The 237,419-nt window shown below is 40.0% G+C and overlaps 26 protein-coding genes and 2 long non-coding RNA genes across 52 annotated transcripts in view; 17 read left to right on the top strand and 11 right to left on the bottom strand.

Annotated features, from left to right (window-relative positions):
• Positions 1-3,640: 3,640 nt before the first annotated feature.
• Positions 3,641-18,415, bottom strand: mmp14a (matrix metallopeptidase 14a (membrane-inserted)). Its single transcript, XM_031289924.2, has 10 exons — positions 17,968-18,415; positions 9,707-9,855; positions 9,373-9,495; positions 8,362-8,669; positions 8,089-8,250; positions 7,177-7,316; positions 6,831-6,969; positions 6,500-6,650; positions 5,694-5,809; positions 3,641-5,183 (listed from the first exon to the last, which is right to left on the bottom strand). Exons 1-10 carry the CDS (start codon positions 18,049-18,051, stop codon positions 4,891-4,893), a joined length of 1,665 nt encoding a protein of 554 aa, XP_031145784.1. The 5' UTR covers positions 18,052-18,415; the 3' UTR covers positions 3,641-4,890.
• A 1,614-nt stretch (positions 18,416-20,029) lies between these two features.
• On the top strand, positions 20,030-30,238 carry lrp10 (low density lipoprotein receptor-related protein 10). 3 transcript variants are annotated; one of them, XM_031289892.2, is made up of 10 exons: positions 20,030-20,095; positions 21,334-21,500; positions 21,679-21,711; positions 22,074-22,218; positions 22,748-22,941; positions 24,613-25,187; positions 25,321-25,757; positions 26,784-26,978; positions 27,539-27,668; positions 28,303-30,238. In XM_031289892.2, the coding sequence occupies exons 2-10, from the start codon at positions 21,452-21,454 to the stop codon at positions 28,942-28,944; spliced, it is 2,400 nt and encodes a 799-aa protein (XP_031145752.1). In that variant the 5' UTR covers positions 20,030-20,095; positions 21,334-21,451; the 3' UTR covers positions 28,945-30,238. The 3 variants fall into 3 exon arrangements, with proteins under 3 accessions (XP_031145752.1, XP_031145751.1, XP_031145753.1); XM_031289891.2 differs by having other exon boundaries at positions 22,748-22,942; positions 24,608-25,187; XM_031289893.2 differs by lacking the exon at positions 21,679-21,711 and having other exon boundaries at positions 22,748-22,942; positions 24,608-25,187.
• Positions 30,239-30,353: 115 nt separating this feature from the next.
• Positions 30,354-37,002, top strand: LOC116043280 (leishmanolysin-like peptidase 2). 3 transcript variants are annotated; one of them, XM_035993482.1, is made up of 15 exons: positions 30,354-30,509; positions 31,799-32,192; positions 32,283-32,376; positions 32,783-32,834; positions 32,966-33,115; positions 33,250-33,375; positions 33,597-33,681; positions 34,382-34,527; positions 34,607-34,790; positions 34,961-35,030; positions 35,151-35,247; positions 35,507-35,605; positions 35,701-35,829; positions 36,213-36,322; positions 36,405-37,002. In XM_035993482.1, the coding sequence occupies exons 1-15, from the start codon at positions 30,486-30,488 to the stop codon at positions 36,601-36,603; spliced, it is 1,959 nt and encodes a 652-aa protein (XP_035849375.1). In that variant the 5' UTR covers positions 30,354-30,485; the 3' UTR covers positions 36,604-37,002. The 3 variants fall into 3 exon arrangements, with proteins under 3 accessions (XP_035849375.1, XP_035849374.1, XP_031145713.2); XM_035993481.1 differs by having other exon boundaries at positions 30,408-30,509; positions 31,763-32,192; positions 35,704-35,829; XM_031289853.2 differs by having other exon boundaries at positions 30,408-30,509; positions 31,763-32,192.
• On the bottom strand, positions 36,734-40,032 carry LOC116043277 (E3 ubiquitin-protein ligase RNF19B-like). Its single transcript, XM_031289846.2, has 4 exons — positions 39,788-40,032; positions 38,389-38,593; positions 37,948-38,118; positions 36,734-37,806 (listed from the first exon to the last, which is right to left on the bottom strand). The coding sequence occupies exons 2-4, from the start codon at positions 38,581-38,583 to the stop codon at positions 37,351-37,353; spliced, it is 822 nt and encodes a 273-aa protein (XP_031145706.1). The 5' UTR covers positions 38,584-38,593; positions 39,788-40,032; the 3' UTR covers positions 36,734-37,350.
• Positions 39,889-45,490, top strand: LOC116043279 (ubiquitin carboxyl-terminal hydrolase 47-like). 3 transcript variants are annotated; one of them, XM_031289850.2, is made up of 11 exons: positions 39,889-40,045; positions 41,229-41,361; positions 41,457-41,553; positions 41,944-42,059; positions 42,176-42,246; positions 43,271-43,396; positions 43,496-43,591; positions 43,867-43,995; positions 44,085-44,211; positions 44,317-44,392; positions 44,544-45,490. In XM_031289850.2, the coding sequence occupies exons 2-9, from the start codon at positions 41,304-41,306 to the stop codon at positions 44,193-44,195; spliced, it is 804 nt and encodes a 267-aa protein (XP_031145710.1). In that variant the 5' UTR covers positions 39,889-40,045; positions 41,229-41,303; the 3' UTR covers positions 44,196-44,211; positions 44,317-44,392; positions 44,544-45,490. The 3 variants fall into 3 exon arrangements, with proteins under 3 accessions (XP_031145710.1, XP_031145709.1, XP_031145712.1); XM_031289849.2 differs by lacking the exon at positions 39,889-40,045 and adding an exon at positions 40,060-40,152; XM_031289852.2 differs by lacking the exon at positions 39,889-40,045 and adding an exon at positions 40,060-40,152 and having other exon boundaries at positions 41,434-41,553.
• Positions 45,491-47,314: 1,824 nt separating this feature from the next.
• Positions 47,315-50,284, bottom strand: LOC116043276 (uncharacterized protein DDB_G0292642-like). The gene is made up of 4 exons (XM_031289845.1): positions 50,195-50,284; positions 48,368-48,572; positions 47,940-48,110; positions 47,315-47,802 (listed from the first exon to the last, which is right to left on the bottom strand). Exons 2-4 carry the CDS (start codon positions 48,560-48,562, stop codon positions 47,347-47,349), a joined length of 822 nt encoding a protein of 273 aa, XP_031145705.1. The 5' UTR covers positions 48,563-48,572; positions 50,195-50,284; the 3' UTR covers positions 47,315-47,346.
• A 117-nt stretch (positions 50,285-50,401) lies between these two features.
• LOC118493504 (ubiquitin carboxyl-terminal hydrolase 47-like) lies at positions 50,402-56,103 on the top strand. 4 transcript variants are annotated; one of them, XM_035993486.1, is made up of 12 exons: positions 50,504-50,608; positions 51,862-51,994; positions 52,090-52,186; positions 52,572-52,687; positions 52,804-52,874; positions 53,884-54,009; positions 54,108-54,203; positions 54,479-54,607; positions 54,697-54,825; positions 54,931-55,006; positions 55,157-55,617; positions 55,978-56,103. In XM_035993486.1, the coding sequence occupies exons 2-12, from the start codon at positions 51,937-51,939 to the stop codon at positions 56,008-56,010; spliced, it is 1,392 nt and encodes a 463-aa protein (XP_035849379.1). In that variant the 5' UTR covers positions 50,504-50,608; positions 51,862-51,936; the 3' UTR covers positions 56,011-56,103. The 4 variants fall into 4 exon arrangements, with proteins under 4 accessions (XP_035849377.1, XP_035849376.1, XP_035849379.1 ...); XM_035993484.1 differs by lacking the exon at positions 50,504-50,608 and adding an exon at positions 50,402-50,501 and having other exon boundaries at positions 55,157-56,103; XM_035993483.1 differs by having other exon boundaries at positions 50,502-50,608; positions 55,157-56,103.
• Positions 56,104-56,779: 676 nt separating this feature from the next.
• Positions 56,780-58,669, bottom strand: si:ch211-212k18.15 (putative E3 ubiquitin-protein ligase ARI6). The gene is made up of 4 exons (XM_031289847.2): positions 58,413-58,669; positions 58,113-58,213; positions 57,687-57,860; positions 56,780-57,495 (listed from the first exon to the last, which is right to left on the bottom strand). The coding sequence occupies exons 1-4, from the start codon at positions 58,492-58,494 to the stop codon at positions 57,040-57,042; spliced, it is 813 nt and encodes a 270-aa protein (XP_031145707.1). The 5' UTR covers positions 58,495-58,669; the 3' UTR covers positions 56,780-57,039.
• A 1,606-nt stretch (positions 58,670-60,275) lies between these two features.
• Positions 60,276-61,429, top strand: zgc:194655 (uncharacterized protein LOC794380 homolog). Its single transcript, XM_035993487.1, has 2 exons — positions 60,276-60,510; positions 61,152-61,429. The coding sequence occupies exons 1-2, from the start codon at positions 60,366-60,368 to the stop codon at positions 61,283-61,285; spliced, it is 279 nt and encodes a 92-aa protein (XP_035849380.1). The 5' UTR covers positions 60,276-60,365; the 3' UTR covers positions 61,286-61,429.
• A 620-nt stretch (positions 61,430-62,049) lies between these two features.
• Positions 62,050-67,069, top strand: LOC116043275 (ubiquitin carboxyl-terminal hydrolase 47-like). Of its 4 annotated transcripts, XM_035993478.1 has the most exons (14): positions 62,072-62,218; positions 62,307-62,375; positions 62,460-62,565; positions 62,667-62,788; positions 63,082-63,152; positions 63,240-63,362; positions 63,626-63,721; positions 63,858-63,989; positions 64,076-64,204; positions 64,301-64,338; positions 64,822-64,862; positions 64,956-65,227; positions 65,264-65,603; positions 65,745-67,069. In XM_035993478.1, exons 2-14 carry the CDS (start codon positions 62,321-62,323, stop codon positions 66,461-66,463), a joined length of 2,244 nt encoding a protein of 747 aa, XP_035849371.1. In that variant the 5' UTR covers positions 62,072-62,218; positions 62,307-62,320; the 3' UTR covers positions 66,464-67,069. The 4 variants fall into 4 exon arrangements, with proteins under 4 accessions (XP_035849372.1, XP_035849373.1, XP_035849371.1 ...); XM_035993480.1 differs by having other exon boundaries at positions 62,071-62,218; positions 64,956-65,560; positions 65,712-66,051; XM_035993477.1 differs by having other exon boundaries at positions 62,073-62,218; positions 64,956-65,603.
• A 1,964-nt stretch (positions 67,070-69,033) lies between these two features.
• oxa1l (OXA1L mitochondrial inner membrane protein) lies at positions 69,034-76,150 on the top strand. 3 transcript variants are annotated; one of them, XM_035994070.1, is made up of 11 exons: positions 69,034-69,220; positions 70,370-70,516; positions 70,882-71,010; positions 71,109-71,409; positions 71,579-71,722; positions 71,832-71,917; positions 73,494-73,658; positions 73,907-74,011; positions 74,154-74,316; positions 74,484-74,564; positions 75,895-76,150. In XM_035994070.1, the coding sequence occupies exons 1-11, from the start codon at positions 69,110-69,112 to the stop codon at positions 76,014-76,016; spliced, it is 1,554 nt and encodes a 517-aa protein (XP_035849963.1). In that variant the 5' UTR covers positions 69,034-69,109; the 3' UTR covers positions 76,017-76,150. The 3 variants fall into 3 exon arrangements, with proteins under 3 accessions (XP_035849963.1, XP_031145756.1, XP_031145754.1); XM_031289896.2 differs by having other exon boundaries at positions 69,062-69,220; positions 70,382-70,516; XM_031289894.2 differs by having other exon boundaries at positions 69,062-69,220; positions 70,382-70,516; positions 70,882-71,028.
• A 94-nt stretch (positions 76,151-76,244) lies between these two features.
• slc7a7 (solute carrier family 7 member 7) lies at positions 76,245-85,800 on the bottom strand. 2 transcript variants are annotated; one of them, XM_031289897.2, is made up of 11 exons: positions 85,545-85,800; positions 84,923-84,969; positions 83,092-83,730; positions 80,870-80,995; positions 80,546-80,690; positions 79,434-79,557; positions 79,245-79,348; positions 79,037-79,133; positions 78,742-78,891; positions 78,435-78,618; positions 76,245-77,037 (listed from the first exon to the last, which is right to left on the bottom strand). In XM_031289897.2, the coding sequence occupies exons 3-11, from the start codon at positions 83,579-83,581 to the stop codon at positions 76,970-76,972; spliced, it is 1,488 nt and encodes a 495-aa protein (XP_031145757.1). In that variant the 5' UTR covers positions 83,582-83,730; positions 84,923-84,969; positions 85,545-85,800; the 3' UTR covers positions 76,245-76,969. The 2 variants fall into 2 exon arrangements, with proteins under 2 accessions (XP_031145757.1, XP_031145758.1); XM_031289898.2 differs by lacking the exon at positions 84,923-84,969 and having other exon boundaries at positions 85,545-85,797.
• Positions 85,801-88,720: 2,920 nt separating this feature from the next.
• si:ch211-212k18.5 (sal-like protein 4) lies at positions 88,721-95,454 on the bottom strand. The gene is made up of 3 exons (XM_031289951.2): positions 95,066-95,454; positions 90,006-93,346; positions 88,721-89,890 (listed from the first exon to the last, which is right to left on the bottom strand). The coding sequence occupies exons 1-3, from the start codon at positions 95,139-95,141 to the stop codon at positions 89,660-89,662; spliced, it is 3,648 nt and encodes a 1,215-aa protein (XP_031145811.1). The 5' UTR covers positions 95,142-95,454; the 3' UTR covers positions 88,721-89,659.
• A 1,470-nt stretch (positions 95,455-96,924) lies between these two features.
• On the top strand, positions 96,925-101,128 carry LOC116043309 (E3 ubiquitin-protein ligase CCNB1IP1). 2 transcript variants are annotated; one of them, XM_031289904.2, is made up of 5 exons: positions 96,925-97,006; positions 97,885-98,189; positions 98,327-98,473; positions 98,845-99,019; positions 99,754-101,128. In XM_031289904.2, the coding sequence occupies exons 2-5, from the start codon at positions 97,893-97,895 to the stop codon at positions 99,918-99,920; spliced, it is 786 nt and encodes a 261-aa protein (XP_031145764.1). In that variant the 5' UTR covers positions 96,925-97,006; positions 97,885-97,892; the 3' UTR covers positions 99,921-101,128. The 2 variants fall into 2 exon arrangements, with proteins under 2 accessions (XP_031145764.1, XP_035849554.1); XM_035993661.1 differs by having other exon boundaries at positions 96,981-97,050; positions 99,742-101,128.
• ttc5 (tetratricopeptide repeat domain 5) lies at positions 100,417-105,652 on the bottom strand. The gene is made up of 10 exons (XM_031289903.2): positions 105,546-105,652; positions 105,299-105,405; positions 103,986-104,118; positions 103,686-103,897; positions 103,153-103,306; positions 102,948-103,039; positions 102,659-102,862; positions 101,791-102,005; positions 101,525-101,669; positions 100,417-101,439 (listed from the first exon to the last, which is right to left on the bottom strand). Exons 2-10 carry the CDS (start codon positions 105,359-105,361, stop codon positions 101,320-101,322), a joined length of 1,338 nt encoding a protein of 445 aa, XP_031145763.1. The 5' UTR covers positions 105,362-105,405; positions 105,546-105,652; the 3' UTR covers positions 100,417-101,319.
• Positions 105,653-105,717: 65 nt separating this feature from the next.
• mettl3 (methyltransferase like 3) lies at positions 105,718-111,110 on the top strand. Of its 2 annotated transcripts, XM_035993660.1 has the most exons (12): positions 105,718-106,015; positions 106,736-106,923; positions 107,093-107,548; positions 107,703-107,878; positions 108,846-109,059; positions 109,179-109,366; positions 109,793-109,831; positions 109,941-110,049; positions 110,314-110,379; positions 110,498-110,610; positions 110,694-110,857; positions 110,893-111,110. In XM_035993660.1, exons 1-11 carry the CDS (start codon positions 105,913-105,915, stop codon positions 110,806-110,808), a joined length of 1,767 nt encoding a protein of 588 aa, XP_035849553.1. In that variant the 5' UTR covers positions 105,718-105,912; the 3' UTR covers positions 110,809-110,857; positions 110,893-111,110. The 2 variants fall into 2 exon arrangements, with proteins under 2 accessions (XP_035849553.1, XP_031145761.1); XM_031289901.2 differs by lacking the exon at positions 110,893-111,110 and having other exon boundaries at positions 110,694-110,886.
• Positions 111,111-117,569: 6,459 nt separating this feature from the next.
• LOC118493527 lies at positions 117,570-128,077 on the top strand. The gene is made up of 3 exons (XR_004895483.1): positions 117,570-117,846; positions 121,609-121,717; positions 127,898-128,077. It is a non-coding gene; the product is annotated as an uncharacterized LOC118493527 (long non-coding RNA).
• On the bottom strand, positions 126,143-134,824 carry tm4sf5 (transmembrane 4 L six family member 5). Its single transcript, XM_031289923.2, has 5 exons — positions 134,366-134,824; positions 132,633-132,713; positions 131,258-131,400; positions 127,927-128,119; positions 126,143-126,562 (listed from the first exon to the last, which is right to left on the bottom strand). Exons 1-5 carry the CDS (start codon positions 134,537-134,539, stop codon positions 126,545-126,547), a joined length of 609 nt encoding a protein of 202 aa, XP_031145783.1. The 5' UTR covers positions 134,540-134,824; the 3' UTR covers positions 126,143-126,544.
• Positions 134,825-136,019: 1,195 nt separating this feature from the next.
• LOC116043324 (transmembrane protein 272-like) lies at positions 136,020-138,632 on the top strand. Of its 2 annotated transcripts, none has more exons than XM_031289931.1 (5): positions 136,020-136,140; positions 136,794-136,886; positions 137,329-137,379; positions 137,531-137,677; positions 137,772-138,632. In XM_031289931.1, the coding sequence occupies exons 1-5, from the start codon at positions 136,134-136,136 to the stop codon at positions 137,987-137,989; spliced, it is 516 nt and encodes a 171-aa protein (XP_031145791.1). In that variant the 5' UTR covers positions 136,020-136,133; the 3' UTR covers positions 137,990-138,632. The 2 variants fall into 2 exon arrangements, with proteins under 2 accessions (XP_031145791.1, XP_031145790.1); XM_031289930.1 differs by having other exon boundaries at positions 137,474-137,677.
• Positions 138,633-138,729: 97 nt separating this feature from the next.
• On the top strand, positions 138,730-141,123 carry zgc:103586. Its single transcript, XM_031289934.2, has 6 exons — positions 138,730-138,862; positions 138,982-139,038; positions 139,136-139,252; positions 139,901-140,012; positions 140,107-140,164; positions 140,902-141,123. Exons 2-6 carry the CDS (start codon positions 139,032-139,034, stop codon positions 141,013-141,015), a joined length of 408 nt encoding a protein of 135 aa, XP_031145794.1. The 5' UTR covers positions 138,730-138,862; positions 138,982-139,031; the 3' UTR covers positions 141,016-141,123.
• A 56-nt stretch (positions 141,124-141,179) lies between these two features.
• Positions 141,180-143,638, top strand: fis1 (fission, mitochondrial 1). Its single transcript, XM_031289933.2, has 5 exons — positions 141,180-141,326; positions 141,911-142,043; positions 142,390-142,466; positions 142,564-142,669; positions 142,780-143,638. The coding sequence occupies exons 1-5, from the start codon at positions 141,282-141,284 to the stop codon at positions 142,881-142,883; spliced, it is 465 nt and encodes a 154-aa protein (XP_031145793.1). The 5' UTR covers positions 141,180-141,281; the 3' UTR covers positions 142,884-143,638.
• Positions 143,639-148,104: 4,466 nt separating this feature from the next.
• Positions 148,105-152,384, top strand: cldn15a (claudin 15a). Its single transcript, XM_031289825.2, has 5 exons — positions 148,105-148,493; positions 148,817-148,981; positions 149,244-149,325; positions 149,424-149,531; positions 151,672-152,384. Exons 1-5 carry the CDS (start codon positions 148,277-148,279, stop codon positions 151,769-151,771), a joined length of 672 nt encoding a protein of 223 aa, XP_031145685.1. The 5' UTR covers positions 148,105-148,276; the 3' UTR covers positions 151,772-152,384.
• A 664-nt stretch (positions 152,385-153,048) lies between these two features.
• Positions 153,049-162,198, top strand: dnajc3b (DnaJ (Hsp40) homolog, subfamily C, member 3b). The gene is made up of 12 exons (XM_031289820.2): positions 153,049-153,538; positions 154,876-154,986; positions 155,178-155,302; positions 155,456-155,530; positions 155,635-155,778; positions 156,267-156,448; positions 156,598-156,717; positions 156,838-156,943; positions 157,202-157,322; positions 159,626-159,764; positions 159,897-160,045; positions 160,502-162,198. The coding sequence occupies exons 1-12, from the start codon at positions 153,454-153,456 to the stop codon at positions 160,645-160,647; spliced, it is 1,503 nt and encodes a 500-aa protein (XP_031145680.1). The 5' UTR covers positions 153,049-153,453; the 3' UTR covers positions 160,648-162,198.
• Positions 162,199-162,953: 755 nt separating this feature from the next.
• naa38 (N-alpha-acetyltransferase 38, NatC auxiliary subunit) lies at positions 162,954-172,084 on the bottom strand. Of its 2 annotated transcripts, none has more exons than XM_031289827.2 (3): positions 171,843-172,084; positions 163,632-163,806; positions 162,954-163,212 (listed from the first exon to the last, which is right to left on the bottom strand). In XM_031289827.2, exons 1-3 carry the CDS (start codon positions 171,987-171,989, stop codon positions 163,088-163,090), a joined length of 447 nt encoding a protein of 148 aa, XP_031145687.1. In that variant the 5' UTR covers positions 171,990-172,084; the 3' UTR covers positions 162,954-163,087. The 2 variants fall into 2 exon arrangements, with proteins under 2 accessions (XP_031145687.1, XP_031145688.1); XM_031289828.2 differs by lacking the exon at positions 171,843-172,084 and adding an exon at positions 164,323-164,437.
• Positions 166,548-169,136, top strand: LOC116043265. Its single transcript, XR_004103433.2, has 3 exons — positions 166,548-166,720; positions 167,625-167,759; positions 168,154-169,136. It is a non-coding gene; the product is annotated as an uncharacterized LOC116043265 (long non-coding RNA).
• On the top strand, positions 171,073-219,970 carry chd3 (chromodomain helicase DNA binding protein 3). 6 transcript variants are annotated; one of them, XM_031289814.2, is made up of 40 exons: positions 171,074-171,780; positions 174,233-174,360; positions 175,881-176,069; positions 176,145-176,272; positions 177,497-177,744; positions 178,119-178,252; positions 178,341-178,476; positions 180,238-180,413; positions 181,909-182,178; positions 183,534-183,737; positions 185,309-185,532; positions 185,820-185,951; positions 186,219-186,315; positions 187,302-187,493; positions 187,580-187,780; positions 188,048-188,185; positions 188,701-188,822; positions 189,018-189,191; positions 192,666-192,807; positions 193,137-193,268; positions 193,506-193,623; positions 194,485-194,609; positions 194,695-194,926; positions 195,225-195,409; positions 196,665-196,842; positions 197,195-197,260; positions 197,609-197,694; positions 198,137-198,270; positions 198,389-198,533; positions 199,773-199,935; positions 200,043-200,200; positions 200,948-201,146; positions 201,283-201,366; positions 201,469-201,600; positions 202,544-202,652; positions 203,598-203,730; positions 206,246-206,441; positions 208,647-208,810; positions 209,127-209,253; positions 212,184-213,471. In XM_031289814.2, the coding sequence occupies exons 1-40, from the start codon at positions 171,621-171,623 to the stop codon at positions 212,444-212,446; spliced, it is 6,324 nt and encodes a 2,107-aa protein (XP_031145674.1). In that variant the 5' UTR covers positions 171,074-171,620; the 3' UTR covers positions 212,447-213,471. The 6 variants fall into 6 exon arrangements, with proteins under 6 accessions (XP_031145676.1, XP_031145674.1, XP_031145678.1 ...); XM_031289818.2 differs by having other exon boundaries at positions 171,075-171,780; positions 176,148-176,272; XM_031289812.2 differs by having other exon boundaries at positions 171,076-171,780; positions 176,148-176,272; positions 197,174-197,260.
• A 6,159-nt stretch (positions 219,971-226,129) lies between these two features.
• On the bottom strand, positions 226,130-232,917 carry tnfsf12 (TNF superfamily member 12). Its single transcript, XM_031289824.2, has 6 exons — positions 232,166-232,917; positions 230,687-230,768; positions 228,930-228,986; positions 228,761-228,784; positions 228,483-228,610; positions 226,130-227,666 (listed from the first exon to the last, which is right to left on the bottom strand). Exons 1-6 carry the CDS (start codon positions 232,337-232,339, stop codon positions 227,391-227,393), a joined length of 741 nt encoding a protein of 246 aa, XP_031145684.1. The 5' UTR covers positions 232,340-232,917; the 3' UTR covers positions 226,130-227,390.
• A 2,451-nt stretch (positions 232,918-235,368) lies between these two features.
• The window catches only part of si:dkey-19b23.15 (diamine acetyltransferase 2), a 6,288-nt gene continuing 4,237 nt past the window's right edge, over positions 235,369-237,419 (bottom strand). Inside the window, exon 6 of the mRNA XM_031289826.2 lies at positions 235,369-237,419. This exon is cut by the window's right edge and continues 67 nt beyond it. Coding sequence (XP_031145686.1) covers positions 237,319-237,419 — 101 coding nt within the window. The 3' untranslated portion in view covers positions 235,369-237,318.

The following is a 237,419-nucleotide window of genomic DNA, read 5'->3' as shown; positions in this document are numbered from 1 at the left end:
ATTTATGTTGGTAGTTGTATGCCTTGATCTTGTGGTTCACCCAGGTTGTTGTTGTTTAACGTTACACTAATCTCGCATTGCCAGACCTTCCTTCACAGTGCTGCGGAGGAGGGTCTGGCTACACAGCATTATGGGATGGGAGAAAAACTGGCTTATTGGCATTTCTTTAAACCAATCACAATCCTCTTGGGCGGCGCTAAGCACTGGACGGAGCTGCGGTGCCGCTGCAAAATAGCCTCTGGAAGGAACTTGTTTTGGTGGACCATGTGTACGTTCAAAAGTTTAGTCGTACAACAGAAAACTCAGATTGGACAGATAGTCTAGCTAGCTGTCTGGATTTACCCTGCAGATATCTGAGGAGCAGTTAACCATAGTCCTCATAAAAGACCGGAGTTTAAAATTCCAACACAAAGAAAGCGGAAGGTAACGGACATCCGGCCGAAAAAAGGGATATCTGGCCGAATTTCCAGCGGCACCGGAGCAATCCCAGAAGTGGAACGTCGTGGATATAGACTAGTGTTACACTGATACATGTACAGTATGTGAAGAGTTAAAACAGAGAGCAAGAGGAAAAAGGTTTTGAAGGGGGGAGGAAAGGGCAGAGAAAGAAAGAGCAAAAACAGACTAGAGATACTTGTGGTGAGGAGTGGTTTGTGACTGAAGCCTCATAAAAAGAACAATTTTGCAGTGGGTGAGGAAATAAGAAAGAGGGAGGAAGGCTGCTCGCAAAAAGGATTTTTTTTGGATAGAAATGTGCAGAGGGAAAAAATATCCCCAACCCTATGAAATATTTCTGTTTCACTGCCCTTTTTACTTCTCTCTGCCTTTTCTTTCACACGTTTTTACAATTAATTTTAAGATAGCCAAGGCATAAACGTTTTTTTTGTATAAACTTGAACACACACATTAACATACAGTACACACCAGGCTTGGCTGAGAGGTTCAGATGTTTCAAGAATACCAGATGCTTAGTTGGAAAGCACTTCTTCTGAAAAATGTGACCGTTTGCATCACTTTTTCCAACTCGTTCCTTGACACATGACTGCTGGCTCCATGTACAAAAGACCAGCGGTGGTGTAACTATCCAGACTGCTCCATCCGTGTCCCCTCAGCTGCTCATGAGCATTGCAACAAATCACTTCTCTTTGTTTCCTTCTTTTTGTTTTTGTACAACACTGCAGCGCTCGTTAATTACTGATTAATATCTAGTAGGTTTGAATTGTTAGCTTGTGGATTATGTTGTGCATAGTGCAGGTAATGGCCAGTGTTGACAAAAAATGCTGTAATTCTTCTCTATCTTATACATTAATATATTTTCTTTCTATGAATGGAACTACTTAATATGAATTAGATGACAACAACAATCAGTTCTGTCACTGATGGGCATTATTGTCTCACAGAGCAGTACATAATAGAAATGGAAGAGGTCTCCCAAATGAAAAAAATGGCAAAATAACAGATGTTGATCTGGCAACAGCTCAGACTGAAACTGAATGCATTGGAATGATCTAATCATCCCAAAGAAACTGTGTCCAAACACTTTTTGGTAAAAAAAAAAAAAAAAATGGTAGTGACACATTACACATTTCCTTCTAAGCACAAAATGGTATACATTTGTGTCTGGATACTTAATGCCAAAGTAAAAGTACATTATGAAGATTACAACATAGTATGTACTTAATGGTTTTAACATGTAGCATGGAGTTGGAAATTTTGATTAAAGCCTCTCAAGCTGAATGTTTGCCTAAATGGAGGCCTGAATCCTGGAATTAATGATGTACACTGCTGAAATAAAAAACCCTTCTGTCTCCAAAACTTAAGCTCTATCTTTTTGTTTCATAAATTACATCACAAAAATGATTAAATCAAACACAATTTCCTCTCAAATGGTTTTAACTAAGAATGTAATAAGAAAGAATTGGTTAGTGGCGTGTTAGTGACATTTCCCTTTGTTATCTGGTAAATATTTCATAAGAAAGATTTAAAGTTTTTAAATTAATAAATTTGTGGTTAGGTCAAATTTAATATAAAAAATGTGGTTGGCTTGAAGTTGTAGCAGGCACTGTACTTTTGGCGTTGTTGGGCAAAAAGTCAAGTGGCCTGACAGAAAACTAGACTTCTGCACCTCCTCTTGGCCCTGTTTGCAGGCTTTAGTAAATCTAACTGTGACAGGAGACTTTGGCCAATCACAGGTCAGATCAGAGAGAGAGAGAGAGAGCGTTCCTATTGGCTATTCTGCGCATGCATTGCCCCGTGCGACAGAGTGGGGAGAGGGAGAGCTGTAGGAAGAGGTCTTTAGGGCCTCTTTACAGTCGCCGCACCGCGCACCCGACCTGTCGCGCGCCAATGTGACGTCAAAATGATGTACATCTCGCTGGCGCGCCAGGATTTTAAGTGCGTGACCAGAGGTTGTGCACCACTCTATTTTTTTCAGCGGCACACGACAAAGTGGAAACAGGAAGCATGGACGAGTTTGAGGGGAACCGGATGCCAGGACTCTCAGAGTGACTGCAAGTCTCTCTGGTAAACTTACTGGGTTAAGATGAGTTCTTTTATGGTGAATGAAAGGCTTGATCCGACCAAGTAGGTCATCGAATCTTTGTGCAGACATTCTGAAGTATTCAAAGTGCTTCTCTTCTTCTCTTCGCCATTGTTTACCTTTTTCTTCTTCTAGTCCGTAGAAATAGCAAAGTCGGTAGCCTTTCCTCAGTTGCGCTACCTCTGTTCAGGAGAAGACAACAACTAGTGTCATGACCACCACGCGCAAGTATAAATAGTTCCGCCGCTCCTATGATGTCACACTGGCCCGAGACAGGTCAGAAACGGCGAGTATACCGCACGTTTTACTCTACTTCATATTCTGGCGTTTTTTGCTTTCTACCCATTGCAGCTTTAAAGTTGCATTTCATATTGTGCTTTTCTGTCTGTGTTGAAGTGTGTGTGTGTGTGTGTGTGTGTGTGTGTGTGTGTGTGTGTGTGTGTGTGTGTGTGTGTGTTCAGCCACACTGGAGAATATGAAAGCAAAAGAAATGTATTACAAGATTGTAGAAAATAGTTTAATTTCACTTTATCTAATGAAATACAAAAGTGAAAACAGGCAGGAAAAAAAATCTCGTTCCATTTTATTGATATGATCATCATTATAAATATCATTACCATTATCATTGTTATTCACTAAATCAATTCACCTCTAATTTTGATTTGTGTAAAAAAAAAAAAAGAAGCATAATCAAAGTTCATAAATAGCATCGCTTGTTATTCTGTGCCAACATTTCAGACTCCCTGAAGTCACATTTACCCCCCTGATCTGATCTAATTCATCACATGCTGAGTGTAAACTGGGATTCATTTCCATCATTGTCACGTTATGCCTCTGTCCAGCAGGACTCCAAATGACAATGTACAAAAGCAAAAAAAAAAGTCACTTTAACTTTACCAGGAGAACAATAATAACAATAACCATACTTATAATAATAACAATTCCCCATAACAATGATAATAATTAAAAATTGCACCATACTGTTGGAAACTGTACCGCTTACTGACACATCTGGATAAGCAGCTCTGCTCCTATTCCACAACAAATGTACTGGAATGTTTGAAAACTGTCATTCGTGAGTTAAAACATCATGTTTTTAAAAAAAAAATATTTTTTCCCGTCTGACTGCTTACACTGAAGGTGTTTTGGAGTTTTGCCTGTGAATGCAGCTAGACCGTCAAGGGGAGCAGCCTCGTGTTAAGTCTGACTTTTGTGAACATAATCCCGGTTAAACAAATACTAATTATGAATCATATCTGTGCATTTTCAAAAGTCTGCATCAATCAATACTAACACTGTGCATAAGTGACATGCTGTTATACTCCGCCCCATTAGACATAAGGCAGGTGATAATAACTAAAACTGAACATGGTGATGGGTGATAATCGTCTAGATAGCAGGCTAGGTATCATTTGAAAATTCCCCATGCTAGTGCGGATACGATACCTGAGTAACGATATCAAAATAATATTTTTTTCAGTACCTTTCCGAAATATTAGCATTTTTTTCCATTAACAAGAAGCCAGAGTTTTCAATAAAATAGTAAAATTAGCAGAACTTTGCTTTAAATCTGGAACTGTTTTATCACAAAATAAGGAAACAAGGTTACACATCTGCAAAAATGTCACGTTGAAATGAATGAATTTCAGAATAAAAACTCCCCAAAAAAACCTAACAGCAAATGTGTTTCAGAGCAAAAACTCTTAACAGAGATGATGAATTTCTGAGTAAATTAATCAGACAGCAGTTCAGCTGGAGTCGTCCAGTTAAAGGAGAGGAAGGAAGGAGGGATGTTTTTTTTTTCTATACCAGGGATGTGAGAGAGGAGAGGCAGGAGGAAGTCGTTGATGAGTCTCTTTGTATATTTCCCTTCTCTATTATCTCTTTCACACCAATGACCTGGGTTTGGCCCGGGTTGTCTGATCAGGGTTCAACCCTCCTTTTGAAAATTCAAACCCAGCCAGTCAACATGGGTATATCCCTGCTCATGACAATTCAGTGAAGACCTGGGTCACAACCCGGGAGCAATGCATGACAATTATGTGAGATTGTGGGTATGTTGTTAATCTCTGAACACAGAACAGTACATGTAAATACTTAACATACAAATACACATTTTCCTGATTTCAGTTTCTAGGGCCTTTTTTCTCTCTGTTGTGGCACATACAAACCACTCAAAACTTAACACATCGTCCCTACCCTCCATTTCTCCTGTGTTTTCTCCAGTTGCTCTCTCCTCCTCTTCCGTTTCTTCCTCCTCTCAGTTTCCATCTTCAGCCGGCCCTCGTTCTCTCCTCCTCTCTTTCTGTCCCTCTGTGGCAGTCTGTCTGTCAATCACCCCGTCGCTCTGCCTACACCTTGTCCAGGAGGGATCTCTGGCAGTAGAGGAGGCGTCGAGGCGTGCCGTACTTCCTGAAGAACAAAAGCGCTCCCAGAGTGATCACAACCAGCACCAGTAAGAGGAGAGGGATCACCACGGCCGCCGGCCCGATGATGATCTCCTCCTCCTTCCGACCTATCTTGGGCTCCTCGCCCTCGCAGCCCATCCAGTCAGTGAGCACAGACTTGGGGTAACCGGACTCCACCTTCATGTACTGGTTGTTGAACTTCCAGTACTTGTTGGCTTTGTAGAAATAAGTGTAAGCTGAGGAAAGTGGAGAGAAAGAGTTTTGCTTTAAATCAACAACACAACAACACAGCTGTTGTTTGGGTTAGAACTGCTCTATACGTATATGAGTGTGTGTCAACAATAGAACTGCAAATGAGGATTTGTTATTGTCAATTAATCTGCCATTCATTTTCTCAATTAAATAATTGATTGGTTAATTTGAAAAATGCAAATTGTTAAGAAATTGTAAAAAAATAAAATAAAATAAAAGCCCACCACAATCTTGTTCTGTTTGGCCAGCAGTAAAAAGAAATGTAATCAATTCACTTTACTCAACAAATCAACAAATAAAAACATAAAAACCTCACATTTACGAAGCTGGAACAGAGAAATGTTGGCATTTTTCTTTGTTTGTGATTAATCGGTTGTCAAAATAGTTGCCGATTAATTATCTGTCTGACTGTTTAATAATCGGCTTATTGTTTCAGCTTTCGGTCTTGAAATATCGACATCCACATGATCAGTTTAATGGGGAGAAAAACTTACATCCATCTTCACTCATGATGACAGCTTTGATGTTTTCCGGTGCACCGCTCCACATGCTGATGGGCTTTGGATAACCGCTGTCCACTGTGCGAGTCTGCTCGTTGAAACGGTAGTACCTGCGAATGACACCAAGACACAAAACAATCAAAGATCTAACTGCTTCAGGTGATTCATTCATACAACTAAGACTGTAGGGAAACAACAAGGTGCATGTCCTCATTTATATTCTACAATTACACGGAAATGACATGGTAGTTTTTAGGGTGATTCTGACATATTTTAGACTCCATCTCTTTAAATTTAGAGAGACAGATTATTATTATTATTATTAAGGACTTTACTATTTTTCTTCTTTTGTTTACATACGCAATAAATCTCGGCAAATAAATCAAAGACCGGGAGTGTGAGTCAGAGAACTGAAATGTGGGATGCTACCTTCATAACTAGTTCACTGATAATCACGATAAAAGTACAAGTTAGGACAGGTAACTACAACTGTACAAAAAAGTATGAGCAGTATTTGTTTGGGCAAAAGGTAAATCTATGCATGAGTGCTGCAGGAATGCTCCCATAATGTTTCATAGAAGAAAAGTGCAAGAGGACGACGAAGAAGTACTGTCAGTCATTGGGCCTTTGAAATGAGGACTAAACTGGGGGAATAACTTGTTTTAACTTCTCTTCAGAAAGAAAAGAAACATTGTTTTCACAAATGCAAAAGAGGCTTAACAGATCAGATTCCACATAGAAAAAGTTCACCATACTTTAAGTGTATGTGTGAACCCTAAATAGATAGTGGACGGACTCACTTAGTGCCTCTGAAAAAGTACGTCTGTCCTGTCGGTGTGTAGAAGAGAGCAGCATCGATCTTGTCTTTAGGTAGACTGGTGCCCAGGTCTTTCAGGCTCTTGGGGGAATCCTTTTCCATGCTGTTCTCATTAAAAACCCAGTACCTATCAGCTGGAGATGTAAGAAAGAAAAACAGGAAGATGATCAGAAATGAGACAGAAAACAGAAAAAACTGAAGAAAAAGAGATGAAAGAAGTCATAACAATTAACACATGAAGTTCATCACTTGAGCAGCTGCAGTGACTCAATTATCCCAAATCTGGTTCCAACCGAATCTCAGATGGAACCTACCTTTAAAGAAGATAAACTTCCCATCATCCCTCTCGTAGGCTGCGTTGATGTTTGATGGCAGGCCCTTCCAGAAGTGACTGATGGCCATCGGGTAACCTGGCAACACCTTGTTGTTACGCACACGCCAAAACCACTTGTCCTGCAAACACACACATACACATAGATTAGAAGATCTTTAGTTAATTTGTTTATTAGTGGGATACTTGCATCAAACAGAACCATTGTTATTATTTGTAACACCTGTGTGTATCCTATTATGACAAGTCAAAAACGTCTGCGGTGAGAAAAGTCTATTATTTGGTTTCTGAGAACATTTAAATGTTTGAGAAAAAATGTTCTCCTGTACCTTAAATACAAACTTTTCCCCTCTGAGGATAGCAATGGTGTCGAAGTGTCCCTCACAGATGTCTGGGCCATTGTCAGGGGTGGACGGCTTTGTGGGTCGAGGGGGAGGTGGGGGAGGTGGGGGAGCCCCAGACTTGGATCCTGTGGGAAAGATGTTGTGAGAGAGAAGAGAGAAATGGTTAATAACATATAATTCAACGTATGTATGTACGAACACGATGTCGACTCCACCACTTTGGTCCGGACTGAAATATCTTAACAACTACTAAATGTGTGGCCATGAAATTCTGTACACACATTCATTGTTCCCAGGTGATGAATCCTTTTAACTCTGTTGCATAATTCAGATGATGAAGACTACTGACTTTGTTGATCCTTTGTCTTTTCTTCTAGCGCCACCGTCAGGTTCACATTTTGGGTTTTGAGTGAAAGGTCTCAACATCTATTGGATGGCACCATCATCAGGTTAACATCTTAATGTGTTCAATACTTTGTTTTATGACTAAATACCTGCAAAGATAATGGCATTCCCATCAGCCTCTGTTGTATTTTGTGTTTAGTGCTAATTAGCAAATGTAAGCATGCCAACATGCTAAATTAAGATGGGAAAAATGTTAAAGATTATTCCTGAGAAACATCAGCATGTTAGCATTTTGCTCAGCGCATCGCTGTGACTAAGTAAAGCCTCAGAGAGGCTGCAGACTCTCTTGTTAGGGTCTAGTCTAGTCTATCAATACAGTATGTTACATGTAGATAACATTTTATAGTACTACTGACAGTATGTCAATGTTCTACTTAGTACTAACGTCCCCTGAGAGGAACAGTGGTGGCTAAAAGGTGGTGGATGTTATAAAAGGAACATCACTGCAAATATATACCATACATTCCCACTTCCTTTAGGAGAACAACCCACCATAGATTGCTTGGATGCCTCTGCGGTCGTCGTCTGGGAGCTGGAAGTTTTCCGTTTCAAACCACTGGTAGAAGGGGGCCATGATGGCAGAGGGGTCGTTGGAGTGCTCCAGACCCAGAGCATGACCAAGCTCATGGACAGCCACCAGGAAAACATCATTACCTTCAGAGAGAGAGAGAGAGAGAGAGAGAGAGTGAGAGAAAGATAACATTCAGTTTATTTTTCTCTTCCTTCTAGGATCTACATGTCACCGTCTGCTCTTCTCTCTCTTACCGCCCTGGTCTGTGTTCCCGGTGGTCCAGGGCTCAGCAAGGTCAAAGTGCGTGTCTCCCCCGATGCCGTGTCCGGGGAAGTAAGCGTGAGCCAGGAAGCCGCCCTCGCCGTCAAACGGTGTGCTGTCGCCATGGAAACCCGATGAGAACGAGAGCATGATGTCTGCGAACTTGTCGACCTTGTCCCTGATGTGGCTGTATGGGATCTCCCTGAAGGTGAGCGGGATCACGTTCTCCCACACCTTGAAGGCTTTTCGGATAGCTTCATATGTGGCTCGCTCTCCGATCTTAGGGGTGTAGTTCTGTATGCTGTTAGGAAGTACGAAAAGACGGGGATTTATGCCGACTCTATAGTCTAATTAAGTTAAGTCTAATATATCAAACATGACTGTAGATCAGTCCGCAGTCTTTAGTCTTGTATTCATTGTAAAATGGTCTAAAAACAAGTGTCTGTATCATTAATACATGTAGAATAAAGCAGATTACTCCACTATTATTAAGCAATTACACTTAAGTCAAAAAGGCAGTTAAATTCCAGACATTAATTAAGTTTTTTCCAATTGTTTTATTAGTAGTAGTAATATTTAGAGTTTGGTTTTTGAGTTTAAAAAGTGTTTAATTTCATTAGAGCTTAAAAGATTATTCAATTAATTGACTGACAGAAAAAAAAAATGATTGGCAACAAGTTCTGAGAATACGTTTTCAGTGGTTCCCACTTCAAAATGTGAATACTTGTTTTCTTAGTCTTCTTTTATTATAGAAAACTGAATATCTTTTGGTTTTGGACTGTTGTTCGGACAAAACAAGCAATATGAATATTTCAACTTCTCTAGGAAACTGTAATGAGCATTTTTCACATTTATAGATCAAATGATCAATCCAAGAAAATAATTTAAAGATGACTTTATAATAAAAAAAACAATAGTGTGTATCTTCACCTGCATAATAAATCATGTTTACATGTGAAACTTTGGTCGTGAAAGCCAAAAATATTAAACAGCTAGGTGTGTACCTGAAGGTCACCTCAGACTTTTCCCACTTCAGACCCTGCACGGCGTATCTCTTCCTCCTCAGGTTGGTTTTCAGCTCCGGGCCAAACTTGTCTGGGACGCCACACCGCGGCCGGCTCATCGCCCTGGCAACAGCAAAATAAAATTCCCAGTTCTTAACTTCAAATATTTGGACTCAACTGAAGGACACATTATTTGTAAATAGCAATATTGCTTTCATAGACTCTCTTAACTCCTTTTTTAATCCCAAGTCATCGAATGATCTGACGGCTTGAACATTTGAAAGCAGTTATGCAGTTATGTGCTATAAAAATGTTGCTGTCGTTCAGGACTCACTCTAACGTGTTGGAGTCTATGGAGCCAGTGACAGTCAAACCGTAAAACCTCTGCATGTTTGATATCGCTATTTCAATGGACTTTGGTGAGCGGATAGCCTGGGCTCTGACATCACCTGGAGGCAGGTAGCCATACTGCTGCAGCCAACCCTGCAAGAGAGAGGGAGAGAGAACATAATGAAGGTCTATTTGTTAACATATTAATTGACACTTTGATTGTGTGGACAACTATTTCATTTCCTGTTGGCCTTAGCTTAACAGATAGCACCATAAGACTTATATAGTTATTATTACTAAAAATGAAATGTCACGAAGATAATCATATGTGATCTTCACAGGTGGGCTAGGTTAGCGTGTCAAGAAGATATAAGGCTGAAAAAAGTTCATCTATTGAGTGTTTTATTGTGATGCAGTCTACATGCTTAAATGTTCACTCTGGGAATCTGCTGCATATTTAAGATCTTATATATGAATACTGTTTTCCAAAAATGTGATACACTTCTAAAATATGCATTTTTAATACATAACTTCATCATTTGTAATTCTTTCTTTTTTGTCATTTTATAGACCCGACAATAAATAGCTTAGTTGAGAAAAATATAGATAATAAAATGGCTAATCAAGCAGATAAGAGACTTTATTTATGCAGACAAGGAGGTGAGATTGCTGCCCTGAAAACACCACTGCATAGGGTTGCATGTAGCCTTTCTCATGTCAAGATCCAAGCAGCAAAATCTAAATCTTGGGACACCTAAACCCCTAAAACCTAGTTTATTTTGGCTGCTCCATTCAGTACATAGTGTTTTGGTAAAGGTAAAGGAATACATGGAAAATGTAAATTATCTGCTAAAATACAATGATATTGTTACTACAAGAGGCTTTTATTTTTTCTAAGCAGTAATTAGGAGTGTTGCAACACATAATAAATATCTCTCTCTGTGATTTTCTCAGTCTGCTCGTAGTCAGACACGCCAGAAACAACAGAAAACCCACCTGAAAACATCTTAGTCAACAGAAAAGAAGGGATTGGCCACTTGTGTGAACCTGTGGGTGTTTTTCTACTTCCAGTCAACTTTCAGAGCTTGTTTGGACCTGCGTCTCTGAGCTCAGATACATTACCCAGATTGCATGGTAAATAAAGGGAGACAAAATGTGTGTGTGTGTGGTTTTGTGTGACTTGTTAAGCTACATACTGACTCCTACAGCAGCCAACACACACTGTAACGGTAACTCAGCATTTTAAATTTATTGCCGTTTTTTTATGTGACTGTGACATTATCCCATGTGTAAACTCCTAAAACCCAACACCAAATCCTTGCATGCCCCCTTAATTTATGCTGAACTAGTTAGGGGGAACTTTGTTGTAGGGTCATAAGCAGGGGCGAGAGAGCCAAATAAAACACAATCTGAAAACACTGATGTCATTTTAGTCACGATGACCCAGAAGTCTGTCTAGACGATTGCAGCCAAAGACAACTGGCGGTCATAATGCTGGAAAAAGTAAAATTTTCAGCAACATTTGGGTTCCTCAAAGCTTGAGTTTAAGATCTCCCTGCCACTGAAAATGTCTGTCCGCCACCTACTCCTCTCTCTCTGTCTGCCTTCATGTCAACCAAAACCACCACTATTTATCTTTACACAGGAAAGGCCAGCCTATTCTTTCCACTGCCTGCTGCTGGTGGTCTAAGACTTAAAGGAATAGTTCAACATTTCCAGAAGTATTTGCGAGAATATTTATGAGAAGATTTATAGCATTGATACCGTAAGAAAGAGCCAGTCGAGCAGTTTTCCCCTGTTTTCACTCTTTGTGCTAAACTAAGCTGACCGGCCTTGAGCTTTAGCTCCATATTTAATACACAAACATAAGAGTGGTATCGATCTTCTCATCTCCTGGCCCTTTTTTGTTGGAATGTAGAATCTTTAGTGCATCTTAAACCGTGTGTTTCCACTCATGTATCTGCACACAGAGTCAAACACACATCTTCATCTCCACCACAGATTTAGTTGGTGGAATTACCCTGAATTCCTTCGTTAGCGTCATCTTAACCTCAGATATCTCTCTTATTCCACCATTAGTGCTGTTTTTCTCGTCAAGCCTTCCTCTGACAAGTAAAAGGAAAAGCAGGGGGGAGGGATGAAAATGTAGCAACTGCATGGCCAGACTACCTGGCCGTATACTGCCTGGGCACACACAGCTACTGTTAGTAAAGTGCTGGTCAGAAAGGCCAGAGAACAAGGTTCACTTATGACGACCTGCAGAAAGGCAACTTATCCCCCTTCTCTCCATCTCTGCATTTCCCTTCTCACAAGTTCTTCAAGATTTCTCTGAATTTTTTAAGCATCTAGTTAATCTAATTTATCCCCTGACTCTCTCTGTAACACCAACCAAATTTACTTTCTCTGCCTCCCCTCTGACTGCTGCTAGTGTGTCCAGTGGCTCCAGTGTGGTGACGCGTCTGCTTCTATAAAAACACTCCCCTGAAAAGTCTCCCCCAACACCATCAAGACCTCCATTTCTCTCCCTCTAGTCCCAAACTACTGCACACACCACCACCACCACCTCCGGTTGAGACGCCAGGTATCCCAGCATGCACCCCTCCTCCCTGGAACTCCCAGCAGCCACCATCAAAGCTTCTATTTATTGAGACTTGTACATGGCTGGTATTGTTGGCCTCAGCATAGCTAGGTAGCTTGCTACACGGCCATGTGTGGTCAAAGGGCTGGCTGCGGGTTTGGTAAACACACCGCTGAGTGTGTGCAGTGTGTGTGTGCAGTGACGTGAAGTCTGAATGTATAATGCACAGACACTGAAACACAACCAGCGTGATGTAAAGGTGGTGGAAGAGGTTGTTTCGGTGGAGCTGTGGGATGTCAAACATGGATTCTGTGACCCTACTGTGACCTTACTGTCTTATGTAGAGCTGGAACAATTAATTATTTGGACAGATTTTCATAATAATTTGATCATTTAAGTCATTGTTTAGCAAAAAAAAAGACACACTCAAATGTTCCTGCATCTTAAATGTGAGGATATGCTGCTTTTGTGTTTTCTTAAATTCTACTAGACTGAATATTCTGGGGTTTTGGACTGTTGGTTGGACAACATTAACATTTTGAATATGTTGCTTTGGGCTTTGGGGAAATTGTGTCTGACATTCTATGAATCAAATGATCAAATGATTAACTAAGAAAACAATCTACAGATTACTACATAATGAAAATAATCAGTGGAAACTCTAAATTCCATAAAGGTGAATCATCACTTGTGCACTTAATTAGATTTATATGTGAAAACTATTGAACAGTAAAGGTATATTGAGTGTTTCTTTCTGACTTTTTGTGGAGCAAGTGGTTCAATTATTTGAGAAAATAATCAGCGGATTCATCAAAAATGTAATCTTAGTTAGTTTATTGATAACTGATTAAAGAAACTTTAAATATCTAAAAACTGAGGTAGGTGTAGTTTGCTCCCTCCAAAGCACCACTGCAGATAGCTGCCTGCAATCATTGTATTCTCAAGATCAGAACATAATAATCTAAATATTGTACTTCACCTGGCTGTATTAACTTGCAAATGTCCCTGGGGCAACCATAAGTTGCTGGGCCCCCATTGACCCTCCATTCCTTTCACACTCAATGTGTGCAATCTGTGAAACGTTTCTAAACTAGAACAGCACCCCATGGTTTTAGGTTTGCTGTGGGGTAATTTCATTACAGGCACTCAGTGTTATATTGTCTATATTCAGTGTATGTTCAGAGTACCAGCTGTAATAAATCTGTCTCTACTACATCCGCCCTGATGAAGACCCTGTGTGGTCGTTACCGGTTAACAAACTTGAACTAATAATGGTTTTAAAAGTAGATAGTAGTAGTAGAACACAGATGAGATATCCTCCTCAAGCTATGTCCTCATACAGCAGGGCCTACTTCTTTAAGGCTTCTAACCATGTCAGTTGATTTAGTGCTGGATACAAATGTTTAAATAAATTAGCACAAGCCAGTTGATACAGTCAATCTGGAGCTTTCCAGGCCCTTGTAAAGTTCTCTGTTGCTACTTCACAACACAAAATCCACTTATTACAGAGAGTATCAACACTTCAAAAATGTGAGCATGATGCCGAGCAGCATGTATGTGACATCTCAATGTCCCGTCACGCATCATAGGACATGTGGGAGCCATCTATTGTCACACACTCTGACTCACATTCACATGAGACTGCGATGAAATTTGTTTTTCCGGATGCATTATAAAAAGGAAACCACAAGTTCCTACAAGAGTTATAAACAAAATGGTAAAAAATCCCCTGTGCATTTATAACTGCTGCGGTAAAATAAATTGGAGAATGATGACATTTCTTAGAAGGTTTAACTCTCCTTTCGTCTGAACATCTAACGTGGGTGTCTTTCTATATTTATGCAATAAAATAAACTATGTATTAAATAGGGATAAGGATGTGAGTTTGTGTATATTTAAGCATGTATACACTTAGTATTGCAGTAACGTGTCTATTAAACATTTCCAAAGGTCATCTTTTTGTGTATACCAATGCTACCAAGTGTCAAAACAATATTTGTTTCAAGCTGCCTCTATAAACCACTGATTTTTATTGTGAATCTGTTTTTTTTTCGACCCTGAGAAATGAGTTGGATACATAAATCTCACCAGGGACGAAAATTGACAGACAAGAGGGTAAAGGACAGAAGAAGATGATTTAAAGTGCAGAGTTACATTAGCGAAGGAGAGGTAATGACATTAGAAGGAAGAACAGTAAAAGAAAATTGAGAGGGGAGAGAGAGAGGGGTTAGGAGTACAGCTGAATTTAAATTTGAGGGACTGAGTCAGTTGTTCCTCTTGCTCGGTGCCAACGGAAAAAACTGAGAATTCTGCTCATGAGGGGCTCAATCTCACATTGCCTTCATTTCTTGGCGTCTCTGACCCAGTTAGCACTCACAGCAGCACCGTGCAAACATTTCTATTTCTGCTGGGTCAAACAGGTCAAATAAAATCCCTTATTCTGCTTTAGTGAAATATACAAGCCAACAGTAACTGGATAACGTTACATGAATACGTTTTCTATGGTGGCAGTGATGCAACTAGATAAATAATAATAAATAGATAAATAGTGTGTTAATATATATATACTTAATAAAGACAGACATTGTACTTGTTACTGCACCACATTTGACAAACCAAATATAAAAGGAGCTTATAAAATATGATGAATTGTGATAGAATAAACAGTATTGAAGAAATTAACTCCACTTAGACCACTTACAACACAAGATGTATTTAGATTCTTTTTAAGTAAGTATAGTAGCTAACAATGTTAGCAGCAAAATATAGCAAAATACATGCAGAATGGCCTATTTATAAAACACATTATTAGATCATAAATGGTGCATTAACATGGATATGCATTGGTTGGTTTTAATGTTATAGTTGGGGCAACACCTACGTAGCTACTGTTGCTCCATGACGAGAAAAACTCAGTCGGCTGATGGAGGTAAAGGGTCCAAAACAAAGCTAGTAAGAAAACCTTGAGTTGAGATTGTTTTTGTCACCTATTTGAATTTTGTAATAAAGGTGATCATGTCAATTTACTAATAGGCTACATGGTCCAACCACAATTATTGTGTGTATAACAAGCTATAACTACTGTATATACTGTTGGGTAGATTATGATAATGCATCATATTTTACAGTAATCATTCATGTCTTGGAGTAAAAAGTAGAATATTTCCCTCTGAAATGTAGTGGAGTGGAAGTATAAAGTAGCAGAAAATAAAAACACTGTAAAAATAAGTACAGTACTTGAGTAAATGTACTTAGTTACTTTCCACCACTGCCTGGAGTCTTTTCAAAGAGAGCTCTCTACCTCTACCAGATGGCTGGTTCAGAACATCTGGCCTACATCTTTAGTCAAATCCAACCAGCTGAGCACTCCAGACTAAAACCTATAAGAAATGCATGCATCTATCTTCAAAACCTGCATTTTCTAACATCACAGAGGAAACTTTCCCTCTTTGATGTCCTCTGTGTTACCTAACAAGGTGCACCATTTTCTGTGGTGCAGCAGGGCAGCGATAAGCTCCCTTTCTTCCTTGAAGTCCATCAGTTTCTCATTAAGACCGATCCAGCTGATTACTTTAACATTTCTTAAGTGTCAATCGCTGCCTGTCAAAGCAGCGTGCACCAGATGTGGAGCAAGGCTTTTTCTTTTGATGCTACATCAACACTCATTCTAGCCGAGATAAAGAGACCTGAACCCAGATGTGTTTTGACCAAGTCTGTAACCCTCTGCTGGAATCACAAGACATGTGTCTCCAGATGGCAACGGGAAATCTCCAGATTCTTTTAGCCAGATATGGAGAGATCCTGTTTTAGACCCTGTTTTTTTTTTTTATTGCTGCCCACTTCCTTTACTCACAAGGTCCCGCTAAGCTTTTTATTTAAATAAAGAAAGGTTAGACAAGGCAAAAGCAGTAAATGAAATCAGATGCCGGAGGCCGCAAAGGTACTCGTCATTTTCACAGAAAAGTGGAAGTCTTATTTCTCTATTGGTGGAGCTTCTCTTTTCACTCAGCATGGATTAAGTATATTTAGTTTGTTAGTTTGAGTGAAGTCAGAGAGGGATATTTGGATGTTGAGCAACACTGATAAACCACAAAATTCCTCTAAACTCAGTTACTCTGTCAGAGTTCTGCTTTCTCAACCCCCCCCCCCAGAGGAGCTTTGTCGACTTTAAATAAACATTTATGTCACTCAGTTGTTGCTTTTTTTTTGTTTCGCCTATATTTGCTGTCCGTCTGCTTTCTCCACACACAGACAAGTCTATCTTTTGATCACAGGGTTCATATCCAGCTCTCAGGTGATGTAATCCTGAACCCATAATTAATTCTTATCCTCTTTCTGCATCAGGACTGAGTGCCATGTCTGACAGCATCACAACACTGTGTACACAACATGAGACACTCTTCATCTGATGTCTCACATTAAGTCCTGCACTGTTTAGCACTGAAGTGATATATATTAGAGGTATTATACACAGCTGTAAACAGTCATGTTTTCTCACTTTGTTTACAGACATCCATCACTGTCGGTGTGTTCTGCCTGTGGCGTCTTATAAACTGTCTGACTCTCTGAGTTATCCACCATGTCTGGCTTGACTCACATGCCAGCAACTTGTGGTCAGTGACTAAGGTCCTCCTTCGCTCCTTCGTGCATCCTGTCCACCTAGAACTACAGCACAGACTCAACTTAAACTCAGTTGTAGCTAATATACTTTTTGCTCTGTGAATCAATTTCCTGTGACAGCTACCTTTTAGTGGTGCATTCTTTCACAGAGAAACCCCTTGTATATGTGCAGTTCTTGGCAGTATGACTTATTGTGACTAAACACTGAGGATGTGGTGTTTAAATGTTCACATCAAAACTCCTTATGACATCCAGAACTACCAACAGACCAAATGTAAAATGGGCTCAGAGCCAGAGGTGCTCAGACTGCTCGTACCCAATCATTTACAAAGCTGCATGGGACCTAATGACAAAATCTGTTGTTTAGTTGAAGGCTAAACTGCACTTTAGTGTCTCTATGCCTCAGGTGTCACAGCCTGAGGCCTACAGCCTACAATCTACAGATGGAGCAACTTATGTCTGGCTTGTTGTGACCAGCTTCCCGGCCTATGTGCAGTCTACACAGGCAGATGAAAACCATTAACCCCCTCCCCCGTACCACCACTACACCCTTTTCTCTCAGAACAAAGCAGCTCAGCTGAGGTTTCTGCCCCTGCATGGCTGGACCCCCCCCCCTCCACAAAAGTTTTAGACTCATGACATTTTTTTCCCTGGAAGAAGTTGCATCTCTTGTTACAGTTTCTACTCAGATGGAGTGTTTTAAACAGCTCTTGTAACAGTGTTTCAGGGAGGCAGCATAAACATGGGAACAAAAACAGTTCCTCCCTTGCTATTGCAAGATTAGAGAAAACCTAGTAAACATTAGAAAGACACTAGTGTTACAATAAGGGGTTAAAAATACAATCAAATAATGATCAATGTATAACTTAGGCGTTCCATCTATACCTTTCAGGGATATTGTAGAAACTGTAATTGGTAAACAATTAACAACATTAGAAAATAAAGAACATTTCAAATTCAAGTTGTTTAAACATAACAGCTAGACACACTTTAAATCTGCTCAAATTCCGGTATGTATCACTTTGCATTGTTTCAAGTGAATGAATTATGATTTCTATTATACATACCTCTGCTTTTAGTACATTTGCAGTGACGGAGATAAAACCAAAGCAGCAGAGACCACAGGCCAGGGTGAGGAGCTGGGGCAGCATTCTTCTATCTGCAAACTGCCCCAAACAAGTTCAGGAATCTTTGTACAGAAGTCCCGCCGTCCTGACAGCAAACTAAAAAACAAATCGATCGATGCTACTCCGTTATGCTTTTAAAACGTGGCACAAAACTCTTTGTGGTATCCACATGGACACTGTGAGCGCACCGGACAGCTTTTCTGGACAAAAGCGACTCCTTCAAAGTCAGAGCTGAGTTGAAAACATTGAACAAAATGTTAAAATCATCAGTGAGCTGTGACAAATGCTCAGCTGGTGTTTCCTAAAGCTTCATAGTTTGGTTTCCTGTCCTCTGCTAGGATTGTCTGCAGCCAGCGTGTGTGGACGTGGTCACGAGAGAGAGAGAGAGAGAGAGAGAGAGAGAGAGAGAGAGAGAGAGAGAGAGAGAGAGAGAGATATGGATTTTCCTCTGGGTCCTCCTCCAGATGTGCAGACGTCATTTTTTTCATGGCTGACCAGGTTACAGAGAAAGATATTATTTTACCAACCGGAATTCGAAAACATTATAGGCAAATTTGAAAAGATGCTTATCTCTTTTGTTTGAAATGATTTATGAAAGACAACTTAACTTAGTTTGACTCTTTTTTTAGTTTCAAAGAAACTCTGACATTTTACTTTAAGTAAAAAATATCACCATTTAAAAATACACCATTGCAAGTAAAAGTCCTGTAATAAGAATTCTTAACTTCAAAACTTTATTTAATTAAAAGTCATAGCCTTCTAGTTATGAGTGACTTTAAGGAACAAACATTTTATCAAAACCATATCATCAATTTATAAAGGTTGAAGCATTTCTCTAGATCAAACTACAGTTGTATGACAATTAATTCAATTACCTTGACCAACATTAGAATGCTACACATGCATGCATCAGTAGATCCAATATGATAACATAACACTGACTACAACCATTCTGTTATTTTACTTTTGATTTTGTAAGTACATCTGTCCAAAAACACTTCTGTAGGCCTACTTTTAGTATAGGCCCCAAAGTAAAAATGCAAATGCATGACCTTTGCAGTATTTTTAAAATGCATTATTGTTACTTTGTTACTTCCCCTACACTCAAACACATATTTTGCAAATGTAGACATACAAGAGGATTTTGTAACAACACAACTGGTTTAGAAGCCAGTCGTGGTCAAATATGCTGTTTATACAAGTGTAATATGGAAACTTAAAACCTCCAGCACACAAACACTGAGAATGGACTTAACAGTGAAGTAGGAGACATCTTGCATCCCGCAGTTAACCATTTGAAATGGAAAATATTTAAACAACCATATCTGGATTTTTCATTGAGGGAGGAAGAGTATGTCATTTTAAGAATTGATGAGGTAATTTCACTTTGTGAGTAGAAAAACCAGATCAGACCCACATTAATATTCAAAGCAAGACAGCATTGGAAGAAGTATTGAAATCCTTTGTAAATGAACATAAGTTAAATAGCCTTTACATACATACATACATACATAGTCTACATATAGTGGTTTTGTGTGTCCTAAAACATGTCTTAAAGGATCAGGATATTTTTTCTTCCAATGCTGAAATGTGGTAGGGTAGAAGTGTAATGTAACTTTATTAATCCCACAAGGGGAAATGACAATGTTTTCACTCTGTTGTTATTACACACATTAGACACAGGCCTGAATTACACACACATGCTCAGTACCTATACATGCACAAATGGAGAGATATCAGAGTGAGGGAGCTGCCCATGGAAAGAGCTCTGGAGGTCCCTACCACATTTTATTTCATATTTGTACAAACCGACACTGACACCTTGTGTTAGAAAGAAACATTTCACACTAACTCCTTTTACACATATAGCCGCCCTATAGGAATACATATATAGGACATATTAATGTACATTATTGTGATAAGATTCAGTGTAAAACGTTTATGTGAACAAAAATGTAAAGTTTTATGAATGGAACAAACTAAACAATTAAGCCCCGCCCCTCCTGTCATGAGCTAACATGTACGGAAGTAGATCAGAACTTATCAACAAGAAAGGCCGACAGACATGGTAACGTACTCGGTTCCAGCCCTTTTTTTAATCATTTTATTAGGTTGTTACCTTTTCTGACCTACATGTTGTGATTTATTTAGGTACTTAAAGCATCCGTGGTCTGCTTGGAAACATGTTCTTGTGGTGTCGTCTCCTAGAAAAAGCGTCTAAACGAAGACAGAAGTCAGTTAGCAGTTAGCTCGCCAGGAAGCTAACGTTAGCTATTAAAGCTGGCGAGCAGCTGCCCCCTCCTTCTCCTTCAAACCGAAACTATCCCGTAACGTTATCTCAGGACATTATCTTAACTTGTAGGGGACTAAATTATGTATTTATTGACAAGTACTCGATATCCTAATAGTTTTACTTTAATGGGAATAATAGAAATACTTTGAAACTATTTGTGTGGCGAGGATTTCGTCTCTGAAATGCTAGCGTTCAGGCGTCATTGTTGAGAAGATTATAGGAAGGAAGTGTGTGTGGGTGTGTGAGTAAACGGTGTTCAAGATCAAAATAACGTCAAGAGGCATGTATTGTTTTCCTGCCCGGATATATAACAGTTATTAATATTACTGTATATATATCAATGCTCACTCACTTTTTGTGGCCAGATCTATTGCCCTGTAAAATAGTTTCGACTCAATCAATCAGATAAATATATCTTTAAAATGTTTAAAGTAGGAGCACTTAGGCTGAAACCAAGTGCCACAAAAATAGGAAGATTACAAAATCAATAAACAGTCAAGGTAATTGTATTTAAATAGGATAAGAACACTTACACTGAGGTCTTTATAATTGACAGCAACTGCAAAGTAAGTTATTTCCATTATCGGTACATTTTCTGCTTATTCTCTAATAGTTTGGTCCACAAAAATAGTAGAAATTGTCTTGCAAGACATGCAGGAAATCATCACAGGTCGGACTCGAACCCTGGACCTCTGCGTCGAGGCATAAACCTCTAAATATATGTGCACCTGCTCTACCCACTGAGCCAACCCGCCCACTGATAAGCATTTTGTTGTTGTTGAAATGACTACTTAAATTATTAAATTATCATAATGTTGACAATTTATTTTCTACCAATCAGTGAGTCAACTTAACGCTTACGCCCTAATCATGACTATCAAATGAACTGTTCTGATGTGTTAGCTGGCTTATTTGTTGCCACAGCAGTAGAGTAATAACATTATGAGGCTGTTTTATGGTTGACAACCAAATTAACACGCTTCTCGTTCATCTTCTCTTCTTTCACTTTACAGATGAAGTCTTCCTGAACAAGCCTCCAAAAATGGCGCTTCTCTGACATTTTTTTTTACCCTTTTAAAGTCTTCAGTTTTTATATAGTTTCCAACATTTTAGCGGAGAAGCATTACCACAATGACCGTCACTTACAACCTCTGTGCCCTCCTAGTTTTCACCATAACAGGTGAGTGAATACACACTGTTCAGTGTATTTGACTGTGTATCTATCTCAGGTGCCTACTTTAAATGTCTATCAAGCAAAGGCCATGTTTGCACTTCGTTCACACAACATTTATGATTGGACAGCCATGGTGATTAAACACCTGCTTGACTCATTCTGTTTTCGCTCAATTTATCTGCAGCATGCAGCCGTTTTAAGCCTGCCCTCTGCGCTGGTAAGGAGACAAACTCGTCAGCACTTTATCTCATGTTGTGACCAAGAAGAGGTTTTCAATGTCACATTCTGGTTAAATATTTCTCTCTAACCTAGCATGGGCAGATCATATTGAACAGTACTTCTTTATTGTTATTGTTCCACACATCTTCTCCAAGCACTTACTTTAAACTGTAGTGTTATAACATTAAGCTGAATTGGTGTAGTGAAATTAAGGTTTAAGCAAAAATAATCATGTTGCTGACATTTTCTTCAACACCTCATAGGTTTAACGCCATACGCCAACACTTTAAGCTTCAAAAAGAAGAACTGTGAAAAAATGTGGCTTCTTAACCTTTGCTCTTCTGTCTTGCTGTCCCTCAGCCCGCTGTGGGCATTCCCTCCAAGTCTTGGACAGTAAAGTGGGAGAGATCACGAGTTCTGCTTACCACAGCTGGTCCTACCGCTTCGGCTCTACCTATGACTGCTGGATCATCGAGGGTTCGGAAGGAGAACCTATTGTTCTCAGGTAAAGGCACTGAGGAAATTTAAAATACCAGATACAATTATTTGCTGTAAATCGGATGTCATCCGTGATAATGATACACTCAATTGAACTAAATTCAATGTAAATATGACAATGATATGTGCTGTGCAAAGTATTGAATGTCTTTACTACATAGAAAATATTAGGGACCGTGATCTTGCCTGATCATGTTCTGTGGTCGGGATGTAATTTTATGAATGGCCTAGGAGTGGGCAGTATTAATAAAAACCAATTGAGAAGATGTTTGTGGCTAATCCAGCAAAATAAATATCTGACAGATGAAGAAAGTTGATTACATTTAATACCAAAATCATGTAAACATCCAATATTGCCATTCGATGATTTGCAGCATGTGCTAATACACCTAGCGATTAAAGGAATAACTAGCGTTGTGTGGCAAATGCCGATCGTATTTTGTCTTATTTGTTTTGTTGCAGAAATGCTGCCTCTTCACTGGTATTTTTATGTAAGAAAGGTTGTTCACTAATTCTACTCTAAATCCTTTTCTTAGCTTTTCCCAGTTTTCAGTACGGTGTAGGAAGGAATGGGTGTCTATAAAATCATCAGCTGGCGGCGAGCCGCTTGTCCTTTGTGGCTCCAAGTTGCCGCAACCAATGGAGTTCCCAGGGGGAAATATTACAGTGATGCACCACTTCCTTCCACATCTGTTCCCTGTGTCGTCTTTTCTGTTGAACTACGCCAGAGGTATGATAGCATGGTGTTTTTTTCTTTCTTAACATCTTTTGTTTAAACATTTGTGCTGTCTCAGGGCTCCAGACTAACTTTTTGCCTTGGTCGCACTGGTGCGCCTAACTTTTTTTATTTAGGTGCACCAGCACAAAATTTAGGTGCACCCAAATTTTTCCTTGCGTCGCCATTAATGCCACAATTTCAAGGTCACCTTTTTATCACGCTCCATATACATTCATATATATATATTATGTCAATTATTTTAAACAAGAATAAGTAGTTGGTACATTTTTTTTTTATTTGAAGCACAATTATACTGTACTCAAAGTCTTATAGCGGGTCCCCCCTTGCTGTCAAATGCCCCTCAGATGGCCAACACCTGTAATCTGGCCTTCTTCCCCTTTGGCCTTGGCTAAACTAGTTTGCCACACTTCCTAGCATCAAAATTCTCCAAACTGGGCCCAGCACACTGATTCTTATCATTTTATCATATTATCTCTGTATTTTTCGGCTGAATGGCGATACACAATATATATCTCTATCTCTAATATATATATTTTTACAAAGTGGGCTAAGTGTTCAGTTTTAAGTCAAAGCCACTTTTCACAAGCTCTTTTATTAAAACAGATGTGATTTAAAATAAAATGCAAAGACAGGGTTTCCTGCTCAATTTGAAAATTCTGCAACACATGTAAATTATCTGAAATAAATAGCCTATAGCCATATTAAAAAATATATATCTCTGAGAAAGCTCCTTCACTTGTTTTCAACAACAATAACAGACCCGGATAGCCCAGTAGCTCATATAGGGAGAGGGGGAGTGCGATGGACTGAAGCGTATGCTACTCGCAGAGTGACGGCTGACTCATTATGAATGGGTCCAGCACGGGTCGAATGCGCTTTGCCGGGTCAGCGGCGTTGCACACGTTTTGTGTATGAAATGTCTGTATCGTCCCTGGCTGCGCTGCATTTTTATGAACTATGATAATGTGGCCATGGGTCACATCTCTCGCCCAGGTCCAGCAGGCTCCGTCTCACATGCTATTACTCAACGAACTGAAGTTAGTTACATTCAATAACTTCTTCTGTGTTTTTCGCCGTGGCAGCCGCAATAAGAGAGTTACCAGTGGAAACACTGGTACCAATACAGGTTTCCCTCTCATACTTAATATACAGCTGTGTTAATAACAATTACAACTGTAGACAAATGTCAGCAGTTTGGACCGGCGGCGCTGTGTCGCTCCATGTTGCAGGTGAGCCGTGTGTGAGAGATTGGGGGCGGGGCTGCGCGGAGGAGAGATCCAAACACAGGCACGGCTTTACAGAAGAAATGGGTCACGTAACGCAACATTAAACCATATCGATATAAACGACATCGCTTCGTTAGTGGAGAGGCAGCGGATGCAAGGACGTTAGGTGCACCGGTGCGACCTAGGAAAAATCTTAGTCGCACCCTTAGAAATTTTGGTCGCATATGCGACCAAATTGGTAGCACTCTAGAGCCCTGTGTCTTCATCTACCTTGTCAAGGAAAGAATCAAGGTGTATCACATAGAAATATTGTAGTTTAGGAAATAAGTACAACAGTATTACATATGGCTTTGCATTTTTGTTACAAGTTCCAGTTCTTGTCAAAATCTAATTCCTCTCTTCATATCTTTTATCCCTTGTGTTTCTACACCTCCAGACTCTGGTGAATGCCCAGTAACATCCTTTGAGTGTCTGGGGGGTCGCTGCCTTCCTCTCTCTTGGCGCTGTAATGGCCAGGTGGAGTGTCTCGGGGAAGGTGCTGGCCTCGGCACAGATGAACAGGGCTGTGATGCAGAAGTGGAGACCACAGAACCCCCAAAGTACGGCAGCACGCAGGCAGGGGAGGAGGCCAAAGCAGAGACCTATACAGAGAAGAACCCATATTGGGACCCAGATAGACATTATGTTGCAGATTCTGAGTCTGATGTGTGGGCGCTGCTGGAGGAGAGGGAGATGGTGGAGGCCCAGGTGGATCGAGAGCAGCCTCAGACTCGCAGGGAGCTCGTTGTGACGCCCACTCCCATTGAGTGGCCCTGCGGAGGGCTCCTCCAGACCTTCTATGGGACCTTCTCCCCTCCAGCCATTCGGGGCCCCGCACTGTTCTGTGTCTGGACTCTGGACCCTCAGGACTCGAGGCCACTGAGGTTAGACCTGCAGCAGCTGGTGCTGGGACCCGGGGATAGACTCACTGTGTACAACAGAGAGCAAGGCAAAGGAGAAGTTATTAAAATTGTGAGTTTCTTTAACTAAGATAATGTATCCAAACATTTATTTTATTTGTTTAGTCTACATAATAACTCTTTTTAAAAACATTATGTTAAAAGAGCTTTTGGTAACATGATGTGCCCTTTCTGCATCTTGACAGATCACCAGCGTCTCTAATTACAAATCAGTCCAAGTTGAATCCCATACTGGCCTGCTGTCAATGACATACAAGACTCTTCCTGGTTCGGAGGGGAGCGGCTTTAACGCAACGTTCCATGTCGGGACCTACTGCCCCCCTTGGGAGGGCCGGTGTGGAGGAGCAGCGGGAGGCTGCTTTACCCAGGAGCAACGCTGCGATGGGAAATGGGATTGTCCCGAAACAGGGAAGGACGAGGAGGGTTGCAGGGGCTGCAGTCTGAACCAGTTTGCCTGCGGAGTGGCAGGGCAGAAAGCGGTGGCATCCAGTCACTTTGCTGGCAGACCGGTGTGCTACCCAGTGACAGAGAGATGCAACTACCAGCTGTACTGTGCCGATGGCAGCGACGAGAGGGACTGCACCGTGTGTCAGCCAGGGACCTTTCATTGTGACAGCGACAGGTTAGTGTGTGTGAGAGACTGAAAACCTTTTATATCTCTCTGGGTCAGACAGGACAGCTGTCTCATTTATGTTCTTTTCTTGACCTTGGGAACAGCAGTTGACAAAACAATCTCACCTCAAGGTCCATTAGAAGCTGTTCTAGAGCTTTGGATCGTGTCACACAGTCTTCATCAGCAGATCGAGTTTTCTCACTTGTTTTTGAACTTTCAAACCACTAAGACTTCTCATCCAATTCAGCTTAAAAGTTAATGATTGAGGCTTAATGTTGGAAGCAGCAGCTGACGAAGCAAAGCTGTCTCTCGTCAAGGTCTATTTAGTGGCTGTTCAGCTGCTATCGTTTTGTTTTTATATAGATTGTTTTGCCAAATGAGCTTAAATGATTTGTGTCTGGTGGTCAGGTTAGTTAAGTATAAGTGCTGGGTGTGTCTTGGTTATAACGCAAGTGTGTGAGTCAGAGGGTGCGGGCAGAAATGTGACCATACGAGTGTCGGATGGCTTAAATTCTGTGTATTTTGTGGGTTAAGGTTTGTGTACGAATTTAGTAAAATGAACATTATCTTGGGGTGTTATGATTTAAAAAAACACCTGTGCACTTCACCGCATATTCAGCTTGTTGAAGTGTTGCAATTCTTCCAAAAATAAGCACTGACAATATACCTTATCATTCAATTTTCAGTGTATTGTTGGATTCAGCATAATAAATGTATATCTATAAACTTAGGAACTCTTATATAACCCATTTAAAGCAAATATAACACAAAAAGCAGAACTTTACTATATAATAAAAACTATTAGAGACACCATCTTCCTTCAAGAGCCACAACACTGCAATGATAAACAATATTTGAATAAAATCCAACGTTTGATTTACTCCGTCATGTGCGTTTAGGCTGGTTTACAATGATGTGGTTTATTATAATGCTTCATAACGCACGCCTAAGAATGCACCTTCATGTGAAACTGAATCTCTCACTTGAGTTATTCCTGGACACTAACACACAAGCGGCCCATTGTCCCATCTGCAGGTGTGTGTTTGAGAGCTGGCGCTGTGACGGCCAGGTGGACTGTAAGGACGGAACAGACGAGCTCAACTGCACGGTCATCCTGCCCCGCAAGGTCATCACCGCGGCAACAGTGGGCAGCCTCGTCTGTGGGCTTCTGCTAGTTATTGCCATGGGCTGCACCTGTAAACTGTACTCGCTCAGGACCAGGGAGTACAGGTAACTGTTTTGTCGTCCAGTTATGCTGTAACGTATTTGTTGATTTTAGCAATTATCAAACTTTTTGCTTTCCAGGCTTTTGGAATATCATTTTGCTCCTTTGGAGCAGCATAGTAGGGATTTCTTGTGACGTACATGTACCAGAATATCTCACAACAACACAGCCAGTACAGTCCATACTCTTTATTTGTAAACGGTCAGCTTCCCACCTGCAATTTGTTCCAGCCAAAGTAGGTTATGTTGTGTGTTCTCTTCTGAAAACTAAACATTTTAACTAAGTACAGCAACTTTATGAAGTGAAAACTATCCTATAACAAAAACAATGTATGGTGTGAGATGTTGGTGTAATGTAAAAGGTAGATATAAAAGATAAATAAATGTATCATGTGACTGTATTCTGTATATACATCTTTCAAGGGCTTCTCAACAAAAACCAACATGTGCTGACAGTTGAAAGCACAGTGTGTGTGTGTGTGTGTGTGTGTGTGTGTGTGTGTGTGTGTGTGTGTGTGTGTGTGTGTGTGTGAATGCATCTTAATTTGTCTGTTTGTGTCTGGCAGCTTGTTTGCGCCAATCAGCCGCCAGGAAGCGCAGCTGATCCAGCAGCAGGCTCCTCCCTCCTACGGTCAGCTGATTGCACAGGGTATCATCCCCCCAGTGGAGGACTTCCCCACAGAAAACCCCAATGAGGTGAGAGGAAAGAGCACCACACAAACGCACATGCACAGTGTTGAAGTGTTGTTGTTTTCTTACTGGTCAGCTGATACTTTTAGAGCTCCTGGTGTGGTCTACACTAGAGCAACCTGTCAAGTGCTACAGCTTGCAACATTTTGGGCATATTCTTTTCACATTGGCTCCTAGTTTTTACATATTTCTAAGAAATTATTTCCTGATACGAATACAATTTGTCTGTCATCTTTAACCTCAGTGTCCCGTTTTTAACCCTTTAAGACATGCCGTCCACTTTAGCATCCATATTAATCCCCAGCAGGCTGTGGGCTGAAGTTGGAAGAGTGTTAAGATAGAGCTAATGTGCTGTTACCATTCAGGTTCACACTGAGGTGCTTTATTATTAGTTGGTGAGGACAGCTGAGGTAGTGGAGGCGGAGGAATTAAGTGCATAAAACAAAGCCAGCTCTGATGGGATTTGGCCAAGCTATCTACTTGTTTTCTAAACTTGGATAAAAGACTTGTGAATACCATGTTTGGTATTTCAAATGATCGTATGACCATTTTAAGGATATAGAGCAAGAGTTGTAGAAGTTTTTTTTTTAACTGATTTGCTCTTTTCCAATCCATTTCTTCACACCTTCCTCCTTGTCAGACCTCGTCACTTTCTCTGAGGGGAATCCTCCAGCTCCTCCGTCAGGACGCTGCCACCTCCCCACACCGCAGACGCAGGCCCCGATTCATCCGCCGGGCTGTTCGCCGCATGAGGAGGTGGGGTCTAATCCCCAGACCTCCGTCCAGGCCGAGTCAGGCGTCCAGCTCCAGCCAACAGCAGTCAGACGCCGCTCCGTCTGGCCAGGAACCAGCTCACTCCACTCCCACCAGCTCCTCGTCGGCTGTGGAGGCGGTCAACCAGCCAGTGCGTCAGAAACTTGGCTTGTTGGCGCAGTCAGAGCAGCAGCAGCAGCAGCAGGAAGCACCGCCTCCTCTACTGCCGGTGCCACTGCTGCCTGCCGCTTCCCCACCACCTCCGTACGCTCCCCCAGCTCCAAGCCCCGTCTCTCCCCACACTCCTCCTGTCCCTGTCCCCCCGAGCAGCCCCTCTCTGGCCTCCATCTTCCACACGCTGGGCCTGAGTATCTCCCTCTTCAGAGCCTCGCCCTCTTCCTCCTCCACCAACTCCATGCCCCTCTCCGCCTCTCCTTCTTTCTCATCCTCCTCTTCAGATGACGAGGTACTGCTTATCCCCCTGTCTGAAGATACCACTTCAGAGGATGATGTGCCCATGCTCACCTGAATGGCTTCCTCACCAACACAGTATCCCACACCCCTCCTTTATCTCCTTTACTCACAACTGAAACCCAGTCTTTCCACATTTGTTTGAACTTAAGCACAGGAGTGGCCCACGGCGAGACTCACCCGCACTGTGCAAGTCTGGTGCCTTTGGAAATTGCTTTGAGTGGGATATGTTGACATATGGAATTAAATGTTTGACCTTTTTTTTTTTTTTTTAAAAGACCTCCTTAAGAAAGTTTAAATTTTAGACGAAAAACATGGCTGTTGTATGTTTGACACTAGGTGTAGGTGAGTATTGGATGTACACTTATGCTAATAATGCTAGGCTGCACATCGAAAGTAAACTTTTGCACAGAAGAATCTTCCCTATCCAGAAACTGAGGCTAAATAATTAGTTTTTAGATAACTTGATGGAAAATATTGTGTTTGAATGACTGCAACTGTGTGTATGCATTTTAGTCTTATATTGACAGTGGAGTTTGTTTGCAGTTGTGGATTATCTCCACATACTTCTGCCACTTGCATCCAGTCTCGAGCCAGTTATATTATCCGTGATAATTATATCACAGATAATTTTAAAAAGAAACATATTTTCCCCTATTTAAGTGCCTTTTGAGGAGTTTCCCGTAGATGGTTCCTGAAATACACACTGCACACCAAAACACACAGAGGCACATGTTTTCTCACATCATAGCACGCATCGACACATCAGTAGCTTTATTAAAAGGTGAAAAAAAACGCATGTACTCTGCAAGCTGGCAATAACTTATTGGGACCCCTATTTTAGTGCACACTGGTTGCAACATCACTGTGTGTTTTGAGTACACACTTGTGTACATTTCCCAAGTGAATGTATGTAATCTACAAAAGCAAATGTGTCAAAAGACAATCTCTTTGGTGCCTGATTTTAGGATGTGTGTCTGTGTAGTGTGCACGGGAAGATGAGGCGCCCTAGTGATGAAAGGGGCCCTAAATTCACAAAATAACCTCAACTTGAATCTTCAACCCTTGAGGGGAATCAATCGTATTCTGCTACGTTTTGACACAACAGACTTGTGGTGTGCCATTTGTATTATTGTACATTTGATGGTGTTTTTATTTCTTTTTCTTTTCTTTTCTCTTCAGTTCTTCAGTTTTGCTTTGTTGAATGTATTAGGGTCAATGTGGAGTAGACAGAAGTTTGAAATTTGCAATGTAATGAGGTAAATAAGAGAGAAAGTGATTTTATGGTTTATTAGGGTCAACTTCACTGTATATAAGTAAACGTGGCTGAGATTAAACAATTTGCACTTTTAGGTGTCGAGTATTCTGTTTTATGTGTGTGTTAGGGGTGAGGTGAGTAAAACCACCTGACACCTCAGTAACAGAGATGACCGATTCGTTGCATTGTGCTTTGTATTCAAAAGTATTATGGAGATTCACAGAGTCCTGAGAGAGCTCTTCAGTGGTTGTTCTCAAAGAAAGGCAGAAGTTCAGATCATCACTCCGGTGTGCAGAATAAAAGGCGAATGCAGAGAAAATGAAGCTGTTTGCCATTGAGCAATGAGACTACGTGGTCATGGCAAGGTAATTATAATGAATACTTCTGACTTATTGATTAATGTTTCAGGAAAGAGATTGTTGGAGCTGACATCCGGTTTATATTTAACAGCTGCTCTAGCAGATGCATGGGCCTATTCCTCAGAAAGCCATTTAAAGTTTTAGCTCACATGCCAAAATCTGCACATTATAACTTTTGGATTGGACAACAATGGAAAACTTTTTTTTTTTATATTTCCATATGTGTAGAATTCAGGCATCCTACTTTGAGGTATGTATGTAATTAGACATAACTGTACCATTTTGACTAGTGCTTAAAAATGTGATATACAATAGGCCTAGGCCAGGGGTCTTCAATGTTTTTTAAGCCAAGTACCCCTTAACTGAGAGAGAGGTGGAGCAGGGACCCCCTACTACATATATTGTATAAAATGAAGTTGGAAGCCTTTATACATACCTTTTTAGTGCATAGAATACTAAGCTATCAAAATAATAATTTTTGGCATGATTTTATAAATATTTTAATTCTCAACATAAATGTGGTACAGTGAATCTTTGGGATTCACTGTACCTGTGGATGGCTACCTTAGTGACAGTGTTACCTATAGGCAAGTAAGCCCGTCATCAGTGGGGATTTATATTTGCTGATAATATGTTGGATTCATGTAAAGACTTTTAACAATAATTTGGAGGCCCCACTGCAGTGACTCTGAGGACCCCCTAGGCGTCCCGGACCCCCTGTTGAAGATCTCTGGCCTAGGCTGTTAAATCAGTTAGCTAAACAGACCGATGTTCTGTGCCTTTGGTGTTGGCACTTACCTCTTGATTTATGTTTAGGGACAAATAAAAGTAGCATTTCACATGTTCTGCATTTAGTTTGATATTTTCTGTTGAGTTAGGAAAAGTCATCTTTGCATTAATGGTTTAACATTACTCACAAGCCATAAGCAGAGTTTTGGCCCAAATTATAGAAATACTGAGATACTTTGAGTTCAGGTTCCCCCAAACTCATATTTATATTATGAGTTTTATTTGTCAACTTGAAGGTCTAAATGCTTTCTCCACACACATATATGGTGGTATACAGTTCTTCCAGGTCACCTCATTGTCCTCAGCATTTCTACTATCTATCCAAATAGGCTACTTTATAAAATAAAATGCATTTATTTATGACCACAAAGTATGAACTTGCTTTGATTGAATATATTATGCAGCTTAGCAAAGCTCCTCATCCAAAATGTCAAACAACAACTAATCATCCTTGTGTGACCCTGAAATAGGTCTCTGCTATAATTATGGTTTTACCTCCATCCCAGAGACTCTGGGTGGGGATGTTGGTGTTAATGGTGGTGGTTGAGCTCCCTGGAGCCCTGCAGAAGTGCATCTTTGACGAGGTTCAGGCTCAGGCCAGGGTGGTCCGAGCTGCACCCATCCACCCAGACAGCCCACCCAACGAGCCCAGACTTAGAGCCCAGGCTGGAACCTCTGGCCAACAAACCAATCATCCAGAACAGAGGGCATCACCTCTGCGTGGCCAGACACAGAGGAGAAGCCTGAGAAAGATGGCCCTGCCCACTACTGCCTCTCCACAGCCAATTAGGATCCGGACCTGGATTCCGACAGAGAGCAACGACCTATCAGAGGCTGAGAAAGAGAGGCTGGAAGCAGCGGTGGAGGAGGCTGTGAGGATGGTGTCTTCTTTACTATCAGGTCTCACACACACACACACACACACACACACACACACACACACACACACACACACAGGCTAACCTGTACTATTATAAACTGTTCCCATAGTGAACAGAGTATCGGGTCCGTTGCTGCTCAGCAGAGACATCAATAAATACTGCAAGTTTATCTGGAGGAATTCAAGTTCTGCTAACTACAACAGGTGTGTACACAGTTTGTATGTTTGGCCAGATGTGAATCTGCTCTATCTTTAAGATTATCTTCTTTACAATGATCACTTATAACAGGTTTGTGAGATTTAGTTTCATGATGATACAGTTTCTCCAAATTAACTGAAATTCTTTTTTTACAAATCAGTTGTACAACTTTCTTAGATTATAGAAAATCTTGTAAACATCACTTTGTGCTACAACTTGAAAATCACCAGAATCAAGGGAAACGAGGTAAAGTGAATATCAGCACTAAATGTTTTGCTAAAAGACATTGAGAATGTATAGTAGGTTTGTATTTGAACACCCATATTTTCCCCTTTCACTAGGCACTTTTAAATCAAGGAGACATGAATGAATAAAACATGAATTTAAAAAGCTACAGTTTTCTTCTTTCAGGTGTGGTCGAGCCAATAACAACTACAGAACTGAGACCTGTCTGGATGTGACGGCAAGTATCAGTCTAAATAATTGTTTTATTATTGTATTCCTGTGGTAAACGTATACAGCATGTACCTGTACTTAAAATCCAGTAGGCCTACCAAATATATCAAGCATTGTTTGCTGTCCGGTTCTCAACAGATCCCAGATGATCATTTGGCTGGATGTGATATTTACGAAGAGGCTGATTCACCTCGCAGGACTGAGCTCTGTCCTGAAGGGGCTGGACTCCCCGACACTGACTTCCTGCTGTACCTCCACACGCAGGCCACTGACAAGTGCAGAGCAGAGGTGACGAAGACCTCAGAAGCCTCTGAAAACATTCACAACTTTTATATTCAAACACATCTAAGAAGTGTTGTATGTTAAATTGTTTCACTGCTGTTACTTTCCTCATAGTACCCTCTATGTCCTCTTTACCCCAGCCTAATGTGTTGGCCTACGCTGTCCACTGTCAGACGGACACTCATGGACGACCTGTGGCCGGGGTGGTCGTCATCTGCAGGGACAGTCTGACAGGAGCCACATACAGCCACCAGGCTATTGTACAGGTACGATTAATAATATTTGTGGCTTATTTTTTTTTACAGGCAGTTTTATAAAATGTTGTCTGTTTTAAAATGTGTTTTAAAAATGACAGATGACCCCAAATAAAACAAATAATGTCACTGTAGGAATATAGGAAGTGTTGTTTCTGACAAGCAGCCGCAGGATGAAAAAGATTTTTTTTTAAAAAGGTCATAATGAGGCTGTGTGGTCTTCTGTTTTCCAGACTATCATCCATGAGCTGTTTCATGCACTTGGTTTCTCTAAAGAGCTCTTCCACACCTGGAGAGACTGTTCATCCAATTCTCAAGGTTTTTAAACACATTTTGATATTTCTATGTCACTGTTTCAAACTTTTAATACTGTATGTGGTATTACATTACTATATGGTAGCGTGTAATTGGCTCATTTGTCATGTTGTTGTAAAAAAAATGTAAAATGATTCTGGGACAGCTGAACCTACTTGTGGCTTGTGTGTTTATTATGGTTAAAAAACAATGACATTGATAACCTAAAAAACCCATTTACTACTACTCAAATCACTTTTATTTATATAGCCCAATATCACACATCACAAGTTTGGCTTAAGAGGCTTTACATTTTGCACAGCATATGACCATGGCATTCAATTTTAACTTACTTTTATTGTACTTTTATACTTTGAGATCAAGAATCTCTTTTGCAACAGTGGAAGGCCTGGATAAGAAAACAAAAGTAAGACAGACAAAAACGTTGCAAATAGAAAACAAGTTACATTATACAGATGTAATTTAAGCTTAAATTACAGCCCAACAATTAAATACAATCTGGTAAATAAAAGTAGAAAAAAAGAAATACACAACAATAAAAAAGAGAGAAATAAACACAAAAAACAGATGATGCATCTTAGCCAAATCCTATGTAATGTCTTGACTAAAGTAATGATGCATTGAGTCTACTACACATTAAAGATCATATGCACTGGTTAGAAAATGGTTCTTCTAATGTGTTTTTCTGTGAGTTGTTCTGCAGTGGGTGATGGCTGTTCTCCTCGAGGCAAAGTGAGTCACTCTGATGGATCGGGCCAGATGAGGATTTACACCCCATCCCTCATTTCCGCCTTGCAGAAGCACCTGGCCTCCACTGACCCTGAGCTAGGGGGGCCGCTAGAGAACCTGGTACTGAGCAGCTCCAACGTAACTCTTTTTAAGATTCATCATGCGCTCTGTTTAAATGTTTTACACTTTCTTTCTTCAGGATGTTGCTCCAGGCAGAGTGTCCTCTCACTGGGAGTCCCGGGTCCTGCAGGGCTCCATCATGGCACCGGTGCTGGGGGACTCCACCACAGTCCGGATCGACCCGGTCACCTTGGCTGCATTACAGGATACGGGCTGGTACACTGTTGATCTGAACCAGGCACAGAGTCTAGTCTGGGGAGACGGTGAGGAAAGATGGAGATATTAAGTCTAAACATATAAATACATGTCAAATCTGCATGATCATTATCATAAAAGAACAAAGCAATTACAAGAATGTAGACACACACCAGCTACAGTTGCAATTTAATTAAATCAGCTTGATAAGATAAGTTGAATATGTTTTTTTTAATAGGTGAAGGAGCTACGTTTGGTTCCCTGTCAACCTGTCGGAACAAGTCTTCATCTTTTTTCTGCACCGGCAGGTAGATTTATAACAACATATTCTACACAACAACTTATGTCTTTTAAGATGGAATGTGGGTCACTTTTCGTCTTCATCCTACATTTCCAGCACTAATGTTTGCAGTATTCTCTCTTCTCAGTGGATTTGGGTGTCATTATCTTCACCTCCACAAGGGGGGGTGCCAGACTGATCAACACTTGGAGGGATGTCGAGTGTATAAACCCTTCAAGAATGGAGTACGTTTTATTACCTCTCATGTGATTTCCCTTCAAATCCTGTTCACCAAACAATATATATAACAATAATGGCAAAAATTATATACATTCTTCACATCCTTGCTCTACACTGGACTTTTCAATTTTCCAGTTCTGTAAAGCAGGAATATGGAGTAAATTCTATTTCTTCTGCCTTCCATTGTAATATGTGGCACCTTGTTGCCATTGCACATTACACCACATTTTCACCTTTTTACTTTTTTCTTCTCTCGTTCTTCAGAGTGAATGTTGGATAGAGAAAAATGGCAGAGACGAAGACTGGAGCGGGGAGATCTTTAGTGTTCACAGCCGTTGCTTCTTCTCCAGCCTGACCAGACAGGTGAGTTTGTGTGTGCATGTATGTGAATAATGCCACCTGTGTTTTTCCTTTTGTTTAACATTAAGTTCTTCATTCTCCACTTGTCTTTCTTTAAGAAGCAGACGGAACTCAGCAGCTCTGTGGAGGGACGTTGTTACAGACACAGGTGTACTGGCCTGAACCGGTACCAAATCCAGGTGTCTGGCTCTGAATGGATGGACTGTCCAGCAGGGGACAATATTCAGGTAACATGACACAACAACTTATGTAACTGCAGTATAAATCAGTAAAGTTTTTGAGAGGTACTTTTCATACATACCACTGAGTGTGAGGTATTTGAAAGTATACCTTCCTTTTAAACAAATTACTGGAAGAAAACACTGAATACTCACATAGGGAAAGTAAAGTACCGACTACTATAATGTGACTTGATGACTGAAATAATACCTTTTAGATAGAGGAGATTCAGTGTGATTTAAAAACAAGCTCTTTAATAATTTATAACAACTGATGTGACAATGATATACTGATGTTTGAAAATGCTACATGCAGCATCAAACAGATACCCAGTTCTCATTTGAATTTGAATCATATTATCTATTCTGTCTTTGTCATTTTTAACCGTCAGATAAAAGGATACCAGGGTTTAGTTCACTGCCCTGACAGGAGGTTATGTGTGTACGCTGACATTACCCCCCCTTCAGACGTTCTCAATACATTTCCTGCTTCTATCTCAAGGCAAGTACCACTTTAAACACGCAACCCTCTTGATTTATAACCTGTAACTCATACTGACCTTACTTTATTGCCTTTTGGTCAGTGATCCATATGAGACTTTAACTTCATCCCAGACCTGGAGCTGGTCCCCCCTCAGACTCCCTGCAGAGCTCCCTGCTGCCCCGGTGCTCGGAGTTACTGCTGCTGTGTGTCTTCTGGCTGCAGCCCTGCTGTCTCTCAGGAAATGTTGCTCCTGCAAGGTCCAGATCCACACTGCCCCAGAGGATCACACTGATCTGTAGCAAACACTACCTTTTAAAACTTCAATACAAACTTTCACTTTTAAAGAATCTTTGATTTTGATGGCTTGTTTTTTTGTTTTTTTTCAGGCTAAACGGTAATTTTAATGTGAAAGAGAAATAAATCATACAAAAAAATGGTAGATTTTATTTAGAATTTAGCAAAGTCATGCACATTATTTGCAGTGGACAATCAATAATCAAATGTAAACTAAGTATAAACCAACTATAATCTAATGTAATCTAAATATAAACCAATATTTATTATTTGAATAATAGCTGTATTTTTCATGTTTCATATTTTCTTTTTCAACTACATGTAGCTACAATTAGCTGAAAGGAAAACTGTAATTGCAAATACTTTGTTGGAGTAGAATAGTAACAACTTTGTAAATGTCAATACAAAGAAAATATTTTAAGAGTAATAATAAGGTTTCTAAATAATGTCTGAAATCTAAATGAACTTTTTCAAAAAGCTTTTTCACTTTGTAGATATAGCACTTATTATTAGTAACAGTATCAGTAGCCCAATACATGTGCTTGATTGATTAATTGGCATTAACACTTCACAGTCCAAAACATCAGACCTTCTTTTCATGTACAATTTTAAAGTCAGCCAGAAGGTGGCAGAGTAGGCCCACAATTAAAAAATATGTTCCTGGTCTATTGGAGTCGTAGCATAATATAATAGTAATACCTTTAAACATATATTGCTGAATTATTTATTTGGTACAGACAAATCCATTCATTTCACTTCCTCTGCCACACAGGGATAGAGGTCTGTCTAGGAGCCACACCACTAGGACAGATTTTATATGGCGAACTGGTCTTACAACATTCACGCTTTAGTTTCAGGCAGACAAAACAGAACTCCATGTGGCAGCGAGGACAGTTGATATTTTTGCAGTATTGTCGGCTATGTTCCACCTTCATGCCGCATGTAGGACAGACTCGGATAGAGGGGCAGTCGGTGACCCCCTCCACCGCGGGCAGACTGATGGTCTTACATGTCTGCAGAAGCTGCAGGTCCCCGTTGATGCAGCCGTCATTGTCACAGCGGTCAGACCGAGGGCCTGGACCTTTCCACTGCCTCTGACACTGCCAGCAGAACTGGTAGGTCTTCTTCTGATCAGCTGTGCATATGGGACACCGCACACACAGGTTGGACAGATTCTTCCTCTCCACACTTGTTTTGCACTTGGGGCACTTATTTGGAAAACAGCACAGGGAAATATTGGACCGGAAAGTACACACAATATTTGAAAATCAGTGCATTTAATGTAGTTTGAAATATCTGAATAAAAAATACTCCGCATTCAGAGCGACTAAAAAACACTGTCCACTTACTGGCTGAATTTCACAGTATTGTGCAGCAGCCAGGCGAGCCATGGTCTCTTCAAAATGCTGCATTTCCTCGACAGACAAGTCGGCCAGTCTGCGCACCTCTTGGTACGACCACAGTTTATTACACTGTGTGGTCCCCTCCACCACTGCAGGGCATCTGAATTTGTAATTACCCTTAAAGCAACAAAGAGGAGAGGATGTTTAGGTTACAGAAAACAGAGATTCACTGTTGGGTTTCTGCAAAACTTATTTTTTCTCAGTTCTGTGGAGAGAGAGAGAGAGAGAAAAAAAAGAAGGGAGGACAAGAATACCAACAATAAAGAAAATGAAGAAATTTGAGCAAAACCACAGGGCTCCCATACTGGTTTGCTTTAAGCTTTATATACTGTATATTGCATTATATATAGGCCTACAAAGAAATTGTGTTTTAATGACACGAGATACCTCATCCAGCTGGCTGCGACACCATAGTGTGAGAGAGTCCGGAGTGACAGCGTGGCCGCAGGACATCTCTGCTCTGAGACAGTCATCATCATCATCACACATGGGATCCAAGTCGTCCTTCCTCTTGACAATCTTCAGGGTGCTATCTAGAGGGTTGTACTTCTTCTCCACCTGTTCCTGTCCCCGAATGCTCATTTTGATTCTCCTATGTAGAAAAAAGTTTGGCACTATGATTTCTGACAAATGTGATATAAATGTACACTTTATCCCAGTTAACAGACTTAATATCATGAGTATCATTACAATCTGAGACATGGGGTTTCATCAGTTTTAATATAAGAACCAGGTCAATGGGACCATAGATATAATTTATATCTATGGATGGGACATTCTGAACCTTAACATTGACAAAAATATAGTGCAACATGAAAGGATTATATTAATGGATTTTGTAATAATATTGTTCTTTGTATTCAATTTGAGGCATAATCATGCTTTACATTTTGGAACTACAGTTCCCATAATTTGGGGACATTGAGAGATGTAAACATGAAGTATGATGTTGCCATTTAGTCAGTAGCTGGGGGCTACAACCTGATTACATTTAGGAAAATTGGCGACATTTAAAGTATGCCGAATTAGCTAATAGCAGTTTCTGTTTGTAATGTAGGCTACTCGTGAGTGTAGGCTACAGACAGCCATCACTGGAATAGGCCTACTATAAAACAGAAGGAAAACACTGGAGTTATACGGATTTACGGAGCATTAGGATAGGATTTCTAAGCGGATTTTAGACATTTATTGGCGATGTACAGTACATCTACGATAAAGACATGCACAAGAAGTGTAGGTAATCTATGTGTAAGGCTATGTGTATCATGACTGTTCAGATTTGACTGAGTTATTAAAACCTATGTTATTAATAGGTTGAAAACCTTTAAACTAAAGGTAGGCTTGGACAAATAGCATAGGCCTACTGACAAGACAAACATTTCGGTTAAGAACATAATCCATCAGCGTGACTGAACTGATATAAAGACATAATCCGAGTCACTGAGCGGGCACTCTCACTCTCACTACTAAATGTAGGCTATTTGTAGTAAAACACTGTTCTAAAAACACCTTGTTAAACGAGTTAACAATTTAATTTAGGCTACTTCTATTTACCTAAGTAAATGCTACTCAAAACACGTTTATTTTGCACACCGCCTATTTCTACCCTATTAAAGACATAATGAAGAGATTGACATAGACTCTTAACCAAGAAAAAGACACAATCAAATATATAATTTTGATTTAGGAGAAGAAACCAATTATACCAATAATGAAACCATAAGTCTTTAAACTGGCTCATATTACCAGTTGATTTGTAAGTTTATAAGAGGAAGTTATGTCTTACCTTGGAGTCACAATTTGTCTCTAGGTAATCTTTAGGACTTTCCTTTTATTCTTGTGCTCAACCGGAAACAACAACCACAGCTGAAATTAGGCAACTCTGGAGGATGTTTCTGATCAAATTCAACACTCGGGGTCTGTATGTAATTTCAGCTGTGAGTGTCGGGCTTTATGTGTTCCTCTCTCTATCTTCCTCCTCCAACCTCTCGCTGGTATCGAAAGTGAAAGAAGACTGCAGGAGTGCGTCGGATAATCAGACAGGGTGAGTAGGCTATTCTCGTGTTTTACCCTCCCATATACTAAACAAAAAGTCACCGTGTGTAACCGGACCTGATCAGTTAGCTAGAGTGTAGGTGTGGCTACAACTTAGTGAGTTTATTTTTTTCTTCTTATCTTATTGTAGCTTACTTTTTTTTGTTTTAAGCAGTGGTGAAAGAAGTAGGCTATTGAGATATTTACCTGAAGTGAAAGTAGCAATGCCACAGTTTAAAAATACTCCATGACAAGTAAAAGTCCTGCATTTCTAATTTAAAGTAGAAGTACAAACTGAACTCAACTATAGTTATACAACACTTTACACAAAACACAGATGATCAAAAGTGCTTTACAACACACACAGATCATCTTATAACAGAGATACTTAAAGTATGAAAAGCAAAAGTACTTGTTATGCAGCAAATTGGCCCCTGCTTGATGTATTATTGAGTTATTATCATCACACATTTTTGTGTAAGAAGCTTGTTTATTGTTATATCTAGTTGATGTGGAGCTAATGTAACATTTATATGCTACTGCACATTTAAAATCTGAATCTGACAAGTAACCAGTAACTACAGCTGTCAGATAAATATAGGCCTACTGGAGTAAAAGTGCAATATTTCCCTCTAAAATGTAATAGAGTAGTGGCAAAAATTGAAAATATTCCAGTGTAAGTACCTCAAATGATGTACTTACTCAAGTAAATGTAGGCTACTTATTAATTTCCACCACTGTGTCAAGGTAGGTGATATTTCATTAGACTTTAAGACCGTGTTGCTGTTTCTATTTAACAGTCAAATTAACCACCTGCAGATGGGGGGGAATGTTATCTTAATCAAAATTAAGTGGTGCTATCACAATATTCCTAGTATTTTTAAATTGATTAACTATTTCTACATGAGAAGTATATTTTTCTTAGCCATCCAGCCTTATAGAGTTTAATTAAATAAAATGCCCCTCTACCATCATAATTAGCTACATTAGCTAACAAAAAAGTATCAAAGTATGTGTAAGTCCTGTCCTCTGGCTGTTTTTAACATTGTTCTTTTGTTGTTTATGATTGCATGTTCTACCTGTCTAGTTTATAAGCAGTGTGTGTTCACATAAAAATACCAAATTGCAGCCTTACAGTTTGTCCCTGCTTGCTGTCTCTTAACTTCTGCTGTACTATCTATCTGCTCCAACAGGCTGAATCCATACATCTGAAAAAAAAACCTTCAAACATCTAAAAATGTCAACACTCTCACTGAAAAGATATCAGTATGAATTATGACCTAGTGGAAATGTTCAGAGAGAAACTAGACAGCTTCACTATCTCAGGTAAGTGACATGAACTGAGACTACTGAAGAATGCTGCTTCATATGTTTCTGACTTTTATGATAATGTGGCAGTTATGTGTCCGTTATGTCTTTAGATTACTATGGCCTGAACAGTCCAGGTCTGACATGCTATTTGAACAGCGTGCTTCAGGTGCTTTTCATGACCGAGGACTTCCGGGAGGCTGTGAAACGGTTGGTAACTTCATCTTTATTATGGTTGTCTTTATAGTTTTAGACAGGTCAGCTCAAATGAAAACGGACAAAATGGTTTCTTAAGCTCTTTTCAGTATATTAAAGGAATAGTTTGACATTTTGGAATGCTTTCTCGCTGAGAGTTACGTGAAGAGATCGATATCACTCTAATGTTTGTACGATAAATATGAAGCCAGCAGCTTCTTAGCTTAGCATAAAGACAATTTAGTTAATATGCTACAATTTAGTGTAGCATATCTTCCAAGCACATTTCAAGCTATTCCTTTAAGACAGGTTCATTGGAAAAAAAAACTCTTAAGATAGGATATGAAATGTGCTTTATTGGTTCCAAGTTTAGTAAAGTCAGATATTCTTCTCACTGTGCCACAGATGCTGCAGTAAAGATTCAACAACCATCGACCCACAGCTGGAAAGACTTTTTGGTGATCTGCAGAGAAGTATGGCCAAAACGCATGACGTCATAAACAAACTGGGGATCACGAACGGTAAGTTTAGATTTGAGACATCACACTGCTGCTGTAGTTGTAGGTTGTGTGTTGATATCTTGCAGAGAGGCTGAATATATGTTATAATGACATTTTGTCCTCACTCCTTCTTTCAGTATATGAGCAACGTGATGCTGCTGAGTATTTTGAGAGGATCCTGTGTTGGACCAGTCCGGAGGCAGCCAAGGTAGGGATAATTTATAATAATTTATTTATACTGCTTATTGATCCCCAGTGGGGAAATTACAATTTACACTCTGTTTGTTAGAAATCACTACATTTAGATAGGATAGTGTAGCATGGGATTTGTATATCTAATGATAAATACTATATATAGTGTATCATTAGAACATTAATACTCTTCTATTAATGTTATAGCAGCATTTTACTCTTTTAGTTTGTTCAGTGCAGCTAATTGTTTTTTTTAACAATTTCATATAGGGCTGCAACTAATTATTATTTTCATTATGGATTAATCTGCTTGTTATCTTAATGATCAATTCATTAATTGTAGGGCTGCACAAGACATCATATTTTTTATCGTCATCGTGATATCGATTGGTGCAATAAACACATCACGAAAGGCTGCGACATATCGCAAAAGACACCTAGAGATTTTTTGTGTTAGTTGAAAGAGAATATCAGTAGATAACTGCACTTTAAAATATAACTTTCATATTCAATTCATTGTTGTATTTTCAATAAGAGAATGTTGAACATGATTTCTATTCATTTGTTTTAAATTCAACAAGCAATTTGTTGTATTTTAGCAGAATACTGAAAGCAGCAGAAATGCAGAACTGAGTACACTTTATTAATATCTGTTTATTTTTCAAAAGTAATATCGTGATATTCAACAATGTTATCACATATCGCATATTTTCCTCATATCGTGCAGCCCTAATTAATTGTTTGGCTTGTAAACTGTAAGAAAAAAGTGAAAAATTACCAAAAATTGTGGAGTTCAGATACCTTATAATATAAAATAAAACATAATTTGTACACAAGTACAGTACTGGAGTAAATGTAGTTACATTCCACCTCTAATAAGGATCAAAAGATTAGAGATGTGGATTATGCTACAGGACTGGTTTGAGTGTTAAAGTCTACAGGAGGAGAGTATTTGATACTAAAAAAACACAGTCCTTTATCAGACTCTAACTACCAGTCTGAACAGACGTATTGAACCTCTGATGTATCTTTATGTCTAGATATTCAAGGGAGAGCTGAATCACAAGACCGAATGCCTCAAGTGCAAAGACAGGAACGATTCCAGGAGCTCTTTTTGGTTTCTGCCACTTGTGGTGGAAGATTTGCTCTGTCAAACCTACAGCGTGGTACTATGCTTTCCTTTAACAGGAATAAGAGTTGTGTGTTTTTAAAAAAATACATAAGAAAAGATACATGCAGGGTAATTAAATATACTATGTTTACAGGAGGATGGGTTAAAAGCATTCTTCAAAGGAAAAAAAGTCTGCGGTGACAACAAGATGTTCTGCAACCGGTGCAATAAAAAGCGAAATGCAGACTTTGTGAGTGTTCATATGAATTAAGTTTACCTTTTTATAGTCTTGCATTAAAACTTGTATATCACTTCTCATAAGTCTACTGTAGATGATAATGTATATACAAAGATGATCTAAATCCCAATAAATATATAACCCTGTAACGTCTAATACATTTTCATTCATTTCCACTGCGCCTGTAAAGCTATGAACAGTGTTACAGCTAACCTTGATTTAGTCTTAAGTATGATGGGTGACTTTGTGTCTTTAGTCGATGCGGTTGTTTTCACGATGTGTTCTAGGGATGTGAGATAACACACAATCCAGAGATTCTGACCCTCCTGCTGAAGAGATTCAGCTTTGACTACAAGTGCAGGTGTTACGTCAAGCTTCACTGCAATGTGGACGTCCCCCAAACTTTACACATAAAGGTGTGTTTCTACAGTATATACTTATTTTTGCACCCAATTGTTTGAACATTTTTAAATGTGGTGACTTTGTTTTATTTCCCTCTCTTCAGAATTGCAAATACGACCTCTACGCTATAGTTAACCACTTTGGTAATCTAACTGGAGGCCATTATACTGCACATATCAAATCTTTTGAAACTCACGTGGTATCACTTCAATGACGACATTGTTAACAGGGTAAGGAGGCAAATTTTTCTATAAGCAGTCCAGTTTCACAAATCCTCCCGCAGTTTAACAACATGAAGTTTAACATTCACTGTGATATTATTTTCTATTCTGCAGGTCAAACAACCACTGTTTGGGGCTGGAGACAAGTATATAAGGTCTTATACAGCTTACCTCCTCATGTACAAGAAGGGTAAGTTTAAAATGTTCAGCATTCACTTGTTGATTTGTTGGCTTTGGCCTTAAGGCTAAGATGATGAAACGTGTAAGTCTCAACATTTCCGCTGGTTTTTCTTCTTCTTTTTTTTTTTTTATATCGTTAACCTCCCTTTTTCTCTTCAAAGTGAGCAAAGATCCTGAAAAAACTGATGAAGGTGACCAGGAGGCTCTCTGTCTACATTCAGATGTTGAGGATGAAGTAAGACATGATGAGGCAGAGAGAGGAGATGCTCTCGTTCCTCATCATCAAATGAAAGATGAAAGCTGCAACGGAGGCGGAAAGATTAAGCACTTGAATGACAATATATTGAAGAACTGCACTGATACGGTTTGGAAGAAACCTACCAACCTTTCTGGGGAACTGGAAAAACATAAAGAGAGTTTTCTTTATACAGACACTGGAGCAGATGGAATCAGTTTGCAAAGAAAAAGGTCAGATTTTGCAAAGCTAAAAAAAGATGGAGGACCAAAAAGTCATGAGCCAATCAGACAGCAGCTTGATACAAACTCAGAGGAGCACATGCAGAATCTGAACACCAGAGGGAATCTCACAACACACCAGTTAGGCTGCATGTTAGAGCAAAACCATTCATCCCCAAATAAAAGACTGAAAGGGAATGAGACTATCCAGGAAAGAGGCGTTGGTGTGTATGCAAAAATGTGTGATTCTGATGTGAATTCATTTCATGTTTCCTCCAATGGCTACTCTTCTTCTTTAGTTCCATACTTGACAGGACACTTGCAAGGCCAGTTTAAAATTAAAGCACCAACAGGGTATAACTATCTACCAAACCTATGCAGAAAACCAAACAGTTCAAAGAGAGACGAGGAGAGAATGCACCATGCTGTAACTGCAGACAGCAGCTGCAAACCGGAGACCAAACTAACTGTGAAAAAGTTAGGACAAACTACAAGTCCTAGAGAGAGAAAAAAGACTGTAAAGAGCAGGGACAACACAAAAAGAGAGCCATGGAAGTAATGAATATCAGACTCAGCAATACCTAAAGAAAAGTTAAAAATGTGTCATCATGTATGTAAGTTACTTTGTTAGATATTAAACCACTTATCCAGTATTAATATGTCATCATCAGTGTAATTGTTCAGTGTTATTTTGGGATCAGCTGGACTCCTCCTGGGCCTCTGCAAATGTTGTTCTGCATGAAAGGTCAGAGAGGTGTACATATTTTCACTTTTCTATACCTACATGGGCAAAAGCTGACCAATTTTAAGCTATGCTACATGACAATTTGTAAAATATCTATTTGATATTTGGAATTTTATTCTGGGTAAATGTTAATATTTAGCTGCTTTTCCAAAATACTGTAAATAAATTCACACACATGCAGCTGTTAGACATCCAATATACAGTAAGTGAGTATGTAAGTAAGTAAGTAAAGTTTATTAATACATCCTGCATTATTTAAAGGGAAACTTTATTAATTATTTATTTACCATTTTTTCAAGTAAATGTACAGTAAATTACTGGCTACTGAGTTACATTACATGTAGTTTATACAGTAATTATACAACAGCATACTATACATCACAACGCTTGATGTTAAATCACAGTTAAATAGAGTCATTTTAGAGCAAAAGTTGACAAATGAAATGTTGGTGTATGTTTCTTTAATTTTTAAGGGATGAATTTGTGCACGGGCCAAGGGGGGAGTTCAAGATGATCGACCTGTAAAAAGACTGTCTTTAGATAGATCTTACAGGTATCCTCATACAGGTATCAAACTTCTAAACCTAGGACATCAGCAAAAAACTCAAATTAATTTTCAGCTACGCTACATATTTTTCTATGTAAAATATTTATTTTATGTTTTGAATATTATATTGCATGTAAATAATACATGTTACTATTTTGCTGTTGTTTAACCCTGTCCATACAGTAAATGTATTCACATACATGCGCTTGTTAGACATTAAATTGACATTCTGCATTAATGTAAAGAGACACTTAATTAAGAGTCCTATGACATGGTGCTCTTTGGATGCTTTTATATAGACCTTAGTGGTCCCCTAATACTGTATCTGAAGTCTCTTTTATATAGACCTTAGTGGTCCCCTAATACTGTATCTGAAGTCTCTTTTATATAGACCTTAGTGGTCCCCTTATACTGTATCTGAAGTCTCTTTTATATAGACCTTAGTGGTCCCCTAATACTGTATCTGAAGTCTCTTTTATATAGACCTTAGTGGTCCCCTAATACTGTATCTGAAGTCTCTTTCCTGAAATTCAGCCTTGGTGCAGAATTACAGCCACTAGAGCCAGTCCCACAATGAGCTTTACTTAGTATGTGCCATTTCTGTGTCTGTAACTATTGAGGAGGAGAGATGGGGGGGGGCAAGGTGGAGGGTGGGGGTGTGACCTTGACCAACTACCACTTAGCTCGTTTGAAAGCCATGATGTCTCTCTCTCTCTCATGGGTGGGCCACATTCTCTGGGTGGGCAAAGCAGAGAAAGGGGAGGTAACCTTGCTCCTTATGACCTCATAAGGAGCAAGATTCCAGATTGGCCCATCTGAGCTTTCATTTTCTCAAAGACAGAGCATGCCACCCAGGGCTCGGTTTACACCTATCACCATTTCTAGCCACTGGGGAAATTTTCATGCCATGGGACCTTTAAGTGATGCAGTTATTAATGATGTACTATGAACAGTCAACACATTCAGTGGCAACATTACAAGCAATGCATTCTACAACATTATGAGAATATGCAGCAGATATTTTAATGCTCACTATGGAATGAACGGTAACACTTTACAATAAGGTACACAAAAAAATAGGTAGTTACTGTTTTTGAAAGGGTAGTTACCCTTTTTCAGAAGGGTAACGAATGATTAGTTACCCTTTTTCAGAAGGGTAACGAATTTAACTAACTAATCATTAGCTACATCATGAGTAGTGAATGTGTGCAAACTCTTAGTTTCTGCGCCACACAGGTATGGAGGTTTGTCTGGGAGCCACACCATCACTGCAGGGGATGAAGTAAGAGCTCGTCTTCAGGCACTCTGGAGTGAGTTTCAGGCACACGAAGCAGAACTCGACCTGACAGCGAGGACAGATTATGTTCTTACAGCCCGTTTTGTCATGCTCCACTCTCTGACCACAGGTGGGACAGGCCCGGATGGAGGGACATGCGTCGACCCCCTCCACCTGAGGGAGGGCGGTGGTCTTGCAGTTCTTGAGGAGCTCGAGGTCGTGGTTGATGCAGCCATCGTTGTCGCAGCGGTCAGACCGAGGGCCTGGACCTTTCCACTGCCTCTGACACTGCCAGCAGAACTGGTAGGTCTTCTTCTGATCAGCTGTGCATATGGGGCACCGCACACACAGGTTGGACAGATTCTTCCTCTCCACACTCGTTTTGCACTTTGGGCACTTAAGTGGAAAACAGCACAGGGAAATATTGGAAAGTCCACACGATATTTGAAAATCAGTGCACTTGATTTAGTTTGAAATATCTGAATAAAAAATATTTAGCATTCGAAATGACTACAAAACCACTGTCCACTTACTGGCTGAATTTCACAGTATTGTGCAGCAGCCAGGCGAGCCATGGTCTCTTCAAAATGCTGCATTTCCTCGACAGACAAGTCGGCCAGTCTGCGCACCTCTTGGTACGACCACAGTTTATTACACTGTGTGGTCCCCTCCACCACTGCAGGGCATCTGAATTTGTAATTACCCTTAAAGTAACAAAGAGGAGAGGATGTTTAGGTTACAGAAAACAGAGAGATTCACTGTTGGGTTTCTGCAAAACTACTTTTCTCTCAGTTCTGTGGAGAGAGGAAAAAAAGAGGGGAGGAAAGGAATACCAGCAATAAAAAAAATTAAGCATTATGAGCAACACCGCGGGGCTCCCAATACTGGTCTACTTTAGGCTAATAAATATATATTGCATTATAGACCTACAAAGAAATTGTGTTTTAATGACACGAGATACCTCATCCAGCTGGCTGCGACACCATAGTGTGAGAGAGTCCGGAGTGACAGCGTGGCCGCAGGACATCTCTGCTCTGAGACAGTCATCATCATCATCACACATGGGATCCAAGTCGTCCTTCCTCTTGACAATCTTCAGGGTGCTATCTAGAGGGTTGTACTTCTTCTCCACCTGTTCCTGTCCCCGAATGCTCATTTTGATTCTCCTATGTAGAAAAAAGTTTGGCACTATGATTTCAGACAAATGTGATATAAATGTACACTGTATCCCAGTTAACAGACTTAATGTTATGACTATCATTACAATCTGAGACATGGGGTTTCATCAGTTTTAATATAAGAACCAGGTCAATGGGACCATAGATATAATATATATCTATGGATGGGACATTCTGAACCTTAACATTGCCAAAAATATAGTGTAACATGAAATGTTTCTATTAATGGATTTTGTAATAATATTGTTCTTTGTATTCAATTTGAGGCATAATCATGCTTTACATTTTGGAACTACAGTTTCGGTAATTTGGGGACTTTGACAGATGTAAACAATAAGTATGAAATTGCCATATAGTCAGTAGCTGCACATGGGCTACAACCTGATCCCCGTTTTAAGCTTATATTTACTTACATTTAGGAAAATTGGCGACATTTAAAGTATGCCGAATTAGCTATTAGCAGTTCCTGTTTGTAATGTAGGCTACTCGTGAGTGACAGCCATCACTGGAATACTTTAAAATCGAAAATAAAACTCGTAATTGTTCTGGAGGTATTCGGATTTCAGTGTTGGGCATGTTAGGCTACTTCCAAAATGTAATAGGCTACATTATAGATTACTAGTTACTGTCATTTGAGCGTCATTAGTTGTATTACAACATTACTGTCTCTGAATTGTAATGCTTTACGCCACTTTTGAATTTTTTAGTTACTTTCACCAAAATAACACCGGAAGTTTGTCTTGGCACTTGGCAGGTAGCTTGTGAATTTCACCACCGGATCAATAAAGTCTCCTCTTTATCCATACATCATAGATTATTCGTAATAGTTTGTATAATTAATATGAATATGCAAAGTAGGCTAACTGAAGTTATAAACATAGAGAAGTAAAACGTACAATATGCCAGTAGGAGAAAATTAAAATAGCCTACTCAAATAAAAGTAGGCCTACCTTAGTTGTATTGAAGTGCCATATAGTTACTTTCCACGGCTGATAAAATGCAATGGTATTTACGTGTAGCAAGCCTAAACATTTATTCCCGACATGTTTCTATCTGTCAGCAGCTCGGACACACTGCTGTCCGCGCTGACTGTCAACGCAGCGTAACTCCTGACTGAGTTATCCTAATATAGCCTGTTATTAATAGGTTGAAAACCTTTAAACTAAAGGTAGGTTCCGAGAAATATCCTACTGTTGACAAGACAAACATTTCGGTTAAGAACATAATCCATCAGCGTGACTGAGCTGATATAAAAACATAAATCCAAGTCACTGAGCGGGCACTCAGGGAATTTCCAGCGGCTTAATGTTTACTAGATAGGCTTGCAGAAAAAAAACACTGTTCTAAAAACACCTTGTTAAACGAGTTAACAATTTAATTTAGGCTACTTCTATTTACCTAAGTAAATGCTACTCAAAACACGTTTATTTTGCACACCGCCTATTTCTACCCTATTAAAGACATAATGAAGAGATTGACAAAGACTCTTAACCAAGAAAAAGACACAATCAAATATCTAATTTTGATTTAGGAGAAGAAACCAATTAAACTGGCTCATATTAACAGTATATTTAAGTAAGTTTATAAGAGGAAGTTAGGCTATGTCTTACCTTGGAGTCACAATTCAACCCAGTCTCACTCAAAAGCGTACAAATAACACGGGTTTACACAATTTGTCTCTAGGTAATCTTTAGGACTTTCCTTTTATTCTTGTGCTCAACCGGAAACAACAACCACAGCTGAAATTAGGCAACTCTGGAGGATGTTTCTGATCAAATTCAACACTCGGGGTCTGTATGTAATTTCAGCTGTGAGTGTCGGGCTTTATGTGTTCCTCTCTCTATCTTCCTCCTCCAACCTCTCGCTGGTATCGAAAGTGAAAGAAGACTGCAGGAGTGCGTCGGATAATCAGACAGGGTGAGTAGGCTATTCTCGTGTTTTACCCTCCCATATACTAAACAAAAAGTCACCGTGTGTAACCGGACCTGATCAGTTAGCTAGAGTGTAGGTGTGGCTACAACTTAGTGAGTTTATTTTTTTCTTCTTATCTTATTGTAGCTTACTTTTGTCATTTTTAAAATGTATTTTGCAGGCGCGGGGTAATGGAGGATTGAGAGGCTGCATGGGTTTCCATAACACCCAAACACAACAGCTGCATTCACTGGCTCCCTGTGTTTAATGAACTGAGCTCGATCTGCTGTCATGTTGTGATTTTTGTATGTTGTGCTAATATATATTAGAATTATTAAGTTTTAAGCAGTGGTGAAAGAAGTAGGCTATTGAGATATTTACCTGAAGTGAAAGTAGCAATGCCACAGTTTAAAAATACTCCATGACAAGTAAAAGTCCTGCATTTCTAATTTAAAGTAGAAGTACAAACTGAACTCAACTATAGTTATACAACACTTTACACAAAACACAGATGATCAAAAGTGCTTTACAACACACACAGATCATCTTATAACAGAGATACTTAAAGTATGAAAAGCAAAAGTACTTGTTATGCAGCAAATTGGCCCCTGCTTGATGTATTATTGAGTTATTATCATCACACATTTTTGTGTAAGAAGCTTGTTTATTGTTATATCTAGTTGATGTGGAGCTAATGTAACATTTATATGCTACTGCACATTTAAAATCTGAATCTGACAAGTAACCAGTAACTACAGCTGTCAGATAAATATAGGCCTACTGGAGTAAAAGTGCAATATTTCCCTCTAAAATGTAATAGAGTAGTGGCAAAAATTGATAATATTCCAGTGTAAGTACCTCAAATGATGTACTTACTCAAGTAAATGTAGGCTACTTATTAATTTCCACCACTGTGTCAAGGTAGGTGATATTTCATTAGACTTTAAGACCGTGTTGCTGTTTCTATTTAACAGTCAAATTAACCACCTGCAGATGGGGGGAATGTTATCTTAATCAAAATTAAGTGGTGCTATCACAATATTCCTAGTATTTTTAAATTGATTAACTATTTCTACATGAGAAGTATATTTTTCTTAGCCATCCAGCCTTATAGAGTTTAATTAAATAAAATGCCCCTCTACCATCATTATTAGCTACATTAGCTAACAAAACAGTATCAAAGTATGTGTAAGTCCTGTCCTCTGGCTGTTTTTAACATTGTTCTTTTGTTGTTTATGATTGCATGTTCTACCTGTCTAGTTTATAAGCAGTGTGTGTTCACATAAAAATACCAAATTGCAGCCTTACAGTTTGTCCCTGCTTGCTGTCTCTTAACTTCTGCTGTACTATCTATCTGCTCCAACAGGCTGAATCCATACATCTGAAAAAAAAACCTTCAAACATCTAAAAATGTCAAAACTCTCACTGAAAAGATATCAGTATGAATTATGACCTAGTGGAAATGTTCAGAGAGAAACTAGACAGCTTCACTATCTCAGGTAAGTGACATGAACTGAGACTACTGAAGAATGCTGCTTCATATGTTTCTGACTTTTATGATAATGTGGCAGTTATGTGTCCGTTATGTCTTTAGATTACTATGGCCTGAACAGTCCAGGTCTGACATGCTATTTGAACAGCGTGCTTCAGGTGCTTTTCATGACCGAGGACTTCCGGGAGGCTGTGAAACGGTTGGTAACTTCATCTTTATTATGGTTGTCTTTATATTTTTAGACAGGTCAGCTCAAATGAAAACGGACAAAATGGTTTCTTAAGCTCTTTTCAGTATATTAAAGGAATAGTTTGACATTTTGGAATGCTTTCTCGCTGAGAGTTACGTGAAGAGATCGATATCACTCTAATGTTTGTATGGTAAATATGAAGCCAGCAGCTTCTTAGCATAAAGACAATTTAGTTAATATGCTACAATTTAGTGTAGCATATTTTCCAAGCACATTTCAAGCTATTCCTTTAAGACTGGTTCATTGGAAAAAAAAACTCTTAAGATAGGATATGAAATGTGCTTTATTGGTTCCAAGTTTAGTAAAGTCAGATATTCTTCTCACTGTGCCACAGATGCTGCAGTAAAGATTCAACAACCATCGACCCACAGCTGGAAAGACTTTTTGCTGATCTGCAGAGAAGTATGGCCAAAACGCATGACGTCATAAACAAACTGGGGATCACGAACGGTAAGTTTAGATTTGAGACATCACACTGCTGCTGTAGTTGTAGGTTGTGTGTTGATATCCTGCAGAGAGGCTGAATATATGTTATAATGACATTTTGTCCTCACTCCTTCTTTCAGTATATGAGCAACGTGATGCTGCTGAGTATTTTGAGAGGATCCTGTGTTGGACCAGTCCGGAGGCAGCCAAGGTAGGGATAATTTATAATAATTTATTTATACTGCTTATTGATCCCCAGTGGGGAAATTACAATTTACACTCTGTTTGTTAGAAATCACTACATTTAGATAGGATAGTGTAGCATGGGATTTGTATATCTAATGATAAATACTATATATAGTGTATCATTAGAACATTAATACTCTTCTATTAATGTTATAGCAGCATTTTACTCTTTTAGTTTGTTCAGTGCAGCTAATTGTTTTTTTAACAATTTCATATAGGGCTGCAACTAATTATTATTTTCATTATGGATTAATCTGCTTGTTATCTTAATGATCAATTCATTAATTGTAGGGCTGCACAATATATTGTATTTTTTATCGTCATCGTGATATCGATTGGTGCAATAAACACATCACGAAAGGCTGCAACATATCGCAAAAGACACCTAGAGATTTTTTGTGTTAGTTGAAAGAGAATATCAGTAGATAACTGCACTTTAAAATGTAACTTTCATATTCAATTCATTGTTGTATTTTCAATAAGAAAATGTTGAACATGATTTCTATTCATTTGTTTTAAATTCAACAAGCAATTTGTTGTATTTTAGCAGAATATTGAAAGCAGCAGAACTGAGTACACTTTATTAATATCTGTTTATTATAATATAAGTATTATCGTAATATTCAACAATATTATCGCATATCGCATATTTTCCTCATATCGTGCAGCCCTAATTAATTGTTTGGCTTGTAAACTGTAAGAAAAAAGTGAAAAATTACCAAACATTGTGGAGTTCAGATACCTTATAAAATAAAACATAATTTGTACACAAGTACAGTACTGGAGTAAATGTAGTTACATTCCACCTCTAATAAGGATCAAAAGATTAGAGATGTGGATTATGCTACAGGACTGGTTTGAGTGTTAAAGTCTAAGAGGAGAGTATTTGATACTAAAAAAACACAGTCCTTTATCAGACTCTAACTACCAGTCTGAACAGACGTATTGAACCTCTGATGTATCTTTATGTCTAGATATTCAAGGGAGAGCTGAATCACAAGACCGAATGCCTCAAGTGCAAAGAGAGGAACGATTCCAGGAGCTCTTTTTGGTTTCTGCCACTTGTGGTGGAAGATTTGCTCTGTCAAACCTACAGCGTGGTACTATGCTTTCCTTTAACAGGAATAAGAGTTGTGTGTTTTTAAAAAATACATAAGAAAAGATACATGCAGGGTAATGAAATATACTATGTTTACAGGAGGATGGGTTAAAAGCATTCTTCAAAGGAGAAAAAGTCTGCGGTGACAACAAGATGTTCTGCAACCGGTGCAATAAAAAGCGAAATGCAGACTTTGTGAGTGTTCATATGAATTAAGTTTACCTTTTTATAGTCTTGCATTAAAACTTGTATATCACTTCTCATAAGTCTACTGTAGATGATAATGTATATACAAAGATGATCTAAATCCCAATAAATATATAACCCTGTAACGTCTAATACATTTTCATTCATTTCCACTGCGCCTGTAAAGCTATGAACAGTGTTACAGCTAACCTTGATTTAGTCTTAAGTATGATGGGTGACTTTGTGTCTTTAGTCGATGCGGTTGTTTTCACGATGTGTTCTAGGGATGTGAGATAACACACAATCCAGAGATTCTGACCCTCCTGCTGAAGAGATTCAGCTTTGACTACAAGTGCAGGTGTTACGTCAAGCTTCACTGCAATGTGGACGTCCCCCAAACTTTACACATAAAGGTGTGTTTCTACAGTATATACCTATTTTTGCACCAAATTGTTTGAACATTTTTAAATGTGGTGACTTTGTTTTATTTCCCTCTCTTCAGAATTGCAAATACGACCTCTACGCTATAGTTAACCACTTTGGTAATCTAACTGGAGGCCATTATACTGCACATATCAAATCTTTTGAAACTCACATGTGGTATCACTTCAATGACGACATTGTTAACAGGGTAAGGAGGCACATTTTTCTATAAGCAGTCCAGTTTCACAAATCCTCCCGCAGTTTAACAACATGAAGTTTAACATTCACTGTGATATTATTTTCTATTCTACAGGTCAAACAACCACTGTTTGGGGCTGGAGACAAGTATATAAGGTCTTATACAGCTTACCTCCTCATGTACAAGAAGGGTAAGTTTAAAATGTACAGCATTCACTTGTTGATTTGTTGGCTTTGGCCTTAAGGCTAAGATGATGAAACGTGTAAGTCTCAACATTTCCGCTGGTTTTTCTTCTTCTTTTTTTTTTTTATATCGTTAACCTCCCTTTTTCTCTTCAAAGTGAGCAAAGATCCTGAAAAAACTGATGAAGGTGACCAGGAGGCTCTCTGTCTACATTCAGATGTTGAGGCTGAAGTAAGACATGATGAGGCAGAGAGAGGAGATGCTCTCGTTCCTCATCATCAAATGAAAGATGAAAGCTGCAACGGAGGCGGAAAGATTAAGCACTTGAATGACAATATATTGAAGAACTGCACTGATACGGTTTGGAAGAAACCTACCAACCTTTCTGGGGAACTGGAAAAACATAAAGAGAGTTTTCTTTATACAGACACTGGAGCAGATGGAATCAGTTTGCAAAGAAAAAGGTCAGATTTTGCAAAGCTAAAAAAAGATGGAGGACCAAAAAGTCATGAGCCAATCAGACAGCAGCTTGATACAAACTCAGAGGAGCACATGCAGAATCTGAACACCAGAGGGAATCCCACAACACACCAGTTAGGCCGCATGTTAGAGCAAAACCATTCATCCCCAAATAAAAGACTGAAAGGGAATGAGACTATCCAGGAAAGAGGCGTTGGTGTGTATGCAAAAATGTGTGATTCTGATGTGAATTCATTTCATGTTTCCTCCAATGGCTACTCTTCTTCTTTAGTTCCATACTTGACAGGACACTTGCAAGGCCAGTTTAAAATTAAAGCACCAACAGGGTATAACTATCTACCAAACCTATGCAGAAAACCAAACAGTTCAAAGAGAGACGAGGAGAGAATGCACCATGCTGTAACTGCAGACAGCAGCTGCAAACCGGAGACCAAACTAACTGTGAAAAAGTTAGGACAAACTGCAAGTCCTAGAGAGAGAAAAAAGACTGTAAAGAGCAGGGACAACACAAAAAGAGAGCCATGGAAGTAATGAATATCAGACTCAGCAATACCTAAAGAAAAGTTAAAAATGTGTCATCATGTATGTAAGTTACTTTGTTAGATATTAAACCACTTATCCAGTATTAATATGTCATCATCAGTGTAATTGTTCAGTGTTATTTTGGGATCAGCTGGACTCCTCCTGGGCCTCTGCAAATGTTGTTCCGCATGAAAGGTCAGAGAGGTGTACATATTTTCACTTTTCTATACCTACATGGGCAAAAACTGACCAATTTTAAGCTATGGAATTTTATTCTGCATGTGGGTAAATGTTAATATTTAGCTGCTTTTCCAAAATATTGTAAATATATTTACACACATGCAGCTGTTAGACATCAAATAGACATAGTAAGTATGTAAGTAAGTAAAGTTTATACATCCTGCATTATTTAAAGGGAAACTTTATTAATTATTTATTTATCATTTCAAGTAAATGTCCAGTAAATTACTGGTTACTGAGTTACATTACATGTAGTTTATACAGTAATTATACAACAGCATACTATACATCACAATGCTTTGATGTAAAGTCACAGTTCAATAGTCATTTTAGAGCAAAAGTTGACAAATGAAAGGTTGGTGTATGTTTCTTTTATTTTTAAAGGATGAAAGTGAAAGTACTTTTGGTCTTTGTGCACGGGCCAAGGGGGAGTTCAAGATGATCGACCTGTAAAAAGACTGTCTTTAGGTCAATACAGGTAATATGCAGTAAATGTATTAACAAATGTGCTTGTTAGACATTAAATAGACATTCTGCATTAATGTGAAGAGAAACTTTATTAAGTGATGCAGTTATTAATGATGTACTATGAACAGTCAACACCTTCAGTGGCAACGTTACAAGCAATGCATTATACAACATTATGATAATATGCAGCAGATATTTTAATGCTCACTATGGAATGAACAAATGGCTTCAGTTGCAAAGACAATCTTAAAATAGAACATTAAAACAACAGAACAGTGTGACAGAAGAAGGCAGTAAGCTACATCAAGAGTAGTGAATGTGTGCAAACTCTTAGTTTCTGCGCCACACAGGTATGGAGGTTTGTCTGGGAGCCACACCATCACTGCAGGGGATGAAGTAAGAGCTCGTCTTCAGGCACTCTGGAGTGAGTTTCAGGCACACGAAGCAGAACTCGACCTGACAGCGAGGACAGATTATGTTCTTACAGCCCGTTTTGTCATGCTCCACTCTCTGACCACAGGTGGGACAGGCCCGGATGGAGGGACATGCGTCGACCCCCTCCACCTGAGGGAGGGCGGTGGTCTTACAGTTCTTGAGCAGCTCGAGGTCGTGGTTGATGCAGCCGTCGTTGTCGCAGCGGTCAGAGCGTGGAGCTGCACCTTTCCACACCTTGAAACATTGCCAGCAGAACTGGTAAACTTTCCCCTTGTCTGCTGTGCAGACTGTGCACTGCACGCTGAGGTTACTCTGGTCTTCTCTTTCCACACAGGTTTTGCAACCAGGACACTGTTGGAAAGGGATGAGAGACACATTAAAGGAAATAGTTCAACAATGTTACAAACTATTCCTTTAGTCCTTTAAGTATGTTATCTACATGATTGTTGTGATGTAGTAGGCCTACATACAAAAAAATGTGCTGAACTCATGATTGAACCAGTCTGTACTTTCTGGAAGGTGGGGATAACAGGGACACTCACTGTTTTGAAGTCACAGTATTCTGTGGCAGCAAGGCGGGCGATGTTCTCTTCAAAGTACTGCATCTCTTCAGCTGTCAGCACTGCCAGCCTGCGCACCTCTTGGTAAGACCACTCTGTATCACACTTCTGCAGGGTGCCGTCCTTTAAAGCAGGGCACTTAAATTTGTACTGGCCCTGAAATTATAAGGATAGCTTATGTTATATTGCCAGTTGAAGATACAGCCGAGAGATTAACACTTACACACTAAGAACTTAAACACTGTCTCTTAATTGGCAAGAATGAAACAAAAAAGCTTTTACATGAAAATGATGTAGGCAGTGTGCCATTGCTAATTTGAAGGTAAAATGTTTCCAAAATAAAACATGGTAGTTGAATAAGTTGTCAAAATGGACTATATTTTAATTGGCGGTGGAAAGTAGGCCTACCTGATCCAGCAGGCTGCGACACCACCCAGTGAGAGACTCTGGGGTGACAGCATGACCGCAGGACATCTCTGCTCGGAGATTCTTGTCTCCCTCCTCTGGGGCTGAGGCGCACAACAACAAGAGCAGACATTTTTAACTCAGCATCACAGTCACTGCACATCCGACATAGACACAACTGTTGTTACCAACAAAGTGTGATTTAATGCATGCAATTCCTTAATATAGACTTAATTAGGGTAACCAATGCACGCACCTCAGTACGGTAATTATAAAAAACAAACATGATTATTTTGTGCTTACGTAGTGGATCCAGATCATCTGGTCTGTTGACAAACTTCAGAGTCGTGTCTTTGGGGTCGTATCTTTTCTCCTCTGTAGTCATTTTGTTTTAGATCAGCTCCTCTGTGCTCCGTCGACAAATGTCTTCTCCGTCTACACTCTGGCAAATGAACTGGCTGCCGTGTCACCTTCACTGACACCACCAAGATTTTTTTTAATTTTAACTTTCGGTTTTCCCCAGCACTAACAAGAAGTCACGTGAATCCAGGGTGGCTGCTGGATTCCCCGTCTATATTGATGTTAATATTTTTTCTTTTACTTTTAAGCATAATCAATACCCTACAGCAGTGGTGTAGTGGTCCCTGGAGAAGTGGGTATACTCTCAGTTTTCACTTTTTTTTTTTTTTTTTTTTTTTTTTTATAAAGTAGTCCAGAAAAAAGCCCTGTTTTAGAAACAGTGACATGTAAGACTATGATTTAGTTTACCCAAAAATCTGTCATTTCTACTTGCTCACTATTATAAAATGATCATGACTTGATTAGGAGCAGTTTGTAGTTACTACTGGTCACACAAGCAGCCTGGATGAATGTAAAATGTAGTTATCTCTTCTCCTCTAAATGTGCAGTCATATTGCCACTGGCAATTTGCCAGTAGTTTAAAATAATGATTCATTTGGAAACCACCTTAAAACTTACCTCAGAATTATGTCTTCCATCAACTGGGGTGGCACACCGCCGCTTGTGTTATTTCTTCAGCTGTTGTTTGGTCTGCTGACGTTATCGTAGTCAAGTGGCACCGGCACCTGAGGTTTTTTTTTGTTTTTTTTCACTGGCACCTGAGGTATTAGCGATATTTTCCTCGGCATGACCCGCCCTACTCTGCCTCTGATTGGCTCATCAGTCCTCATGCCTAAAGTTAACCAATCTAATCAGTGAAAGCAGCGAGTACCAGCCAATTAGAGGCAGAGGAGGGTGGGTCATGGCTTCACTATCCTTGAGGAAAAAATGGGCAATCTGGCTCACAGATATTACTGAATGGTGCGCATCAGGGGGGATTTAGAAGTGGGTATACGCAATGCTGACTGAAAAATAAGTAGGTATACGCCGTATACCAGCGTATACCCTGGACTACACCACTGCCCTACAGCCTTGATTTATGGCCTTATTTGTGAGAAATAGGCCTACCTTTATTTCTGTTATTGTATTGTTTTGAAGTTGCATATACAACCCCAACGATTTCGCAATGATAGTTCTATATTAATAATAATAATAATAATAATAATAATAATAATAATAATAATAATAATAAAAATGTGATTACTATGTTAATATACATGTTTAGACCTCAAATTGTGTCCAATTAATTAATAAGCAGCTTCTGCTACAGTAAGACAACCAGAATGTGGAACAGCTGGTAAACAGTTAAACAGTAGGCCTACTTTTTGGTCAGATGCCAAACACTGCTGGAATGTCAGGGGATTTCCAGCTAGCATTCAGCCCATTCACACTTTGATTGTTGTTTTAGGCTAGGCTAGGCTGGTCAGTGTACTATGTTACATTATGATGCAGACTAGTGAACAATCACTTCAGCTGTCCAAAATGTGTAAGGGGTGAGGTTTTTTAATTCATGGCAGGAATGGATGCGGTCAGGAAGACTAGTCTCGCTTTGCCAGACCTAAGATATGTCCACAGAACTGTGGACTAACCTACTAATGATGGGTTGAAAAGGCATGTAAACAACCTACCAACACACCTGCATGTGTGTTCCAAAAAACACCTGGCACAGAGTAAATAATAATAATAATAATAATAATAATAATAATAATAACTTAATAATAACTTTAAGACGAAAGTGAAAGTATCCTCAGTCCCACTCTTACGTCAGATAATTGGCAGTAAACAACGCCCTATCTGAATTCTCAGCGGCACAGCCGAAAGCAGCAGCATTAGCAACTCGCACCCAACAGCACAAACATGGGGAAGATCTACCAGGTCGTGGTGCACGGACTGAGGGGGGAGAAGATGATGATCGACCTGTGCAACACAGATGAGCAGTTTAAGAGCATGACAGTGCTGCAGCTGAAGGAGAAGATAGCAGAGAGGCTCCCCGAGACCGCAGGTAAGACAGCCATTACTAAACTTGCAGCTACCTGACATGCTTAAAAGCTAGCCAGTCAAGTTATTTTTAGCCGACGAAGGAGCTGACTATTAGAGCCTTTGGATTTTTGTTTTCGTGTTGTGTACCGGGTTGGTATTTGTCAGCTGAATAGTCCCTGTATTATTTTGAACTTTATCCTTTAAAGCAGATTTGATAGTTTGCAGTGGGGGAAGGTCCCTGATTGTTAGGGGAGGCAATAACAGATCTATTACAAGTAGCCTACAAGTCCTGAATTTAACATTTTACTTAGGCTAAGTTAAAGATTAAATAAGATTGACAGTAAAATGTAGTGTAAAAGTAAAACTTATCATTATTAATTACTGGATGCTGCATAATTGATTGATCAAGCATAATTTGACTGTCAAATGTTTTATGTCGGCCTAATGTAATATTCCTTTTTTTTAAGATAATTTTTTTGGGGCTTTTCCCTTTATTGGACAGTGGATAGATATAAAAGGGGGAGAGAGATGGGGGATGACACGCAGCAAAGGGCAGCAGGTCGGATTCGAACCCAGCGAAGTAACCCAGGACTGTGTGTGTGTGTGTGTGTGTGTGTGTGTGTGTGTGTGTGTGTGTGTGTGTGTGTGTGTGTGTGTGTGTAGGAGAGGAGGCTCTGCGGCTGATCTTCACAGACAAGATGCTGGATGGAAACTCCGAGCTGCTGACTGGATTTGGAATCCAGCACCTGTCTGTCATCCAAATGGTGATGAAGGTTCCTGGAGGGTTGACAGCTTGACAGAGACGACTATCTCCTCCTGCTGCTTTTTACACATTTTAAAGCTTTAGGCTACTGTATATGCTGTTTTATGCAATACTCATTTGATATTCCCATGTTTTAAGCTGTTGCTGTTGTACAAATAAAGTTCTGCCTAATGCCTTGTATTTGCTTCATTATTTAGTGTGAAGATATTACCTATACATTAAAGCCTACACTGGACTGAAGCCACACCAACAGGGCATCAAATACAGACAGAGAGCCTCATGTGATTAACAGGGTCCACCATGGTCCCTGTAAGGGCTCTATCAGTCTACAGCCAAATAAGAAACAGAAATTACCCCTTGTGTAAAATCTTTTCTTTAAACTGTCTAATCAGTTTAATTTTAAATCACATTAAGTTGAATAATATTACATTAGCCAATGCTCCAAATCTTTCCTTATGGATACATTAATTACACATTAAAATACACTCTAGATGTAGTGTGCTTATAGGGGTTTAGTAATATGCAAATAGCTCTTAAGCTTTGGATATGAAACTGAATACGGTATATGCTTACATCACATAAATCATCCACAAAGAGGACATTTCACACCCTATAAGATACATTTGCATCTGCATATGCTGCATTTATGTCCTGTTAAGCAGCGAGAGAAGAAAGAGAAGAAGTTTTTTGGAAGCTTGTGATTTATTTTACAACCAGATCAGTACAGAGCAGTCCATGGTACAGAGCCATTTGCGCAATTTAATTTCCTTGCAGTCATCTAGCCACCTTAGTTATATGTCCGACACACCCTGAATGCAGCAACCCTGTAGTTTTGTGACAAGTGAAAGAGAAAGTAGAGAGGGTTGTATTTTACAGGAGCTAGAGACACTGTTCGCGTGCGTCGACAATAAACAGCGAGAAAAACTTCTCCAGGAATGTCTTGAAAGTGAGATTCTTACAACTGAAGGTAGGCTCATATGTTTTCTGCATTTATTCGTTTCCAAAACAAGTGCGATTGATTTGTTGTCAACAACTGATTGTCAACTCATTTGCAGCTGAAAGTCAAAAGATGAATTGGTTGGAAAATAGTGTTCAGTTAATCTACAAAATGATGCCCTCTCCAGGTAAGGTATACGTGCTGTTAGGCTGGTTTATAATCCACAGTAATGGTATATAATTTACATGCCTTATTAACAATCTCCTCCCAGCAGCCAATAGGTACCATGGCTTGGTAAACCAAGGAGCAACATGTTACATAAACAGTGTGCTGCAGGTGCTTTTCATGACCAAAGACTTCATAGAGGCTGTGGAAAGGTTCGTTACAGGTCTAACTTCATGACATATAATGCATTTAAAATATATTGATATATTGCACTTTTGTATTTCTCATGTCCACTATGTCTTAACTTATGTAGGCACACCTGTGAACATCCTGGCACTGAATGTATCGATCCTCATCTCACATCCTTGTTTAATGACTTAAAAGAACATACGGCATATACCTATACAATCACAAAGAAGCTGGGCATCAACAAAGGTAGGCTACAGTATGTGTTAATACAAAACAAACATAAACAAACTATTTTGAAAATGTTACCTGTTTACGTTAACTTAAGCATGGTGTAGTATCTGAAAATAATATATGCATCCTGTGCACTAAAAGTATTAACATACAGTCATTTAGGCCTCACTCATAGAGAATATATATTTAATAATTCTGAGTTATTATCTTCATAAATGTGAGTTGACCAAAAGTCAGTATGATAAGTGTATCCCTTACTTTGTTGAAGAAATACACATTGATTTCTGCTCCCAACACCCCCCCCCCAGTGTATGAACAGCGTGATGCTGCTGAGTACTATGAGAAGATTTTAGGTCTGACCAGTCCTGACGCATCGCAGGTAAAGAAGACATTATCAACATCCAAGGAATTGGGTTTCTTAAAAAAAAAAACTTGCTTACCAGTCTCTGTATTTCTGTGCTTTCAGATCTTTCACGGACTGTTGACACACAAGACCATATGTTCCGCATGTCGTACTGAGACTGACACAGATGGGGCATTTTGGCATCTTTCTCTTGCATTGGTGGATTACAGTGAACACTGTAGTGTAGTAAGAAACCGTTTTTCTGTTGCCAGGAGATACCTAGTAAACTAAATATATTTATGCACTAGTATTTTGGTCAGAGATCTCATCAGTTGAGTGAAACACCATTATTAGGAATACTTGTGATGTATCAAAACTCCTTGAGAAGAAATTTATGAACACTTTACTTTTTTGTTTGATCACATTTTTATTTTATTTTATTTAATAATTTATATTTATATATTTTACACTTTACTGTAGACGAAAATAACATGAGTGCTTTTTATCAGGTGAATGGCATTGAGGAGTATTTCAGAGCATCAGATTTCAGCGGAGAAAACCAGATGTACTGTGACAAGTGTGATGCCAAATCTGATGCAACTATTGTGAGTAATAAGAAAACATGTTGCTGATTTGTATGCTCTGTAATTGTGTAGTGACAATATAAGGAGTTCACAATGTTATAAGGGCATTGTACCAACATGATAATACATGTGAGGGACCTCTGTGTGTTTCATTCAGAAATGTGTAATAAAGCATCATCCAGAGGTTTTGATGCTGCTGCTGAAGAGGTTTGAGTTTGACTACCGTTACATGACATACGTCAAAATCAACCGCACTGTGGATGTACCCCACACCCTACAGATACCAGAGGTACAGTAGATTTTATTTGTCTTTCATGACACATTTTATTTTCATTCCTGATCACAATGTCTGTCATGTTTTCCTTTGGTGATCAGAATCAGGCATATGAACTTTATGCAGTCGTGGAGCATTTTGGAGATCTCAGAAGTGGACATTACACTGCAACAATCAAGTCCCAGGAGGATAATAGATGGTATAACTTCAACGATGCTACGGTAACATTGGTAAGACTGATCGCTTTAACTTCAGTGTTGTACATATTACAGTGCAAACAACTGATGCATCATGTCATTTGGTTTGGTTGTTCTTTTCACCAACAGCTTGATAACCAGCCATTCCAGCAGGATGCCTTTAAGAAGTAAGTTTAAGTCCTTCCTTTCATCCCCACCATACATGTTTTGAGATTACTTTTAAATTGAGTTTTCAGTTTGCTTGAATATAACACATAGGCATGTTTAAAATACTATATTACATCATGCTGTTATCACAACTGCAGATTGTTTCTATTACCTATTCCCCAACCCAATCTCCTACCCCACCACCTTCACTGATAGGTGAGAAAACAATAAAATACATATACTATATGTGTATCTCACAGTCCCAATATCTATGGATGTATCCACATAGACTCATACATGCATACAGACGTGCATGCATCAAAGCACCCTTCTTTGTATTTATGTTGTCTGCTGAAAATAACACCTTAAAATAATCATTATACCTACATATGCATGCATGTCAGTATGCACAACAGAAAGCCCCTGTATAAAACACAAGATAAATCTTTTTCTGTTTTTGAAAATGACTAAGCCTTCTTTCTTTTGCACATTTCTCTCACCAGATCCAGCAGCGCTTATCTTCTTTTTTATAGGAAAAAGAAAGGTAAGATGGCAGACATGTTCATTATTCATACTGATGCGCAGTGTTCAAATTGTTTGGTACTTTGCCTGAATTTATTTTATTCCTATTTCCCAGTGGATCCTGATGATAACTGTTCTCAAGAAATCAGAGAGGTGCCTACTACTCCTGGAGGCTTCTTGCCATCTACCTGTGATATCTATGATCATGGTCAAGATGCTGCAAAGAGAGAGGAATATGAGAAGGCAGCAGAGGCGGGTAATAACACAACAGTAGCTGTTTCCATCGACAGAAATGAAGAAACAGGAATTAAAGACTTAGTCAGTGTTCTAGAGGGGTCTAGAGAATTGGAGGTATCATCTGACCTCTGTGTAGAGGATCCGGACGTTAATGCCAGGCCCAGTATACCATACAATCATCAGGAGTGTAATGAGGAAAGGAATGACTTGAGTTATTGTCCTCAAGGTGCTCATGCAGAAAGACCAAGAGATGAGGGGGAAACAGTGATGGATGATGAGGACATGAGAGGAAATGCAGAGGCTAATGACCAGGCAGTAAAGGGAGAAACTCAACTTGAAGAGACTGTTGCTGATCAGGATTCTAACCTTAAACCTGTTAGTTTTGACAAACAGGGAGATAATGACAAGATGGAAATAGATGTTAGGGTCGACAAGGAAAGACAAACTGGAGCTGATGAAACCGGGATGGAATCAGGAAGCGCAAGGCTTTTGACAAAATATGACCTCTGCTATGATGAGATTCAAGGTAATAGAAGAGTGGGTGATAGTAGACAGAACATGGCTCACAATGATCACATGTCCAGACGAGAAATTAGTAGTAGGTTTTATCATAAGCAACCAAAAGAGGAGAAGAGGGATGTTAAGGGAAAGGAACAAAAGAGAAGAGATCATAAACATGCAGAAAGGAAAGGAACATCAGAGAGACTACAGCACTCTGGTATAGAGGATCAGAACAATGATGTTAGACAGAACAGATCAGAGTGGGTTACACGTACAACCCAAAACGATGATGGCGCAGCGAAAAAGCAGGAAAAGAAAGGAGATAATGGACATTTCCAAAGAAGAGAGGACTCTTCTCTTAGACAACCAGAATTGGTAGCAAGCAGCAGACAGGGGGACACTCAACCAAAAGCTAGAACTGGATATAATGAAGGAGCAATTAAAGGAAGATGTGGTTCAAAGCAATCAAAAACATATGATGGGATGATAATTGAGGAAGAATTTAAGGATGGTGTACAAAGAAGCTGTGAGATTAAGAACATAAGAATAGAAACTTTAGCTGGGACCTCACAAGATGGCATGAAGAGTTGGGTAGAATATAATGATGGAAATGGCAAAAGAAAATCTGATACAAAAACAGATGCAAAGGTCACTTTGTCAGAGAGTGTTCACAATTTAAAACTAAATGACTCACCTGCACTAAAGCAACCAACACGCAGAAACAAAGGAATAAAACATGCAACGAAAAAAAGAAAATGGAAGCATCGCTTTTCACCTTACGAGCAAAGCACAAAGGAAAAAAAGAAAGGCACAAAAACTACTGGTTGTCTTCCTTTTTTTTTCAAAAGCCGGAGAATTGGAGACCAGACTTCAGAGTCAGATTAAGACAAAATGCATACTTTGTCCAGGATAACACAAGTTGTTATTTTACCAGACTGCTTGTTATTGTGGTGATCAACAAGTAACATGTTTGTTTTAGTTTTTTGTTGATGCATATTGATACTTAGCAATTGGCATTCAGGCAATATGGACAGTACTGTAATAATTTTGTTTTTGAGTTCAGTGTGGCTCAGTCTGTTTAAAAGATCTCCTTTGCTGGTTTTGGATCATGTAAAATGCATCACTTCCTGTTTGCCACAGGATTGTCTCTGTGTAAAGAGCAGCTAAACTAAAAGGTTTAATAATGAGAGAGGGGGTTGTTTTAGATTAAAGTGCTAATTACATCAGTCTGTAATAAAAAGTAACGCAATGGAAATTGACATGTAAAGGAAAAACAAGATCATATTTATGTTAAGTTGATTTGAAATCACTTTACAGACTGAATGATCCGACATTTTTTTTGTCTATTGTTGCTCTTCTCAATTGAAGAAATGTATTGACCTATTACATTTATCCTTTATTTATTTTTGTTAATTTGTTAAGAAATATGTAAATAGATTGCACTGAATATATAATATGATTTTAGACAAATAAAATTCAAATGTAAATCTTTGTTTGACTTTATGTCTTACTGTGTTCTCTTATTCTACTGTTAAGTAGCCTAAATTATTTTAGTATAATTAGGGCTATTGCACACTACACTTGTAAACTATTGCTGCAATGCCCACTGACTAATATCATGGATGCTTTACATTTTATGTTTATCACTTTGAACCAACCAATTGTGGTCATTTCTTTTATTCGTAGGACTAAAAAATATAAATAAATAAATATATGTAAAATAAAAAAGAGTAAATGAAAAACATGCTTGGACACGCTCTGTTTTTGTTGAAAGTCACAGGGTATGATTGCAGTGGAGATTACCCTTTCAATGATCCATTGCTTGTTATAATGTAAAAGAGTCAGAGAAATCAAGGTTCAAGTTTCAGAAATCACAAAAGACAAAATATTTTGGAAAATAGGGAATAAACTTTATAGAGGACAACAGCAGAGGGATCTCTTATGGACAGACATGCAGTAAATGTGTGTGCAGCACAGACAAAAATAATTATAGTAACTTTACAAGAAAGAAGTACGATAAATATGCATTTAGTTGCATTGGATAATATGTCAATATTGTCTCATTTTATGAACAGTTGAATGTTAGTTGTCTCAACAACATTGTTGCTTTAGGGGGCACAGTCTTGTTTTGACCATGCCAATCTCTGAGACATCAGTCATACTTCCTCTCACTAATAACTTGTTATTCTTGTTTTACCTGACCTGAGTTGGTATCATGCATATTTTGAAAGAACACGTAGTACCAGGAAATATATCTTTGAGATATAAATCCTTCTTACTCAGACACCTGTGAGTCAGAGAACATCTGAAAGGTTGACGCCCTGCCATAAATGAATCAACACTTATAGACTGTGTTATGTAACTGTCAACGTGCACTGAGATTTGATTTTCACTTTCTGTCTGTTGCCCATTTACAGGAATTCATGTGACATCTGGAAACAAAGTTTTGATTTTCCCTCTAGTTGCATCTCATTTAAAATACACTGAAACTCTGTATAATGCATGCTTTTTAACTGGGGGGGTTCATATGTAACTTATTTTTTTTAATTAATTTGCAATTTTGTATTATTGTTTTTAAATAATAAATAAAAGACGATAGAAACTAAAATCGTTAAAGTTTAAACTTGAACTGTGGAAACAATTAAAACCCTCTTATACACATCAATGTATTCATTTGTTCACTAATTGACCTCGAATATGCATCTTAATAAAAAATGTAGGCCATTTAAGATACACATTAAGGTGTAGTTACCAGTATGTGTTATTTTGTACATTTAAAAATTACTTTAATTTAATTATAAGTAAGGTGAAAGTTGTAAGGTTTAACATTTTAAGGGATTGTTATCTATTAAAATGAACTCATTTTAACTGAAAGCATGCAAATGATCCATTACAATTGTGATAACCAAAGCTAGCTAGCCCCAAATGGGCTCATACTGTTCTCTGTCCATTTCTTCTTGTAGTGTTCTGTTGTTGTTTTATAGTTCAGAGATTCTGGGCTCAAATCCCACCTGGAATATATTGTGTTTTCTTTCTGTTAACTCTAAGAAGAAGGAATAATAAAAATATAAGAATGAATTAATCAGTCCGATCTGGAGTTAAGAAGTTATCACAGTGACAAGCTTGATTGATTGATTTATTGGTTAATTAATTAATTGATTAATTGTGATGGTTGGAGAGATAAACAGATACATGCATATTGTTTTCTATATTTCAGCATAATTTCTTAAACTTCACTCAAAAGGGCAGGACAAAGAACATGTGGTACCTAGAAATGACAAATATTTTAAATCTAAGAATTTGGTAGTTCTAGACAAATACATTTCTGATATATTAGTAGAGTAGACTAGAGTACCCCAAACTTTTCTCAAGTACTCTCGTAAATGTATTTATTTTACTACTAATGAAATGCGTCGTGAAGACAAATAGAAATGTTATTATATTTGACCCGAATGACACAGGGCGAAGCTTGTAACGAACAGCCAGGAAAATAGACTCTTCACGCTTTCCGTAGCATGTCTTTCCCCCAGCATGGCTGCCATCAGGAGCGGGGTGACTCCAGGTTGCCTAGCAAGATGTTTCCTGAGACAGACTGGAAAACCGAGCCGAGGCAGCCATCCCCTTCAAGACATTTTGAACCATGTAAGTCTTCTTTACAGTTAACATCTGGTACTTTATCCCTGCTTCTGAAACATAGACACGAATAGCGACTCTCAATGGCTAACTCGCTAGCCGGCTAGCATCATCACTGTGACTTTGACAGTGGCAGCCTATCAAGTGACAGCTCCGATATTTAATAATGTTAAAGGTGTTAAATCACCAGGTTTATAAACAAGAACAACATGGGCAGTGTAGCTCGAATCACGGAAATACGAGCTTAAGACCACCAGGAGTTTAGACATGATTGGAATGTAGGCTACCTAACTGTGTTAATCCACAGGCTAGCTGGGCTGTGTTAGCAACTGCTAGTTTTGTCAACAACTACTAACGTTACTTCTATCCTGAAGTAAAGATACTGGTGCTGTTGCTCTACTATTAGCTTATCTGTATAACGTTAAACCTAAACTAGCTAACCTGTTGTTTAGTCCAAACCCAGCTGCTGTGTCCTGTAGGAATCATCTAAATTCTACCAGAGGTCACTGTAACTTAAACCTGCAGCACACCTGGTTTTTCTGATGTTTAGCTAGGTCATGAAGTTCATTTAAATGGTAGATTTCTCCAGCATTGATAATTTCATTAATTTCTAAATGTTCACATCCTTCATTATGTTAAGTTCCTGTGAATGCAACGTTAGCATACGTGTCAACCAATGCAATATTGTGTAATGACATTTAAAAGAGTCACATCTGCCTCAGTTCGTTTTGGACACGAGAAAGGATTATCTGACAAACCTAAAAGCTTAATTTAAAGATACAGTATTGAAATGAATACACCATTTCATGCTCAGTGTGCGAATAGAAGAAAGTCCTGTTATTTGAGAAACTGTAACCAAATAATGTAGCCTTTTTGCTTAATAAATGACATCCGTGATTCATTATCAAATATTTGATTATTAATTTCCTGTCACATAATAGCTTAATTATCTGACTTTTTTGGTTTCTGGTATGTTTCTGCTCTAATCGGGTTCAATTTAGAAAGCAGCTGCAAAATTTGTAATCCCTAAAGTATCTGTGTGGCTGAACTCGTTCTGTATCACTGCTAAGCGATGCTATGTGACACAGCAGTATTTCCCCTATATGTCATCAGGTTGTAGTTTATTATGTAAAGTGTGTATCTGACTCTGTCCCTCTGGTTCACAAACAGCGGGTGCTCCAGAAGTCCCATCTGCACACAGTGTTTGAGTGTCGCAGTCCTGCTACTAGGACTCTGCTGGGCCGCAGACAGCATGGGAAGTTCCTCTGGGTGAACGCCGTGGCAGTCAGGCACAACAGCTCACAGGTGAGTTAGCATACAGGTGACCTGATTAATAGCAACGTTGCTGTTGAGCAGCATCAGTGAACAGCACCTCTGTAAGATCAAACTCAGGTCATCCTCATAAGAAATCAAAAGGGAAGAGTTTTTTTTTTTTTTTTTTTAACCATACGAGTTAAAGATATATTCAGTTATATAATTTAATAGTTTAACTTGTGGATTTCTTAAATGACCAGTGCCCTTTTCTGTGTTTCTATATTGGAAGTATTGACATCTATCAAAGTAAATTGATTCACGCTGTGGCCAGAATGTGAGATTTTATGCACTGAATCTTTGAACAGCTGTTTGAATACATTGTTACATCCATAACTCGTTGTTACTGATATTGGCAGATCCCTGATGATGGAAGCATGGTACCTCCAGTGTTGGAAGCTTCTGGCGGCCTTCCAGTCCTGGAGTCCTCCCCCGTCTATCTGCCCGCTGACCCTACCCCCATCATCGCACAACCAATCACTGAACAGGTGGAGACTACATCGGAAGTTACATCATCTATCTTAGGCATTTAGTTACCTTCTAACTTATATGTGATATGTGATTCCATTTTCATTGATATTTTCAGAACCCAGTTGAAACTGTTTCCATGGCAGCACCATTACTGGACATCGCTCCTTCTTCTCCAGTCTTGGATTCCTCCCCTGAGCTGTTGTCAGCGGACCCAGGTTCTGTTTTGTCGCAGCCAGTCATCGAGCAGTTGGCTGATGCTGCACCGACTGCAGTGGAGGTCCTGCAGGCTGCGGCTACAGAAACCAGTTTAGCAGAGCTGGGATTGGCCGGCCGCACCCCAGTGGGGCTGATCCAGAACTTGTTAGAGTTCATGCACGTGGATCTTGGTTTGCCCTGGTGGGGGGCCATTGTTGTAGGTAAGCAACACTTAACTATAAATCAATATGTCAACATTCAGGCATCCCTCAGTATCTGAGGTTGATGTTTTCCTTGAGTCTCATTTTAAGAGATTAAAAAAGTGTCCTGTATTTCCTGTGTTCTTTCTTATCCTCTTCTTGTTTCTATGAATCCCTCACTCTCGTATAGGAACCGTGTTGGCTCGTTTGGCTGTGTTTCCTGTCATAGTGAAGGGCCAGAGGGAGGCAGCCAAGCTGAACAACGTTCTGCCCGAGATGACCAAACTCACTGCCAGGATGAATGAAGCCAAGCAGAGTGGAAACAAATTTGAATGTAGAATTTTACTCTTCATTCATTGCAATTGTCTTTTTTTATGTGTGTGTGCTCGTTAAAATAATCCAGCCTCGTCAATTTGTCATGAGCTTTTGTCTGCATGTTATAGTTGCCAAAGCCTACTCTGACCTGAACTTGTTCCAGAAGAAGCATGATGTAAATCCTCTCCGCGGCTTCCTAGTTCCTTTGGTGCAGGTCAGTTTTATCTCTTTTACACTTTACTCTGTGTTTTTGGTTTCTTAAACCTAAGCATCAATCTCAACTTTCCAATAAGATAAAAAGGAAATATGTATCTAATTTATCAAAGCAGGATTCATTTTCATGTCCGTGTTTCTATACATTTGCATTTTGTTGAGACAAAATTGAATGAAATAAAATCAACTTAACAATACAGTAAATACATTTTTTGTTATGCATTTGTTAGAAAATGAAAAACATCAGGAGGTGATAAAAGAAATTTCATTTCAACTCTGTATGCCTTTGTAGTTCTTCTGTGGAATACGGTTTACCTCGGAAACATTTCCTCCATTTCCATGTTTTTCCTGCATTTTTTATTTAGCTGAACAATTTGGACTGTAAAGTCTATAAACAGCACAAACTGCATTCAGTCCCTCCAGGAATTTGCGATGTTGCGATCGCAACAATTCATGCATATTCAATCAATCATTGAATTGAATTCAGTGTGACTCGCAATTTTGACCGATCTCCACAACTGTACCGCAAATTTGACTAATAACCGGAGTTTCCTGCGACTTCATCCAATCACAGCAGTCCCACGAGCCAGACTGTGAATCACTATGTGACGCTGAGAGCCACTGACCAAGCGGGAGTGAGAACGGGTTGACGTAACACACACAGGCCAAATTCATTTCCTTGTTTCTGATATGAAGACGAGACGTGTGTGACTCTAACATCTCATATTTACCAACAAAACGTACAGCGAAAGACCGTGCATAACATTTCAGAACGTTCTGCCAACCTGTATACATTTTAACATCGCTGTACGCTGTAAGAAGTTTTTTACTCTAAAGTCGCTGAAAGCTGCTGCTGTTTCCTGTCGGCTCTCTGCAGCGGGCGGGACTGCTGCTCAGTTCCACCCCGCAACTGACGCGCGCACACAGAAACACACGGTGGATGCAGAAAAAACCGGAGATGAGACGTACACGATATCCTAAATTGAGGACAGCTACACTTGTTATTGAAATGCAATGATAAGTTAAAGTCCAATAAGTACTTCATCAAACCGTATGTTTGTGTGTCCCATGCCAGGCCAAGTTATGAAATTAACTATCAATGTAAGATCAACAAGCCACTGACACATATGTTCAATTTTGATTCATTCAATAAATTATTATTTTTTTGTCTTAAATCCACCAGCCATTTTCATATTATACCAACATTTGCAGCATCCTGAGCCTTGTTGGTAAGGTTACTAGGAAAACTCAGCCCAGAGTAGTTTTATTCTTCCCGAAACAAGTTTCCAAGTATACCAAAAAGAAATCGCAATTTTTTTGCAATTTTCACTGTCTCTCGCAACTTCATTGCAAAAAAAAATACAAAAGAACGCAACTTTTATTGAAATTCTTTGCAAAAGCTGCCGCAAATTCAGGCATTTTGTTCTGCAACAATCTCAAAAAAAGGCAGCAAAATCCTGGAGGGACTGTGCATTATACCCTGTTGAGGAGTACATTTAAAAAAAAAAAAAAAAAAAAAAAAAAAAACTATTGTAGAATTATGTTTTTTCAAGTCAGTTATCTGTCTGTTTCCGCAGGCACCAGTCTTCGTCTCTTTCTTCATCGCTCTGAGGAAGATGGCCTACCTGCCGGTGCCCAGCTTGCAGACAGGAGGCCTGCTCTGGTTTACAGACCTGACGGCAGCAGATCCTTTTTATATCCTGCCTTTTGCCGTCACTGGAACCATGTTCTTCATCCTGGAGGTCAGCCAGCTTTTACCCAACTAGTCAGAAAGAAAAAAGAAAGGTCATAGAAACTAAATGATACAACCCTGTTAATCTGTATTTTTTTCATTGCTCTTTTGATGCCCGGCCAGAATAAAAGAACAGCACGGTTATAAGAATAACAGGACTACCTTTGGACTGACAGTTTGTTATAGGTGGTGTTATGATCTTGTTATAAACTGTTTTATGTACTCATGCTCACCACATTGTTCCATTGTCTCTTTTAGTTGGGTGCAGAGTCTGGTATCGACAACCCCAACCTGCGAGCCATGAAGACAGTGTTCAGGATCATGCCCTTTGTCATCCTCCCCCTCACTATCAACTTCCCCACGGTCAGTCTGTCATTCACCCACATCAGTTTTTGTTGTAGTGGTTTAAACTCACATCACATCACACTAAAAAGGTACTAAGTACCAGGAAATATTTTTTACATTCAGTGTCTGAAATACTTTTTTTTTCTCAAACAACCCCCAGGCAGTGTTTACCTACTGGCTGACTTCTAACTGCTTCTCGTTGGGTCAAGTCGCCCTGCTCAGACACCCCTTGGTCAGAGACAGGTTGAGGATCCCGGAGAGAATCAAACATCCGGCCTCCGCCCTGCCCCAAAGTGACGGCTTAATCGATAGCATGAAGAAGGGTTGGTGTCTAAACATACAGTACATCCAATAAATTTGGTCTTAAGGACATTTGATGGATTGTTTTTTAGTAGTAATGTTAAACTATTGATATTTGATCATGCTATGATTACTGCAACACTGATTATGTCTATTTCTGTCTGTGGTGTAACTGTGGTTTGGTCTCCAGGCTGGAAAAATGCTCAGCTGGCCCAGCAGCTGGAAGAAAGGGAAAGAAGGATCAAAAATCATCTGGACCTCGCTGCTAAAGGTCAGTCCCCCCATTAGTCAATGTCTGCCCAGAAGAGATTCTCATGGCCTCTACATCAAGCTGCCGAAACTTGACTTCTTTTTCAGCTTCACATAGACAGACTTTTAATTCCCTGTTTGGCTTTATTTCAGCCAATGAAGAACAGCTAGCTGGAGTTGTATCTAAAATGAGAATAAAGGATGAAAAAAGTGGAGGTTGGACAGGTGGAAAAATATGTTGGAATGTGGCATTATAAATTTTATGGTTGGCTTCAATATATGATATTATTTATAATAATAATAATACATTTTATTTAAAGGCGCCTTTCTTGGCACTCAAGGACACTGTACAGTTTTGGATTAGTTGCTCTAATAGATTAATGTACTGCTTACATAAAGGGACATTATTGACTAATGTTTTTAACAGTTGTGTAATGTATAGTTTACTTTGTGATATCTTGATACAGAAATGGAGGATCTGCTCCCCCTTGTGGCCAAAGCCAATCATTCGAATAATAAGATTAGAAAAATAGTAATGTAAAAATCAGGGTTTTAATTGGGAGACTAATAGCCAGCAAAGAGTGTGGAAAAAGTAACAATCCATTACCTGAAACATACATAATAGTTTCTTGCTGGATATTCAGTTTGTACTTATAGGTTAGGTATGAACACTGATTGCAGCTCAATCAGCTTAAAATCTGCTCCAGCTCCAGATTGTACTGCTGTGGAGTCCTCAAGGCCTTATAACTGTGATAAAAGACTCTGATATGAGTGTTTGGAGCTTTGCATGTATTATTAAGGCTAAAATTTGGAAGACTTTCCACAATGAATTTTTCACAGCATCTGCAGTCAGTAAGTACCTCACTAGTGTTGTGTTTTGTTGCTCTTAATTTTGTTTTTGTTTTTAGAACTGATAATAGTTACTCAGTAAGTATTTTTACAGATGAATTATTACAGCATTTTTTTTCTCAAGTCAATATAGCGAAAGTCCACACTGGTTCCTGCTCCCAAATGTCAACTTTATCGGTTTCTCTTTATCTTTTATGATAGTAAACTTAATAATTTTGGACTGTTGGTCAGACGAAATAAGACATTTGAAAACATCACTATTTGCTGATATTTTGTAAACCACACAATTAATTATCTGAGAGAATAATTGGTAGATGAATTGATAAGAAAAGTAAACACTAGTTGCAGTCCCACGTCAAACATGTTTTGTGTACCATTTTTTGTATGTTTATGGTAATCAGGAGAAAAAGCTGTTGGCATGATTGTCTCTTTGCTGTCCAACACTGTGTGTGCACTAAAACTGGGAATGTGTTCATATGTCTTCTCTTCATTTCCCTCTGCAGGTCCACTGAGGCAGACTTTTACCCACAATCCTCTCCAGCAGACCCAGCCCATGGCTGCAGCATCAGCTAAAGACAAGGCAGCTGGTGATAAGGCGAGGCCATGGAAGGACACTATTGGATGATCAGACTGAAAGCTTGACAGTACCATGATTTACTGTATGTACATATTTATGAATGGAAGAAAGGACCGAGTGGAAAAGGATTGTCATTATGTATTATTCTAAATAAAATATAAAATCCGCCTCAAAACAACCAATTTGGTGTGTCTAATGTTGTGATCCTTGAGTACACAATACATTAATCCTCTACTCCAAAAACATCCTTGGAGCAGAAAGAAAGAAACAAGTAGATTTATGTTGTCAACAAGTAATTTTATTATAAATATGTACAGTATTAGCAGCTCAACTGTCTCAAACTCTTCCATTAAACAGCCTGTAATTCAGTCAGACGCTGCAGATAAAATTAGTTTATTTGTGTAAAGATAGCCCTTCACTAGACCTCGGGCTGACTTGTATATATAAAACTTTACTTCCACATTCATGAATGTGGAAACATTCTCATCTCTTTTACTACTTAATTTTCTTTGTGCAAACAATAGCAAGGCTGTTTCTATAGTCAACAATGCTTTTAGTTCCAAAGATGGTCTCCTGTTCACTTAAACAATGTAATCATAATAATAATTTGCCACCTTCCAGTAAAATCAAAAAGCTATTGCATGTATGTCATTTCACAAAAAAAAAAAAACTTGTCTTGACATATGAATTCAATAATTTCCTACTAATGTGTACAGTTCTGAAATAGAAAGAGGTGATGATTTCTTCAGGAGTGCATTAAAATGTTCTCTCTGAAATCTCAGTCAGCTAGAGTGAAATCTTGCCAACTAGCACCCGCGTGCCATTATTAATACATTCATCAATGAGATCGCCAGGTGATGATTGACAGGTCAGAGAGCTGGGTCCAGCTCAAGCCCCAATGCTTCGTCTTACCGAGGCCTTGTGGCGGCGGCTGGCCAGTATGAGTTCAGGTTCTACATTTGTGCGTGGTCAGTCTCCGGCAGGTTGGTAAAAGCAAACATCTACTCTACTTTGTCCATTTCAGTCAGAACAGAGTAGCACACCTTCTGAATCAGCAAGCCGGATTTAGCTGAAAGAGATGGAGACAGAATCTATTATTAGACTAAATATTGACACCAAATTGAGTTTAAGTTGACATCATTAGTGTTGAGTCCAAGCAAAGTACTCTGTAGCTGTGATATCTGGTCAAAGAAGTAGCTATACTCGATTCAACCTGATTGAGCCATCTCTAGCAGTAAGGCCTGGAAGAAATTCCCAGGGTGCACTGTGGTTTTCAGAAGCAGACCTTTTTCGGTGGCTTCCTCGCAAAGAGTTAGATGAATCACCTTTGGCATGTGTCCTGTTTGTAGTTAAGTTTTCATAAATAAGATATTTATTAATTTAGTTCTTGAGGGCTGACTGAACAAAAATGTAATGTCTAAAGACATTTTAATAATTTGAAGAAAGAAAATCTATTTTTTTTCCATGTGGGATCATTAAAGTCAAATACGACTTCCAATTCCTTGCACATGATTTAATGCACTAAAGGATATTAATGGATCCCTTTAAAACAATAGTGTTACATCTGACCTGCAAATTATAATGATTTTGTTTCCTGATTAGTTTTACTGTAATTACTAAGTTATATTTATTTTTATGGAGTTTAATGTGACTGCCCCTTCAAGCTATTGTTAAATACCACACAGTCTCAAGCAGCATTGCACTGTAGCAAAAATGGTTGGAGGAAAAAGTACAGAATAGCCCTTTTCAACCTTGACAGGAAAGGAAGGTGGGGGAAATCAGGAGATAAATGAGAGACACATGTGAGCTGGGGAAAACTAACAAAGACAGCATGGAGGAGAACAGAAAGAGGAGTGAGAGTAGCTAAAGGAGGCAATAACTGAAAGTTTAATCCAGTATTTGGATGCCTTTGCTCAAAAAAAGAAAAACAGCGACATATATAAAAGTAAACAGAGTGGCAGTTTTTCCAAGAACCGGCTGGATTTCCTGGAAATCCCTGAGCAACAAAGTGCTGCTGGGAGTGTGCTGATCCCCGGAGAGGGTTTGGATGAAACCTGTTCGGCTGTCTCTGTGACCTGCTCGGATGTGACTGTGGACTTCCTCGTCTTTGTTGGACCTACACAAGTTAAGATAAGTCTCCTCTCCTGCAACTCTGCAGGTTTCTACTGTTCTCCTGCCTCAGGTTAATGTGCATTAGGCTTCTTCATCTTCTACCCTCAGCCAGATTACATCTATTTTTGCACTGCCCCTTATACTGCTCATTGGCTCCTTGTACATTAGAGCTCCCCCGAAGACATGCACCTTATTCTTCTCTCTGGCGCCAAACACTTACTTTAAATATTTAGGATAAACCTACACTACAACACTACTAAACAACTTGACTGAGTTTAAGACCTCTGCTTTTTAAAATCAACAAAGTTGGTTTTGATTTACGAAAACAGAGAGCGAATCCTGCGGCTCTCTTACCAATGAGGCTCCGTAGCCTCAGTGGCCTCTTATGGGCCGGAGTGTAGCAGCAGAGGTAGTAAACGGGCACTCCTGACAGGGCGATGCCGATGCCGATCAGAGAGTTGATGGTGTCACTGTAGAGCGGCACCACCACCAGGAAGACCGTGAGCAGACAGAAAATGATGGGGTAGATGAGACTGAGCTGAGGAAAGAAGAGATGAGATGATGGTCAGATATGTAAGAAATAAAAAGTTGTATGTAAGTGGGTCAACTTTTTTTCTAAAGCACCTTTTAAAAGGCAATATCTCTGGTTCTGCGTCCTTACCTTTAGTGGTCTCTTTCTGTCCGGTTGCTTCCAGCGCAGATACAGTTGCCCCAAAATGGACAGACCAACAAAGAACCAGTAGCTGAAGCTGTAGTAGTTGATCAACCTGAAAACGTCTTCTACACACAGGTATATCAGAGCCATGATGCCCTGCAGAGACGTACAAGAAACATTGTAAGTCAGACTGTGAAATGTAGGGAAGTTTTTTTTTTCCAAAGATGCAAAAGTGGGATTAAAGAAATGTAAACTAAACCATTAAACAACAGAAAATAAAAGATGGTGATAGCTGACTGACGTTGAAGAGCAGGGCAGGGACAGGAGTGTAGCGGTGGACGTGGATCATGCACAGGTAGTCGGGCAGGTGGCCCTCTCTGGAGCCCACGAAGAACAGCCTTTAGACACAGAAATGTGCAACAGAGCGGTGATGAGTGATGGACATAAGTGACGATGAGTGGGATGCTAATGACACAGGGATGAAGTGATGGCAAAAAATATTCACTCACCTGGAGGAAGCCAGGATGGAGGCGTTGAGTCCTCCGAAGCAGGAAAGAGCCACAGCGAAGGGAATAGTCCAGCTCATGACACCAAATACCTGGTCTGCAAACGTCTGGAAAGACAAGATAAAATGATGTAAAGCTGCACTATATGATTATATAAAGTAAAGTGATTTATTGACAATTATATGCACTTACCACTGCCACAGCATCGCTGTCTAAGATTACATTCATGGGGAGGATGGTGTAGTAAGCCACGTTGGTCAGAATGTAGATCACGGTGACTATAGGCATGGAAATAGCAATGGCCAATGGCAGGTTCCTGTAGTTCACACAAACAAACAGCAGAGGGAAGCAATGGAGATGAGATACAGAGACTTTAAACGTGAAGTGTGTGAGATTCAGGATTCCTCAGGAGTCTCTGGGTCAAGTGTAGAGCTACCCCATGGGTGAGGGGAGGATGGGGATTGGGGTAAGTGGGGGGTCACTTAATTAGCCTGGAATCTCATGGAGAGGCTTGTGAGCCGATCACATGAGTAGTCTTGCTACATTTGATTAGTGTTTGGCTGTGTGAATAACACCAAAAGGCTCAAACACACACATACTTTCAGTGTGATCTTGGTTGTTTTCTTATTGATTTACATTTCAGGAAGTCAATGCCACAGGTGTTGATCAAATCACAGCAGAACTGGCATCCTGTATCCTGCAGCTTTTTTTATGATGCACTGGAGAGAAAGCATTTCCTTTGGCTTTATAGGAATACTCTCATGAGAGAGAACTGTGGCAAGTGTGTAGGATGGATTAAATATTTAACTTTGAGTATAAAGACAATATATTCACAAATATAAAGAAAAATGTAAGAGCTAGTGTGTGTGATCTACCAGCACGAGGTAATACTCATTTAAAATCATCACGTTTGACTCATCTATGTGTAGGGGGAAGTACACGATGGGAGGAGATCTGATTTAAGATACTGCATTTCTTGTAAGAACAATTTCCAGAGCTCAGAATACTTATATGCACAAATGTCAGTGCTATCAGTTTTTGCTTGTTATCATTACTACTGTTCAAACTGTCCATTAAGAGATCCCTTTCTAACATACTTCCAATGTAAGTGATGGGGGACAAATTCCAGGAAATTTCATACAGATAAGAATTTAATTTTGACAATTTTAATCTTCAGCTATAAGACTAAAGATTAATTGATTTGCTTGCATTATGTGCTGGTCAAACACTCTTAAACACTCATAGTGGCACAGCTGGAGCAGTAAGAAATAGCTAAGTGTACAATCAAAGTAAATTATCCTCACCTCTCTGGGTTCTTGATCTCCTCCGTGACAAAGTTGAGGGTGTCCCATCCTGAGTAGGAGAACAGAGCTGAGTACAGAGCCAGAGCAATGTGTCCTGGATCCTGAGATGAGCCTTCAAAAAGGCCCTCGAAGTTCTGTGTGTGACCTGGAAAACACCAACCAAATGATTTCATTTTAGGCAGTAATTATGACCTTGAACTCATCATTTAAACCCGCATATGTTGTGTATAAAAGTCTTGTGTTTTTTAGCATCTAAGCATTTGGTTTTCTTAAAGTTAAGCTATTGTGGAGGGTTTCGGATCAAGAGAGAGAAGAGTTAGTGACCTTGTCCGATTTTCACCAGGCCAGTGATGATGACGGCGATGAGAGCGATGACTTTGGCGTACGTGAAGAAGTCCTGGACCCTGGTGCCCCACTTTACATAGGCACAGTTCACAAAGGTCAGCAAACCTAAGGTAAGTGGAAGCAACCAAAACAGAAACAAATAATTTAACAATCTCAGTGGGTGACATTTGCTCTGTAAACTGAGTGTGTGCCAGCATTTTTCCGTGTACGATTTAAGGAAACGCTGCTGCTGACTCAAGCAGACTGGTCTGTTGTTTTTCAGACGAGGAAACAGCTGAGTGCAGCACATACAAAACACACACACACACACACACACACACACACACACACACACACACACACACACACACGCACACAAGTTGTGAATGATTGAGGAAAAATGGTCTTAACTGATACTTTTTCCCTTATCGCCCTCCTTCACTTTGAGCAGCATGTTCTTTGGAAACATGTTTTGTGCTTCTCTCTGTGTCTTATCTCTCTCTGGCCTCTTATCAACACGTGATCCATTGAAGTTCATAAACGTGCATCAGGCACAGGATGTATTCAAGGTTTGAATCAAATACCTGGAGATAAAAGCATTTCTTGTTGTGTAAATCGTCCTCCTGGTAAGCACTGAATTAACAAACTCACCTGCAAGCCAGCTGAGTGGACGTATTTTATCTAAGTTCACCACGTCAAAGCGCTCCCACTTACGCGCCACACAGACCTCCACATCACCCAGTCATTTTAAGAAGAGACTAAAAAAGGATTACTTCACTGCCCCCTCCTCCAGGTTGACCACCTTCATGCGCAGTGAGGGGACGAATCATAACACTATCACCTTCCACCACTTTGACAGGGCGAGGATCATAACAAGTCCCTTCCCAACAGGAGGCCCGGTCAAACACAACAAAACATACAGCTCCAGATGGAGGCAACCGGCGATGAGCGATGGAGAGGGAGACTTTGCCACACAGAAGTAGAGGCGTGGTGTGTTGACAGTGAAAGGTTAGAAGGGTGGGAGGTGTGAGATCGGGTTTAGGAGGACAGCTGACTGGTAGTGGAGGTCAAATATGGTCGAGATGTGAAATGAAATACAGATGTTTGAAAACTAATTCAGTTGCTCACTTACTGTGAACTCACGTACGGGGAGGCTCTGACATCCAGGACAACACAGGTGAATTACCTGAAAGCACAATAGTCCTCCCCAGTACCTTTTGTTACATGATGAGCAAGAGGGTCATGTCTGAGATTTGTTTAAGCTTACTAAAAGTAGATCAAGTATGCAATTTGAAGCGTGGCTTCAGTTCCCAACTCAAATGTTTTAGCTAACAGGAAGTGTGTTTAGTTTGGTTTTAAGGTCTACTCCTGTGCTGAGCTGTAAATAGCCTGTTAGCCGCTCAGGTCAGAGTCTCTCCGCAGGACTTTACCTCACAGCTATCAGTCTTCTCCTCCTCTGAGCACTGCTTATCAGTGCAGAACGCAAGTGTGTATGTGCGTGTATTTAAGTGTGTGTTCATGGGTAGGTGGAGGAATGTGTAATACTTATTGCAAACTAGCACAATATGTTTTGTTTTAATCTTGATTATCAGGGCTTGTCTGTAAGATATTACCTTAACAAGCTCTCTGTTTGAGTTCGTGGCTTCTTGTTGTCCTGTCTGGTTGCCTGAGTGTTGGTATTTCGTTGGGCTTGGTTGCCTCGGGGAGCAGTTTTGTGAATTTCTTGTTAGTTTGATTAATTCAGTTTGTCAGCTTTGCTCTTTCTCAGTGCCATTGTGTTCTTGTTACCTTGGCAAGCTTACACAAAGGTTCACCTCTACATTTATGAACAGTTTCTTATTGTTCCAACATCAAAAAGAAAAGAAGCTGTGACTCAAGTCCCCTCGTGCGAGACATGCTAGTATTTCTAAATCTGAGATTGAGTAAAAGGGCGTTTGAGTAAATTGGTACTCAAGTTTTAGGATTCGCTCAGTTCCTCTTTTGTATGTCAGTGAGTCTTTCTGCTGCAGAGCTGCTGACTACACCAATGGTGTCACCATTTTTCACTTCTCTAGTCTACAAAGCTCACATGCTCTCTTTCAGATGTGAAACTAACTGTGGCAGACATCATCTTTGTCTCTTTATATCACTCAAACATTGACACATCTTGGATTTTTCTCTCTCATTCTCTTAATGTCACACACACATTGACACACACACACACACTTGATATGTGTACTTACATATACAAGCAGCAGCCAGCATCCTGTTGGCCAAGTATGGAGCTATGCAGGTGGGGAATATGGGCTGCACCATGTAGTTGGAGAACGTGATGGCTATGACGGCCTGGCTGGTCGGCTCGATGATCAACAGCGACGTCCACAAGCGAATGAAGGCCAGGAAAGGCCCAAAGGCCTCTAGGATGTAGGCGTAGGAGGCCCCCGACTTGGTGATGGTGGTCCCCAGCTCGGCGTAGCACAGGGCCCCGAACACAGAGAAGATCCCTCCGATGGTCCACACCACCAAAGAGAGGCCGTATGAAGCGCTGTGGATGAGGACGCCCTTTGGTGAGACGAAGATCCCTGAGCCGATCATGTTCCCCACGATCAGGCAGACCCCGTTCAGGAGGGAGATCTCCTGTTTCAGCTTCATGGACTCTGGGCCTTCAGACTTCGTAGATGGTTTGCCACCATTGTTCGCCTCATGTGTTGGGGCAGGGCTGTAGGACGCCATTGTTCGTGGTTTGGTGGTTTATTGATTAGTAAAGTGAGAAACTGTTTTTCAAACAAGATAACAGTCACAATTGGAGAGTTTTTCGCCTTGATGTGAGACTTAAGACTTAAACTTTACCCCCGCAGTTATCTATGATCCTTTCCTGCCATCTGTGGAGGAAATGCAGGTCATATTAGTGATGCTGTTACCATGGAGACTGATTTGTCACAGCATACATACAGCAAATACTTAGGTTGTTTCAATCCTATCCAAATTTAGTCAAACAAAAACATATTTAAATGCCAAGGGCACTATGTGGGAACATTAAAAAAAATCACATAATACCACACTAGTATGGACACTGTTGGATTTGAGAGCAGTTTTGTGGATTGGAGAGCCATTAGACCGCACAGCAAATGGCCTTTTAAGGTTGAGTGTATTGACAGAGAGAAGAGGGAGAGGAGCAAACATGCCACATGCCTGAAAACACCAGCTCTTCATTAGCAACCATACTAGCTGAGGAAGAATTACCGACTGAGACACACAAACATTTTGACTCATAGCTGTCCATTGATCCCCCCTACACACACACATGCAGAGTTTGAGTGTCAGCAGCACAGTGGCTGGTCACATGTTTTCCAAAGTTCACCATCCTCAGCATGTATGGAGTTTGATGATGAGACAGACACATTGAGGGCAGCCTGCTCACTGACATTTCTGCATGACCAGCTTCAATAAGTTAATGTCGCTCTACGTTAATAGGCTCCACAATCTAACGTACACACACACAAACTTACAAATTAACTGCCCTAAAATTAATGATCTATTAATGGAGTTTTGAATGAGATAGGGCGAAGATTGCTGTGATATTACATTAAGATGTTCAAGACAAATTGGCGATCTGCTGAGTTGAAACATTTGGGTGATTTAAGGGTGAAAAGATGTCCAAGCAGCCATAAGTTTGGTTGAAAAGGGAAAGTTTAGATCTAACAGATGTTTTCAATGTGATTTCCTGAAAATCTGTATGTTTTCCTACTTTCTAAAAACTTTCACTTTTCAACCAAATATATCCAAGTTTAAACCCAGGAGACTTTTTACCTTCAATCCCCAAAACTGTCATCGGGGCTTGTTAAAGCATTTCTTTATGAGCAGAGCCAGACAGAGATGAATCAAAAAACCAAGAACAGTCACTTAGACTCAGAATGAACAACGAGGTGTGTTGATGTAAAAATTGATGCCAAGATAGTAGGCAGAAGACACCAAATAAGTAATTCAGTGGGAGAGCTGTAATGTTGATTTAAAGCAGAAATTAAGAATTAAAGACAAATATGACAGGTAAGAGTGACTGAAAAGTCCAGATACCTTGAGGCGGCGGCAGCAGATCAGCAACACGTGGGTTCAGAGAGTGACTGCAAAGGAGGAGGACAGTAGATTGAGTCTTCCTGCATGTGATCAAACGCATGCCACAGACACTGAAAGGTGAGGTTCTTACAGAAAAGAGAGTGCAAGGTCCAAAAGCTGCTGATAAGTAGTCCTTCATGAGTTACTCAAGGTTACATCCTGGCTCAGGAAAACCCTTTCGACTCAAGTGTATAGGGAAATGATTCAACTCCTATTTTTTAGGCATTCTTAGAGCATTTATCACTGAAACTAACTTTATTATCCTGAGGAGTTTGAATTATATAGATGAAAGATGTCATTAAAACTCAGGGGACCTGGTTGGCAGGATGCCAGCTCCTACCTAACTTTATTTTGACATCTTCCTGTTGAAATAATAATTATAGGCTACATCTAAAAGCCTCTTCTAGTGAAAAAAATGATTTTAATTACTCACTTTTACATATAGTGCTAAGAGACAACAAGGCACACGTGCACTGACATTACAGGTTATCACATAATAAAAGGGCTGCGTTGTAATTTGAATATGTCTATCTTGTATCAACAGCCTTGGTGAATATATAGTCAAGTTTTTGGGGAGACTCACCTTCTCCAGCTCCGTGTGTGTGTCCTCCTGGGTGTCCAACTTAATCCCAAATAATGTAATGTCTACTGTAATTCACCTCTTTTAGCCAGATCGCCCTCTCATTGTTCTTTCTCTCTACTACAGTCAATAATAGGCCTCTTCGTGCGTCTTCCTCCTCGTCTTCACGCAGCTGTTTCCTCTGGTTTTGACTTTGCTTTGCAGTGTTCCTCCGAACTCCTCAGCTGATCCACTTGGCTTTTATGTACTTGAGGTTTCTAGCTTTACTACCAAGGAAACGAGTCACACGAGGGGAGGGGAGAGGGGAACTTGATTGCCCCGCATTGTGTCTCCTGAGTGAGTTATTACAGAATTGTAGGGTTTTAATGAAATTATCGCGCACTTCAAACAAGTGTTAGAATCGGTAAAGGAACTAAACTATTAGCCTACGGCTAGCCTTGATAAATGGTCCAGTGAAAACAACAGCAAGACAATATGTTTAGAGATATCAATTCATAATGAGCCTATATTATAGTAGCCTAATACAACGCGTCGAGTTGTAAATTCACTATTAGGTACAATTTCTATACTAATCAAATATTAATACGACTAATAGTAGGCATGAACGTGGGAAGTAATTGTACTTGTTTATGAGTAGCCTAGTTTCATTTTATGTTATTTTATAGGCTCAACTAGCCTACATTTCAGTGGGAACTATATACTGTTTACTCCATTACATTTATTTGATAAACTTAGTTACAGGTGACTTTACAGATTATTATTATTACAAAATATTATCAGCAAATAAAATATGATATATTATTAAAGATGAGCTACACAGCAGTACTATAAAGTACTTCATTTCTGAAATGGGCCATTCTGTAATTAGTGGGATTATATGTATTTTGTACTTTTAAGTAAAATTTTTAATGCAGGATTTTTACTTCTAGAGTATTTCTACATGGTATTGCTACGTTTACTTAGGCTAAGTAAATTATCTTAGTACTTCCACCACTGAGTATATATTAAATAAACACACACGGGGAAAGAAAAGATCAGCTGATGTTTATTATTTATCTGCAAGATACAAATAATAATGTCAGTGTAAAATAATGTGTAAAATATCACACGTTTGATGATGACCAAAATATGGACCATAGCTCCCTCTTGTGGATTTAGAAAATACTAAAACTAAACAATATAATAATATATACTTTATTAATTCCGCAAGGGAAATTACTTCATTAATCCCGCAAGGGAATTTACAATGTTTTCACTCTGTTAGAATACACATTACCCACAGGCCTCATGCTCAGTACCTATACATGCACTAATGGAGAGATGTCAGAGTGAGGGGGCTGTAGCTGACAATGGACAGGCGCCCGAGCAGTTGGGGGTTTGGTGCCTTGCTCAAGAGCACCTTGGCAGTACCATCCACCACCATACTTTGGTCCTTATGGGGACTTGAACCAGTGACCCTCTGGTTCTTAATCCAATTCCCTACAGACTGAGCTACTGCCACCAAAGGGCATAGAATTACAGTTTCTCATCATGAGAGAGAGAGAGAGAGAGAGAGAGAATTTTTTTTTTAGTTTATTCTGACTTTATGTGTCCTTTAAAAAAATTACTTAATTACTAACTACTTTTAAGCTCAACACAATTTTATGACTCCTTAAAAAAGCAGAAGCCCTCCAGAAACAAAATGTTGAATGTCTGTAACACTTTATTTTAAGTCCACTATTTAGCATTTCTAAGCAGTATATACATTTAATCAATACATTCATTAACACATATCTGCTTACATCTACAGTACATTTGTGTATATGCTAAATAGGGTACTTAGGTTTCCTAAAAGTATATTTAACACCATTCCTGTGTTTTACTGATTTTGCTTTATAAACAAATATAAAAACTCTCTAATAAGCACATCATTAAAAAAACTGACTGTGATTCTATCACATTTTAGTTGAATGGCAGCTGTAATTATCAAAATCACCTTAATCAATGGCCAATGTAGGAAAAAACAACTTCTTTGTCTTCCAACTGGGTGTTGATTTTTCATTAATTGTAGGCTAAATATGCAAATTACATGACCTTTAACACCTCAAAAAACTTTTGTCCTTATTGCTGAAAATGATTGCTCTACAGAGAGTTGATTAATGCATATTGATGATGATAAATGGGTAATCTATTATGGGTAATCTTGCATGTGATCAGAGTCAGCAACCATCTCCATCACACCTGTGGACTTTTGTATTCACCTCCACCTCCCTGCTCCTTTCTCAAACTGAAAACTATTTAAATGACTTTTTTTTCTTCTTTCTTTTTTTGATTGAGACACGTCCCTTGTTGCCCACAAACGCATGTGGACAAACTTCTCACACATGGCTCCTTTCACTCCTTTTGTCCCGCTCCCTGCCCTGAGCATTCTTTTCCTTGGTTACCGGTTGTCATGGTTTCAGGAGCCCCTGTAGGCTAAAAACAGGAGGGATTAAAGGCAGCCATTTTGGGGACAGCTGGGCCAGGTTGGTCCCTATTGCCCCCTGTCCCGTTCCCAGTCACTCTGGGGGGAAGAGGGGTGGCATTGTGTGAGGATTAGAGCTTCCTGTGTGTCAGCTCATTACATGGGGTGGGAGGAGGGGGGGAGTACAGGGGTGAGGGGGTGAGCAGAAAGAGTGAGGGAGAGAAATGAAAGAGAAAATGAGAGTGCGTATGAAAGAGCGTATGACACAGAGAGGGGAGGGAAAGGCAAGGGGGGGCGGGGGGGTGGCAGCCTCTACAGCTGCACCCTCAATCACACTCATACAGGCTCTGATTATCCTTTTCACACACACACACACACACACACACACACACACACACACACACACACACACACACACACACACACACACCCACTAGTGGAGAACTGAAACATATCAAAAGACATTGAGGGCAAAAAAAAGGCAGAATTAGTAGACAGCTAGCCCAGCGTCCCAGACAAAGGATCCCAGATCCAGACACACAGAGCTGGAACAAACAAGCCAAAACTGACCAACAGCATACATGCAGGCGCACCGAATAGGAGTCATGCAAACAGAATACATAAACAGATAAATTACTTCACAAAGACACAGGCCTAAACTGAATCCAGACAAAAAAAAACACCAGACTAGCAACAAACAGGTCTCTTCTTCACATCGTTTTATTTATCTTCTTTACATCACATGGGAGGCATGGGAACGTATTTTGTCATTGCTACAAAGAAGAGTTTACAAAGCATACAAATACTAAACTGGGCAAAGCAGGAATGCAGTGAGTGCAGACAGTTTCTGCAGGAGCATAAAACTCTCAAGTGCTTTGAGAGAGGAGAGCAGGGGGAAGAGGGTGGAAAGGAAAGATAAAGGAGGGAGAATTATAACGAACAGGGCTCATCCTTTTTGGTTTGACCCTGCAGATAGCATCAACAACAAGAAAAAAACTTACAATCATCAGTATGAATAATGTAATGTTACAGCTATAAGTACAGGGAGTGTTCACAGAAGTACTGATAATCTAACACAATCATTGCCATCATTATCATCGTGGTTATCATTACTAACAGGTTTGTTTAAGATGTTTCGGCAGCACAGGACACAGTGCAACTCACAGTGCAACTCAGCACATCAGAAACATGCATTCAGCAGCATGGCATTAAAAAAAGGAAAGATAATGTAACAATAAAAAGGCATAAAATGTAACCGCAGCTTATATTTACAAACATCGGCCATTACTAATTTGGCCTGTTTTGGTATGGAGTTCATCTTGTAAAATGCTGGATCGTCCCTCTTATTCAAATCAGCTTATACAGTATGTGCTGAAATAGGTGTCAGCAAAGAAAGCGCAAACAATTAATTCTCATTGTGACAATTCTGTGAAGTGTGTAAGATAAGGCCTCACTGTGGTCTTTGAAATACAAAAATACATAGCTAAAGTACTACATTCACAAATCTCTTGCAATTTTACTACAATACAAACTAGATCTATCTGCCTAATACCAAAGGTAAACATGAATTTGAATTAATAACTCTAGAAAACAAATCTCTTTCTATTAAAAAAATACATTCCCTTGTCAGGACCCTTTTTTAAAGACTGACTGCAGCCACTTAACGATACTAACTCTACACAGTAGTGTCCATAGACTCGCCCGCCACACTAGGGACAACACTGATTGGTAGAGGATCTGTGCTGTCATCTTTCTCAGAGGATTTAGCCAATCCTTGCTTTTCCTCCTGCTGTCCCGGTTTCTTATTGGCCGAATGTGAGCTGTGATCCTCCACAACGTCAGTGTCATTGGTTTGAGCCTTGGAGGGGGTATTGGTCAACGCTCCAGGGTGAGTTTTCATATGGCCCTGTTGATGGGACACACAACACAATAGTAATTCACTCACAAGCCCAGAAGGACGAAAATGTACTTTAATATCTTCAGATTACAACATAAAAATCCACAATATCTTCAACCCTTACCTTAAGTCCGCTACGGCTGGCGTATGCCTTTCCACACTGGGAGCAGCTGTAGGGTTTGTCAGGGCGAGGAGGCTGGGTGTTCAGTGCTGGTGCTGGGACAGAGGGCTCTGGGTCCTCTGAAGGCTTTTCTTGCACACTGTAACCTTCCTCCATTGGAGCATCCTTCTCTGGCTCTGGGTCCAACACTGGCAAATGCTCTATGGGTGTGGTGGTCTCACTCTTGCCTTTGCTTTGAGCAGCATCTCTCTCTTGTGTCACCTGTGGTACACTGCCACAGGCCTCTTGTGCTTCAGCGATAGCTTTGGGGCTGGCAGGTGGTGTGAGTGCAGGTGAGGGATTTGCATCTGGGGGTTTGGGGTTAGAATCAGGACTTGTGGTGGGTCTATCTGTGGAGCAGGCTTCGTCATTATTAACCCCTGTATGCAGCGTATCATTTTCTACTCCAGGCTTTGAAACACAGAGGGATAGAGGGGTGTCATCTGCCTCTGCGTCTCCATTCACTACAGCTGAATGAGAACTAGCTAAGGGTGCTTTGAAAGGGCTGGTGCTGCCCAAGTCAGCATGTGTCTCCTCTTCAGAGTATATGGAGCCGTTCATGGGACTACCATCAGCTAGGGTGTTGTCTCCCAGGCGCAGGGGGTCCTCGGCTCCCACTGAGGGAGGATTACAAGTCAGGGGTGGGCTAACACTGGGTGTTGAGCCCTCTGATTCCTCTGTCTTCACAGAAGTGGTCTCAGCAGTTGTGGATTTCTTAATAGTGGACCCTGAGTTGAGAGCATCAATTGGAGACTTGGAGCTTTTTGTTAAGGCCAGAGGAAGAAGTTGTTGGGCTATAGATGGGGAGTTATTCTCACGCTCATACATGATAGCATTCTCCATTTCTGTGGCATCTTCAGAAGGCATATCTTCGTCAGGTGGTATTTGCCCTCCTAGGTGCAAGCGGATATGGTGCTGAAGAACCAAGGCATTGGTGAACTTGCGTGGGCACAATGGGCAGGAGTTCAAGGCACGGGAGTTGGCCGGTCTTGCACGGTGAGTGGCCAGGTGGGCTCTGAGGCTGCCCTTAGTGGAGAAGGAACGACCACACAGCTTACAAGGGAATGGCCGCTCTCCCAGATGTGTGGCCTGGTGCAAACGCAGAGCTCTGGGGCAGCTGAGGACACGCAGACACACTCCACATTGATTAGCAGCCTGGGCGGTAGGCAGAGAATGGGTAGTCATGGTAGTTGTAGTGCCAGAACCTGAGACTCCCTGGCTGGTCATCAGTCCAACAGCATTGGCACTTGGGCTCAGGCCAAGAGCAGCCAACATTTCCCTGCGATAGGCACTGGAGGGGGTTGACAAGTCATGGCCGTGTGTGTCCCCATTTGCTTCAGCAGGTGATTGTGAGGAAGCAGAGGAAGAAGAGGCACCTCCCTGTGGCCGCCTTTCAAGCTTCTGTACCAGGCGCTGCAACTTGGAGGTGTCTGAGGTCTGGGTAGAGGTGGTGGGCGAGGATGAAGAGGGGGAGGAGGTTGATGGTTTGGGAAAAGGTGGAAAGGGGAAGGGTAGCTGATGATGCGAAGTAAGGTGGGAGGTGGATGGGTGGCCTGGGGGCCGGAGAAGTGCAAGGTGATGAGGGGATGTACCTCCAGGGAAGAGAATCTTAGGCAGGTGGGCCAGTTGGGAGTATGGGGAGGTTGTATGGAGAGAGGAGTGTGGAGGTGTGTTTTCATCAAATCGCTGCTGCTTTGCTCCTTTGAACTGGCTGCCCATGGAAGAGGAGGAAGACGAGGACGAAGCGGAAGGCAGCCCGGTGCTAGATGCGCTGGCAGCAGCTGCAGCCGAGGCTCTGTTCAGCTGAAGCAATGAATGGGCTGTGGACAGCAGCGCCATGTCCACCGAGGGGGGCAGAGGTAGAGAGGAAGGTGAGGGCCGAGTGGACGCACCAGACAAGAATCCTAATGCCATGTTCTCTGTCATCCCGGGAATACTTCCTTTCACTCCATTAAATTGCTCGTCATCATCAGCCCGCCGTTTTCTCCTTCTCTGGATGGGACCAGGAGCACTCTGTGTTTGCTCTGACAGTGCTGGGGGCAGCAGGGAGAGGGACAGCTCTGGGTTCTGCTCTCTGTGTCGTAGGAAATGGGCTTTGAGGTTCCCTCTGGTTGTAAAACGGCTCAAGCAGACTGGACACTGGTAGGGCCTTTCACCTGTATGCGACCTCAGATGGATCTGGAGTGATGAATCGCTGCTTAACACCTTGCCACAAAAACGGCATGCATGTTGAGGGCGTCCTGATGAGGAGGCAGAGCCCAGGGAGGAACTGGGCTGTAGTTCCTGGGAATGGCTGGTGGTAGGAAGGGGAGGGGTGGGGAAACTGATACCATTGCTATGACCAAATGAAGAGGTGTTGGATGATTTCTCATGGAGGTAGCGCGGCGGTAGGCCCAATGACAAGGACAGAGGGTGTAGGGATGCAACAGAGGAGCTGATAGTGGATGAAATAGATGAGGAAGAGGTAGAGGAGCATGGAGCTCTACTGCCCTTGACATGTGAAGCACCTGATTTGGAGACAGATGGCTGGGGGAAGAGGGAAGACGGAAGACCAGTCAAAAGAGATGAGGCTGTGGTTACTGGTGTGGCAGTGGAGGGGTGTGTTGGTGACGAAGATGCTGCTCCTGTGGTCTTCTGGTTGCTGTCTGCACCATTGGCCTGTGTGTTATTATCTTGGCCAAAGACCGTGCCTCCAAGCCTGAGAACGTGCCTACAGATCTCCTCTGTTATCTGCATCTGGTGGATTTGCCTCTGCTGTAAAACCCTCAGCTCCTCTAAGAGTACTGCCAGGGTTGGTGACACCTGGATCTGTCCATGCTGCCCTGGAGAGCTGGAGGCCTGCTGATGACCTGGACTGGAGCTGTCACGGTGAGGTGGCACACACTGAGAAGAGGAAGAGGAGGAAGAAGAGAAGGAGGTAGTAGTGGTGGCTGAGCTTCCTATCGGTGGGGAGGTCATGGTGGAGTGAGAATTTCCTTGGTGGGACAGGCTGTGGGAACCTGAGGTTTGACCCAGGGGAGGAGGTGAGTGAGTCTGGGATGACAGCGAGGGGTGAGGAAAGTCTGGGGAGAGCGAAGAGTGGGTGTTTGGGAGGGAGATGGTAAAGGGGGCGATGTAGCTGGGCCAGTGGGGAGGAGGCGAGCTCTCGCTGGGCAAGGAGGGCGCGTGTAGCCCACCAGGGGATGGGCGAGGGGCCAGAGGTGGCTGGCAGTCTTGGAGAGAGTTGGGGGATGATGAGGAGGACCCTGATGATGTCACTTCTGAGCCAAGAGATGTGGATGGTGACTTCATACCCAGGTGATCATCTGAGGATTGATAGAAAAAAAGAGATTTTTTTTTAAACTTAAAATTTACATTCTGTTTGTTTCTTTACAGGGGCATTATTGTGCAATACCCAGTGTCCAATTTCAGACCAGGTATGTAAATTAATTAAAACGTTCTACTTTAGTTACAGTCTATTTATTTCATTGGTTCCACTTATTGTTTACAAGTTAAGTTTGCAAATTTGTGTGCATACCAAAAGATTTTGTTCCAACTTCAAAAGAAATGCCTGCTAGGAAATGGCCTTGAACAAGAAAATAAACAAGTGCAAGAAACTCTGCAGTCCATGAATCTTTGTAATGTCTTGTCTCAATCTGTGCTCTCCGGAGCAAAACTCCTCAAACATCTTGCACACACAAAAAAGCTTACAGACCACCTTGCTGCTATGGCAACACATTTTAGAGGACAATGGGCATCACCAAGACAACCCATAACCCCTCTTAACCCACCCCCTCCCTACAGCAGTTACGTCTTTCATCTCCCTATTCACCCTTCCCCCCTTACGTCACATTGGAGGTCAAGGGTCAGGCCAAGCTAAGGGTTCTGGGCACTGTCCAGACACTCTGATTGGTCAACTAATCTGACCTCTCCTACTCAGGGGTCAAATTCTTTCAGAATCTTGAGCACAGAGTGAGAAAGAGTAAAAAGAAAAAAGAAGGGGGGATGGTAACAACAATGGAGAGACAAACTAACTATTCCCTCCTGGAGTGATATAGTGATGGAATGAAAGACTGTACCTCAGTGAAATCCCTTCCCTGTGACTTATAAACAAACCTGAACCTGCAGGAAACACAAAATATCTCCCAGGCTAAACGTCTGTTCTGCAAGTTTACCTGCAGAGAGTCTTTAGTGTGTGCACTTGGAAGATATAACCCATTGCAACACAGAACAAGTGCAATTGCAATCTCTGTCCTCTGAATCTTTTTTTTTTCATCTATCTGAGTCCCCCCCTCCCCAACTGTGTAGGAGTATACAGTCAATAGGGCTGGGGGAAGAAAAAGAGGGAGAAAGAAAGGGGAGGGAAGTATTGAGAAGGTGGAAAATGGGGGGTGCATAAAAGAGAAAGGCATGGAAAAAGAGCAAAAGAAGAAGAGAAGAGTGGAAGATTAATCTGTACCAAAAACACTGCCTTCCCTTCCCCCCACCCATCTTATTGTTAACAAATAAGAGAGTGCTCTATTATAATCAAAGACCTCCAGCAGTCAGCGCTGAGCAGCCTGTTGGTTTCCTAGAGGACAAACAGCACATGGAAATGGCCACAGATGTATGTTAGTTAATCCTACTCTATTCATTTCACAGGGACACGTTTATTGGCCCCGACCAAAGTGCCTAGGGCCTCCATTTAGTGGGGCCCATTACAGTGAATGACTGAGCAGGAGGGCTTTCTTTAGTTGACAAACTTAGATCTTAAACTTTTTAGTCTGTTAATTTAAGTGCGTTTGTTCAAATGTGACCATGCATGAATAAACGTATGACAATTACCGCTATCAACAAGAAACTACACAATAAATATCGTAGGCTACACAATTCATGTGAGCCTGCGTCTAAACCCAAACTTTTGCTTTTGTTAAGTTCTCTAAGGATTTTAAGAGTTGAGTGAATTCCGCATGCAGTGATGAGCACCATTAAGGTGCAGGATGGTTGCACTCTTTCAAAAAACTAAAGACAAAAACGCATGCACAATCGTAAAGATGTTTACTCACCCTGAGATAGCAGCCTTGGGCCCCCCGGATCCGCGTTAACTAAATGTTGGGGTCGCTTCTGCTTCCGGCGTGACATGATTCACTGCGACTCAGACAGAGAGGGGGGCATCAGTCGGTTGAATGGCAGTAGGCACGTTTTTGCGCACTTGGAAGCGCTCCTGAAACCATCCAAGCATCTAAAGTTCAAAAGTTGCCCACATCCCGCAAGTCCCGGGATAAAAAGAACATTTAAAAATGGGTTAAATCATTTCTAAATGTAGAAAGAGTTTCTTTTTATGTAAGAAAGTGAAAAAATGACACATAGGTGTTTGGAAATCCGCAGGTCTGCACCGTGTCATATGAAGCTGCCGTGAGTGCGTGTGTGTGGCTGTTTTCTAAAGTCTCTTCTCCCCCAAAAACTTGTCCAATTTGCGCCCCTCCTCTGCTGCCCCGCTGCATGCACATACAGGGAACACACACACACACACACACACACACACACACACACACACACACACACACACACACACACACACACACACACACAGAACCACTCCTTGTTCTTCAATGATATTTGCATTTCAATGGCGTGTAACACACAGCCTCCCTGGTTCTCTTTTTCTTTCTCCCCAGCTTTATTTTTCTTTACACACTCACGCAGCAGCTATAAACTTTAAATAAAACATGACAATTAGGAGCCAAAGCCGTTGGATGGCTTAAAAACAAATATAAATGGGAGTTAGAATCGGCTATTTTGCTTAACATAAATGTTCATTCAATGTTCAATCATCCCTAGAAGAGAATACAATCAGCATGGTCAAATTAGGATGCAATAACATGTCTAAAAGAAATTTAACAGGTGACTCATCCATCAGGTGACATCTGTTTAGGACCTCCAAGTGTAGGCTACTGTAGCTAGCCTACTCTCTAATTATCTAATTATCAGCACGGATAGGCCTACATATTGAAATCTAGACACATTTATTGACTTGCAGGTGGTTTTCATCAGTCATAAATCCGTCTTCCGAGTGATGTTATTGTACCGGATGAGGAGTAAACAGGCGATATTTCTACCCTTTGATATCCATAGGGCCAATTATCAGCAACAATGCACTGGAGTTGTGTGCAAGTGGGGCCACACAGCCATTCCACATGCATCTATTTCGTGTGTTATCACCAAGCGTATAATACCACCCCTCCCACCCCCCCAAAAAAGCATCTTACACTGGAGCTCTATTTAAAAGGCAGAGAATAGATGGGAATCTTTGACAATGGCGTGCTGGACACAGTTGAGTGAGCATCTCCCCTCTCTCACTATGAACCCCCGGATCCGCTGCTGCACAGCACAATGCCCCTCTTTCACCCCCCGCCTTTACTCCTGTACCACGTGGAGAAATGGATAAAAGAGAGAGAGAAAAAATAGTGGGAGGAGGAGGGGGGGGCCATATTTAAGTAGGTGTCTCACATTATACATATAGCCTAGGCCTATCCTCCACTCAGAGGCAGTGTATAAAACAGGGCATTATTTGATTTTGAGGGATTATAACTGCCTTGATTATCTACATTTGGACTGCTCATTAAAGTGTCTCACTTCATCCAGTAGATTCATCACCTGGAAAATGAACAGAAAATGTATGGAGCAAGAAGTAAAAGTCAGGTTGCTTTAGGTCATTTAGTGGAAGAAGTTCCCAGATTATTTAAGTAGAGATACCACATTATAAAATGAATTCAGCATAAAACTAAAATAAACAAACAAACGATATATGTTCTATATTTGTCCTAAATGTGTGTCAAATGTAGTATTTTATTTTTGTAGATTCGTTTTTAAATAGGCTATCTAAAGTAGGCTATGTTTTGAGATGTTACTCTTGAGACCTCGAGTTGCAATCAACCAATCAGATTACAGTATTAATTTAGCGTCACCTGACGATCCGAGTGAAGAGCTGACGTTGCCGTTAACTGGTAGGTTGGTGTCTCCCGAAATTAACCTTAAATATCACGTTAAGGTATCCGTTTAAGTTTAACAAAAAATATAACTCTAGTCAGTCAGCAAGTCAATTTTTATTTTTAATAGAAGCCGTTGAACAGAAAGCGGACATAACAATTTAGCCTGGGAGCTCATCACTTTAACATTACCCGCTAACCTGCTAATGCTAACATCGAATGGCAGTTGTGGTGTAACATTAAGATAGCTAGCTAGCTAGCTAGCTAGCTACGTGACCTAAACGTTGCTAAACTAACGTTACATACTTCTTCATACAGCCATGTTATTATATTTTGGGTATTTAATATTTACATATCGAGTATTTTTGTAATTAATAATTTGATATAGATAGGAAGTCAAAATTAAAACTGAGCAGAAAGAAATTAGATAAACTCGACTGAAATGCAGAGTTTGCTCAGTAGCTATGTTATTCTTTATTTGTTGCTTTGATAAGATTAGGAGCTAAAATATTGCCTTACTCCAAGTAAAATTATAGAAAAGGAAAATTCTACCAGTTCATAAAACAGCAAAAGTTATTAGAAATTGTTACCTCACACCTGGTGATTTTTAAGTTCCCAAATTTCACCACATAGGACCTTGGACTCTTGAAACTTCCTAGAATTTGATGTTCAAGAGACTGTGATGTGTGGTAATCCCACACACAGGCTTGGCACTGCTAAGAAAATAAATGAAATAATTAAATAATAATTTTTCCCAAATGGATTTTTTATTTGCTTTACCTTGATATGCGTATGGTCTTTTAAACTCAAAACATATGTAATTGCTTTATAGAACCTTCAGTTAATGACTTGACTAGCTGATCTCCATTACTAAAATGTTACTGTACTTTCCACAGTCGTGGCCATGGCTCTCTGCGACGACATACTACTATGTAACTTCCCAAAGTGCCGGACTAAGCTGAGCGGCTTCGCCTGGGTCACAGCTTGCTCACATGTTTTCTGTGATCAACATGGGTCCGGTGAGTTTAGCCGCTCCCCCGCCATCTGCCCGGCCTGCTCTTCTGCGTTGTCTGGGAAGCTGGACATTGTGAGGACGGAGCTGTCGCCCTCTGAGGAGTACAAAGCCATGGTGCTGGCAGGCCTGCGACCAGACGTTGTTCTTGACATCAGTGCCCGTGCTCTGGCCTTCTGGAGCTATCAGGTCAAATATCTTTCTGTTTGTATGCATATAACAATAATGTAGCTCTGTATCTGCAAGTCTTGAAATGTCTGCCTGTGTCAGTCTGGTTGTTTTCTTTTTTCCTGTAAAACACCCAGCTTGTTGGTCTTTGTAAACAGGTCCATCAGGAGCATATGTATCAAGAGTACAGTCTGTCACGTGCCGAGGCACAGCTGAAGCAGATGGACAAGGTGTTGACCCAGCAGAACCAGAGCAGAGAACTGGAGCTCAACGGCATAAGGGGGGAAATCACCTCCCTGAAGAAAGTAAACCACAATTTTTAAGTGCAGATCCATAATGTCACATTTGAAATTGACCCCTAAATTAAAAATAGCCAAAGCATATCCTCTGACCCTCTAAGAAATGCTGTGCTTACTGTAATGTGTTACACCCAAGAAATGATTATACAAAGGGCCTTAGAAGGAAAGTGACAGAGGAGTAGCTCGATGGTGATTTTTTTTTTCCATCTTTCTTGACTGTAGATGATAAAGAAATAAGCATAGAACCCATAACTCTCATATACCTAATTTTTATTATCTGTACACATAATGATTTTAGTTGCCATTTGATTTAGAAAGTTTGAAACCTCTAAGTTCAGAAGACTATATAGAAATATATAAAATCTTGTTTTCTTCAGGTGATGGAGGACTATAAAAGGAAGTACAGCGAGGTGTCAGAGAGGCTGATGGAGAGAAACAGGCAGTACCAGAAACTACAGGGGCTGTACGACTCACTGAGGCTACGCAACATGGTGGTGGGTGTTGGAGACAGAGACATGCTGCCACAACCAGTACATCACGATTTCAACACCGGTAAGAATAGACAATTTGAACTAAGATTAATGTTAACGTTAAAAGGTACACTCTTTAAATAACAAATGCTTGGTCTTTTTGTGCAGGTGATTAATTGATATTTCACAATGAGAGGGGGATGTAGATTGTAGGAGTTTATCAATGATTATCAATGGCATGTTTGAAGGTCAGATGTCATGAAAAAGTATTTATTAAATAGTTAAAATATGAATCTAAATAATTATTTGCCAACACTTTTTATAATCAGTTAATTGTTTAAGTAATTCATTAAGCAGAAATGTCAAACATTTGCTTGTTAGTTTGAATTCTGGACTGTTGCAATATGAGGACTTCCCCTTGGTCTTTACGTCCAGGAATCTTGAGGGCATTTGTACATTTCATAGACTGAATAAGAAATCAAACAAATGCATATAATATTTAGGCTACAGATTAAAAATCAGTAATAAAAACTCAGTTGATTACAAAAACAATGTTTGGCAGGTAAAGAAATAAACATTAATGCTTTTATTAAATCAGTTGTCACACTGTGCCCACACTGATTAATGAGAAGAGGAAGGAAGCAGAGAGAGAATTATTTTAAATGGCACAAAGGGAGACATAGCTGTAGGGGGTTTGTCAAGAAGTGATCATTAACAATTAAGGACAGTAGGAGTAATGAGCTGATTGTCTATGTGAGGGAATTTTACTCAGTATAACAATAAGAGACATCCGTCAACCCCCTGCATGTCACACAGGGGTGGCTCGGCAGGGAACTCCCCAGAGAAGCCCCCAGTTCCTCTCTGTGGGCCACGAGGGGGACAGCAGATTCTTCTCCTGCCTGGAGGCTGACGGAGCCAAGACCTTCTTCCAGTTCAGCTCCCCTGCCAAGGAGAGAGGCCGGCCCTTCATGAAGAAGCACTGAGACAGTAACAGGTTTCATAATCTGACTGTAGCACATTAACTTAAATATATTTATTTATATATGTTAACAAAGCATTCTAATGTTTGTGTTAATTTAGTTAGCAGGGTTTGCCTTGAGTTCATCTTTGTAGTATTTATTGTAATTTTAAACTAAACTAGGCATGAAAACCAGCTTTTAGTCCTGGTCTCTACCTAAGCATTTGTGTTAAGAAGTACTTGTAATGTAAATACACATAAAATCAGTTTACAAAGAGCACTGCCTTACAGTTTTCTGTTAGTGTGTAGATTGTTTCCATTTTACAGAAAATAGGATAGTTAAAGCTTTGCCTGTTTCTAGTCAAAAACAGACGCATCGAAGGACTTAATGTAATCAGGAAGACTCCACTATGTTCCTTTCATCATTTTTGTGTGATTTAATATTTGAAAACTAAGAAGTTTAGGCAGTTGGGATAAGGGGGTCTAACTCTAACCTAAGCAAAGACAATGGATTATTTTGGTCCAAAAATGCTTGACTTTTATAGTGAACAAAAATCAATTATACATTTTCCTTTACAGATACAGTACACGTTAACTGAATGAATAACAGTAGGTGGTCTGTCATGCGAACTGTGTGAGGAATTTGGGCAATCTGGGTTAAACCTGAGCAATTGGCTGGTTGTTGATTGGAAGTAGAAGACCCCTTGAGGTCTAGACCTGGATAACAAACAACCGAAGCAGCTAGTAAAGTGGTCAACCCAGACCGCAAGAATGGCTTTCGTACAGAGTTTTTAACTATTTTATGAGTAATGAAACCTCTGATCGATAGGCCCCTTTCACAGAAGACATTTCACAGTAGGAAAAACACAGGTGTAAATACTAATAATCACATTAAGCTGCTTCAGTTTCAGGGTCCTGGTGTTGTGTATGCTGGCTTACTGGGACAGTTGAATAGAACAGAGCCATCATTAATGTTATTAGTAATACCTGTGCTTTTCCTTCTATAAGTCCAAATGTCTGGTGTGAAAAAGGAATTACACAAACATTTCAAATGACATTTAATGAGAACCTCTGGTGGCCCTTTGCTGTTTTAAGACACCACGCAAACAAAATGTTTAACATAAAATTATTTTTTTCAGGGTAAACTTAAGTCACAATTAAATCTGACATCACATTGCCATCATCACAGGTTCATTAATTTACAAAAAAAGAACTGTGTTGTCTGCACAACAACAAAACAGAAATATTTATAAATATAAACAAAATTGTCTATCTAATGACAAAGTAACAGGGTAACCTCTATTTACAAACACAAAACAGGCACAAACTTTGGAAACTTCAAACTTCCATAATTATCCAAATTCTTCTTAAAAATCCAGAAAAAAGATTGGTCCCCTTAATGTGTTTCCTCTTGCTTGTTCAGCTCATTCGCTCTGCGGCTTGTAGCTGACCGAAGCAGCAATCTGACTTTGGACGTTTTGTTTCTTGCCGTTGACAATGAGGAGCAGAGGAGAGTCCACTCGTATACTTCTGAAATCAAACACCTGCCAGACAGAGGAAATGTGAAGGTCAGAAAATTTAGAGAAACATAATTCTTTATATTTTGAACTGCACACATTAAACACTGACCTTATCTTTATGTGTTATACTGTGTCGTTTGACCTGAGGTTCAGGAATGACTACAGTGTCTCCTATCAGGACGCCCCAGCTATCCGCTGTGTTGTATACCATCACCACTATACATGACTCCTCGCTGTCCACCATGCCAAACGTACTGGAGGGAAAAAAGTGCAAGATTTTACACCACCACACCAAAAATTAAGTTTTTTTTCTGCTCTGAACCAAAAAGCATGTGGATAATGTGAGCCATTAGTGATAAAATAAGCTGCACTCACAAAGCCATGCGACCCTCAGAGGCCAGACTGAACACCACCTTGCCCAGGGCGGCAACCCCAGCGTTGTGACCATGCGTGAGGGAGGAAAGAGTTCGAGGCTCCAGGCTGCCGACACGGCCTGTTGGGGAACGGAACTGAGGGGAGGAGCAGGGACCCAACGCTGACGTGTTGAGGTTAGAGAGCATCGTCCTTAACCGACGCGCCTTCACCTTCCCCTGAAGAGATGGAAAGACTGAAGGTTAGGAGCAAAACAAAAGCTATGGCTGTGCTTTGCTGCCACCTTGTTGTGAACAATGAAATTTTTGTCATCTTGATGACAATATTTATGTCAATGAAAGCCAAAAATAAAAGGAAGTGATGCCAAAAGTGCAAAACACACGCCTCATAGGACATATTTATCTCTATTAAACAAGTTCAGGCGTTATATTTGTTTTCCTAAAAACATTTCCTTCAGCTTCTTTCATTTAATTGGACATTCCTTTTTCAGCTTAATGCAATTTGATCCATTATTTGAATTCTTATTATTTTCTTAGGATTTTATTTCATGTTTCAAAGTGGGAATCTTTGAAATTTTCACAATATATGCCATTCTTAAACTGAGGTTTTGTTGTTAAAAATGAAAGCAACTCTATGCTAAAGCTAAAATGATGATAAACTGAATAGCCTAATTAATTGGCAAGCACCCAAGTACATTTTAAGCAAAAAATGGAAACATTCACTGGTTCCAGCTTCTGAAATGTGAATATTTTTTGTATTCTGCTATGACAATCATCTAAATGTCTTTGGGTTTTGGACTGTTGATCTGACGAAACAAGACATTTGAAGAAGTCACCTCATGCTCTAAGAACTTGTGCTTTGCACTGCATACCTTGTTCTGTATGAGTTCTGTGACTTTCCCCAAATACTCCAGCAGCTGCTTCTCTCTCTCTGGAGGCTCCTCCCAGCCCGGGTCGAGTGCCGCGGCTCGGCTGTAGCCACCGAGAGCAGACCCGTACATCTCCTCATACTGGAACAGAGTGGCTCGGTTGAAATGCAGCTCCGGGTAACAAGAGGCAGCTCTGTCCACTTTTTCCTACATATGAGAAAGAAAGGAGTAAAATATTAGTGCAATTAGTGCTGATAGATTTTAACCAACATGTTCAATGCTCAGTACTCACAGATTGTGCATAGGCAGTTAGAGCTTGTTGAGACAACTGTGGATTCTGTCCACAGGTGAAAAACAAGGACACATAAGCATTTCCCAGGATGTCTGTAAAAACATGAAATACAATTTTAGGACAGCACATCATTTGTACAATCCCTGTTATAACTTTCCTTTAACACTTCTCCTCTGCTTACTAAGTACACAGACGCTCTACTCACACCAAGACGTCCCGTCGGTGACGTCCAGCTGGACAGCTTGTCGGGCCATGTCCACACTCTCCATCACCTGCTTGCCATGATGTGTGTTGCTGTCCGCCGGCGGCAGCTGTCTCAGCACCATAGACAGGTTGCGTAGAGACACTTTGTTCTTGCTCTACAGATGTAAAAGATAAAGCACAAGACAGTCAACCTGAGTTGAAAAGTGAAACCTAGCATGGAGATATAAAAGAAATTCCCACAGGAGTGTTCAGCGATTAATTCAGAAACAACCTGTAAATCACACTAGTTATGTGACAGTTTCTCTTAACATAAAGTGCCAGACATAGTATAGGTTGCATTTTTAATCCTTCAAAACAAATAATGCCAAACTTTCTAACTGAAGCACACTATCACAATACCTTATGTGTTACAGCATATCGAAGGATGTGGTACTTTAATTATGGCTCTTATGTGGAAAGCCAAGAGGACAGGATAGAAAATAATGTTTCACTGAGTTTGAAATATATCCCTCTCTCTTTCTGTCCTTAATGTACCTGTTGCAAGGCTCCAGTGAAGCAGTTCTTGGCACCAGTCAGGTCTCCTTTTTTCCAGTACTGCTCCCCCAATGTGTTCCAGCCCTCGACCAAGCCAGGCTCCAGCTTTACAGCGCGTGAAAGGCACTCTTCTGCTACGGTGCTGAAGTCTGGAGCCACGTTTAGACACCTACCCTTCTGCAGCAGAAACTCTGCTTTGTGTTTAAAATTATCTGTGGTACATTGTAAACACAGATACAGTTAGTATATATTCTGCAAATGAAAGACAGAAGTGCTGTTGTGTAATTGTAGCACTCTCACCTTCTTTCTCCTCTAGCCTCTTCAGTGTCTTTTCGCTCTCCTGTGCGACATCGCTTTGTTTCCTCCCAGCTTCCTCCACACTGTGAGTCTCAAAATAGCAATCTCTGAAATTATACAGTTCATCCACAAGCTCCTGTAATGGGAGGGTAGAGAAAGGGGGGGGGGGGTTAAAGAAAAACAATATTGTGAATTCTTAACAAAAGTTAAAAATAGACCAAAGGCATAGTTCTCACAGCAAAATCTGCATGTCGTGCAATACTGACTTGGTGAAAAAACTGGGACGAGCATTGCCCATTAGAGATGTACATATAACAGAATACTGTTACTGTATGATACCCACTTTGTGATCTAGTAGCAAGTAGAGTAATAAAACTGTCAAATCTGAAACAGTAAAATTATTGTGGTTGTTTTTGGTTTGGTTTGTTGACAACTTTCGTATATATTATACCTTCAATTTAATAGCCAATTCAATAAGAGTGCAAAAATCAATACATTCAAAATGTTTATATACATTATTATTATTTTTTACAGAAAACCTGCATTACAAATTGGGAGCATGATGAGAAGTGGTCTCATGAAAGAAAAATTGAGTTGCATTGTGGGAATTGTAGGATCCAGTGTTTTAGGTGCTTGACCCATGTTTGGGTCTAAAAGTCATATCAAAGCCTCTGTCCAGCTTTATTTTGTGCAATACTAAAATGCTGGAGTACTCTATCAAAAACTATCAAATCAGTAAGAGAATAAAACTACCAATTATAAAACACAAATGTATTTTAATGATAGGTATTTCTAAAAAAATAAAAATAAAGTAGCAATCTGTGCACCTGCATTTGTGCTACTGATGTTTAAAAATAATAATGTAAGATTATTGATTAAGGATGATTTATCTATGAAACATTGTACTAAATTAAGAGAATATATCAGTGCATCTCTAGTGTCCATCCTTGGTGCATTAAGCCAGGAACACTGAGAATATGGTGACTCAGCAAGAAGTGGATGCAAGCTAACCATGCATTTAAAAAGTCATAAATCTGACGGGTTAATGGGGTAATTGTAAAGCTATTCTACCCACAGAATGGGGAATATGGCACTCACACACCTAACAGTATCAGAAATGAAGGCTCAATACTAAATAGGGTTTGTTAGCATGAGAGTTGCAGCCAGTTGTTATAGTAACGAGTCGTTAAGAAGATGTCCAGCGAGCAAATGTAGAGACAACACAAGACGCTGACCTCATGAGAAGTCGACAAAACACTAAGGATCGGACATTTGGTATATTTAAATATTCGTGTGATACAATTAAGAACAAGTACCTTCATAATTTGCAGTTCGTTTTTCTCTTTCGCAGGCTCACCACTCTTCTCGTCTTCCGCCATCTTTGCGTTAGCTCACAGCTGCCTAGTACCGGAAGGAGCAGCCACTGCAGTGGAGCAACCGGAGCAACATGCACAAAGTTACGAGACGAGTATTACATCTACGTTTATGTTACTATGGTGACAGAAAACATGTCTTTACAACAATAGCACGAATGCAATGAATTTTAGCACAAAGGAAACGGACTTTTAATTTCAGAGACGCCGGAAGTTGGAGTGGTCCGTACCCAAAATGAATCCGACAAAGAACCTTTTTTAGAAGTGAACAGATATTTTTCATTGACTCATTTTTCGTTGCTAAAATACAGCTTTCAGTACAGGCCGATTAATGTGTGGCTATTTATTTATTTCAGATGATGTAACCACCAGGATTGTTCGTCATCAGCAGTCAGCCGGAACGTTTCTCACGCAAGTTGCTGGTCCAACACTTTTTCGCCTCGGACCATACATTTTTCGCTCCCAACAAGGCTGACAGTGTTCAGCTTTTGTCAAAGTACTGTTCAGTGTAACCGGTGTCGGTGTTGGTAACTTATTGCGGTTGATTCCAGTTCGTCATGTCGGACACGTGGAGCAACATTCAGGCGCACAAGAAGCAGCTGGACTCTCTGCGGGAGAGGCTGCAGCGGCGGCGGAAAGACCCAGCACAACAGTCCTCTGGTAGGCCTAACGTTACAGTCAGACCAGAGAGCAGCTACCCGCAGGGCAGCAAATAACGATTGTTTTGTTAAATAACCAACTGAATATTTACGATAACGACAATTGCACATGCATTGTTACCCAAGGCCACAGTGATGTCTTGAAAATGCCTAGTTTTACTAGCAAATATTGGGAATGTTTACTCCACACATACAGCTGTACTTTTAACTTACGTAACTTTTTGCCAATTAGCTAAACGATTAATTGACACAATTATACAAATCTTGTTAGTTTTGTTTTCCAGGGAACTTCCAACAAGTAAATTATTTTCTTACGGTTAATAGTTATAATTTGTAGGGCCAGGGCTATAACTAATTATTGTCATTATCAGTTAAACTGATGATTGTGTTCTTGATTTATCGAGTAGTTGCTTGGTCTGTAAAACGTCAATAAATGGTCCCATGCCCATCATAATCTCCCACAGCCCCAGATGGCATCTTCAAATAACTTATTTTGTTTTAACGAACAGTCCGAAACACAAAGATAGTCAATTTACTATCATAGAAGACTAAGAAAAACAGTGACTATTCATTTGGTAAAACATTTGAGGAGTTATTTTCTGGCATTTTTGGGTAAGAAATTAAAAACAATCAGTTGTCAAAAAAGCTTAAAAAGCTTTTTTCATGAAAGCTTTTTAAGCTTTCATGATGGCGTTAACCTCTGTTGTGTCCTCTCGGTCAGATGGCGGAAGCAGTACAGAGGGTTCCACAGCCAGGAGTGACAGCCCGGCTCCGTCAGCTCCGCTCCCCCCTCAGGAGGAGACAGAAAAACCACCAGACCCTGAACTAGAGAAGAGGCTGCTGGGGTATCTCTCTGATCTGAGTCTTTCAATGCCAACGGACTCCCTTGCCATCACAAGTGAACTCAGTGTGAGTCTTTGTCTCTAAGCACAGAAATGCTTTTGGCAAACAGTACACAAGTTTTATAGAGGAAAGTAAAAATATGTTGAGTTCGGCTGTAGCGTAATTACATAAAAAAAATAAATACACATATTTCTATTTTTAGTTTATTTTTCTTCCATTTGATTCTCGCTCACAGTCTGAGACAGCTGTCAGTCATGGATGCATCCAGAGCCTGCTGCTAAAATTCTCTGCTCAGGAACTCATCGAGGTCCGGCAGCCCACATCAGCCTCTTCTTCTTCTACTACTTCTTCCCCCTCAATCGTGGTAGCAGTGGACCACACAAAACTATGGGCCATGATCGGTTCTGTGGCTGGAGCCCAACGGGCTGGAGTCAAGAGAAAAGCAGAAGATCAAACCCACCACAAAAGAGCTCCAGGCTTCTCACCCTCACTTCAGAGCCCTGCTTCACCTCCACACTCTTCCTTCACCTCTGTGACGCCGGCTTCCTCCTCACAGCTGGCAGGGCCGTCAGCATCGGGGAGCGGGGCTGAGAAGAAAGGAAAGAGCAGTAAAAGCCAGTCGTCCCATTTGGACATGGAGATAGAGAGCCTCCTGAACCAACAGTCCACTAAAGAGCAACAGAGCAAGAAGGTAGGAAGGATGAGGAGACCGACCAATATCTCCTCTTGTCTCTTACTGCACTCAGAATTATTGGAACCAGTTACATTTTCAGCTACACGAAAGCGAAGCAGGATAGTTTGGAGGTGTGATTACTGATATGGTATATCATGTTATTTATGTCCAGGTGAGCAGAGAGATTCTGGAGCTGCTTAATGCCAGCACAGCTAAGGAGCAGTCCATTGTAGAAAAGTTCCGGTCTCGCGGCCGAGCTCAGGTCCAAGAGTTCTGCGACCACGGGACCAAAGAGGAGTGTGTGCGCTCTGGGGACACGCCGCTGCCGTGCACCAAGTTACACTTCCGGTCAGTGCTCCTCAGCATACTGTTTTTTGTGTTTATGTCACCCCACATGATGAAAAAAAATCTTTCAGTCACTTCACAGCTTCAACAGATTTTTAATTAATTCAGATAAATTATAATTTCCATTGCAGTTCAGTGTTTATAAATCCACTGGGCTGGGGTCACCCTAGTGGCTGAGGGCCCCGACTATGAACTGCAGTGCCACCGGTTCATGTTCACCTCATCTGTCTTTCCTCTCTCTTCCTGTCATCTCTTAATTGTCAACCAACCAAAGGCAAACATGTCCTAAAAACAAATATTTCAAAAAGAGAAATACTGCCATGGGTCTGAAGAGGTCACTATAATCAAGGTTAAAATACCACTACTATCAAAAACACCACATTATGACAATGTTCTGGTAAAACACTGACTTGCCCATCATTTTAATCTAATGGAAAAGGAAAATAGCATCTTTTTAGTTTTCATTTTTAAGTAAATCATTTTCATTATAAATGAAGGTTCGGGAACCACCAAAGAAATCTCAAAATAAATAAGATAAGATGAATAATGAGTTAAAAAACAGATTCTGCTACAAACACTAGACACTTTTCTATAATAACTGATGTTTCCTTGTGAAATGTTGTATAGGTATATCCCGTCAGGCACATTTTTGAAATGAACCACTGGAAAGTAATGAAACTATATTTAAGGGGTCACAAGTAGACTTGGTTTTAAGGGGGCACAATTCAAAAACGTGGACACTGGTCTAAGGATACAGGGTGCAAATTTCTGATTTAATAAACTTGACTGACAGGGTAAATATATTTGTATTTGCCTTCCTATATTTTAACTTTTGTGCTCAAGTAGAAGATGTTTTGTGGTTTAATTTGTGGGGTTTTGTTAAAACCTGAAGTTGTTAAAATAAAATGACATTGCACAAAAATGTTTATGCAGGCGGTTTACTTTTGGAATTTTTTTCCCTCTCATTTAGTCGCATCATTAACAAGCACACGGACGAGAGCCTCGGTGACTGCTCCTTCCTTAACACGTGTTTCCACATGGACACCTGCAAATACGTCCACTACGAGATCGACAGCCCTCCAGAGGCCGAGGGGGGCCTGCTGGGGCCCCAGGCTGGGACCACAGAGCTCGGCCTCTGTGCGGGGGACGCCGACAGCAACGTGGGCAAACTGTTCCCCTCACAGGTGAGGCTGAGAGAGGAGTGGTGAGGAAAGAAGATGGCGTCCTACCAGCGATAGACCGACGTATGCTGTACATTTTTGGTAGGTTATGAAATTTACAGAGGTTGTGTTTTTCTTTGCAGTGGATCTGCTGCGATATCCGCTACTTGGACGTGTCCATCCTCGGTAAGTTTGCTGTGGTGATGGCCGACCCTCCGTGGGACATACACATGGAGCTACCCTATGGTACACTGACTGACGACGAGATGAGAAAACTCAACATCCCCATCCTTCAAGATGACGGCTTCCTCTTCCTCTGGGTCACCGGAAGGTAACTTACCTGGGCGCTCGAGTTTCCTTGTCTCTGATTGTTTTTTTTTTTGGTTTTTTTTTGTTTCTGCGACAAACCTTAAAAAAAAAACGTTTCTTCAGCTGGGGCTTTTACCCCTGCAACCAAAGATATACATTTGAATAAATTCTGTGTATACTAGACTTTGTTTTCCATTTTCTGTACAGTATTCTTCTCTTTGTTTTGAAGTGATAGCCTGACAGTTTCCCCCCTCAAAAAGCTCAATCTTTCTCAGTTAAATTAAGTAGCAGTAGTGGGATTTATCATATTTAACAATACCTAGACAACACACATTTTTATACAGGTTGAACCTGCATGGTTTAGTATGAGAAGGCAGGGTCCTAGTTCTGTACATCCAGATATACAGTAGTTGTGTCTGCTCAAACTTATCAACTTCTCTTCTTACAGGGCTATGGAGTTGGGCAGAGAGTGTCTCAGTCTTTGGGGGTAAGTCTTTTCTTCTGTGCATGCCCTAAGTCATCCCTTTGGTAGGACACCATTCAATTTTTTATATATGTGCTGCTTTTTTATGTGTGTATTTATTATCATCTGCTAGCTATGATCGAGTTGATGAAATCATTTGGGTGAAAACAAACCAGCTTCAAAGAATCATCCGCACAGGAAGGACAGGCCATTGGCTGAACCACGGGAAGGAGCACTGTCTGGTATGTTTGTCCTCTTGTGCGTCTTCTTACTGTGTAATATATACCGTACCTGTCTCTGTCATATACAGCATGAGCCTGCATGTATGCTTGAGGAATTTTGCCTCCAGGAGTTTTTTTAATGTTCATTCTTGGTAGTTAGAGGCCACCCCATAGCTAGTAGGTGTTTTCAAGCAAGATGCTGAGCTGCTACAGGCTCATTTTTTGTAAATGTGCCTCCAAAGGTGTGTCAGATAAATGTCAAATATTTCTCTTGTTTTTCTTCAGGTGGGTGTAAAGGGAAACCCTCAGGGATTCAACCGAGGTTTGGACTGCGACGTCATTGTGGCCGAGGTAAATGATTATATCTTCTGTCCTACTTATTGTATTTATGATTTCTACAGCCTGAAAAAAGTTGCTTCAGATATGATACAGATTCAATCTTCATTGCATTCCAAACGCTCTCTTCCAGGTCCGCTCCACCAGTCACAAACCAGATGAGATCTACGGCATGATAGAGAGACTCTCGCCTGGCACCAGGAAAATTGAGCTTTTCGGTCGACCCCACAACGTCCAGCCCAACTGGTAAGACACAGTCACGCTTTAATTTAAAGGCCAAGTTACTGCTTTACATGTACTGATTGACCTTTTTTCTCCTCCACTTCTAGGGTAACTCTTGGAAACCAGCTTGATGGCATTCATCTCTTGGATCCTGATGTCGTGGCTCGATTTAAGAATCGTTATCCAGACGGCGTCATCTCTAAACCCAAAAACATGCAGTGATGACAGTGGTCGCAGGTTTGGAAGAAGTTTATCAATAGACTGTTTTTTTATATCCGTGAACAACGGCCTCTAATAAATGTTGTCTTTTTTATATCCGTGAACAACTGTCTCTAATAAATGTTGTCAACAAGATACATTGTCTGTGTCTTGGTTAAGAAATTATACATACCGTGTGAAGAAATAATGTTAATCATTCATCATAATCATATTTAATTCTGCAAAATTTCATTCACCATCAACAAAAACACAGGAGACATTTTGAATGTACCTTTTTTTTAGTTGTTAGTAAAGAATAAAGATACTTTTGACGTACTGTAGATTTGAATAACTGATTTTCGCATCAAAGGACAAATTTTGAAATTTCAGCAGGTTTTCACAGTTATATAGGATCAGCGATTACATTCATATCTGCTCATTGTAGGCAAATACAGAATCCTGTTCATCCTTAAAGCTATACTGCGTAGTTTCTGTCTCCCCCATGAGGAATTCTAAGTAATGACAACAAAACCGTCGGCATGTCCACATGATACAAGCCTTCTGTGATCGCACACACGCCCCCACCCCTCCTCCACGCATTTGCTAGTAGCCAAGGAGGACACGGAGGATTAAAAAAACATGGACTCTTCAGAAGAGGTCATTATCTTCACTCGATTTTCTGCCGGCGAAAGTCGCCGGACGACACAATCTTCTGAATACAGCCATACTGAGAAATAGAGTTTTGTGGAGCTTAAATTCTTAATTAGCTTTGTATCAACTCATTTGGCAATGGCTTGAATGTAACAGACGTTTATTAATATCAAAAGGTTACGCACTAAAGCTTTAAAGTCTTTAGCTAAGGTTTGTTAAACAAAAAGTAAAAACAATTTATTATCAAATGCAGCAAAGAGGGTTTTTTTTAATTGATAAAAAATAAAGAAATCAGCCAGAAGAAGCTGAAGCCAAACATGACTGACAAAATACTTAATAGAAATACGTTTTGCTGAGCAGCTCAGTTTGCTTAATGCTTTCTCAAGAGTAACTAGAGGCAAAAAACCCAGCTGCTGAGCGAGCCCCCCCCCCCCCCCCTGTTTTGTAGTGTTTCATTGTTTTGTCACAGAGCAGATTAGAAAGTAAACCTTATAAGAACTGTCAACAGTAAGTTTAGAAATAGGATCCATCACTCATGATGGGTGACTGCTAACGATGAGGTTAAGATAGAGATATTCATCATCATGCTCCCTTATCTCAACAGTGAATTAAAAAAAATCTGCAGGTTTTTTTTACAAAGGGAATCATTTAAAAAAAAAAAAAAAAAAAAGTGTAAAAAGGTAATGCACTTTCGGTTGTGGATGCTGTAAACATGTCTCTTATGTTGTCTTCTCTCATCAGTATCGTGTCCGGTTGGGCATTGGGTCCACTCAGTTTAGAGTTTAGTCTTATGAAATATTAATGCACAGAGATTGAAAACCAAGTCTGTCTCAGTGTTATTTCCCCCGCCTCTTGTTGAATCTGATTAATCATCGAGAGTTCTTTGTGGGCAGCGAGTGAGCAAGGAGGGGTTGTTTTGCAAACTGTGGCAGTGCACAACTACTGTTGATCAAATCTAAAAGGTGACGATAGATGCACTTGCTTAGCTATCAGGCTCCCACATCCGCACCACAGGGTCCAAGCATGAATGGGCCAGGGAAAACCTAGATACAGGAGTCCATTTATCTTTTCTGCAGCACTCCGTCCTCCTCAGTAAGTGGTGTCCACTGCGTTGATGTTGCTGTCCAGCTGGTGTCTAAAAGACAGCCTGGCCTTGGTGGAGAAATATATCTGTGAGCCCCGACTCAGGCTTCCTGCTGCTTCGCTGTCGCTACCACAGGATGTCGTGGAGCACAGACGGGGCTTCATCTCCTCAATGGGAACTGAGGGGTGGAAGGTACAAATAGGGTAGATCAGGCTTTATCAGGGCCCACTATCATGAAATGGCTGTTTATTTGGTCTTAAGTTTGACTTTCTTACTGTGTAGCTGCTCTCCACTTGCCGCTGGGGGGCACTGCCTGCTCTTGCAGCGCTCTTTACAGCGTCTGTAGAAGGGAAAACACTGCAGCATCTTCACACCCATGGCAGAGGTGTCTGTAGAGAGAGGGGAGTGAACAGACATAAATATAAGAGAGGTGATAGAAAAATCTAAAATATTGACAAATAAAAACAATGCACAAAGCCACACCAAACTGCAACAGTGGGAATCTTTCTGAAATATAATGTAAAAAGTATGCTAAACATACTTAAAAAATTAAACCGTAAATATTTAAATAAATAAATTAAAAAGGTATATCCTATAGCTTCCATTTAAGCTACCTGATCACAAGAACAGTATGTCTGAGTGCCTGCTGACAGCTCAACACCAGTTCACAGTTTAATGGAATTATAATCCTGCACTTCAACGCCATGATATCCTAACGTAAGATGACAATATTGTTGAATCCCAGCCAATCAGTCAGTATTTACAGTGCCAGCATCATCCTCAATGCTGCCTAATCCTGGAAAGGGGCGTTAATGGGCTATGGCAGCAAGGGAAGTTATTAAGCCCTGTCCTGACAACCAAACAGACTGCATAGAGGTCGTCTGATGTATGCAAGTTATGACTAACGGGCAGACAGGTGCACGTCTCAACTGAAGCGGAAGCTGTTGTTTTCATTTGAAGCACTCTAAAAGATTTTGTTTCTGAACTTTTCTCTCAGTCAGCAATTGTGCTTTCCATTGAGGGGGTTCTGGACCTAGATCAGATCTGATTCACTCAGCAACAAGTCAGTCAAATTCATAATTTCCTCGAGAATTGTCCCTCTCTCTGTGAATGATAAGATAAAGCCAGGGCCACACGCCAGGACTGAGCTGTATTTACTTAGACTGAGCGAAAAAAAGGGTATTTATTTTAGTCTAATCGGGTTAAGAAATAGGTCAGGTGAAATGGAGCAGAGAGAGGTGATGGATCGCGACAGTTTCTATTGTAATTGTGCGTTGGGGTAAAAGAAGAGTCAGCTTAATAATAGCCTTCATATTTCTGCTACAAATGACATAAACTTTTATGTATAAAGTTTACATAATCAGCTGACAGAGTTGCAAGGTGACCACAAACAGTTACAAAATGATTACAAAAATACTTGAATCATCCAATAAGAAACAATAAAAATGACCAAAAAGAGACACAAAACAATTACAAAGATGCAAAATGACTAAAAATGACCACAAAGAGAGACAGCGTCTGAAACTAACTGCCTACTTCAGTCTGATGAGAAAACCCATTAGTGTGATAAAGCACTAAGCCCCATATCTGATGACAAACAGTAAACTGTGATTGCAACATAAAGGAGAACTGTGTTCGGCTGACATCTTTTTCCTTTTTTTTCACTGTTTACTGCTGATTCCTCATGCTGCTTGACTCAGTGTGGCAGATTCATGGAGACGTGACAGCTCACACATACGCACAGATTCAAAGAGCTGCTGTAGCACATTACAGACGGGGAGGCGTGTGTCAACCAAGGGAAAAACTCTATATCTTCAGTCTCTCTTTTTTGGATAAATTCACGCAGAAAAAGCTATTTTTTTCTCCTCTATTTCTTAACCATCTAATGCACCCCCCTTCTCATTTTCACGCAGATGTGGCTGTGAAATCCTATCTCATTTACAGACTCAGTGAATCCATTTGGATTGGTCAGTTTAGAGGTTCTGCCTGTGAAATGAGAATGCACAGTATAGCACACATTGTCAAGGAAAGTGAACGGGCAGTATTGACTGTTTTTCCCCACCTAGTTTCATTCTACAATAAATTCTTTGTGTATTAATAATTTCGCAAGCATACACATTTTTCCATAAAAACGTTATAAAGGCCCTGGTCAGTAGTGAGGAGTTTTGGCTATGATTGGCAGTGGGGGTTTGGCAGCACACAGCAGCCTGGGAGCCTTGAGGAGAAAAACAACCTCAGATGGCAAACGCGCACACACACACACACACACACACACACACACACACACACACACACACACACACACACACACACACACACACACACACACACACACACACACACTCTCATACACACACACATACTCTGAAAGCACAGAGACAGTACCCATATTGACCACAGAGAAGAGGGGGAGATAAGGAAAGGCAGAGGAAGTAGAAGAAATAGATATGAGGTATGTAAAGAATGAAGATATAATAAGTGAGAAAATAAGTGGAAGTAGTGACCTCTGTTTTTCTCTCAGCAGTTAGCTGCTACCTGAATAATGCTGTTTGACTTGCTCAACCAGTGACGCCTCATTGATGGAGCTGAGAATTGCGCAATCCTTCCAGGAAAACATTAGCAAGTGGCTTTTGGCATGACGTTTTCATAATTCTGAGTGCATGTTTGTGCATGTGTGCATATACAAGAAAATCTGTGGGAGAGTTAAGCGTCTTAAACAGGTTTGCTGAGTGTGATCCCTACATATTCTCTATTTCTAAACATCAGTCAAACTTATCTCTGCAAACTACCTTACACCAGTCCACACTCAGCCCCTTATCTGCTTTGTAAACAATGTTAAAGCAAGCAGCAGAGCACATATGCATGTAGTAATGTGATCACAATCTTCCCACAGCTCCACATTTCCACTGAGCTCCCCCTCCTCTGGTCGGTCCCCAAGGTTTTATGAAAAAAAAAAAAAAAGGTGCAGTCTTGTGTCACTGCCCGCAACACAAAGCCTCACACAGGCCTGCCAGGCTGGATGACGCATACACTACTCTGTGCATGGATACCTGCACAAATGTGTGTGTGTGTGTGTGTGTGTGTGTATATATGTGTGTGTGTGTGTGTGTCCATTAATAGCAGCATACAATCCTCTTTCCTTCATATTGGTCACAGCCAGTGGATAAAGAAGCTCTTAAGGTGTTTCTATAGCGCTCTCATACAGCAGACAGATCCAATAATGTCAGTACATTACTCAACTACTGTAAATACACTTGTATGGCAGCCTACTTGTAATTCCATTTTATACCTCTACACTGCAGTTCAGAGGCAAATATTGTTTGTTTACAAACAAAGTAGTTAAAATTAGCTTCACCTTGACCAGTTACTGTACATAATTAAAATGCAGTTTAAATGTTTGTTTATGCATCAATTATATATATATATATATATATATATATATATATATATATATATATATATATATATATATATATATATATATATATATATATATATATATATCATAACAACACTATATAACGAGACATTTTGGTGCTAAAAGTACAATTACTGATAATACTTCGGACTGTATCAAAATTGGGATGCTTAGGGAGGCTGAACCATATTTTTTACTTTGTACACTCCTCTTGAAGCTCTAATGCTGCAACACTGTCCCTTACAGCATGTAAAAAAATAACATAAGTGTTTAATTGGTATAACTTATTTAATTGTGTACCTCAATTTAAACTATAATGTTTTAATAAAATATCTGTGTAAATGTGTGCCACCATCGTACACATTAATAAAATCCTAAAGCAGATACAGAACTGTTGTCCTCCGTAAGTTGTCTTTTTCATGTAATTATTAACTACATTGCAAAGGAAGGCTGAAATAACATGACAAATATAAAAGACTCTCCTCTACTCCTCCCTAAAAAGCCAGACTATCCTATTTTTAGTAAAAAGAAAAATAATATCCTCCCCCTTATCTGACCCACTCTAATAATTTACAGTCCCTAACCTGCAGTTTTATACACTGGGGTTTATAAGAAACTACTTTTTTCACCACTAGTTTTGTCATGTTTGGCTAACCAATGCACTTTCAGTTTACAATTTCACATTCTACTATTAGATGCGCGTGCAGGATGTGGAAGCCTCTGTGCGCGTGCGGGGGGGGAGGTTGAATGAGAAGCTGCATCAGACAGGCTAATCTGAGCTTTCATCTAGAGCAGCTGTACATCAATTATCTGTTCTCTTTCTCCGCGATTAAACTAATGAAGTGGAAACAGTATTTATCTGCTCATTAAAGTTTAAAGCAAAGCCTGAAGATGATCATTTTTTCATGTTTTTAGTTGCTCATAAATGGCGTTATTCTGCCCAATCAGTGATGCCACTTAAACTGGCAGACTGGACAGTTAAAGAGAATAATAATAGGCGTACGTGCGTGCGTGCGGAAAAGGCGTGACGTGAAGTGGGCTTCACAAACAGTAGCCCACAAAATGCTCTCAGCGTATCATGAACAGGAACTCCTCCAATGACACACCTGCTTCAAAACCAAAACAGCAACCCTAAAGCTCTTTTGATAACACAGGCTTACACTTACCTACATGTCAAAGTATTAGTTAGCAGCAGTCTTATAAATACCTTTTCAAGTGATGTTTAAATAAGTTTAATGGCCTTTTAAATTACTTACCTGGTGCTATAAACTTGTAGACTTGAAGACAAACAGTGGAAAATGGATAATCTTGATAATTTCCCAGCTGCACAGCGAGTATCCCCGATCACTTCATCTGCGTTTTCTTGTCGCTTCCCTCATTAAAAAGCCTTCCTGGGAGCGCTGCTCAGACTCAACTGTGCATCGCTATTGGCAGTATGGAAAGGTTTCTGTGGCGCGGAGCGACTGGACTTTAAATAGCTAATCCCCGGAGCATGGTGAGTGAGTGGACACGCCTGCTTTCTCTCACCCTCCCTCCTTCTCTTCTCCTGTCTGCTCTCCCTCCCTCTGAGCTCCCGACTCTCCCTTTCTCTTTGGTGCCTCTCACCCGTCCCACATACACACACATGCTGTTCCTCCTGCATGTTTGTTTTTCCTCTACCTCGTTCACATATTTGTTGATACAGATAACACAAAATGTCATCAAAGTTAATTACGGAGATGATGAATTAGGGCGATTTGACCTCTAAACTTTGATCATCAAGTTGTAATCCCATTTTAACAACAGACTTTACTCCTTGTTGTCTGTTGAGGTGCATGAATCACTGATGGTTAGGACTTTTGTCTTTTCTCTTGGTCCATCAGAGAGGTCAGAGGTCACCATCGCCTGTAGGACGTCATCACTGGTGCTGGTAGGACTGTTTATTATTTTTACTTTCCTCCTCTTTTAAAATGTATTTTCATATTGTGGTATCTGACTATTTACCATTGTGATCTAAGTTTTTGGTATAAGGAGGATGCATGAACCTTACTCTACATGTACTGAGAACATCTGGAAATTGTTAACATGAGTAGAGGTCCCCCCAAGACAGAAGAGACCTTTTTTGGAGTTGTGCCAGATAACAGGCATCGATTGGTCAGTTATCCATCCAATGGTATACTCACACATATTACGCCCTATATTGATACAATGCATAGGATATATACGTTGTTCACACAAAGAAAAGTTAGAGCGACAAAATTTGAAGATTGGGTCGGTCGTCTCTCCAGATATCCATGGGTCTGTAAATTGATGCTGAAAACTCTGATATAATAAATCTTTTTATACCAAGAGCAGTGTCTACGAAGTTCCTTCTCCATACAGCGACAACACAGTGCTGCAACTGAAATATACCACAATATTTTTGCTTTTTGCTCATACTGCTTTTGTTTGTTTTGTAAAGCACTTTTAGCTGCATTTTATGTATGAAAGATACAGAAGCTAAATACAGGTTATCGTTATTATGGTAATATGCAATTATTGCAATGAGCAGGTGCAAGGTGCAGACCTATGCACAAAAAATGACAGAAACACTTTCTTCAATGAAAATGTTATGTGAAGGACATGATTTGATACTTAAATAATGTAGGAAGTAGATTGTGATGGATGGGTGTGTACAGTACATTACCTTCACATTATGTGACACTCAGTTTCCGACCTGTGTCCTGGGAGTTTTTTCTTATTTACCACAAACAGAACTTCACCATGACCTTCAGCACAATGTGCTATCATTGGCCCAAACTCAGAAGTTAAGTTTCTGTATAGGCTATGTGATTCAGTTTTTGTGCTTATTTCTAATAATTGTGAATATGAGAGAGCATTATAGAAAAGAGAGACCTACCTTTGGAGGAAATCCCTACATATCCTATTAGAGTGAGTAGGTTTTAGTCTGAAGTGGATCAAAACTACTGAGAAGAATTAACAACAGTCACCCCTTTAAAGCAACACTATGTAATTTTTAGCTGCAGCTGTAGTTCCAATGAGACAACCTCACGGTTGTTTTGTGGTTTGATCATATATCACATATCATCTACTGACTTGGGCATTACGAGCACTCGGAGAACAAAGTGACACGAAGCAGGGTTCATTTCAACAATGTTCTAAAGGTTTAATGAGACACACAAGAATATATACATTTTCAAACAATCGCTCCATTAACTTCGATCACGTGAGACTAGATAGATAAGCAAGGGGCACCAGAGGAAAAGAGGATTGGTTCAAGGTAGGTTCACGCTGATAAATCTTCAGCAAGGAAAACATTGTAACAATTTATGATGCCAATCAAAACAGATGAGAGAGGCTTTTGTTCAATTGTCACAAAATAAAATGTAACATATTCACAACACTAACATGTAATCACTTGTTTCTTGGCTCATTTCCACTGAATTCCTTGGAAACCTGCTGGATGTTTTGAGATATAACAGTGACAGTGAGAGCCATGCAAAGTAACGAAACAAACTGGTTGGCTGCAGCCAGTTTTGTGCAATGTACAGTATGTACAGTATGTATTTGCACATACTCAAAGCCAGCACTTGCAGTCATGTACAGTAAGACAGTACATGTTTGAGGGCTGAAAAACCAAAGCATTTGTCATGTTATCTGGAGGCAAAACCTGGAGAACAAATTAAAATCTGACTTTGCAGACAGTTCTGATCAAGAATATTCACACAAACCCTTTCTATAAAGACAGATATATAGAGATAGACAGAGGAAACCTTGGATGTTGTTGGGCCATTAAATGGTTTATTGCTGTTTATTAGCTTCCTGGTCTGGGTTTAAGGCTTATTCAGGGCAGCTCAGTGGTTGGAGAGATTTGTCCTAGTGGAAATTTACCCAGATGAGCTCTCAGAGTGAGCCTGCGCCTGCTGATTAGAAATCACCCAGGAAACCGTCTGTGTAACAGCAGGCAAATGTCTGAAGCTGATTTTACTGTGAAGTGCAACAGGGACTTACCCACAAGTGGTCATTTTTCACATTGAATTCATGTGTGAAAGTCAGCCTTGTTCTAGATAATGAAAATACATGTAGATGAACATTTACAGGTGTAATCAGATCAGGATGAAAGCGTGTGCAGATTCTGTCTCATTGCAGTCAATTAGAATATTACACAGAATACAACTAATGGGTTATTCATAATTGTGGCTTTTTGAAAGCCCAAAACTATCTGCCGGACCAAGGCTTTTATAATTAAAAACCCCACAAATACTTTTCTATTTCAAGATAAATCATTAGCGAACACTATCAACTTTAATTATTGCACCGCTCCAAAAACATGTTTAGTGTTGGTGTACCTGAAGTGCTCCCTTAAGTGTAAGTGAAAAACATAATAAGTAAGTACCTATATGTACATTTTAGTGCTGCAAACTGTAAGTGAAAATAAAAAAAACTAAAGGGTTTTAAGGGGTAGATATTGTAGATAGATGTATTTGACAATCATAAAATACACATAATACTGCTTCACTACTACTGAGTTATTACATGCACATGGACTGTCGAGGATTAAATTACACAATAAAGCCCACAGGCTTATTCAAGATCTTATACGAGAGATTATTTGCTGTCCATTTCTTTATAGCCTGCTTACAATTTGTGTCTGCTTTAATGAGTTTTAGAGAAACTGGCAGTTTATTCCATTCAATTGCAGCCATGTATGAACATCTATTTTTGCCCATTGGACTCTTGAATCTAAAAAGTATAAAATCTGTTGACCTTCCTCTTGTTGCATATGTGATTGTCTCAAAAGATATTAAAGGAGTTGGACAAATATTTGGGGACCTCATTATGAACAATCTTAGGGGGTAAGTCTCAAACGAACATGAACTAGATCTGTTATTTGAACTGAAAGTGAGAGATGTACTGAAGCTGATCTTTAACATCTGTCAGTGTTGATGACATCTGTTTTGATTAGTCTGTTATATCTCCAACTGTTGCATGTTTCACAGCAGCTTCAAAATCTCTGCTGTCTGTCCACGTGATGACAGACATGCATGTGCTCACTCACATGTGCAGATGTGGGTGAAGAACCAACTTACTTCGGTGGGACATTGTCTCTAATTTTAAATCGACTCTGTGTGGATGATTAACAGCAGAGCAGCCAACCTGGACCATAGTTTTTATTTTTTTAAAGATTATTTTTTGGGCATTTATTTGGATAGGACAGCTTAGACTTGAAAGGGGAGAGAGAAGGGGAATGACCTGCAACAAAGGGCCGCAGGTCGGAGTCGAACCTGCGGCTGCTGCATCGAGGAGTAAATCTCTATATATGGGTGCCCGCTCTACCAGGTGAGCTAACCAGGGGCCCGACCTGGACCATAGTTGTGCAGACTTATAGATTTGAAATAAACACAAAACAACATCTAATGGCATCAAACGAGAAAGATATAGACATTTTGTTATTAGTCCGTTAATCTAAGTGACTAACTTAAAATTGTTATTCTTCACTAGGCACAGTTTTCTAACTTTTTATGATTGATATTCTCATACTATTAGGCATTTTTAACCTATTTTAGAGTGATTTCAAACTCTTTCCCCCATGACAACTTTGATCTTCCCAGATGCTCATTTCCTTAACTGAAAATTGGGGATTATGAAAGCATATTAAACTACAGCCATTTTCTTTTTTTTTGTGCAACAGATTCCAAACTTGTACAGAGGTTACTGTTACACAGCCTTCACAGAGAGTCAAGTGGTCCTTCTGCGGTTTCACCTCCGTGCATTTTGACACTCATTCCTCTCCATGTAAGGTAAGGTGTCAACAAGTGCTGCTGTTAGTCTAGCGGTGGCCCGAGTACTATTATGAGGCAACACTGTAGCTTCCTGTGAGGCCACGAGGACGCTCTGATATCAGGAGCTGAACCACTCCCACTGTCCCTTTGGCCTTTAATGCCATCGTGATATCAGCTGTGGGAAAAAACTGGATGGCGAGTGGAAAGCAACATTTTCAAAATGCGGACATCATCCCCTGTGAATTTTTGTCTCACTGGTATTTTAATCCCTCAGTGCCACTGCTCTATGGCTGAGAGACAAGAATAGCAGCACTGCGAACGTGCAGGAAGTCAGAAACAGAAAGGATTATAGACATGAGAGGGTCAAGTAGCCCATCCATCAACTAAAGAATACTTAGTCTGAGGTATAATGGACAGGAGGATATTGATGATGAGTGTCATTCAGAATGTCCCCCAAGGCATACTCATGGCCCAGGGAGCTACATGCTAATCTTGCAAGTGCAACATCTGCAGTTTTAATCTTGCAAGGGAACCCTTATTTACTGCCACTTCTATAATGTTGCCTTATGGGGTCTAGACTCCTTGGTTTTAATCAATGTATAAAATTGAGCTGGATATTAAAATGGGCCTACAATAACGTAACAACTTATTTAATGTTGAAGTTCATAATTGCGTCAAAAAAAGAGGTTTATTAGTGTAGTGTACATGAGTTTATGAGTTGTGACAGCTAGAATCTGCGTGTTTAATGACATCTAAATCCAGGCTAATTTGATTTTAAATTGCTTTCATGCCTCTGAGACAAATATATTAATAACATTGTGACCCAGCAGTGATTAAAAATGTTTTTCCACCTATATAGTTCATATAGGCTGTGCTGAAAAGAAATAGGCAGGACATATGTAAAGTATCCCCAGCCACTAAGTTACTCTTTAGCCCTGATTTCAAAAGTATTTTAAGATAAAGGCATTCAAATCAGAGACCAATTAAACAAACTAAAAATCAAGTCATTACAGGATCAAACCAGTCTAGTCCTGTTTGAGTGTTTACTGCCCCCCACCCCAACTCCCTGTTTCTTGCTCCCTCCCCCAGACATCCAGACATTCCCATAGGCCATTTGTTGATTTTCTGTGCAGTCGGGACTGACTGGCTGAGGTCGCTCATGGCTGGTTCTGTCGCCCTCCTTTATTCCCCTCTGCGCCCTCCGCCCTCTGTGGGCTTCATTATGTCATTTATCTCATGCCTTGTCTCATATCTCTTTACAATGCCCTGTTTTTACATCATGACACATGTATTGTTCTCAGTGATTACATTAATCATGAAGTGCATAAGGGATGGGGTCTAATCACGTTTGCAACCTACATACCATGCATACAGCTGATACTGCAGAGTATAGTAAATAGACAATCTGAGGGAGCAGAGCACACTGGCTTTACTACAGAAGCAGTGAAATTGAGAAAAAATGTTGTAACATTTCTAGCTGGAAAACTCCACAACAAATAGAAAGGTTGTAATGCTTTCATTTTATGCCTTTTTGTACTGATTATTTTACTCCCAAAAACATTGCCACAAAGCCTACATAATACCTAAAAATGCTGATTTGTCTTTGAATATTCTTCTGTGAGTGAAAGGGTAAGGAATTGTACCTACAAATGATTTCAATTTGTAGATAGGCTAGTTTATTTAAAAATGTACTTTATTTTGACAATTTACAGTCCATATGTCATACACTAAACTATTCTGTTTTGGTATGTGTCTGTTTGTCCATCCAATAATATTAATCAATATCCAATTTCAATAAATTAAAATTATGAATTTATTAAGACATTAATTTACAATCAAATATTTTTTAATATTAGGTGTAAAAGTAGTTGCTAGTTGGTTGTCGCTCTGTGGCAAAGAAAAAAATCTGATTCAGGTCTCAGTTTTGACCAAATATGTAGTTACAGCCTCTTGCATTTGTAGGGCAGATTTTAAGGTTGCTCTGTGCATGACTTAACCTACTAGACTTAAATGTCCAATATTATGCTCATTTTCAGGTTTATACTTGTATTTTGGGTTTCTACTAGAACATGTTTACATGCTTTAATGACTAATCTTAATTTAATGTCTGTCTTAATATACATATGTTTTTGTCTGAAACGCTCCGTTTTAGCGCTTGTCTCTTTAAGCCCCCCTCCCGAAAAAGCCCAGTCAGCTCTGATTGGTCAGCGTTTACTGGGCTTCCACATCTGCGCTCTCGGAATCTCTGCACGTTATTGCAGCCAGGGAAGCAGCACTTTCTAACTATATAGTTGTATAGTTGGGACATCACAAACGTCCAAAAGTCCTGGCGGTTTGTTTAAAGGCACCGTTTCTGAATATGGGCTGGATGCATTTTTCTGTGGATTGAGCGTTTTCATACTTTCACAATATTTATATAGCACCTCGACCTGCTTAATGATTAAAAAAAAGACATGGAAATGTCACTTTTTACAATATGGAACGTTTATACCTCTCAGCTCCACACAAAGCAAAGCTAGCAGATTTGATACTTCTCAGTTCTAGCTCATTTTGTGTGCATGCTGCCATTAAGAAATGATGTAAAAGAGAAAACAGTGATGCTATGTCTTGTTGTTTATGTCTGGTCCAAGTGTAAAATATCATGTTTCAGAGTTATGTGATAATATAGTGCCTGTAACACTGTCAGCATATTTAAGCAATTGATACCTTAGTAGAATTACAACCACTTTGACTGAAATTAAGAACTGCCAAGTCAATTTATTGATAGAGCAAATTAAAAAACAACACCAAGAGAGATGGGATGGTACAGTCAAATAATCAGAAAGTTAAGTAAAAGGTAGACATTTAGCTTTTAATTCAAATTTATCAATTTTGGACTGAGTTGTAAATAAGACCTGCTGAATGTGCCTGACTGTCTACTTTGTGGCTCCGCTTAGGTCATTTATAGTGTGGTTGACATAATTATTGGGTGGTGGACACTGCTAAGTTATCACTTACGTGTGTCTGAGTGGACATTTGTGCCGCCAGCATGACTGTTGCTTTTAAATGAGGCTGTGGGTGAGCTGAGGAGTTTTAACCCAAGGTGACGAAAGAAAGGGGAAGAGGAGCCCCATTGTAGAAATGTTAGTTCACTTAAAAAGCTTTAATCATCGTGCACAGATTGATTTGTACTTTTGTCCTGCTCTGTCCAAATCCTGTTTTCACTAGTCCGGCCAATGCTGGCCAGTTCTGCTTCATGTTACCCTGTTTTCCCTTCTGCCTCCTCTTTGTTATGTCAGTCAAGCCTGAAAAGCAAGAGGAGGGGCTTGGTTTGGGACAGGGCTACATTTCTAAATAATGGCCTCACTGCAGTGTCTAAACAAGTGCACAAGGCAGATACAACAGAAGAATTATGTGCTTGAAAAACTGTCTTTTGACTCCTTGTCATTCCCTCTTGTGGAACCTCTCTCTGTCTTTCAAGTCTTACTCATTGCATGCATGCACTTATATCAGTGTTTGTACTCCTCGCCATTAAACAACATTTTCTTTGCCTCTCTGGATTCTTTAAGAGCGGCTACGATTTGCATGAGAAGTGGCTGAGAACGGGCCCCCTTCCAGTTTTCCTCCCTTTGTCCACCCATTCTTTTATTCCAAATTCTTCTCACTTATGTTCCTTCCTCGCTTTGTGCTGTGCATTATATAAGAGAGCTGCATAACACGGGCCAGTCAGTTAGTTAAAATGGTTACAGTGTTGGGCACAGGGCTTATTTCCACAGCAACATAATTTCCCCTCCCTGTACTGGAAGTATGTGAACACAGGAACTTGAAATTTAGAAGAAATTGTTTGGTTTACAAGCCAAAGTACAAAGGAAAGCTGAAAAGCATATTCACTTGCAGCACATAAAGACCTCATCTCATCTTCTATTTCATCTGTGCTGCCATAAAGGTTTGGCTTTAGCTCTGGGTTGTTGGTAGTTGAGTGTCTATATTTACGTGGGTGCAGCTCTGCAACAGGCTTTTAACTTTAAAGTTAGGTAACAATTACCACGAAACAGCTCCATGGCAGCAAAGGATTATGAGCTTAACCTGCACCTGTGCTAACAGGACAGAGTGTGTAGTGTTTTTGCAGCTGCAATGTTCGCAGTGTCCACAGGGGGGCGTTCTGACCCTCGACCTTTGTCTCGAAGCACAATAATCCTGTTAGATCTGGCTGTCTGGCTTCATGGGCATAGCATGAGGTGAGTAATTGACAAAGATCCTAACAGTGATTCTGAAGTTCAGAAGTTCTTCAACTGGATAATCTGAGTTATCGAGCGACAGTTTGTTTTGGATCAAGAAAAAAACACAGTTCACATAAAAACTGTTCAGGAAATCCGTTTTTAATGTTGGTAGTCACAGGGAACTGATGTAACTTTTCTCGAATTATGCACAAATCCAATCATAAAAACATATCTACATAGTAAATGTTGTATATATATTTATATATATCTTTTATTGTGTTGTCACACTTAGCTGATATACAGTATAACCCAAGCAGAGGCACATAAAACAAACACAAATCATTATTTACAATTACACATTGATCCATATATGTAGGGTGTCTTCACTATGGAAATTACTTATTAATTAATGGATTATTTAAATATAGATTTCAACCAAAAATAAATCCAGCAACACACACAATCAGCTAGAATAACATTCATACAATAATGGAGTAAGGCTTTGATAGATTTGAAAAAGCCATCTAAGACACAGACTTGGTGTAAGAATATCAAAAGAAAACCCCTAGATGTTTCATAGAGAGGTATCCCTCAATATGCCTCCTGGCCCTTGTGAAGGTGTGTTACAACTGGGCGATCTTCACTTTCACAATCCACCATCATCCTGCAACAGTACAGAAGTCACATATTAATTTTGTGTTTGGGACATGAAGCGAGGTCTCACATGACTGACTGACAGAGCTGTTAATAAATATGAGCATCATGTTAATGTGTAGACAAGTTGTTACATTGCATTGTAACTCTGTTGATACAATGCATAAGTGGATATGTCTGACGAATGCAAATGTAGATAATGATAAATAATGGTTTGTATACTTTGTAAATCCTGTATGGTAACTGCTATGTCCTTCAGATCAACTTACAGTATGTCCATTATTAGTGTGCATATGAAATGTGTCTGAGCCCTTTTGCAAGTCAGCAAAATACAAAAATAGCAGTCCTCACTATATGTTTAACCATGTGCTGAATCTGAGTTTAATCTTCAACCTGTGTCCGATATTTCTGTTGAAAAAGTACATGTGCATAATTATATGTGATCATGCCAAGCTGCCAGTTTACTTGTTGTACCTTTATAAAGTTCAATCAGTCATCAATCACATTCAGTCATGTTTAATTTTAGTATACTTTTTAGCTTGTGAATCTTGATGACAACTTAAATTTAGCTCTAAATCTTTGTGTCCGACTTTTGGATTTTCAAGTATTTACAGTCACTGATTGCACTGAAATAAAATGTACATTCTTTAAAAGAATAGTTCAACATTTTGGGAAATATGCCTATTCGCTTTCTGCTAAGAGTTAGAAGAGAAGATTCATACCTTTCTCATGTTTTACGCAAAATTTTAAAGTACAGCCGGTTAGCTTAGCACAAATGCTGAAAAAAGGAGGAAACAGCTAGCCTGGATTTCTCCAAAGATAACAAAATCCACAGACCAGCACCTCTAAAGCTCACTAATTAACACTTTATATCTTGTTTGTGTAATCCATAACAAGTGTACAAATGACATGTGGTTCCAAAATGTCAAACTATTCATTTAAATGAATTCAGCAACTTTTGCTACAATCCCTGCCAATCTGCTTGCTTTCTTGCACACACATTATCAACACAGGATCAAAACTTTTCTCCTTTCCTGTTTTCCATCAGTGGCAGGCTGATAAAGTGCAATCTAAACAGCACTAAAGCATGTAGGAAGCCGCTACCCGGTCAAGTCATTCAACAAACTACTGAGAGTAGCTGTCTCACTTCCAGCAACCAAACTAGTTAATCCAGAGCATGTTACTTCACGTTGGCTCGGTTTAGTTTGATAAAAATTGCAATGCTTTTATGGCCAGTGCAGCTCCTCTGTGTAGCTTTCATGACATCCTGGGCTCAGATATACTGTTCAAAACTCATTGTGTCATTTCAAAGATTTGCATTAGTTTCTCTATTTGTTTTTTTTAGGTTTGGAGTTTCAGGATTTGTTCACCCACATCTTTGCTGTCGCGGCAGTCCCCACAGATGCATCCCAAGCAGCCGTTGACCACCTGGATGCCGCAGAGCACCAGCTGCACCACTCCCATGGCCAGCAGTATGGAGAACAGAACGACGTGCCACATCACTGCGTTGACAGGGTAATTACAGATTGTCCACAGAGTCTGGTTTACAAGGTAGCTGCCATTACCACTGTGAGGGAGAAGAGCAGTAGAAATAATCACTGTCCAAGAGACACACCACAGCATAATTGAAAAGATGTGTGAAGTTCAAAAGTCAAAAAAGATGGCTGAGTTGAGGATAAATGTGTCAGTAAGAATATAATAATAATAATAATAATAATACATTTATTTATAAAGCGCTTTCAAATCAAAGTGCTGTACAGAGCATAGAAAATACAGTTTAAAAACATTTCTAATGACTAAAATAAATACACACTCGGACTCTCAGAAAAACATACAAAGAAATTAGGCCTCATACACAACAGTAAACAGATGGGTCTTTAGCTTTGCTTTAAAAACCTCAACAGAACAAGCCTGCCTGATGTCCATGGGTAAACTGTTCCACAATGTCAGTGCACGAAAGGCAAAGGCCCGTTCACCAATTGTCTTCTTTTTAACCCTTGGGACACTCAGAAGACCCGTCCCCTGAGAACGCAGGGCTCGAGCAGGCACATAAGGGTTCACTAGGTCGTTAAGATACAACGGTGCGCTGCCATTTAATATTTTATAGGTTAGCAGCAACACCTTAAAGTCTGCTCTGGCATGAACCGGGAGCCAATGGAGAGAGGATAACACTGGTGTAATATGTTCATATCTAGAGGCTCCAGTCAGAACATGAGCTGTAGCATTCTGAACCAACTGCAGACTCCGAAGACTTTTCTTTGGCAGACCCGACAGAAGGACATTACAATAATCTAGTCTGGATGACACAAAGGCATGAATGAGGACCTCAGAGTCCTTAAATGACAGTATTGATCTGATCTTGGAGATGTTTCTAAGATGGAAAAAAGCGACTCTGGTCACCTCCTTTATATGTAAACCAAAAGAAAGTGTCTGATCAAAAAGCACACCAAGATTCTTAACTTGGTCTCTACGATTGATTACACAATCATCGAGAGACAAAGTAATGTGATCAAAAAGATGACCTAGTTTTGCTGGTCCGATAACCATCATTTCTGTCTTAGCAGAAAGGGAACAAGTGAGGAGTGGAGAAAGAAAGCATATGGCAAATAGAAAGCAGAGGGAGCTCTTGATGTTATGGAGAAAGGGACATTTAGCTGTTTCAAAATGATTAAAGGTGATCCATTATATAGCATTTTCAGGTTCATATTTGTATTTTGCAAAGGAGTATATAGCAGGACTTTCTACCGTGAAAAATCACCAATTAAGGCTTATAAACCAAATACTACACAACCAGACATGTCCCAGCAGTAATGTGACCCGAAATTGGGGAGAAATGACCAACATTGTCCGCTAAGATTACAGCTATCTGGTGTTAGCATGCAGCTACTTAATATTTAGCACTAGGCTAACGTTAGATGGTAATGGAATGGAGCAGATAAAGGCTTCTGAACCAAATAATACCCAATTGGACATGTTTCAGCAGTAATGCCAAGATTACATATTTTACTACCATGAGCCTGTAGCTACATGCGACAATGTTAACACTGCAGTATCTTAAAAAAAACACTCCAGTAGTTCCTGCCTGGAGCAGATGACCAATCATAGAAGGCAGGCTAAGACACTTATGATTGGTCATCTGCTCCAGGCAGAAACTACTGGAGTGTTTTTTACGTAACACACGTTTAACATTAAAATCCGACATTTCAACATTATGGATATAACAGAAAATACGGAAAGGCATAATAGATCACCTTTAATAGTGAACAATTAAAGGAATGTTTCGACATTTTGTGAAATATGCTTTCTCACTTTCTTGCCAAGAGTTAGATTAGAAGATTGATACCACTCACATGCCTGTACTGTTAATGTGTAGCTGCAGCCAGAAGCTGATTACCTTAGCCTAGCTTAGCTTAGCATAAAGACTGGAAAGGGGGAAACAGCTGGCCTGGCTCTGTCCAAATCTGCCTTCCAGCACATCCAAAGCTCAATAATTAACATGCTTCTTCTTTGTTTATGTAAAAACCAAAGTGTGAAGAGGAAATAATTAGGGGGATGTGCTACTTTGGACCAGGCTAGCTGTTTCCCTGTTTCCAGTCGTTATGCTAAGCTAAGCTAACTCTCTACATCTGCCGTTAGATGTTCAATAGATATTGTTTTGTCAAATTATGGATATTTTAAGGGTAAAGAAGTCCAATATTATGCTAACTGATAGAAATGATTGTTAACATGTTGGTGCTTATAACTGCTAACCAACTATGTATTTTCTATTATCTATTAATATAAAATCTTAAAATTGCTTGTTTGGGCCGACCAACAGCAAAGATATTCAATTTATAATGATATAAAACTGAAGAAAGTAGCATATCCTCACATTTTATGTAGATCAACAAATCTATTAATTGACTGATCAATATTAGAATACTTCAACTAATGCTGGTTCATGGTCCATCGTGTGAAAGACAGTTAACAGAAGCTCACAGAAAAACAGAAACAGAAAAAGGGGAAATTGAGGTTTGCTGAAGGAAGGACAATCTGAGGTTAAGTATTAATATCCCAGCATGCATTGTGTACTCAAACTTGGTTCGCTCCCTGTAACCCCTGGTGCCCTTTAAACTGCTCTCATCATGGACAGCAATAGCCTACATATTAATAACATCCTCATATTTATAAATGAATGTCCCGATCACCTGATAGGACTCTGTCAGGTGATTCAGTTTTACCTGCCTAAGCTCATAAAATACTTCTGCGGTTCCCCAATGTGTTATCGCAGCGTCATCTCTTGGTTTTAGGGCCAGCAAAGAGCCAAATGTATGTACTAAAATGTTTATGTTTTTTGAAAAAAAAACAAGAATCATAAAATCTGCGGTTTAACATGGCCTATGCACGCATTAATAAGGTGCATGCATTAATAATGTTGTTTTCACATTTGACAAGAAGACTTGGAGTGCTTTCCTATTCTGATTTCCCAGGCTCATCACTGCAGATTTTCCGTACTGAAGCTGCAAAATAACACAGAACAGAAAGTGCTGGGCCAGTCTGCCACCTACTGGATTTTAATAATATTGCATTTGTTATTTTTATAATCAAGAACTGAAACTCTTCTGCTGCACTGACAAAGATAATAAGGTAATATAGGTTCAACAGCATCACCTACATGCCCAGAAAAAAATGCATTTAAATGAGGTATGATAGGAGAATCACTCACGTGCCAAGGTCTTCAAAGGGGTATTCCCATTTGCCGTTGGCCAGCTGACACTTGGGTCCAATAGCCAGACCTGCAGAGGCCACACTGGTGCAGTAGATCGCTCCAACCAGGCCGAAAGCAGAGGAGAACACAGAGTTCAGCATCTGAAAGAGACATAGGAACATATTGTTTATGTGACATTTGTGAATTACGGGCCCTAAAAAATAGGTTTCGTCTTCAGGGGGTCCTTTTTTGAGGATTTCTTTCCTCGTCCTTTTAATTTTTTCTCCTCTAAAGTAGGCCTATGTTGCCCTTCAAATCTGTTAATGTGAGCAAGGGCCACACAAATACCTTTCACGTGACTTGACAGGATATAAGACAGACACAAACACACACAAATGTCTCCACAACTAGCTAATTAGCAGTCTAGTTCCTGATAATTAAAAAGAAGTGAGTACTGTTTATAGCCCTACTTCTGTAAAATATATTTACCAAAACATATTGACTTTAAAGACTTATTCACAGTAGAATAAATATAATTAAATAGTGTTAAACAGTGTTGTAATGTAACAAAGTACAAATACTTCACTACTGTATTTAAGTAGAATTTTCACATATCTGTTCTTTACTTCGTTATTTATATTTCCGGAAACTTTTAAAAACTTTTACTCCACTACATTTCCTAAATAAAATGTATACTTTTACTCCACTACATTTCACCTAAGCATCTTAGTTACTCGTTATAGCCTACAAAATAAAATCATAAGACATTCGTTACATTGGAAAAAAGCAGTTTGGCGAATCATTGCTCCTAAAATGCCAAGATAATGCACGCTCCATTCCAGTTGGTGACGTGATGCCTGTTTGTTGCCAAGCGGCAAAAAAAAAACTCATAGGCCACAACTAAAGAAGAAGAAGCATAATGACTGATAGTGTCATGGAAGCACCTGCTGCAGGACAATGGCAACAGACAATGACCACCCCGACGACAGTGGTGATGAAGATAACGTTATGCACCTTTGGCCATAAAGTTCATGATCAAATTTTTTTTTACTTTTACTTTTACTTTTAATGCTTAAGTACATTTAATATTAAAATGACTTTTGATACTTAAGTACGGTAAATATCAGATACTTTAAGACTTTTACTCAAGTAATATTCTAAAAGGAGACTTCTACCAAAGTCATTTTCTGGTATGATATTTGTACTTTTTCTCAAGTATTGCTTTCACAAGACTGTAAAATATAATGCCATGATGGTAAATTAATAATAAAATACACATGGTTCCAGTTTGTCCTTCAATACATGATATGACATCACCCTCGCCCACGCCTTTGCCTTTTACTGGTCCCCACACTGGCATATACATGTAAATCTTTCAAATGACTTTACTTACTCGGCAACGGTTGCCACAGCAACCTGCTCCACAGCAACCCTTGCCCCCAGCCCTGATAGCTGAGCAGCTCGGACACAGCATCTGAAAAGTTGAAAATCCAAAATGTTTTCTTTTTGTCAAACAAGACATGTACTTTTGTAATATGTTACTTTAAGTATATGCAAGAGTTTCTTAGAAACATTTAATATGTAGATATGGTGTGTGTCCATACATGTACTACATGCCTACATTTTTATGATGTGTGTGTCTATGTGTGCTCTCTTATCTCTTAAAGCAAATATTTGTGAATCCTGAATCGAGTTTTACTCTCTTAACTCCAACTTCTTGGTCCCTGTTCCTAACTGTAATATCATGGTGATAAAGACTTTCCATACGACTCAAAGGTCTCTCTGATCCATTTATGAGATGAATGAGTATTCATGGTTTATTTATTTATTGGCCTTGTTAAAATGTCGAGATAATGTTGGTGGTGACCCGTATAATCCCATTTGTTGCGTGTGTGTCCTTGGTGAGGAAGTACAGGAGATCAGATAATGTTTTAATCTCTTAACGATGAATGTGTCAAAGTTTCTCTAAAAGTTCTCCTTAGTATAACATGTACACCACAGTGTAAATATACTCCATTACAAGTAAAAGTATTGTTTTTTTTAATGTTGCTTAAGTAAAAATATGCAAGTATTAAGTATTATAGGCTAAAAAGTATCCTAAAGTATAGTACCAAAAGTATCAAAGGTTAAAGTACTTAATGCAGAAACATTGGTGGTATACTATTATACATTATATTTATATGTTGAAGTTTAATGTTGTACTTGGTCGAGGAGCTAATGTTGTTTAATGTATAACAATGCATCATTCTCTAAAAGTTCTCCTTAGTATAACATGTACACCACAGTGTAAATATACTCCATTACAAGTAAAAGTATTGTTTTTTTTAATGTTGCTTAAGTAAAAATATGCAAGTATTAAGTATTATAGGCTAAAAAGTATCCTAAAGTATAGTACCAAAAGTATCAAAGGTTAAAGTACTTAATGCAGAAACATTGGTGGTATACTATTATACATTATATTTATATGTTGAAGTTTAATGTTGTACTTGGTCGAGGAGCTAATGTTGTTTAATGTATAACAATGCATCATTTTATAAATTCACCATATGTTTTGTATGTAAAATCTTAATTTGTATAGCAACTAGGCCTATAGATGAGAAATAAATGTAGTGTAGTATTATGGGATAATATTTTCCTCTCAATTGTAGTGGATTGGAAGTATAAAGTAGTATCAAATGGAAATCCTCAATTGCAAATACCTTAAAATTGGACTTGAGTTATTATACTTTGTTCTTTATTCTTCTATGATTCTTATAGCAAAATCGTGCTCATGATAGGCTTAATTTTGAGATGCATTTTGGTACGACTGATCTGAATAATGGGAGTAGTACTAGTAGTAGTACAGTTGATGGATTATTTACTGAAAAATCTGGATATACTTTGCATGGAGTCAAAGGTAAGGCGATAGTGAAAAAAATATATTTTCACTAAATGCAACATATATTGATTAAATTTTTTTTGTCATAGGCTACTTCTAAAAGAAAGTCCCACAGTTATTCAACCCATAGTAATAAAACTCAATGAGATTTTACAAGTTTACACAGAGCAGAGTTAATGACTGAAAAACCTAATAAAACACACAATAACACATTAAACCAGACTTATATACACAGATCCTTTACTTACAAAGAGGCCTCCTCCGATGAGCCCTCCCATGAGCCAGACCTGGAGGGAGATCTGATCATTTTCCAGTTTCTTCCCATCGGGGAAGAACAGCAGCAGGTTGGAGATCATGCAGATGAACGCGGAAGGCAGCAGAATCAAGCCCACCAGGCGGGCACACTTCCCCGTACAACACATGTTTTTACCTTTTGTTGTCTTATTTTTTTGCTCCCTCTCTTTCTCTACTCTCACTTTGAGTATCTTTCCCTCTCAAAGGCAGAGAAGTCAAAGAGGAGGCGAATGAGAAGCTCACCACTCACACTGCAAAAGTCAAACACAGCCAGTGACAGTTAGAGCAGGAAGCAGGGAGGGAACAAAGGCCAAGTATTGGTGTAGCTGCCTCTAATCTGAATTCAGACCTGTGTATCTTCTCATGAGTCTCAGATAAACAAGAATATATTGAGTCAAATGAGTCAATGTCAAAGTGAAAATGCAGGACAAACATTAAACCTAAACAAACTAAAGATCACAGAAAAGAGAGGGGTTTGTAGGGGCTTGAACATGCAGTTAGACGGCCTTTGATTCCTGCTCATGATAATATCAGTGTGTTTGTTCTATTTATGACTGATAGCAAACACAAGAGAGGGCTTGGCCTAAAGTACGGCTTAATCACAGCCTTGTCAACCAAAGATACAAAATAGCTGGGTGTGTGTGTGTGTGTGTGTGTGTGTGTGTGTGTGTGTGTGTGTGTGTGTGTGTGTTATAAACAAACAAACTTAGTTATTGATTGTTTACTTTTTATATACTTACTTACATGTTAGGGATGGAGCAACAAGACGCAGGATGCAGGTTTCTGGATTTCAAAAAGATGACTACTTAGAGGGCTTACTTTTTATAGCCACATTATTTAACCAAAGCTAGATTACCAACCCCATAAAGTAGGCAACTACCCGGGCCTCAAACCCTTAGGGGCCCTAAAGGACTTTTTAGACTCACTCCCCACTTCTCATTCCTCAGTTTGGACATCCTCAATTACTTTCCCTGCCTCCTCTCCTTAAGTCTTAGTCCCTCCCACCTGAGATGCAAGCGGAGGAGACGAAAAAGAGGCACAAGGAGAGAGGAGTCAAGGCAACAGGCATTTAACAAAATGAGACAGCCGTGGTTTGGAGCCGTCATTTTAAAGTCAATAAATATTAAGTGTGGCACAGCTGATGATTTGTCTACTCCAGCTGTTTGTGACACCTCTTTTATATGTCACAGATGCCGAAAAGACTTCCCCAAAGGATACACCTGTGCATCCTTGCTTATAGTTCCTCTTTCACTCTCCTGAATCGAGACATCCTTCAAGATGACGCGCTGAGACCGACTTCCAGGTCACAGAAGGAGAGGAGACAAGGAAGCACCAAATAGAGAAATGAGAAGAGCCTAAATAAACTGTGCGGGTAGTCTTCTGGCAAAGGAGTACTGTATATAAAATACATTAAGGCGTTTTACTCACGGAGGAGTGGAATAGTTGCATACAGCGTTTTAATACATTTAATTGTATTTATTCTAAATGTTGTCAACTTTAAAGAATCAGTAGAGTCAGTAAATAAAGAATCTCTATAGAGGAATCATTTTACTTTCATTTTCTTGACATGACAAGCCATCCCGTGTGATAACAGGCTCCTCCTGTTGACCATAGTATGAAAACATTAGCTTGTAGAAATCCCCTACTGTTCCTGTAAGTGTCTAGTTCACCAGTTAAGTTATTTGACAAAGTGTTCAGGGAGAGGAAGCCTTTTTAGCTGCAATGGCAGGCAAGTGTGTTCTTGTATAATTGCATAAATTGAGTTCGCTCTAAGTGTAAGTGCAACCTGTGTCAGGTATTTCAGGTGATCTGCTCTAAATTTGGTCTCTCAAATAAGGAGTTTTTAATAAGAGTTTTGTTTAAAGCTGTTCGATAGTACTAATCAAGGGTGTAGCTTTGGGTTCAACCTTGGAGGGGTTGAGATTTCCACTTCTAAGCTAAATTTTGAACGACAGACACTTCCTTTCCTGCATTCTGGTGAATTTTTCTGCATCAATTTATGATGAAAATGTCTTTATTTATGTAAAGGAAATTATAATAGGTTTTTAGGGGGGGTTGCACTGGCCAGTTTTGATAATCCTCTCTGCAAATTACGCCTATGGTAGTAATACTTTGTTAAAAACATCCAACATGATTCCAACAAATGGTCTGATGGTGTGATATTTACTAATAAACTTTGTGTCAGCCGAAACTGTCGCCTCAGTTTCACTTTTGGATTAAGTATGAAAACAACGTCAATATTGCACTTATAATAGTGATGGTATTTGGTACCCACAAGCTGATCAGTGGGACGACCTCAACATGCAGTAGATTTTTACTTTCCCTTTTTTCATAACATCCCAATCACATGCAGAATTAATACCAGTTATGTTTGCTCTTTAGCCCCATCTACAGACCGCCCAGTGACAATCACTGTGGGTGCCATATTAAGACTTCAAGTGAAACCCCCACTAGCCAGACCCCCAAGGCTATCGGGTAAGTAGTTGCAGGTTAGTAGGTACAACCAGCTAAAACTAATGTAGTCTAATACAACAACTACAAATGTTGGTTGTCAAAGTACTTGATCTTGGAAACAATAATTTGACATAAATATTCTTAACACTAACTACTTTGTATATACATTTCTAAAATAACTAAATTCCTGTGACCTTAAATGCCTTTTGAGTCCGTTTCTGTCACATTTAGGGATTTAAGCTATTGTTACAGTAAGGTTTTGGTCATAGTTCCATGTCATTTAATGTAATGATAATAATAACTAATTGTATAGAATTCAAAACAAAGTTATAGAGTGCTTCACAGAAGAAGAAGAAAAGGAACAGACATTTCTGCTATTTTTTAAATGTATGTAGGGCTCAAAATATGCAATTAATCTGACATTATCAATTTGATTATTTATTTTTAAATCCTACCCCTCTAGTTGCAGTCACAGTGCAATGGGTGGTCATAACTCTGGCACGAGTCATCTTTGGTCAGTATCATCTTTCTTCAGTTTGATGTTTCATCATATCGTCTTTCAACAACCTTTCTGTAACCACACAGCTCTCGCCACCATCTGTCCACAGGTGTTGTTTATTTCAAGGACTGCCCTCAGCAACCTAACATTCCCAACTACCTGTTAGGGTTGGCTTTGATGACGCTGCTGATGATACCGTATGTGACCCTTCCCTGTGAGAGGGATGCAGCTCAGCCACAGGAGCATCCCAAAGGTTTCAAAGCCTGTCTGCCGTGCTTAATAAACCTGTTTTTCTGCACATGGATCCTGGCAGGCAAGGATGAAAAATGTCACACGTTCCATGATTTAAAAATGCTGATTTTGAGGCTCAGATCACAGCTAAATGTGTTTGTCCAATGCATCTACAGGTGACGTGTGGGTCTTCTCAGTCTATCAACCCAACTATGATCCTGCAGCTGCTGATGGTGCTTACTGTGATAAGACCCTGTATACATTTGCTTTCTGGAATGCAGTGTGGGAGACCTTTGTGATTTTGGTCCTCTTGGCCAGACTCTGCAAAGGGCTGCTGTGTTGTGTGATGATGAGTCCTGCAACAACAAACAGAGACTTTTATGGGAATGTATGAGACATGGATGGATAGATCTAAGGTTTAAATAATTATCTGTGTACATAAATATATTTCATTGTGCACATTAAATAGGACTTTACAGGGATTTTATCATAATTTGTGCAGTGGGAGATTTAGTATGAGAGAATGTGTTTTTCACGTAGGGCTAAAAATAACAATTATTTCCATTATGGATTCCATTATCCATTATGGCTATTATTTTCTCAATTAACTAAACTATTGGTTTGCTCTGTAAAATAAAAAATACCATAGCAATTTCCAACAGGCAAAGGTTATGTCATTAAACTGCTTTTTGAGAGGCTGGAACAAGGGCATAACTGGCATTATTGCTTGAAAATGACTCAATCAATTATTAAAATAGTTGCCAATTATTCTTCTATAAATTCATTGACTTATCATCAATTGTGTAGTTTCCCTTTTAAATTGGTTATTGTTATGGTTCTTTGGCAAATGCTATGGCTTAATTGCTTTTCTTTTTTCACTTTGTTTTCTACAAATTGTCAATTTAAAACTGTTGTTGTAAGACTTACTAATTATCGGCTATGTAGTAGTTATATGCTATGTCTTGTTTATTTTATGTAGCTAGCTAATATTAGTTTCTGCTGGAATGTCAGTTTTAAATAAAGGTTATTTGATTTTGGTTGAAGTTTATTGATTTGGGCTTTGGGGTGGTTTTGTCATGTTACCGTTCGTTCGACATCCCTTTATCTCGCGAGAAACTTTGACATGTCAGTAGCCTACCAAAACTTGACCAAACCATGTAGCCTACAGTGGGAGGAAGTGGAGACGCGTCGTCCATCTGTATATAGGCTGCAGTCTATGGACCAAGCTGATCGATGACGCCCCGTTCAACCAGCCAATAACGTGAAGGTAAACAAGGCACATTCAGCTGTCATGAGCCCCGCTGTTCTAGCTCCTCTCGGCAAACCTGGTAGGCTGAATCAAATTTAATTTTTAAACATTAACAGAACTGACATCCATTTTTTTAGCTGTAAAAGGTGACATATTCCACAAAAACTTCGATCGGTCTTCTTCTGCAATGACAGGCAAGTTCATTTAACAAATCCTTTCAGTTTCACTGGACATAGGCTATCATTCGGCTCATCATGAATGCTAACCTTCTTTTGTGAAATCCTATCTCAGATAAAGTTCAAGAGCTCGTGTCAAAGTGTCTGCAGGCCCGGGACATGGCATACTGTCCCTACAGTCGGTTCCCTGTCGGTGCTGCCATATTAACAGCAGATGGCGCTATCATTTCAGGTAACAACCCAACAGGTGCCTTCTCTTTTCTTGTGCACCCATTAAAACTGAAAACCGCAAGTAGAGTGGTGGGAAAAGACTAGGCTATGTAATCTACCCAAGTAGGCTACTTGAACAGCTGAAGGCCCTACTTATTTTGTAGATTAAATATGCTTTTACATTACAGTGCATTAGTATTAGCGATCCAATATTCAAATAAATAATATTAAATAATACTGAACTCACAGGGATCAATTTTCTGCGTAACAAATATAAAATACTAAAGCCTACATATAAAAGTAGGCTATATTTTGCTCATAATGCACATTTTACATGCACAAATTGTACATTTACCTTAGTAAGATCTTAAATGCAGGACTTGTAATAAAGGTTGTGGGATTTTTACTTCTGTAAAAAAAGGTTATTGTTTTTTAAAATGCCCTTCTGATGCATAATGAGTATTTTTACTTTTGATTTTTCAAGCAAACTTTATTCATATAACACTTTTCAAAACAGAAATTATAAAGTGGTCACAAAGCAAAGTAGAACGAAGGGGGTAAAGTATTTAAAAATATATATATATATATATAATAATATATTAAAATATAATAAGTTGCTTCTTTTGCTGCTGTGAAAGAATCCAGAGTCTTAGTATGTGTGTGTTCTCAGGCTGTAATGTGGAAAATGCCTCCTACGGTCTGACGGTGTGTGCTGAGCGGACAGCCATCCAGAGGGCTGTGGTGGAAGGACACACACAGTTCACTGCCATTGCTGTGACATGGTTAGACTCTCATTGTAGTGACTTTGATGACATATTAAAAGTTTCATATTGCACATGTTCTGATGCCTTTATCCTATCCTCTGTTTATATGCAGTGATATCAAAGACCGTTTTGTTGGGCCATGTGGAGCATGTCGACAAGTTCTTATGGAGGTGAGACATCTCTTTTATGACCGGTACAGACAATCAGTAAGTGATACACTGCAAAAGCTTTCCAGCTTATCAAGTTATTTCTGTCTAGAATTTACAACCAAGAAAACTTGATTTCAGAAAACATGTGAAATAAGTCGATTAGAACAAGCCAAAATATTCTCTCTGCACTGGCAAGTTTTTTTTCACTTGTTCTAAGACTTTGATTCCTCAAAATAAATTAGATTCAAATATGACTTGATAAGATGTTGGTTTTTACAGTGTATATAAACCAAGAACACAATCTCTTCCCTGTCAGACCCATCTTTGGATATTGCAGTAGGCGGTTGGTGTGTGTACAGCAGGAGCCATTGTATTTTACAGGCATGTTAAACATTCATACTAAAAACCTAGCACAGTAAGTTATAGCTTTCTCATTAAGTAGAGCATTTTTACAGGGAATTTGTTTTGTTTTTAGCAACATGGGTGGAGTGATGTACTAGACATGCTGGATATTTTATATGCTGATTCCAGTAGTTTTGTTTTTACCTTTTAACTCCAAATTTGGCAATTTTTCTGTCAACAAAAAAATGTATAAATGAGTTATAGTTCTTCACCTGAATTGTATTCCTGTTGAGTGTGGCAGGGACTTTGATACCACATTCAGACCTTCATGTTAGGAAATAAAATATATAGCCTACAATATACCTTGTATATACTTTCTCTTTCACTAGTGTGCTTTACTCGCTCTCTCTCACCAGTTTGGATCAGACTGGACTGTATACTTGACCAAGCCAGACGGATCTTACAAAAAAACCAGCCTTAATGAACTGTTGCCTCTAGCCTTTTCCCCGGCCGACCTGATGAAGAACTGATGAAGCCTCAGCAGCATCACTTTTTAGAGTAAAAGTACTTTTTTAGCTGCAATGAATTGTGTTATAGCAACAAATTAGGGTAAACAATAAACCTTTTTTCCCTCTAAACGTGTGTGTGATGATGATGATTTATTTTTATTAATATTAATATTATGCAAGAGAGACTTTGCTAGAGAGATCTAAAGAGCTCTAGAGATGACGTCTCAAACAGATATGTCTATGTTACGTGATAAACGTGGGCGGGTCCGAAATCTGTTTCCGGAAACATGGAGGCTGTTGTGGGCGATGTGGTAGCTCCAGAAGACCTTTTAGTAAGTTTTTCAAATTACTAAACTTCTTCATTTCATAAAACATACTCATTGACACATGATAGACACACACGGATGTCCTCACAACAGGTGTTAAACCGGTAAATGCTGAAGTATGTGTAAAACGCGAGGTTTCTGACTATACTTTGACGCGTCACCTAGCTAGCTCATGCTAACGGTTGTGTTTAAATATCTATGGGTCATGTTTGTGATCAAAACTGGTCACGATGACAGTAAATGTCTATATGAAAAAGGTGTATATGACTCGTGCTATAAAATGTAAATGTTATATTAGCAAAGCAAAGTGTTTCTTTTTCACTGTCTTCCTGTACATTACGCTAATTTTCTTTCCCAGGATGGCGGAGGCATGACCCGCCCTACTTTCCCTCTGATTGGCTAGTACTCGTTGTCTGCTCTTGTTGGGTTGGTTAGGGTTAGGGTAAAGAATGTCAATCGGAGGCAGAGAAAAGGCTGAGTAGTGCGGGACATGCCTTCGCCATCCTTGGAAAACAGATTATTTAAATAATATATTACAAATTACACAAATTAAATTCTGTGGTTGCTTAATTTCTGCTTTGTTTTGACAGAAATTTGAGAAGAAATACAACAGTGAGCTGGCAAAGGGAGCTGTCTCCAAAGAAACAAAGTTTGAGTATGCTTGGTGTCTCATCAGGAGTAAATACACAGATGATATCAAGAAGGGAATTGTACTCTTGGAGGGTAAGTTAATGCAATATATGCTTTTGTTAACATATCTTAAAAGCTACACATCACAATACAGACAATAGTGGATTTTTGAGGCCAATATTGAGAATTGAGAGTTAATAAGATTAAATAATTCAGACATGTACTGGGACTGTGATAGTATTGATTATGAAAATGTCTGTCAGGCTCTAGACACTATTACTATACAAAAATGAATTTCTGAGTTTTACTGAGAAAATATCAGAGAAGGCAACTTCACTGTTAGTAAGTTAGGGTTTGCTGTAACATCTTAGCTTGGATGTTTTCGTAACAGAACAGTTTTAAATCAATATTTTTTCTTTGTTGTTGTTTTTTGTTCTAGAACTTGTTCAGAAAACATCAAAGGATGACTCCCGGGACTTCTTGTTTTACCTTGCAGTGGCCAACTACAGACTCAAAGTTAGTGTCATTCCTGAAGTCATGTCAATATTGACATTGTTACATTTGTAGTTTTTTCAAAGTGAGAGCTATTTCCTCTCATCTGTTCATCTTCTAGGAATACGAAAAAGCCCTGAAGTACATCCGAACTCTTTTGAAGAACGAACCGGGGAACAAGCAGGCGCATGAACTGGAGAAGCTTATCGATAAGGCTTTAAAGAAAGGTATGAGCCAATCTGAGTAACATAATAACAATTACATCATTTGAACAGTTATTTGACCCTGTTGTTTGAGTGTAAAACCACTGTGCTGACATTCACACATTGTCATCTAGACGGCCTGGTTGGCATTGCGATCGTCGGTGGATTTGGTCTCGCTGTGGCCGGTTTGGCCGGTCTCATCGGCTTGGCTGTGTCAAAGGGAGCTGCTAAATCCTAACCTAGACATGGGACGACATGTCTTAATTTTACTGGACTGACACACTGACTCTACATAAAAAAAATAAAAGTTTGTGGAGAGAGCTTGAAGGATGTAACATTTTGGTGTTAAGTTGAGTATATACATTAAAGGGTTTGAATAATGCCAGTGAATAACCATATTGTAACAGGGTTGAGATTCACCATACATATAACATTACTTAGCTGTATATTCACACATGATAGCATGGCACTTTTCTCAATATTTGTGTAAATAAATTAGATAGTTAAGGTGCTGCTCAATTTTATGTAATTTCTTATTTAGTTTGCACCTCAGCCTAAACTTCCTAAGTTCACACTTACATTTTGTAAAGAATATCTTTATAAAAAAAAATGCAGTTGAGGTTCTGTAACTGTCTGTTGATGATTTTTGACATACAAAATTGTTAAGGAAAGTGTTATTGGTGCAGTAGAAAGTGTAGCTGGTAATACCAAAAGCAACAACGTGATTTGTTTGCTGGTGATGTAGCAGTGACTGCCATAATGCTGGTAGAAGACTGTAAGTCCAGCTGCTGCTGAGGAGGCAATGAGGAGATGTTTGCATTTATTTTGGACATGAGGTTTCTTTTCATTTGTTCTGAATACTACTTAAAATTTAAGAGAGGCAACGCACTTGGTGGAAATTAATACCTTTTGTCATTTAAAATGCATATACCTTTGCTACATGTAATAGGTTGTGTTTTCCATCTCGTTAATTAAAATGATTTTGAACTGAGAGAAGATTTGTGTTCTCAGGAAATTATTGTTGAGCTGTTCAATGACAACTGCTTCACTGTTGGAGTACCATTCACACAGGTATGTATTTATTTTGAGATCTGTTTTGTGAGAGAGAGAGCTGAGTACAGGAGAAGACATACAACAATCATATGGTAGTCACACAACACAATCAGACATCTCTAACATTTACATTGCATGTTTCGTCTAGTCAATTGTTGGACAAAACAAACTTAAGAAAATAAAATAATTACAAGGGAAAAGCAGCATATGCTCACATTTGTTAAGCTGAAAATATGAAATGATTGGCATCTTTGCATGCTTTGCATTTGAGTCACTACTTGTTTCAGCTCCAATTGTATAATGTTGGGTAGGTTAATCTATAACAAAGCATTCTATTTTACAAGCTTTAGATGTAAAAAGTAAAGGATCTGCTCAATAAATGTAGTGCAGTAAGGAGTACAAGGCAGCCTGTAATCTAGACATTGTTTAAAATGAAGAGGAGCAAAATACCCACAAAACTATCATCTGCATAAAAAAAAGGATAATATGAGTTTGTGTTATTATTCAAACTGTTATGAAAGAGCAGGAAACTAGTTTTCCATTGACGTCAACCTGCATCAGATCAATTTATCAAAGTCATTTTCAGAAGAATCTTTTGTTGATAGAGCAAAGTCCAATTCAATTCTTATCACTGTCATTTATTGACTCATAAATTTACAATGAAGTTTTTTTGTGGACATAAGAGAGTAGCCTACATAATCAAAGTGTTTAAGTCTTGAGTACTAAGATTGGGCAGAACGGAACAAAAAGCATGCCTGTCCTTGTTCACTTGCTGTCGATTATCCTCACATCTTGACCCCGGATAGATTCAAGTCTCTGGGACCGTTTTACGACAGGAAGACTTATGGAGGCTATCAGTTGTCTCGGGTGTTATCAGCTTTGTGGGGTGTTACTCATTAACCCACCTGACATGACCGAAACTCCCCAGGGACAGATCTGTGAAAACAATAATCTTCTTCGGTGTGAAAGAGGTGATCGAGTGGGTAAACTAAAAGAGAAAAGGGTCAGTAGAAGTCCCCCAAAAATGTAGGCCTATATCCAAACAGAGGAGCAGAAAATAAACTTAATCACTAACAAAAGTCAGACTCATCTCATGTGCTGTTTTAACACACTTCAACATCAATGATTAATTAAAGCCAGTAATTTAGATCAGCTTCAGTGAGTTTCAGTTACGGGGGCCAATGTTCATGGTTTAAATATGGTTTACACATGACAGAGATATTAATGTGTAATCACCATAAAGAAAGGGAATACGTCTGGAACAGTGTTTAGTTAAATTACCCACTCAGTCATCTCACAGTAATTTGAAGTTACTGTTTAATCCAGTAGAACAGCGGTTTATTGTCTGTCATCTTTTATTACTGCAGGCAGTGACAGAGAGAGAGGGAGAGAGAGACAGTACACAGTACAGTTTGTCACAATTTCATGTGCATCTCCTTCCATCTTTTTGTAGTCTTAGATTTTATTTGCAGAGCAGACCATGCTGCAGGCAAAAGCAATCTTGTAGGATACACCAATGGAAAAGGCAAAATGTTGTGGCCTTTGAGAGCGCAGAAAAAGATCATTTAAAGTGTTGATCTGTTTTTGCAGGGTCCAAGTTCTTTCAAGAGATGTCAATTTTAGCCATGCTTTCACCATGGCTCTATGGATGGCAATGACGGTCTGTTTGTTGGTAGGTCGATAATCGGTCCACCACATAGGTCCAGATTGAAATATCTCTGTTATTATTGGATGGATAGACTTTGAACAGACAGACATGGTTCTCAGAGGATGAATTCTAATTACTTTGGTGATCCTTTAGCACAACATGAAGTTCTCTTTTGCGGTTTTGAGCATTATGTTTTAACAACTATTGGATGGATTGACATGAAATTTGATAGAGACATTCATGTTCCCCTCAGGAGGAATTGTAATAATTTTGGTCAACCCCAACTATACATCTAGAAACTTCATCAGGTTAAACTTTTAATACCTTTTTTTTTATAACAAAATACCTGCAACATTTATAACATTCCCATCCGCCTCAGCTGTACCAACTGTTAGCATGCTAACACACTAACCTAATATAGTTAACATGGTATCATAAACTCAGATTTGATATATTTGTATGACAGATTTGACAGTTACCTGGCAACATAAGCAATAACCCACCAACTGTCATATTTTTATTTAAATATTGCTGCATTCTGATTGGTGCAAAGAGGTATGTGACATTACTTTTTTTCACTAATTAAGCTCCGCCCACTTCAAACCAGTAAGAAGAAGAAGACAGAAAAAACACAAACAAAAATCTCTCTTATGAAACAACAAAAACTGTTGGCAGAAAATTGTGTTCATGTTGGAGCCCCTTGCTCATAATAATAAGTTTATTTATAAAAATGTGTTTTCCAGTCCTTTAAGTATCTTTTCACTTGTTTATAACACTTTAACATTTCCAACAACACAACCATGAAATGTAGAAAGATATCCACTATATGGTCATAATTATACAAAGATTTATGTATCAGGTAATGTCTTAAAATGTCAAATTCTGGGTTTCATCTTAAATATTTTCCCACATATTACCATTTGCTGAACACACATTGTCCATGCCGTGTATTTCACAAGATGTATTACAATAGTTGTAAAATAATAATATCAAGAATTGTGAGTTTGAATATAAGCCTGGACCACAGAAGGGTTGTAAATGAAGCAGGAACTGTTCCTATCTCTTAAAACGGCAACTTCAGTACATTGTTTTTGGAGTATTTGTTCATTTCCCTTTTGTATAGAAACTAGGATACACACATCTTTTTAAAATTGCATATCTATTCTGTGCGGTCTTCTGTGCTGCCATGTAATGAGTTATTCCTGGAAAGCATATGGTGGGGTTCTTTCCAGGTTAAAAAAAATCACATAAACACACACAGACCAAACCAAGCCACTGTGATATTTGCATTTAATAAGACAAACTCACCAGCAACCGATGCTGTGGCCAAGTGTGTTGTGAAAATTAGCTTTGTAAACCACTTGGCCAGTAAAAGAGACATTTATGGCGCGGCAGGTTCCAGTTTTCAGAGCTTTACCTGCAGTTTGAATTTCTGTCTTTGTTTTAATCACTCTGAAGTGAGACGTCAATTCTGTAACACCAAACGATGACCTCAAATACGCTCACAGTGTCCAATATGTAAGTAAATGTATTATTCCTGGTTCATTTACAAGATGGACTTTGGGGTTTAACAGATCACAGTTAATCAATATAAAAACGAGCCAAAAATAGGATACTTGATTCAAACACTTCCTATGAAACATCCTGCTAACATCATAAGCCTTTTTCACAAAGACATTTTGACATGTCACAGTCATGGATGTATTAAGAGAACACAGTAGGAAACACCTAGGTGTAAATACTCAAATTAATTGATAGCGGGATTCCATTTAGCTGCTTCAGTTTCAGAGTCCTGATGTTGTGTATTCAAAATGGTAATTATACTGTAGATATTGATTAAACCTTTTCCGTGTCACTGCAATTGATTTACAAACTTTCCTTTGCAAACACTTCAACCTCCCACTTACTTCCAGAAAACTGATGGGGTAAGGTTTATGGTTGGTGAATTTCTGGAGCCTCATTTTTGACCTTTATACAAACAAGTTTGCTGGTTTATAAATGTTCCCACCTCTAAACACTTGAGGGCTTTGTCTGGAATACAGGTTAAGAATAATATTATCAGTGTGGTGAACTCAGTGTGTGCCCTGGATTTGGCAAGGCTGACCCAGCAGCTATCAGGAGGATAATTAATGAAGGCACTCAAACACACAGAAACTACAGGGAAAACTGGGTAACTTCAGAACTTTGTTATTTGCTTTTAGTTGTGACTTTGGGCCTTAAGTTAGACCAATTACATGTTGATACCTTTCCAAAAGGTTACAAAATCCTGGATGTGATGCTTAGTCACTGTGACATTATGCTTTATGGCCTTGGGTGTTCCAAACAAAAACAATAAAACTAACATGGTGCAGTTAGCTTTATTCCAAAAGTGCTTTGTATTATGCCGCTTCAGAATAAAACTTAAAAACTTTTCATATTTCAAGTTTGGTTGTTCATGAAAGGAATAAATGTGGTGGAATACGTTCACAGCCACAGTGCAGTGTCATTAAGAGCGACTGTTGACCATTGGACCCTGAGAGAGTGAGCCATTGAACACCTGTTCACTTTCAGGGGTGTAAAATACGAGGGTGTGTGTGTGTGTGTGTGTGTGTGTGTGTGTGTGTGTGTGTGTGTGTGTGTGTGTGTGTGTGTGTGTGTGTGTGTGTGTGTGTGTGTGTGTGTGTGTGTGTGTGTGTGTGTGTGTGTGTGTGTGTGTGTGTTACTAGGGGAGGAGGGAGAGAAAGCAAGTCATATAAGTCATTATACATATCTGTTAAGCTGGACACATCTCCCAGTGGCAGAGCAGACACACCACAGATACACTCTCAGATACACACTGATTTTCCATCACACCAGAATCAGATGTTCTGATCTTTAAACAGGTTTTATTGATTTTAAAAAAAAATCTGAACTCTGGATATACTTTTCTTTGACTGCTTCTTTGAGGGGTCATGGATCCAATTGTGGAAGTAGTGGCTTTGGTGCTGGGGTTCATTAGTTGGGTGATGGTGGGGGTCACCCTGCCGAACCGTTACTGGAGGACCTCCACCGTCGATGGGAACGTCATCACCACTTCCACCATCTATGAAAACTTGTGGATGTCGTGTGCGACGGATTCCACCGGGGTGCATAACTGCAGGGAGTTCCCTTCGCTCCTCGCTTTGAGTGGTATGTTGACAAAAAAAATCGACCATGTTATTACAGTAAATCATTTTGATTATAGAATTTAAGAATTTGTTTTATCCACAAAATGTTATCATAGATCATTTTAACTTAAACATTTTTTTAAGTTGTAATATTACATGAAACACTGAAAAAAAGAGCAATAAAAAAATGAAAGGACAATTACAAGATTTCATGGGCTCTTGGACTTTAAATATTCATAACAAGACATGTTTACAGGCCAAAATCAAATCTCAGAAATTGGTCATACTGTAGTAACAAGTAAATGGTGGTGAGTGGTTGTTTTGGTCTTTTACCACACTGTTTAGGTTACATTCAAGCGTCTCGTGCCTTGATGATCACATCGATAGTGTTTGGCACGTTTGGACTGGTGGCGGCCCTGATAGGAGTGCAGTGTTCGAAGGCTGGAGGAGATAACTATGTTCTCAAAGGGAGGATTGCTGGCACTGCTGGAGTCCTGTTCATACTTCAAGGTAACAAAGACATGACAAATGCATTAAAAGGTGTATTTTAGAAGAGGGTAAACCAGTGAGATTGAGTCCAAAGTTGAGAGAAGTTATGTTCTTTCTGATCGGTCTAGATAAGATAAGATCCTTAAGATAAAGGAGCTTCTCCACAATGTTAATAAATGATAATCATGTTTTCTTGCCCATTCAAATCCTGCAAGACTTCGGACCTCTTTGTAAATGTCTGCTTTGTCAATGTTTAAAGAATATTTATTTTTCTGTCAAAAAGGTCTGTGCACAATGGTCGCAGTGTCCTGGTACGCCTTCAACATCACTAGGGAATTCTTTGACCCTTTCTATCCTGGGACAAAGTAAGACAGTGGTGATGGGGGTTGTGGTGGAGAGGGATAACCAAAAGGCCTAACATGAAGCTCACATGGGCTGACTGACCCTCTGCTGTGTGTCACAGGTATGAAATAGGAGAAGCACTTTACATTGGCTGGTGCTCCGCTGTGCTCGCCATCGCTGGAGGAGCCTGTCTCACCTGCTCCTGCAAAATGGCCACAGAGGAAAAATAGTGAGTTCAATTCTCAAGTTTCTGACTGCCGAAATACAATATTCAGTCATTTATTTCTGGATTTACTGTTAATGAATTGCCTGTAACAATGCATGCATTGCTTTACAATCATTAACATTGCAATATATTGCTCCATAGGTAGTGAAATTATTTTTTATCTGAGGTTAGAGTGATGGATTATAACATATATGTAGTGGAATTTTGCTAAATGGAGACTAGTAGTACAGTACAGTGGGGCTTCAACCTGTGTACAAGTCACAGGTAAAGCCCAGCGTGTTCAATTTGGAAACACTTCATCACAACCTGTGTAGGCTGTAGGTCAATTCTGGGTATTTAGAGTTGAGAGAGATTGAGCAGCTGTATGATAACAAAAGGCTTGTGTCTCTGTCTCTCAAGGTCCCTGGAATTAGATAATTCCCCCCACACACAGGGAAGACACAGTTGATTAACGCACACACTGCAGTATGGTCAGGCTGACATTGTTTTCAGTCTGAGCTGAGGTGTTTGGGTTTATGATTTAGGGAAGCATATCTGTTTCTGGCGCCAGTAATATCTTTCTTTGCATTGAGGGTTAGATACGTATTTGGTAAACAGCTAAACTTAACATCTCCAGAATGAGTTAAATACTTCTTGGCAAGGCAGAAATCCTCAATTAGGATGGCACTACATGACACATGACACTACATTGTGGTTGAACTGTACTGCTTAATCCTAAAAACCTCCTCAATTGATCCAGAGTCAAGCTGCTCCTGAGATTTCCCTAACAATACATATACCAATAAAGTGATCAAGGATCAAAACAATCTCATGCTAGAATAATCAATATCTAAAAAGAAAGTTGACTTTGAAATCAACATGCATAAATACATTCAAATATCAATGAACCAATACAATTTAGACAATGGAAATTAAATTGATTCTTTGTATTTATTTAATTTTGGCTCACCATTTATCACATCTTTTATAATTTACATGCATATATTGAATACATGTGATGATTGTTTTGCTTTGAAAATGATTCAAAAAGAAATTCATGGCACTTTGGCGCCTTGTTGTGGCAAAACTTTATTAATTCACCTGTGGGACATTCTCACTTTAACTTGTTGGTAGTGCCCAGCCATCTAAGTGCCTTTGTTTCTGACATATGGAAAGTTTTTTGGGGGCTTTATTTTAAAGACATTAAGTGTCATTATGCAAGATGAATGAGGTTGTAACAAAGTACACCAACATAATAAGTAATAAATCAAAAGGGGTGATAATTAAGGTATACGTGCAGTTTAGTGTCCCAAATTATTTTCCAAAAACTGAGTGTCCCAAATGATGAGGGTCTTATTTGAGACAGGTTAGGGTTAGGGTAGCACAGGTGGTTTAGCAGGTTCATAATTAATTAAGGACATTGTATGGGGAATTTGGGACACTAAACTGCACATATACCGATAATTAATTAGTCATGATCCTCTAAATCCATCAGATTACCTGTCTTATGTGTTTTAAATTGAGATGGGCCACTCAGAGACACATTATACAAACAGGCAGGGTGAAAATGAAAAGGGGGCACCTGGTGGTGGGTGTGTCCAGGGGCATAGCACAAAATTCTGGGCCCTGTAGAAAGGCATTTTCTATGGGCCCCTCCCCGCATACACAGCGATTCATTCTAGCATCTTTTTGTGCTCTCCTCACATGAGGGCCCTGGGTACTCAGTCCCCTTTTCCCCCTACAGAACTCCCCCTTCCCCTTTCTGACGCCCCTGGGTGTGTCTGGAGTGAGAAAAGCCTGATTAGGCCTCAGACTGGTTAAAGCCACTATGTGTAGGATTTGAAAATTGAATTTGGCGCCCCCCAGTGATTTGATAGGAAAAGACATGGCTGCAAATACACTGTGCTGAGAAAAATCAGCTGAAAACAAAATATAGACTGCACAAATTTTCAAAATAGCCTTCCTATAATTTTATTGTGTAATAGTTCAAGACATGTCACAGAAGGAAAAGCATGGGTGTTAATAATAAAATCAATAACGGCTGGACTCCATTTAGATGCTTCAGCTTCAGGCGTACTATGAATACTGGCTCACTGTCTCCGTCATGGCTTACTGGAGCTCCAACCTCAGTGACTAATGTTTTTCTGTAACCATTATTTTACAGCCCGTTGCCTTATCAAACCGGGGGAACTGTATATTCTGGAGCTGCACCGACCAGAAGCGTGACTGCTACTAGTACCTACGGCAGAAATGCTTACGTTTGAAGGTGATGTGAAAATAGAACTTTGTCACCAAAAACTTTTTTAGATGCCCTGGTTCAAATTTTACACTTCAGATGGAGCTTTTGTCCATGACTTTGTGGAAAAGATAAAGGTCCATCATGCCACTGTGCTGTATATAATTACAATATAATGTGTGTATTCTGTATAAATGATAGCATTGAAATTATAGCATTAAAGTTGTAAAAAGGTAAGCTACTAATCACCGGCTTGGTGCACAAATGTACTAAATACTTGCAATGATTCTATTTATGTTTCCCTAAAGATGTTTAGCAAAGCAAAATACATTTACATACATTCATTTATTTTCAAAGGAATCCAATCATTTTATGATCTAGCTACACACTAAGACATGTGTTAAGGGGAAGGTCAAAACTGTGATAATCCAGATATTTGTGTGTGTGTGTGTGTGTGTGTGTGTGTGTGTGTGTGTGTGTGTGTGTGTGACTTGCCACTGCCCCCTCTCTTTCCTGCAGGTGTGATGTTTTGTACAGTTTTATACATAGTACCTGTAAAAGATGGTGCATAACAATTCTTTTTGATGTTTTTTTGTTTGGTTTTCCACGATTGTGCACAATAAAATGTGTTATGCCAAACATTTCCGTTTGACTATGTATTCCTGTAGTCAATAAAGTTATGATTGTAGGCCACTCTTTAAAAATTCAGATAACTATTATTCATTTTTGAGTAAAATGTTGCACCTACAAATAAATGTAAAACATGAAACTATATGCAATTCAACTCAAATTATGGGGAATTACAAATTATGTAGGCATCTTACTATTCAGAGATCACATGTGTCCTGTGTCTCAAATGTTATATTTCCATTAAATTACACAGTTTTACAAATTACAATTGCTACAAAAGTAGGGGGTTTATCTGATAATGATGTATGACATTTTATCTCACAATTACGAGATAATCATATTAAAAACGCTCACTACTGACTACAGTAGATAGGCTAAGTATATAGGCTATGGCTATTATATGGTAGATTGTGATTTTCAATGTGCAGGCCTATTACTGCACATATAAAAGCCACATTGAGTAAGTTTCTCTTTCTCCTTGATCCCCAGTCATTTACAATAAACCGATACCTGCCTTGGTTACAGTAACTAACACATGCCTCCTGCCTGCATGGCCCATGCATGGAAATGGGAGTGCCATCCGTGTTAAAATAGTCTCTCCAATGAGAGCAGCCCACGTTTCCAGACGAACACGGATGTGCGGCGTATGGGTCCGTGTGGACCAACCACGGAAATGTAGGGCGAAAAGGGAGGGGACAGAAAGGTTTCGTGTACAAACTGTACAGGCTGTCAGCTGTTCACTATCATCATGTTACATCAAGGTGTTTTGAATTCAACTTAAACTAACTGAGTCCCTGTCAATGTGTGTGGGGGGGGAGAGAATGTCTTAAATCTTTAACATTTCAGGGGGAACCTTTTAGCTACGTACCTCATTTCTACACGGAATACTGTCACACCGGGACCGTAAATACCTAAATACACCGTCGTAGCTGTTCCTGCGGTCTGACAGAGGGGAAACGATGAAGGTTTGATAAGGAATAACACCGTTTCAATGAAACAAACCGGTATTTTCACTCGACGTGAAAGCAGAGCTTTCCATAGTTTGCTGGTTCCGGTGTGGAAGTGTGAATAATTTTAGTGATGGAGTCGTGTCGGCGGAGAGGACTCAGCGAGGTCCTGTGTTCCCTGTCACTGCTGTGTGTCATCCTGGACATCCAGCTGGACGGTAAGGCTCGCTTTACACTCTTCTTTGCTGCCGTTAAAGTTTCCAACTGTGACGAAACGTTAGCTGAACGTTACTAACTGGTTTTAACAGACGACATCACATCACCCCAATCTAGCAGTATATAAACCAGCCCCATCTTTACAAGCTGCAACAATAAAGGGATGAACACATTAATGCATCACTAATTCTTATCCAGCAAGATATTTCATTAGGACTGGGATGATATGCTTTTGCCCCGATTCAATTCTTTCACGATACATGGGTGCCGATTCGATTTGTATTGTGATTTTTATTTATTACGATTCTAGAAGTATTGCGATTTTCTTTTCCTTCTTTAACAAAAACAAAAATGTAATAATACCCTTTTAGAGACAATATAGCATGAGACATTTCTAAAAACTATGTTTTTTTCTAAAAAGAATGCACAACACGTGTCAGTCAGTCTGACATTTATTTAATTTGTAAAGAAGTAACGTTACATAACATGTATTTTCTGCTTTCGCTCTGTTTAACTGCTAAAAATGATGCAGTCAGCGGTACCGTATAAACACAAACTATTTAGGTGAATCATTGGTAAAAATAAAAGAATCAATTCTAAAATCGTCGCCAAAAAAAAAGATCTTGATGCATACAATGTTTTTTTGTTTTTTTCACCCCTATATTTAATGTATAATTCTGAAATAGGCCATTCTGAATTATGAGTTGGTACTTTAAGTACATTTTGATGATACTACTTTTACTTAAGTAACCGTTTAAATGCAGGACTTTTACACTGTCGTAAGGTAGCCTAGCTATTGCTACTTTTACTAAAATAAGTGAGTACTTCTTCCACCACTGCTACAATTACAGGCATATTAGACAAGTTTTTTTTTAAGCAGAATCTGAATTGTTTTTGACAAATTAACTACCTGACAAATCGAGGTACATGTGTGTCAGGTTTTATACTCAAATCAAAGTAGGCTTTAAATAGTTGTCTAGATAACCTGAAACCTAACAAGAAGTAACTACACTTCTGATTTGCTTAACCATTTTGATTTATGTAAGACACTGACACATTAGCTGTTAGAATGAATATAAATCATAAAGCATAATGTAATCAGGTGAATGTAATCCTAGTGTAATCGTATGGATTGGATTTTTGAGTTACTTGTGAAAGATGTAAAGATGTAGTATTGTTTAACACAATTTTGTAATTCTTATGATGTCTGAATGTAATTTGAAAATGAGTGTAAACCTTAAAACAAAACCTGACAGACAAAATGAAGCTGCTGTTATAATGTTGTCGGCGTCTCTTTTTCATGTATATATTTCTAGCGAGGCTCCGACTTGTGTTTCAGGTGTCTTAGGGGCAACTCATGTCGAGATCGAGCACCACTTGGAGATGGGCCGCAAACTTTTGGCTGCTGGTCAGCTGGCCGAAGCCTTGTCCCACTACCACTCTGCAGTGGGTAAGGTTACACACACACACACAGACACACATTTTATACTGGCTGACATTTTCAGTCTGTGTCTCTGCTCCAGTAATGCCTATCCTCTTTCGATACTTCAGTACAGACAAGAAAGGTTTGTTTTTGTACAGAAAGAATGACGTTTGCTACTTTTGACAGAATCAAAATTGAGTGTTCTGGACATTTTACAGAGGGCGACTCTAAGAATTACCTGACCTACTATAAGCGAGCTGCAGTGTTCCTGGCTATGGGAAAATCCAAATCTGCCCTGCCAGACCTAACCAAATCCATCCAGCTCAAGCCTGACTTCCTGGCTGTAAGTTCACCCAAGTTCACCCGATCACAACCAGAAAATAGGGTTTTGTGTTCATGTTCTTATCATATTCCTTTCTCTCTCTTGGGTCTCTCTTTTGCTTTCCTACTTCTCCTTTTCTTGTCATGCCGTCTCTTTATGATCCTGCATTGTCAGGCGCGGTTGCAGAGAGGGAACATCCTGTTAAAGCAGGGCAACACACAGGAGGCCAGGGAGGACTTTGAAGCAGTGGTAAGTTTAAGCCCTACATCACTGGTTCTATCTTTTTTTGGTGTTTTACTTAAAACAGCAATTTTGTCAGAGTAATGCATCTTTTAATCCATTTTATTTTTTAGTTGCAACGCTCCCCAGACCACGAAGAAGCCCAGGACCAGCTGATGAGAGCAAACGAGCTGGAGGAGCTGCAGGAGGAGGCCCATGCTGCGTACCACCAAGGGGACTATAGTGCTACCATCAGCCTGCATGAGAGAATCATTGAGGTGTGTGTCAGCTCTGAAATATAGAAAAAGTCTGTTGCATGCATTTTGTCTGTTGTCTTATGTTCCTAGTTGCTCAATGGTGTTTTTAAGCCTCCAACGTCGCCTTCAAGGCAGCTAACCCTAACCCTAAACATAACCATTGCCGCGCTGTCTGGAAGGCGACGTTGAGGGCTTAAAACCCCAAACACCTTCCTAGTTGTACTGTTAGATGATTTAACATTATATGAACTATCTGTCAAACATAAAATATATATACAAAAAGGGATTGTGATCAAATAAATTTGATCAAAATCTCAATCTTTTCTCTTCCTGTAAAGTGTGAAAATCTTTCAGCTGTCACATCTGGTACTCCAGTGTGGATACAAATAATTGATCTCTAATAATATGATGATGGTTAATGTGTGATCGTGATTGCCCTTTGCTGTTCAGCTGAATTAGTTTGCACGTGTGTCTGTTAACTCTTAATAAAAGCTGCCATCTCTCTTCAGATCTCTCCGTGGGATCCTGAGTCGCGGGAGCTTCGTGCAGAATGTTACATCCGAATGGGGGATCCACAGAAAGCCATCCAGGATCTGACGCCGACCACAAGGCTACGCAACGACAACCGCGCTGCCTTCCTGAAGCTCAGCATGCTGCACTACAGCCTCGGAGATCACCACGAGTCACTCAAGTGAGCTTTGTTGCTGGAATAAACAAACAACGTTGATTCAGTCGGCAGAGTCATGCAAATTAAGCAGATTTTCATCTCGGGAGCATCTGTTTTACCATGTTGTTTTGAAGAAGTCAAAATGTGTGTCTCGCTCATCTGTTTCTGTGCAGTCACATCCGAGAGTGTCTGAAGCTGGACCAGGATGACAAAGAGTGTTTCAGCCACTACAAGCAGGTGAAAAAGCTCAGCAAGCAGCTGGATGCGGCAGAAGAGCTCATTCAGCAGGACAGGTCAGTACTTCTGTGGGACTGGTGCACTTTCCCTCCTAAATCATGATCCTCTTAGGACATCTAACATGTATTTATTTTTAATAATTAACCTTACAATCATTTCTTTTTACATACACTTAGGTATCAGGAAGCCATTGATAAGTATGAATCAGTGATGAAGACGGAGCCTAATGTCCCATACTACACCAACCTCGCCAAAGAGAGGATCTGCTTCTGTCTTGTCAAGGTGAGAGAGAGAGACAACACTTGTCTGTACATTTAAAGCTCTGGAGTTGGATCTCTAGCCAAGTGATAGTCAGTTGGTGTAATGGCTCTATAGACTGTTAACCTTTTTCTCTGTGACAAATGGTACAGAATACGTGACACTTTTACCTTTTTAAAGATCATGTGAGGTCATTTTTCCTTTTTGATATCAGCTGGCTTCACACTTTCCACTCCCAATGCTCAATGCTGACTCATTATCCCTCCATCTTGCTCATTCTAGATCAACTTGGCTCAGGAGGCTATAGACGTGTGTTCAGAGGCACACCAAAGAGACCCCCGCAACGCCAACGTCCTCCGAGACCGAGCTGAGGCTTACATCCTCAACCAGGAGTACGAAAAAGGTATTGGGTCTCCCTACACCCTTCTCAGTGACATGTTGACCATGTTATAATCATAAGCCCAGTTTGTAAAAACCTTGGTTTAATAGGAAGCAAGCAGTCTTTGATTTTAGAACTATATACTACTTGGAAACTTGTAAAAGGAAGATCTTGCATTTGCACTCATGAACAAACCCCAATTCCAATGAAGTTGGGACGTTGTGTAAAACGTAAATAAAAACAAAATAACAATGATTTGCAAATCCTTTTTAACCTATATTCAATTGAATACACTACGAAGACAAGATATTTAATGTTCAAACTGATAAACTTTGTTTTTTTGCAAATATTCACTCATTTTGAATTTGATGCCTGCAACACGTTCCAAAAAAGCTGGGATGGGCATGTTTACCACTGTGTTACATCACCTTTCCCTTTAACAACACTCATTAAGCGTTTGAGAACTGAGGACACTAATTGTTGAAGCTTTGTAGCGTGAATTCTTTCCTATTCTTGCTTGATGTACGACTTCAGTTACTCAACAGTCCGGGGTCTCCGTTGTCGTATTTTGCTCTTCATAATGCGCCACACATTTTCAATGGGAGACAGGTCTGGACTGCAGGCAGGCCAGTCTAGTACCCGCACTCTTTTACTACGAAGCCACGCTGTTGTAACACGTGCAGAATGTGGCTTGGCATTGTCTTGCTGAGACCTGCTTGGATGGCAGCATATGTTGCTCCAAAACCAGTATGTACCTTTCAGCATTAATGGTGCCTTCACAGATGTGCAAGTTACCCATGCCATGGGCATTAACACACCCCCATACCATGACAGAAGCTGGCTTTTGAACTTTGTGCTGATAACAATCTGGATGGTCCTTTTCCTCTTTGGCCCGAAGGACATGACGTCCATGATTTCCAAAAACAATTTAAAATGTGGACTCTTCAGACCACAGCACACTTTCCCACTTTGCGTCAGTCCATCTCAGATGAGCTCGGGCCCAGAGAAGCCGGTGATGTTTCTAGGTCAATCAATCAAAAAGGTGTTGTTGATATATTGCTTTCGCTTTGCATGATAGAGTTTTAACTTGCACTTGTAGATGTAGAGATGAACTGTGTTAACTGACAATGGTTTTCCGAAGTGTTCCTGAGCCCACGTGTAATATCCTTTACATAATGATGTCGGTTTTTAATGCAGTGCCACCTGAGGGATCAAAGGTCACGGGCATTCAATGTTGGTTTTCTGGCCTTGTTGCCTACGTGCAGAGATTTCTCCAGATTCTCTGAATCTTTTGATATTATGGACTGTAGATGATGAAATCCCTAAATTCCTTGCAATTGTACGTTGAGAAACATTTTTCTTAAACTGTTGGACTATTTGCTCACACAGTTGTTCACAAAGAGGGGAACCTCGCCCCATCCTTGCTTGTCAACGACTGAGCCTTTCGGGGATGCTCCTTTTATACCCAATCATGACCAATTAACCTGGTCACCTCTGGAATGGTCCAAACAGGTGTTTTTTGAGCATTCCTCCTGTCTTTGTCCCTGTCCCAGCTTTTTTTTAACGTGTTGCAGGCATCAAATTCAATATGAGTGAATATTTGCAAAAAAACAAAGTTTATCAGTTTGAACATTAAATATCTTGTCTTTGTAGTGTATTCAATTGAATATAGTTTGGAAAGGATTTGCATCATTGTATTCTGTATTTATTTACATTTTACACAACGTCCCAACTTCTTTGGAAGTGGGGTTTGTACAAAAAAATAGATATATTGTTTCCATTTTAGCAGGTTCTCCATGGTTCAAGATATCATAAATACTGTTAGAAACACAGATTCAGAAGATTAATTAATAGATTGTTGTCTTTTATGGTTATTCAACCTTTTAAAATAAAATCACGTAAAACATGATCAGTCCTAATAGATGGTAGTTGAATGTAGGATTAGTGTTTTGCTACTCCCATCTTCACAATTATGTAAGTAGTTAAGTTAAGTTAGTTATTGTCAAATCTGGACTGAAAAAAAGGTACTGTATTTCAAAACCAAATTTAGTATTGTCCACAGCACAAGTGTGGTAGACAAAACATTTTTTCTTTTTTAAAGATTATTTTCAGGCATTTTTGACCTTTATTTCCATAGGACAGATGAAGGCATGAAAGGGGAGAGAGAGGGGGAATGACATGCAGTAAAGGGCCGCAGGTCAGAGTCGAACCCGCGGCCGCTGCGTCAAGGAGTAAACCTCTATATATGTGCGCCTGCTCTACCAACTGAGCCAACCCGGCCACACAAAACATTTTTTTAATGTCTTTTAATATCCGTTTCGTGTCAGCCGTGGAGGACTACCTAGAGGCGAGAGAGTTTGACAGCGAAGGCGAACGCATCGACCTCAAAGAAGGGCTGGAACGAGCACAGAAACTGCTCAAAATCTCTCGTAAGAGGGACTACTACAAGATCCTCGGTGTCAGCAGGTAACCAGTCCAGCCAGTTTTATTACAGTGTTTACTTCCTTTGGACTGACATTGTACGCTAAATCCATCCATTATAGATGACTTTATCAAACAGATGGCTCCAAATAACTCTCCCAAACTTGTTTTTCTCAGAAATGCAAACAAGCAGGAGATCATCAAGGCGTACAGGAAGCTGGCGCAGCAGTGGCACCCCGACAACTTCCAGTCCGAGGCTGAGAAGAAAGAAGCGGAAAAGAAGTTTATCGACATCGCGTCTGCTAAAGAGGTTCTCACTGACCCAGGTCAGGAGTTGAGATGGCTTTAACATTGTCATTTTAAGCATTTAGCAGACACTTAGTTGGTTCCAAGACCCAAACCGGCTACAAAAGTGAGTTCTAACACCAGAAATCTCAGCACTTGAGAGCCAAATACTGATGTTAATAGACACTGTTGCCAGTGCTAGAATTAAACCTGTGGCTCCTCGTGATAAATCTGATTGGCTGTAAGAAAGTATATACAGTAAAAAGTTGGGAAAGGAATGTGAAAATGTTCTTCCACAGTTTAACAATTAGCAAAAACACATGGGAGTATCGTCTGTTCAGACAATCCGTATCATTTTAAGAATACTGAAGGAGGTTGTTTTGGTACAAAGTGGCATTGTACTAGTGAACTGCTATCAGGTTTGTTTGACAGAATCCAATATATGCATCATGTTAAATCTTAAATGTGTCCCTCTGTCCATCCCATTGTCTTTGCAGAAATGAGGCAGAAGTTTGACGCCGGTGAGGATCCCCTCGACCCGGAAAACCAGCAAGGTGGAGGTGGAGGTGGACAGGGCTGGCCTTATCACTTCAACCCATTTGAGTCTGGCGGCAGCTTCCACTTCAAGTTCCACCACAATTAGAGAGGAGGACTTGACGAACACAAAGGGGAGGGGGTGGGGGACATTTGGGAAGAACAACGGCGTATTTACGGAGAAGTCTTCCTCAGAACTTGTGCTTCAGCTTGGACACAGTTTTGTCAGTTACTTGAATCTTTTGATTTTGAATGCAGCGGAGGATTGAGCTGTACGGTGAAAAAAGACCTGGACTTCTGACCACTGAATCTGAGGATCTAACTGCTGTTGAATTAACTTTTTGCTGTGGTTGAAGAAAATGAAGTCTTGTCAACACTTGAGATCCTTAGAAATGGAAAGGTGGTGGTTGAAAGCAGTCACTGTGGGTGTCCGCTCTTATTTCTCCTATTTCTTTGTGCCATTCTTTGAACCTTTTTATCAAGGGACTCTTTTTTAATGCAGTAGCTGCTTGGACATTACATAGGACTGTCAGTGTGTTGATTTCTCTTCGCAGTATTCTTTAAAGGAATTCCACGTTTACTGAGCTCAGTCTATATTTTTGACCATGTCAAACCTTTTCTCTACTAGAGAACCAAGATTTGTATCCATCACAACATCAAGAGGCATTTTGTTGAGCTTCTACATTAATGGTAAGTAGGTGAGACTTCAGCACTATTAAAGGAAACTTGAGGGTGTTAAAGTTTTGAAATCCTATGGATCTTAAATCAATGCCGCTCTGTGATTATTTTTGATTTTATTTTAAATTACTGTTTGTTTTCACCAGCTGTCTAATTGAAATAATGTGTGAATTCTGTATTGGACTGGAAATAGTGTATCTTCAACAGGCTACATATCCAGCTCCACACATTATGGATGTATCTTGGTTACAAAAAACGTGGCAAATGATGACTGAGTCCAGAGTATTTTGGTCTTTCCCTTTTCACTCATTTCAAAGCACATTTTTGAAACCTTACACTTTTACCCTTTATTTTAAAAACCACTCCACATCTTCTCCACTCCTAAAATGTTACTGCAGGCTTTCAAAAAACCGTTCAAAGTCTCTTTACAAACCTAGTGCGTCTTTAATGGTTATCTGAGAGCCTCATTTATAAAAAGGTCTAACAGATAAGTGTCCATTTTAAAAGTTACAGTGAGCTGGATCAGTACATTAGTTACAGGTCTGCGACGTATTGTATTGTATGTGTAATTCATACACAGTGTATTTGGTTGATTTGTCTAACATGATGCACTGAGGCACAATTTGAAAACTTAACCTTTAAGTTGCAGATGAAATCAAAGTGCAACTTTGTAAACGAGGCTCCAGTTTTACAGCCAGGAAAGACACACAACCGTTTAACCATGAACTAAGATGACATTCTTTTTGACAGTTATTTTGTCCATAATAGCTTAAAGATAGTGACTGTAACAGCTTTAAATCCTGTCCACTGCTCGACTGTGTCAACTAAATATGATCAGCTATTTTTATTTAAATTAACTGACTGGGACAGTTTTGTTTTGGGGTTTTCTTTTTAGGGTTTTCTGCGGTTAGTGGCATCAATTTTACTGTTGCCAAATTGAATCAGGTGACATGCTGAAGTGTATTAAAATATGGAAACAATCGAATTTGGTCCTAATTTCATGATGCATTGCATGCATGAGACAGCTACAGAACAGCTCTACCTGCAGCCACAAGCTTTTTACTGGTTTGTTCATGATAGATGTTCATCCTGAGATACTTGACCCAGAGTCCTACAATTTAAAGACAATTTCCCTAACTTTCCTCCTTTCACTAACCATAAAGAGTACTAAGAGTACTACGGTTTAAAAAAAAAAAAAAAAAATCCAAAACAATGCAGAGATGTCTTTTTTATTTCATTTTTCTTGTTTAAATCTGGTGCCTACATTTCCCACAATGTTGGTAACTTTATTTCTTTTTAACTCCAGACCCTCAGATTTATTTTATTTCCTTCAGCCCATAGTGAAACATCGCTGTGACTCCTTCTGGAGACACAAGTCCTTTTCTACATATGCTGTAGTACTTCCCATGACCTGTAAAACAGACTTTAATGTGTAAAATCGGTGGAGTTCCCCTTAAAAAGCATGTAGCACCCAGTACATCAACTTTCTATCAATTTTTGTCAATGACAATTAAACACAGTCTCAAATACAGCAATGTAAAACATGAAACAAAGACATGAAAGACCTTTTTCACACACATCCAGGTAACTGCTGTCTGCCCACACCTTCTCATACACACACTGCACACTCAGGCAATTTACACACATGCTGTATTGTACAGCTACTGCTGCAAATGGACACATCTTCAAGCATAGAGGGAATGGCTAAATCCAGAATATTGACACAGGAGTTGTGTATCTGCATCTGTTGAGGTAAAGTGACTGAAAACAATCCTCCAACGAAGATGTCCACTCTCGTTTGAGCTCAGCCATACAGCTTGCTCACTGAGAGACAGATACACTGAGTGTCGTCCAGACAGGCAGGGGCTTCATCAGTGGTTAGCTCCAAATCCTTGTGCGTCTTCCAGACTGTCTGCCTCCACTTCAATGGACACCACGTGGTGACCGGGGATCATGGCCAGGCCAAGGACTCTGGGTTCGCCCTGGGAGAACATGTCTGAAGACAAAAGGGATACAAAAGACGATCACAAACATCGTCCAAAGAGAGTATTACTCAAATACTATGTATTGCTTAACACAAATGTTCCATGATTTTAGGGTTTAATCTTGTGAGACATGAAATGTGTAGAAATGCAATTTCACTTTAGTAAATATCCCCACTGGAATTTATAATGTATATACTGTAAAGCGTGTAAACACATGAAATGTTTCCTACAATGGTGAAACAGCTGGTAAGATATCAGAAAAAAATCCTTATAGTATGTTCATATGTAACTGCTTTTCTCTTCCAACAGGCATGTAATAATGATTTCAGACTGTCAGGTTGATAATGACACACTGGTGTCAGTGTTTTTTGCATGATGGAATAGGCTTGTTATTGTCTATCCTGCTTGGCCATCTTCAGTCTTCACCTACCTGTGGATTTGAGGAACTCCTGAGCTGATCCGAGGATAACGTTGCAGTCTCGGTCTGTGCAGAGAAAAAGCCCCACCAGAGTCCGTCCGTCTGTCATGCGGATCCTCATGTTCTTGTTCAGGAGCCCCTCTAGTTTCTGCCGGGCCTGGGACGCCGAGGACACTTCACACTGCTCCTGGGTGTGAGCCATGGATGGATTATAATAATAATAATAATAATAATAAGTGAACAGAAAGGTAACAGACTTATCAAACACTGAATTTAATAGTGGAACAATCAGTCAAGTCATCGATTAGCTGATAAACAAAAATGTATGTGATTATTCTTTCATGTTGTAATACGAATACATGTGTTGCTTGTTGCAGTTTTTATTGATAACGTTACATTGCATTTAGGAAGCTGTATGCTGATTTTGCTAATATGGATAGATATTTAGATGCTAAAGTTAACTAGCATTGTGTATCCACATATTATCTGGTAAATACAGGCTAACGTAACATAGTTTTAACAGGTGACAGTTGTATTAATGTTAGCTAACGTTACTTCATTAGCCACCGGATAACGTTAGCTACAACTGAAGCCTTAATAATAATTGAATATATTTCAAGTAAACCTTTTTCTTTTCGTTATGACACGTTAAACAGCGTAAACATTCATGTAAAATACAAAAAATAAACGGAGAAACACATACATGAGTCGAAGGACCATTTTCCTCAATCATTGTTGCCATTACCCCCTTTTCTTGTCCTACATTTGCTTACGGAGTAATTTGTCTGACGGACCAGCTAAACCGGAAACGTGATATCTATGAAGGTAAATATGGTGCAAAAAGGGAGAGCTTGTAGAATACAATGTGAGAACTTGCAGAACAAAAAATCTGAACTTGTATGTTAAAATTTGCACTTGTAAAAATTTAATTTGCACTTGTAAAAATAAAATTTGCACTTGTAAAAAATATTCACACACATGTGATCTGAATTTGAAGTCATACAAAGAAAAAAAAACATGAGAGCTTGTAAAAAAAATCTGAACTTGTAAGTTGAAATTTGCACTTGTAGAAAATGTTCACACACCTGTATTCTGAATGTGAAGTTACAGAAAAAATATTCACAAATGTGTATATTGATATTTACATGAACACAATGACAGCTGCAAACTTATAATGCAACATTTACTCGTATACTTTTTTTTTTACTCTGGTTCATTTACCATCACAACCACAACTCAGTGATTACAACCTCTCGAATCTGTCACTGCAACTTCACATATGTGCTCTCTCGCATCACAAAGTGGCCAATCTGCGCACCTCGACTTTCACAACACTCTTGACGATACATTTGGTGCAAAACTAATTTGTACCTGTGGACTTAGGCTGTGGAGCTCTGAGCTAACAGAACGGGAAAAGCCTTCTTATATACAGTCTATGGGAAAAGCAGGGTTTCTATCGCCAGATGAGGGACAACTCTGTCCGGCTTATTTATGTAGCATGGAAACTTGGTGGAATAGAATGCTAGCGTTAGCTTGCTAACTAGCAGCCAGCCCGCTTCTAAATAAATACCTTTTAATTATCTAAACACTTTTTAACAGTCAAACTAAAACACTGGCGGTGAGCTCCACGGCCTGCAGCCGCAGACGGACCGTCATCAGTGGGGATCGACCAGCGTAGCAACACTGCTTTTGCCAGAAAGCTTCGCTGCCGACCTCGACCTGCAGTCGGAGCTCCAGCGGGACACGGAGAGCCCCACATTCGGTAGCAGCGGCCCATCCCCCGGCCATGACCAGAGCTTGCTTTGCTGATGTTGTGCATCCCTGCTAAGAATTGCACCCGCTTGGGCAGAAACAATAATTTCTGCAGAATTCATTGCTGCCGAAAATTGCATCTAAGTAGCAAGGAAATGCTACTACAGAGTCTGATAAAACATTGATGTCTCTCTAAACCTTCTAAAATCCTAATCATTATTGATGAACATGACAGAGAGATTTACTATATTGCCTAGTTTTTAAACAGTACATTGCCTTATAAAATCATTATTTTCCCTAGTGGATGCAATTCTCGGCAGGGATGCGAAACTTGGCACCTGTTACCCACTGATGACGGTCCGTCTGCGGCTGCAGGCCGTGGAGCTCACCGCCAGTGTTTTAGTTTGACTGTTAAAAATGTTTAGACAAAAGGTATTCAGAAGCGGGCTGGCTGCTAGTTAGCTAACGCTAGCATGCTATTCCACCAAGTTTCCATGCTACATAAATAAGCCGCACAGAGTTGTCCCTCATCTGGCGATAGAAACCCTGCTTTTCCCATAGACTGTATATAAGGCTTTTCCCGTTCTGTTAGCTCAGAGCTCCACAGCCTAAGTCCACAGGTACAAATTAGTTTTGCACCAAATGTATCGTCAAGAGTGTTGTGAAAGTCGAGGTGCGCAGATTGGCCACTTTGTGATGCGAGAGAGCACATATGTGAAGTTGCAGTGACAGATTCGAGAGGTTGTAATCACTGAGTTGTGGTTGTGATGGAAAATGAACCAGTAAAAAAAAAGTATACGAGTAAATGTTGCATTATAAGTTTGCAGCTGTCATTGTGTTCATGTAAATATCAATCTACACATTTGTGAATATTTTTTCTGTAACTTCACATTCAGAATACAGGTGTGTGAACATTTTCTACAAGTGCAAATTTCAACTTACAAGTTCAGATTTTTTTTACAAGCTCTCATGTTTTTTTTCTTTGTATGACTTCAAATTCAGATCACAGGTGTGTGAATATTTTTTACAAGTGCAAATTTTATTTTTACAAGTGCAAATAAAATTTTTACAAGTGCAAATTTTAACATACAAGTTCAGATTTTTTGTTCTGCAAGTTCTCACATTGTATTCTACAAGCTCTCCCTTTTTGCACCATATTTACCTTCATAGATATCCGGTGTGTTTTTTTTTTTTCAAGGGAAAGGCACCATCAACATAAGTTACTGATGGAGCCTAATATAGCCTAACACTAGTGTTAGCATTAAAATGTAAAATTAAGTAAACCATTAAATATGTAGCATATTACAGTTCAAAGAGGCAACAAACAACGGAAAGGAACACTATTGAATGTAAGAATTTAATGCTAAAGCTGATACATTTTCATACCTGATCTTACGCATTCATCTGACCAATTTGGCGGCATTTTTACTGGACCTTTTGAAAGTTAAAGAGAGTATGATATTTTAAAGCAAGACTGTTTACCCTAGAGTCATTGCAAATTGAATTTGCCTATCTCCCAATAATTTTCCGAGTCAGCTTCTTTAAAGACATTAGCATACTTTGTGAAGAAAGGTTGTCGGTAACGTTAACGTTACAGGTTTCTAATGAACACAATATCAACGTTAGCTAACAAAGCCACTGGTCAGACCTAGTGAGGCTATAGCACCCAAAATCTTCAGTGTATTGAACTAAGCAAAGGTGCATTTATTGCTTATCAATTCAACTTGTCATTTGTAAGACAGAGATTGTCTTCTTCTTTGAAAAGTTACATAGTCTAACTTTGACACAGTGAGGGCCCAGAAAAGTTAATAACGTATTCGGTCACTGACTTCCCTGACTCTTGTACCTGTTATACCTGTAAATGAAAGAAATGCTAAATTTCAATTTCCAAGATCTTGGAGGTCCTCCATAAATGTGGAGCCTTTTATTTTAGTTGTGTGACTAAAACATGGTGATTTTAAATCTGTGTCTATAAAAGTAAATACAAATAAATTAAATACAGCTATTTTGTTATGCAGAAACTAAAGTGTTGAGCAATTACTCAGAACATGTATCATTCCTGGGCAAGAGAAGAAAAGATAAGATAAGATATGATAAGACAAGACAAGACAAGGCATGATAAGTGATCCCAGAGTGGAAAACTCTCAAACAGTGGTAGACACAGATCTTAATGTATAATTTTAATCAATCAATGAATATTTCTTAGCTGTACTCCTGATTCACCCATGTATTTTTGACATCTTGTTTTCTCAGGCTCCGACCCACATTGATCCACTGACTTACTGTGTGAAGTGCTACACATTCAGGAGAGAAGACATGCTTCCCTCCCTCACACTGACTGGGCCAATGGCATTGGAGAACCGGTGGAGGAGGGATGAATAGTATGAGGTGGGTCTTCTTGAGATACAAATCAACACCTTGACATCACAATGTTCCAGCTGCAGGTGAGTATCATGCTTTTTCGTTTGATTGACTCAAACTAAGCATACAAAGTTGCCTTTTTTAGGCAGTAGTTTAAAACCCTTTTTGGCTCGTAACCCCATGACGTTCAACCAAAGGGATTTAAGGTAAAAATGTGTTCAGTAATCTACAGGAATTTACATCTAAATTTAGAGATGCCCACGTGTGAACAGATGACCTAACAGATGACAGATGCACTGAAAACTAACTAAAGCTGAGTGCCCTCATGGCTCTGATAGGTGTCCACTGTCTCTGTGTGACATGGCCACATCATTGCACGTCACTGTAGATTTGAGGGCTTGTTTTTTTTTTTTTTTTGCAGAGATGGGGGACGAGACCTTCCTAGAACCAGAATAAAAGATTCTAAAACAAATTACACACTGATGAAAGCCTCAAAGGGCAGAATAAGCCATAATTGGAACCTATTAACTGGCTCATGCAAGACTAAATAGAAAGATAATATGTCAAACTTTCACTTAAAACCATTTGTTGGGATATGTAAAGTTAACTTTTGCTCTATCACCCCCGCTGCATGAAGTAATTTAAGCCTTATCTGCTCTCCGGGTCGTCTCAGTTCAGACAGCTCAGCTCTAAATGGAGCACAGGAGCCGGTGTCTTCCTCTGTGTGTCACACTGCATAAAATCTGGGTTAGCTACAGCGCAGCACCCAGGGGAGGCGCTTTTCCCTCTCATCCTCGACACGTCTCTCTGCCAAACGGACACAGGGGGGGGTAGCCACAGCATAGTAGTGCAGTGTGTCAGGGCCTGCGGCATATGAGAGAGAGTCCTGGCTAGTTTCACCCTTTTTTTTTTCTCCAGACGCATAGTGAGACACATGCACAGTCATGGCTACAAATACCTTATACACACATGCATGCTGTGGGTGAGGGTATATGTTGTGCACACACAAATGCACATAGAAACTCACACGTCTCAGCCACCTAATCTGGTAACAGCAGCCACCTCAGTGGCCAGAGGCTTCGTGGGGGGGCTCCAGTGACACACTCTCCCTGCACAGATACACACATTTCCTCCCTCCGTGTCATTGCACCGTGTCTCTCTTGGCAGTTGTAGCCATTGGATCAGACACTTACAAATTCCTCTCTTGTCGTTTGTGGGCGCGGGGAAGCTGAGCTGGAGCGGTACAACACCTGTTGCAGCAGAGAGAGGAGCGTGTACAGCAAACGGGGCGTAATTGAAATACTTGTTTACATAATATCCAGTTATTGGTGTAAAAATCTTCAGCTCAAAGAGTAACATACACAGACAGATTGCGGACAGGATTACAAAAAAAAAAAAAAAAATGCTTCACACAATGTTGTGGTTCCTCTATTCCATGTTTCTTGTTGGAAAATGCAGAAAGACCTTTAAAATCCAAAAAGTGATCTCGGGATGGTTCACCATATCCAATGAAAAGTGATGGCACTCTCACTCATGACATAAATACAAATTTGCATATTTGTTATATAGCTACAAATTTGTTGGGAAAGCAGTTTAGTTAATTTACGGGTTATTTTGTGGGTTGAATTATTTTGTTTAAGGGTATGATGCGGTTTTATTGAATACCAAAGTAGTGTAGTGCCAGCTTGCAATAGCATTTGAGTTGCATAAATATTTTAAATGGGAAGACACAGAACTTGTTGTAGTTAAATTTTAAAATGAGGCTCGTTAAGTTCTGCTCCATGACCAACTGTGTCAAATTAGCTGATTGTTGCAGTGACTGGCACAACATCATTATGTCATAAAAAGTAGTTTAGGGCTTACACATGCATTGTGCGTACATATTAAAGTAAACCATCCTTGGATTTTAGAATCAGTGGATTTAAAACTTTAAAATATCGTACTCGTCTTCGGGAATGAGAAATATTATATATGAAATATGAGTAAATCTGTAGTAGGCCTATTCAACAGCCCTTTTGACAGTAGATAATCCTCTCACTGACTGTAGATGTTTTAAATTTGTGAATTTTTAAATCCGACATTTTGAGAATTAAATGTTTTCTTCCTGCTGTTTTTACATGTTGACATATACTGTAGGAAGAAAAGCACAGGTGTTACTAATATCATTAACGAGTGTCCCAGTAAGCGTGGACAGTGAGCCAGCATGCACAACACCATGACCCTGAAACTAAAGCAGCTTAATGAAATTTGCCCATAATTAATTCATTTTATTATTTACACCCTACTGTGACAAGTCAAATTGTCTTCAGTGAAAAGGGGCCTATATTCCACAATAAAATAATAATAAAGAGATCTTAACACAAGGTCCACTTAAGCTTTTTTCCTCCGGTTTTAAGCACATTTCAGTCTTCTGTTGTGCTTTAAATGTTGCTAGATGCAATCTAAAGCTCCAGAAACACCTCATAAGTGGATGTTTTGTTAGGATTTATTTAGTCAAGTTCATGAATGAACCTGTGACCAAAGATGCTGAGATATTTATGTGATTCAATGGCCTCTTACTGCTAATAAATGGACCTCTTCGGCATTGAGAAAATCCATTGTCATTATGCGAAATATGATCATTGCATTTTTCTTTAAGAGAATAAATGCATTTTATTGCATTAGTTGAATGCGATGAAATTAAGGCCAAATGAAAAGTTAAACATATATATTTACATCTACTTAAAGTCTTTTCGTAAGAAGCTCATCAGGATGTTTCAATCCAATTCAGAACATTTTTCATATTTTATCTGCCACAGTTTCTCCTGTCTGACCGCAAATTTGGTTGTGAGGTTTGAATGTGAAAGGCACATCAAATTCTCTTTTGTCAAAACAAAAGTGCCCTGAGCAGCCACTTAGGGCTGGCTGGGGATGAGGGATTCCCATGGCCTTACTGCCATCCAGTCTACACAGCCTGCTGTTTATGAGATTTTACAGTAAGAGTTCACAAAATCTCTTGCGTTTCTTTTAAACCTCTGTACTAGAGATGGAGTATGTGCTTTGACCTGTTTAATATGGCGGTTAATGAAGGGACGAATGTAGTTTGCATATTGTGAATTGTTTCCATCCCCACCACAAGTAGTTAATTTTTAAGCAATACAATCTGATGTAAGTCTGGGCATGGCTGCGGCAGATTTTCCCAACCCCCCTCTCTCAATCCCTCCCCAGCACTCACACACACACACACACACACACACACACACACACACACACACACACACACACACACACACACACACACACACACACAACCCTGCTGCTGCTCCAAAATATTTTTTATACAACGGTGGGGGCTCTGGAGAATATAAGGTGGCCATATTTGATAGATTTGTGTCGGGCTCTGCAATGCAGAAAGAGAGAGTTGTTGCTTTTGATCTTGCAAGTGACACCAGGCAAGTCTGTCGGATTCGTGACTGATCCGGACTTGGAGCGAGGGAGAAAAGGGGTGGGGGGGGGGGGCAGACAGAAAAGAAATAAACAAGTAACAATGTAACTTACATGCAGTCACACACCCCTTTCTCTTGTAACAATGTGTACGTTTTTAAGGAGGGAGGGGGCGCGCAGAGGGAGAAAGAGAGACGGAGAGAGATAGAGAAAGGAGGAGGGGGGTGCGTTCTGAAATAATATAGTCAGCCATTTTTTATGTAAGGGGATTTTTTCTTATTGGGGGGGGGTTGTTAAAAAATAAATATAAGAGGGCGGCCATCTTTGTTGCTCTGCCTAGTGTAAAATATTTCAAAACGCCCCCCACTTTTTTCTGTGCCGATTTGAATATTAAATAAATATCACACATTCGGCGCAAGAATATGCTTTTTTGAATACAAGGACGGATCCAATGACAGGAATATAATGTCCTCTCCTCTCCGATCCTGTGAGGAAGACGAGGGCATGGTGGTTAATTCCGAGGGAGGAGATTTTGATGAAGACGACGACCGAGACCTAGACGAGAACGCAAGCGACATAAACTCGCCGGCGGCGCCTCGGGAAACTGCAACACCAGCCGCGCCAGGTACAGTAAAGAAAACTGGCGGAGAAGTCGGGAGCGCGCACACGAAATAAAAACACACTTACTGGCAGTATAATGTTGGAGAAAGGGCATGTTGGAAGTAGCCGGAACCCGCAGTTTGTGCCCCATATCTGTGATTCTCCAGGTCCAGTAGGGTACGGTACAGGAGAGACAAGCGAGGACTCGGGTGCGCGCCTACAAAATAGAAACATACTTACTAGTCCAAATTTTTTTTTTGCTAAACGAGGCACATGTTTCACCACCTTAAAGCGCTATATATTCACAATTTATTGCACCTATATGTTACTGTAGGTGCCATATTTGCAGCTACAAGAGGCTGGAAAAAAAAGACGAGAGCGCGCTTTGAAAACAGAGACACAACTCCTCTCCAGTTTGCAACTATACAAAAGATGTGTTCCTGTGGTGTTGCTATAGCCTATGCTACTTTTCTCCCAGTCCACTTCCTCGTCACCTCCAGCATATCCCGACAAAGTTTAGACTAAACTTGCCACAGCTGGTTTTTGTCGCAAGCTCACTTCTCCACCATCGAAAGTTGCTGCTGTTTGTCCCTGAAATCCCGTTTGACAGCTCCTAGACATGACATGTTAATGAGCAGGGTAATAAGGTCGCCCTGAAGGGTTAAAAAGCTCACGGCAAGAAAGGCTGGCAAAAACATGGACTCCCCTGGCCGGAGGCTATATTGATACTCATCTCGAGAAGAGAGAGGATGCGTTTTGCTGTGCAGACATGAAAGCTGGGTGATTGTGTAAAACCGTGGTACCAGACAGAAACTTGCCCCCACTACCCCATCGTCGCTATGACAGGTCAAAATAAGACACTGCTGCTGCATGCTGCTCATTTACAGAGAGGTGCGATTGTTTAGCTGCCTCTGGTAGCTTAGCATACATGCCCACTAATTAGCTGAATAACATGTTTATTAAATGTAATTATATCCAATAGAACAGTGTGGTTGTTTTTTTTGCTCCTCTCAGCAGCAATATTGTTAAAAAAAAGGATGATGCATAGGCCTATATGACATTCTTGAAGTTTCTGTGACAGTGAAGCTGCACGGGGTTGCAGTGAAGGTAAAGGGTGGTAGTAAAGTAGTGGTTGTTAACAACACTGCAACAGTAGAAGTCAAAAATAGCAGTTCAGCAGCCTTAAGGTTCTGTGTTATTCGTTTACCTTAATAACTAGTAATATTTTAGGCTGGATGCAATGCAGATGTAACAGAGAAACCTAAAAGTGCAGATGTCAAAAAGAGACATAAGTTTACTCAGGATAAACGGGACGCAAGTGTAATTTCCTATCTGAATATTACAGGAATCATCCATTGCTTTGTCTTTAGTCTTAATTAGCTTGACTCCGGAACCCGCCAGACAGATGCATTATAGTGTCGGGCTTCCCGTCGAGGACCTTAACCCCCTCACGACCTCTAGCAGCGGTCACAGCGGTGGTTGGGGTCCCTGTGTGGGAATTGCAGAGCGGCAAAGAAGTCGTTCCAGTTCACCGCTCCGTCCCACTGGCGGCCTCTGAATCACCGAGCCCTGCGTGCGTGCTACTGCCGCCCCCGGCGCGACAGCGGCGGTGAACGCTGCCCGGATACGCGGGAAGCGGGGTTGGTTGTTGGACGGGGTGGGAGTGAGGACGAGGTGGTGGTGGGGGGCTGCTGCTGGTGGGAGCGCTCACCAACAAAGTCAGACAGACAATACAGTCCGACAAAATGTAGCCTATTAAAGAGGCTGGTTGCACGACCGCAGCCCATATTTTTGTTACGCTTTAATGCATTGCTGCATTCTGTCTTTTGAAGCTGAGGCTGGTGCTATTTCTCTTTTTCTACTCCAAGCCAGGTCGGGTTGCAGGTTAAATTGCTTCCCCTGTGGTTGTGATATTGCACAGGCACCATGGGGAGTAGCTGACCTGATAGTTCCACATCATTTAAAGTGAAAGCAGAGATATGTATTTTGAGATGCACTGTGGCTGAGAGTCTTCTATTACATAAGACAGTAGGAGGGTTTAAACTTTGTATTTCTACTAATTTGTATTCCCCTAAATCAAAAGTTTAAAAAAATATAATAACATTAGATTTTTTTTATTCTGTTTTTACAAATCAGGATTTACGGATGCTTTTTTCAGCTTTGTTTTTAAAGGTGCTGGTCACACTTTTGCCTTGCCAATAAACCAATTATCCCCATGCTATGGATTTACCAACACCAGCTGTCAAACCTACTTACAGTCCTCTGACAAACTGCTAAGACTAATTTAGCATGTGTCACAATTCAGACAGGGTCAGAGGTCGCTGAAGCCACCGTGGCTTTCATGCAGCTTTTGTTGTGTGTAATTATGTTCAGCAGGGATTAGTTGAGTGTTGGGAAGCGTTTGAGAAGATTATTGCTTATCTGATTCTACTAGCTGTCTCTCTTTCACGCATTCTTTAACCCTGTCTCTCCTCTAGACGAGGAGGCAGATATATCAGACAGAGAGGTCCCGTGCAGGAAGAAAGGGCGGCCGAAGAAAAAGAAGGACATAAAGAAGAAAGACAAAGAGGGGAAACCTGTCAAAGCAAAAAAACGCAAGAAGATTGTAAGTTTGTTAAGCTGTCATGCTTTGGCTTTTTTTTTACTTTGCTGACTGCATTACACCTTTTTAATTATTTTTTAAAGGGATATTTCACCGTTGGAAAGATGAATATATCTTTAAATTGGGTCACTTATGTAGTAGAAATGTAAAAAAAAAAAAAATAAAGAAATTGGTGGCTTCTAGGCTGAGAAAAGCCAGAAAATGTGTTTTTGGCTCATGTGGATGAAAGACACCAAATCCCAGAATGCACTTGCTTCGCTGCTTTAGCGTCTACTCCCAACCCACGCCTACTGTTACAGACAGACAGTGAGACAGTCAACTCAACTTTAGTGTGTTTTATTGTCATTTCAACCATATACACGAAACAACATTTCACCGTGGCTCAATTGGTTACACAATTAAAATATATGAAAACGACATACGAAACAGTCTACATTTAGCTAGTGCACACACATGATATGCTCCGTAAAGTTCAGCTAACACATAGCTAGCTACTGGCATTAGTGCTTGGTGGGCTGTATCACCGAATATACAAATTTGCGTGTAATGTAGAATGGTCGGCATTTAACAGTCACAAACTCCACCAGCAGTTAGCAGTTAGTTGGATACAAGCACCCCCACTTCTGCACCAGGCAGTCTGTGTTAACACAGCTCACCTCCACTAGCTAGCCTTACCCAGCGACAGAGCAGCCAGCCTGGTAATATAATAATAATAATAAGCTTTATTTGTATAGCGCCTTTCATACACAGAGTGCAGCTCAAAGCGCTTTAGTAGCTGGATAGTCCGTTACAGCAATTGTTTCCACAACAACAAAAACACAGCAGTCTCTTAACTCGCGTTGGGAGTTTCGTTGAAGTTGGATGTAGTCCAGTTTGTTGTCTAATGAGCGGACACTTGCAAGCAGGATTGATGGAACAGGTGGCCGGCTAACGTTAGTTTTCCACCCGCAAACTCGTTCAACGTTCCCCGCTGATGATGTCCCTTTAACGGCCAGAGGCATCGAGCAACACTGCTTGTCTCCATAGCCGGCGGGCGAAGCTGTGTCGAGTATTCCGTCTTTAACAAAGTGTCCTGCATATTGTCCGATCTGTACCAATGTATCCCGTTGGTACACGTGTGCGGTAGTTTGAATGCACATAATTGTTGTTCTAAAATTTCCTTCGGGATGAATATATCTATCTATCTAAAGTTTTGATGCTGAGAAGCCACTAAGCTACGCGAGGATTCAAGATGGCTGACACTCGTTTTGTTTCGTGAAATTTCGGAGAATGCCGGCATGCGGAAGTTGGACTGTAGTCCATAGCCTCTGGGCAAAAAAGCCTCTTATGACGCAAAATGACGATTTTTGCGTCATAAGAGGCTTTTTTCCAGACCCACAATACAGAGATCTCTCGTCTCAGGGGGACATGAGGGAGGGAAGCACGGTCATTCAAAAATACTACCAGGTTTCTACTGATACAAAGCTTAATGCTAAATCGGTGAAGTATCCCTTTAATATGTTCTTCTGTCGTCTCCTCTTCAGGACAGCGATGTGGAGAGAGACTCAGACAGAGAAAGAGACTACGGCGAGAACTCGGACAGCGTAGCCAGCGACTATGGCTCTGGAGAGAAAAAGAAAAAGAAGAAACATAAAGAAAGGAAGGAGAAGAAAACCAAGAAGAAGAAAAAAGTCGATGGGGACCGAGACAGCAGTCAGGAGGAATCAACAAAGGTAAAACATAATCCTAAAAGTCATCTTTGACAAGTCCATTATCTTTCTGTCTTCTCATTGGTGGTTTCCTCTCAGCAGCCAATAGAGCAGAAGACCTCGGCCCAGCTGGCGAAGGAGTGGGGTCTGGAGGATGTTGATCATACCTTCACAGAGGAGGACTACAGGGAACTCACCAACTACAAAGCCTTCAGCCAGTTCATGAGGTACAGTATTCCTCTTTTGTTTTCATGTGGTGTTGACGTGGACTGCTGGCTGTCGCTCTTGGTTAAATCAAGACAAGCAAACATCACATATACAGTACATATACAGTGTTTTTCAATGTCAACAAGTACTGTTGGCATGGTGATGCAGTTATAGCCATGTTATATTCAAGCTCACATGCACACAGTCCTCAGCAATAGCGTCTTTTGTTTTCAAAAGAGCTTGCTTGTGTTTAAGTACCAGTTTTAAGGTAGCAAGATGTGGTGTTTAAATGTCCCATTGTATATGGTCTTCGGTGAGTTGCTGAGTGTGGCTTGAAGGATAGATTTCAAGAATTAAAGGAGCATTTTGCTGCTGTTTGGATGTTGAGTCTGTGATCTCTATAGTCCTGCAGAACTATAACATCGGCACTATTCATAATGACAGAGAAATTGGTGCTCTCCTGCCGTGTCCTACATGTACTTCTATGCGTTGAGTGCAAGGTTAAGGTCAGTGACAACTCACAAAACAAGCCCAGTTTGGAGTGGGATCTTGTTTATGTTTCTACTTCTCAGGTCTGCCTATTGAAATCATGTATGTCTGCTGTATATGCACAGGTACTGTCGTAGTACATAAAAAAACTAGCTACTTTATACTTTGTATAAAGTTTCAAGCCTGTCGTTGTCACACAGACCGACCTCCCTCTACATTGGCAGCACTGTTGAACAGAAGCTGTCCATGGTGAAACTACTAGCAGCATATTAAGACAGATACAGGTGGCGTGGGTTGAAAACAACTTGCCTCTGTCTTCCCCTGGCAGCTGTGTCTTTATTATCCCTGCTAGTTGTGCTTTCAGTGTGTCAGTGGAGCCTCGGCCTCTGCAGCTGACTCATACCTGCTTTCGCTCTGATAACATGAAGTAATCCATAATGTCCACTGCTTGACATTTTGGGAAGTTATTTGGCTGTCTCAACTCCACTGGCAGACTGAGCTATAGTGGAAAACTCCTCTCAGCCAAATGGTTCCTGTAATTCTTTCTATATAGATTTTTATATACAAACATTTCCTGTCTAATTCATATACATATTATTGACAGTCAACAAAAAATAAAGCATTATTAGTCAATAATGTATATTGAAAAAGAGTTATGCCACAGCTCTTAGAAAAAGGTAAATGTTTATACAGATTTCTGCCCATATGGCTTCTCTTTCCAAAGCATTTCAATGATCCCAACCTCTCGCCCACAGGCCGATGATAGCCAAGAAGAATCCTAAGATCCCCATGTCAAAGATGATGACCATCCTGGGGGCCAAGTGGAGAGAGTTCAGCTCTAACAACCCCTTCAAGGGCAACGCTGCTGCTGTCGCGGCAGCCGCAGCAGCTGCTGCGATCGCTGTTGCCGAGCAGGTCTCCACAGCGAATGCCTCACCTGAGCCACCGCCGCCGCCGCCACTGCCGCCACCAATCAGAAAGGCAAAGACGAAAGAAGGCAAAGGTCAGTGGTCAGTTTTAGACCTGAAAGCTTCCTTTCCCTGTGCCCCTTAAGCTTCTGTGTCAGTTTGGACAGTTTGTAATCCAGCAGACATATTAAAATAAAGCAGATGGACAAACTTTTCATTGATATGATGCAGTTAGTGTGTTAAATCATTGGGATTGGGGAAAATACAACAAAAACAACAACAACACACAAAACAACAACAATTAATAATCTTTTACACATGCTGATGTCCTGTGAACAGCTGACGTTTGCTTATGTTGTGGTTTACATGCTAATCTAAGACAATAAACCTTATTTACTCCTACTCCTTTGTTCCTCACTACTTTGTCATTCTTTCTGTCAAATGTTGCATTATGATCTTTTCTGTCCAGGCCCTGGCTTTAAAAAGCGCAGTAAAAGTCCTCGAGTCCCGGACAAGAAAAAGGCTGCCGCAAAGGCTAAAAAGATGGCACCCATTCGTATTAAGCTATCACCTATAGGTGCCAAGAGGAAGAAGAGTTGCTCAGTGAGTACAAAGCTTCTGCATGCCCCCTCTGCTTCTTCTTTTTCCTGTTTACCCCTCTTTCTTTCCTTGACTGTAATTTTTCTGTCAGAGCGAGGACATGGATGAGGATGAGTCAGAGCAGGAGGACTCCAGCGTTCACAGCTCCTCGGTTCGCTCCGACAGCTCTGGTCGCGTCAAGAAGAACAAGCGAGGACGGCCTGCCAAGAAGAAGAAGAAAATTACAAGTATAAGCACAAACTGCCCGTTATATGTACAGTTGTGTTCAAAATAATAGTAGTTCAACATCACTAACCTCATAAATCAATTGTTTTGGTAGAAGTGATATTTCTACATGGCAAATAATTTACTAGTAAGTGTTGTAGAGTCATAGAAAACCAACAGACCAACTGTCATGACATGCATGCTGCTCATTCTGTGTAATTTAATCTGTAATTGAAAGGGGCATGTTCAAAATAATAGCAGTGTTGTGTTCAGTTAGTGAGGTGATTGATTCTGTGAAGAAACAGGTGTCAATTATGGCCCATATTTAAGGAAGGAAGGAAGAAAATGTTGTGCATGCTGGTTATAGTGCATTTCACACTGAAATACTCAGCAAAATGGGTCGTTCCAGACATTGCTCTGAGGAACAGTGGACTTTGATTAAAAAGTTGATTAGAGAGGGGAAAACATATAAAGAAGCGCAGAAAATGATAGGCTGCTCAGCCAAAATGATTTTAAATGCCTTGAAATGGCATCCAAAGCATGAACGACGTGGGAAAAAGCAGTCAACTACCATTCGAATGGATCGAAGAATAGCCAAAATGACAAAGGCTCAACCAATGATCAGCTCCAGGAAAATCAAAGAAGACTTAAAGTTACCTGTGAGTACTGTTACGATCAGAAGAAGGCTATGTGAAGCAAAGCTATCAGCTAGAAGCCCCCCAAAGTCCCATTGCTGAAAAAAAGACATGTACTGAATAGGTTGAAATTTGCCAAAGGACACATTGACTGGCCAAAGGAGAAATGGGGCAACATTCTGTGGACTGATGAGAGCAAAATTGTTCTTTTTGGGTCTAGGGGCCGCAGACAGTTTGTCCGACGACCCCCATGCACTGAATTCAAGCCACAGTACACTGTGAAGACAGTAAAGCATGGTGGTGCAAAAATCATGTTATGGGGATATTTCTCATACTGTGGTGTTGGGCCTATTTATCACATACCAGGGATCATGGATCAGTTTCAATACATCAAAATACTTGAAGAGGTCATGTTGCATTATGCTGAACAGGAAATGCCTTTGAAATGGGTCTTTCAACAAGACAATGACCCAAAACACACCAGTAAGCGAACAAAGTCTTGGTTCCAGATGAACAAGATTGATGTTATGGAATGGCCAGCCCAATCCCCAGACCTCAGTCCCATAGAAAACTTGTGGGGTGACATCAAAAATGCTGTTTCTGAGGCAAAACCCAGTAATGCAGAGGAATTGTGGAATGTAGTTCAATCGTCCTGGGCTGGAATACCTGTTCACAGGTGCCAGAAGTTGGGCGACTCCATGCAACACAGATGTGAAGCAGTTCTCAGAAATAATGGTTATGCAACTAAATATTAGTGCAGTGATTCAAAGTAAAGCAAACCCTTGAGACATTTTTCAGTTTATACAGTAAATGTTAAAGTAAAGGTATAACACAAACTTGATCAATTTTGGTCATGTTTTGATTTGGAATTGAATATGCAGTGTTCCCAATGCATTGATATTATGGAATTAAAAGCTATTCTAAGGATTTTGAGCATTATTCACTTTTTTAAATCACACTGCTATTATTTTGAACACAACTGTACAATAATTAATTATGAATGACATACAATCTAACATGTCCACATCTGTGTCAAGTTTACTTTGATTCATATTTTCAGTCTGAATTATTTTTAAACATGAAAAACAAAAAAACTGCGTTTTTAGACATGTTTCAGACATTTATGTCTTTCTGTGCTCGTCCCTCCAGTCCCAGGTGAAGAGGATGGCGACGGCTATGAGACGGATCATCAGGACTACTGCGAGGTGTGTCAGCAGGGCGGAGAGATCATCCTGTGTGACACTTGTCCTCGAGCTTACCACCTCGTCTGCCTTGAGCCTGAGCTGGACAAGGCCCCCGAGGGCAAGTGGAGCTGCCCGCACTGCGTGAGTACAACAGGAACACGTCTGTTTCTGCTTCCTATTCATGATTTTGCTTAGCATCCTTATTTACATATATATCTTTAAGCGACACGTCTACCTGGCAAAGATGAGTGAAAAAAAACAAACAGTTAAAAGTGGTTTGTTTTTACTTGCTTGGAGCACCAGATGAATAGAGGCTTTGTAGCTGCATCACAAATCTCAGTGGAAAGCTGGCTGCATTCAGACATACACAATCCTGCCCAGACAAAGACAGGTACCTGAAGTGGTGATGTGGGTGTAGATCTATTCAGTAATGTCACAAATAAATCCTCATCTTTTCATCAACTGTCTTTACACTGAAACAAGCACAATTAGTCAAATTCTGTTAACGTGAACTGTATTGCTGGCCGGGTGCATCTCTTTCTACACAGTGAATTTAATGTGGACTGCTAAGGCGTTTGGTCGAGTTGTATACAAAATACTAACACAGAGAAAGACTTTTTGCATTTTACTGGATAGTTCTGACAGTTAAGAAATGCCGTTAAAACAAATGAATTGTAGTCCAGATTAGGGCCGCACGAAATGACCTAAAATCAGAATCACGATTAATTGCCTTTACCTCAATAACGATAAATGAATGATAATTAAAAAAAAATTCATAGTTCATTGGCAAGGTTCTCGTACTGTAAATAGGCTCAAATATTGAAGGTGAGATATATACATTGCTTGAAAATGTCATGTGAAAAAAGTCACATTTTAGTTTTATAAAAATTATCGAAATTATCGTCATGGGAAAAATACGGCGATAACAGCTTCAGAATTTCAATGTCGATACATTTTCGATTAATCGTCCATCCCTAGTCCAGATCCTTGTGAAATTCTTATTTATAGATGTAGCCTACTACCAGCTGCCGGTTTGTTGCTCGTTGCCACTACGCTGCTATATGAGAGAAATGTAAAATGCATATGCTATTTGCGAGCAAACAGTCATTGTGTAACATGACGCTGCCATGATTTCCGATCTTTGTGTCCGCAATGTTCGCAAATCGCGTTTTTGTAACAGGCACCAGAAGCTCAATAAACGACTCACATCCTCCTTTTATTCGGCAGAAAGTCAATCAGCTGCCACAGTTTAATACTTCCTTTCTTCCAGACTTTTAGCTTTATATTTTCGAACTAGCCAATATTATTCTTTTAGGTGGCAATGTTGTTATGCCCAAATATACTCATTACTCACAAATAGGCATTGGTGCACAGGAGAAGGAAACCGCAAATATGCTTAATATTGCTTGACTTGCTCTCTACTAAAAGTTTCCTCTTCAAATTAATCCTGCTAGTCTGGGGACTGACCAGCTTCTGAGTTCTCCCCATTGTTCTTACGTTTTTAGTCATAGTTACTCAAAGCCAATAAGACCAGATAGCTAGGGTAGCTATCACCTGGATCCAACTTGACTGCAAAAATGGTATTGTCAATTTTTCACTCAATTGAGATGTCAATCAATAAACGTTTCTTTCCCAGGAAAAAGAAGGAATTCAGTGGGAAGCAAAGGACGAGGACTTTGAGGATTTCGAGGAGGACAGCGAGGACAGAGTGATATCAGAGGTCAGCATTGGGATCCCCGCCGGGGCAGATGAGGAAGATGACGACCACATGGAGTTCTGTCGGGTGTGTAAAGATGGCGGTGAACTGTTGTGCTGCGACACCTGCACCTCCTCCTACCACATCCACTGTCTAAACCCGCCGCTGCCAGAGATCCCCAATGGAGAATGGCTGTGTCCGCGATGCATGGTGAGTTGCTCCCATTTTCACTTCAATGTAAAACTTCTGTTTATATCCAATTCAGGACTCTGTGTACTCTCTCCATCTAGTTTACAGTATTTTTTTTTCTTTTTTGAAAGATTTTTTGGGCATTTTTAGTCCTTTATTTGATAGAACAGCTTACACATGAAAGGGGAGAGTGAGTGGAATGACATGCAGCAAAGGGCTCAGGTCGGAGTCGAACCTGGGCCCGCTGCGTCGAGGACTGAGCCTCCGTATATGGGCGCGTGCTCTACCAGGTGAGCTACACAGGCGCCCCTCTCTCCATCTAGTTTAATTATTGATTTACAGGCTTACAAATTCAGGATGTATAAGTCCCTTTACTAATATATGATGAAAATAGATTGCATATACTTTCTTATATTCTGACAAAATAGGAGTAGTAGGACATTTTAGTTTGTTGCTTTATTTTGATTTGGAGTAAAAATGAATGATCGATATGAAATCTGTATGTTCAGTTAGTGCCTTTACATTAACTGAGGTAATAGGTTGACAGTTGGCTTTTTGCAATAATCTTGATGTTTTAAATGTTGATTTTAAGGCCATAAAAACATTTAACCAGGTTTCTAATCACCCTTTTACATGTGCGTATGTGCATGACAAAGACTTCAGACAGGGAGAGTGTCGCTGTGACAGCAGTGTTGCAAGAAAAGATCACTTCACGTAGCGATGAATCCTTGGGTTTTAGTCTGACTAAAATGGAAATGGACACTGACGTCTATAAGTCTAAATAAGTCAGGTTCCACCGCTAAACAATTACATTTAGACACGTTTGTGCTGTAAACTGTGCTCTTACTATGCTGTCAGTCTAAATGCTCCCACACTCACACACCTAAACAAAAAATCACGAGGCAGCATCTTGTGATAATACGATTAAAATAAGTAGCTATTGTTAAAAAATAACACTGACGCTGACTGTGGACATGATTTCCTGTGCAAAATGTTTTTTTGTGTGCATGTACTGATTTCAGCCAATATGTCATTCATGTGGCCGTTGCTGTCTTTGTTTGAGAAACATGACAGCACTTTGGGGAATCAGTGTAAGTCGAAAAAACTAAAATTTTGATTTGTGCCTCCCAAGGACTCGCAACACTGCTGAACGCTCCCTTTAAAGTCTGTATTTTATTACATTAGAGAAAGTTTATTATATTACATTAAAAAAGGTACAACGTATCAAGCCAAACGGACTCTTTGTTAGTTACAGAGGTATCAAACAGACTCAGCTGTGTGTCATTGAATAATTAGTCTTAACCAATTATGTGACTGCAACCACAGGATCAGTACACACTTCCGAGGATTCATTAATAAGTGTATTCCCCCTCTAGTGTCCGCCTATCAAAGGACGTGTCCAGAAGATCCTCCACTGGAGATGGGGTGAACCTCCGCCTCCCATCCCGGTTCCCCCTGCTCCTGACGCACCACCTGATGCCCCCCCGCCGCCACCCATGAAGGGCAGAGCCGAGAGAGAGTTCTTTGTCAAGTTGACTGGGCAGTCCTTCTGGCATTGTACCTGGATCACTGAGCTGCAGGTGAGAGAGAAAAGATTAATGGAGGGATGGATGTAAAGTGACGGTCAAATCGAGTCAAACTCAAAATGTTTTATTTATTTATTAGTTTATTTGTCAGGGACAATGCAGCGTACATTATTACATACATAATTATCACAGTCAAGGCCATAACAATATGTGTAGATGTGTTGCATAAAAGGTTTCTAGTCAATAGGCTAATTTGCAACCCCAGTCACTGGTCAGGCCTTTCTAAAAAACAAATAATCCAAGTACAATTTTTAAAATAACTACATAGTGTGAGTTACACAGTTACACAGTCATGCAGCAAATACATTATATACTAATATATTACATCAACATTTCAGAGTCGTGACCACGTTACACAAAACAGCACATCACGTAATAACGCAAATCCCAAGCACCCAGCCACTCGCACCTGCTCACCTATATCCACCCCCATAGTGAGGGGCCCGGGCCTCTACATGTTTAGCTCACATACCCGGACCCCGCCCCGCAGGGTGAACCTTGGCAGCCAAGCGCAAACAGCCAGGCATCCAGCACAGACAATACATTACAACAACACCACTGACTCAGTGATTACCTTGTTTGGTTTTCTTTCAGCCAGTATTTCACCTTTCTATTAAATGTTTTCAGTTTGGTTTGTGTTTTTATTTCAGTTGGTAAATCATTCCAAAAATGGGTCCCTATCACTGAAAAACATGACTGGCCGAAAGTGGTTTTGCGCCCCTCTGCTATGCAGTTGCCACCCACTGCTCCCCTAGTGGCAACTCTCCTTGTATTTGTTTTTGTCACAAAAGGACAGAGTATGGCTGGAGCTAGATTGTTTGCGCATTTAAAAATCAGTTTAAGAAAAGAGAACTTAATAAAACTATCAAAATTTAAAAGCTTGTATTTCTGTACAATCAAACAGTGGTGCCACAATGTTGGTTCTGATCCATTATTTTCAGTGCCTGTTTGTATAATGATATGATGGGTTTGACTGTTGTCGGGGAGGCTTGGCCCCATACAGTAACACAGTAGGATAAGTGAGATAGTATCATGGCATGAAAAAACAGTAAAGCTGCCTTAACAGGAATGTGATGCCTTATCATTCTGAAACAGTTCAGGTTTGTCCAGACAGTGTTACAAAGTTTGTTAATGTGTTTATTGAATTTGAGTTGGGAATCCAGAATAATACCTAAAAATTTAAATTCCTCAACTTCCTCTATGGCCTTTTGGTCTATTTTGATAGTACACTTGGCTTTCCCTCTTATAGAGAAGCACATAGATACAGTCTTTTTGATGTTGAGCGTCAAATGTTTTTTTTTTAAGCCACTGGGATATACCCTCCATTTCCTTGGTCAGGATCTCTGCTGCTGTACTTGGTGTCCTAGCTGATGCATAAATTACTGTATCGTCAGCATACATTTGACAATTAGCTGACTGACAGTATGTTGGTAAATCGTTTATGTATAAACCAAAAAGCAGAGGCCCCAAGATGGAGCCCTGTGGGATACCCATTGTGGATTGTTGTTGATGTTGTCCCAAAGGTGATGATCTTTTTCTCCCTCTTCCTCTTTTCTTCCTTCCAGCTGGAGATCTTCCACTCTGTGATGTTCAGAAACTACCAGAGGAAGACGGACATGGACGAGCCTCCCAGCCTGGATTACGGGTCAGGCGGAGAGGACGAGAACGGAGTTGGAAAGAGTGAGAAGAGGAGGGCCAAGGACCCCCAGTACGCCATATTGGAAGACAAGTACTACAGATTTGGCATCAAGCCTGAGTGGATGATGATCCACCGCATCATCAACCACAGGTGAGGTTTGTGTGTGAGCATGAGAATGCAGTATATCTGGTCTTCTGTGTGTGTCACACGTTATTTCATTAAGTTCTTTAAAAGTATGTTAAGTACTAAAGCATGGCAGGCTATATGTTTAGTTCCTGAATGTATTGTTATTGATTTATAATGCATTCCATAGTCAGCCAATGTGATTTATTTATATGTTAAAGTACAAAATGGTGGTTTACAAAAACTGACAACATTTGTACACATTCACAGAAATTTAATAAGCACGCACTGTACTGTATGTGTCTCGCTGCCAGTGTGGATAAGAAGGGGACGTACCACTACCTGGTGAAATGGAGGGACCTGACCTATGACCAGTGCACCTGGGAGAGAGATGACCTGGACATCCCAGACTTTGCAATTTACAAGGGCAACTACTGGAAGCACAGGTAGGACCTGCTGGAAACATTTGACCCACACTTTTGAATATAACAAGCAAGAGCTGCTTTTTTTTACAGCAAGACAGTAGGCAAAACAGTTTTCAAAATGAGTCTAGTAATGATATTGTTTCAGCTCTTTTCATTGGGTTAGAGGTTTGTCATGGGACCGGAGAGTGTTCCAAAGTATGGAAACCTACCTGTAGATCAATGCTTTTAAAATACTCGTATTTACTCGTTTGTTTACTTTCGTGCTTGACTCAACTTGCTGTCGAACAGAGATGCAATAATGAAGGAGGATCCAGACAAACCCAGGAGGATGAGGAGCAAGATCCAGGAGGGTGAAGAGGAGTCTCCTGCCTCGCCGGTCACTGATGTGAGTTAACTGTAGTTTCAGTATCTGTCCGATTTATAGCTGCTGTATGGACCTGTCTTTATTTTACACCAAATCTCAGTTCCAGAAGAATGTTTGATTTTTGTTTCTGACTCTCTGGAGCTTCAGTCAGGTTTGAAAAGACAACCATTTTGTGTGTGGCCGGTTAGCTCAGTTGGTAGAGCGGGCGCACATATGCATAGGTTTATTCCTCGACGCAGAAGGTCTAGGGTTCGAAATGCCCCCCCCCCCAAAAAAAAAGACAACCATATTGTTGAGGGCATTGCTTTTATTTGTGATGTTTAAAATTGACGTACTCTTAGGCATACTACTTAATTACCTGTTTCATATAAGGTGAAACCATATTCTTTTTATGTGTTAATTAATCTAGTGAATAAAATGTACAATACATTCTCAAAAGTTTGTTTAATGAGTTGATTTTGTCTTGTGGAAAAAAAAAACTTGAATTGAATTTGAACTTGAATTATTTGTTAAAGGACAATTCAGACAGTTTATTAAAAAGATAGTTTAGAAAGACAGTAGCTCCCAAGACGGCGGCCGCCTGTATACGAGAACGCGATTGTCTTTATAATCTTAATATATAATATAATATAATCTTTTTAATAAACTGTCTGTACACTTACAAAGTTCTCAATGCTTCGGTTAACATGTAGGGACCCTCGTTATGCTACCGTTGAAGTGTGGTGCTATTTTGAGCCTTTTTAGTTGTATAAATAGCGATTTGTTTTTACTTTCCCTGTGCCCTGAATACTAGCGTTGTAAGCTAATCAGCGGTCCGCGTTAGCTTGTTTCAAGCTACAAACACATTCGATTAGCATGAAAACATGTCCCAGAGGTACACATCAGTTATTAACCCCTAGGTTCGTTTTGCGCCAGAATTGTCCTTTAATGTAACTACAATTAAAACTACAGTTAACTGTATCCCAATCAGGTTTTTCAAGTCTTTCCTCTGTGTTCTCTCCGTCCAGCCTACAATAAAATACGAGGAACAGCCCGACTTTGTCACATCGACGGGTGGGACGCTGCACCTGTACCAGCTGGAGGGTCTGAACTGGCTTCGGTTTTCCTGGGCTCAGGGCACAGACACCATCCTGGCAGACGAGATGGGCCTGGGCAAGACCATCCAGACCATTGTCTTCCTCTACTCACTCTTTAAAGAGGTACTGGAGCCCCTTGGTCCTGTTATTGTGTTGTTTTCACTGATTTCGAAGATTGCATGAATCGTTCCTCCTCCTCCGTCCCTCAGGGTCACACTAAGGGTCCGTTCCTGGTCAGCGCTCCACTCTCCACCATCATCAACTGGGAGAGGGAGTTTGAGATGTGGGCGCCCGACTTCTACGTGGTGACGTACACGGGAGACAAGGACAGCCGAGCTATCATCAGAGAGAACGAGTTCTCCTTCGACGATACGGCTGTCAAAGGCGGGAAGAAGGCCTTCAAACTGAGGGTGAGGAAAATAGATTTGCGTTATTCACGGCTGGGCAATAATTCAGTTCTATCTGGGTATTTTTTGTCAGTGGAATCGTGTTGTAATTATAGGATAATTTCGTGTTATTGGTTTTTTTTTTTTATTCTTAATAATTCCCGGCAAAATGTAACTCAAAACTATGTTTTATGTTAACATTAACGATCAAAATATGACAAAACAAATATGATCTTAATATAATATAACCTGTCCTCCTTCCTCTTAAGTTTCCCTCTTATCTTCCTGCAGAGAGAGGCTCCTATCAAATTCCACGTGCTGCTGACCTCATACGAGTTGGTGACCATCGACCAGACGGCGCTCAAGTCCATCGACTGGGCCTGTCTGGTGGTGGACGAGGCTCACCGGCTCAAGAACAACCAGTCCAAGGTACTGCAGCTACTGTCTGTGTCTGTGTGTGTGTCAACGTTAATATAAATCCCATTATATAATTTAAGAGCCCTTAAAAAAAGGTTTTTAAAGAATTGTGACCAAGATACTGTATGTACTGAGTGAGACATGTCACAGCTGGAAAATAATCTTGTCAGCACTCTCTGGTGGACAAACCATGTAGTGGCAGAAATCTTTCTAAATCCACTCCAGTATCTTTAACATGTTTGCCATTTTTCGACCGCAAGTTCTTTTTACTTGAGTTCTCACTCTCAAATTCAATTTACTTTATTATACCAAAACACTACATCTATAAGTCAACTAAAACATTTTAAACGCTAGTACACCTGCACTTGCAGATGTATGTACGATTACATTGATAATGTCGACCACAATGACAATCAATAAATTAATGAATGCATTATATGACAAATACATTATAGTTATTATATTGTTTTTTTTTATCTGACTTAGTACTGCAGATGTATGATAGGGACTGTAACTTGTCTTTGCAGTTTTTTAGGCGTCTGAACGACTATAAGATCGACCACAAGCTGCTGCTGACAGGAACTCCACTACAGAACAACCTGGAGGAGCTGTTTCACCTGCTCAACTTCCTCACACCCAACCGCTTCAAGTAGGACGCCTCACACAGACACGCACGCATGCACGCACACACACACACACACACACACGCAGACGTATTTATTTTACTGCATATCATTCTTTCCCTTTTTAGTAATAATTCATTAATGGTGTCAGATAACGTGTGATAATTTGAACCAAGAACTCTGTACTATCAGTCCTTCACCCAGTCCATCTCTCTGTACAGTAACCTTGAAGGCTTCCTGGAAGAGTTTGCCGACATCTCCAAGGAGGACCAGATCAAGAAGCTCCACGACCTGCTGGGGCCTCACATGCTGCGGAGGCTGAAGGCAGACGTCTTCAAGAACATGCCCTCCAAGACCGAGCTGATTGTCAGAGTGGAGCTGAGCCCTATGCAGAAGTACGACACGAGGGAGGGTTTAGGGGGAAATGTGGATACGCTGGTGATTGACATTTTTAGATAACTGGGGCACGTTCCCCTCTAGCTAGATCATTAACCACTTAGCCTACATTTTCTTAAACAAGGCACTGTTAAGGTGCTCTGTGGTCAACAGTGGAGGACTGTTTTGAAATTTCCAGTAAGCATGATTTTGATTTTTGTAGGTCAAAACATCTGGATATCTAGGTTAAAGCTGGGCAAAATTTGTTTTTGTTTAATCTAGGTTACATTCAACCTTTATTTTAACACCTGTTCAATGACTATATTTCAATATGTATCAGATTTATCATAGGGCCTGCTTCATGTTGAAATAGTCACTGCAATACTGTTGTAATGGTCGCAACTTAAACATTTATAAAACAAAGAAAATTTTAAAGTTGAAGTCCTGACATGTTTTTACCTGCAAATAACATTTATCATGGTTGGTTAGCTGTGATTATTTGAAATTCAATTCAATTCAATTTTATTTATAGTATCAAATCATAACAAGAGTTATCTCGAGACACTTTACAGATAGAGTAGGTCTAGACCAAACTCTGTACTTTACGAAGCCCCAACTATTACAGTGGTTGCCTCAAGAGCAAGCATTAGCAGTAGCTATTGCGACAGTGGCAAGGAAAAACTCCCTTTTTTTTGTTAGGAAGAAACCTCGGACAGACCCAGACTCTTGGTAGGCGGTGTCTGACGGCACCAGTTGGGGGAGTGGTGAATGGTGGCAATAATAGTCATAATAAAGATAGTGAAGCAGTGATCACAATGGTAGTCATAGTAGTTCATGTCATAGTAGGGCACAGCAGGGCGTTACGGGGTGTAGTGTGGCACAGCAGCCTGGGTGGACGCGGTTGGACGCGGCAGGACGCAGTCGGACACTGCGGGGAAACGCAGAGCGTAGCAGGGTGTAGTAAGTCCATAGCGTCAGCTGCACCCAGGACCCCGGTGTAGGTGCCACCCAATTCCAAGGCGATGTTCTGGGTGAAGAAGAAGCAAAGGGACTCCGGGGAGAAAACTCCCCAGAGCTAGGTTAGTAACAGGCATTTCTGGGACTAAGATGCACACAAAAGGAGACAAGTGAAAAGAGAGAAGAGGGAGCGGCTCATTGTGTCCTTGGAAGGAGCTTCCCACAGCAGTCTAGAGTTATAATAGCATAACTAAGAGAGGCAGGCTAAAGAGAGGGGCCCTGGACCGGGCTCGTACTCTCCCCTGCCGGAACGGGCTTGTACTTCCTGCCTCCCTCTACTCTACTCTACTATGCTGCAACTCCTCACTCCCTAACTATAAGCTTTATCAAAGATGATGGTTTTCAGTTTATTCTTAAATGTGGCGACGGTGTCAGCCCCCCGAACCCAAGTTGGGAGCTGGTTCCACAGGAGAGGAGCCTGGTAGCTGAAGGCTCTGGCTCCGATTCTACTTTTAGAGACTCTAGGAACCACAAGTAGCTCTGAGTTCTGGGAGCGCAGTGCTCTAGTGGGACAATAAGGTACTAAAAGCTCTTCTATGTATGATGGTGCTTGACCATTTAGTGCTTTGTAGGTCAGGAGAAGGATTTTAAATTCAATCCTGGATTTTACAGGAAGCCAATGCAGAGAAGCTAATACAGGAGAAATGTGATCTCTTTTGTTAGTTCTTGTCAGAACACGTGCTGCAGCATTCTGGATCAGCTGGAGGGTCTTGAGGGACTTATTTGAGCAGCCTGATAGTAAAGAATTACAGTAGTCCAGCCGGGAAGTTACGAATGCATGGACTAGTTTTTCAGCATCGTTTTGAGACAGGATGTTCCTGATTTTGGCAATGTTACGAAGATGGAAAAAGGCTGTTCTTGAGGTTTGTTTTAAGTGGGCGTTAAAGGATAGATCCTGGTCAAAAATGACTCCTAGATTTCTGACAGTAGTGCTGGAGGCCAGGGCAATACCATCTAGGGTAGCTATATATTTAGATAATGAAGTTCGGTGGTGCTTGGGTCCCAGCACAATAACTTCCGTTTTGTTTGAGTTCAACATCAGAAAATTGTGGGTCATCCAGGATTTTATATCTTTAATGCACGCTTGAAGTTTAGCTAACTGACCGCTTTCGTCTGGCTTGATTGACAGATATAATTGGGTGTCGTCTGCGTAACAGTGAAAGTTAATTGAGTGTTTCCTAATAATATTGCCTAGAGGAAGCATATATAAAGAGAATAGAATTGGTCCAAGCACTGAGCCTTGAGGAACGCCATGGCTAACTTTAGCGTATTTGGATGGTTTATCGTTAATATTAACAAATTGGGATCGCTCAGAAAAATAGGACTTAAACCAGCTTAGTGCGATTCCTTTAATGCCAACTAAATGTTCCAGTCTCTGTAAGAGGATGGTATGGTCAATAGTGTCGAATGCAGCACTAAGATCTAATAAGACAAGTACGGAGACAAGTCCTTTGTCAGCAGCAGTTAGAAGGTCGTTAGTGATTTTCACCAGTGCCGTCTCTGTGCTATGATGCATTCTAAATCCTGACTGAAAGTCTTCAAATAGACTATTTCTATGCAGAAAGTCACACAATTGATTAGCGACTACCTTCTCAAGGATTTTGGAGAGAAACGGGAGGTTAGATATAGGTCTATAGTTGGCTAAGACCTCAGGGTCGAGGGTGGGTTTTTTCAGAATAGGTTTTATCACAGCTACTTTAAAAGACTGCGGTACGTGACCCGTTAATAAGGACATATTGATCGTATCTAGTAATGTGGTGTTGACCACGGGTAGTGCTTCTTTAAGTAGCTTCGTTGGAATGGGGTCTAAGAGACAGGTAGTTGGCTTAGCTGAAGAGACCCTTAACATTAATTGTTGGAGGTCTAAAGGATAAAAGCCGTCTAAATAAGTATCAGGTCTTATCGTTCTCTCTAGCCCTCCTGCGCCCAATGGTGAGTCGTTGGAAGCTGTGGGCAGAAGGTGATGAATTTTTTCTCTAATTGTTATAATTTTATCATTAAAAAAGGTCATGAAGTCATCATGTTGATGTTGTTAAAAATGTTTAAAGGCCAACTGCTACTGTGGGAGCTACAAATGTAAAAATCTTACAACATATTTGAAATGGACAACAATAATTGGATTTAATGGAAATTAACTAGCCCCACACTGAAAATGGAATATATATGTAAGATGTTATTTTGTTAATCAATCAAAAATCCCCAATTTGCCACTGATTAATGTGGATTCAGAGCAATATATACTTATATACTTATATTTTGCAGAAAAAAATTGCATATGTAATATTGAAGTAGAAAGTTAGACAATTCCTCAACAAATTGTCAGGATATTTTCATAAACAATGTAGCAATTGAGGGTGGAGAGGATAAAAAGAGAGGACGTTTGTCTTAGTCTTTGTGTTGGTTTACATGGCTTACATTGAATATGTATGGGACTGTGCACTTAACATTTTTTCATTTGTCTTTGTTTTTAAATACAGAAAATACTACAAGCTGATTCTGACCAAGAACTTTGAGGCTCTGAACTCAAAAGGTGGAGGAAACCAGGTCTCCCTGCTCAACATTATGATGGACCTAAAGAAGTGCTGCAACCACCCCTACCTCTTCCCTGTCGCCTCCATGGTGAGAACACACACACACACACACGCACACACGCACATACATACACACATACTCTTGTCCTCGACAATACCGTCTATAGCCAAACATAACGCTTTGATAGAAATATAATAGAAGAAAACCAATCATTATTTGCTAGTATTTCATTCTTTTCAAACCATTTGCTTTGACTTTCTCCTGAAAAGTGACACCTCGTGGTGATGATTAGTAGTGATCTTTTTAAAATCAAATTTGTAATAATCATATGCTACTAGTGTAGTATATGATTAAAACTACAGTTGAGATGCAGACAGTCATTTGTTCCTCATGGCATGGTTCGTGTGTGTTCGTAGGAAGCCCAAAAAACCCCAACCGGTGCTTACGAGGGGTCGGCCCTCACTAAGGCCTCTGGGAAACTGACGCTGTTGCAGAAGATGCTGAGTAAACTGAAAGAGCAGGGGCACAGAGTACTGGTCTTCTCACAGGTACACGCGCACACACACACACACACACACACACACACACACACACACACACACACACAGTATGCATAAGCACAGGTAAGTATACACACACCAGATGGACAGCTCCCTTCACAGATGTTAAACTAGTCCCATGGCGCCTCCAGAAGGCTCAGCAGCAGATGGATTCCAGCTGTGCGTGGGTAATCGAGTATACAGTAGATGAAAACACTTCTTTCTCTTTCTCTCCTCCATTTTTAGATGACTAAGATGCTGGATTTACTAGAAGATTTCTTAGACCATGAAGGTTACAAGTATGAAAGAATTGATGGAGGCGTCACAGGAGCGCTGAGACAAGAGGCCATTGACCGCTTCAATGGTGAGATACTGGATGATTGCAGTCATTAAAGGTGCAGTAAACTGGTCATGTAGGATTTACATCATTATCACCTATTGTTCCCTTGAGTAGTTCCCGGAAATTGACTGAAATAATGCATTTTACTTCACAAGAGAACATTGTTTGAAGTTACCAGAAAACTACTTGATTGGCGACTGCAGAAACAGCAGAACTTCCTGTTTCTTCCGCCTTACACAGGTTATTGTCAGGGACAGCTAGTTAAATAAAACAGAATTTCAAAAGAAATGTCTAATGAAGAGGTATCATAATGAAAATACTGTAGCAATAATGTGTTGCTGTTTGCTTTTTGGGCTTTTTTAGACTTCCAAGCTGGATTTTTTGGTGATCATCACAGTTTGATTTTCTCCAGTTCATGAGCAGATTGAAATGCACGTAGATGGTAGAAGGAGTAAATAGTTGCACAGAAGTTATAAAAATCATACAAAATATTTTAATATATATGAATATTTCAGGTATTAAAAAAGCCTAAACTAGACCAGAAACAATGATGAGGGGGAAGAAAAATCCCACACAAAAATGTTGGAAATGTAACAGCAGTACAGATGAGCAGTAGCATCACAAAACATTTCAAACTAATTGAAAAACATCCAGAATTGAACAAATAACAAAAAGGAAAGGTTTGCAAAAGAAAGATATCAATTTAATCAAATTCAATCAATGTCAATTCCTCAATGTCCCCTGAAATGAAAACCGTATTATCACTATAAAGATAACATACTGTAAGTTACTGGCATCAATGGGATCCTTTTCACTAAAAAAAAATGATTATTATTACTGGCTGTTAGTTTCTCTCACACACTCTCTCTGTCTGTCTGCCCACAGCTCCTGGTGCTTGTCAGTTTTGTTTCTTGCTCTCCACCAGAGCGGGAGGTTTAGGCATCAACTTGGCCACAGCAGACACAGTTGTCATCTTCGACTCTGACTGGAACCCTCACAATGACATACAGGTACTGTAGACTGGTAGCTGCTGAGGAAGGAAACAATTTAATACTACATAAAATTCATGTTTGGGCTTTATCCCTCTCTGCGTAGGCGTTCAGTCGAGCCCACCGAATCGGGCAAGCCAACAAGGTGATGATCTACCGCTTTGTGACGCGAGCCAGCGTGGAGGAGCGCATCACCCAGGTGGCCAAGAGGAAGATGATGCTGACCCACCTGGTGGTCCGGCCAGGCCTGGGGTCCAAAGCTGGCTCCATGTCCAAACAGGAACTGGACGACATCCTCAAGTTTGGAACAGAAGAGCTCTTCAAGGATGAAGTAGAACGTGAGTTGTTTTTTCAACTCCACAAGAATATTTTGTTAAGGGAAGACAAGGTGTTTAGTCATATATAATAATGTGAAAATTTGGAGCTTTAATGTCAGGGTCAAAGTTGGAGTTGGCAGGCTTCTTCTCCTGAATGAGATTATTTTGTCAAACACACTCACTTTAATGTAATTTAATCTTGACACATTTGTCTTATTCTGGTTTTCTTGACAATATAATTGGTTGACAAGAGAAATGTGTGAAATTTGTCTGGAGGAACAGGACAAATCATTTCCACTTTTAACTCCACGTGTGGCAGGTATGAAGAATAGTTCGGGGGATAAAGTTGAGGACGAGGGCAGCGTGATCCACTACGATAGCGTTGCCATCGAGAGGCTGCTGGACCGAAGCCAAGACGCCACAGACGACTCGGACGTCCAGAACATGAACGAGTACCTCAGCTCCTTCAAAGTGGCCCAGTACATGGTCCGAGAGGAGGATAAGGTAAGAGGGAAGAGGTTGACCGGATCTTACAAGTAATATGATAGATTTTATGTTTAAAAGGATCTTTGTAGACATTTCCAAGTTATATCTTCCATATCCAGCAACTGTGCACCTAATGACAAGCTTTATATAGTTACTGACTTAAAATAAGAAATAAACATAGACCTCTCAGCAACACTTAGGTAGTGTCCTCACACAGATGTAATGTATTGTACATTTGTTTTCCCAACTTGTATATATTTTAAATATTTGTTCTTGTATTCTATCCTATTATTATTTCATGTATATTGTATGTATGTATATTGTATCCTATTATTTCATGTATATTGTATCCTAGTATTTTATGTATATTCTGTGCTGTGTGACTGATATTTTGCTGCTGTAACACTGTAATTTCCCTTTTTTGGGATCAATAAATATCTATCTGTCTATCTATCTATCTATCTATCTATAGATGGATAGGGCGGAAACGATAAGTAGATTACTTGATAAATCAATTGACAGACAATTACTGCAAAAACTCGATTTTGATAATCAGTTAATCGTGTAAGACATTTCCTCACACAGAAAAGGCAATCATTCACTGGTTCCAGCTTTTCAAATGTGATGATTTGCTGCTTTTCTTTGTCTTTTCTGATAATGAACTGAATATTTTGGGGTTTGAACTGTTTGTTGGACAAAATAGGGAATTTTGAAGATGTGAACTTTGGCTTTGGGAAATTGCGATGGTAATTTTGTGTACTATTTTCTGAAATTTTACACACACATTTTTTATACAAATAAATGATAAACAATAATATGTATATTGTTGTGGGGGCATGACAGGGAATGGTGAGGAAAGATGCAGCACAAAAATAGCCTACAATGTTTAATTGCAAAGCTATTTGTGTCGAATCATATAGTTTCCTTGCATCCCAGTAGCAAACATTCAAAGGCCTAGTAACAGTCTGCGGCCCAAGGGTTGGGAACCTTTTGGTGTAAAAGGCTGGTAGATAGTAAGAGAAGAGTGGTGTGTCAAAGCCCACAGTCACATTTGATGTGTAAAAGCTGTTCTTTTTTATCATTTCAAAGACTATTATAACCCTAAGCCTTTTTTCAGCGTGCATGTACTGAAAATGCACATATGTTGTAGTAATGTGACTGATAACCACAATCAGTTCATTTTGGAGACATTTGATCTTTGCAGTGAAGTCTGCAAATAATTTAATCTATTTGAGAAGAGTTGTAACTGCCATGTACTTTTCTGCCGCTCCAGATCGAGGAGATCGAGCGGGAGATCATCAAACAGGAGGAGAACGTGGATCCGGATTATTGGGAGAAACTGTTGCGGCATCACTACGAGCAACAACAAGAGGACCTGGCGAGCAAACTGGGCAAAGGCAAGAGGAACCGCAAGCCTGTCAACTACAACGATGCTGCACAGGAAGACCAAGGTAGGGACCGGGTTTGGACCGGTGCTGTATGGACCTGGTAGTCTCAAAAAAGCTCAAGGAAGCTGAGTAAACTCCTGTAAATTGATTTAAATCAAACCCTCGGTTTAAAAATGAATCCTCTTTCACATGATCCTATGAATGATTTCTGAAAGTAAGACTGTATTTTTTATTTATTGTTAAGATTGACTATGTTTCTTATTCTAATCTTAATATCATAGTATAAAGTAGGATTAGTAGGATTTTAGATGATATGTCTTCTGTCTGAGTTATTGCTTGCACAGTGGAAGTGAATGGGCCTGGCCTATTGACAGACCACCATGTGCTGTTTCAGAGTGGCATGCTGACATTTCAGATAACCAGTCCGAGTACTCAGTGGGCTCCGAGGAGGAGGACGAGGACTTTGATGACCGGCCAGAAGGTAAGGAGAGATAAAATAAAAAAGACATCAAACCGAGCAGCGCTCCTCATGAACGATGAAAGATGCCTGTTGGAACACTCACACACATGCTCAGGTCTGTGTTGAATTACAAGTCGAAATTGATTTAGTTGTAACAGTTGCCTGGCAGTCGAACACGTTAGATTGCCAAAAAACGCAAACCGCCAATCACCCGTGAATTTCAGACAGTTAGAGGAAAATTTTTTGATTCTTGGTTGATGTACTGATGAAATACTAACTGTACATTTCAAGAAGACTCTGCAAGTTTGCAAAATCCTCCCTCCTCTGTGTATTTTCACCATTCTTTCTGTTGCCTCCTGTTACCTGGAGGTCGACGGCAGTCACGTCGCCAGTTGAGGAATGAAAAGGATAAACCTCTGCCTCCTCTGTTGGCCAGAGTGGGAGGCAACCTTGAGGTTTGTACAACTCTCTTGAACCAATTCTTCTTTCATTTTGTGTGTTATGTGATATTACTGGAATCTGTCAGCTTTGTTGTAAATTAAACTGGCACTCTTAGATATTTTTCTAACAATCTTAAATCGATGATGGCAGCAAGGCTATTACATCTCCAGCAACTCTGTACCTTCCAAGCTCATTTATCATCGTGATAATGGTGGACTTGTATAAATGGTCTGCATTGTTCCAAGTGAGGATTCAAAGTTTATTTTAGTGTTATTAGGCAGTCAGACCTATTCTAAGATGACCTTGGGATAATTAAGTTTTCTCATCCTGACATTCTCATTTAAAGTCTTCCAGAAAAAATAACAATGCAGAGATACATTTTAACAGACCAACACTATTTCCACTGCCCAGACAGTGCCAGCTTCACTCAGGAAAAATATACTGTAATTTCGATAGGTGCTGGGCTTTAACACACGCCAGCGAAAGGCTTTCCTGAACGCAGTGATGCGCTGGGGGATGCCGTCTCAGGACGCTTTCTCCTCTCAGTGGCTGGTCAGAGACCTCAGGGGCAAGACTGAGAAAGAATTCAAGTAAGGAAAAACTGTATTGATTGAAATTGTTTAGATGCATTCTTCATTTCTATCCGTCCTTTAACCATATATTTCTCCACTTCTTCTTCTTCTTCTTCTTCTTCTTCTTCTCTGCCAGAGCTTATGTGTCCCTCTTCATGCGTCACTTATGCGAGCCAGTGGCTGATGGGGCAGAGACATTCGCAGATGGTGTGCCGCGGGAGGGCCTGTGTCGCCAGCCAGTCCTCACCCGTATCGGCGTCATGTCTCTCGTCAAGAAGAAGGTCAGACCAATGCTGTTCGCCTTCCTTAATCAAGACAAATGCGGTGAATGAAGCAAGCTATTACACTTAAAGTTGTAAACCGCAACATTCCAGTCCTGGATGATTTTTACCACAGTAAAATCCTCGAGCAGCTCACGAAAAATGCTAAAATAGGCTGTTGTTTTGTAGACACGTTTTATGAACGATGGCTACCAGTGCTAACCTCTGTGACAAATGCATTGCGTTTCCTGTGATCGCCTCACAATAAAAGTAGTCTATATCCACGACGTTCCACTTCCGGGATTGCTCTGGTTAAACTCCGGTGGATTTATGAGGACTATGGTTAACTGCTCCTCATATATCTGCAGGGTAAATCCAGACAGCTAGCTAGACTATCTGTCCAATCTGAGTTTTCTGTTACACGACTAAAACAACTTTTGAACGTACACACATTCCACCACAACAAGCTCCTTCCCGAGGCTATTTTGCAGCGGCACCGTGCGGAGCTTAGCGCCGCCCATGGCGATTGTGATTGGTTTAAAGAAATGCCAATAAACCAGAGTACGTTTTTCTTCCATCCCGGAATGATGTGTGGACTCACCAGATCCTCTTCCACAGCGTTGTGGAGGAGGGAAGCGAGACTACAATAAAAGCCACCCCAGTTTGCATTAGCAGTAACTTCTAATATGATGGAGAGTGGAAATCAACATTTAAAAAATATTCTAAATACTAAAACTGGATTACAATACAGTACATCCTGTGAATCCCTCATGTGTACACTGGTACACTGGTATATAGAGAGATAATTACTGAAAATAAAAACATTGAATGGCTATTGCTGAAAAAAACGTAAATAGTACCAAAAACAGGGTTTTGCTTTCATGAAAATCTTAAGGACCATAACTTCAATAGGGCACCTCCATATCAGCAGGCTGTCTACAGGCCCATATGAAGTAGTAAAATGTCTTTAGTCTAAATAAAATGTCAGACGTCTTTTTCTAATGAAGAAATCAACCATGACATCTTGAAAGATGTTCTGGTTACCCCTGCTAGTTTACTTGGATTTATCCAAACATCTCCAATCCAGTTTTCAGTCCAACTTGTTGAAACCTGCTGACATCCCGATCTGCTATCTATGCCAGGGGGAATGTATGATTTACTGCCTGGCGAGCAGAGCATGTGGGTGGTGAGTTTAAATAAGGTGGGATTAGGTAAAGTGAGCGTGTGCCAAGCTTGCCAAGCTGAGTGTTTTGTGTCCAGATCCAGGAGTTTGAGCACATCAACGGGCGGTGGAGCCTTCCAGAGCTCAAGCCTGAGGTCATCATAAACAAATCCTCCTCCAGGGCCTCCTCTCCTGCCGTGAAGACCACCACGCCCACCCCCGAAGCCAGCTATAACAACACACCTTGTACCTCAGAGCCAGGTAACCAAACCTACACGGCCACATTCACCAGATCCAGCAGGGGGCACTCCGTGTAAAGGGCACCAGATAAAGTTGGAGATTAATCTACCCATATTGTTTATGTGCAGCGACCCCTGCTCCATCAGACAAGCTGGAAAAGAACGGAAAGGAGGGAGAGAAGGACAAAGAGGAAGGCGAGGCCCAGTCTGACAAAGAGAAAGTGAAGGAGAAAGAAAAGGATGAGGGGAAAGAGGTGGACAGCAACAGGACTGAAGAGCCTGAAGAGGTGGGACACTGTTAGCTAAAACACCTACATACTGTGGTTTTCAGAGGCCAGTTAGTGTCTTCTTCATCAGCCAATTAATTTTTTCTTGTCTATTTTCATATAAAGTTCTGATTTTTGCATTTTATGTAAGATGTGCAGTATTCTTTAAAAATAGTTTTAGGCCTCCTTTTAAGTCACACACACATATGTACCTGTTTTTTGCATGCATTTTTCTCCAATTCCCATAGACTTTACATTACTTTAAACAATTCTCCAATGCATGCCATTGTTTTTTTAAATGGTTTTCTTCCTTCCAGTCGGTTTCTGTTGACTTTCATACAGCTTGAAAATCCAATCCTACATTTGTATTGTGTGGCAATGAGTGCAGAGTTCAAATAATCCATACTTTCAGTTGAATTATAGCGGCATTTTCACATCATGAAAAAATCAATGGAATCTGCCTGTAAGGTAAAAAAAAAGAAAAACAAAACCTCTACAGCATGCTCTGGAAAATAGTCATCCAAAATGTTAAGTATATGGAATTAATAGCAAAATGGCTACAACATACAAATACACTGATGTGGTCTGTTTAATGAAGTACAAATAGAATAAGATGTGAACTTAATAACAGGAATAAAAATGAATAATGATTGAATTCTTTTTTTTTTTTCAAAGAATTTTTTCAGTTCTGTAGAAGCTTGACATTTGAAGATACACAACAACAAAAACGACTCAGTAAGTGATGGCATATTGTGTTACTTTCCATAGCTTTCCTCCACGACAAGAGACACATCCCAAAATGCATCCCCTAGTCAAAAAAACGAAGGCAAAGAGGACAGCGACATGAAAAAAGAGGAGAAGAAGGAAACAACTGACATTTCAGCTGCCACAACAGAGGAGAAAAAGGTACAAGAGGAGAGTAAAGAAGAGAAAAAACAAGACACAGAGGTCAAAGAAGAGAAATCAGGTAAAAACAAAAACACAGAAAAGAAACTTGAGAAGTAAGTAAGATCAAATCCGACGTGCACAAACAGACGAAGAAGGTTTGTGTGGAGTAATGTTACAAGTCCTTGCTAATTAAATGTTTTTTTTCCCTGCAAAAGGAGAAAAGCTGGGGGAGGAGACACTCACATCAACTGAAACGACCGATGCAAAGGATAAGACCGAGGTGTCTGATGTGAAGAAAGGTATACGCTTCACGGTCTGTGATAGTAAGCTGCCATGAATACACAAGCAAAACGTTTTTTTTTGCTAATAATAAATATATTTGCCGTCTTACTCAAAAACAGAGGAAGTCAAAGGTGAAAAGGATGCTGGGAAAGAAGTCAGAGCAGCAAGGGAGGATGCACCCAAGGGTAACGGGAGGCCTCCCATTGAGCGACCTCGCTTTATGTTCAACATCGCAGACGGGGGCTTCACCGGTCAGTACTGATTTACCTGCAGTGGTTGTGGAATAGATTCAGCTGGTCTATGTAGTAGTGTACGTACAGGAAGGCATTTTAGGATTCTACATAGGGCACTTAGGTAACTTTCCCTAACTTCGCTGTACTTCATCTCTTTTAACAACTTTAACCAGCTATGTTTAGTTCTTCAACATTCATCATGGGCATTTTAGGTGGTCAACTAGTTATCAGCAGGTTTGCCAATCAGAAAGACAATTATTTTGCATAAACTGTGATTAGAAAATTAAAGTTATTTTTTTATTTTTTTTTTTATATATAAAGTATCCCTAAAAATGACCTTTCCCCCCCCCCCCAGGCACTTCTATTTTATTAACAGTTAAGTTGGATGTATTGGAGCTTTCAGAAAAACCTGAGTTTCCCAGTCACAATTTTGACTTGGATGTTGAGAAGAACGTCAGAAACTGGTAATCATTGGAACTCAGATATGACATGAACACAACAATAGCCTCTTGCTAAGGTGGAAGTGATAACACCTGGGAAGGGTGCAAGAACTGCATCCCCATTCATTAGATACACAAAGAACTATCAACATGATTCAAAACATAAATGTAATAGCATAAACACTTTAAGATTTTAAGATTGGGAAGATTTTTTTTTCTTATGTAAAATTACTAGAGAATCCCTGAAAGCTAAGGAGAGAAAGGTGAAAAGGTGAACATAACTTAATAGCTAATCCAAACAAGTGACTAAGCAGTCTAAACAACATCAAACTCCCAACTAAAAACAGAAAAACATTCCCCTTGCTTTCCAGAGCTTAGGTACAAAAGCCAAAATGATCTCCACATTGAACACAAATCCAGAAAAGCTCTTTGTGCCGTGGAAACACCTGCAGCCAGGTTTCAGCTAGCTAAGCACTTTGAGACCAGCACCATTTTTAGCTTGTGTTGGATTCACCCCACAGAGCTGCACACTCTCTGGCAGAATGAGGAGCGAGCTGCCATCTCCTCGGGGAAGATGAACGAGATCTGGCACCGCCGACACGACTTCTGGCTGCTGGCGGGAATCGTGATGTATCCTTGACGGCAGGTGCCCGAGCGATGACCCCAATGTGTTTATTTTTCTATAAGCCGGCAGAAGCCCAGCGTAATAAGTCAACAACCTGCCAGCCAGAGCTCGGTAAACAGCAAACTGTGTCTGCTGGAAGCCAATGTAGTGGGTCATTTAGTTCATGTTGTTCCCTCTATTATGGTAATTAGGCCATGCTGCATGCAACATTCACATTAGACTGTTTTCATTATTCTGCAAGCTAATCATGAGGCCTAGTTAGACTGAAATAAAAGGGAAGAAATTATTTGTTTCAGAAGCTGCCTAGGGCCTATTTGTGCTAAAATAACTGCAATTTTGTGTTTTAAGAAGATTAAATGAATCCCCGTCAAAAACCAATGTTCTGCTTAAAGGAATAGCTCAACATTTTGGGCTCAACATTTGCTTCCTTTAAGGGTCAGATTGATACCACTCTCATGTCTGTTTCTAAACTTGGCATAAAGTGGAGGCGGGGGGAAACAGCTAGCCTGGATCTGTCCAAAATAGCCTCCCAAGGATACATATGGTTGTTTTTACATTTCTGTTTGTGAACTTTTTAGTTGTAATGAGTTACAGCATGCAAATTAGTGGTCTTTAAAGGTCCTGGTAGGCAGATTTTGTTACCTAGAGGCAGGTTAGCTGGTTCCAGTCTTTATGGTAAGCGAAGCCAACTTGCTGCTGGCTATAACTTTCTATTGAATGGAGTGGCATAGGTCTTCTCGCCTAACTCTTGCAAAGATTGTGAAATAGTGTATTTCCCAAAATGTCAAACTATTTCTACTACTTAATTTGTATGTGCTTCATAACTTTTCCATTGGAGAAATAATCTGAAAACCTTCTGTGTTTAGCTTCATTGTTACTTTTACCACACAGTGCTGCTTCACACTGCCTCTTACCCAAAAGTGTTACGTGACCCTTGACTCTTGTGCCAGTCACGGCTACGCCCGGTGGCAGGACATCCAGAATGACCCCCAGTTCGCCATTGTCAACGAGCCTTTCAAATCGCAGGCGAACAAAGGCAACTTCCTGGAGATGAAGAACAAGTTCCTGGCTCGACGCTTCAAGGTAAGACAAGACGTCTACAACTTGACTTTCAGAAGTGGAGACACCAGATTTATTTATTCTTCCTCATAAGAAATCCATTTTCCCATGAAAGTCACCAAACTTTGCACAGTCCAGTCCTGTGCCAAACTTATCAGTCAGAGTCAAACTGCAGCCCCAATTACGCAGAAACTTTGCCCTGCTTTTACCCAGTAGCAATCTACTTTCTTTTCAAAAACTGCAAAACTTCTTAAACCTATCTTCTCACACATTTTTGGCTCTATTGACACCAATCTTTTGGAATTCATCTCCACGCTGTCCTCCACAAATTTTCCATTCAGATTTTCGATTTATCAAAAATTGAGCCCACAGTGCATTAAAACGTTTTACTGTATATAGTAGTGTAAACAAATGCGGCAATTTCTTGCAAACTAAATCTTTGATGTTATTTATTGTTCATATCAAAAAATTCACAACATTTTAAGGTCACTGTAGATTTTTTTTAACAATGTTTTTATTAATGTTTCATTGCAAATACAATTTTTTAACTGAAATGCTCAGCTCATTAGTTTGTGTCCTAGGTGTACTCTATTATGCTGTGGAGATCGAAGGCACATAAAATCAGAGATATTTTAATTTTAGAAGATCCTTGGGCATACTCAACGTGAGGAGCAGGAATGTCTGCGTGTGGCACTTCTGCTGACAGAACCCTCTTGTATTTGCCATTTTTATCCTCTTCCTCTTCTCCATTCACCGCTTTTTCCTTTTCCTCTTCGAAATGCTCGGCCTCAACCATTGCTGTGGAGCAGCTATAATTTTATTGATTTTTTTCTGTACCAATAACATAATGATATTTCTTCCAGTACCTATGTTTCTCTACAAAAACCCTTTTTTTCATTAACAAAAGAACCAAATGTTTTCAAACATTAAAAACAAGAACTTTGGGCGCATGGGTAGCTCACTTGGTAGAGCGGGCGCCCATATATAGAGGTTTACTCCCCGACGCAGTGGCCGCGGGTTCGACTCCGACCTGTGGCCCTTTGCTGCATATCATTCCCCCTCTCTCTCCCTCTTCATGTCAACAGCTGTCCTGTACAAATAAAGGCCTTAAAATGCCCCAAAAAAAATCTTAAAAAAAAATAATTGGCAAAATTTAGATTTCAATTAAATTTCAACTATGACTAGCCATTCAAAGCCAACTTTCAGGACAGTTTTCAATACTCTGTGCTACAGACACATTTCGGTGCCAGCCCTACTTCTATGCAAACAAACTATTTTAGGAACATTTCAGTGTCTTCCATCACCTGACTTGTTTGATGGTCGGATGACAGATGCCCCTAGACCCACATTTTGGCTGGATGGTGTTGCTGACCGCTGCATTTCTGGAACAGCTCTCATCCTGTTTTTTAGCGGCTCACATGTTTCAGATCCTGCCCTCAACATCCTCATTTACTGTATCTCTGTCTCTTAAACATTTCTCGTTATCTCTCTTGTTAAATTATTGGAGTTTTTTTTGTAAATCTGCCATCAAGAATGCACAAGACAGCACAAAATAAATCTCTTTCACACAAAATGATCCTTAGTATGTTTTTAGTTGTAATTGGTTGTGTAACACAATGTCATTTTTTTGCAACACGTTTACAACAAATAACCACTTTTTGTTTTACTGGACAACACACAAATAACTAAATCACTGTATGAAGCTCTATTTCCCTTAAAATGCTTGCATTACTGTCATCATGCTAACCAAGAAAGAATATTGGAGCAGTTTTCAGAGAGAATATAATAAGAGTAGGTTGCAAACAAAGGGAAGAATCAGACTTATCAGAGCTTTTAAGCCCTGTGTTGTAATTTCTGTCTGTTTAAATGAAATGTAAAATACAGATTTGTCAGTTTTCCTTTGATTAGAAATGTGGGTTTCATCTAAAATTTGCTCATTTAAATACATTTTTTTTTATATCAGTTAGTGTTTTTGAAGCAGAATTTATTTTCACCAAGTAGCTCGTGTTGTAAGGGAATTTAGTTTTTTCATTAGACGTATTGCTAGATGCACTGATTCATTAAATGTCTTGAATGCAGTGTGCAAGAATCTACTTTTCTACAAGATACCGAGCTCTTCTGTGATCACTAACCCTGCATAAGAAATAATTGGTGTATCTCTCTCATTCTCCTGCTGTTTATACTTTTTTTTTCCTTAGCAATATAGATATTCGACATATTAATATAAATCACAACAATAAATAGTGTCTCATAAAGTCACCCTATTTGCTAAAATAAACACCAGTATTTGGTACGGACCTTTGACTGCTCACAGAAACAACTTCTAAAGATCCGAATACTGAAAATGTGTTCCGTTTATATTGATATTGATGAACATACTGTTTATATTGAAAATACATTATTACATCTTGAACAGTCACGTAATATGTGCTCCCCGGTTTGTAGATGTACATAAAATCTGACCAAACGTTAAAAAAAGAGAAGTGAATGATTGTGGTTCACTTCTACTTGACATCAGTATGACCCTCTTGTCCTCCAGCTGTTGGAGCAGGCGCTGGTGATAGAGGAGCAGTTGCGACGGGCGGCCTACCTGAACATGACCCAGGACCCCAGCCACCCGGCCATGGCCCTCAATGCGCGCTTTACAGAGGTGGAGTGCCTGGCGGAGTCACACCAGCATCTCAGCAAGGAGTCGCTGGCGGGCAACAAGCCAGCCAACGCTGTCCTGCACAAAGGTCAGGGATAATGGGATGAGACCAATAATTAGGGTTAAAACCATCAGCGTCGCCAGGTCATTTTTCCAGGGCCTCAGCCCTGTATGTCATTTTAAATGTAGGCAACACAAAGTTTAGGTGGCAATACTATTGCTACATTTTGTTTAAAGTTCCTGTGACGTGATGTTTACAGTCTATGGTTCAGGCTTAAACACACAGAGCTCTGAAGCAGACCTGTGCGTCGAAAAAAAAGACGAGCAGCGTGACTTCCGTGGTCTGTGCAGCTTCAGGTAATCATAAAGGACGCGCTCTGCTGTGGACATGCTGCGGCAGATGTGTCGCCATGTATTTGTGCTGTAGTTTCGGTTTTCCACCTCCGATGTGAAGCAGTGTTCAGCCGCTTCCCTAAACTTTGTCTCATTCAGAGACCAGAGTCTCATACAGGGCTCTGTGTCTGTCAGAAGCTCTGAGATCTACCATATCAGCAGAGCAATCACGTAATGTACAGCAGACTATGGTGCAGGTAGATTATTTCCTGAAATATTGTGACTGTATTCTTAATTCGTAATATTTATTTTTCTCAAAATATCCCAACTCCTCCAAAGCCAGAGAACACAGATGGGATGAGTTATATTTTGAATGTGCAGAATGTTATGAACATGAGCAGAAATCTTGTTGAAACACATCTGAAATATTACAGTCCAGGGGTTTATGAATTAATTAAAATTAATTCATGTTTCATTCACATGACCAAGTGCCACATGCCACATGCACATTAAAAAGGTTTCTTCATCAACAAAAGAGGAGGGAGGAGTAGATCATGCCTACATGTGGGTTGACTCAGCAGAGATAACATTACATGAGAAAAGTTGATCTACAGGAGAATAAATATTTGAAAAGAAATACAGAATGCCTGAGAGCCTTACTGCATTATATTCCATTATGTTTTATATTTATTTTATTTATATTGTGAATTGTCACCTATGTTGCCCTTTACATACATTATAAAGATATTTCCAGCATAATTTGATGCAGAAAAAGTTAGAAATAGGTGATAAAAATTCACCAGAATGCAGGAAATTAAGTGTTTAATGCTCAAAATGTTCTGAGCTGAAATGACATACACTGGCTATTAACAAGCTGGGCAAGCCAAACGTTTTTGTGATCTGCTCTGCGTTCATTACATTCACTTGGTTTAAATGGGTCTGGGCTAAGCCCCCAACATCCTCAAGTCCTAGAAACGCCCCTGGTTAAAACTCTCTTCTTCTTTATCTGTCTGTACAGTTTATAAAAAAAAAAACTCATTTAAACAGAGACAGGCAAGCAGATTTAGACAAAGTGGGAGAGATTGGCAAACAGATAATCACAGGTGTAGAATAAAAGAGAGAAACGCATCAACACATCTCTCAGCTGTTGTGCAATCAGTCTTCCTTCCTGCAGAGACCATATCACTCTGCCTGAAGCTGACTTTAGTAAAGCCAAGCAGATAAGCTTACACACTGTTAAGCGATAGCTCCAAACATTTCCTCACTGGCTCCCTGGCAAGTCTGTCCATGTTCATATTGTCGAAATGTAACATGCTCAGTGCACTACTGTTCTGGTTTCTGTCTTGTGTTTGTGCATGTAACAATGCTGAACTAAACAAATGCTTAAAGCATATTTATCATATTGCAAAGTGACTCTGCTAGTTTCTTATTGGTGATTAATTTCATGTGGGATGTAATGACAAGAGTGACAAGATAATAAAGGATGGGAAAAGAAATCTCTTGTAAAAATACTCCCTTTTTTTGGAATTATAAAGCCCCAAAAACTTTGTTAAGATGAGAAAATACTATTAATAGACCCTGTAAAAGATAATATAACTAATAACAACCTTATAAAGAACTAGGAAGACAAATTTTTTTTGTGTGTGTGTGTGCAGAAGTTGTCAATCTCAACGGTTTCTTGAGTTGAAGTGACCCTGGACACAAATGGAATGGAATAATATAACCCTTTCTTTACTTTCCAGTGTTGTTACTGAAGTAACTAAATACATACCAGCTCCTGAGCCTCAACCTTCAGAAGGAAACCGACACTATTTTCTGCATTAATCAATAAAGCATCCAAAAAAAGTATCAAATGATTAATAAGAGGCGCAAAAGAAGCAGGAAGTAGAAGCTAAAATGTGAAAATATAGTTTAGAAGTGAACACGTAGTAGTTGTTGATGTTTGTTGTTGTCATTGCAGTGTTGAACCAGCTGGAGGAGCTGCTGAGTGACATGAAGGCCGACGTGACCCGGCTACCGGCCACGCTGTCCAGAGTCCCACCCATCGCCGCCCGTCTGCAAATGTCCGAGAGGAGCATCCTCAGCCGACTGGCCAGCAAGGGCACTGAGACGCACACGCCCCCGGTTAGCAGCCTGCACACACACACACACACACACACACACACACACACACACAAAACATTCACAAGTTGAAACCTGCTCGAGCTGCCTGCATTCAGTGGAAAACTAATAGATGGAGGACGGCCAATGAAAAGACGGGGCCTATTATCTTGTCACCCACCTGTGGATTTTCACTCCACAACCGTTTAGTCAGCAGATTTCTTTTGTCAGCTTACATAACTTAAAAGTGGTTTGTCTCGTTTATCTTATTGTTATACCCTCTATTTTCATAAATCACAACCTACATGCACAAAAAGAACACTTGTCTTCCTCTGTGCAGCCCATACCTCCAGGACCCTACGCAACCCCTCACAACTACGGAGCCCACTTCACCCCCGCCCCTCCGAGCGCCCTATACATGGGAGGGGCCAACTACAGTCAGATGCCGCCCGGATCCTTCATATCAGGTCAGTGTTTGAAGCTCCATCATGTGAGAGTCATTTCAGTCTTCACCTGCAGAGAGAGAGAGAAAGAGAGAGAGAGAGAGATCCAGTCAGTAAGATCAGAAGGTATTAAGGCATCCATAATTATAGGATTATAGGATTCAAGATAATTTACACAAGCATACCAGTTTGATCTGTTTGACAGTTGGCAAGCTGGCAGTTTAAGCCAGATTTCTGCTTCCTTGCGGAGGTGAAGAGTTCCCGTGTATATCCCTGTGTGTCTTCTACCTGGTGATAGAAGATAATTATGGGAAGATTTGGACAGGAAATGGCTTTACTAGATCAAGCAGAAAATACAAATTGAAGAAAGTAAACATGTTTAAAAGGGCACTCCACCAATCTTACACATGACACTTGTAATGAGAGGAGTACTACTCGGCCTGTGAAAACTGTTGTGTAATGTCTCTTGAGGGGAAAATAACCCTGATGATGTCATATTCTTTTTAATGCCTCTTTTGCAAGTCTCACAACTTTGTGGAAATGAAATACTAAAGCAGTGTAGTGCACCTTTAGGTTCAGTTTGTGTTAGACGATTTCAGCAAGGAGGACTGCACACAATTACTTTACTCACCCTATCACAAAATATTTTTTTATCTAACATTACTGAAAGGAGACAAGTACTGAGGGATACCTCGGTTTTGTTGTACAATTTCTTTTTTATCAACAATCTCTAGCAGGATCAGAAATCTATAAGAGAAAACAAGCAGACCAAGCTCGCTAATCACAGTTCATGTGGTTTCTGTAGCCTCAGCGTGCAGTTCTGTGCACATCAGCTCCAGCAGAGCTACAGAGCCTCCACGACACCCTGACAGAGACGCACAAATCCAGCTTCAGAGATCTGGGCTTGATTACTTGGCAACTTGCACTGATGATGGACAAAACCAGTCCAAAATGTTGCGTCTATTTAAAGATATCATCTGAGGAATTTCATCTTTATATGGTTATGTTGTTGCGGAAAAAACATTCAGTTAGGAGAATCAAAATTACTGACTCTGGGAAATGTCTTTCCACGATAGTTTTGTGGTTGAGTGCAGTTATTTAACTCTTAAATTTCAATTTAATCCTTAAATATGTGGAGCAAAGAACTACCTGATGGCTTCTAAAGCAGCACTGTTTTAAGCACTTTGAGCAGACACTTTATCTCCCTGAGCAGCTTTGTGAAGTTGTGAAACCTGCAAAAATCCAGAAAGGAGTCCATATTGGAAAAACACATCTGTGGCAGACTTTCTGATGTGGCTGCCAGATAGACACCTGAAATAGACATTACCAAAATCAAACACAAAAGTGCTGCACTGCTATATTAAGGCATTTTCATCTCTTAACATGTCCAACCTCAAAACCAATACTCAGCAGTAACAACATATTGTGCAACAATAAAGCACAGTCTGGAGTGCTATCAAACCTGTCTGAGGAGTATTTTCTTTTTCAAGCATCTTTATTTTCTCATGTGAAGTCCTATTGTGGCTCTCATTACTTACTGAGTTAAAAGATTTAGAATTTAAGTCATAAAAAGAAAGAATCTGTTCTGTTTTGGCCTCTTGTCCAACTCTTCTTGCCTGCAGTCTGTCAGAGCGCAATGGCAGTTAGTGAATTTATTTTCTCGTAATTAGTTTGGTAACAGCATATGCTCACCAGACGCAATCTCCGCTCTGCATGTGTATTCGTGTTCGGAGATGTTTAGATAGCAGCGATGTGGCAGAGATAACTAGTAAAACCTGATATTCCCCAATAGCTTTGCCCTAAAAACCACAACACCCAGCTCTCTCAGTGCTGGGCCTGCCTTTCACTCAGTGTATCTTGATTTATGTAATTGTAGACTGAGACATCTGTCAAAAGCATTGCATTTTAGAGAGCCAGGGCCTATCTCTGAAAATGTCATTATGCTCTGTGTCTGGCCGTACCAAGAAAACATTCGGACTTTGTACCAAGGTATTTTGAGAGGGACAGAAACCGCAGAAGGAGTTTGGTTGTGTAAATGTCGTGTTGTGACTTGTGAACCGGTAGAGGGCTGGGCCCAGCGCTGGCTGTTCAGAAATAGTCGTGCTCGAGTTGTGTTGCTGCGTGGGTTTTGCTTGCGGGGGCCTCGCGGCGAGCAGCTGAGCTGAGCTGAGCACAGGCCGAGCTGAGCTCAGCGCAGTTTGAACGCCCTGAACTCTGGCAGGGCACAAGCATGCAGCAAATGAGGTCATATTTATGGTCTTGATTAGGGTCGCGCTGGTTCCTGACCTTTTTAGACTCAGGCAGGGAGGAAAAAAGTGAGCAGGAGAAATGGACGGAGTTAAAACAACACAATTCTCTGATTTCGTGACCTCCTAGCTTCCTTCCATTAATAGCCCTCCCCTGAGAGAAGCTCCCTCACTTGAGTACACAAAACATATCCAGAAATATGCATGTCTGCCGTGGCACTTTTAAACTACACATCTACTGCTTTAGCTGCACTCTGTGAACTACAAAATGTAATGATACACCAAATGCTCCAATGAAGGATTGTTGCTGTCTCAATATCTCAGCATTTGCACTATTTTTTTAATTGCATTTTGGTAAACCTGTTTCAGCCATCTGTACTGCCATGAGGAAGCTACTCATCTGCACTAAAAGGAGTCCCACATTCTATAAAAAACTTCACCCTTTAGGGGCGTAGAAGTTAGGGAGATTGCCCTTCAAGTGGAGCACACTGGTTCAAGTCCTCATGTCTGCAAGCAGCCGCCCTGCTGAAGTGTCCTTGAGCAGAACAATGAACCCCCGCCAGCTCCAGTAGCTCCCCCCTGACCTCTGACCTCCCTGCAGAGGAGGGAGGCAAACTTAAATTCCCTACGGGGACCAGTAAAGTGTGACATTATCCTGCTCCCCTCTCCGAGTCTCCACTACAGTCTGCCGCTTGTCTGCCCTCACAGAAGCCGCCGCCGCTGCTGGGGCCACCGGGGGAGCTGCTTGGGGAGCCGCCGGAGGGCCAAACGCTGCTTGCCAGAAGACCAAGGAGCACGATGTGGTGCAGCGGCAGCGAGTGGTGGACCTTTGGAAGGACGGCAAGTCCGAGGGGGCCATCGGGCAGGAGCTGAGGATGCCCAAGTCCACGGTGCACAGCATCATCGTCAAGTACCGGCTCAGCAACACGGTGGAGAACCTGCCGCGCAACGGGCGACCAAAGAAACCCTGAGGAGACTCACAAAGAAGAGAGAGGTCATTTGGATAAAACATCCAGGAATTAAACAAAAACGGGACAGTGAAAGCTGAAAAGGAGAAACGAAAACCTGAATGCATGAAGAGGAAGTCCAAAAAGGATCCAAGGACAGAGCACTTTGACACTGCTGGAATGTGAGGAATATAAAGGGAGAAGTAAAGCTCACTGGATGGCTTGAATAAGGACGGGAGGCAAAAATGAGAGGACATGAAAAGTAAGAAGATGTGGCGGCACTTGAAAGAAAACAAGTAATCAACTGCAGAGAGGGTCACAATAAGAAGGGAGAGGTGAAAAGCTGGCTCTGAGATCAAGCACTAATGATGCGTGGGGGGGATGAGGCAGAGAGACAGGGGGGTTGGGGGGGGGGGAGAGCAATGACCTGTCTGGAACAAACAAATCCTCAAATAAAGAGAAAAGGCACTACTGAAAAAAATGCTCCAAAATCTGTCTTTGAAAGGGAAAGATGTCTGGACTGTAGAAGAATGGAAAAAAGATTGTATGTTAATGCAATCACAGGTTTTCAGGAATTCAGATATGAAGGCCGAAATGGAGAAAAATGCAACAAAGGAGGATTTTTTTTTTCTCCCTAAAACTCCTCAGACAGATTTTTTTTTCTGTTTCTCCCTCTGCGGAGAAAAAGATTTCCCCCCGGATCAATTCTTCATCCACCGGCTGACTGAACAAGCCTGTCCCCTCGCTCTGACCCTGTACTCCCTCATTCCTCCACAGTCCTTCACTCCTCAGTCTCTCTTTCTCAGTCTAACACATACACGCATATACATCTATACACTGTGGACCTCACACACAACCTGAAAACCTGCAAAGAACTTAATTCTGCTTAGTACAGGCAGATGAAATCCAAACTTGGAATAAAAAGGGATGAACTCAGATTATCTTGCAAAAAAAGGAAAGAAAGAAAAAGAGTTTTCTTTTTCCCATGGACTCTTTTGCCCTAGCATTCCTAAGTCCAACCAAGCATAGAAACAAGAACCATAGATATATATATAAAAAAAAGAAAAGTAGACGTTGCCTTTGTCAAACAGTCAGTAGCAACATTGCTCTGACCCAAGTGAGATGTATGTACTGTATTACGAAGCATATTTACTATTGCACCTTTTTTGTGGGGGGTCACTTAAAGGGGAATATCACTCCACTGAACTCACGTTTCCTATTTTTAAGCCTCATCACAGCAAATCTGTATTTATGAGCAGCTCTTCCCCAAAGCTAAAGACTGTAATCTGTCATCGAAAGAAAAAGGGGAGACTCACTTTGAAGCCTGAGGAGACATTTTCGTTCCTCAAGCTTCTTTTTTGTGACGGTGTGATGGATTCCACGCTGGAAAACGTCCCCTGATCCCCGAGAAAATAAAACACTCTGGACTGTGTCATCGTTTTTCCAGCTCAGTGTGTGTGCAGTAGAGCTGTACATCTTTGTGACACCCCAGACTAAAGAGAAGGGCAAACTCCTCTGCCTCGTTTCTGGAAGGTAGAGAGGTGAACAATCAGTTTCACAATTTTTCTAGGATGTATGAGTATGTTTAAGCTAAAATTGAGTGGTATTTCCCTTTAAGTCGGAAGGACATAAAGACCAGAGAAGTGTAACAGTGGGGCGGCCTGCAATGACAACTGTACTGTATGTATAAAGGTTGAGGAATGCTGTATGGGTGTGAAAAGTGTTTGTGTGCATGGTAGCACTGCCGTTTTTATCAAAACTAGGTATTGTTTAAAATGTACGATATTCGTGGCAATATGATACCTTTCTTTACTTATTCCAAAACAATACTTTTTTTTTGATACCGTACTTTAAGGAATATAAGAATGTTTATCGAGAAATAAGCTAAACTTTTCAAATGTTTAATTTTAACACAAAGCAACCATACAAGGATTTTAACAAAATACTGTCTAAAAGTAGTAAAATTATAACTTAAAGCTGCATGAATCAATATTTTTATGTGAAAAGAATTACTCATAATGACAAACCCACTGAGAATTATCACCCAACTCTGCAGTTCCTCTCAGCTTTACAGTACATTTTAGCATCTTTCAGCACATTGTTTTGGTTTTATGACCTACAATTATACTGTTTTGATTCAGTCTCACCAATCTCATCAACATCATTTCCAGCTGCAGGCAGCTGGTTAAGTAAAACAGTTCTGATAAAGCCACTGTACACTACCTGCTCAGTACCAAACAAAGTTAGTGACTAGCTAGTGAACATAGTGGAGTATGTAGCAGCTAAAGAGCCAGATAATTCCTTCAGGAGTTGGTGGGGACCAAAACAGAGCTAAAATTGCACTGCCTCTCAGTAGGTGCGTGGACAGAAGAATGTTTCCCAAGAAGGGAAATGAAAATTGAGCGGAAGTAAGTAGGAGGGGCGGAGCCAGGCTAGCAATACACAGCCTTAAAAGAACAACACAGAAGCATAGACATGCATGCAAATACAATTTTTTTACAGTGAAATCCTTGATTGATAATTTTACTTCCAAACTCTTGCAACACAATGATTTACGAACTCTTTTCAAGTCTCAGTTGGACAGACTATTAATTCTAAAATCAAAGTTGAGCTTTTTTCGTTCCTGAACAGTTGACAATCCAGAGGCAGAAGGTTCTTCCTGATGAAAGCTTTTGGCATAGATACACTCATGCAAAGCTTTTCAGCAAGCAAAAATGCTGCGTTTCCTGCCAAGATGGCAGCGTTCACTTCTATCAGATAGGCAGGACCTACAGGGAGAGACATGATGGCCAGGAATGTTTTTATTGCTTTTCTGAACTTGAACTGTCCTAGAGTTTTAGGCATAGTAGATGAATAATGGAATTCTTAGAGATACAGTATGTTCAGATGTGGGCTGTTGGATTTATCATATATTTACTCTAACTAAAATTATCACTGCCAACCTAATTTGGGACAAGAAAATGTTTATGTGTCTAGTCTGCTGCTACTGTGAAGCTGCAGGCAGCCTGCAGAGAGCGAGGGATCTGTATGGAGAAAGAGATAGAGGAGGAGTTTGGATGGACAGAGGTGAAGTATTGCAGAGTGAATTTGGCATCGTAGAGGGAATCTGTTGTACATTATCTGTTGTAACACAAGTGTCTCGTTGAATTCCTCCTCCTGTTTTATCTTCACCACTTCTTTACTTTATACGCCTGTTTTGTAGAGTCCAAGTCATACCGGATTTTTGTAAGGCCAATACTGAGATTATTTTTGATGAACAATTGCGGTCAGCGCTAACCTCGGGGACAACATTGTGTTTCATGTGACTGCTTCACAATAAAAGCCATCCTGTGTTTTGCTAGTTGAACGTTTTTAATGTGGAGCAACAGAAGTAGGAAACGTTACAGTTTGGGTTAAGAGAATGAACAGTGAACAGTGAGGCTGATATCGATGCAATTCATTTTCAAAACAAGCTTATACGCTGAATCACTTCATGTGAATCCCTCGTGTGTGGGTAGGTAACACTAACAATGAAAACTACTAAATAGTGAGGTAGTTACTGAATATGAAAACATTGGATGGCTATTTCTGAAAAAATACATGTTATCAAAAGCAGGCTTTGATTTCATGATAATCTTAAGGATTATAACTATAAGAGGAATTTTAAAAATTGACAAAAATAGATAGGCTTATTTTTTTAATTTTTTAATTTTCATTTTTTTATGAATCCTTAAAAGATAGATCCTTTAAATTAGTTTTTTGAACAATTATGACCGAAACATGTACCGAGCGGGACATTTTACAGTTGAAAAATGGATTTGTCAGCGCTCTCTGGTGGACAAAGTATGCAATCACATCTTTGCCATTGCCGTACGGCACTTTCTGGCTGTATTATTGGCTATGGCTACGTATCGGTCAGGCTTTTTTTCTGTTTTTGTCCTCTTCTAGAGCACTCTGCTGTTTTTTTTTTTCCATCTCATCATCGCTTACTTCTCTCTCTTCACTCTGTCTTCGCTCTGCACCCGTAATTCCTCGTGCTCTTTCACCCAGTCTTTACCTCGATTTGTTTTGCTTCTTATCAGATTTTGTCTGACACACACACACACACACACACACACACACACACACACACACACACACACACACAGACTCTGTCTCTCTTCTTTCTCTCTATCCTCTCAGTTGGCCTCCACTGGCGAAATGCCACATGTTCAGATAAGTGATCCCCGCTCTGGTACACACAAAGTTACAGCCCCCCCCCAAACGTCTTCAGCTCAATACACTCCTTATCGCATCTTTGATCTGCACAGGGGTGTTATGACAGTTTATTTTTTTCCCGTGGTGCAAGTGAGAGAAGTGCGCTGTTGGTCTATTCCTGGCTTTTTTTTGATAGGGGCTCTGAACTTGCTGTTCCACTCCCCCAGCAGATTCATGATAGCGCACAAATGTGGGAAGTTTAGCTGGCCAGCTGTGCAGTCGTGTAAAAAGAAGTTAATTTTCATGCATGTGTGCGTTTGTGTGTCTATGACTTTATGTGCGTGTGTGTGTGTGTGTGTGTGTGTGTGTGTGATTGTATTTACTCATTGTCGGCCTCACTTTCTCCAGGTTAAAAGTTTTGCATTTCTGGGGTTTTATTATTATTGTAAACATGATACTGTATATGTAATATGATATATTGATTTACTGTATTATGCAAGTTCGCTCATTAAAAAGATTATCAAAATATTATCAAGCAAGCCTTGCTGCTTCACTCTTTCATTATATTATGATACATTGATTGCATTATCATCAATAAACAAGACTGAGAGGATTGGCAGGTTTCCCCTCAGCACCAGAGATATTTTTAGAAACGGGCCGTATTTCCCATAAACTTTGCTGTATGTTGCAATAGAGGATGTTACTCCTTCCTGTTCCCCTTGTCAGCTCCACTGCAAAATATTTTGATTCCCTGAAGAGAATGGTACAATAAAATCAATTGTAAGTGGAAAATTGAAAAACATTCAGATTTTTAAAAGGAGTTGATTTTCTCCTAGATTACTTCCAGTAATTGAGAGAAATTGTGCACCAAGAAGAAATGTTTGGGGTTTGCGCTAAAAATTGTTTACTCATCTTTTTTATTATTATTTTGAGTCTGATCTTTTCCCCAATTTTCTTAATATTCAAAGTAAACCGATAATTACCCAGATTTGAAGTAAAAACTATTTGAGAATATGAAGAACAATAAGCATGTTTAATCTCTCTGTAATGGCCTGATTTACTGTAATTACACTATTGCCTCCATTGAAGTAAAAAATGCTAAACATACAGCACATGCAGCACATTTAAAACATTACATAACATGTACAACAATGAGTCTACCTGCTTGGAATACTTAAACACGTGCACCTGAGAAACATCCACAACTAGTAGGCTAGTAGTAGTAGTAGTAGTAGTAGTACATCCACAAACATTCCAGATGTCAAACCTACTGGACATTCACAATTATGCAAAAAGGCTCCCCCGCAAATTGAATCTACTGTATCCATAAATATCATTGTACATAGATATCCAAAAAATGTCCCAGCAATGTCTCAAACATACAGAACAGAGTCTCTGGACTAATGTTCTCTCTAAAGTTTTTTATGTTGTCAAAGGTCACTTTTGTTCATAAGTGGTCTTCACCAGCCCGAGCCTGTCATGAATGCCCAAAAGATGTTTAATAGCAGTATTGAAATATCTAAATTTGCGTATTTGAATTTGTGTGTTCGTATATCGTGAGTAAAAACAGTGTTTCATAGATAATCTTCTGTTTTCAGTCTGCGAGGAAAAACATCAAAACAAAGACAAGTTACATGTGGAACTGACTAAACGGAAAACTCAGACTGTGGCGTCTCTCTCTCCCCCTGCAGTGTTGAATGGTCCTCACATGTCTGTGAAGAAGGAGCGAGAAGCAGAGTTGCTTGTCAACCGGCGGGAGCAGCGCAGCGGAGAGGTCATCTGCATCGACGACTAGACCACACACACACACACACACACACACACACACACACACACACACACACACACACACACACACACAGAACCCCATTTGCTGCAAAGATATCTTCTCTCCAGAAAGTTTTGGTGGTAACACTGTTCAGAACATTGAACCACAGATCCAGTATTAAAACTAATTGACTAACTTATTAGGCTGCACTTATTGATCTGCTTGTGATTGTAGTTGCTTCATTCACACACACACACACACACACACACACACACACCTACGGTATACAGTCCATATTGTCTCTTGTGACCTTTTCTTGTCTGCCTCAAACCATTATACTCCTCATAAGCGGGCCTCTTCACACAGGCCTCCTACTCCTCCTCTTGGGATGCTTCTAACCTCATCTACATACACACTTACAGTTATTACACACACAACACTTACACACACAACTCTCAACCCACCTCAATCCTAAAAACCTTTAGATCTCTCAATAGACCATGTAACCTTCCCCTTCCTCCTCCCCTCGACAGGAAGCTGCATGTGAAACTAAAATCATTTCTACCGCCGCACTCCATCCCCTTAAGCATGCTCTAATCACAATAATGCTGTCTCGTGGAAGGGGGGGAGGGATGGTGTCAAGCTGTGCCTACAGTTTTAATACTGTTTCTAATTCTCCCTAAAGAGGCTGAACCTCTGATTTCTCAGTCCAAGCAGCTCCAAGCACAGCTCCAGGTATTCTTTTTTTCTTCTTTTTTTTCTGTAATAGTACATGTTCAGATAAAAACACGTGCAGCAAGGTATAATATGATAATTATATTCAGGACCACATTAAGTATTTGCCGCCATCCCATTTCGCTCCCCTGGTTCTAGTGTATGTAAAGAGCTTTGAGGTATTTTGGGGGTTTGCGACAACGTTATTTTTCAGAAACCTATGAATGTTTCTAACCTTTTCATAAGCAAGTAAGTGTTATTAAAACCCATCAATCACTCTAAACACTCCTCTTGACACCCCCTCCCTTTATCAATCTTTTTTTTTTCAAGTTTCTATTTCTTTATACAAAATCCTGTGATATACTTTACTCTCGCGGTTATGAGTATTGTCATCAATGTTGCCGTTGTTCTCGCTGTTGCTATTCGAGAAAAAGCTTCTACCAAATGAGAATTTTTTTTGTAACGAGAAATATGAAAAAACGATACAGTATGTGTGACACACAAACGCACCTCTTTGCCATGTTTGTCCTATATTACAAGAGAAAGCAAACGAAGAAGTTGAGCTAACTTCAGAGGTAGATATATTACAAGAAAACTTGTTTTTCTTGCTTACATTTTTAGATTTGGGGCTTGCAAATGACATGAACATACATAGAAAATATGCCATATGTAACCCTAAATGCTTCTATGAGCAGAAAGAAAATACTATCTAACCCCAGTAAAAATACACGGTTATTATCTGGAAAATTGAAGGCTGGAAATACATTTTATATACTGCAATCATTGAAAAACGCCTTAATAAACATAGCTGAACAAATGTAAAGTCATCAAACTGAATTAAGAACCTGATGTCAATCTGTAAATCCTAGTCAGTCTGCTTTAAATTGAAACTAAAAAAGATAGCTACTGTTAGGAGTTAATTTATCTTGTAAATCCCGGACATTTTACACTGATCTTCCCAGGTAAAAGTCCATTTTACAAATTATGTTTCATACTAAAGTTTTTGCAACCCCTGAAATTAAATGTTAAAAGCGCACTTAGTTCTTTTTCTTTGTCCTCCCTCCAGAGTTTTGTGTTAATTTCTGGTATCTTGTGTCACTGTGTATGTAGTGGTGCTGATCAAATGATGAGTGGCAGTGAAACATGTCAATGATGATGCATCTCCTTTTTTGTTTTTTCTCTTTTTTTGTTTGTAATAAAATGAATTAAATGATAAAAAGCACTGTGTGGATTTTTTGTAATGGTGTTTATATTTTACACACACATTGTCAGTTGTTGGTTTTTGCCAGTAGTGCTAGCTAGTAGTATGGCTCAAGGGATGTCGGTTGGTCTATCATTTTGGCCCAGACTGAAATATCTAAGCAACTATTGGATGGATTGACATGAAATTTGCTACAGATATTGAAGTTATTCTAGAGGATGAATTCTAATAACTTTGGTGATCCAATGACTTTTAATCTTGCGCCATCATCAGGTCAAATTTGACCAAATACCTGCAACGCTAATGAAATTCCCATTCTGAACTTTGTGTTTAGTGCTAATTAGCAAATGTTAGCACGCTAACATGCTAAACTCAGTCTGAAAATAGTAAACATTAAACCTGCTACCTGTAAACATCAGAATGTTATCATTGTCATTGTTAATGTTAGCATGCGGACCTTAGCATGTAGCTAGCTCACAGCAAACATTTTATTGAAACATAATTGGCTTTATTATGGTTAGATTACGTACAAAGACATTTATCCTCACAGGTTATGGTTTAGATTGTCATTATTGTATTTCAGCATAGATTCAAAAAAGAAGGTTGCATTTAGTTACGTTAATCGCTGATTTAATGCACCACCTGGCCAGCACGCAAAGGGACCCAAATGAAACACACCCATGCGAGCAGGTGCATGCTGGGTCTAAAGGCTAAATACTAGCTAAATGCTAATGTGCTCTCGGTGGATCCTCCGGCGGTGACTTCAACATTTTCTGAGGAACTTTTATCTTCGTTGAAGTGCATGAGGCATTTGTGCTGCTTTTGCAGTGGGACAGAGAGGCTAGGTGGACTGGTTATATTCCTGGAGCAGATTAAGGAGGACTTCGCGGTGCACCAGACTCTACTTCAGACGTGAGTTACAACAACACACATATTAATACATTGTAAGATAGCTAGCTAACTCATTCTATTTCTATGGCTCCCTGTACAGAGGAGGACGTCAACCAATGCGTTGCCTAGCAACATAGTAGTGTAACGGTGTGTAGGCTTTCTTTTCTGCTTTAGCTAGCTATGTGTTTGTGGGCTGTAGCTGCTGTGGAGTTGTCTTTACACATCTGTATTGGTAGAGATGGCCCGATACCATTTTTTGCTTCCCGATACCGATTCTGATGCCTGAACTTGCATATCGGCCGATACCGAGTCATATATTTTATTATGTTTTAACAACTGTATACTACTATCCCTGTAAGGATGTGATATTATTTCTATCTTTGTTGTCAGTCTGGCTCAGGTTAAACTCTTTGTGAAACATGAACAATGAATGCCACAGAACTTTCTTTTATTATGCAGTTTGACAGTCAGTTATAACAGAAAAAGAACATAAACTACTTTTAACGTAGATTTTTTTAGGGCTTTATTACGTGGTATCGGATCGCTGCATAAACTCCAGTACTTCCCGATACCAATACCAGCGTTTTAGGCAGTATCGGTGCCGATACCCGAACATCTCTAATTGGTTGCCGTGGTTATGCTTTATTCTGCTGTTAAAGTGTCAGGTTAATTAATTTCTAATACCGCTTTTATCACCCGCTGCGGTGTCCAGAGCTCTTTTTTTGGTAATTTTGGTGTAATTGTTAGCGTTTTGTCCTCTTTCTGGTTAGCTAGCTAGCTGGCTAGTTCTTGTAAGGCTATACTAAGAAAGATGTTTGTTTACTTATAATATAATCAGTTGTATGTAGATTGCAGTCGTCAAGCTAAGTTTACTCAGAGTAGGCTACATTTGAACTGACCTACTACTTTAGTACATTTTTACACAAGTAAGTAACTTTTACTTGAGTAAAATGTCTTTAACAGTACTTTTGCTTGAGTAAAATATTCTTGTAGCCTACTCTTTCCACCCTTGAATAGTCGCACAGTAGCTAGCACAAGTAACAAAAGAGTCATCCTAAGCTACTATTTCAGATCAAGTAAGACTGTACAGGTCTACTGGTGCAGCAAAACCCCAGTGTATTGAACAAGGTTGCATTTTAATGCTTATGAATGTAACTTTTCATTTGTAAGAGTATGGTTGTTATTTCTTTCTTTCAACAGGTACATAGTTTTACTTTAAAATAGCTTAAACTACCATTGTCATCTCGTAATTTGCAAATACCACCTGATATAAATTGATGGCCTTTTTACTGCTCAATTTTACGCCCTTACTTTTCATGGCAGCTTAGTGGACATTTAACTTATGCAAAGGCACACTGAGAGGCATAAACAACATTTAAGGCGCCACTTTGTTCCACAAATTATAAATTAAAATATGCTCTGTCCCTTTTCCTGCATATATTACAACTTAATACGGAAGGTTTAACAGGTCTTAAACTAACTGATTCAGATCCTGAGTGTAAATAAAAGCCTTTAGATCAAAATAGGCTGAAAATGTAAAATTGGTGAATCTCAAAAAATAGTTTGAAGCATGGCTTTGCAGAAAAAAGTCTGTTCTATCTAGCTTTGGTTGCGAAATGAAAGTAAATAAAACTTAACCTCTTACTGATGACAGTCGTCATCAGAGACTAAAAATTGCAGTCAATCTGCGCTGATGTCCGTGGATGCTGCGTGGAAGCAGGAAGATGTCAATGTGGGCGGCTGTGAGAGCAATGCAATGATGCAGTGTCTCCTCTTCACAGGCCTCTATCACACATTCTTAATTCTCCCACATACCACAACCTTGAAGAGCAGATGGTTAGTGATTCATGATGACTATAGGTGAAGAGTCACCCTCCTCTGTTATTCAGAACAGACTTGATGCCACACAGTTCACTATTTACTGTTATCTCAGCTTTATGATGATAAGTGATGATAAGTGTCTGGAGATTATGTGAACTCCCATTAAGTGCACAATGTCAGGCTCATTATAGATAATTTATTGACTGTCTCCTGTGAAGGCTCTTATGTAACTGTACATTCATTTTGCACTCATGTTTCAGGCATGATGTTTTTATGTGGAAAAACTTAGTTTCACTGCAGAATCTACTTAAATGTCAAAATGTAGGACATTTTAACTGATATTGTTGAAAATGTAATTAAACTCATTCATGAAACTCACCCAAATTATGAAATATTCACTCTTCAGATGCTATCAGTTGGTACTTTTAGCGATATATGAAGTATAACATTAACATTATTTATATATTATTGCTACAACTGGACATTAAACTTGCAGACTTAACAGGTTCAGGGAAAACACTCTCATACCTTCTTAGGCTGGGAGTCCAAACCCCCCAAGGGGCCCCAAGATAAATATGAGGGATCACAAGATGAATAAGTGGATAAGAAGAAAAATGGCTTCTCTCTGTTTTGCTTCTCCCTTGGCAAACGCTGTTCACAGTGCTTTGCAGTATGTGGTGTACATTTTTAACTGATGGCATATTCTATATTATAAAAACTTTTCTTTAATATTAACTGATTTTTTGGCCACTTGGGGGCAGCGAAACACTAACATATTATCACCTTAAAGTTGTTATGGTTAGTGTGTAAGCAAACCGATGCCATTTACACATCCAATTGTTATGGAGCAACATAAGCATTCATTTGGATTTATTTTCGTGTCCACCTAATAAGTGTAATATTGTGTCCTTTTAGCTCCGTTTTGGTCTCTACCAACTCCTGAGAGAAATATTTGGCTCTTTAGCTGTTAGGTGCTCCACTATATTCACCAGCTAGTTGCTATTGTTGCCGGTCTACTGTCGGTGCTGGTAAGATAGTGTACAGTGGGTTTATCACAGCTGGAAACAATGCTGATGAGAGCGGTGAGAGTGAACAAAAACAGTAACGTTGCGGGCTGTAAAACCAAGACAGCTTAACAGCTTAAAGATGCTAAAACGCTCGATAGAGCTGAGAGGAACTGCAGTGATAATTATCCGTGGGTTTGTGTCATTACAAGCAGAGCAACCCCTTTCACATTACACATAATAATGTGTCAAATAATAATGGTCAAATAATAATTTGACCATTTATCAATACAAAATATTGATTTGCTTCAAATCAGCGTTGTATCTATTGTATTAATTTTATTCCATTTCATAACATTACATAACTAACTACTACATTTTCTGCTCACCTTCATTTTTGGAGACATGCAAGCTGTTTTTCTCAGCTTTTTCATGAAATGTGAAGACATTTTAAGGGACTTTTCCACACAAAAAAAGAAGTTCATTGATGAGTGAGTTCAGAAGAAATAAAAAAAAAAAAAACGCCCAGGCATTGCACAAATCGTCATCATTTTACAGAGAACTTCTTCACAAGACTTTTCCGAGGTGGTAATAAACTTTGACATTTAGAAAAAAAGGAATAGGGGCAGGGAAGTGTGTGTGTGTGTGTGTGTGTGTGTGTGTGTGTGTGTGTGTGTGTGTGTGTGTGTGTGTGTGGGGCATGTTTTTCCTCAAAGACCTTCAGCTATGTGGTTCAGGTTCAGATTCAGGAAGTGAAAATTTAGATGGCTGCTGTGTGTGCAGAGGACACTCGGGGGATTCATTGTGTGTCTGTGCGGTCTGATCAGTGCTGACAAGAAAATATGAGGTGCACAGGGGTGTGGGGAGTGGGGGGTGAGTGAGACACAAAAGGGAAGAGGAAAACGATGAGGAAATAAAACAGGATATAACGTCTACACAAAATCTGACATTTTTCCATTTGAAAACATGAATGTTTTGCTCAAATTAAAACCATTACGTTCGCTGCAGTAAAGTGCTGAGGAGAAACCAATGCGGTCCGTCCACAAAAACTACTTATAAACAAGAGTGGGAGTGCTGAACCCACTGCTAGAAATACACAGTGTTTGTATTGTAGCAGGGAATATAACAGAAAGCAGCAGCATATGAGAGAATGGAAGGAGTTTCATTTCTAAAAAGAGAATTCAAAAAAGTAAAGAAGTGACTAACAACGTGACAGAGAAACCTTTCAGAACAAAAATCAGACGATGTGATGAATTTTTGATTTAATTTGGATTTTATGCTGTCAGTCTTCCTAAATCATGGTCTGGGTGAACACTCGATTCTGATTGGCTGCATGGTGTCCATAAAAAAGACACCTACTAAAGGAGATTGGGTGAAACTGACTGTTTACCATTCTAAATGAATGCGATACATTAAAAGAAGAAAATGTCTGTTATTACCAACGCTGTGTGGTGTTTCAGTGCCTCGTCCTCTTAACACCACAGGATGACGCTAACACACAAGCTGCAAGAAGTAAATTGCACTGCCCCTCTGAACTGACTTTGTTTCACAGCGAATAACGTTATCTCACATCCCGTTTGCTGTTGATGTTGCTACATCACGCTGCGGCTAGTCGCGCTCCACAGCGCTGCAAAGGAAGGTCTGGCTAGTCCACACAGCATTCCGGGATGGGAGAAAAACCTGCTCTGGTTTATTGCCATTTTTTTTGTGCTTGGGCGGTGCTAGGCACTGGGAAAAGTGTAAAACAAATAAACATATAAATTAATGGTTAAAAAAAAATAATTATTTGTCAAGTGACCATGATATAAGTGGGTTAATGCCCTTCGAGGTTTCTATTGTCAGGTATTAATGAACTACGGCAGAGGCAACAGCGTCACCGATTAATACCTGACAATGGACACCTCGTCAGGCATTAACCCTTACGTATAACCCAGACCCATGGGTGCAGGTTGGATTTTTCATGGTATTTTAGAGCTGTGTGTTAGTCAGGTTTTTCCATTTCTAACTATGAGAAACTAATTCAATTTGAATTATTAAAGGGCAAAAAAAATGCCCTTTAATGAAAATGTTATTTATCCAATACTCTGGTCTATGGCCAAATACCTGCAAAACTAATAACATTCCCATCAGCATCAGTTGTACTTTTGTGTTTAATGCCAATTAGCAAAATTTAAGCAAGCTAACACGCTAAACTAAGGTAACATGGTAAACATTATACCTGCTAAACATCAGCATGTTAACATCATTGTGAGCATGTAGACTGTCCTCAACATGCTCACAAGACTGTAAATCTGTGTATCATCAATACATCAGACTGCTGCTCATTGAACAATACCTTGTATTGCTATAGGCACTAGTCTTAATACTAAACTAATATTAAGACTTTTCCTGACAGAAAATCCCAAACAATAAATTCAAAATCGGTGTAATATTTAATATCAACTTTTACTTACACTATAGCTTTGGACGTACAGTATGAGGACTAACACTTGCAGTCAATTAACAATTATCTGATGATTTAGACAGCTTGGAAGTGATGGTTTTTGGGCCATCAAACAGATAACAGAAAAGACAGACCCAGCTATATTTAAACCTGTATGTACTTTCCAAAAGTCATGCCAATACTGTACACAAATACCTTACAATCAAATTTGACCTTATAAAAGAGCACAAATTCACATCCACATAAAAAAATGTAAAAAGTAAAATGTGTGATGTGTATATACAAAGTATTTAAAGAAGACTTGCGTAATTTGACACTCAGACACACATTGCATTGTAAAGATCATAAAATCAGTATACCCAAGAATTGGTTTATACATCAGATTTCACACACAGACGCTGCATTGTATAAAAAAATCATTGACAACTCATGTCGGCTGTCGAGATCTGACGCTTTCAGACGTGCTCTCAGATTCTTAAGGCACCGGTGATATAAAAGTGGAAGGTGCATGCACAGCTTTACTGTCAGTCTTATAAAGAGAGTGTAAGCACAATTTATTACATGATACGAAGGCTAAGATGAACATCCAAGTATTTTTCTTTTTATATGAAGCCCATTATCTACAGAACAGCTTCCATAACATCTGTTCTCCTGTTGGGACACATTCATTTCGTCCACTTCGGTTCTTGATTTTAATCCAAAAGTCTGTGTTTTGCGTTCCAAAACAGCACCACTGCCCAGAGCAAAAAAAAAAAGAAATCCACAACAACTTCCACAAATGTCCGATTTGTCTGTCAAATAGCCATCTTTAGGAAGAGGCTGTGGCATGATGTGATGCCCAGACTGCTCATGACTGTTTTACCATGTAGAAAAAAAAAAACCTCATCCATACAAAGAAAAGTTGTTGTTCTTAGATGAGTTTATGTAAAAAAAAAAAAAAATTCCACACTTCAGTTCACTTTAAAGATGCTGAAGATGTGAGGCGAGGCTGAAGGATTGCCCAGAGTATGGAGTCTGAAGGACGAGCCTGTGATGGCCTGCAGCTCCGTGCCTTTGTCCAGTCGCAGGAGGCCGGACACCTGGCAGGGCTTCAGGAAGTGGAACGGGTGCGGCCCGGCGGAAGGGGTCGTCCCGTAACCCTCCATGCACTGCAGCTTCTGAGGCCTCTGGCCGCTGGTCACCACATCCAGCTTCACATACTGAGACTGCTGCTCGTTGAACAACACCTGAGGAGACAGAAGAGATAATTACCTCATCAAGAGATGTTAGCAGAGACACTAGGAGAACTTGTTTCTCAACTATTAAAATGAAAACTAACCAGACTACATCAGGATTTCCAAGGTCCCGCTATTGTAATTCTTTCTTTCTTTCTGGCTAGATTTTCTCCAGACCTCTTGTCAACTTGACAAGACCAAGGTCTGGCTACATGAGATTACCCAAATCCTGATATCCACCTCTCCATGAAAACATGATACGTGCCAGTACAGCGTGACTGATGTTTGTACAAAATAAAGGTTGTTTTTTTATGAAGCCGCATTAGGTAAGAAATCTTAGAAGTGGTGCTGCATCCCAAGACTCTGCTGATTCACTGCAAATATGAAATCAATCTAAGGTTTCTTCACCACTTAGTAAGGAAACTAATTTTAAGAGCAAACCCATTTTACTCATTTTGAATTCTTTTTAATCAAATTTAAACTGCATGTTACTTTTAAAAGACACTTCAAAGACAATTGTTTGAATTGTCCAGCAACAAAGTTTTGGTTCTGATAACAAAACCTTCCTTCAATCACATTGAGGAATACAATTGGACAAAATGGTCTCATCTCAACCATATGAGGACTTTGACTACATACAATTCAGCCTTTAATTAGCAAAGCTGTTGATTTCAATTAGGAAATGTCTGATCAAAGAATCTGACCAAGCCAACATTCAGTACCTGACCGTTTTTGATACTGTGTGCCATGTGTGGGGAACGTGAGGATGAGACGAGAGTGATGGTGGTGTAGTTTGTTAATAAACTCCAACTCCCAGCACAAACTCACCTGGCAGAACAGGAAATAGACGCCTGCTTTCTCCACAGTGAAGGTGCCTTGTTCCTTGTTGTACCTCACCGCTTTGCTCATATTCAACGTCCTCTCTTCCCAACCCTTTATCACACCACCCTCTCCCACTGAGAGACACACACACACACACACACACACACACACACACACACACACACACACACACACACACACACACACACACACACTAAGGTTAACCATCTCGTAGACAAAGATTTCACAGATTATCTTCCATCCTTCATTTTTATGACTCTTACCTTGGTGAGAGGAGACTTTGGTTACTGGTGGAAAGTGAAAGAGACATTGAGAGAGAAAAGGGAAAGTCAATTAAGATTTTATGAGTGCAATCGTATAGGGGTATATGATTGAAACCACTTCAGCAGATGCTACACGAGACGACTATAAGGGATCTGCCAAGCCACTTACTCTCAAAATGAGACGCCGCTTTCTTTCCATTTCCATTCCTCCCTTGCCGTGCCCCCCCTTCAGAAGGCAAGGAGAGACAGAATATGAATGGCAGAGAAAATACATCTGTGGTTGTTTGATAAAACAATCATTCCCATCTGTATCTGTCTAATAACATGGTGTGTTAATTTGAAGCCATTAAGATTTAACCTGGCTCTTTTTAACGTGGTTAGCAGATGGGCAAAGGATTTCCTGTCATCTGCTTAAATATATTTCCTCAAACTGTTATTTTCAGTCAAAAGCGTGTGCGTCTTCTTTTTTTTTTTGGCCTGTGGGGGCTAATCTTAGTGCCAGCTGGTCGCAGTCATCTAGAAAATACAGAGAAATTAGAGAGATGGAGTGAAGGAGGATGGAGAGCTGTGTGTAGGGGAGGTTGGACAAAGACAAGATAGACAGGGGAAAAGTGAAAGCATTAAATGTAGCCTCAGAGACAAAGCTAAGAACACTGAATGAGAGAAATGAAGTGCCGGGAAAAGAGAGTCAAAAAGGTCTTTGGCTGCTCTGTGACCCAAAAGAAGTCGATTTAAGAACAGAGTGAAGCAACAGCTACGGCCCCTGCTCTGATAAATACAATAAATAAAACACAACACTAAAAGGCCAGAGCTGCAGAATGCCTTCTCTTGTTACTCACTAAAGGTTTATTTTAGCTTTGCAATCTGGTCTACGGGGAGTGATTTCAGACACAGATAGATACAACTTGAATACTCTATGTATGAACTGAGAAATGCATACTTCATGTTTTGAGACTGGGCAGCCAAACACCGGGGCCCCCGCCAACATACAGGAATATTAAGTCCCTGCTAAAATAACTCACAGGTGGGTGACCCTGTAGATTTAGGATTTGCTATGGCCGAGCGTAAAGCCCTCAGGCTGGCCAGAGTTTCCTGACTTAAGCTGTCAGTCATCAGGAGAGAACATACCAGCAGTGTCCTGCTGAAACGCTGCACCGCGGTGGTCAACTTTCCACAAACTGGAAAAAGCTGCTTTTTTTATTCCCATCGATAGCCATGAATTTCTGAAACACTGTTTAATGCGTTTTGGAAGACAAAGTTTGATATCAGTTACTAAAGAAAAAAGCTAATATCAGCAGGATATCAATACAGATATTTTGGCGAGACATGCAGCTCTCTAAATAAATCCTTTTGTTAAATTTGGACATTCATCCCTCGACTAAATTCCAGTATAAAAGTGTCTGAGGGTTCACTCTCGTTCAAAATGTGAACAATCAAGCTATCTCGTGATGGTGACGTAAGCAGGGGCTATAAATACTGCAATGATAGGTCATCAAATATCACCGCTTTCACAACAAATCTTTGTCAGTTGTGTGCTCGGGGGGGGGGGGAGAAAAAAATCTATTTCATTGCCCAAAAGCGTGCAACAAGGCCTCGCTCCCGCGCCAGCTGGTTTTCTGGGCTTCGAGGCCGTTCTGGTCAGACCTGTAATTTCTGAAACATTCATCCAGCTGCCTTCTTTTTCCTGTGTCAACTTTTAGCAGCGGGTTGTGCCTGTGGCCCGCAAGGCCTGACCAAAGTGGCATGTGGGCCAAGACTGGCCAGCGTTTGTTTATGTTCTTCCCAAAAACAAAAAAAAAACTGAGCACGGTTGGTAAGTATTGTGTCTGTGGTGATTTGGGGCGGCTAAAAAGCACGACACTTCTATATGCTGGTGGTGCTGAAGTTAAGAATTTTAAGCTGTGGAAGACTTTTGATTTTAAATACCATCTCTCTTCACGCGCTGCCCCACTAGCAGCTCTCTCTTCTCCAGAATGAGCTGAACAATGGCCTTCCTCTGTGTATTGACCTGTTGAAAGAGAGAGAAAAAACACACTATTAACAAATGTCCAATAAGTTTATTATGACTTTTTTCTGGCACAGATCCTATGCAGCCTCAAACGGCCTCTTCCAGCCAGCCAGCCACATAAACAGGCTCGTCTTTTCCAGTATCCTGCCCCTGCTGCCATGCTCGCTTTAGAATAGGTCTACCACTTCCTCAGAGACTGGTTGCGACACCTAATGCATGTTTTTAGTGCTTTGCATTCCTCACATCTTTACTCCCCTTTTTGAGAAAGGAATGAATTTTGTCAAGCCAGCAAAGTTTTAAACCCTTGGCTTGGGGCCAACTGAATGACCCAAGGAGGCCTATATGAAGTAAGAGGAATAGTGGCTCAGATAGTATGTTTAAATTTACTGCTACTGTGGAAATGGAGGCAGCGAGTTGCTCTGCGCTCTCCAGACGTTCACTCACTGGCTCTCATCAGGAGTTGGCCAACGGTCAAATGGACAGAACGGGGCCCCTTGGGAAAGGCTCCAGCATCAACACTCCACGTGTCCCATTTTGGTGTGTGTGTGTGTGTGTGTGTGTGTGTGTGTGTGTGTGTGTGTGTGTGTGTGTGTGTGTGTGTGTGTGTGTGTGTGTGTGTGTGTCAGCATGATACACAGCCAACCTGTCCTCCTGATTTCAAATCCAGTGCAACCTGGTTTTGTAAATACTGTGGACTTGAAACCAGAAGAATTTCCATCAGCTCCTTTTGGCTGCTTTTACAGAAATAATTTGCCTTGTGATGCAACCTCGTGCTAGAGCCTAACATTTCCAAACTGCACTTTGCATGAGATTGCACATAATTTAGGACTGGTTTCTGCTCATTTAACTACATAGTTAATCCTGACCCGTGCACAAGAAGTGGCTGTGCATGTTGCAAATGCTTTACACTTGCCACACTTTATCATCCAGCCTGTTTCACAGCCTCAAGCCTCTGTGCAGTCAGTTGGGTATAAAGCGCTCACATGCCAAATAGTTGAGGCTTTCCAGTAAATTGAGATAAAACTGGAGCACAACTGGCACCAGAGTAATTAAACATGGCGGGGGGAGCAGAGGGGGGTTGGACAAAAAAATAAGCAGTAACTCCACACAACCTGACTGCACTTATTGGTAAGTCATTAAAGTGCCAAGCAGAGAAATGGTGCAATAGAATAGAGTAGCCTACGTGCAAGGGGAAGGGGGGGGTGAAGTGTGGAATTGCATTTTTCCATAGCCTATAACCCCCGCGAAGATTCCCGTAACCGCAGCCACAAAACAAAAGTTACATAACTAACACTTGAAGGTCTGTAATAGTTGCAGCAAGTAAATATTATTGTTGGGACAAATATGCATGCCATTCATGTTTGCAGGCTTGACTGGGTTTGAAGTATGATACAAACCTGCTCCATTCGGTCCTGCAGGATCTTAAAGGACTGAGACAAGTCCCGCGTCTGTCGCCAAGTCCACGCCGTAAAAAGCGCGCTGCATGCGGCCAGAGACAGAGCCACCAGGGCCAGAGACGCCCAGAAGACCCGCAGCTTGCGCACTCGCCTCCTCTGCAGAATCCGATGCATGTTGGTGCAGACTGCACTGCTACTCACCGCCGCAGACCATCCGAAATCCACTTCAACTTCATTCCAGCAGAGCAAGTCCCTCCAAATGCGTTTCTGTCCAAATGTCCATTTTGATGAGAAAGACGCGCGAGTAGACAACCTACTGCTTTTTAAACGGGAAGATCTTTCTGTTGAATTCTCGGTTTATCTGACAGATGAGGGGTTTTAACGAAACAAATCATCCGATCTTTCTTCCCCACAGATCAAAGCCACCATCCTCCGCGTGCCTCCAAATACAAGAAAACTGCAACTTGCGCAGATCAACTGTTGCATCGTTCTCCTTGTGATTCGTTGACTCAGCTCTCTTGTCTTCCCTTTTAACAGCGCGCTGGGGGGTCACTCTATTAGACAGACAGACAGAGAGCACACATGGGCGTGCGTTCACACACAGACAGACTTTGAGGTGAACTTTCCGCGCGCCCTCGGTGAGCTCTGATGTTGTGATACCGGCGTGCATCCGCCGTAAAAAACCAACGAGGTGAGCGCCGCGGCTTCCTCTGCCTCTCGAGTCACTTTCATCAACTTGCATGCCTTGAAAATATGTGCCAGTCACGCGTGTAACAGTTCCGTTTGTAACCACACGGTGGCTGTAGTGTTTAGGCAATGACTGGTGGGGATGATGCACTCGCTGTTCATCCAGTGTACCATCAATAAGCGAGTCAACGACTGATATTGATCCCAATAGCCAACTTGTTAATATAAAAGAAACTCATAGTAATAGTACCCTTTACTTTCATCAATGCATTGCACAAATAACATTTTTCATTTCTTCCTCCTTATGTTGAAGTATGCACATATGTTGTTTTACTGTATTTTATTATTTTATTTTACAGTGTATGTATAGATAGCATGTGCACTGAGCATATTTGAGACTAAAGTTCTATCCGAAATTCTATTTTTAACATTGTAATGGGATTAATGGGAAATGTTGTGTTAGTAGGCCCCCTATAGGTCAAATGCTGTTGCATACTGCCTTTAGTTTCACCTTAGATAAGCATTCTTTTTAAGCTCATCATTATTTGTCCAAATGTGAATCGTATTAAAATTACATTTAGATAAGTTTATGACAAAAATCTAGAAGCCCAACACTGTTATTTAACTGCGGTGTGAGAGGTTTTATTCCTTTGTGTCAACTGGACAGAGCAGTCAAACAAGTATACAAGTAAACAGTAAAACAGTCTTGGTTTTCAAAAATGGGTAGCAACAGGAAGCCTAAATACTTTTCTCATGCAGGTTCTAGCAGTGTTTTCTAGGGATGAGCGAGTACAGCATTATCTGTATCTGTTAACCATATGAATTATCTGTGGTGTGGTGTGGTGGGGTGGTGATGGGAGACCGGGGTTCGATTCCCACTGTGATACATCAACCAATGTGTCCCTGAGCAAGACACTTAACCCCTAGTTGCTCCAGAGGTGTGCGATCTCTGACATATATAGCAATTGTAAGTCGCTTTGGATAAAAGCGTCAGCTAAATGACATGTAATGTAGTGTAATAATCTACTCGGACTGGTAACCCGGAAGTGGGCGGGATTTAACCCGGAAGTGGGTCGGGTTGTCTTGAAATGGGTGGGGCTTTAACCGGTATGTTATTTTAAGCATGCAATTGATATGGGTTGATCAGAAATTGTTATAGGCTATTTATTGCTGATTAGAAAACTATTTACATGACAGCATCAGCATCGAGCTTCAGATCAATGGTTTTGATCACGATAACAAACTATATACAGAACAAGTTTTGCAACAATGAATACAACACATGCGGTTGCAATTATGAAGTAAAATGTAATGAACAAGAGTTTTCATACTCAACATAACTTTTTTTTTTTTTTTTTTGGTTCTTTTTTATTTATTTTTATTTCCACACCAGGGATGTGTGTGTGTGTGTGTGTGTGTGTGTGTGTGAGTGAGTTAGTAAGAGAGAGACAGAGAGAGAGAGAGAGGGGGGCGGGGGGGACTGTGTTCTACGGATCAAATAGTCCGACGCTGTTTTTCAGATCTGTTTAGAGCCAGCTGACGGTTTAAAAAAGAAAAAAAATCTAAACAAACAAACAAAAAAGTAGAAAACAAACCTGAAGCTGAAGAAACCCTCAACGTTAACGGAAAAGACCCGCGAACCTGAGAGAGAGCGAGAGAGCGAGAGAGCGAGAGAGAGAGAGAGATGTTCCGTGTGAGTGAGCAGAGCAGGGCACAGCAACACAATAAATCTGTATGTGTGTAGGGGAGGGGCGCTGTGACGACTAGCCTATCACAGAACGCAGACACAGTCAACTACCCAATGAGGATTTTTATTCAATCCGAGCACAGATATTGACTCGTATTACTCGTATAATACTTGTACTCGGCAAAAGTGCTTTATCCGTACCGGATACTCGTTACTTCGATACTAATGTTTACCTAGCTTTTTGGAAGACTTAAGTGCACGTATTTGGCGGGGGTTTAGGCATCCTTCCTCAAGAAAATGTAACGTGTTTCAATTTTTTTTTTTTTTAATGCAATTTTCTTTTTTACATCATTTTGGACCGTTTTTATTACTAGCATATCTGTGTTTAAAACATTGGAAAAGCTATAATAAGCAGATAATAAATAAATAAATAAATAAATAATACTCAAAAAGCTTAAAGACAAAACTTTGCTAAAGAAGTCCAACTACAGTCATTCGATCTAAGAAAACTTTTAGTTTCATTCATTCAGCTTAGGTGCTCCCCAAAATGGCTAAGGTGCTGCACCTAAACCTTATAATAAGGGAAAGCTATGGGTTCTAGGCTAAATGTAACACTGCTATGGGTGGTTTCTAATGTATCTGGATTTCTTTTACAGCAAATGACACTAAAGGTGCTTTTTTGTGGCCTCAACACTTTGCTGGTCACGTGAAAAACCTGTGAATCCATTTTTGGTTGAGAGAATTTATATGATCTCATGAAGTCCTTTAAAAACTCATTGGATGAGGTCTAAAATGCACGATGTTACTTAAAAGCTTTGGATTCACAAGGTTTCCACCCAACTATGATCGTCTTTATTTTCAACCGTTTCAGAGACAAAATCAGACACATTAACACATTAAAACAAATGCCTCTGCTGGCAGAAAAAAACATCAATGCATGTACCATTTGAAAACATATCGGAAATATCTTGCCATGTGAATGATAACTGGGTAACACACTTAGGCCCTTTAGACACCTTAACAGCACCACAGTTGTGGAAATGAGCCTAATACATTAACATGGTTGTTTTTATACTTATACTAACAGTTTCACAGTGCAGTAACCACAATATATATATATATTATACACACCCTGCTAACTAAACGGTTAAATATGCTTTCTTGTCTTTTGTATTTAAATTGTATCAGTCCAAGACTTTTACTTTTTAAATTCCAGCAGATGGATCGTTTTTGTCTGATGGCATGGAAGTAGGTTTAGGTTCAACTGATTCCTTTACTTCATAATTCCATCCATTATTGCACACATAGCTTAAAAGTAAATGAAACATTGCAAATACCAACATTGTACTTTACAACAGCTTTATAGCACTCATCTGGAAGACAAGGGGAGAGATGACTGACTCTTTGGTTGTCATAGTTTATAATAATTTAAAGGGATAACTTACCATAAACTCACTCCTTTCAACAGCCATACAGTACAATGAAACATACATCTTGGCTTTGCAATGCATTAGGTTTTTATGGATTTTTGTGCAAAAAGAAAATATTTCAATTCTAGATGATTGTGTGTTAAGACTTTCTCTAAAAACCCCCCACACACACGCACACTCCTGTCGGACCTTTCTCATGTCCATATATTTTATATTTTTTCACAAGAGAGGTTAGGTTATTTGATCTATTTAACACCCAAATCAAAAATGCTCTGGGTCATACCATATCACAAGGGAAAAACACAAAACACAGATTTTAGTGCCTCTAAACGTATTGCGTATAGGCCCCATTCCAATACTTAAAACTGCATCCTTGACTTACTAAATAATAACCCAATTGACTGTTTGCTAAACCCTTCTTCAAACAGGAACAAGGCACAGCAGGTTGAAGCGGTGTGCGTGAGGCTGTAGTAAGATACCTCGTATATACAGAGTTTGGAGGGTTTTTTAAAAAAAAATTTTTTAGCCGTACCAAAACCAAAAACACCAATGTAAGCTGCAAACATTTGCATATCTGGCTGACTAGCTTACTACCAGTAGTAACTGAGCATTATTTTAAAGCCAAGGAGCATATAATTAGTTAACTGCATTATTATGTTATTTTGTGTTAATACAAGTTAAATTGGGCTGGAACATCGACTGTGTGGGAGCCAAAATACTGCTATGTCAGAGTTTAGGCTAACATTAGCATCTCTATCCTGCTCATTATTGGATTTGATTTTCGCTCCAGCAAATCTCGTCGACTGACTTTTTGCTTGGACATATAGCATAAGCCTCAGTCTTTTAGCATTAAAATATGTATGTAGCCATCATGTGTACATATTTTTTACAGGACTCATTTAAAGAGAGTCAGCTGGGAAGCATCAAAAGTTGGCTAATTAGCTAATGCTAGCTAACTGCAGTTAATAAAATCTGCCAGTTGTCATTTCAGCCGACAAAATTGACATTGTCATATGCTATAAATGAGAAGCCTGCTTTTGTTTACCTCCATGTGAAATAGATGACATATTGTGTAATTGTAAAAAAACATGTAATTGTAAATCCCCCATTATTATTGTAAACTGCATATATGCTGTGCTAGCTTGAAAAACTTGATAGGCGTAATAACAGTAACTAAGGGGGGCGGGGCTTAACAAACAGTCAATTATTTAAATAATCTGCCCTTTGTGAAATTGGCTTATCGATTGTCATTGTCAAGTTTTGGAACGGGGCCAATGAGTGGTGCTCTATCCCTGCACTCTGTGACCGTATGGTTGCAAAGGTCATGCTGTCATGAGCCCAGTGTTAGCTTAGGGTTGGGCCAGGCGCTCCAACGCCTCTCCATCGCAGCGCATACAGTGGTAGCCCATGTCAGCCGTGACGTCGAAGCTGCCCTGGCTGAGGTAAAAGT

This window comes from Sander lucioperca, chromosome 17, assembly GCF_008315115.2.
Source record: "Sander lucioperca isolate FBNREF2018 chromosome 17, SLUC_FBN_1.2, whole genome shotgun sequence".
NCBI classification, from domain to species: domain Eukaryota; kingdom Metazoa; phylum Chordata; class Actinopteri; order Perciformes; family Percidae; genus Sander; species Sander lucioperca.
This window is presented reverse-complemented; position numbering and strand designations above follow the sequence as displayed.

Bases quoted from the DNA above. Each gene is read 5' to 3' on its own strand.
- LOC116043279 (XM_031289850.2), top strand. From the start codon at position 41,304: ATGAATTATGACCTAGTGGAAATGTTCAGAGAGAAACTAGACAGCTTC. The intron at 42,247-43,270 runs GTAGGGATAATT...CTTTATGTCTAG, and splicing joins CCAGTCCGGAGGCAGCCAAG to ATATTCAAGGGAGAGCTGAA. The intron at 43,592-43,866 runs GTGAGTGTTCAT...GATGTGTTCTAG, and splicing joins AAAAGCGAAATGCAGACTTT to GGATGTGAGATAACACACAA.
- ttc5 (XM_031289903.2), bottom strand. From the start codon at position 105,361: ATGGCGGAAGACGAGAAGAGTGGTGAGCCTGCGAAAGAGAAAAACGAA. The intron at 104,119-105,298 runs GTACTTGTTCTT...CTCCCATTACAG, and splicing joins ACGAACTGCAAATTATGAAG to GAGCTTGTGGATGAACTGTA. The intron at 103,307-103,685 runs GTACATTAAGGA...TTACATCTGTAG, and splicing joins TCACTGGAGCCTTGCAACAG to AGCAAGAACAAAGTGTCTCT.
- LOC116043324 (XM_031289930.1), top strand. The intron at 136,887-137,328 runs GTAAGTAGTTGC...CTACCCCTCTAG, and splicing joins CAGACCCCCAAGGCTATCGG to TTGCAGTCACAGTGCAATGG. The intron at 137,380-137,473 runs GTCAGTATCATC...ATCTGTCCACAG, and splicing joins TCTGGCACGAGTCATCTTTG to GTGTTGTTTATTTCAAGGAC.
- dnajc3b (XM_031289820.2), top strand. From the start codon at position 153,454: ATGGAGTCGTGTCGGCGGAGAGGACTCAGCGAGGTCCTGTGTTCCCTG. The intron at 156,449-156,597 runs GTGAGCTTTGTT...GTTTCTGTGCAG, and splicing joins GATCACCACGAGTCACTCAA to TCACATCCGAGAGTGTCTGA. The intron at 160,046-160,501 runs GTCAGGAGTTGA...TTGTCTTTGCAG, and splicing joins AGAGGTTCTCACTGACCCAG to AAATGAGGCAGAAGTTTGAC.
- LOC118493504 (XM_035993484.1), top strand. From the start codon at position 51,937: ATGAATTATGACCTAGTGGAAATGTTCAGAGAGAAACTAGACAGCTTC. The intron at 52,688-52,803 runs GTAAGTTTAGAT...TCCTTCTTTCAG, and splicing joins CAAACTGGGGATCACGAACG to TATATGAGCAACGTGATGCT. The intron at 54,826-54,930 runs GTAAGGAGGCAC...TCTATTCTACAG, and splicing joins ATGACGACATTGTTAACAGG to GTCAAACAACCACTGTTTGG.
- si:ch211-212k18.15 (XM_031289847.2), bottom strand. From the start codon at position 58,494: ATGACTACAGAGGAGAAAAGATACGACCCCAAAGACACGACTCTGAAG. The intron at 58,214-58,412 runs GTAAGCACAAAA...TGTGCGCCTCAG, and splicing joins AGATGATCTGGATCCACTAC to CCCCAGAGGAGGGAGACAAG. The intron at 57,861-58,112 runs GTAGGCCTACTT...TTATAATTTCAG, and splicing joins GTCGCAGCCTGCTGGATCAG to GGCCAGTACAAATTTAAGTG.
- tm4sf5 (XM_031289923.2), bottom strand. From the start codon at position 134,539: ATGTGTTGTACGGGGAAGTGTGCCCGCCTGGTGGGCTTGATTCTGCTG. The intron at 132,714-134,365 runs GTAAGTAAAGGA...TCAACTTTTCAG, and splicing joins TCATCGGAGGAGGCCTCTTT to ATGCTGTGTCCGAGCTGCTC. The intron at 128,120-131,257 runs GTGAGTGATTCT...TCTCCCTCACAG, and splicing joins CCCTTTGAAGACCTTGGCAC to TGGTAATGGCAGCTACCTTG.
- LOC116043309 (XM_035993661.1), top strand. From the start codon at position 97,893: ATGGCTCTCTGCGACGACATACTACTATGTAACTTCCCAAAGTGCCGG. The intron at 98,190-98,326 runs GTCAAATATCTT...CTTTGTAAACAG, and splicing joins TGGCCTTCTGGAGCTATCAG to GTCCATCAGGAGCATATGTA. The intron at 98,474-98,844 runs GTAAACCACAAT...TGTTTTCTTCAG, and splicing joins AAATCACCTCCCTGAAGAAA to GTGATGGAGGACTATAAAAG.
- mettl3 (XM_035993660.1), top strand. From the start codon at position 105,913: ATGTCGGACACGTGGAGCAACATTCAGGCGCACAAGAAGCAGCTGGAC. The intron at 109,367-109,792 runs GTAACTTACCTG...CTCTTCTTACAG, and splicing joins TTCCTCTGGGTCACCGGAAG to GGCTATGGAGTTGGGCAGAG. The intron at 110,050-110,313 runs GTATGTTTGTCC...GTTTTTCTTCAG, and splicing joins ACGGGAAGGAGCACTGTCTG to GTGGGTGTAAAGGGAAACCC.
- lrp10 (XM_031289891.2), top strand. From the start codon at position 21,452: ATGACCGTCACTTACAACCTCTGTGCCCTCCTAGTTTTCACCATAACA. The intron at 26,979-27,538 runs GTAACTGTTTTG...TGTGTCTGGCAG, and splicing joins CTCAGGACCAGGGAGTACAG to CTTGTTTGCGCCAATCAGCC. The intron at 27,669-28,302 runs GTGAGAGGAAAG...CCTCCTTGTCAG, and splicing joins CCACAGAAAACCCCAATGAG to ACCTCGTCACTTTCTCTGAG.
- LOC116043275 (XM_035993479.1), top strand. From the start codon at position 62,065: ATGCAGCAACCCTGTAGTTTTGTGACAAGTGAAAGAGAAAGTAGAGAG. The intron at 63,722-63,857 runs GTGAGTAATAAG...TGTTTCATTCAG, and splicing joins CCAAATCTGATGCAACTATT to AAATGTGTAATAAAGCATCA. The intron at 64,205-64,300 runs GTAAGACTGATC...TTTCACCAACAG, and splicing joins ACGATGCTACGGTAACATTG to CTTGATAACCAGCCATTCCA.
- slc7a7 (XM_031289897.2), bottom strand. From the start codon at position 83,581: ATGGCGTCCTACAGCCCTGCCCCAACACATGAGGCGAACAATGGTGGC. The intron at 79,349-79,433 runs GTAAGTGCATAT...TTGTCTTTCCAG, and splicing joins ACAGCGATGCTGTGGCAGTG to ACGTTTGCAGACCAGGTATT. The intron at 78,892-79,036 runs GTCAGTCAGCTA...ACGTCTCTGCAG, and splicing joins TCCCTGCCCTGCTCTTCAAC to GGCATCATGGCTCTGATATA.
- mmp14a (XM_031289924.2), bottom strand. From the start codon at position 18,051: ATGCTGCCCCAGCTCCTCACCCTGGCCTGTGGTCTCTGCTGCTTTGGT. The intron at 8,670-9,372 runs GTACACACCTAG...ACTTCCTAACAG, and splicing joins AAGTCTGAGGTGACCTTCAG to CATACAGAACTACACCCCTA. The intron at 7,317-8,088 runs GTGGGTTGTTCT...TCTTTCCCACAG, and splicing joins AGGCATCCAAGCAATCTATG to GATCCAAGTCTGGGGCTCCC.
- LOC116043280 (XM_031289853.2), top strand. From the start codon at position 30,486: ATGAGACTACGTGGTCATGGCAAG. The intron at 32,835-32,965 runs GCAAGTATCAGT...GGTTCTCAACAG, and splicing joins AGACCTGTCTGGATGTGACG to ATCCCAGATGATCATTTGGC. The intron at 33,376-33,596 runs GTACGATTAATA...TCTGTTTTCCAG, and splicing joins GCCACCAGGCTATTGTACAG to ACTATCATCCATGAGCTGTT.
- LOC116043277 (XM_031289846.2), bottom strand. From the start codon at position 38,583: ATGAGCATTCGGGGACAGGAACAGGTGGAGAAGAAGTACAACCCTCTA. The intron at 38,119-38,388 runs GTATCTCGTGTC...TGTTGCTTTAAG, and splicing joins GTCGCAGCCAGCTGGATGAG to GGTAATTACAAATTCAGATG. The intron at 37,807-37,947 runs GTAAGTGGACAG...TTTCCAAATAAG, and splicing joins AATACTGTGAAATTCAGCCA to TGCCCCAAGTGCAAAACAAG.
- fis1 (XM_031289933.2), top strand. From the start codon at position 141,282: ATGGAGGCTGTTGTGGGCGATGTGGTAGCTCCAGAAGACCTTTTA. The intron at 142,044-142,389 runs GTAAGTTAATGC...TTTTTGTTCTAG, and splicing joins GGGAATTGTACTCTTGGAGG to AACTTGTTCAGAAAACATCA. The intron at 142,467-142,563 runs GTTAGTGTCATT...TTCATCTTCTAG, and splicing joins TGGCCAACTACAGACTCAAA to GAATACGAAAAAGCCCTGAA.
- oxa1l (XM_031289894.2), top strand. From the start codon at position 69,110: ATGGCTGCCATCAGGAGCGGGGTGACTCCAGGTTGCCTAGCAAGATGT. The intron at 69,221-70,381 runs GTAAGTCTTCTT...GTTCACAAACAG, and splicing joins TTCAAGACATTTTGAACCAT to CGGGTGCTCCAGAAGTCCCA. The intron at 71,918-73,493 runs GTCAGTTTTATC...CTGTTTCCGCAG, and splicing joins TCCTAGTTCCTTTGGTGCAG to GCACCAGTCTTCGTCTCTTT.
- LOC116043276 (XM_031289845.1), bottom strand. From the start codon at position 48,562: ATGAGCATTCGGGGACAGGAACAGGTGGAGAAGAAGTACAACCCTCTA. The intron at 48,111-48,367 runs GTATCTCGTGTC...TGTTACTTTAAG, and splicing joins GTCGCAGCCAGCTGGATGAG to GGTAATTACAAATTCAGATG. The intron at 47,803-47,939 runs GTAAGTGGACAG...TTTCCACTTAAG, and splicing joins AATACTGTGAAATTCAGCCA to TGCCCAAAGTGCAAAACGAG.
- zgc:103586 (XM_031289934.2), top strand. The intron at 139,253-139,900 runs GTAACAACCCAA...GTGTGTTCTCAG, and splicing joins AGATGGCGCTATCATTTCAG to GCTGTAATGTGGAAAATGCC. The intron at 140,165-140,901 runs GTGAGACATCTC...CTCTCTCACCAG, and splicing joins GTCGACAAGTTCTTATGGAG to TTTGGATCAGACTGGACTGT.
- zgc:194655 (XM_035993487.1), top strand. From the start codon at position 60,366: ATGGGGAAGATCTACCAGGTCGTGGTGCACGGACTGAGGGGGGAGAAG. The intron at 60,511-61,151 runs GTAAGACAGCCA...GTGTGTGTGTAG, and splicing joins GAGGCTCCCCGAGACCGCAG to GAGAGGAGGCTCTGCGGCTG.
- chd3 (XM_031289811.2), top strand. From the start codon at position 171,621: ATGTCCTCTCCTCTCCGATCCTGTGAGGAAGACGAGGGCATGGTGGTT. The intron at 206,442-208,646 runs GTCAGGGATAAT...TTGTCATTGCAG, and splicing joins CAACGCTGTCCTGCACAAAG to TGTTGAACCAGCTGGAGGAG. The intron at 209,254-212,183 runs GTCAGTGTTTGA...CTGCCCTCACAG, and splicing joins GCCCGGATCCTTCATATCAG to AAGCCGCCGCCGCTGCTGGG.
- cldn15a (XM_031289825.2), top strand. From the start codon at position 148,277: ATGGATCCAATTGTGGAAGTAGTGGCTTTGGTGCTGGGGTTCATTAGT. The intron at 148,982-149,243 runs GTAACAAAGACA...TCTGTCAAAAAG, and splicing joins AGTCCTGTTCATACTTCAAG to GTCTGTGCACAATGGTCGCA. The intron at 149,532-151,671 runs GTGAGTTCAATT...ATTATTTTACAG, and splicing joins ATGGCCACAGAGGAAAAATA to CCCGTTGCCTTATCAAACCG.
- tnfsf12 (XM_031289824.2), bottom strand. From the start codon at position 232,339: ATGCATCGGATTCTGCAGAGGAGGCGAGTGCGCAAGCTGCGGGTCTTC. The intron at 230,769-232,165 runs GTTTGTATCATA...CTCTTTCAACAG, and splicing joins TGCAGGACCGAATGGAGCAG to GTCAATACACAGAGGAAGGC. The intron at 228,785-228,929 runs GTAAGTGGCTTG...ACTTTCCACCAG, and splicing joins AGCGGCGTCTCATTTTGAGA to TAACCAAAGTCTCCTCTCAC.
- si:ch211-212k18.5 (XM_031289951.2), bottom strand. From the start codon at position 95,141: ATGTCACGCCGGAAGCAGAAGCGACCCCAACATTTAGTTAACGCGGAT. The intron at 93,347-95,065 runs GTGAGTAAACAT...ATCAATCCTCAG, and splicing joins CCCAAGGCTGCTATCTCAGG to ATGATCACCTGGGTATGAAG. The intron at 89,891-90,005 runs GTAAGGGTTGAA...TCCCATCAACAG, and splicing joins CCAGCCGTAGCGGACTTAAG to GGCCATATGAAAACTCACCC.
- naa38 (XM_031289827.2), bottom strand. From the start codon at position 171,989: ATGTTTCTATTTTGTAGGCGCGCACCCGAGTCCTCGCTTGTCTCTCCT. The intron at 163,807-171,842 runs GTAAGTGTGTTT...GCTCACACCCAG, and splicing joins TCTCCAACATTATACTGCCA to GAGCAGTGTGAAGTGTCCTC. The intron at 163,213-163,631 runs GTAGGTGAAGAC...TTTTGTCTTCAG, and splicing joins GGAGTTCCTCAAATCCACAG to ACATGTTCTCCCAGGGCGAA.